The sequence below is a fragment of the Vulpes lagopus genome, chromosome 2, assembly GCF_018345385.1.
Source record: "Vulpes lagopus strain Blue_001 chromosome 2, ASM1834538v1, whole genome shotgun sequence".
NCBI lineage: Eukaryota > Metazoa > Chordata > Mammalia > Carnivora > Canidae > Vulpes > Vulpes lagopus.
The window spans coordinates 66,678,611-66,966,968 of NC_054825.1; the positions used below are offsets into that span (position 1 = coordinate 66,678,611).

Sequence of the window (288,358 nt, forward strand, 5' to 3'; positions counted from 1 at the left end):
GTGAACTTGGCCATTCCTACGGACCAGACCCCCGAGGAGGGAGGAGAGCCTGCAGGCTCCTTCTGTAACCTTCCTTTGACGCGGACCCAGAAGACAAAGGTGAACTTGAGTGCTGCGGGGACACAGCTTCCCTTTATGCGGCCGCCGAGCCCTGGGGCTGCCTGCTCCGCGCACTGAGGCCCTTTTGTCCGGGGGCGCCCACGGCCTGACTGCCCACTCTGTTGGGGCGCGTTTCAGCTCGCCCTGCCCCTCCCCCGGGGCTCGCGGCGCCCGGGGGCGGGGGGGGCTTCGGAGTCCGGCCGGGCCGCCGCACACAGGCCCTTTTCTTCTCCCCGCGCCTGCAGCTTTGATGCTGCGCCCTGGCAGACTGGCCCGCGCGGTGCTGGCGGGGCGGGCGGTCCCGGGCCTGGCGGGCACCCGGGCCGCAGAGGGGGCGCGGAGCCCGGCCGTGCACACACCCTCCGGCTCTCACGTCGGGCCTCGAAAACTGGCATCCTCTGCGAGCCAGCGCTGCTGCTCACAGGAGCTCACGATGTATCCTGGGACCCTAAAAAGTGTTCACTCTAATCTTATAAAAATTTTCAGGCACGCAGAAAAGTTGAAGGAATGGTACAGTGGATGCTCATATGCGCATTATCTGGAGTCTGATTAGCATTTTGCATGGAAGGATTTAGCAACGAGAACGATCATTGCCCCCCAAGCGTAGTGTGTGTCTGTAGAAACCTAAATGCCCCCACCCACTGTGTGTTAAATTATGGCACATTTGCACAATGGCACTACGTAGCGATTAAAATATCATGGTACATCTAGTGGCATGGAAAAATGTTGGGTTTTTTTTTTGTTTGTTTGTTTAATGTAGAAAACTGTACAATACCATGTTATTTTTTGTTAGGAAAAGAGTCAGTGTAGGGAAAAAAAAGACACTGAGGTTATATATTAACATGGTAACAGGATTGTGTCGAAACTCAGATATGAGTGAATTTGATTTTCATACCTGGCTTATTTTTATTTCTTTCAATGAAGATCTATGTCAAGTGAAAAAAGGAATTTAAAACATGCATGGTCAGCTCAGAGAGGCCAGTAGGACTCTGAGATTATCCCAGTACCCTTGATCCTGGCAAAAGTTCTGGGGCTGTCCTAGCTCCTGTGCAAATATTGCTGCATAGCCCATCCTGGCCAGTTAGAGCTCCACCAGCACCCCTGCCCCAGTTTCCTAAGTATGAGCACCAAGCCCTCCTTTCCTTCTCTGTCCCTGCTCTCCTGCAGCAAAGTGGATTCTTCTCTCTCATCACTGACTTTTAGGTCAGGGAGGTTCCCTAGCCACTAACGAGTTAGGGTCCTCTCATTGCTATCCACGCCCTCTGCCCCCCCAGAAGTAAAAGCCTGTGCGATGAAATTCCTCTTCTTAAATAGAAGGCCAGGGCTTACCCCAGAGGCTCCATGCTGCCCATGGGCCCCAAGTTCTTTCTCTATGAGGTGCCTGGCCCCAGTAGACTCCCATGGGAGACACTGTGTCAATGTGGTTCCTCAAGAACCCCTAGGACCAGCTGGGTAATATACTTTCATCACCATACAAACAGTGGCACTGTATACTACAGTGTTAAGAGCTCGCTGGACACATATTTTTAATTTCCAAAGTAAATCCACACTCTCTCACAGTGGTTCCCGGAGCAGTATCAAAAAAATCATTTGGAGATGGCCATGGGGTGGTCAACTTTTATTTTGCCATGTAAAACCACTTACAAACTAAAAACCAAAAGAAAAAGATGTTTTACCACACACACAAAATAAGGACAATCTCAAAATTTAAAAAACAACAATATTTACATTTAACTCTCAAATCGTAGTGTTATGGTTCACTTCTCCCACTACATACTTATAAAATCATTACTTTTTGTATATAACCTGGAAAATGCTGTTTCACAGACAAGCCCTAGTGGGAACCACTTCTTCATCGGTTTTGATACTTATAATCTTGCAAGTGAGGAAAGTAAGCTTCAGAGAACATCAGCTAAGTGGTGGAATTAGAATTCAAATTTGAGTCTGTCTGTTCCAGAACCAGCAGTCTTTTCAGGTTGCATCTGCATAATCAGGTTGCCCTGTGGGTTTTCCAGGAAACGGTAGACAGAAATAGACCCGATTTGCTTTTCAAAGCCTTGGCTAGACTTGGGTCACCAGAATAAACCCCAATAGATAAAATTTTATCTTTGATCCAAAAATCACTGAGCTCATCAGATGGTGTTAGCCATTCAGAGCAGTACCACCCTATTTTCATTATTTGCTTTACCAGCAAATTTATATTCACAGTTGATATCAAGCAGAGGAGCACACATTAGAATTCTAATCTACCCATCTACCTCTACTGATCGATGCCAGAAATTCCTCTAGTTTGATTGCCTCCATTGATGTGTTTGAAAAAAATCATTAAACACTTGGGAATAAGGTAAGAAGGTGGACAGTTTATCCTTTCAGTGTTACACCGAAGCAATCTTTAACAGGCTCAACGGGGAATTATTTTATTATCTGGAGGAATGTAGCTGTGTATGACTTTGCTTTTTACTATTAATTAAGGGTTCAGACTCTGAAGTGACATGTTAGCTTGTAGACCTTGCCTAGAATAGAGGCAAATAATTTTTGTCGAGTAGAAAAGATAACCAAAAGGTTATGGTTCTGTTGCCCTGTAGTACATTAACCAGTTTTGTTTCTTACTTGGCAAACTTACATCATAACACCTTTCCTGGTGGACTGTACAAACTTGTGTTCATCTAATCCACATTTGAAACCAAACTTACCTCACTGCTGGTTTGGTCCCTCTTTCATGAGCTGAATAAAATCTACTGAAAGGCAGGTCACTACCAACACCACTTTAAAATGGTATCAATCATTTGCCTCGGTGTGAATGAAGAATCTGAGAACAGATTTTGAGAAGTTGAAAGATGCAGGACTTCGGATCTGAGGAAGATGAGGGAGAGGGTGCATTGGGGGAGGCGAAATTAGCCAAGCTTCTCAGGACAGTTATATAAGAATACTTATATTTTTTCACATAGTTCCCTTGTCTTTGAGCAGTGGCCAGGGGCATGGCTTGATAGAAATAGGATTTTCGAGGAATAGTGACTGGGGAAGAGATTAAAAAGCGAGATGGGGCTAGCCAGGGGGAAGGATTAGAATTTCATTCTGTAAATCATGGGACCATTAAAGATTTTAATTCAGGAACCGGTACGATCATATTTTTTGAATCAGAAAGAAAGATAATTCTAACAAGAGTGTATAGAGTGTGTGAAGGGAGAGGCTTAGTGAGAGGAGACCAAGGTTTGGCATCCTTGTGAACATATGTGAGTGGAAACTTGAGTATAAAGTCAAAAGGCGATTCAAAGGTAGGATGGACAGATTTGATGAGTGATCAGATACGGAGTGTGAAGAGAGGGAAGAGTCTGAGGATGGAAGGATGGTGATGGAGATCAAGGTGGATCCCATTATTTTTTGACCTGTTGAATTTGAAAGTCATCTGAAATTTGAATCTGGAACTTAATGAGCTTGAACCAGAGAGAAAATTTGAGGTTTAGTATTGGCTCTGAATAGAAGTCATGGACATATGTGTGATTATTGAAGAAAAACTTATCATTGGAGAACCTCTAGCACTTCACTGGCTAGGGACACCGGAAGGCATCCTCTTCAATTGCAGCATGTTACTGCTGGGAACAGAGCCATGAACAGTCCACGGCTCAATACCTGGGCACAGAATATGGACGCCCCATTCCCATTTTACTTTGTAGAAACGAAGGCTCAGAACAACAAAACAGATTTCTTAAGTGTGTTTCAGGAATGGAACATTAGAGTGGAAACACCTCCTCGAGTTAATCCTACAGTTCTTTTTTTTTTTTTTTTTTTAATCCTGCAGTTCTTTTTTTTTTTTTTTTTTTTTAATCCTGCAGTTCTGACAAGCATAAATGAAGATATCATTTATCTGGGGAACTAGAATTCGATGGGGCAAAACTTTTTTCTTATTTCTTTACTCATTTATTAAGGTGGTGGTGGTTGCTTTTTTTAATCCCACGGGGCAAAATGCATCTTTCCCCCAACTCATCATGCAAGGTGTCTGTATTAGTACTATTGGTTGTATTGCTGCTGTAAAAAAATTTACCTCAAACTTAGCTGCCTGAACAGCACAAATTTGTTATTCTAACCTTCCAAAGGTATTTCCATCATCTGGCCACTGAAGCTTACATCTGCCCCACTTGCAAAATACATTCACCTCCATCCAGATTCCCCAAAGTCTTAGCCTAGTATAGCACAGCTTAAAGTCCAAAATCTCATCAGCTCACAAGTTCCAAGTTTTACCATCTAAATCATCTAAATAAGGTATTGGCAAAGCTCTGGTAATAATCCATTCTTTGCCTAAGGCCTGTGACACTCAGAAACAAATGATCTGTTCTCAAAATATAATTGATAGGACAGACTTAGTTTAACAGCTATAGGTGTTCCAGTTCAAAAAGGGAGAAACCTAAAAAAAAAAAAAAAAAAAAAAAAAAGGGAGAAACCTGAAAGCAATTAAGAGTTACTGGTCTTAAGTCATTTCTAAATCCAGCTGAGAAAATTCCTTTAGGTGTCAAGATGTGGGAATAATCCTTTGTGGCTGTGGCTCTGTCCCCTGGGTTCCTGGCTGTCTTCTGAATCATCCTTCCTTTTCGTGGGGGGTAGCATGTATTTGTGGCTGAGCAGTTTTATCAGCCCGTTTCTTGTGTATAGAATTTTGATGGATTGACAGCCTTCTTTCATTTTGGATTTTGTCTATTTCAGCTCAAGCTGGCTGTGTTTCTGCTGGTGTGACATTCTCAAGAAATCTATGGGTCTCCCATGTGTGTCATGAGGATTTACTCCATTAGACAAGGGGCTTATTCATAGACCTTTCTGAGATAATCTCATCTCTATTTTTGGCTGTTGTTTATCTGGCTCAGAGAACACACCTTAAACTCTCTAGTTTGATTGGGGATATTTATGAGCCACACTCTTAATCTAAGAGCCTTTTGTATAACAAAAGGCTCTTCGGAGGCGGCTGACCAGCATCTTCGGAGGCGTCATACCTTTTGCTTTTGCTGTAAAATGCACATTTCTGACAGTGAGTTTTGTTAATTTTAGCATCTTTTGCCATCCAGATAGTCTGAGGATTTTTAAAACTAACAAATCCTGGGGGTTTTGTTGAACATTTCTTACTTCAATTTGTTATTTTCTTTTCTCATTTTACTAAAAGCAGCAAGAAGAAACTAGACCTCACTTTTAACACTGGGCTTGGAAATCTCTGCTAAGTGTTCAATTTTATTTTTGTATATATGTTTTTGTTTTTTGTTTTTTGTTTTTTTACAAATCCTGCTTTTCACATGACTGCAGGACACAATTCCACTAAGTTTTCTGCCACTGTTTAAGAGGGATTCTCTTTCCTCTAGTTTCCAGTTTCCAAGAACATGCTTTTCAGTTTATTCTGTGACCTTTTTTGCAGGACCTTTCGTGTCTGATATTTCTACTAAGAGTGCATTCAGAGAAATTTAGGCTTTTTTTTTTTTTTAATTTAGGCTTTTTTGATCATGCCTCTCAAAATTCCCCCAGCCACTCCTTGTTGCCCATTCTGTACTAGTAGCACCCTACTCCTGGTGTCAAAATCCATATTAGTTTTTTTTTATTGCAGCCATAACAAATTACTGCCAACTTAGCTTACATGATAGACAATAGAAATTTATCCAATTGCTCTGTATGTTAGAGAAGTCTCACATGGGTCTCACCAGGCTAAAATAAAAGTGTTGGCAGGACTGCATTCTTCTCTGGAGGCTTTAGGGAAGCATCTCTCTCTCTCTCTATCTATCTCTTCCTTTCCCTTCCAGCCTCCCTCTCTCCATTTCTTCTTTCCTTCCTCCCTGAGCTCTTAACCTATAATCCATGGAAGAAGTCATTGGAACCTTCAATCTGTTGTCAGAGGCATAGATAACAACCTGGGCTTGTTATTGGCATCTGGAGTGGTGGGCAGTCTTAACCTGTGGGATCTAACACTATCTCCGGGTAGTGCCAGAATTGAGTTGAACTGTAAGACACCCAGCTGGTGTCACCGAGAATTGCTTGGTGGTGTGGGGAGACTCCCCACTCTGTACACAAACACTGGAATTTGATGATCAGAACTACCTTTTATGTTTGCAGAGTTTCTTTTGCCATGTCCCTAGTATTAGGTCATGAATATCTTTGAGAGCCTTTAGTCTGCCTGCCATCATGTTAGTAAGCAGATTTGAACCCAAGTTGGTCTTATTACACTTGGACTTTTTCTACTAGACTCCATGGTATCCTCTCATAACTGCCCAGAAGCCCCGCTCATCTTGTACCTCTGTATTTGCCACTTTTGTTGTAGCAGATGGTAATTCTTTGGGTTGCAAGTAATAGGTAACATTTAACTAAGAGCTGCTTGAGCTGTTTAAACCAGTAAATGGGGGATCCCTGGGTGGCTCAGCAGTTTAGCGCCTGCCTTTGGCCCAGGGCGTGGTCCTGGAGTCCCGAGATCAAGTGCCACATCAGGCTCCCTGCATGGAGCCTGCTTCTCCCTCTGCCAGTGTCTCTGCCTCTCTCTCTCTCTCTCTCTCTCTCTCGGTCTATCATGAATAAATAAAATCTTTAAAAAAAATAAACCAGTAAATGTTTATTTTTCTCACATAACAACATATCTGGAGATGGTCATTGGTCTTGTTTCAGTGATTCAATGATGTCAAGGCCATTGGCCCAATTTGATTGCCCTTTCCCTTATAGTTGCAATATGGCTGCCACAGCTTCAGCTATCACATCCACATTCGAGACAGGAAGACATGGTGGGGCGCCTGGGTGGCTCAGTCAGTTGAGCGTCCACCTCTTGATTTCAGCTGAGGGCATGATCTGAGGGTCCTGGGATCAAGGCCCACATCAAACTCTCTGCTCAGCACAGAGTCTGCTTAAGATCCTCTCCCTCTGTCCCTCTCCCTCAGTTTATGCTCTCTCTCTCAAATAAAACAAAACAAAATAAAACAAAAGACAAGAAGACATGGGAAAAGGAAGAGTAGGCTCCAGTTTTGTCTGCCCCTTTTTGTTTGTTTGGTTGGTTGCTGTTGTCGTTGCTGTTGTTGTCCGCTCCTTTTATGAGGAAGGCAGATGTTTTCCCAGAAGACCCATGAGACTCCAGTTGTAACCCATAGACCAGCGCTGTGTCATATGCCCCCACCTCCTGCAAGTGCAAGGAAACCTGAGAAAGTATTTAGCTTTTTTTTTTTTTTTTTTTTTTTTTTAGCTGGTAGAGGCAGGCAAATGAAAAGGATTAGAAATGAAGTTTGGCTTAGCTAGCTCATAGTGCCAGAATTTTCATCTGTCCAGGACCCTGTCTTTGCTTTTTTCTCTTGCCAGTCCACAATTAGAGTTAGAATCATGTTCCTGAGTCAGACACCTCCTGATGGCTGCTATGACCACCTGTCCGACAACCCACTCACTCCTTCTTGTAAGATATCCCTGACCCTAGTGAACCCCTTAGACTGCCATGTGCAGTGGCCTGGATCCACTGCTTGTCATTGCCCACTGCTGGCTCTAGAAGCACCTGACTACTTTTCATAGGCCTAAAGACTCCATTTCTCCCACTGGCTATGCAGAGGAAAGCTTCCATTCTGACAGCACCTATTTTTTTATGGGTCATTCCTATGTGGTTTTTGTGTGTGTGCGCGTGTGTGTGCACATGTGTGCCTGCAGGTACAGGTGCAGAAAAAAAATGAGAGAACAGGCCACATTGACCAAGGACATTTTTATCCTATGCTAGCTCTAAATTCTATCAAGGTAGAGAGTCTTTTGAGAATATAACTCTGGTGGAAATACCGTTGTCTCCAGTCTCTCCTTCAGTAACAGACTATGATTTTATGTGTAGCAGACATGTACCAGACAAAAGACTTCTTCATTCTCAGATGAAGATTTTAGTGTCTCTTATAGCTAGGAGCAACCATGGGACTAAGTTCTGGCTAATGGGATATAAGTGGAAACATTGTATTGGGCTTTCAGGACATTTCTTTAAAGTGAGTGAGCATGTCCTTCTTTGTCCTCTCACCCATTTGGCTATCCGGAGTGCAGATGAAATGGCTAGAGCACTGTCAGCCATTTTGGACTAGGAGGAGGAGAGATACAGTTAGTTGACCTTAGAACAACATGGGTTTGAGCTGCATGGGTCCATTTATAATACACAGATTTTTTCAATAAATATAGTACATTACTATAAATCTATTTTCTCTTCCTTATGATTTTCTTTTTCTTTTTTTTAATTTTTATTTATTTATGATAGTCACACAAAGAGAGAGAGAGAGAGAGAGAGAGACAGAGACACAGGCAGAGGGAGGAGCAGGCTCCATGCACCGGGACCCTGACGTGGGACTCGATCCCGGGTCTCCAGGACCGTGCCCTGGGCCAAAGGCAGGCGCCAAAACGCTGCGTCACCCAGGGATCCCGTCCTTATGATTTTCTTAATAACATTTTCTAGTTCTCTAGCTTATTTTATTGTAAAAATACAGTATATAATACATATAACATACAAAATATATATTGATTGATTTTATGTTATTGTAAGGTTTCCAGGCAACAGTGGGCTACTAGTAGTTAGGTTTGGGGGAGTCAAAAGTTATACATACTCACTTGTAACAAAAGTTACATCCGTGCAGATGTGCGGCGCCCCTATCCCCTATTTTGTTCAAGGATCAACTCTACTTTAAGAGTGGCCAAGAGCTGACACTATCCCTGAACTTCCAACCTCCAGGGAAATACATTTTTTGTTTAAGTCACTGTTCTTTTGGATTTTTTTGTGTTTTTGCATCTAAGCCTGACCCTGAATAACTCACCTACGTATCATCTACATGATGTCTAACACTTGCAATAGTCCTTCCAGGTACATTATCTCATTTTTAACAGATAGGAAAATACTCATTTTTTCTGTGTTATTTCTAGCAGATCCTGGGGTCAAAGAGAGCCAGTAAGGGCCAGTAGCAACCATCAGAGAGCTGTTTACCTGTCAAGACTGAAGACTGTAGGAAAACTGAAAGCATTTGGTTGAGGGAGTGAAAGGAAGATGTTGCTTTTGGAGTTAATAGCCACTCTAGGAGGAATGGACCTACCTTTATTTTTGTGCAGCTGGGCCCTAACTCTCTGAGACCCAGCCCTTTCTCTCACCATTTCACTTCCCCATTTTTCAAGCGGCATTTTGGTCCTTGCAAGAACTTTATATCAATATTGTCTTGTGGACTTTTATCCCCCTGAAATAGAAATTAAGCAATGTTTTTCATGACTCACTGATGAGCTGTTCAACTCATTCTTGGTACAAGCTCTTCAGGAGCAGGTCTTTGTGATAGAAATGGTATTGGTGGCTGGAGTAAGAGTCCCTGTGGTATAAAGTACCTGGTGACCTGCTCTACTTGGTTCCAGAGTAGCAATTGGCCTGTAGTCCACCAGAGCTGTTTCTGTCTTGTTCTGTCTCTGCCTTCCTGCACTATCTCTGGCACACCCTCCCTCTGTCCCAAATCTCACATGGGGCTATCTTCCAAAGCTGGCCAGGCATTTTTCTCAGGTGTCCTTCTTTCCCAGTCCTCTAAGAAATCCTAGCAGGACCTGGCTGATCCCATCATGGCCCAGCCTGACTCAGCTCTTCCTTGAACCTGCCTGTTCCATCCTAGAAGCCCAGCCAGGGCAGGCTGTCCCTGAAGAAGCTGGCATGTGGATTCACAGCAGGCATCCTTGGAGGGGGCGGGTGGGATGTCTCTGAACAAAGGATGCAAATGTAGTGGTCCAAGCAGAGCCCTGTTTTCCAAGGGCAGTGATGAGAGGGGTTAATGGTACTCCAATGATTTAATGACAGTAATGGCTTTTCTTATCTATTATTCATATTTTTACTCCTAGCAATCCTGTGAGGTATTTAGGGTGAATTTTATAGATATGATCTCCAAGGAGGAGAAGGGAACAAAAACTAAACATTTAATGAAAGCCAAGTGTGAGTTAGTTTTTTGTACACACTGGCTGGTATCACAGCAGGTAAGGGCATGTGATTGAAGTGAGTCAGCACTTGGTTCTACAGTAGACCTGCTGTGTAGACTCACTGGCTGTGAGGCTTAGACAAGCCAGTAAATAAACCAGAGTGGCTGAGTATAAACTCAGAGCCTTGACTGCCTCTTCTGCAACATGGAGATGATGGGCCTGGGATCTAGATGTGAGCTCTCTGGTGCCCTGGGAGGCAGTACGGTATAGTGGCTATCAGTACAGGCTTTCCAGAGCTGCTGGAACAATCCTGGCATCATTGTTCAATAGCCAGGCAACCTGGGCCAAGTCATCAAGCTTAATCTGCTCCTCATTTCCACATCTGTAAGGTGGTGATGAAAACACCTCCTAGCCTCCAGGAGTTGTTATAATGATGGAACGAGGATGCAGGTAAACTGTCTTTTGTTCCACAAATAGAAGTTCTTACTTTAATTATTTTTAGCATTACTGATTGAAGAGGATATTCTAATGTTCTGGAAAGAAGGAGACCATCCACCTAGCCCGCCCACATACCTAGAATAGAGATGCACTCAATTAATGAGCTTCTCTTGGGCTGTTGGGACAGCTTTTCAGCCACCACCTTTGGGCTGAGAGCTGTCTGGCTGTGTTAGCCTCTCAGGCTGTTCCTCACTCCCAAGACGCAGATCTGGTTCCTTTCACCTTCCTGATAGGCCCTGGCAGAGCTGCCCAGGACAGCCAAGGTCTCCAGGGCTCCCAGGGACAGAGAAGCAGCCCACGATGGCCATGGCTGCCTTCGTACCTTACGTAGTCTCGCCTGATCCACCCTGCCCGTAGGCCCTCCGAGGTCTCAGTCCTCCTGAGGAATGTGGACTGCCTGAGCCCCTGGAGTCTGGCCAGCACAGTGCCTACCCCTGTGAGCCGGTTGCCCTGGGCACCCCCTCCGCCAGTCAAGGAGACCTCAGCAAGGACCCCCATTAACCAGGTGGGGTCCTGTTGCTCCTTCTTTCCCCAGACCCACACAATTGTTAAGAAATTGTTTCTTTGAATGGTGCTGGCTTTCTCAGCTTTTCCTACTCTGTGCTCAGTTTTCAATTGCGGGCCGTGGTGTAGACTCTGTATTACAGGGGATAAGAGTACCTGCCAGCTTCAGAGTCAAGCGGCCCTGGTTCAAAGCAGTTTTTTTTTTTTACACTGAATGGCACGTACTTAGCGAGGCAGGCACTGTATGGCATGTGGTGCCAAGTGCTTTAGAGGGACTAGTATTATCTCCTGGACCCTGAAAACGTGTCTGTTAGACGCGAGGCCGCATAGCATGGGCGTCTGTGACAGCAAGGAGCCCCAGGAGGGGAGAAGAGGCCAGGGGATGAAAGAAAAAGAGGAAGGCTACTTCACACCTTGCCCTCCAGGATGGGGAGGGGGGTCCAACTGCCTTAGCCACTCTCTCAGTGTTGCCAGAAGAAGGTATAGAGGTGGAGAGAAGAGATCAGCCAGGATTGAAGGGAAGGTTTATGAAGATGCAAAAAGGCCTTTCCGCAGAAAAACACATCCCAACGGTTTTGGCAGACAGGATGTGAAAAGGTGCCTTTTTGCTCTGGGGGGAGCAGGAAGCAGCCAGGATGCCTTTTGGTTGGTCGTAAGCAACCATTTAATTCCGACCCTGTGTTTAGATCCCAAGGGAGCCCAAGCCACCAAAGTCATGAATACACATGAGCCCAATGCAGCCTCGTGGACAGTAAGACAATGAAGGTGACATCTCGGACTCCCGCAGTCGGTGGCCACATTGTTTTAATTTGTAAATTAATGAACAATTTCAGATGTCAGAGCTTTGGCCTACGGAGATTTTCTTATCTCTCCTGATATGTGATGTCTACATCTTCCCTGGGTTTCAGCAGTTTCCTCTTCTCTGCTCCTAAAAGAACCTGCATTTCCCTTTCCTGACTCCCTTCCTGGCTTCCTGTGTGCTAAGCCTTTGCAGTTGTCATCATGTCTTCAGAAGGCATTTGATAGGTACAGGAAGTTGCACCAGACGGGAGATGGAACCAGCAATCAATAAAAAAAGAACTATGTTTCTAAGAAAAATGCATCACGGCTTCCCACCGGAGTTGTGTACCATATGTCCTAATATCCGTGGAACAATGGATCTAAATTTTAGCTCTTCTGCTGGGCTCTCCTGGCCATCTAAACAAAAAAAAAAAAAAAAAAAAGAAAAGAAAAGAAAAGAAAGGAGACCTTTTAACCTGCTGCTACCCAGCTTCCTGACCATTCCGGGTAAAGACTGCCTTCCCTTTTAACCCTTTCATCAGATATCACAAAATAAAATCTCTCCTTCCAGCTTTATTTCTTCTGGCTACTAGTTTAGTATATTTATGGTGCATGAGTCATCAAGCTGCCGCCTGATTGGATAAAAACCCAGCACCCCTGAGACCATCAGTCAATTACAGCTATTCTCAGCTTCATTCACAGATTTATTAGCTTGCACACACACAGAGAGAAATTCATTCAGCAAAGTTCATTCATAAAAATTTCAACACTCTGCATCATCCTGCACATCTCAGCCTTCTGCTGCCGACGGGCTCCTGAAAGAAGCTCTGAGACGAGCCCAGGAGGGAGGGGAGCTCTGGGCCGGGGTGGGCTGGCTGGGAGGGGGTCTGAGGCGCGCGGAGGGCTCGCAAGTCCCTGAAACACTGCGGAGCATCGCCCGGCGCTAGCCCTTCTGGCGTGTGGCCCGGACGGGATGCAAGAGGAGGTCTTCCAAGAGGGGGCAGCCATCGGGGCCGACCAGCTCAGGCCCAAAGGCCTTTGGCTCTTATATACATTTTTTTCCCTTCCTTTTTTAAATGAACAATCACTGGAACAAATAAAGGGTTAACAGGCCAGTCATTGCCCCGCCCTGTGGGAGCCGGAGGGAGCAGGTTTGAAAGTTGCTTGTGCAGAAGGGAAGGCTGGGGGTGGGGGGCGCTAAGCACCTCCGCGCCGCGGCGGGCCGGGCCGGGCTGGCCCCGAGCGATCCGGCCGCCGCCTGCCTGGCTCCGGGCTCTCCCGGCGAGGAACCCGCGGCGGGAACCCCGCGTGCTGCCGCGGGGCCGGGGAGGACTGCGGTCGGCGGGGGCGCCCCCCCCCCCCCCCGAGCATCCCCGGGCTGTCGCCGAGGCGGGCGGGGGAGCGCGCAGAGTCGGGGGCCGCGGCGTTGCTTCCCGCCCCGGCGATCCATGCAGCGGTTCCCTGGCCGGGCACTGCCGGGGCTATGCGAAGCCGCGGTCAGGACAGCCTGGCAGGACTGGTGCTGTGCGCAGGACTCGTCGGGCGCCCCGGGATGCTGCACAGGGCCAAGTACAGCCGCTTCCGCAACGAGTCCGTCACGTCCCTGGACGAAGGCGGCCCCGGAGGAGGCGCGGGGGGCAACAAGGGCTCGCCTCAGCCTCCCTACCCCACCCTGGCACCTCACCTGCCGCCTGAAGATGCCACCTTGGCGGCCCAGGAGAGCCCCACCCCACTGTGCACCTTGATCCCTCGCATGGCCAGCGTGAAGCTGGCCAACCCGGCCACCTTGCTGAGTCTGAAAAACTTTTGCTTGGGTACCAAAGAGGTGCCCCGGCTGAAGCTCCAGGAAAGCCAGGACCCGGCTCCCAGCAGCCCGGCCTCCCCCGAAGCCGGTCTCCCTAGGGCCGGGTCCGCACCTCTGCCGCAGCCAGGCCCGGTGGGGCACAGGGCAACTGTCTTAACGCCGGAGGCCTGTCCCCTTCCTGGCCCTGGGCAGCCCACCCCAGGGAGCAGGCAGGACAGGCATTTTCTGCAGCACCTGTTGGGGATGGGCATGAACTACTATGTGAGGGTAAGTCTGCCTCCCTCTCTGTACCCCTTCTAAGAACTCCTGGGGAAGGGGGCGTTTTCCGGGCGTTCTGCAAGGGGCTGGCTGCACACCACCTGGCTGGGTTCTAGGTTTGGACAAGACGTTGTGTAACTGGACTGAGAGGAGGGGAGCCGGGCTTACAGGTTTCCCTGGGAATATCTGGCTTGTACTGAAGTCAGGCAACTTTTGATTCAAGGACATGGACTGGTGCTAACTTGTAGGTAGCTTCCAGGGGTAGGGACAACTTCTGATAGAGTGAGCGAGAGATGGTGCCGTCGTCTTGTTCCCCCTGGACCTGGCATTCTGGCCAAGAAAAGTGAAGAATTTCAAATCTGTTTAGTGATTGAGACCTGCTAGGCTCTATCAGCCATTGTATTTCGGTAGAGATTTGGTTTTTTTTTCACTAGAGGAATGCCTGATGTGTAAGGGACTTGAATTATATTTTAAAATGTAATTCAGCATGTAACAAGTATGTCTCAGAACGTGGCCCAGTCTCCGTGCTTGTGCTAAGAGCTAGTCTCCGGTCTTTGGTGCCCTTACCTTTATTGCCTACACTGCGGCAGATGGGCCTTGTCTGTGAGCTATGTGCAAAATCAGGGCCCTTCCTGGCCTCACGTCGGCCCTTGCTCGTTCCAGATCTGGGTAAGAGAAGAGAAAAAGATTTGGCTCCTGCTCTTCTGGAGCTCACATTTCAGTCGAGGAAAGCAACAAATGCATGTGAAATAATAAGAGAACAATACTTAGCAATAGAAATCTGGTGTGAGAATGCCGAAGGAATTCAGAGAAAGGAAAAGATTGGTGTGGTCTGGGATTCATTCACATGGGGAACCTTTGGGAGAAGGTGTGTCTTGGAAGAGGTATCAGATCTGGATTGGCAGAAAGGAGGAGATTCCTGGCAGGACAAGAGTATGAGCAGTCTGAAAGGCAGGTATCACTGTGGTGGCTGCAGGCGAGGATCTTATGAGCTGAGCTTAACTGAGGAAGAGGATGCTGGGGGGTAGTCGGTGGTAGAATGACTAGCACACACTTGATGCTCAAACAAACGTGAGTTGAATAGAGACAAATATAGATCGTGCGTGGCTTGGGGAAGAGGAGCCGTTGACTGAAGCTCTTAAATGTCAAAGGAGGAGTTAGTAAACACTTGTGCTTGGTAAACAGGAGCCCTCGCTCGGTTTGTAGGCAAACTGTGACTTGCTGAAAGTGATTTCAAAAAGGATCCACCTGGATTTATTTGAGATGGATGGAAGCAGGGAAAAATTAGAGATTGGGAGGCCAGTCAGAAAGCTACTTCAAGAGTTTAGGCACGAATGGCTGGTGGGTTAAGGTGGAGGTGTGAGAAAGGAGGTGAAGACAAGAGCCTCTGTGAGACACCTCAGCAGTCTCGGGTGGTCGACCAGACCATTTCAGCTCGTGATACAAATAGCAGGACAGTGAGCATTTATTGAACAGTGAGTAGACTGACAACTTTGTTCTTGTTGTTTATGGAGGTTGTGGGTGATTATTGATAAAAGGTTCTGAGGGGTGAGAAATCACTTCAAATCTAAGCCTCAGAATGGGATTAGTGATGTCATTGATAGAAGCAGAGTGAGCTGGGAAGGGGATCGTGCTAAGTTTGCTTTTGTCACATTTTGTTTAAAGTAATTATATCTACGTGGTATTGATTGGTAGGTAAGCAGTCATGTAAGACCAGAACTCAGGTGAGAAGTCTGATATGAAGGTGTAAATCTGAGAGATTTACACAACTATCACAAATGGACATTTAAGATCTCAAGGACAGCCAGATAATGAATGCTGAGAAAGTTACAGGGAGAGCAGGCGTGGGACAGCTTTGGCAAATGAATAAGTCAGACCTCTAAGGAAGATAAATTTATGGGACACTCAGTTCTTGCCCTCCCCCATGGTGACATGGCTCATAATGGAAATAGCTTCACGTATCTGCTGAAATGGGCACGTTCTCATTCGTCAACCCAAGTGTCTACCAGGCTGTAGTGGAAAACCGAGCGACTCCAAACCCATGTTCTCTGCACCTGCCTTTCCATCACCTAGACATCCTCTACTCTCTGCCTTGTCTTTCCGCCCGTTCTGCATCTCCTTCCACCTCCCCACACCCACGCACTTGTACAATTTGGAATGTGAAAAGAGTTGCTGTGTGCCCTCCACTTCCCCTAAGGTGTTTTCCAGTTTAGATTTTTAATGAGGACATTGTCTTTTCATGGTGATGATAACTGACCTCAGGGAAGGCGCTGACCCCCATGAGCCAGGTGAGCCACACTATACCGCCAATAGACGATGACATGAGACACCTGTTAATGCCTCTCAGAGGAAGTCAAAATACATGGAAGAGCCTACTTTATTAATTTTTATAGAAGGCCAACTTGGAAAGATGGAAGGGACTCAGAGATTATCAAGTTCAGTGCCTCTGTGGGCAAAGTAAAGCCCAGTAAATCACTTTTTAAAATCACTTTAAAAAAGTGATTTGTTAAGGCCACACAGGTGAGGCAAAAGGAGAGTTAGAACTCAAGTTCCCCTGTGTGCTACTCCTGGCTCCTTTCACCACAGCTTTCCAGCCTGGTTGAGAGTCTGTTCCTCTAAATTGTTTTAAATAGAAACCAATTTGAAAATATGAAATGCCAACCTATTAATTTACAGTTAAAAATGATCCTACCAAGTGCACCCCAGTTGTGATCCTTGTATCCCCATCTGTAGGAAGGTGCATATAGGAAGATTTAAATCAAAGGTTGCTTAGGGGCCCCGGGCGGGGGGGCGCTCAGTCAGTTAGGCATCTACTGTCTGCCTTTGGCTCAGGTCACCATCCCAGGCTCCTGGGATCAAGCCCCACATTGAGCAACCTGTTCAGCAGAGACCTTGCTTTTCCCTCTGCCCCGACCCCACTGCTCATTCTTTCTCACTCTCTCTCAAATAAATAAATAAAATCTTTAAAAAAAAAAAAAGTTGCTTAGGGGTGCCTGTGGGGCTCAGTCAGTTGAGCATCTGATTCTTGGTTTGGCCTCAGGTCATGATCTCAGGGTCATGGCATCAAGCCCCCAGTCTGGCTCAGGGCTCAGTGCGGTGTCAGCTTGAGATTCCCTTCCTCTCCCTCTGCCCCTCCCCCTGCTCACTCCCTCTCAAAGAAATAAATCAACAAATAAAATTTTTTAAAAAATTTAAAAAATAAAAGTTACTTAGTGATGATGAAATCAGAGCAGCAAGAGAGATATTCTCACTGGCTAGTAGACATGGAGGTGACTTTTTTTTTTTTTTTAAAGATTTTAAATATTTTATTTGTTCATGAGAGACACAGAGAGACAGAGGGAGAGACATAGGCAGAGGGAGAAGCAGGCTTCCTGCAGGGAGCCTGATGTGGGGCTCCATCCCAGGACCCCGGGATCACGACCTGAGCCAAAGGCAGACGCTCAACCACTGAGCCACCCAGATGCTCCTAGAGGCAACTTTTGTAGGCATAAGGTAGCCGCGTATCGTACTTCCTTATCCACACCATGTGACTGCTCCTCTCCCTGCCCAAACTTGTTTATTCATTCACTCGTTTATTCAACAAATATGTATTGTGAATGAATTATGTGACCGGAACTGTACCAGGCCCTGGGGATACATCCGTGAATAAAAGAGACCAAGTCTGAGCCCCTGTGGAAGTCATATTCTCGTGAGTAGAGATGGGCCCCGATTGAATGAACAAGTAAATACAATATGTCACACGTACTGGGTGCTAGGGAGAGCAAGAAAACAGAGGAAGTACGCAAGGCAGTTGCTTGGGCAGACATAGAAGATACTGCCTCCTTTTTGGGAGAAAATAACAGAGTTATAGTTAGTCTTTGTTTTCTTGCATCTTTTATCTTTACAGTAGGAGCTATATTTGCCTTCTACTCTAAGTTAGATTTGACTTTGGGTTGAGTATTATTTTTTAATTAAGGATTAAAAAGGATTACTTATTTGAGAGAAAGAGAAAGAGAGCAAGCTTGGGAGTGTGAATGGGGGGGGGGGGCAGAGGGAGAGAATCTTCTGAGTGCGGAGCCCAGTGCAGGGCTTCATCTCCTGACCCATGAGATCATTACCTGAGCTGAGACCAAAGGTCAGATGCTCAAGTGACTGAGCCACCCAGGTGCCCCTAAATATCTTTTTTTTTTTTTTTTAGTTAACTCTTCTTTTGGTCTTATAGAATTGGTTATACAGCTAAAAATGTTTTATGAATTCTGAGCACCTATTTTTGAGTAACTTTCATTTAAGCTCAGACCTTGAACCCTCTGAAGATCTTTCAAGGAAGGTAGGCCAGTAAGCATTCTTTGAGAGATACCAGACCAGAAGTGGGACAACCAGACCCCAGTCTAAGCAAAGCAGTGAGGTAAGTGAGGTCTGTTACGTGGTGCCAAATAGTGACTTTTGTTCTCACCATAAGATTAAGTCTCGTTTCTTTACGAGGTATTCCCAAGTCACTTTATCCATCACCGAACATTCACTCGGAGGTCTCCCAGTTGCCCAACACCAGCTGTGGTGAATGTGGAAAATGTACAATGTGACCAGTGCTCTCATCTCTAGAATGAGAGGATTCTGTATGGCCTTGAAGGTGCTCCCCAGCCCCTCATTTAGTGACTCCAGCTCTTTTCTTCATATGGGAGGTGTTTAAAATCTTAGTTCCCTTTCCCATTCCCAACCCCCAAATTGCTTAAAATCTAGCTGAAAGCTAAATAAAGCAGAGGGAAAGAAACCAACTATGCCAGGGTCGCCACAGGCCAGTATAGCAGTTCTGACAGCAGCTCTGCAGGGGAGGCTGCATTTTCCGAATGACACTGAGCCCTCCAAAGTATGTTCTCTACCCTTTCCAACCTAAGTGAGTAGCAGACAGGGTTCAAATCTAGATTTGTCTCACCCCAGTGCTAATCTTCTTCCCCCCCCCCCCCCCCCTCACACCACCTCGGATCAAGACAGGCAATCCTGGAAGTTTGTGAACAGAAGTGTCATGGATGAAGGACCACACTGGGCAGGACTGCTTTATTCCAGGACTGACATACAGGCCTTGACTAGTTGCATTTGTTTGCAGGATTTCAATCTCTTCCCTTCAGTCCAACCCACCCCAGGGATTTCCCCATTTGGTGTTAGTTTGCTGAGGCTACTGTGACAAATAATCACAAACGAGGTGACTTACACTGCAGAAATCTATCCTCTCACAATTCTGGAGGCTAGAGGTCTGAAGCCAAGGTATTGGCAGGGTTGTACTCTCTTTAAAGGCTCTAGGAGAGGATCCTTCCTTGCCTCTTCCAGCTTTGGGTGAATGCCAGCAATCTTTGGCATTTCTTGGCTTGGAGAAGCATCACTCCAATCTCTGCCTCCGTCTTCAAGTGGCTTCTTGCCTATGTGACCATGTCCAAATTTCCCTCTTCTTATAATGGTACGGGTCATTGGACTTGAGCCCACACTCATCCAGTATGACCTCATCTTAACTTGATTATATCGGCTTCCAAATAAGGTCTCACTCTTAGATTCTGGGAGTTAAGGCTTCAACTTCATTGTGAGACAGTTGTAGTTCAAACCGTAACAGTCCTCAGGAACGCTTACTGCTATGTGTTTGCCCAAATAAGCGTTCTTGGGTATTGGGCTCATCAGCTTTGTGTGCAAATATGAATTTATCCTGAGGAATTTTATTTACTTCCTTTGTAAACCTCACAGCCTACTCTTACCATCCATCCTTCCTCATCCAATGTTATGGCTTATTATGGAGCCAGTAGACTAGTATTGTTTATTATCTGTTGTGTAGACTAGATGTTATCCATGGTACCACAATGTTCTATCTGCCCCAAGTATCTTTCACACAGGACAGCACAGGCTGAGGAGTTATGAGATACGCATTAACGTAATGGTTCTGATGCTAACCAGCTGGGTGACCTTAGGTGCATCATTTCACTTCTCTGGGCCTCATTTTCTCATATTTAAAATAAGATATTTGAGCAAAATGCTACCTAAGATCCTGAGACTCCAGGTCTCCTTTCCCATTGACCTATTAGGATCTCTTTTGCTTAGAAAATGGATTCAGGACAGTTTCCTAAGGGAAATCATTTTTAACATCTTTGTATTAATAGGAGAAGAAATGTCCTAAACACCCTCTTGCTAATACTGAGCTGGCTTCAGCAGTAAAGCAGAAGGGGATGTGTCATACTGGCCCTGGGCACAGGTGCTCAGCTCTAGAGAGTCAGTGTAAGAGGAGTCATGTCGTGGAAAAGCATCCAAGTGTTGGATTCCAGAGAGGGGTGGAGGGCAGCCCCATCCAGGGGGCAGGCCAGAGTGGATGACAGTGGTCGGGGTCATGGCTCATGTGGTCTAGCCAGCCAGGCCGGGATGGGGCTTGGTGTCTAACCTGAGGACTATAGGAATAGCAAGAGTTAACCCTTCTCTATTCCCTCTGGACAAAAGTGCTAAAAGAAAAAGGCCTTACCACACACAGAGACAGTCTAGTATCCTTAACCTTGAAAGAGGGAGATTTAGAAGTTTGGGAAAACCCTGAAGAGATAGTCGCACGATTTCTGTAAAATAAAGGCAGACCTGGGTGGTGTGGGTCAGGCCCTCGCAGATAACAGAGATAGCTTTCTGCCTCTGCTCGTTTCCCTCTTTTGTAAGTTATCGGTGGTTAAAAAGGGAGGTAAAATATGGGTGGGAGGAAGTACTTCCATCTAAAACTGACAATTTGTCATTGAGGGTGTTATATTTTCCTTCCTGTTTCTTTTTTGGAGTGAATGTAAAAGTAGATTCTGCTAGAATTTAGAAAAATCCTGCTAGATTTGACCTATTATTCCCTTCTTCAAACATTTTTAAATTTAATTTTTATTTTTTTAAAAAGATTATTTATTTATTTTAGAGAGAGAGAAAGTGCACAAGCAGGGGGATGGGCAGAGGGAGAAGGAGGGAGAGAATCCCAAGCAAGCTCCATGTCCAGTATGGGAGACTGACCTGGAGCTCGATCCCACGACCCTGAGATCATGACCTGAGCCAAAATCAAGAGCTGACTTTAACTGACTGAGCCACCCAGGTGCCCCCCCCCCCCCCCCCCGTGATTCCCTTTAAACTTTCACTTGTCCTCTGATCTTTCCAATCCTTGCCCACCCCTGACCACTAGAGCACTAACTGGAAGTGAGAGTCTTAGAGATCCCCAAGTTCAAAACCTTCATTTTGCATTTGAGGAAACAGAGGCTCAGAGATAGGAAGTAGTTTACCTCACACCACACAGCTTCTAGTGGTGGAGCCCAGACAAGAACTCCCAGTTCTGTGAACAGCACTCTTTTTTTTACCGGAGTCTTGCCTCAACTGTCCTCATTCCCTGGACTAAACACGTTATGCCACTTCTCTATTGATTAAAATGCTGTGTGTGCGCTTTTTTTTTTTTTTTTAAGAAGACCAGAATGAAAACGTGTTTTTCTAATAGAAAAAATTGTCTTTCAAAAGCAACGAATAAGGAAAAAGTGAGGCAGAGTGGCAAGGAGCCCGAAATGCCTTGGCTTTATCAATTTTTCACTTTTTTGTTTAAGGAGGTCCCTGTGCATGGCAACATGCCAGTGTTGAGCCAGGATTTGTACGATGTGCATAAACTGGCTTCCATTAATTCATGTTCCACAGCTTTTGGGGGTCACTTCCCTATTATGATTTCTCCCTTCACTTCCATTTGCATATTACTCTAAAGCTAGTACCATGTTATCACATGGATTGCTTGAACCAATCTTGTTTCCCAGTAAGAGATCTTCATCACCAGAAGAGTGATTTACATGCTGCGCACAGCTCAGGAGGCAGGGCCGGTCCACACCCCTCCTTAACAGCAGGAATATGAGGTACCTGGGGTTTCTTCCTCTCTCCTAAAAGAAACAAGCTCCAGATCTCGGTGAGGGGGTGAGGGGGACAGGGGGACAGCAGAAGCAGAGAGAGTGACAGGGGTCAGGTCAGATTTGTGTTAAAGCATCAAGATCATGGTTACCAAAAGATGTAGGACTTGGTGCTGCCCCCACATAGCCATTACGTGACAAGATTGTATCTGAAACAGGAGAATTTAACAAGCAGGTATTTAGAAAAGTCAAGAGGCTTCGGATAACTAGATTTTTGATTGAGATCATGGATTGAAAACGTATGAAACTTGTCGATATCATAGCAATGGTGATGAGTAAGTATAAATTTGTGACCATAAACTCAGGTGTACAAGAAATGTCATTACAAATATATTTTAAAATCACTTAAATCACTTTTTAAAGTGATTAATCACTTTTTAAAATAAAAATTTAAATTTTTGTTTAAGAGTGACATGAAATCTGACACCGAGCCTTTTCTTGCATGGTTGGCAATGATTTCAATTTTGGTCATTATTCATCCTCCAACCTGTAATCACGATCACATGTGAATCAGGAGGCTTGTTTTGCGCCCCTAGTGAGGAAGGGCCTCTGACCTTCAGTTCATTGTAGAGGATAATGATAGTGCCCTGAAGACAGGAAGTGCTCCTGTGTCTAGACCTCCATTTGCACGCTAGAATCCTTTCTTATTCTGAGAGCCCCTTGCTGAGAATCCAGCCTCCCTAGCTGACCCTCCAGCCATTCCCCTTGGTAAGACTTGCCACTTCCCTGGGGCTTGGCCAGAATGTATTTGGGGTTCTGTAATCCTCAGAGATCCATCAGTATCAACTACCCATCCTCTTCCCATCACTGCCCCTGAAGGACAAGGGAGGACACATGGTTCAAGCAAGTTAACGGGAAATCCAGAAGCAACCAGCGACCAAAGGGGGTGTTGTTGGCGGAAGGGCATGGCAGAGGGCCACAAAGGAAAGCACAGCCCACCCATAGAAGCTGGACAAAGACGGAACGCAGTTTAAAGAGTTGTCCCTGTTTGTCAGGGTCAGACACTGGCAGCCAAGGGTTCTGATGGAAAATGAGACCGAAGGTTCTTGGGAGGAGTTGGAAATTATATTGTCTGTGGGAGGTTGGGATTGAGAGGCAAAGGGGGTTGGAGAGAGTAAGAGAGAGGAGAAAGAATGCATAGTGTAGGCAGTGTCCTACCCAGAAAAGAATCTGGAACACAGAGGTCATAAGCCAACACATTTAATGACATGTTTTGTTTGCTCAAATTAGAGGAAAGGTTGTTTTTTGTTGTTGTTGTTTTGTTTTGTTTTTGGTTTAGTTGCCAATGCTTAAAAATTCTGTATAAAACTCTGGATTTCTGGCTTCTCAGAAGAGCCAACAGCCATGGTCTGGTCATCCCACATCCCACATGTCAGGAGATGGCTAGAGATGGCTGATGAGCTACAATCCCACCCAGTTTCACTCACTTATGTCACCTTCTGCCCCCAAAGGTGAAAGGGGGCTGCTTTGCATACCCACCTGTGGTATTGGATTGGGAAGACACTGGTAATCCCTTTGTCTTTCATTATTTATGTATGTATGTATGTATGTATGTATGTATTTATTTATTTATTGGAGTTCAGTTTGCCAACAACATATAGCCTAACACCCAGTGCTCATCCCGCCAAGTCCCCCCCTCAGTGCCCTTCACCCAGTCACCCCAACCCCCCACCCACCTCCCTTTCCACTACCCCTTGTTCGTTTCCCAGAGTTAGGTGTCTCTCATGTTTTGTGTCTTTCATTCTCTAATTTGGAATATCTGGGAGAGAAGCTGAGAATGTCTTCCCCTTGGGCCACATACGAGGACTTCTTTATGTAATGGGGACAGGGTCCTGGGGACTGGGCGAGCCCATGAGAGACACGTTGCCTTTCCAACTCAGAGAGCCTTTGCCCATCCTAACCAAGTTGCAGAGTTTAGAGAGATTGTGGAGCTCTAGGACTGGCACAGGCCGTCCCTATTTTGTGAAGACATTGTGGGTCAGAAGTTAGTTTGTATCCCAGTACTTTGAGACAATGAATTTTTTCCAGAGAGATAATGTTAAAAGTTGATAAGCTTTCTCCTATGGTGAAGGAGAGGATCAAATGAAAAAAATATATAAAAAGCTTAGTTACAGAGCCTGTCCACATGGTAGGTCCCAGATGGAGGGAGGAAAGCAGACTTTCAAAGGGCCACAAGTGCCTTGGGGTAAAAATCAATTGAAAGCCCCACAGCTGAGCGTGGGGCTTGATCCCAGGACCTTGAGATCATGAGATCATGACCTGAGCTGCAGGCTGACGCTTACCTGACTGAGCCACCCAGGCGCCCCTACTTCACTGAATCTTCATTGTAGTATTTCCCAAAATACTTCCTGAGGGCCACTGATATCAGTTAAAAATGCTTGTTAAAAATGCAGACTCCCAGGGCACCTGGGTGGCTCAGTGGTTGAGCGTCTGCCTTCAGCTCAGAGCGTGGTCCCAGGATCCTGGGAGTCTACATCAGGCTACATCACAGGGAACCTGCTTCTCTCTCTGCCTAAGTCTCTGCCTCTTTCTGTGTGTCTCTCATGAATAAATAAATAAAACCTTAAAAAAAAAAAAAAGCAAACTCGCAGCCCCCTCCTCAACGTACTGCATCAGAATCTCTGAACCTCTGTTTCTAATACACTCACTATGTGATTCTAAAGCCTACACAGTTCAAAAACCTCTGCTGAGTCCATTTGGTGTGGTGGTTTTCAACAATGGTTGATTTTGTCAGTCGAGGGACATTTGGCAATGCCCGGGGAGATTTTTATTGTCGTAACTGGCGAAGAGGTGGGTGCTGCAGGGTTTAGTGACTAGATTCCAGGGACAAGCCACACCTCCTCAGGGCACAGGATAGTCCCCACCACAAAAGAATTCTCAGGCCCAACTGGCCCTTGGTACTGAGGCTGAGCAGCCTGAGGCAGTGGGATGAAGTGCATAACCCTGGGATGTGCATTAGGAGGTGATCATGAATGGGAGAATAAACAGTTGATTAGTCATTCGGCTTTTGAAAAATGTAACCTAAGCTACTTCTCATTATCTCAAGTTTTCTTCTTTCTTTTTTAATTCCACAAATTCTCTCAAAACTATAGTTCACTTCCTCACCTACCCCTGCCCCCACCCCCACCTCACAATACTCCCTGGGCTTCCACATCAGGATCTCAAGGGGTGGGAATGAGAGGGGTGGATATCAGCTGTGGGTCAGGTATGTCCACAGCAGATTCGATCCTGACTCAGGTGCACTCTGGGCTAAATGGCATTACAGGCTAACTTGGTATCCCAACTGTGGCATCCTACCAGTACCGGTGCCTTCATTTCCATAGGGAAGTGCATTGACAGTTTTAGCAAGTAACTTACCAGTAGATTTTAAGAATAGAACCTGTGTCGAGGCTGGAAATTTCCTTTAGTTAGAGGCGAAGAAGTGCCAGGATGCAAGCAACTTGAGGAAAATGACTGGTGTGCTAGGACAACCCCAACAGTTGGATTTTTCCTCTCAGGGTCATCAGATGATAATTTACATGAATCATTCATTAGAAAATGATGAAGTATATAATTCAAACATGATTTTTTTTTACCTTAGTGCCAACTGCAGGTCCTTGAAAGGCACTGCCCCTCCTTCCCCTCTGGTCTCAGCATGGTGCCTTTAACTCTGGGCTCAGGATGCAGACTGATACATTGACTACAAAGTTCTGTTTCAGAGTGAGTTAAGCCACCCAAGGTCACAAGGCTCATCAGCAAAGAGCAAGGACTAAAATTCAAGTTTCCCAACTCCCAAGGCAGTGCTCTTTTCACTACTGTGGTGAATGAGACATGGTTCTTTAATTCTTGCAGTATGAAAAGGGAGCAAAGACATCCACACAAATTACTGTAACAGAAGGCAATGCATAATAAATGACACCAAAGTGATCCAAGTAAAGCACGTGGGATATCGTGGAGGACAGGGGACTTCTTCCATTTGAGATGATTAGAGAAGGTTTCATGAGAAGCCTCATCTCAGTTGAGTCTTGAGAGATGGGTAGAGTTTCCTTGGGCAGAGATTAGGCATCCTTACCTGACAAGCATCCCATGAAGGCAGAGAGATTTTAGGTGGTTTTTGAGGATGGGAAGAGTGGAGTGTTTCTTAATATTACGTAGTAGAAGGCCTCTTCTTTGATGGAAGTGCTTCACATATACCTTTGATGTTTTGGTTAAATGTCCATAAATGTACGTTTGTGTCATAGAGTCAAGGCCTTTTCTCGGAGTTTTATAGATGCGATGATTAATACCCCTCTCATTGTTCTTGTGTAAATTCTGCCCACAGTTCTTTCCTTACATTCCTTTCAGTGTCTTCAGAGTGATATGAGCTGTGAGATCTTCAAAGCAAGCTGAATGCAGAACGTTTCATTTTAAAAATCTTTAAGAGTTGTGTGATGTACATGTAGTCTTTCACTTGACTTTTTTTTTAAGTTTTATTTATTTATGATAGTCACACAGAGAGAGAGAGAGGCAGAGACATAGGCAGAGGGAGAAGCAGGCTCCATGCACCGGGAGCCCGACGTGGGACTCGATCCCGGGTCTCCAGGATCGCACCCTGGGCCAAAGGCAGGTGCTAAACCGCTGCGCCACCCAGGGATCCCCTCACTTGACTTTTTTTTTTTTTTCCCCTCACTTGACTTTTTAAAAGCAACTTGCCTTCAGAAAGTCTTTCAAAAACTTTTGACTTAATATTTGCAGAAATAACTATGTTTTTTTAAAAAAATCCCCTAAACTCATCTATTTTCAGTTTGGTTAATGTCTACTTAAATGATGTGATTCCAGCAGCAATTGCAATTGCCCCATACAGGTGTGCCACCAACACACCCAGGTTCTCAGTAAGTCTCCACTCCGAGTGGTGGCAGCAGAAGGTGTGGCCATCTCTACTGGCTGTGGCAAGCTGGTTGAATGGCAACCAGTCAGCAGAGTTTTTTATTGTAGTATTTTGTGTTAACAGCTCAGCAACTTGGTTTGTTGATCTGTCTCAGGATACACTTCCAGTTTGTCACCACAACAGCATGTTTTACCTTCCACTATTTCCTTTTCCTACTAAACTTGACAACAACATCTTGCCCTTGAAGAGCAGATAGCATTTAATGAATACTTCCTCTCCAAACAGTTTCTGTTCAGGGGAAATGATATATAGAGAGTGTCCCAAGGCAAACTAGGAAAATAAAAAACAAACCCACAGCTAGGAATACAGCAGGTAATCCTGACTGCTCCTGCAGAATCTTATCCAAGACCCTGTTTTTAGGAGGTGAAACTGAATCAGCAACTAGAGGGCTGTCTCTGGGGATGGAGGTTTAAATTTAGAAACTCATCTTTGGCCTAAGCCTTTCTCTTTTTCTAAAGAAAACCCAAAACATGTGAGGTTTGAGTTCCCCACACCAGTGTCAACCTTATTGCCAGCTTACAACTCAGTGAAGACCCTCTTTTGTTTCTTTTCATGACAGTCTGTGTTTTATAAGGTGCCCTCTGCATCTCCATAGCATTTTCTTTTTCTTTTTTTTTTTAAATTTTTATTTATTTATGATAGTCACAGAGAGAGAGAGAGGCAGAGACACAGGCAGAGGGAGAAGCAGGCCCCACGCACCTGGAGCCCGATGTGGGATTCGATCCTGGGTCTCCAGGATCGCGCCCTGGGCCAAAGGCAGGCACCAAACCGCTGCGCCACCCAGGGATCCCTCCATAGCATTTTCTAACCATGAAACAGAGAGAATAGACTTTGTTACAAGGGTAGATGTAATTTGTTCTCAGTAGCTTTTGTTTGTCCTTTGGGAAAAATACACATCTTCTTCAGTGCAGTAACATTAACTATTGGAAATATGCTCCAGGGAAAAGATGCTCTACTCACCAGAGTGGCTATGTCTTACTCCTATTTACCCAGCACTCCTAGGGATGCAAAGGCTATGCGATCCTGGTGAATGAGACAGTTCTCTCACTTGCATTTTATTTGTTTGTTTATTTATTTATTTATTTTTTCATTACAATAAGGGAGGAAGAGTAATGAGTGTTAACTTTTCTGAGCTCTTAGCTAATCTAATTTTTCCTCATATTTTCTGAAATGTCAAAGGTAATACATATTTTGGTAAAAATTAAAACAGTGCAGAAGGTAGAAGGTAAAGGTCCCTTTTCTAGGGTAATCACCACTAATGACAGTTTGTTTTGTATTCTTTCAGAATTCTTCCAAAGCAATGCATAGTTATTTATTTATTGGAAAGATTTATTTATTTATTCATGAGAGACACACACACAGAGACAGAGACATAGGCAGAGGGAGAAGCAGGCTCCCTGCAGGCAGCCCAATGCGAAACTCGATCTCAGGACCCGGGGATAATGACTGAGCCAAAGGCAGACGCTCAACCACTGAGCCACCCAGGTGCCCAGCATTGTCTATTTATATAAACACATCAACACACTTGCTGACACGGATGAAGATTATAGCATGCACACTGTTCTACCACAAGCTTTTCCCTCTCTGACTGGTAGGTGGAGGCACCCTCACATGGCACTATGTGCTGATCCCCCAGGAGCAGCGTAATGTCCCAGACAAAGGGCCACACTTCTGGCCACTCCTCTATTGAGAGACAGTTCTCTGACCCCCCTGACCCCAGCGGGGAGGAGGCCTTCATCTTCCCTGCACTGTTTCAGCTTTGCTCTCTTCAGTTCCTCAGCTGCTTTCCCCACCAGGGGTGAGGTGGGGGCTCCTAGTGTGAGGAGGATCCTGGTCCTCAGCCTAGGAGCATGCTCGTCCACTTATTGTGTAGCTGGAGGGGCTGGGATCCATCCCAAAGTAAGAGATTCTTAAGTGAGATTAGGCACCTTGCAACAACTCACCCCTGTATGTGGAGGCTTATCTGTAAATGTAAGCGTGCAGGTTGTTTTAGACTCCCTACTGTGCAGGAAGCCCCACGTGGGGCTCAATCCCAGGACCCCGAGACCATGACCTGAACTGAAGGCAGATGCTTAACCCACTGAGCCACCCAGGCACGTGCATGTTGTTTTAGAAAGCACAGCCTATAGTTTTGTCTAATGTATTTCTCTGTGAGGATAATCCTGGAATTAAATACATTCTTTTACTGGCATTCTAGTATATAGACTAGCTTATTTAGGGCCAGAAAGGGTGGTATCCTTTTAGGATCTTGACGTCTTGTTCACCATTTGACTTCTACTCAGCTCCTAGAGGTCGATCTAGTTGTATGTGATGTCCCTTGAACAGATGAGAGGAGGTGCCAAGTGTGGAGGAATATTCCCTAGCAGACAGGGTCTGCTCTCTTCCGCCCACAGACCCGAGTGGCTTTGCCGGAGAGCGTGAGGCCTGGTACTTCAGCCAGGAATGGAGCCTGCCAGGGATGGAGGAGAACCCTGACCAGAAGCTCATCTACTTTTGTGCTGGCTTTCTTTTGGTTTCTGAAAATGATGTTAAAGATACTTATTCTGGCTATATGAAGACATACTTGGAAAGAGTTTTTGATTTGGAAAGAAAATATCTCAGAAGTCCTGAAAGTTTGAAATAAAAGTCTGAAACTTTAAAGACTACCTCTAATTTCACCCCCCTACCCCCAACTCCCCAACATTTACATTGTGGATAGACAGCCAATGGGAGCCAACACATGGCTGTCTACATAATGCTGGACGCTCAGGACCCGTCTAAGTTATTTCGAGTATCTCTTCTTAATCCCTTTAAATACAGAGACGAGTTTAAAAAAAATAAAAAAAAAAAATATGTTAACCCATCTGGAGTAGCTATAAGCTGTTCGCTCAAAAACAAAGAAACTTTTATTCAACACCAGATCTTACATTCTTTATCTTTTATGACAAGTTGCAAAATTCTGCCGAGATAAAGGCTGAGACTGCAAGTACCACATCCTTGTGCCTAGTCCAGTGGTAGGAATGTTTTGTGAGGGAGTGTGCGGAATGTATGTGGAGAGCAAGACAGATGAGCAGGGAGGGAGGACAGAGCCATGCAGCAAAGCCCAACAGGGACCAAACGAAAGGGATTCCGTCCTGGGATGTATTGTACACTTCTAAATCTCCCTTTGTAAAATCTAAGAATCCAATTTCCTAAGGAGGCTATTACCTATGAAAAGAAGGAGGAAAGCGGGTGGAGGAGGGAAGGAAATGGAGAAAGAAGGAAGGAGAAGGATGACAGAGGATGTCTACGTGGTTCTGGGGGGCTCTTGGGTCCTGGTAGGGTGCGAGTATTGATCCCAGACACCTCCAGGAAGCATGTGCATACTTATGGGACATATTTTTTTATTAGGATTTACCTTGCTGACTTCCAGAAAGGTTTTGAGGTGGCTCACCTGCTAGTGAGTTAGTGCTTCCTACACACACTGAGCAGCTCTGCGGGAGTGAAAGGACAGAAAGTCTGTGAGTCATCGCCCAACTGTTCAAGTGAGTTAAGAGGGGGGATGTTTCTTCTAAATGAGGTGTCCACAGACACTGTCAACACCCACCGGTAGGAATCCTGATACAGTCAACTCACTTAGTTGACATCGCCAGGAAACCATTGAATTTTTCAGATAACTGAAGCTCTTCCCTTTCAAAGCCAATCTTCTAAAACTTAAAATACTTTACATGGGAGCCTCTGCATCATGAAAATTATATGCTCTTTTCTCTTCAGAGATGGTTGATAACTGAATGAAAAAACAATTTTTTTGAGAGGGAAATGCCAGGTATTTTCTCCAGATCTATGGTTTATTTTTTATAATGGTTTTATTGAGATACAAGTTGTATACCATAAAATTTACACTTTAAGTGTGCAATTGGGTTTTTTTTTTTTTGGAAGAGGTTAATATATTCACAGAATTGTGTAACCATAACCACTATCAGGTTTTGTTATATTACTTGTTGTTTTGTTGTTGTTGTTTTTTTTTTTTTTTTTTTTTTTTAGAGAGAGAGTGTATGTGTGTGTGCTGGGGGGAGGGGCAGAGGCTGAGAGAGAATCTCAAGCAAGCTCCACGCCTAGCAAGGAACCCAACATGGGCCTCCATCTCATGGCCCTGAGATCATGACCTGAGCTGAAACTAAGAGTCAGCCACTTGACCAACTGAGGTACCCGGGTGCCCCCTCTACTGTCAGGTTTTGTAATATTTCACACCAAAAAGAAGCCCGGTACCCTTAAGCTCTGCCTCCGTCCCCCAGCCCCTGGCAGCCATGAATCTACTTTCTGTTTCTATAGATTTGTCTATTTTGGGTATTTCATTTAAATGGAATCATACAATAGGTGGTCTTTTGTGTCTGACTTCTTTCATTTAGCAAAGTATTTTCAAAATTCATCCATGTTGCAGCATGTATCTGTAGTGCATTCCTTTTTGTGGCTAAATAATATTCCATTCTGTGAATATACCACATTTTGTTGATTCATTCATCAGTTGATAGACATTTTGGGTTGTTTCCATTTTGGGTTATTATGAATAATGCTCTTATGAACATTCATGCATAAGTTGTTGTGTGGACATGTGTTTTCAAATTTCTTGGGTCTATCCTGTGAGTGCATGCAGACTGGAATGTAACCTTCTTTTTCTTCTGGTGGAAATGGAATCTTCATTTTAACAGTCATGGTGCTATCACTTCTTGGCCTTTTGGCTAAGATCAAGTATCACAGTTAATGGTGCTGTTCTGGGATCCAGGATAGATCGACAGGAGCCAATAACTGAGATGGGCTAGTTGCCCCTGCACTCTGAGTCCCCAAACGGCTGAGCTTTTTGAATTTATATGTCTATATTTTTACAAGTTTTCAGGTTCCTTGTGTTCAGCGAGCTGTCACTGTTTGCTCTTGGTAGTGAGCCTGTCTTTGGAAGAATCCAGTATTTCAGTTTGAGGTTCTGGCCTTCCTAAGAGGACAATGTGTTAACACTGTATCTAAATCAAGAGTAAATGGCCTCTGAATGAAGGACTGAGATGCCTTCCTAAAAGAAAAACACAAGCAGAAGCTTTAGGGTTTGACTTCATTAAAAAAAACCTCATTAGTTGGGGCTTAGTTGCTTAAATGGCTGACTCTTAATTTTGACTCAGGTCATGATCTCAGGCTTGTGAGATTGAGCCCCATGTTGGGTTCCTTGCTGGGCATAGAGTCTGCTCAAGATTCTCTCTCTCCCTGTCCCTCTGCCCCTCCTCCCACCCCTGCTTGCTCTCTCTCTCTTTAAAAAATAAATTTCTTTGGTCAGTTGCTTCTGTATTCTCAGCCATGTTTAGGACACTTGAAGTTGTCAAGTAGGACATTTCCATTTAAGGTATTAGTCTATAACACTATGTTCAGATAATAGGGATTATAATGTTGCTTTTTCTGGTACATAGCAAAATCTGCTCATGAGCTACTGAAATGATTCTAGTCTAGAACCTATTCAGAGAGCTCTTGCTTGGTAGAAAGGGAGTCACACAGGAACCCTGACTCCTCAAATGCCAACTGCACAGCACAGGTTAAAAGGCCTCTGTATCTTTTTTAGGAATAGGTTATCACAAAGACTCAAATAAGGAGAGCTTAAACAAGACAGATTTTCTTTTTCACTCATGTATAAAAGTCCATAGGTAGGTAGGCCAGGGCCACATAGTGGTCCCACAGTCATCAATAACCCAGGCTCCTTCCATCTTTCTGTTTGGCCATCCTTAACACATAGCTTCCATTCTCAGGCTCACTCAAGATTGTGACACGACCATGGGAGCACCCTCCCCATTATGTGCATTTTCCAAGCAGCAGGAAGAAGGAAGGGCAAAGACAAAAATGGGGTACCTCTTAGCTGAGTTAGCCCCTTTTAAAGGATCCTTCTTTGAAGTCCTACCTGATGACATCCTCTCATATCTCCTTGGTCTCCTGACTTCAAGGAAAGCTCAGAAAGTGGTGGTTTTGAAGCTGTGGGCTCATTGGAGATTCTGCTGGCAAGGAAGAAAGTAGGAAAGGAAAAAGGAGGGAAGGATATAGGTAGGCAACCCAGAATCTCCACCGTGGCCTCCTAGGAGCTCATGTTTTAAGGTGGATGGGACAGAGACAGATCACCACACAGTGTTACACATAGAGCTGTGCAGAGCTTTATAGAAGCCCTGCACCACCTCAAAGTTTGTAGGCTCAGGCTGTTGAAAAGGAGGATTGTCGGTAATGGTAGAATTGTCCATCTCAGCTCTTCAGTGGAAGCATCAGAAGACTTTCTGGAGGATATGGGATTTCAGAATGTTCAAGGAAATGATGCTATCAAAAGAGACCCTGCTCGGGTACCATGGGAGTGGCAGGCCGTGACCCATCTGTGTGATGTCACCTATTCTTCTTGGTTCCCATATGTGTATGCATAAATGCCATTGGTCAGGGGTATTTAAGGCAATAGTTGGAAGTCTGAAATGTAGTCAGTGGCTAGGGAAGGAAAGAAACTTCTTGATTTCCATGAAAGCCTCAACCCTGAACTAAATTCCTCATTATTAGCTACAACCATTTGCTACATCCTGCCCCTAGAATTTTACTTCACTGTCCTATCCTTTTGATTATTAAACTGAACAATATAGCCTAGAAAGTCATTACTTTTTTCTTAAGACTTTATTTTTAAATAATCTCCATACACAACGTGGAGCTCAGACTCGCAGCGCTGAGATTGAGTCACATGTTCTACGGACTGAACCAGCTACACACACTGTAGCAAATCATTATTTAATATAATTACAACAGTAGTAGTGATCCACCACATGGACTTAAAGAAAAGTAGAGACTTTAATGGACTTTAAAGGAAAGTAGAGATCTTCCTTGCACCCTTTTCTTTCTCTTCAGCTAAAAATACTGAGTTTTTTTTTTAAATGATTACGAGCTATAAAATCAGCAAATTGAATCTGAAATTATACTTGAATTACTTTCTGAAAGTGAGTTTGATTCAAAAATCTATGTTAGAATTTTTGAGGAGACACCTGGGTGGCTCAGCGGTTGAGTATCTGCCTTTGACTCAGGGCGTGATCTGGGGTCTGGGATCGAGCCCCACATCCGGCTCCTGCATGGCAGATGTGTCTCTGCCTCTCTCTCTGTGTCTCTCATGAATAAATATATAAAAAAAAAAAGAATTTTGGGGAACTTGACATCTGTGATAGAGTGAACAAATTTGCAAATGTCTATACTTGTTTAGAGTTTTGTGATGTTGCATGACCTTATTCAAGTCTTTTATGCTTTGCAAATTTGAGGACTGAGGCAAATTGTTTTTTTTAGTGCAAAGGTTCTGTGAGTCTAGGGTTTTGTTTTTGTAAAAATATTGGCATAGCAAGTCATCCCTTTCTAGCTCTGATCACAGCGCCCCTGAGACTTACTTCTGAAGCAAGTGTACAATTGCTGAAGTCATAGGCTTATGCTGCTGACCATCCTAACAGCATTTCCACTTACTCAAACTTCGGCTGGGTCCTGATAGTTTATAAGAATATTTAAGAATCCCCAAATAGTATCCAGACATATGAAAAGGGCAAATGTTTCTTTCCAGTTTGAAAGCTGTTTGATTCAGGCATTTGGGACAATCTGACTCATTATTATGAGCACTTATTTGAATCCGTATTTACACATTTTACAAAGAGGCTTCACTCTTTTTCCCTGGGGACTGTGATCCTACATCCTCTTCCCCTGTCCTGTTATTGTCAACCTTTCTATCAGATGAGCCTGTGTGCAAGTCTGTTCCATTTTTAAAATAACTTCCACCTTTAGTTTATCTTTCGTTTTTTTTGTTAAGGCATAAAGTTCTCAAAGCAAAAATACAAACAAGAGCACTATGCTTTTTGGTTTAATTCCTCACCTCTATATCACATTCTTTTTTTTTTTTTTTTAAGATTTATTTATTTATTTATTTATTTATTTATTTATTTATTTATTTATGATAGACAGAGAGAGAGAGAGGCAGAGTCACAGGAGGAATGAGAAGCAGGCTCCATGCCAGGAGCCCGACGCGCGACCCGATCCCGGGTCTCCAGGATCGCGCCCTGGGCCAAAGGCAGGCGCCAAACCGCTGCGCCACCCAGGGATCCCTCTATATCACATTCTAAATCCCCTGCTCTCTGCCCTCTACTCCTCTACTCTACTGAAGCCAACAGTGAAAGCCAACAGTTGCCAAATTTCAGTGGACATTTTCCAGCCTTGTAGACTATTGGTCATCTCCACTGCCCTGAACTCAGCTAACAGCCTCTTTCTCCAAGTAACTCTCTGTGCCCTCGACTTCCACCATATCATGGTTCTCCTTATATGTTTCCAACTTTTGTTTTGTGTCTTTAGTGGCCTCTACTTTGCTTGCCTTTTAAATGCCAAGTGGCATCATAGAAGCCACTTAATTTTTTATCCATGAAAAGTAAGAGGGGTTTGAATGGATAATCTTTAAATTCCCTCAACCTCTAATATCCTTTTAGTCGTATTATCAGGAGTCAGGATTCACTGGCTTGAGCTGCAGAAAACTCTTGTGTTTCAAGTAAAAAGAAGTGTAATGAGAGATGATTAACATTTGGACTGCAGTTCTCCAAAGGCATGTTGTTGGCGGCTGCTTCCTTTTCAGAGAAATCATAAAAGCTGAAAACTAGTACGACGTCATTCAGCAGTTTATCATCATGTGGGAGACTGACTAATGGGAGTTGTGGTTTCAGCAGAACAGAACAACCAACCATTCATGGAGGACTTAAGTGCTGTGACTTGGAGGGAGGATGGTATGAATGAGGCTCTTTGGCCACCATGGCCTCCAGACATGACCACACACCGGGCATGGTTACAGTCCTAGAGAGCTGGAAAGATTAAAACCACCAATATAAATGCTCCTACTGGGGACATCATGTTTGACTAAGTATGACAACTGATGATAAAAAATGTTGGCCTTTTCCAGTAGCACTTAATTAAATGGTACCTGTAGTGTTTAATAGTAATTTAGTTAAATATACTGCTAGATAAGATTTCAGATTATTTTTTGAGAGTGAGATTTAATTTGATAGGCAGGAGCAAAAGTTTAAGGGTGTTTGAATCTCTAAAGGGGGATGGGTGGATGGGTGCAGACACTGCTGGGTGGGAGAAGGGGGATAGAAGAGAGCATATGATGGAGCCGTTAAGTTTGTTTCCCTTGTGGTGGAACTTGCAGATGCTTTCATTTGTGAATGTGTAGTATTCCTCCAGTAATGTCTGATTCGATAAAACACTCTAGGTCCTGAATACTGAAAGCTGAGTCAGATTTGTGTGATATAAGGATATAGGGCATAATTTATTGAGTATTTCCGAGAAGGTCAAAACTGACAAATGAGGCCTTAAATCCCCAAAGATGCAGCATATTAAGTGACTGTGGCTTGGCAGAAGAGATCATAAACACACTGTCACCATTAGATTAAAGTTCACAACTTAATGAAACAAAGATACAAAACATAACTGCTTGGTCATCAGCTAAGTCATTCTGCAAAGGTGTTGCCTTGGCTACAACTGTAAGCAAATTAAGGCCATGGCCAACAAGATGGCGCACATGTTGGACCACTGAAATAGTAGATGGGGCCCCATACCATTTTCTTGAGCACACACCCAGAGGAGCTTTGTCAGCCTCTGCTGGGCCCGTCCCTCTGCTGTCTTGTATGGGATGCACGGGGCCGCTGCCCCTTGGCAACTCTGAATGGGAGCCTTAGAATATTGGATGGGTACCCCGTGGCAAGCCTGGGAAGTACATTAGCCTTATCTATGAAGTGTTGGTGCTGGCATTTTGCCTCACCTTTCACAGCAAAGGACATCCAGCAACACTCTCCTGGGAAGCAGATTAACTTCTGTGAGTCACTGCTTTTCCATCTCATTTATGATTCATGACCTGGGCTATATTTTTAGCTTGTATTTATTTGGGTCTGAGAAGTGGGCTGGGTGGAAGTGTTGTTTGGAAACTTATGGAAGAATGAGGAGAAATTGGCATCACACTTAAGCTTGAGTAGCCTGGAATTTGTTGATGATCATCATACATTCTGTAAACTTTTATTGAGATCCTACTATGTGCCATGGACTGTGCCAGGCTCTAAAAATGCAAGTAAAGGAGACCCAGCTTCTGCCCACCGAGATCCTACTGAACTGTGAGGGCAGACGACTAGCTTGATAACAGATATACTGTAACCCCTGCCTATACTCCCAGCTGTGTCTCCAGATTTTAGTCATATCAAAGTCTTTGGTGTTTTTGCAGTACCCCTTCTTTTATTTAAAGTCAATTAATTAACATATGGTGTATTAGTAGTTTCAGAGGTAGAATTCAGTGATTCATCAGTTGCCTATAACACTCAGTGCTCATTACATCACGTGTCCCCCTTAATGCCCATCACCCAGTTACCTCACTTCCCCACCACCTCCCCTCGAGGAACCCTCAGTTTGTTTCCTAGAGGGAAGAGTCTTTTATGGTTTGTCTATCTCTCTAATTTCATCTTACTTTATTTTTCCCTCCTTTGCCCTATGATCCTTTGTTTTGTTTCTTAAATTTCACATATGAGTGAAATCATGTGATAATGGTCTTTCTCAGATTAACTTATTTCACTTAGCTTAATACCCTCTAGTTCCATCCATGTCATTGCAAATGATAAGATTTCATTTTTTTGATGGCTGAGTATTCCATTGTGTGTATGTGCGTGTGTGTGTGTGTGTGTACACATATCTTCTTTATCCATTCATTTATCAATGGACATCTGGGCTCTTTCCATGGCTCGACTATTGTGGACATTGCTGCTATAAACATTGGGGTGCGGGTGCCCCTTCAGATCACTATGTTTGTGTCCTTTGGATAAATACCTAGTGGCACCACCCCTTATTCTTGCCCTTCCCTGTTGCACATGCTATGTTCATTGCCCGGAAATCTCTCCTCCAACCTCTCCTTAGTTTCCCTTCATGACTCACACCAGCATCCCTTCTGAAAAATCTTCCGTGAGGCTGAGTTGGGAGCCCCCTCTTACACAGTCCCGTAGTACCTTGCACCCCAGTGTTTATCACAATCCTATGAACAGTAGTCTTGATTGACGTCCCTTCATGATAATTGAGACTTATTCATCACTCCCCAAAGTAGGAGGCAGGTGGAATTGAAGAGGTTGGAGAAGAACAACACTGTCATTCCAGGACAATCACTGTCATTGGCTGAACCCTTTCCATGTGCCAGTCACCATGCTCAGCACCACACATGCATTACCATATTAGAACCTGGTAATAACCCTATGAAACAGATAAGTTATTGTCTCTATTTTATAGATAAAGATGAGATGATATGTAAAGTTATTTGCCTCAGGTTTCACAACTAGTACGTGCAAAGCTGAGATTCAAATGCAGACCTGCCTGACTCTCAAATCCTATGCTCCCAGACTCTGGCATATTCCTTCTCCCTATACAGTGATTACTGTATCAGCCACAATATACTAGGTCATTCTGTTAACAAGCAATCCCAGCTTTCCAGCAGCTTAGACAAAAAAAAAAAAAAAAAGTTTATTTCTTGTTTATACCGTGTGTCCACAGCAAATTGGCTGGGGAACTCTACTCTTTGTTATTCTCCCTCAGGGACCTGGCCTGAGGTCTCCAATTGCAAGAGAAGGGATATGTGAAAAAACACTCTCCGTGATAGTCCCCTTGAATATTATTGGTCAAATCAGGAGCTGCACCCAGCTTCAAAGGGGCAGAAGAAGTGTAATCCTACTATGTGCTGGGAAGGCAAAAAATTGGAAATAATTATGGAACAGCCCCAATGACTCCCACATATACAAAGAAGGGAGTGGGGGAAGTAGATAAATGAAGACAAAGGGGAAGGATAAAGTGTCCAGAGGAGTGAAAGTCTTCCAGGGATTAAGAGAAAGCTTGCTTTTTAAACCGTAGGTCTCTAGTTAAATGGCTGTTGGGATCAATTATTCAATTGTTCTTCCTGTAAGCAGTACTGTTAAGACTCCTTTTCTGAATGTATTAATGCTTTGACACAACCTGGGATTTCGCTGAGTCCATCAGGAGAGCATACTCAATTAGTATTACAAAAGCAGCTAATCTGAGTAGGGCCGGTATTCCAGTTCTCATTTTCATTATGAGGAACTAGTCCCGCCACTTTAGAGACTTTCTCCAAGAACAATAGAGAACAGGATTCCCAGTCTCCTAGGATTAGGCCTACACGGTGATAAAAAAAAATCTCTTAAAAGTTTCTCAGGAGACTGGGACACAGTGCTAACATTTTCTCGGCCCCACAAGGGACTTGGCTTGGAGCTATCGGGTGCAGTTTTTGAATCTCAATAAACATTAAAATGGAATGTTAGATACAGGGCCTTTAAGGAGTTTCTGCAAAGAGCACATGGAGAATATTTTGGCCAAGGAAAATCCACCTTTGTATAATGAAATTCCTGTTTTTCAAGAACACAGAGGTGATTGACGTGGTGTCGAATGAAGCACAATACTTACTGTCTGAGGTGGTAGATGCAGCAATCATGCTTCAAGCCACTGTGAGATTATAGATTATATAAACACCTGCCACCTACAGAGATGGCTGGCCTTACCACTCTTCTTTCTCTTGATGCCCCCCCCGCAAAAAATATTGAATGAATAAATCTAAATTTCAGGCTTTTGAACCTAGAGCAGAAGGAGTTTTCAGCAGGGTAGATGTTTGGATTTTTAAAATATATTCAATTCAATCACTGGGTGTTATATTATGTGATGGCAAATTGAATTAAAAAAAAGAAAAAAGATGTTGGCAGCCCGGGTGGCTCAGTGGTTTAGCGCCGCCTTCGGTCCAGGGCATGATCCCGGAGACCTTGGGATCGAGTCCCACGTCAGGCTCCCTGCATGGAGCCTGCTTCTCCCCCTGCCTGTGTCTCTGCCCCTCTCTCTCTCTTTCTCTCTGTGTGTGTCTCTCATGAGTAAATAAACAAAATCTTAAAAAAATAAAAATAAAAATAAAAATTTAAAAAAGATGCTTCATATAAATAGAATCACAAAATAAAAAAATATATATTCAATTCAATCAACCAAAGTATATTTTGAGGGCTCCTGTCTGCCAGGCAGTATTCTAGGTATTGAGGATAGAGCAGTATCAGCTCTTTGCTACTTATAATGGGTTTGGGTGGATGGGTGGAGGACAGATGCAGTGTAGTATCTTCAGGCCAGAAGTTTTCAGTTCCCTGAGTTCATTTTCATTTTAAATATTGCCCCAGACTATAGCCATCATGGAGCATGGGGCACTTCAGGAGGGTAAGCATCATGGGTAAAACTCCTACCTGACCCAGGTACCATGGGGAAATTGCTGTCAGCAGATGCCTCATCCATAGGAGGTACTGATCTGGTAAGCCAGTGTCTAACGTCACTATGTAGTATCTGGTACTTTTGAAAGATGCTGGGCTTGGAGTCTTTCCTAGATCGTAAACTTCTCCAGGCCAGGGAGATAACATGAAATATCACAGCTTGAAGCATAAAGAGACGTGGGTTCTTCTCCATTAACCAGCTCTGTGGCCCTTGAGCAGAACAACAAACCTCTGAGAATCAGTTTTCCTACCTATAAAAGGAGTGTCAGACTCCTACCCAGGGGTATCGCAAGGATCAAATGAGATAACACTTATGAAAATAGTGTAAATCTCTGTGTCCAAGCACGTGGTTGCATAGGATGGCTCTTCTGGCCATGCCCAGCTGCAGAAAGAGCTGTGCGAGTCTCCCCACGCGTGGGTGTCTGGTTATTCCTGGGAGAGGTCATAGCCCTGCAAAAGTTCTCACTGTGCTTTTTGCCACAGGGATGACTTCCAACTGAGTGACTGTGTCTGTGCTCAGGTCTGTAGGCAGAGATGAAACCTCTCTCAGTTCAAAAAAATCCCCGTGTGTAAGGGGTTCTCAATGGGAGTAGGATTGTTGGTATGTGACACGGCATAGCTGCCTCATGTGATACAGATGGTTGTCATGCTTTCCTTGCCCACAGATGGCCAGTACTTTTTTTTCTTTAGACAAATTAGAAGATTTCTTTGGCCAATTGTAGATAGCTCATACCCAAGTCTATTAGAGTGTCATCAGAGTGCCAACCAGATCAAGATCTTTATTGTTTATCTGGGTTTCTGGCACTCAGGACATTCTATTTGCAGGATACTGGATTGCCCACTGCTGTCAAAAAGAAACTTTTCTTCTGAATCAATTTAAAACTCCCCTTATTTAATTCTAAAATTCCCCAGGAGATTACATTTAAGACGTTATCAGCTCTGCTTGCCTTAGAGGGACTTTAAAACAACAGATGCTTCCTCCATCTGCTGTGGGCAAAGGAGTGTACTTAGTTGGGAAAGAGCATAGGAGATGAGGGTGGCCAAGGGTTGCTGAGCTTTACCCCCTTCACAGCCCTGCTTGGCTTGGGCAGGAACCCTGCCGAGGCAGCTCGTGCTTTTGGAAGAAGTAGCAGAACACGCAACTTACTTTTAGAAGATTTCATCTTTGTAAACATTGAGGACTCGGGGTTGAAGTATCTTGGTTGCCAAGACCCTGAGTGTGAATGAATGAACGATCCCAGATATTCAGGTTTTTGAACCTGGAGCAGGAGAAGGAGCTTTCAGTAGGGTAGATATTTGGATTTTTTAAAATATATTCAATTCAGTCAGCCAAAATGTGTGTGTGTGTGTGTGTGTGTGTGTGTGTGTGTGTGTATTTGAAGTATAATCAATCAAAGTGTGTTATTTTGAGGGCTACTGCGTGTCAGGTGGCATTCTAGGTGTTGAAGACGGAGTGGTCTCCACTCTTTGCTGCTATGTTCTAGTTGGAGGGGGAGACAAGCAACAAGCAAACAAATACACAATACTGTCAGCAGTAAGTGCTCTGGAGAAAAACAAATATAAGAGAACAGAGAATGGTAGAGAAAGGGAAGGTGTCAGCTGCTCTGTGTTCTTGGATGCAAGTTTCAAAAGTCCTGCAGGATCACTCTAGGAAAAGTCAGTCTTTGCCAAGACCACTTGTGCCTCTTTCACTGAGGCCTGTCTTCTTGTTGTCTCAATGAACCCCCCCGAAACCTGCTCCCCAATGTTGTTCCTTGTTCCAGGGGAGGGGCCCTGCAGCCCCATCATGTACCTGCTCCGGTTTTCATTAGATCGTTGCTGTACTAAACAGGGAAGAACCTTCCATTCCCTTCTCATATGACACACATACAGACTCAACTCTGGTGCAAGGAGGGCTTTGACCGGCTTCACTTCAGGATTATTTTAACCGGCAACATATCCCTTTAAGAAAGAACACATTACAGATGGTCCAGTTAGGAGGCAGGTTATTTTGAGACTTCCTGAATATCATTTCTTGGCTACTTCATTCAAATAAATCATTTATTGCACTGTAAGAGGTGCTGGTGAATAATGATGACTAAGACTCACTCCCTGCCCTTGAGAAGCCCATGGTCCAGCTGCAGGCATAGACATTTAAGAAGATAAATTGCAGCACCACTGGGTGAGTGCAACCTTGGGGTATGTATGATCAACATGCTTTGGGAGCCCAAGGGGAGAGCAATGAACTCTGCCTCAAGAGTGCTGAGGAGGATGTCAAACAACTTTAATGATTTCTGATGCCTCATTTATTTATTCATTATCCATCCATTCGACCATATTTCCTGCATAGTTTAGATCAGGGTCACACAATGCCTTGCAGATAATGTTTGTTTGGCCTGTTATTGTTGCTTGGTAACAGCTTTATTGAGATGTAATCTGCATGCCGTACAATTCACCTGTTTCACGTGTGCAATTCAATGGTTTTTATTTTTATTTTATTTTATTTTATTTTATTTTATTATTTTTTTTAATTCAATGGTTTTTAGTATATTCACATGGTTGTGCAAATACCTCCAATTTTAGAACATCTTTATCAATCCCAAAGGAAACCCTGGACCTGTTAGCAGTCACATCCCATTCCTCCAAACTTTCCAGCCTTCCTTTCTACCTCTATCAGTTTGACTACTCTGGACATTTCATATACATGAAATCTTGCAACATGTGGTCTTTTGTGATTGCCTTCTTTCACTTAGAATAACGTTTTCAAGATTCCTTTATGTTGTAGTGTGTATCAGTACTTCATTCGTTTTTATTGCTGAAAGGTTTTCCAATGCATCGTGTCCTTTTTATTGATCTATTTATCAGCTGATGGATGCTTGTGCTTGGTGGTTTCTACTTTTTTTTGCCATTATGAATAATGCTGCTATGTACATTTGGGTGCAAGATTTGGTGTGGACACATGTTTTCCATTTTCATGGGTATTTATCTAGGGGTGGACTTGCTAGGTCATATGGTAATACTAAGTTTAACTTTTTGGGGGAATTGCCAAGCTGTTTTTCCTAGTGACTGCACCATTTTACATCCCCACACTGTATGAGAGTTCCAGTTTCTCCACATCTCTGCCAACACTTGCTATTTTTGGTCCATTTGTCTGTTAAATGAAGGCCATCTCAGAAGGCATGAAGTGGTTTCTCATTGTCATTTTGTTCTGCATTTCCCTGATGAGTAATGGTATTGAGCATCCTTTTGTGTGCTTAGTGGCCATTTAAATATTTTCTTTGGATAAATATTTATTTAGATCATTTGCCCACTTTAAAAGTAGGTTATTTGGGCAGCCCGGGTCGCTCAGTGGTTTAGCGCTGCCTTCAGCCCAGGCATGATCCTGGAGACCCAGGATCGAATCCCACATCGGGCTCCCTGCATGGAGCCTGCTTCTCCCTCTGTGTCTCTGTCTCGCTCTCTCTCTCTGTGTGTCTCTCATGAATAAATAAGTAAAATCTTTTTTAAAAAGTAGGTTATTTGTCTTTTTATTATGGAGTTATAAGAGGTTTTTTTTTTAATGTATTCTGGATCCAAGTCCATTATTAGATATATCCTTTGCAAATATTTTCTCCCATTTTGTGAGTGGTCTTTTCATTTTCTTGGTACTATCCCTTGAAGCACAAAAATATTTAATTTTTATGAAATCCAATTTATCTATTTTTTATTTGCTTGTGATTTTGCTGTTATATCCAAGGTCCTGATTTTTGCATATTTTCTTTTATCATTTTAATTCTCATACATAGGTCTTGGATCCATTTTGAATCCATCCAGTTTATTTCTGCATTATAGTGTAAGATATGGGGTCCAGTTTCATTCTTTTTTAATGTAGATATTCAGTTGCTCTAGCACCATTTGTTAAAAGACTATCCTTTCCCCTTTTGAATCATTTTGGCATCCTTGTCAAAAATCAGTTGACAGTAAACATGAGAACTTATTTCTGGATTCTATTTCCATTCCTTTGATATATGTGTCTATCTTTATGCAAACCACACCTGTTTTGATTGTGTTTTAGGGTAGTACGTTTTGCAATTGGAACATGTGAGTCTTCTAAATTTGTTCTTTTTCAAGATTGTGTTGGCAACTCTGGGCTCATTGAATTTCCGTATGAGTTGTAGGATCAGTTTATCAATTTCTGCAAAAGAAGCCATCTGGGATTTTGACAGGAATTTAGTTGATTCTGTAGATTAATTTTGACAACATAAAATCATTTGATGTATGAAGGTGGATGTCTTTCCATTTATTATGATCTTCTTGAATTTCTTTCAACAATATTTTATAGTTTTAAAAGTATAAACTTTGCATTTATTTAATTTTTTAATAAACATATTTTTCTTTTTGATTTTGTTACAATGGAATTGCTTTCTTAATTTCACTTTTTGATTGTTTATTGTGACCTATAGGCTTTTGAAATTAGGAAAACTTACAGATAAAGTCTAATTTCTGGCTTCTCTTGAAAAATCAGATCTGGTTTCCCAAATAGCAACAAAGTAGTTGAATGAGTAGTTTCGGTTCTCTTCTTTTAGGCCACTTTGTTCTGAGTGTGTCTTCATCATCTGGCTACTTTCTTATATCTGAATTAATTCAGTCATTAATATCATAATTATTAAGCACTGAATTTTTGACCTTTATGATTGTGCTTTTGGGAGATCTAAGTTAGATGAGATTTAGTTTGGATAAGGGATTAATGTTATCTAAATATTTAATGTGATTATTTTTGTATACACATCTTATCCTTTCTCAAAAGATATTCAAGTCACATCTTATTCATCTCAGGAACATTGGTGAGCTACACTCTACACTGAGGATACAAAGAAGAAATAGACACAATTTTTGCTTAAAAGAGAGATATACACATTGATAAAAAGTGCTATACAGGAAACTAGAGTTTTATAAAAGGTCTGCTAGTAGTCCACAGAGTGTTCAGAGGAAGGCTTAGGAAAGGGAGTGTGGTCAAGACTGTGGGTAAGGAAGGGGGAGAAGAGGAGAGGATTCATGAAAGAAGTGACCTTTGCAGGAGATAGTTGGGAATTTGTCCACCTAACTAAGAAATTTGGAGCTTTTCCTAGGGACTGCTGTTTTCTCTAATGTGTGGTTCTCGGACCACCTGTAGCAAAATCACCTGAATGCTTATTAAAATGCAGTTACTCAGGCCTACTGAAGCAGAATCTCTCAAAGCGCAGGAATTTCTTTTTAAAATCTGCTCTTTAAGTTTCTCGGGTGACTTTGAAGTTCTATACATTTGAGAAGCTAATCTGAGGATGGGGGCCCTGTAAAGATTAAGTGTGAATGGAGTAGGATAGGATGGAGTGATATCATGCCAGATATCACTAATCGTTAGCTGCATTGGGAAAGGCAGATTCAGAGGGTGGGACAGCAGAGATTCTGTTGTAGTGGGGGTTATATTCAAAAGTCAGCCACTAAGGTGAAATTCAGGTAGAGAAATTTCACTAAGGTGAAATACACTGGGTGATCCCTAAAATCTCCTACATCTGTGTACCTGGACTGTCAAAGGTCAAAATCCCTGTCTTACATTTTTGTCTGTATTAATACGAAGGTCCCCTTTCCCTGGGGCTGTTGAGATCAAGATCTAGTTTGGGGAGTAGGGTTTGGGGCTACAGAGCTGAACAAAAAGATTGATTTCTTGCTTAATACCAGCCAAATTAATATGGTTCATTTTAGGTACATTGAACATGCACACAATGCAGTTCAGAGGCAGAGTGCCCAAATGAGGATTGTAAAAATTGGGGCAGGGTGTGGAGTTGAGGAAAGAAGACAGAGCAGATCCAAGAATTGAGATGGAGCTTGAATTGGCAGGGCTTGGCCCCTGATTGGATGAGGGATTTGAAAGAAAGGAAAGAATTGAGTTTTCTGGCTCATGTAACTAGGTGGATAGTGATCATGTAGCTTGAGATCAGAAATGCAAGTAGAGGAATAGTTTGGGTTTACTGAATTTGAGATGCAATTGGAATGAATATTCATGTGATTATACTGGTCTGTATCATGTGAAAGAACTTGGGTTGAAAATCTCTGTGCCACCAGAACCCAGGTAATAACTGAAGGCATACATGGTAGAGATTGATTATGGGACTGAGGTAGAACTTGGACATCAGAATTTTCTAAGCTTCCCTGGTGATTCTAAGATGCAGATGGAGTTGAGAACCGATGGTATAGTGTGAGAGAAGGGACCATTGTTTAAAGAAGAGACAGGTAAAAACAAGGAACTAGCAAGGTAGACTAAGAAGGAACAGTCAGAGGATGATGATGAGGAATCAGAGAAAATGCTCTCATGAGAGCCAAGCAGGGAGAGAGGGTCAGAGGAAAGAGAATGAGGTGAGTAGAGGTTAGCAAGGGCAATGTTCTAGGCAGGTGAACCGGCAAAACAGAAACCGTTCACTAGAGAAGACAAGGTAACTGGTTTGCTCAGGCAGTTTCAGGAGAGTTCTGAGGCTAGAACTACTACAGTGAGCTGAGGCATGAATAGAAAGAAAGGAAGTGGAGACAATGCCTCAAGATTATGAAGAGAATGTCCTCCCTCCAACTCCCCTTTCTTAGTGAGAAAGACTAGAAGTTATCTAAAGGGAGCAGAAAAATCCTGCAGTGTCTTTGGGCCACATTGATGGCCTCTACTATTGTCAAACATTTATTGCATGAGGGTCAGACCCTTGTCATATCACACTTCATCATACACTGTTCTTCAGTGTTCTGATAGTTTCAAAGTGTCATTCTTCCCTGTCTTATCACATGCAGGGCCTATGCCTGAAACCTTCTTATGAATGATAGTCGCCTATACTAGCACAGGGGCAGGGACAGTCTAAGAAAGAAATACTGTATGCCACAGAAAAAAAGAGATTTATTAATCCTGCTTAATAATGAATGAACTGTGCTTCCTAGAGGTTAAGGTAGGCTTTATTTAACTTTTAAACTCTATAACAATACTACCTATTTATTAAGAAAAAATAAACAGTATAAAAGTATAAAGTAAAAAGTAAAACCTGCCTCTCTCCCATTCCCAGTAGTAACCAGTGTTACCTTTGGTATCAATTTCTTTATTTTTTTAAATATTTTATTTATTAATTCATGAGAGACACACAGGGAGAGACAGAGGGAGAATCCAGCTCCCTAAGGGAAACCTGATATGGGACTCAATCCCAGGACCCTGGGATCACGACCTGAGCCAAAGGCAGACGCTCAACCACTGAGACACCCAAGTGTCCCTTTTACCAGTTTCTTATGTGTCCTTCAGACATTCTTTCTGAGGATATAAGAATATATATCCTTTTCCTTAGGTAATATGGTCAAAGTCATCATTCTATAAAAGAGTCGGTATGAGCAATTCTGATAAACTAGCTATCATTCCTCCTCTCTGAAAACCCTAGTAATTTCTTCAAAGCCCAAGACACACACAGCTATGAATAGGCTGTTCACCTCTCCCTGGGAGCAAGTGGTTGAAGCTCAGACAGTACAAAAATATTATTGCTGCCTTGGGGCGTGAAGAGAGAGCTTGAGCTAGGAGTTAGGTAAGCTGTCTGTCAGGTGCTGAATAGGAAGTTTGTCTGAGCACTGCTAAGCTCCACTACTTTCTCACCACCCTTGTATGCCTCTAATAAAGGTCTTCCGTGTCCTCTCAGGGTCAGGAATTAGGGAGTGTCTTCTGTTTCATGTGCCACCCCCTGTAGTTCTCAGAAGAAGCTTGATTCATTCTGCTCTCACAGCTGTGGCCCCTGGGCTCATCTCACTGCTACCCACTTCAGTAGACCAAAGGAAGGGTCAGTGGGATCCAGTTCAGTGACCCTTTCTGTTTTTTCTTTTCCTGTTATACAAGACTTCCACACAGAATCCCAGAAATGGGCTACAGGCTCTGGGATAAACCCTGATTCAGTCTCACTGAATAAATGAAACTGAGCCAGGCATTTCCCTTTAATAGACCTTAATGCTTCCACCTACTAAATGGAATTAACAATAATGACTAAACTCATAGAAAGAAAAGATAAATAATCTCTTTCATGATTCTCTTATCCTTATGAGGCTGGGTTTCTTTTCTTTCCTTTCCTTTCCTTTTTCTTTTTCCTTCTTCTTTTTTTAAAATGTAGGCCCCATGCCCAGCGTGGATCCTAACATGGGGCTTGAACTCATGACCAGGAGATAGAGACCTGAGCTGAGATCAAGGGTTGGATGCTTAATGACTAAGCCACCCAAGTGTCCCTGAGGCTGGGTTTCTTAAGAACAGAGACCATATCTTATTCAGATCCACATTTAATAAATGAGTGGGAGGTATTATCATTCCCATTTGTACCTAAATCAATAAACCAAATGTCTCCTTTCTCAGGACCTGACATTCAACCACTATCTGCTTATGTCATTAGGTACCTAAACAAACAAGTGGACAGATTGTCTTTATGCACTGCCCTCTTCCTGCTTCCTCATAGCAATGGTTTCTGAGTGAAATGGACTATGTGAGTTAATGGGAAGACCAAGTCCATTCTGGGCTTTGGGATACTTGTGAAATATCAGGCACTGATTCCCTCCTATCATTTTGCTCAGAGTGGCTTTCTCAACACAGGCCTGCTGTGGAAGGGGAAATGTACTCATTGTCATATCACCTCAGGCATGACTCACATTTCTTCAGAAACTTCAGTTTATCACAGTGAGGCTGACAGAAGGTGTCACCTTGTGTCATTGCCGACAGTCAAGTATATGGAGTAAAGTAGAGGTTTCGGTGAAGCAAAGGGGATTGGAAGCAATGCCTGGATCTGTCTTAGAAGGAAACAGAGGAGGTGGTTTTTGCCATGAAGTGTGATTAAGAACAAAGCCTTGGGAGAGTCTCTCTCTCTCCCTGTTATCTGTCTCCCCACTAAAAACCCCTTTCCTCACTAATAAGCCACATCCCACCATTGGTGATTCATGTCACTGGACTGAGAATCACCCTCACTGTGACACTCTCCCTCACATGGATGTTGAGCCTCATTGGCCTTAGAGCATCTCTATCCAACTGACTCTGTTTGCCTTCTTTCCCATTCCTATCAGATACACAGCCTGCTCTCCCTTCCTGTTAAATTCCTCACCATCAACTTTATCATCTTGGGCTCTCCTTTATCATCCTGGGCTTTCCTCCACCCACTGCCGCTGGACCACCCGAGGAGGAGGGCACACTCTCCCCCGCCTCCCACTTAACTACAAAACCTCTTCCATGTAGGTCATTTGTTGCCAATCTCTAAGATGGGGACAAATGAAAATCAGAGGAAATGGCAGAGAAATCCAGAAGTCTCCCAAAGGTATCAGCCTAGTTTATAGTTCCTGAGTCTCCTTCTGAGTCCTCTTTTCTCCTGTATGCCTCATTTATCCCCCAGGATGAGAGACCAGTCAAACCTTCACATCCCTCCATCTCTTCTCTCCCTCTGCTCATTTTAAAGACACTGCTGGAGTTGAACAATAGAAGCTTTTTTTCATTCTTCCAACTAGTATTTATTGAGTATCAATATGTCCTAGGCACTGTCCCAGGTTCTGGGAATACAGTACTGATAAGTGTTTATAGTCAAGGGAATAAAGACAAGAGTAAACAAGTAAGCTAACAAGCAAACCCGATAATCATGGCATGAAGGCGACAGGTGAGGCCTGTAATGAAGGGTGACAGAAAAGGGCTTCTGGAGCAGTGATATATAAGTTAAAACCTAAAGGATGAGAAGGAGTCAGTCCTGGAAAGAGATGAGGGAAGAGCAGGGGAAAAGGGGAAAGGGAAAACAGCAAGTGCAAAGGCCCTGTGTTTGGAAAGAGTTGAATATACTTGAGGAACAGAAAGAAGGCCAGTGCGGCAGTGACATGTATGGGGGAGAATGACACAGATGAAATTGTGGGGGGAAGCAGAGGCCAGGAAACATAGGGTCTGGGGGCTTATAGTAACACATCTGTCTTGATAATAAATGCCGGGGGTTTTAAGCAATGGGGGGACATGATCTGATGTGTATTTTTGAAAAATCACTCTGGTGGAAAGTGTAGGTGGAAAAACATAGGTGTTTGTTTATATTTTCAAAAAATATGTCTTGGGCTGGTTACTAAAACCTCATCTTAACTTGATGATTTATAGCTGAAGGGAAAGATGACACCCACCTTTGTACTGACCAAACCTCCTGTGGGAATTGAACATGTAGCCACGACCTGTATCCCAACTGTGTGGGGAGTTCATTCTTTCCAGGGTGAGGGGTGCAGGAAACAGGGGAGCAGGAGCCACATTCTGAAATGGGAGAAGATACTGAAAGGCAGGAGGAGCTAGAGCAGCCAGTGAGGGTATGAAAACAATCTTTTTAACATACCTCAACATGGAGCTTGGACCCTTGGGACCTCCTGTCCTGATAGTTTCTGAGAGTTCTGAGTTTCCACCATATCCCCCAAATCCAGACTTCCATTCCTAGTAAGTCTGGAACTCTCTAGACATCACCCACTTTCCCAGTGTTCAAGCTTTGGGGAGTTAAGTGTGATTGGGATGGTATAAAATGTTCAAAAAGTTTTTTGTGTGTCAATACTCGAGACCCAAGAGGAGTTGACAAAGGCATCTGGCTGAGAATCGCCAGGTGAGTGTCCTGGCCAGTGTGCCCTCCCACTAGGCTCTAGGCAACATTTGGTAGGCTGACTTGCTGATAGGATGCTAAATCTACAGAATTTGCTCAGAAATACTATAAGAAATATCTGAGGAGGCATCCCCTGGATCCTGCCATCTTTCCACGGCGCTTTTGCCATTTCCAAGCAGAGGGAGGCTGGAAGACTTCCAAGGAAAGCTACACAGGAAGGCATATAATTTCCAAGGAACTGACAGATCACTTTCAATCAGTCTGCTTGGCTCTCATAACATTTCCGAGCTCATTCTCCGAGAAACACTCTCCCTTGTCAGCTAAGGCTCTGCTAAGAGGATTTACTCCCACGGCCTCACTTGGCAAAGCTACACAGAAGACTACTAAGTCTGCATCCATCCCTAGGCTTAATTCTTCTCCACCATTCCAGAATCCAATTTTCAACTGCAGGCTTATCATTTCCTGGATACCCCACCAATGTCTTTCAGTCAATGGGTCCCAAACCAACCCATCATCTTTCCCTCTCCTGGTTTTCCTGTTTCTGTTCATGGAATCACTGTTCCCTCTGCTACGCTGGCTGGAAACATCTGAGTCATCCTTGACTCATCCTTGTCTCCAATTCTCTAGATCAAATCAACTGCCCAATCATGTAGTATCTGTTTCCGTGATGTCACTTGAATTTGTCCCCTCCTTCCTATTGCCACCATCTCTCCTTGGTGGCTCTCGTTACTTCTCCCTCCACAGGGACTCCTCACCTTCCCCCTCACTAACAACCTACTTCCATACTGCTGCCAACATATAGCTTCTCACGCACAGACTGACCACATCGCTCTTGTCCCCGTGGTTCTCACTGCTGTCGCCTTAAATATAAACTGTCTTTTAGCTTATAAGGCACAATTCCTTTTCAAATACTCTGTGTTTAAGGTAAATTTACTAATTCCTGCTGTAAGACATGACTCTTTTCTCCTTTCTTTTGAACTCTCTTAGTAAATGATCTTGTGAAAAAGTAATGTCTTATATTGCTGAATTCTGTATTTATGCGGTTGTATGCTTGTTTTATCTCTTTAGAGGCTTCACGGTTCCTGTATTATTTGCCTCACATAACAATTGAGTACATGCATGTACCTGGTGCTGTTCTAAGAGCTTCACCCATGTGAAAATATTTAACTCTCAAAACAATTCTAATTGTATCCCCCATGTTACCAGGGACAAAACTGAAGTGCAGAGAAGTTGAGGAATTTGCTGAAGTTCCATAACAAATAAGTGGCAGAGCCAGGATTCACATTCACACAGTCCAGCACCAGAGCCCAGGCTCTTAACCAATGAACTTACATCATCTCTGTTACCTGTATCATAGTTTGGATTTAGTTGGTGTTTTATAAAGAGCTGAGGCTGAAGCCACATGTCCATTAATGGTTAGAAATATCAATGGTAGGCTGAGCATGCCAGTGTAAATTGATATCAGAAGCTGGCTTAAGGTGTTTCCCAGGAAATCACTCTAAAGATGAGAAACATCATTGTGCTATTTTCTTCCTAATTATTCTTTTTTTTTCCTTATTCCAGTACATGGGCTGTATTGAAGTACTGCAATCAATGAGGTCACTGGATTTTGGAATGAGAACCCAAGTTACGAGGTAAGAGAACAAAAAAGTGAGTGGCTTTGAGAACCACAGTTTACAGTCAGAATAGTTTCTCCCTGTGGGAATTTCTTGCAAGCCTTCAAAGTCACCATGGGCTTTTATTTATGGCTGGAAGGTAGGACATAGCTCAATGACCTAGGATGAGTGGCTCATCATGTGAAAGATTCCCCAGTGTGTGGTGGAGCATCTGTATTCCATGTAAAAACTGATAAGATGATGTAGTCATAGAAATAGCGATTTTATGGGTACCAAAAGTATTTAAGTGTATTCTTGGCCATTAAACATTAGAGAATCTCAGACCTTTTGAACTAAGTAGCTGAAAAGAAGATCAGGGAAGAGCTTTCTGTATCACGTTCTCCCCATTTACAAGACATGAGAACCTGAGTCTTCCTCCTTTATGTACAGAGAGCTATATGGAAGAGTTGAACCAGGGGAGCCTTACCCTGCATAGGGGAAGAACCATGTACTACTGTACACAGAGCATAAGTCAGAAGCAGACGTATAAGGCATGGGGTCTGAAGGTCAAGTTCAAGGCAAGAATGGAAAGAGGAACAAAGAAGTGCCGAGACTGGTACCTGGGAGAATTGTGAGGTGAGGGGATAAGGTGAGAGGACTGGGTTGATGTGAGTGATTCAGGATGAAGCCTCAGGCATCTGTTCTACATGGTGCCACTGTGTGTCTCAGGGACAAGCCACCGTGCCCATCTGCATCTGTGGTTGCACACTACCCTTTCTAAAGGTGAATGTTCTCATTATGAAGACAGGAAAACACTTCTTAATGCTCATCCCATGAAATTATAGGTGTAGGAAAAGTGTCATGTGGTTCAAAGTTTTGGGAAAAGGAATAATATTGCTCTCTAAGAGAGTGTAGTATACAAGATAATATTAAAAACCCTGAGAAGTGCTGTGCAGGAGTTTAAAGAATTCTATCTCAAGATTGTCTAACTTATTTGGCTCCAGAGCCCTTTTTTCGTGTAAGGTAAATGAACATCTCACATATCCCTAGGGCTCCATGAAATGCACTTTAGGAAGTGCTATTTTGGACTCACTATGATGCATTTTAATCTGTCTTCCCAAATTTCTCACTGACCCTCAGTATTCCCTATGGTGCCACATAGATGAAATTTAATTCTACTTTTGTACTTTTGGTGGCCACCTCAGTTCTTGGCACATGGAGAGGCTCAATGGAGATTTATGGAATAAAAATATGGTTCCATCTGGCTACCTCCCAGGATTTGGAGATAGCTGCATTTCTTCTCCTCTGAGTTTTCTCTTTCTCATTCTCAGATCCTTCACCTATTCTGCAAGTGACCTGGTATTTAGATGACTTCCTCTGCTAGTATTCCTACTTTGGATATGTCCAGGCTTTATTTTCATCCTAACGATCCTTAACCTGGAGAAAAACCTTTCTCCCAATCCTGAACAGATTACAGATGAAAAAAAGAAAGTAGCTACCCCGGGTACCTGGAATGGAGGCACAGGGCAAAGAAATGCCCATTTTCCTTACCAGAGGATGACTGATTTTTTTTTCATTCATCTATTCATTTTCTTTCATTCACATATTTATGGAGTGCCGATTAAGTGTCTGAAACTGTACTAGAATTAAGGATGCAGAAGTTTCTGTGACCTCATGGAGTTTATGTTCTAGCTGGAGAAGCAAGACTATATAGCAAGGAAACAAATAAATATACAATATAGGTTCATGTAGTAATAAGTGCCATTACTGTAATAATAAAGCAGGGTAAGAGAGTAGAGATGGGGGGCTTTTATTTTTTAATTTTTAATATATTTTTGTATAGTTGACACACAGTGTTAAACGTTAGTTTCATAGTGATTCAACAGTACTTTATGCTGTACTCACCACAAGTGCAGCTACCATCTGTCTAGGGGCTGGGCTTTTAAATTTTATTTTCTAGCTATAAAAATACTGTGTGGTTACTTAGAACATTTGGAAAATACAGAAAAGTATGAAAAAAGAAAATCATTCATAATCTCACTTAAGGTTATGTCTACTAACATTTTGTATTTTGGAATACCTTTCCAGTCCTTTTTCCATATATGAACTTTAAATGATTTTTATAAAAAATCTGGGAAATAGTTGATATTATTTCTACCATCCTGAGCATTTCCCTGTTGCTAAATATTCACAACCATTATTTATTATAATAAAGTATGCATAACATAAAACTTACCATCTTAACCATTTTTAAAAATCTTTAATTTATTTACGAGAGACAGAGGGAGAAGCAGGCTCCCCGCAAAGCAGGGACCCCCATGTGGGATCCCAGGGTCCTGGGATCACAGCCTGAGCTTTGCAAAGGCAGGTGCTTAATCGACTGAGCCATCGACTGAGGACCCCATCTTAACCATTTTTAAGTGTACTGTTCAGTAGCATTAAGTACATTCGTGTTATTGTGCAACTATTACTACCATCCATCTCCGAACTTTTTCACCTTTCCAGATTGAAACTCTGTACTCATCAAATCGTAACTCCTCATTCTCTCCTCCCCTAGCCCATGGCAACCACCATTCTATTTTCTGTGTCTATAAATTTGACTAGCCTGAGTACCTTATGTAAGTAGAATTATCCAGTATTTGTCCCTTTGTGACTGATTTATTTCATTTCACGCAATGTCTTCAAGGCACACAATATAACTTTTGAAAGCATTTGGTGTGTATTGCTAAATTGTTCCGCAGAACTGACTATTTAATATTCTTGCCTCTCAACCATGTAGTATCTATTTTTAGTATCGATTATTTAAATCTTTGTGAACTTGTAAGGCTATATTTTCATATTGTTTAGTAAATGGTAAAAGATTATTTTTTTTATGCCATGAAGATTCAGTCTGTAACTAATGTACACACCCAAGGGAAGGTGCCTGGCATAGTATCTAGACGTTATTCCTCATAGACGTGTGCATGTGTGATTCAGGCATGGCACATTGTGCTCTGGGCAGATTTGTGAAGCTCAAGAGTAGTTCACTCTCTCTAAAACCTTTGATTCCTACCCTACTTCCCAAATACTTACTTTTCTTTGTCCTCTTTATTTCATTTTCCTTTCTTCTCTCAACTTAAAAAAAAAGATTTTATTTATTCATTTGACAGAGAGAAAGCACAAGCAAGGAGAGCACCAGGTAGAAGGAGATGGAGAAGGGGAAGGAGAAGCAGGCTCCCCACTGAGCAGGGAGCTTGACATGGGGCTTAATCCCAGCACCCTGGGATCATGACCCAAGTCAAAGGCAGATACTTAACTAACTGAGCCACCCACCCCTCTTCTCTCCGCTTATATGTATTTCGACATTTGGCCACTTTTCAAGTTGCTTTGTTACCAATAGTCTTGGATGGATGTTATCATTAAAACGTTAGGGGCGCCTGGGTGGCTCAGATGGTTGAGCGTCTGCTTTTGGCTCGGGTCATGATCCCTGAGTCCTGGGATTGAGTCCTGCATCGGGCATCCCACAGAGAGGCTGCTTCTCCTCCTTCTCTCTCTGCCTCTCCCTCAGCTCATGCTCTCTTTCTCAAAAAAATAAATAAAAATCTTTTTAAAAAATTAGGTTTAATCAGTTTTCAAGTTATTTTAAATTTAAAGTCCACATATTCACAAAGTTTCATTTAACTCATAATCCTACTTAATCCAAGAAGAAGGATTTCATTGGACCAGTTAGAATTCCAAACGAAAGAACTTTATTTTGTGCAACCTCAGCTATCTCCCCACGTTTATCGTCAAATGTAAGTGTTGATTTACAATCATCAGGTGTGAATGTTGATAAGCTAGTGTATCTAATTGCCACTATAGATACAAACAATGATATTTCAGGCTGATATCCCACCCAGGATAAGTGGCCTTACCATCTCTAAATTAGTGAATACATTATTTTAGACAACCAGGAGGCAGCAACAGGAAATTCCTGATGTTCGAGGAGGAGCCATGATTAAGATATAGCAGGTGGGTCAGCATTTGAAACAGAGAAGAAAGGTAGAGTAGAATTCTTGTCTTCATGACAGACTTTTCTGCCATTGTTTGAGGACTGAATCCACAGGACTTCTAGAACACAGAGAGTACTCAAATAGAGCAGAGAAAAAAAGAAAAGGACAAGAGGCCATTCACTTTCTCAGCAGTTCCCTGGATCATACCCCTTTCAAAGCTTCAATCACATCCCTTCACCTTGACTCCAGATTTAGTTCCCAAAGGAGCCCTGTGGGTGGCTTCTACTGTTGTTCCTCAATAATTCTCACCCAGACATTTATCCTCTTGACTGATTTAGGACCAGATCTCAGTTTTGAGTAACCAGGTATTCATGCAAAAGGGCGAAGGAGGAAGTTTTTCTGATAGAAAAGAGAAACAGGATCATTACGACAACAAAGGCTCACAGCTATAGCAGACATCAAAATGTCTAGAAAACAGTATCAAGAGGAAATAAGAGAAAGGGAAAGCGAAAATCATGTTAAGAATGATATAGTCATTTGTGCTTTCTCTCTTTTTTAAAGATTTTCTTTATTTATTCATGAAAGACACAGAAGGAGAGGCAGAGACACAGGCAGAGGGAGAAGCAGGCTCCCTATGGGGAGGCCATAGGGGAACCTGATACAGGACTCGATCCCCGGATCACAGCCTGAGCCGAAGGCAGATGCTCAACCACTGAGCCACCCAGGCATCCCCATTTGTTCTCTTCTAAAAGAGTTTCTATCCTGGTTTTTAAAACAAAGCTAAAGAAAACAAAACACTCATTTGATCTAATTCAGGGCGCGCACACATATACACTCACACAAAATAAGTCAGGTCATTGAAGCCTTAAACCTGTTTTCCCTCCTTTGAGTAAGTATGATGTGGACATCATGCAAAGAAGAAAAAACATTCCTTCTGCCCCTAAAGAGGCCTCCCTTCTTTGCTTCTAGGTAGGAACCTGCCTCAGATACCGAAGGAAAGATAAACAACATTTCAGGATGAACCCAATAAGTGTTGCTGGTGGGACAGGGCTTGACTTTCAACCCTAAAGAACAGAACTTAAAAAAATAAATAAATAAAGAACAGAACTTCATGGGAAATTCTCGAGGGGATATCTAGTTCATCACATTTATCACAAGGCATCATTTACTTCAAGGGGCAGGGCACAGTGCTGGTGGAGAGACCTCAAGATCATTTTCCTGCTACTCTGTCCTCTTCCTGTATTTATTGTCTTATGTTTGTAACTCATCTTTGGTAATAAAATCAGCCAAGCTAAGCACCAGACACCCAGCACAGGATCTGCCCACACCAGGCTCCAGGACAGCTGGGAAGCAGCAGCTGGCAATGGGTTTGCTTCATTCTTGTGATTGCCATCTCTGGAGGTCTATGAAGGAAACATGGGGAGCCATTAGACAATGGGTGGTAAATGCTCCCTTTTTAGGGTCCTGGTTTAAGATTAATTTCCTCTAGTTGATTGTAAGGGGCTGCACATGATGGATTAATTTATCTATCCCATTCCACTCTATTCCATGGGGAAGAAAAACCTTGAGTACTGTTGTTTTTGAACTGCTGCTATCAACACTAAGCAGGCTATTTGTGTGATTTGGTACTAGGTAAAGCAATGAGGAAGCAGAGATCATAACTCAGAGGATATCGTAATTGGACTAATTTCCTGTTTGAAACGTTACTGCTAATGAACAGTGATTCTGCAAATTTAATTCACTATCTTGAAATTTTGATTCTTTGGCTTCAGCAGGATGTTAAAGGCAGTTCTTTGGAGACAAATGCATACTGTGTGTGTGTGCATGTGTGTTAACAACCATTTGATGCAAAGCAGATCCACGATGCAGCTGAACATTTACATAAAGGCCTGTGTTTGTGGTTTCTAAGGCATGTGAATATGAGGAGGGAAAGTATTCTGTAGAGGTCAAATATCTGTATGTTTGGTGGCTAAATGAAGAGATTTGTTTGAAAATAGGCAGGCATTTATCTAAATGTCCTGAGGATTATAGGAAGGGAATTGATTGCAGCTCTCCATGGATAAACGTTGTGTACCTCTGCATAGAACTTGGAGTCACTGGGGCACGTGGGTGGCACAGTTGGTTAAGTGTCTGTGTCTTGGTTTCTGCTCAGGTCCTGATCTCAGGGTTGTGGGATTGAGGCCCAACTCGGGCGCTGCACTCAGTGAGGGGTCTGCTAAAGTTTTTCTCTCTCCCTCTGCCCCCCATCCCCAACTGTCTCTCTCTTTCTCTCTCAAAACAAATAAATACATCTTTAAAGAAAACCCTGAGTAACTGTACTGAATCCAGTGTGTGGGTTCTTTGTTGACTTTTGAGGAGACCATTGGAGTTAATAGGATTGTAGCCTACATGGCATGCAGAATAAAGACTGCCCGATGTGGGTATACAAGACTGAGCCTATTAACTTGTCATGCAAGGGAATGCTCCTCATTGAAGAAATTTACTGAGGAGAGTGATAAGGAGAAAAAATTGAAAGTTTTTAAGTTCTAGTTTATGGTGGTCATGCTAAGGATTGAAAACAAGCACTCTGGCTGAGATGGAATATATATGGTTAGATAAAACAAGTGCCATTGTTCAGGGGTCAGGAAAGAATATTAAGACTCCAGTAAGCGTCCAGTGTCCCAGGGTCAAGGTTTATAGCCTTTATCAGCTGGTGAGAACAGTTAAAATAAACTGAACAAATATTATTTTTTTTAAGATTTTATTTATTTTTTCATGAGAGACACAGAGAGAGGAAGAGAGAGGCAGAGACATAGGCAGAGGGAGGAGCAGGCTCCATGCAGGGAGCCTGATACAGGACTCTATCCTGGGACTCCAGGATCATGACGTGGGCTGAAGGCAGACGCTCAACTGCTGAGCCACCCAGGGGTCCCACTGTCAAATATTCTTAGGCAAGCACTGATTTAAGTGGAAGTGTAAAGGTGTAAATGTCAGGAAGCTCTTGCTGGAGGTTTTGGGCCCTGTGCACGCACGTGTGTGTGTGTGTGTGTGTGTGTGTATGTGTGTGTACAATGACTGTCTCTTCTGGTCTCAAGTTTCATGGCTCCCCAGTTCCACACAGCCTATTTAGGACTGAGATCTCATTTCTCAGATATCTGAGATGAAATAGTCAATTAAATTCCTTTTAGAAGACTCCAAAGATCTAGTAATTAAAAAAATGCATTGGGAAGGGTTCTGATAGCATGACAGAGTCAAATGAAGGGAGAGAGGGTAGACCGTCGATGGTACTGTTTGGTTCAGTCATTAATACAATGTCTTTCACATAGAGGTACACAGTTACTATTTGAATGAACAGGTGTAAGGCAACCCACAGAATAAGAAAAATATTTTCAAATCGTATATTTGGTAAAGGATTAATATCCAGTACATATAAAGAACTTATACAACTCAACAACAACAACAAAAAAACCAAACAGCTCTATAAAAAACTGGGCAAAGGACTTATATAGACATTTCTCAAAAGAAAACATTTAACTGGGCAATAAACAATAAATACATGAAAAGATGCTCAATGTCACTAATCATGGGGGAAATGCAAATCAAAACCACAATGAGATTGCACTTCACACTCCTTAGAATGACCATTATTTAAAACACCCATACACAAATTCAAAAAACAGAAAATAATGAATGTTAGCAGGGCATGGAGAAATTAGGAACCCTTATGCATTCTTGGCGGCAATGTAAAATGGTGCAGCCACTATGGAAAACAGTATAGGAGTTTCTCAAAAAATTAAAAATAGAATTACTGTATGATCCAGCAATTCCATTCCTGGGTATAGTTCTAAATGAATTGAAAATGACGGTTCAAACATATTTGTACATCCATGTTCAGAGCAGTATTATTCACAATATGCAAAAGGTGGAAGCAACCCAAGTATCCACTGATGGACAAATAAATAAATGTGAGATACACACACACACACACACACACACACACACACACACAGGAATATTAGCTTAAAAAAAGAAAGTGTGCAGCCCTGGTGGCACAGCGGTTTAGCGCCGCCTGCAGCCCAGGGCGTGATCCTGGAGACCTGGATCGAGTCCCACGTCAGGCTCTCTGTATGATGCCTGCTTCTCCCTCTGCCTGTGTCTCTGCCTCTCTCTCTCTCTGTCTCTCACGAGTAAATAAATAAAATCTTAAAAAAAAAGAAGAAGAAGAAAGTCCTGCCAATTGTGACAACATCCATGAACCTGGAAGGCATTATGCTAAGTGAAATAAGCCAGAGAAGACAAATACTGCATTGTATCACTTATATATGGAATCTTAAAAAAAAAAAAAAAAGTGGAACAACAACAAAGAGTCCAACTTTAGAAGCAGGGTAGAATGGTGCTGGTAGTTGCCAGGAGTTGCAGGTTGGGGGAAATGTGGAGATGTTGGTAAAAGGGTACCAACTTTTAGTTTTAAGGTAATCAAGGTCTGAGGATCTAATGCAGAGCATGGTGACTATAACTGATAATGCTGCGTTGTATAATTGAAATTTGCTGAATTAGATCTTAAATATTTTCACACACACAGACACACAAAAGTTAAATGTGGGAGGTGATGGATGTGTTAATTCACTTGATTGTGAGAGTCCTTCCATAATGGATATGTATATCAAATGATCACATTGCACACTTTAAAAATATTACAATTTTATTTGTCAATGATACCTCAATAAAGTCGAGAAAAAAAGTAAGGAAATTGGTACACACTACCACATGGATGAGCCTTGTCTTAATCTGTTTGGGCTGCTGTAACAAGATGCCACAGACTGGGTAGTTTATAAAAAACAGATATTTATTTTTCACGGTTCTAGAGTCTGGATGTCTGAGATCAAGGGACAGCATGGTTGGGTGAGAGCCCTTTTCGGAATCACAGACTTAACTGTATTGCTAAAGGGGCTGGGGAGCTCTGTGATATCTCTTTTGTAAGAGTATTAATATCATTTATGAGGGCTCCATCCTTATGACATAATTACCTCCCAGAGACCCCACCTACTACTACCATCACCTTTGGGGGTTAGGATTGCATCATACAAATTTTGGGGAAACACAAACATTCAGATCCTAGCAAATCTTGAAGATATTACACAAAGTGATATAAGCCAGTCACAAAGGGACAGATATTTTGTGATTTCACTTATATAAAGTAACTAGAGTTGTCAGATCCAGAGACAGAAAGTAGAATGGTGGTTGCCAGGGGCTGGGATGCTTGGGAGGGAGGGAGTGCTTCATGGGGGACTGAGTTTCAGTTTGGGAAGTTGAAGAGTTCTGGAGATGGATGATGGTGATCATTGCATGACAATGTGGACAAATTAATGCCACTGAACTGGACACTTAAAACAGTCATAATGGTAAATTCTATGATATGTGTATTTCACTATTTTTTTTGAAGTCTGGTTACTAGATGAGTTCTATTTTGGGAGTATTCAGTATTGTATAAGTGAACTTTATTTTGTTGAAAGCCAGTAGGAGAAAGTTATCCTCTTAAAGCTTCAGGGCCTGAGTTTATCAGCCAAGATAATTTGGTAAGGAGGCCAGAATGGCTTCTTAATTTCTTAACAAAGAAATGTGACACTGGTGAGAGGATGGCCCGTAGGACAGGAGAAGAGACTAGGTACCAACAGCTAATGCACAGAGCTTTTGCATCCGTGGTCTCTTATGACCAGCACAGACACCCTGAGAAGAGGGCACTATAATTCCCTGTGTTAAAGCAGGGGAAGCTGAGGCTTGGAGAAGGTAATGACCATCCCATGACCACACAGCTCTTTTGCCAGGGCTCAAACCCAAGTACTCTCATTCCATACCCTATCCCTGCACTACTTAATGTTTCCTAGTGACGTTGCTTTGAAGCGAAGAAACTGCTCTCTTAGCCAGATTAAGATGGCGGGGAACAATTGAGGGAATTACAGCAGGCCTGAGTCATCCTTAAAATTCACTTTTAAGTGGGAGAACAACAGCATGGCTGTGCTCATCATCACCGATGTCAATCCTCTGTGGGACATCTCATTCTTAATATTGTTTCACTGTGTTTTCTCCCCCTGATTACAAAAAGTAAATTTGTCTTATTGTGGGAACTGGAAAGTAAGGTGAAATAAAAGAAAAAACCAGACAAATCACTGGAGATAACCAAGAGTAACAGTTTGGTATAAGGGGTTTCCTATCATCTGTTTAATACCGAAACTGAAAATACATAGCGCTTATTGATTTGTTATGTGTTTCTGTCATTGGCTGTGCACATTTTCTAGGTTGTTAAGAATGAGTAGTACTTGCTTTGACCTGAGCTTTCAGGTGGAAGAAATAATTTTAAGCGCATCTACCTGTCATAGGTATATTTATTGAGTCTTTTTACTTCGAATAATAGAAAACGACTTTCCCTTGCTTAAGCCAAAAGAGGGCAGCTCATAGAACCAGAAAAGCAGTGAGCAAACCAGTAGAAGGACAGGGGTCCCAAGGCCTCAGCAGGAGGACTACAGAGATTACCCATCTCTGGTTTTCTCAGTTCCAAATATCAAATTCCCAGGGGAGACAGTGATTGGGATCTAATCCTGCCCTAATCATCTTTGGCCAGGACAGAGTTGCACTGTGAAAATATAGTACTTCCATAATAATCCAGTATTGGGAAGTGGAATGGCTGAAGAGGAGGAAGAACAGAAAAAGCAAGAGGAGAAAGAAGCTTATAAAATGGAGGTAGCAGATGCAGTAAAACATAGGTTTCGACCGCATAGGGGAAAAAAGACATTAGGTCAATTTCCTTGGAGATCTTTAAAAAAAAAAGAAGAAGAAGAAGAAGAAGATTGAGACTATTTAAATCATCTCCAAAATGCTCCACTGAAATCCAAGATTTGCTAAATTGTTAATCCAATGTTTCATGTTATGATAGCTAGCACATTACTTTTAGAACATAATTCAATTGAGCTGTATTTTTGTGGGGTGACAGACACTTTGAGACTACATGTATAGATATTGTATATGTTTATTTCCCTTTTACAGGACTTAGGGCAGTGTTTTAATGCTTTAACTATTTATAAAGATTTGTAAAATGGTCATTATTTTTGTCCTATGACAAGTTGTTTACAGTATCTACATTTTATTTGTGGAGGACGCTTTGGTCAGGAATGAAACTCCCAATTATAGCATCTTTTCCATGGAAAATGTGATCCATTTTATGAAGTGGTTTCTAAAAATATGTTACAGCTAAAATCAGGGCCTGCTAATTTATCCATACGAGTGTACAGAAACTTACAGGTATGTAGATATTATCAGACATACACAAGCACACACACTCAAAAAGGTCATGTATACACGTGTACTGAGCTAAGTGGATGGTTAGCTGTCCATGTCTAAGTGTGGATGGTAGAGGATGGCCTCAAGTATTTAAGGAGGAACAAGTTAATTCAGAGCTTAAAATGCATGAATGTTAAAGCCTATGCATTTTGGGGAGACCTCAGTGTGTTTAGCTCTGATTGCTTAGTGAAATAGCTTTCTCCAGTGATTTTTCCCCCCAGGCCTTCTTTATTTGCAGAGCCAGATGAGAAGGCAGTTTAGTATCTCCCTTTTGTAGCCCTTTTTGGTTTCCTGTAGAAGTCAGAACTGAATTTTTGTAGCACACCAAGCATTCTGAATTATACTCAGTGCAAATGTTCTTCAGGAGCAAGAGAATAGATTTCTAATTTTGATTTTGACAGACACACTGGTCTGAATCATTTAACAGTGCAAGTAGAATAGGGTTTTTGAACCTCTGTTCCTAGAAACACCAAGACTATAACTGCAGAAGCCTCCTGAAAAAGCCCAGAGTGCATCCCAGACTGTGTCTGGCCCAGAGGGGTTGGGCCCCCTATGGTTCTACTTCAATGGACTAATCATAAGAGCTCCACCATCCATCATCTTTGGGTTTGAAGGTTCTTGTGGAAGCCTGGTCCATAGCCCTGGCAGGTTTCCAAGCAACAGTACCCTAGATATATTTGGATCAATAAATATTTTTTTATTAAGAGAGAGGTTTCAGGTCTTCTCAGGCTTTGATCACAGATCTTGAGGTGACTCTGGAGGTCTTGAAGGCTCCATGGTCACTGCTGGTAGTCAGAGAAAAGAAAAGACCTAGAGAATCTACGAACATGGAATCTGGTGGAATGAGGTCAAATTCCAGAGTGAGGAGCTCTTAGACAATTGGATCTGGCCCCTAGCTCCAAGACAGAGTGCTTGGCACATGGTACCATTCATACATATTGTCAAACAAAGGAATAAAAATAAATTCACTGAAGATGCTTAGTTTGGTTCAAAGACCCTTGGGGCTCAAGGAGCTGACTCAAATGAAGAAAAAGTTTTCTCAATCCCCATGGACCTGGCCTTAACCTCTTTCTAGTTTCAACTATTAGCAAGCAGTCTACAGAGTAGTTTATGACTAAAGTAACAGTTGCTATCATCAGCATTGTCATCATCACAAAAGTTAACATTTGTAGAATAGATATCACTATTAATCTCATTTTGCCCATGAGGATACTGAGACTCAGGGAAATTACGGAACTCACCAAGGTCACCTAGCAAGTTAACAAGTGGTGGAACCAGAAACCAGATCAGCCTGACTCTTGTGTACTCGGCTTCATCAAAATGAGAGAACTTTAAGGAACAAAGCTCAGGAAAATAAATGCTGAAAGCCAAAAGTGGCAGAATAAGGAAATGTTCTGTCCTCAGCTTGGAATTTGGCACGGGTTCAACATGCCAGATTCCTTATTAGTGAGTTCTTTCTGGAAGAGCCTTCATAAAGAAACTCATAAATCTGTAGGTGAAGATACTTCTAGTGATGTTTTCTGATCTCTACTAAGGAAAAAATAAAGATTGTGTCAGATAGTGGTTCTCAAACTTTAGCCTGCAATGGAATCAGTCACTGGGAGGACTTGTGGAAACACAGAATGTTGTACCCCACTTCCAGAGTTTAAGATTCAAGAATTTGCATGCCCACTAGGTTCCCAGGTATAACTGATGCTGCTGGTCCAGGAACCACACTTTGAGAACCACAGGTATAAGGGAAGTATATCCTGTGGTTTCAAAGTGAGCTTTACAGTTAGGCCATGGATCATAGGGAATTCAGGGAATTCCCTTCATTTTGAAAACGCGATTCTTCAGAAAATCCCCAAAAGCATCTGAAGGTTTTTTTTTCTCCTGTTGTTCTGTTTTTGTTTTAAAGAAAAGGGCAAAGCCTGGGGAATGCCAGAGCAGCGTGTTCTAATTTTGCTATATGTATGTGTATATATAGCCAGAAAAATCAATGATGCAGTTCCTTTTGGGAAGAGTGAGCCAGATGGAAGGCACTCAAAATTCATTAAAAACTAATCTCAGCATGAAAGAGTCCTTTCTTTGATAAAAAGAGAGCTTTGTGGCCAAAGGAAATGCAGGACAGTTGGTGCATCTCTCCACCTGCCAGGCAGATTTGTTCCATTTCCTATTGGTATTCTCCTTAGGAAAACTGAGAATTGCCTAACAGAATAAGTGTGCAGCTCTGACCCCTTTAATTAAACATGAAACATAGCTTGTGAGAGCTGCACCTACTCTATGAAAATGGGTGTTTTCACGTACGTTTGAACAATATGAGGGTGTTATATTTTTGATTCAGATTATCTGAGCCACTAATGAGAATTTCTCTGAAAATATTTTTTTTCCACTGTCACCTGTGACAACACAGATTTTTTTTTTTTAAAAGATATCTTCTGGTTAAATGGCTATGCCAATGTAAGGTAGCATAATTCTGGCAGCAGCTCATTAGCAGGGCTTAGGCTGGGTGTAGAAACAGACTTTGAGGTGGACAGCTAAATGCAGAGGCTTACTGTGTGGGCTCTCAGGAACAACACATGAGAGAGTGAAGGATGCAGGACCGGCCAGGGAGAGGTTGACCAGCAATGTCATCTCAACAAAGGCCTGAACAGGTCTCATGGGCAAACAGACCAGGCCTTCGAGCTTCATATTGCCTTGTCATTGGATGCCTGCTGTCTCTGGAGAGGGGACATAACTGTGGGCAAGGCAACTGCCTTAAGGAGAAGAGAGTTTCTAGGGGAAGGAACTTAACTGTGAGCCATTAGCAGTGAACACTCCAACAATAGGGGCAGTGAGTACCTCTGTGCTAACGGGGAAGCTGGGAAGAAGGGATCAGTCTGTGTTTCAATGCCATGGAGATGCCTAAACATTTACACATTCTGCCCTTGTAGAAACTTGTACTGTCCATTAGTATAACAGACGTAATAGGATCTCTTCCACAACATATCTGTAACACGCCAGTTATAACACAGAGAGTACTCTTCTGGGCACTAGGCATTGTAAAAAGCAGGTTAGACCCATTTCTTAAAGCAGACAGATATATTAGGATAAAGCAATTACTCGCTCGGGGTCACAGAACTTGTAAGAGCGCTACTTTTTGAACTTTGGCTGTCTCCTTGCAGAGCCCACTTGACCAGCCTTTCCCCAGGTTCTGTTATCATGTGGAAGAAGAATTATAGATCAGTTAAAGCCCTTCATATTTTTTCCTTTTAACATTTGCTATAATTTTGCACTTCCACTTCTGTATTCTTTCATGTACTTTGCATAGGATGTAATGCACATAGCATCACTTTATGAAGGTTAGTTGATATTAAAACAAACAAACAAAAAAGGATTTCAGTTCCCCTCTTTCTCCACTGAGCTCCAATGGGAGATATAAAGAATGGGAGATGATAATTCACAGTTTGTAAAAGGAGTTCCAGAATTCTCATATTTACATAGAAGTCCCATCTCTTATAAAACCCCGCTTCCTGTACCAGGAAACTGAATAAGACCAAGTCCAAAATCTATATAAATAATCTTTGTAAAGATTAAAGGTGCTCTAATGGTTTTCCATTAGAGACGATCATGATCTCAAAGGCTCTAACATTCATTTTTGGTTTGCTCCAGACAAGGCTCAGCAAACCACAGCCTTGGGACCTAATTCAGCCTACCACCTGATTTTGATTTTGCCACCTTGTGACCCGAGAATAGCTTTGACCTTTTTAAAGGGTTCAGGAAAAAAAATCAAAAGAAGAATATTTCTGAAAGAATGTTTCATTTCACATGAAAATTATATGGAATTCAAGTTTCAGTGTCCATGAGTGTTACCGTCATACGTTCATGCCCATTTATCTGTGTATTGTCTGTGGCTACTGGCCTACTGCGGCTGCAGAATTGAGTCGTTGTGACAGAGATCGGATGGCCAGCAAAGCCTCGTGTTTTTACTAACCGGCCCTTTACAGGAGAGGCATGCCAACTGCTGCTGTTAAGGGATTCTCAACTTCATCTCTGTTAGAAACACTTGAGGGAGCTTTTAAAACTCCCAGTCTCCAAGCCCCACTCTGCACCAATTAAATCAGTCTGGAGATGAGACCCTGTCTTCCGGATTTGTTAAAGTTCCCTTGTGTTCCCCAGTGTGTGGCCAAGCTTGAGAACCACTGCCTAGAGCGTGAGTGCATTTTGAAGGACAGGTGGATGAGGCCTGTTGGCATCCAGGCTGCCATATGGGAGAGAGAATGCAGGTCACTGCTCATCACCTGTTTGTTCTGGGGGCGATATAAGCAAAGATGTTCAGGACCTCCAGATGCCCTCTGGGAGAAAGCCCTTCCCACAAGGAGGCTGGCAGAGATGAAGAGGATGGGGGAATAGAGGGGACTAGACCAAATATCTATCCCAGCATATTGAATGACTAAGTTGAAGACAATTTTTCCCCTAAATGGAACATCATCAAGTGTATGGGCAGTGTGGCCATCCTTACCCTAGCTGCTCAGAATAGGTGACCTAATTCCTTAGCATCTACTAGTTTCAACCATCTGGTTGAAACTGTGGAACACAGAACCAGGTATCCTGTGCAGTGGGTCCAATAGAAGTTTTAATCAACTGTGTGGTGCCTGAACTGATCTGCTTCAGAATCACCTAGAGGGGGCAGCCCAGGTGGCTCAGCGGTTTAGCGCCATCTTCAGCCCAGGGTGTGACCCTGGAGACCTGGGATTGAGTCCCATGTCAGGCTCTCTGCATGGAGCCTGCTTCTCCCTCTGCCTCTCTCTCTCTCAGTGTGTCTCTCATGAATAAATAAATAAAAATAAAATCTTAAAAAAGAAAAAGAATCAAATGGAGGCTCTTAGGCATACTCCAGACCTATAGAATTAAAATCTCCAGGAATAGTCCCAGAATCTACATTTTAACTAGCATCCTAGTTGATTCTTAAATCAACCTACCTACCTACTTAAATGGTTATGCTGTTGAATTTTTAGCAGAAATGCAGGCAAGTCGCTGTCCTACCATTTTTTGCCACAGTGGACTCAACTGGCAAGGCCAGTTATTGATTGCTCTGAAGTGTGTGCACACATTAAAAAAAAAAGGGGGGGGACTTACCAGGTAAAATCTATAATATATATGCCAAATGGCCTTTCAATAATCAGAGTTATTTTTTTAAAAAAGCAGTGTGAAAGTCATATACTCATTCTACCAATTACTGTCTAGCTCAGTAGTGTAGATACCTCTATAGCAAACTATTTGAAATATCTGAAATAGTGCCAATCTTCTTTCTTTGAAGATAGGTCTACTTTTTTGGAAGTAGATAAACATCCTTTGGAGTGAAATAGGGTGGATAAGTTGGATCTGTTTTAGCTTTTGAAAAGACGAGCTTTGACTTGGAAGTGACTATACTGTTCACTCTTTCACTTCCAAAGACATGCCTTCATAATATTTTGAATATTTTGTCTAAAACAGGAGTAGTTTTAGAATAGCCTAGTTTATCCCAAAGTAATGGAAAACAGATTTTTGGATTTACCAATTTCAGGGTGTTTTGTATGAAATCAACCCCATATCTCTCTTGTCATTTTCATAGGGCTTGAACACTTTGGGTGTAGGTATTTGCGTTTTGAAATATGTGATTCCATTACAGGAAATCATTGTGGGGAGAGGAGAAAATCGGCGCTCCACTTCTGTTCACCAGGGTAGACTTGTAGGGGAGGCGTGCTGCTGGGGCCCTTCACTTCATGAAAGTGCACCTGATGGGGCAACATTTACATCACAGCCAAAAGGCAGCATCATGAAGCAGACAGAACAACTGTGCTCTGTGGTTGCTGAGCTGGGTAGAATTGCAAGCGTGCTTTAGAATCAGATTTTAAATATAATTCAGGTTGAACAGAGAGGTGCAATAAGTCAGCGTGAGAGTAGGAGTCGTGGGCAGTACTGAGAGGTTTTATTTGACCGTCTTGGGACCTGAAGTGTCTATTTCTAAATGAAAGGATATATTTTATGGGCTGTGTCTACTCTCCTAGGGTGCAGGGATGATGCCCCTTGATAATAGCACAAAGGGAGTTTGAAGCTTTCCATTTTCTACCCATCTGTGGGCACTGAGTGCATTCATTGTGCGCTTATCGCCATGGAGGCAGGCTCATGTTCTAAAGTGTCTTGTCTGAGGGCCGACACCAAATTTTAAATGTCTTTAATTTCACCAAGCTGAACAAAACTGAACACATAGATCGCGGGGCCTTGATCTTCTGCGGGCCAAGATTTCAAAGAAGGTACTAGTTTTCCTAAAACAACCTTAAGATGTAATACCACCCTGACGTGGGACTTGACGTACTCACAAGTCCCTTCATTCATCAGTTCGAAGGAACTCTGAGATGTTGACAACTTGTCCCTTTGACATGGTGAACTGATTTCTTTAAGGATTCAGGTTGGAGATGAAAAGGAAGGTAAAGTCCTTTGGGAGACACAGGTGATTTTGTTTTGCCGGATTATTTTTGAGTTTTATTTGGGAGAGGTTTTTGCTGTGCTTAAAAATTATTATCATTTCTACATGCCTGGACAAAATTGAAACCACTCCTTCACTGTGTGTGTCTGTGTGTGTGTGTGTGTGTGTGTGTGTGTGTGTGTGCGCGCGCGCACGAGGAGATGGGAAGAGTTGCCTTGAACCATTCCCCTGGGCCTGTTGCCTGGTTTCATGTTCCACGTTTTCTGACTTTCCTATTTACTGAAGAGCTGCATTTTGACATTCACTCCAAACAATCTGTCCGACAGCCCTCCCTCGATTAAACACTCTGCTTTGTCTTGGATTGTGATATTGCCTTCCAAACCTAAAACGAGGGTGGGGCTAGGCAACTTTGCTTCCAGAAGAGCTTCACTGTTTAAGGGTTAAAGACACAGAAAAATTATAACTTAAGCACTGTAGTGGCCAAGGGTCAATGAAGAAAGGTGGCTTTGTTTGGATGGTTCGTTTGGACTCTGTTAAGACAGACAAAATATCTTTTTTTGGTCTTATGGCGTAGGCAGGGTTTTATATGCTTAAAAGCAATCTTCCACTGCATTCTCATTCTCTTACATCAGCCCACTCTCCCGTTCCCTCTCATGTGGCAAAACAATAAACAAAGTGGCCACTGTTGGTGCTGTGGGGCCTTTCTCCCTCTTTCTTTCTAGTGCAGGCTCAAGAATGGAAAGCTTTAGCCATTTAAACTCTGAAAATTCTGCTTCTCTGGGAGAGGACATTTGCTGAATGTTTGCTAGCTGGAGAACATCTCATGATGAGTCAGTTTTAAAAGGGTGATGCAGAAATGCAGGCTGCAGAGGCAGCTGGGATGGTGAGGACACCCCCAAGTCCTGTGAGAAATCCCTGCTTCTGGGTTCTCTGTTTTCTTTTTCTCCTGCATTTGTAAAATGTCTGAGGGTGTGGCTGAAACTCCAGAAAAGCATTGAAAGTACTATTTGTTCTTGAAAACATTACAGTTAATCTCTGGGTCCTAGTCTGAGGGAAAGAAAAGATCTTTGTGAAGAAAGGCAACAAAATGCAAGCATCCCTCTCTTCCCTGGCTGCGTTTGCAGATTTGTTAACTCTGATATCAGCAGAGAAAGCAGGATCTGAGAGGTTATTTTAAAGCAGCGGTTCTTAGCCTGGGATCTCCGGATTCCCAAGAGCCCCCACAGATGGTTTTCTGGCTGTGGTGGGGGTGGGGTGGAGTGGGGGATCCTCTAAAACTGAACAGAAAAGTTTGTACAAACAGACCTTTCATTGAAGAGAGAGCCTGTGACTTTCTGGAGTCTCAAATCTCTGAAAAAAAAATTAATAACCACTTTCTTTGTATTCTTTTCTTTGTTTATTGTGGTAAAATAAACATAACATAAAATGTGCCATCTTAACCATTTTTAAGTGTACAGTTCAGTGCTATTAAATACATTCATTTTGTCATGCAGCCATCACCACCAGCCAACCCCATAATTCTTTTCATCTTGCAAAACTGTAACTCTGTACCCATTAAACAATAACACCCTAGTCCCTCTTAACCCCAAGCCCTGGCTACCACCATTCTACTTTCCATCTTTATGAATTTGACTACTGTAAATACCTCAGGTAAGTAGAAATGTGTAGTAGTTAGATGTTTGTGACTGGTATATTTCATTTAACATGTTATAGCATATTTCAGGATTTCCTTACTTTTCAAGGTTAACTAATATTCCGTTGCCTGTATATACCACATTTTGCTTATCCAATCATCCATTGGTGGACATTTAGGTGGCTTCCGTGTTTCAGCTATTATGAATAATGCTGCTATGAACAGAGATGTACAATATCACCACTTTTTAAAAGCAAGTTCATAAGCCCAAGTTCCTCTTTTTTTCTTTTGAGCAGAATTATATATTAAGAGATTTTCAGAATCTGTAATGCTGCTAAGCCTTGACTGACTGTAATATTCCTTTTTAAAAATTAAGATATAAATGACATACAATATTATATTAATTGCAGGCGTACAGCATAGTGATTTGACATTTGTGTTCATTGTGAAATGATCAGCACAATAAGTCTAGCTACCACCTGCCACTATACAAAGTTAATACAGTATTATTGACTAGAGAGCGTATGCTGCCCATGCTGTGCATTGCATCTCATGACTATTTTATAATTGAGATTTGTGTATCTTGATCCCCTTCACTCATTTTGCCCCTGTCCCAATGCCTTCTCCTCTGGCAATCAGTCAATGGTTTCAGGACATACAGATTTTACACACGTATACACATACACACGTATACACTAGTCTGTGCTCTGTATCTATGAGTCTGGGTTTCTTTTGTTGTTTTTTAGATTCCCTATATAAGTGAAATCATGCAGTATTTGCCTTTACTCTCTAAACTTGTTTCACTTAGCATTATACCCTCAAGCTCTGTCCATGTTGTCACAAATGGCAAGATTTCATTATTTTTATGGCTGAGTATTATTTCATAGTGTACACACATGCACACACACACACATCTTCTTTATCCATTTGTCCATTGATGGATACTTAGGTTGTTTCCATATCTTGATTATTGTAAATAGTGCTGCAATGAACCTAGGGTGCATATATGTCTTTTTAAGTCAGTGTTTTTGTTTTCTTCTGATGGAAACCCAGTAGTGGATTTGCTGGGTCACATGGTATTTCTATTTTAAATTTTTTGAGAAACTCTATACTGTTTTCCGTAGTGGCTGCATCAATTTACATTCCCAACAACAGTGTACAAGGATTCCCTTCTCTCCGTATCCTTGCCAGTAATTCTTATTTCTTGTCTTTTTGAAAGTAGCCATTCTAAAGGATGTGAAGTGATATCTCATTATGGTTTTGATTTGCATTTCCTTGATGGTGAGTGATGTTGAGCATCTATTCCTGTGTCTGTTGGCCATCTGTATGTCTTCTTTGAAAATTGTTTATTCAGATCCTTTGCCCATTTTTTAAAAATTATTTACTTATTCATAGAGACACACAGAGAGAGGCAGAGACACACGCAGAGGGAGAAGCAGGCTCCATGCAGGGAGCCCAACACGGACTCGATCTGGGGTCTCCAGGACCATACCCTAGGCTGCAGGCGGCGCTAAACCACTGCGCCACCGGGGCTGCCCCGCCCATTTTTAAATTAGATTATTTTTTGTTATGTGTCATATGAGTTCTTTATATTTTGGATATTAACCTATTATTAGCATATGATTTGTAAATACCTTGTCCCGTTTAGAAGGTTGTTTTTTCATTTTGTTGATGGTTTTTCACTGTGCGGAAGCTTTTAATTTTATGTAGTCCCATTTGTTTATTTTTACTTTTGTTTCTCTTGCCTTTGGTGTCAGATCTAAAAAGAGGGTGTTAAGATTGATGTCAAGGAGCTTATATTTTCTTATAATAATTTTATAGTTTCAGGTCTTACATTCCAACTTTTAATCCATTTTGAATTAATTTTTGCTTATGCTCTAAGATAGTGGTCTGGTTTCATTCCTTCACATGAGACTGTCCAGTTTTCCCAGCACCATTTATTGAAAAACCCATCCTTTCTCCATTATATATTCTTCCCCCTTTGTCATAAATTAATTGATCATATATTCATATGTTTATTTCCAGCTCTCTATTCTGTTTCATTGATCTATATGTATGTTTCTTATGCCAGTACCTCACTGTTGTGATTACTATAGCTTTGTAGTATAGTTTGAAATCAGGAAGCATGATATCTCCAGCTTTGTTTTTCTTTCTCAGGATTGCTTGGCAATTCAGGGTCTTTGTGGTACTACATAAACTTTAAGAATTACTTGTTCTAGGGGCACCTGGGTAGCTCAGTTGTTAAGCATTAGACTCTTGGTTTCAGCTCAGGTCATGATCTCATGGGTCAAGAGATGGAGCCTGCACTGGGCTCTGCATTCTGTCTGTTTGAGATTCTCTGCCTTTCCTTCTGCCCCTTCTCCAACTTGTACATGTGTGTGTATGTGTGTGTTCTTTCTCTCTTTCCAAAACCAATCAATCAATCAATCAATCAATCTAAAAAAGAATTATTTGTTCTAGTTTTGTGGAAAATGCCACTGGTATTTTGATAGGGATTGCATTGAATGTGTAGATTGCTTTGGGTACTATGGACATTTTAACAACATTAATTTTTCCAGTATGTGAGCATTGAATATCTTTCCATTTATGTGTGTTTTCTTCTGTTTCTTTCATCACAGTCTTACACTTTTTAGCATACAGGTCTTTCACCTTCTTGGTTAAATTTATTCCTAGATAAATAATAGTGAAAGGGAATATAAAGGAAGGGAGAAGAAATGTTGGGAAATATCAGGAAGGGAGACAGAACATAAAGACTCCTAACTCGGGGAAACGAACTAGGGGTGGTGGAAGGGGGGAGGAGGGCGGGTGTTGGAGGGGAATGGGTGACGGGCACTGAGGTGGACACTTGACGGGATGAGCACTGGGTGTTTTTCTGTATGTTGGTAAATTGAACACCAATAAAAATTAAAAAAAAATAAATTTATTCCTAGATATTCTTTTTGGTATGATTGCAAATGGGATTGTTTTTTCTTTTTGTGTTTTTATTTTAATTCCAGTAAATTAACATACAGTGTTATATTAGTTTCAGATGTACAATATAGTGATTCAGTGCTTCCATACAACACCCACTGCTCATCACAGCAAGTGCACTCCTTCATTCCCATCACCTATTTCATTCATCCCCCCCCACTCACCTTCCCTCTGGTAACCATCAATTTGTTCTGTATAGTTGAGAATCTGTTTCTTGGTTTGTCTTTTTCCCTTTGCTTATTTTGTTTCTTAAATTCCACATATGACTGAAATCATATAGTATTTGTCTTTCTCTGACTGACTTATTTCACTTAGCATAATCTCTAGCTCCATCCATGTCATTGCGAATGTCAAGATCTCATTCTTTTTGTGGCTGAATAATATTTCATTATATATATAACTTCCACATCTTCTTTATATATTCATCAGGCAATGGACACTTGGGCTGCTTCCATATTTTGGCTATTTTAAATAATGCCACAGTAAACATAGGGGTACATGTATCCTTTGAATTATTATTTTTGTATCCTTTGGGTAAATACCTCCTAGTGCAATTGCTGGATCATAAGGTAGTTCCATTTTTAACTTTTGGAGGAGCCTCTATACTGTTTTCCACAATGGCTACACCGGTTCAGTTCGCATTCCCATCAACAGTGCACAAGGGTTCCTTTTTCTCAACAGCCTCATCAACACCTGTTGTTTCTTGTGTTGTTGATTGTAGGGGTTTGTTTTCCTTTCTCTTTTTTGATAGTTCATTATTAGTACATAGAAATGCAACAGATTTCTATATATTAATTTTGTATCCTACAACTTTACTGAATTAATTTATTAATCCTAACATTTTCTTGGTGGAGTCTTTAGGGTTTTCTATGTAGTATCATGTCATCTATAAATAGTGATAGTTTTACTTCTTCCTTTCCAGTTTAGATGCCTTTTATTTCTTTTTTTATTATTATCTTTTGCCTAATTGCTCTGTCTGGGACTTCCAGTACTATCTTGAATAAAAGTGGGGAGAGAGGGCATCCTTGTCTTGTTCCTGATCTTAGAAGAAAAGTTTTCATATTTTCACCACTGAGGATGATATTAGCTGTGGGTTTGTCATATATGGCCTTTATTATGTTAAGGTATATTTTCTCTATACCCAATTTGTTGACAGTTTTTAAAATCATAAATGGGCGTTAAATTTTGTGAAATACTTTTTTTTTGCATCTATTGAGATAATATGGTTTCTATCCTTCATTTTGTTAATGTGGAGTGTCATGTTGATTGCAGATGTTGAACCATCTTTACATCCTGGAGTAGATCTCACTTGATCATGATATATGATCCTTTAAATGTATTGTTGAATTGGCTTGCTAATGTTTTTTTAACAAGGATTTTTACATCGATGTTCATCAAGGATACTGGCCTCTGATTTTCCTTTTTTGTGGTGTCCCAGACTTTAAAATTTAGAGTGAGTATACCCATGCATACATGAGAATGTTTGCCCACATGGGCATACAGCTGGGCTCTGGATGCTCTTTTTTTCCATGAGGAGAGAACAGCCAGTGTAGAGAATGTAGTGTCTGGGAAAGGGCAGGGGTCATCCATTTGAGATTTTTCTGGAATTGATCCCTGCCACTCTGCCTTATTCTCTTGCTAGTTTACTCCAGACACATTAGAGTAAGGATTAGGCAAAAAGGAAACCTTCATTTGTTGGGGAGAGTGGACAAGGGAAGGTCTGATATTCTTTTCCTGGTCCTGAGAGTGTGAGATGCCTTCCTTTCCATGCACCTACCAGTATGGTCACAGAATGAGTGTAGGTTTTGAATTCAGACCTGGATTTGTATTATGTTCCTCCCACCATCTGCATTATTTGGAAGCAGTTATTTAAATTCTTTGAACTTTAGTTTCCACATTTGTAAAGTGGGTATAAAATAGCTATCTTGAAATGATATTGTTTATTTTTTAAAATTTATTAGACATCTGGTTTATTTAAACATGACACCTACTGAAGACAGAGTTAACAGAGCTCATGGAGTAGGGGGAAAAACCCTATCCAGCACTGCTTCACTGCAGATTTCCTGGGGACAAAATTTATGCATTCTGTACTATAGTCTCACCCTAAAGCATCCACATGTGCTTGATATTGACTTGAATAGGAGATGAGAAACTTTCTCTACACTCAACTCAGCAAGGACATTAGTGATGAAACTTTGAGAAACATTCTTAGGCACAGGAAATAGCACTGCCTGTAGTGAGAATCTTTGATAATCAAAGAAAAGAATGTCACTAAATATAATCTTACAAATAAGCAGGAAAATACACTTTTGCCAATGGACTGTTTTACGTATCAGGAAAAATGTCACAATGAGATTTCTATGAAATTAAAACACTAATTGGGGATCCCTGGGTGGCGCAGCGGTTTGGCGCCTGCCTTTGGCCCAGGGCGCGATCCTGGAGACCCGGGATCGAATCCCACGTCAGGCTCCCGGTGCATGGAGCCTGCTTTTCCCTCTGCCTGTGTCTCTGCTTCTCTCTCTCTCTGTATGACTATCTTAAATAAATAATAATAATAATAAAAAAATTTAAAACACTAATTGTTATACTCAACTTCTAATCTATTCTGAAGTTATTTTGTGGAATTAAAACTCAGAGAAAAAGAAAACTGATTTAACCTAAATGGAACTTAGGGGAGAAATGCAGGACTAATATGGAATAGTGGCTGTACTTCTTTGATTACACATTTAAAAAATATCAAACATTGTCAGCCAAATTTTATTAAAAGAAAAAGCATCAGATCACCATTATAATTCAAGAACCAAGTCTAAATATGCACTTGGCAATAAAGCACATTTGAGTATGGAGTGAAAAAGTTTTCTCCAAAACCACCAAATGTATCCTCTCCAAATACCCAAATGATCCACTTCTGCAGCTCTTTTGTCGAGTGGAATCATAAAGAACTAAAGATTTAAATGACATTGTTTTTTTTTTTAAAGATTTTATTTATTTATTCATGAGAGACACAGAGAGAGAGATAGAGACAGGGAGACAGAGACATATGCAGAGGGAGAAGCAGGCTCCATGCAAGGAGCCCGACGTGGGACTCGATTCTGGGACTCAGAGATCACCCCCTCAGCCAAAGTCAGAGGCTCAACCGCTAAGCCACCTAGGTGTCCCTTAAATGACATTGTTAAGAATAAATGAGATGATGTACATAAGGTACTTAGTACTGGGCCTGGCCATCTCAATAGGAGCCATTCCTTTTAAAACCTAGGCTCCCTTAAGGAGGGAACATGATGAAATGAGCACTGGGTGTTACAGTGTATGTCGGCAAATTAAATTTAAATTAAAACAACAACAACAACAACAAAAACAAATCCAGGCTCCCTGCAGTGGCATTGTGTATTATTCTAAAGGTAGGGATTTCTATTTTGAAAGTGTTGCTAAATCGATAAAGATTTTTCTTATGAAACTTTGGGGAAATAAAATAAGCAAGTCTACCAAATGAACTGAAAAAATAAATCTGGATTTAGCAGCCATAAAGATGGGAAGAGTTAAAGGCTAAGGTGAGGTGAGAAAAAGATACAAATAAAGAAAATCATTTATTATCTGTAACATGAACATTGCCACATTTCTCTGTGGGTGTTGACAAAAAGAGAGAAAGCTGTATCCCTCCCTCACTGGGACATCTTTGACATGCCCTCACATTTTCATAGCAGATAAGCAAAACTCTTGCTGAAGAACTTACTTTGCATTCTTTTAATATTTTAAAAGATTTCTTATTCAGTCAACTGCACAGTGAAGGGAAAACATTATTTAGAGCTAAATATTGATAGAATAAAAATAGAGAACAAACCACACACAAAAAACACATAAACCAAGTCATTGTTTATAAGCTCTTTGTAAAAAACAAAAAACAAAAAACAAAAAACCTCTTTGTATATCACTATTTATTGACAATTAATTTTATGTAGCTGCTACCAAGGTGTGTATACCATTCCAAGTTCTACTTTTCCACCTACTCATTTATATAGACCCTTATTTCTATAGTCTTCAAACTTAACATTCCAAGTGGAAATACTTATATGATACATTTTATGCCTATATCACAAGCTATGGAGTTGGTTTTTTTACTCTAAAATGTTTATTCTACTACATACTCCATGCTATTTCAATACAAAATCTCCTCATTTTGTCAAAAGCCCTGACAAAGGTGAAGAGATTTATCGTCTTTCACCAAATCACTCTCTAGGAAAACAGTATAAATGCTAATCAGGCCCCCAGGAATGGATAAGTACGTCTGAAGTGGACTCTTTCCCATCTTCCCCAACAGTGCCTTTGTAATTTTTTTTTTTTTTCTAACTTAATGTGAGTAAAGTGAGTGTCTCATAGTTGTTTTAATTTTCAATTTTAAAATTATAATGAATGTGAACATTTTCCTGTTTTTAAAAACTGAACTATTTCTATCTCTTTTGTATGAATTATCTAATCCGGGGGTTGGCAAACTATGGCCCTTCAGCTAAATATAGCCAGCTGCCTGCTTTTAGAAATAGAGTTTTATTGGAACATAGCCATGCTCATTTGTTTGCATATTGTCTAATGCTGCTTTTGAGTTATAATGGCAGAGTTGAGTAGTTGTAACAGAGGAAAGTCTAAAATATTTATCGCCCTTTACAGAAAAAGTTTTCAGTCTAATCCTATCTCCGAGCTTTTATCCACTCTTGTTCTTCCACACTTTATTCTCCAGCAATATCAAAGTACTTGTAGTTCCCCTCAGATCATGATAATTTATATTTTCCTGTCTTTACGCCTGCTCCTCCTTCTGTCTGGAATTTCCAAACTCCACTCTGCCAGGAAGCTTCATCCTTCCAAACGGTCCTCGAGAGGTACTCATGCTATAAAGCACTCCCTTTAATTCCCATTTACAACTTTACTTTTTGCTGGACGATATTGCCTGTATGAGAATAAAAAAAAAAAAAAAAAAAAACAATGCCTGAGAAAGCACTTTGTAAAACTACAAGGTGCTATAAAAAAGTAACAACTAATAATAACTGTTGTTATACTTGGCAGCATCAATGCCCACCTTTGTTTCTACTTTTATTTCAAACCATTTACAAGGGGCTTTTTTAGACGAAAGCACCCCAGTTTGCTCTCATGGAGTAAAGGATCTGATAATACCTTTTATATAATCCCTCTTTATTAGCTATCAACAACATAGGTGCTTGAACTAGCTATTTTGGCAACGCCAGAGGCTAATTCAGATTTATTATTATGTGTCTCATCAATTCTTGAATAATCATTAAGATGACTCAAACATTAATCAACCAACCAAATAGCCAAACTCTCTGAGCAGTCCTGTTTCATCCAGAGAACAAAGGTTGGAATCCAACAGAAACTATAAATATAAAACCCTGAGAAAATATGCCAAACCAAAAAGCCATTCTGTGTTTTGGTTACAGGTAATTATGCAAAAATCAGACAATAGAATACATTGGAGAAGAGTTTCATATACCAGAAAAAGAAAAAAGGACTCTGAACTAAAACTAAAACACACACTATAAATCTAAAACTATGCCCAGAATTTTTGGGAATTCTACTTATCTTTCCAAACTGTCTTCTAGAAGAACACTGAGACTTAAATCTGCAGTAATGCACCTTTATCTATATAGCTGTATCTGTACTATATATAGATGGAGAGATTTCTTTAGTGGGTCTGCATTCCTCTGAATGTTCCTTCCTTCCTTTAGTAATCAAAAATACCTCAAAGAAAATATTTTTCATGAAATATGTATAAAAATTATAATGCAATGCTGCACGTGCGCATATGTGTGTGTACTAATTCAGTTTACTAATTTAAGCAATGATCTCCAGTGAATCCAGGAAAGAGCTTAGAGATGTGCTTTGTGAAATGTTTAATATATGTGTTGAAAGCCACAAGGTTATGGTTCAGATTACACTGAGTGAAAGCTCCGGCTGTTGTGAATGCTGAGTTCCAGAGACAAAAGCTCTTAGTTATAACTGCATTTCTGGAGTGGAGGGCGCCAGTTCATTCACCACTTCCATTAAGGACCGACTTCATATATTCGTGGTGCCTTTCTCTCAGGAAGTACAGTGCAGAGTAAGGGCAAAAAAATAAATAAATAAAATAAGCAAAGGAGGAAATTTATTATTGATTTTCAGTTCTTCTGCGGAATTACGTGAAAGCTCAATGACTTGTCCCAGTATCTCAGTCAATAAAGCTCCATTTGAGACCACCTTGAAGTTCAATTCTCTCCCCATCCTTTTAAACTTCCCCTACTGTCAGATTCTTTTGTATTTCATTGTCTTTGGTGCTGAGAAACTAGGAAGCTTTTTATTCATAACACCACAGGGAGGATTTTGCTGAAAGTAAAACTGAATTATCCTCAGACAACAAAGTTCTACCCCTCTTTTTTGGCTCAAAATCAAACCTGAAAATCAAGGAAAAAAGAGATCAAGAAGGTGAATAGTAGGACTCCTTATTGTAAAGTGGCTTTGTTGCTCTCCTTTGCTTATTTTTTTGTTGCTGGGTTTCTGGGAGTTTACGGCAGAGGGACAAGGTACAATGCTTTATCCTGTGGGAATAGGGGAAGATCATTTATGTCAGACTCTCCATTATATGTGTGCACATTTTATCTGTAACACTTGCTAGCATTTATTGACCATTCACTGCATGTTAGTATGCTAAGTCTTTCTATGGTTTCTGTTCTGTAGGGAAGCAATAAGTCGCCTGTGTGAAGCCGTCTCTGGGGCAAATGGAGCCATTAAAAAGAGAAAGGTAAATATCAGTGTGGTTTTCTTGTTTTATGTTTTTCTAAACATAAAAGAGAATATCAAAATAGTTGTTAGTTCATTCTACCCAATGAGCTGAAGTCCAGGATGGCCTTTATCAGTTGGCATGACACCAGAAATGCACTGAAAGTTGTTCTTGTCTCTCCAATATTTCTGACTTGCCTGACACTGTCTGAAATGGTGATGCCTTGAGCCACAGAATGAAGAAAGCACCTGGGTTTCAAGTCAAAAAGTCTGGGTTCCAGTCCTGCGTGTTTACTTACCTTTGAAGTATCTCATCTCTCTCTAAGACCCCATCCTTGTTCCTGTAAAGTTAAGTTGAACCAGATGACCGGTGTGGTTCCTTCCAATTTCATTATTTTATAATGTATCTATTCTGCATTTTAACATTTTAGAATTTTTAGACTCCTTGGCCTATTTTCAAATGGAAATGTGGGTGCTGGTAGAGGTGAGATAATAACCCATGAGTGGAAGGCACTGCTCATGCTTGAAAGAAAACATAAGATTTGGTGTTGCATAGACTTGGATTTAACCCTAGAACATTTATTGCTTTGGAATGTCCAAAGGGGAGGTGCAAAGGGCCTTAAGATAACTATGGATATCATGGAATTATAGGTTGTTTAAGAGAGAAAGAATTTTTAGAGATCTTCCAGTCTAGCCCTCTTATTTTGCCAGCTACTAGACTGGCTCATAGGAGATCTGTCTTGAGTAACTTGGATGATGATGGTAACAGCCAGCTATAGAAGCCAGGTATTTAGATTTCCAGCTTAGTGCTTTATTTTCATACCACCCTGCCTCATTCTTTATTATTCTTCATTATTTTGTATAGGGCTAATCCAGTGTCACCCAGAGTGACTCAGATGAGCCACAAGGCATAGAAAACCACTGATAAGTAGCCTTTGAATTCTATTAGAGCTCCCTATTTACTAGTTTCTTTGATGAAACCTATGGCTCCAAAGTAGCCCCTGGCCTCCTCCTGCCTCTGTAATGTCTGCAAATAGGATGCTTTTACTGGATGATCCCAACAAACAGGCTCACTCATTTAAGACTTTCTCATTTCAAAAATGGGGAGCTCATACCCCAAAACAAAATAAAACAAAGCAGGTTATCTTTCCAAAAAAGTACACATGGAAGGAAAAAAAATTCAGTTAATTTCCTTTGATATCTAACATTTATTGCATACTTAATACATTCCAGGAACTCTTCTATGCGCTGTATATTTTTATGCTTTTTTCCCTTCCAATTTAAAAAATTATGGTAAAATATGCATAACATAAAATTTACCATTTTAACCATTTTTAAGTGTACAGCTCAGTGATATTATATACATTCACATTATTGTGCAACCATCGCCGCTACCCGTCTCCATAACTCTTTTCACTTTGTAAAACTGAAACTCTATACACATTAAACAATGACTGCACTCCCTGATTTCTCCAGCCCTGACGGCCACCATTCTACTTGCTGTCTCTATGATTTTGACTACTCTAAGTCCCTCATGTAAGTGGAATCATAGTATTTTTTTTTTTTTTGTGACTGGGCTATTCCACTGCACTTAATGTCCTCAAGATTCATCCATGCTGTAGCATGTGTTAGGATTTCCTCCCATGTTCGTTTTGGCAGCACATGTACTAAAATTGGAATGATACGGAGAAGATTAGCATGGCCCCTGCACAAAGATGACTTGCAAATTCATGAAGCATTCCATATTTTCATAACTGGGTGGTGGGCATTAAAGAGGGCACTTGAAGTAATGAGCACTGGGTGTTGTACACAACTGATGAGTCACTTAATTCTACCTCTGAAACTAATAATACAGTATATGTTAATTAAATTGAATTTAAAGAAAAAAAAAGGAATTTCCTCCCTTTTTAAGAGAATAATATTCCATGGTATGTATGTACCATGCTTTGCTTATCTATTCTTCTGTTGATGGACACTTGGATTGTTTCCATGTTTTAGGTGTTATGAATAATGCTTCTAGGAACATGGATATATAACTACCTATTCAAGTCCCTGCTTTCAGTTCTTTTGAGTATATAACAAGTGGGAGGATTGCTGGATTATTTGGTAATACTACTTTTAATTTTTTGAGGAACTGGGAACTGCCATACTGTTTTCCATAGCAGTTGTACTATGGTATGCTCCTGCCATTAGTGCACAGGATTTCTATTTCTCCACATCCTTTCCACCATTTGTTATTTTCTATTGTTATTTCTGCTTTTGTTTTCTATTAGTTTTAGTTATCTAGATTTTCTATTTCTTCATCATTAAGTCTTGGTAGGTTTAATGTTTCTAGGAATTTGTTTCATCTAGGTCATTCAGTTTGTTGATATGCAATTGTTCATAGCACTCTTTTATAATCCTTTTTGTTTCTGTTGAGTTGGTAGTTAGATCTCCATCTTACTTTTGTTCCTGATTTTAGTGATTTGGGTCGTCTTTCTTTCTTTCTTTCTTAGTTCATTTGGCTAAAGATTGGTCAATTTTGTTGATCTTTTAAAGAACTAATTTTTGGTTTCATTGATTTTCTCTATTGTTTTTCTAGTCTCTCTAGTCATTGATCTCTGCTCTAATCTTCCTTGCTTCTACTAGCTTTGGGTTTAGTTTGTTCTTTTTTTTTTTTTTTAATTCCTTAAGTTGTAAAGTTAGGTTCTTGAATTGAGAGTTTTCATCCTTTTTAATGTTAGTATTTATAATTATAAATTTTCTCCTTAGCACCACCTTCCCTGTGTCCCATACATTTGGTATGTCTCATAGTACTTTTTTTAATGATCACAAAAAAACCTACACCAGCTCTTTTTTTTTTTTTTTTTTTTCTTTTTTGATTCTGGTGTTCAAAGGGACCGGAAAGTTCAGCTAGCCCAAACTCTCACCGGAATTCCTTTTATATAAAGCAGATCCCTTCTCCCAACACTTGGGATGTACGAAAAAGGTTCGAGGGCTCAGATTTCACTACTTATTAAAGAATTTGCTTCATTCCGTTTTTAAAAACTGTTCATTAAAAAAATAGCATTCCGTCTCATTTAATTTGTTTAAAGTAAAGTAAAATAGAGAGGAAGAGCATGTGTTTTGACCCATTTTTAACACATAAAAACATTCATATTATTTTGTAACAAAACCCTTAACTTAGAGTGTTGTTTTGCTATTTTTAAAGCCTCCAGTTAAGTTCCTATCAACAGTTCTTGGCAAAAGTAATCTTCAGTTTTCGGGAATGAATATTAAACTGACCATCTCAACATGCAGCCTCACATTGATGAATATTGACAACCAACAGGTAAGATCACGAATGTCATTTATAGTTTAACATATCATGTTTTTTCTAGAAGAGTCTGGGCACAATAAAGAAAATAAAATTTCAGACAGAGTGTGCCTAAAATTTAATAAGGCACAAGGGGAAAAAAATCTGCCAAGGATTTATGCATGACAATAATTAGAACGACAGTATTATTAACCCGTCATGGCATTTAACTGCTTGCATACTTGCCCCTACCTAATTGGCTTTGTAATAGGAACTAAGGTGCAAATAACATTGTAAATACCATTTGGCAAGTTGTTTATTACTGTCCATCAGTGCTCCCCAAAGGGAAAGCAATTCCATTTTCAGAACTAACAGACTGTGTTGGATGAGGGTGCAAATGAAGGACAGAGGGGCGGGGTGATGTTAGGGTTAATATTCTAGCTAATTGAAATTTAAGCATAAAACATTTTCTTCCAACTCTTAAGGTTGAAATGCTTTGTAAAATGTTATAACATAAACACAGTTTCTTTGATGATTTATGATACCATGGTATATATGCCTGAGTTCTCATTGTGAACCTTATTTCTCAAAGAACAGCATGGTGGAAGCAAATATAAAAGATATACAGGCCCTGGACTAAATGTGTACCTTATAAACTAGGGCACTGTTTGACTTGCTTTTTATGTTTTAAGCTAAATTCCCTGTATCAGGTTATTTATGTGTGTTAGAGTCTATTTTTTTTCTTGGTCTAATATGTTGTGATTCAAGGTTCTTAATATTTAAGGTTTTCCTCTCTGGATTGTTGTTGATCAAGGACACCTGGAAGATTTAATGTGTAACTGGCTGAGATAAAACACTATGGGGGCTGCCTGGGTGGCTCAGTGGTTGGGCGTCTGCCTTCAGTGGTTGGGCGTCTGCCTTCAGCTTAGGTCGTGATCCTGGGGGTCCTGCGATCAAGTCCCACATCAGGCTCTCCATGGGGAGCCTGCTTCTCCCTCAGCCTATGTCTCTGCCTCTCTCTCTGTGTCTCTCATGAATACAAACAAACAAACAAAACCACTATGGGGCTTTGAGGTCACAGCATAGGTTGAAATCCTGGCTCTGCCACTAACCAGCAATTTACTCTACCACTCAATTTTCCCTGTCAGTGAAATGAGATAATACTACCTATTCACAGAGTTTCTGAGAGAGTGGATTTTTTAAATTATTATTCCTATTTTGTTTTGTTTTTTAATTTTTATTTATGTATTTTTTATACATTTATTTTTTATTGGTGTTCAATTTGCCAACATATAGAACAACACCCAGTGGTCATCCCATCAAGTGCCCCCCTCAGTGCCTGTCACCCAGTCACCCCCACCCCCCGCCCACCTCCCTTTCTACCACCCCTAGTTTGTTTCCCAGAGTTAGGAGTCTCTCATGTTCTGTCTCCCTTTCTGATATTTCCCACTCATTTTTTTGAGAGAGTGGATTTACCAGTAGTATATGTCTCATTGGGTTATTTAGGGGATTCAGTAAGATCATCAATGTAAATCACTTAGCACAGTGCCAGTCTCCCAGTACCAACTGTTATTTACTCAACCATTTTTCCTATTTCCTTGAGACATTTTCATAAACTAGTCATAAACAGGGAAAGCATATTTTAAAACATAAAATTATGAAATTTTCAGTAACATATAAGTACAGCTATATACATTTTGACTCTGATATTTTTGCCAAAAAAAATCACTTGCTGTTCTGAGGGCTGCTTTATCTTCTAAGTTCAAAAGCAGAATAAGGGGCAGCCCACGTGGCTCAGTGGTTTAGCGCCACCTTCAGCCCAGGGCCTGATCCTAGAGACCGGGATCGAGTCCCATGTCCAGCTCCCTGCATGGAGCCTGCTTCTCCCTCTGCCTGTGTCTCTCTGCCTGTCTCTCTCTCTCTCTCTGTCATGAATAAGTAAATGAGCTCTTTAAAAAAAAAAAAAGCAGAATAAAATATATTGCTTACACAGTAGTATAAAACACCATAGAGGAAAACGGTTAATCTGAAATAGTTCAAAACAAATTCGTGTCTAGTTGGGCCCTGATTGGTTATACAAGAGAGGTAGTACCATTGGTATAATGACAGCAGAACATTTGAGGCTGTGCTTTGAAGATGCAAGTCTAGGTGGAAGGTGAAACAATCATTCAGTCTTTCAGATGCTTTGCTCTTAAGACATTTGTAAATGGAAAATTTATTTTTAGTTTTCATCCACGTGCATGGTACCAGGAGTGCTTATTGCCTTAGTATGAGTGAGATTCATTGAGTATAGAAGCACTTGAATTATCTCATAATTTTGAAGGAGAGGAAGAGTAGGCAAATCTACAGCCATCATGGTGACAGCCTTATGTGCAGAATATAACAAGCACTTTAAAAAATGATACTTTCTATGGAGTGACTGAAGGAATGTGGAATTTAGGAAGAATAGAGTTGTGGTGTGTAAGGGTAGGGGGCATAGTTTATTCTCATTTGTTTCTCTCCTTCTACAATTTTTCCAGGCTACTGCTATTAGAGGGGGGTATTGTGACATGCCCATCATCGTTTTGGCAGAATAGAAGTAGGGACAGTGGGCATGAGTGGCTTCCACTACCAGTAGTTGTAGCAGTGAGTGCCTCTGGAAGTGAGACATCTTTTCTGTATTGGTGGCGTGGAATGGGGTTATGTTCAGCCCACTGCTGGAGTGAAGACTGAAGTTAGGATCTCATTGATCTCAGACCCAGGTGTTGATTTTTAAGAATAATTTTGAATCATTCTGCAGGCCTAGTAGGAATGGCTTGGTGGTGGTGGGGTATAAAAAAAGATGTGTCACTGTGGATGCTTCAACTCAAGAAGCTTTATAAATCCCATCAAAAGGGCATGTAACATGTTCAAGGTATGAAGGCAGCAGAGAATCAACCGTATAGATAGATGTACATGAGAAAATGATCTAGTAATTAAATTCTCCTTAAAGACAGCTACCCTTTGAAGTTCTAAGATAAATACCAGGAAATACTAATGCCTCCCCTCATGCTTCTAAGATATATTTTGGACTGAAAACATAAACAGTTTCAAGTTAATAGATACATTCATAGATGACAGAGTACTTATGGGTCAGTTCACATTCATCTTCAGCCACTGAAAACAACTTCAAGAATATAACCATTCACAGAAATGGTCTTTCAGATCATTCCCAGAAAATGTCCTTTCGAAAGAACTTCAGAGGCAGAGAATGAAATTATATTAAACATAATGATTGCAATTTTAAAAATTTACCATATTTTGGGATGGAAGATACATTTTGGAAAGGCAAGTTTTAAGGATTTTTATATACTCAATTTAAAAATCCAAGCAGACTTCCTTGATATACTTTAATATGTTAGGGACTTAAGCAAAAATGTCAGTCTCAAAAAAAAAAAAAAAAAAAAAAGTCAGTCTCAGTAGCTGCTCCTCCCACTATTCTTTACTCATATCTACAATCCTACTACCAAGTCTAACAGGTGGTAAAATTTTACCGAGAAGGGTAATAAAGAGATAAAGAAAGTAAAATAGGCAGAAAATGGAGACATTTTTCAGTCTTTATGAAGAGAGGCAACTTCAAATATATAGAGGCCAGACAGGTAATGCTAACTGTCCAGGTGCAAGAAAAACAATGGTGCAAGCATAATGATATATGGTGAGTGCCACTTGGCTTCCACGTTGGGGAGACAACACTGGGAAACATGGCAGTACAATACCTTCTCTATATAAAGGGGAATTGGATGCTTTTTCCCACATAACTATAGGTCAAGGGCTGCCAGATCTTCAACTTTTGGGGGAAAAAAATGGAAATCTGGGAGTTTTGCTGTCTCTGGATTATGAGATGTTGCTCTTTAATTAAAAATGAAAATTTCAAGCATGAGTTAAACAAAATAGATGTGTCCTTAGGGCAGCCAGGGTAGGACAGTCTGCTCTAATAAAAATGTATATGAAAAGATCCAGAAAACTATGCCCCATCACCCCACATACTCATAAGCTTTTTAAGGTTTCCTTTCCCCTGTTCACAAAGTAAGGGCCAGAATCTCTCTAGAACTCTGTTCTTTATTTCCCATTAACCCAGATTTGAACTAGGTCACCTCATTCCAGTGTTAGCTTTAACCTTTAAAAGAAACACAAGCGATTTTATGCTTCTAAAATGGGTGTTAAAATGTTATTATTTTCTCTCTTTAGTAAATACAAACAAGTATTAATTTCAGTGGTCTCTCAGATTACTGCCTATTTTTCTAAGACCTACCATCAGAGGGGTCCACTGTGGAGTCTTGGTCCTTCTCAAAATGAGCCTTCAAACCCAACAGGGAGTAGTTTTCTTTTCCTCTCCTCTTGCTCCCTACTCAGTCCCAGAGACGAACCTAATCACAATTCCTGGTTGGAAGATCAGTTTTTTTCCTGACACCTCTATCTGGAAGTACACGCTACTGGTTAGTTATTTGTGTGTTGGCATCCTTTGCCCCACTCCCACATTCAGTTAATTCACATCATACAAGCAATAATCAGACTCATCTAGCTGCAGCTACAAGCTGTTTGAAAATGCAATGAAAGTAAGGCATTGGAGAAGCAGGATTAGGATGGTAAGTGCTAACATCTCGCTTATTATTGTCCCATCTACCTATCCTCCTCCTCACCAAGCTAGTGTTTCAGTAACTATGGTCACCCTCGCCAGTCCTCTACTTTATGGAAAAGGACCCTCCCACCCCCATAAGAGGCAAGATGACTGTAACTGAGGCTGAGCTGTGGTATTGTACTGGATGTGTCCTTTAGTGCCATAAGGAGCAGCAACATCCAGTACCTTTTTATTGACCATCAGACCTACTAATATACTGTTTTATTGGGCACAGCTTTCTGACAGAATTACTACTATTCTTATACAACTTCAGAACCTTAATAACCACAGCAACATGCTAATAGGACAGGTTTTCTCAGGCTGGCAAGTTCTTTCATAGGAATTTGCCAAGTTTAATATCCACAAGTTAATTTATAAATCAGTTATTTGAAGCTGGAGCACTTTCCCATATAGTGGTTAAATCTGAATCATAAAGTGGTTTCAATGATAAGATAAAATAGCACAATACAATAAAATATAGTGTTTAGATAAAGTATGGGAACAATATTCTTGGCCAAACAAACAAAATACACAGAACAAGAAATTTTATTATCTCGAATGCTGGTGCATAACCAATGACAAGCGTAATTAGAGGAGGAGACAGAGGGAAACTTCAGATACTGAGGTGGATTTCTGGGCAGGTTTTAAAACCTTTAAGGGTTGAGGGCATAATTGTTCAGTCTTTCTTTTTGGATGTACGGCTTTCCTTTTACTTGACATTTTCACTTTAACAGTTCTTATATTATGAAGTTCAACCAAAGTCCTTCACCTGTAAGTTAAATGAAAAACAGAGAGCAAGTAAAACAACTTCTCTAGTATGTAAGAGTATCAGAAATAATCTGTTCTTTCACATACATTTTAATGTCTAACTTGGAAATTACGGATGTCTTAATTTTTGAGTTTTAAAAATGGCAAGACAAATTTTCTTGAATTATAGATCATAGTAGCTTTATAAATGATCAAGATACATGTACAAACAAAATTTCAGATGCTCTTGAAAACATTTTGAGATAGATCACACATGATACATATTTCTTCTTGGGCTTATCTTTTTGGGATAGTGAAGAATACCCATTTTTTTTTTTTTTTTTTTTTTACACTAACAATTTAGCCTTTAAACACTGGCTTGGACAGACCACAAAGTGGAACCTCCAGAGTTCTCTCAGTAGGCTTTCAGTCCAAACGATTCAGACATCTTGTGTCCTAAATTGGATGTTACTACTTTTTCTCACGTAATTGGTATCAGTGGGGGTCTTGTACTGGCAGTTTGTCTTGGTCATAACTTATTCTTGCAAAACCATTCCTTATAGTGAAATATGAAAGGTTATTTTCCCCAATGCAAGGAAAATAACCGGGATCAGTAACAAAGTCTAAGCGGCAGGTGTTTCAGGAACATTCTTGAAAACAGATTTCCACAGTCCTGGTAGGTTTCTTCTTCGTCTCCAACAATGCTTTCCTAAGAGCGCAGTCACTGCCCTATTCTACTCTGCACAACAACAACAACAATTTTCTTTGAAGATCGACTTTTTTCCTTGGCACCGTTACTATCTATCTGGAATGAGCCCAAAAGACCGTGGAATGTCGGGTCTCTCCTCAAGTAGCTTCCTCCTCTTTGAACAGCATGGAATCACTCTCTGTCAATAATCTCATCACAGCCGAGTTCTTCGGTCAGGCGATTGACAACCATAAGGGAAAAAAGCTCTTCGATAAAAGCCAACTGATCGAACGGGGTCTTCTCGTAATGCATTTGAAACCCGCCATCCAGGGCTGCTTCTCTGGCTCTGGATGTTCTCAGAAACATCTTGTTGGCTTCCTCCAGCGCCGCGGATACTCTGTAGCCGGCACCACTCAGTTGCTCCTCTTCCGGATAATCGTAGTCGTCCTCCCAGTCATCAAACTCCTCACCCTCGTCCTCGCTCTCGAAGTCAGGGCCGGCGAGCTGGCCCGGCTGCTCCCCCGGGCTGGGCCGGTGAGCAAGGCCTCGTTCCCCCTGCGGCTCCGCCATTGGCTGGGCCGCCTCCTCCTCCATTGGGCCTTCCTCCTCCAGCTGCGGCTGGGCCCCGTGGCGGGAGGGGTTCGGGGAGGGCTCCCGGCTCCCGCCGCCTACCTCCATCTGCGGAAGGTCACCCTCGCCGGGCATCACATCCATCTGCAGGTCATTGCTCTCTTCATACAGCTCGGACAGCTCGCTCATCTCCGACATCGTACTCGCGGCGCAACCTCTAGCCAGGCGTCCCTGCAGACGGAGCTACGCGGCCGGGCGCTTCTGCGCGTGCGCCAACGCCGCGCGCCTGCGTGACCCCGTGCGTCTGCGCGACCCCAGACGCCGCCTCCCGGGGGCCCGTCGGGCGGGGGGTGCTGACTCCTGCGGCGGGAGGGGCTCCCGTTGGCCGTGCGTTCCTACTGCTTAGCTAGGCCCTGCGTTTAGGCGAGTCGCCTTATCCTCGCTTTGCTTAACCGTCCCGCTCCTTACGGTGCTGTAAACTTGGAGATACTTTACGTGGCCTCTGTTACGACGTTTCAGCCTCCCCCCTGCTCCCTCCCCCTCTCTCCCCCTCCTTCCCCCTCCCTCCTTCCTCCTCCCCCTCTATCCCTCTCCCTCCCCCTCTCCCCTTTCCTCTCCCCCTCTCTCCTCCTCCCTCCCTCCTTCCCCCTCTCCCTTCCCCTTGTCCCCCTCCCTCCCCCTCGCTTCCTCCCCTCCTCCCCCTCCCTCCTCCCCCCTCCCCCCTCCCCTCCCCCCCTCCCTCCTCCCCCTCCCTCCTCCCCCCTCCCCCTCCCTCCTCCCCCTCCCTCCTCCCCCTCCCCCCTCCCCCTCCCTCCTCCCCCCTCCCCATCCCTCCTCCCCTTCCCTCCCCTAGACCCTCGCATCTGCACCTGTCGTCTGTGCGCAGGGCTCCCGCATCCACACCGCCAAATCACAGTGTTCTCAACCACAGACCAACATACTATGAACTGATCCATTCAGCTCTACTTCTGTTTCCCCCATTAAAAAAAAAAAAAAATTAAATTCACAAACATATTATCTATCTTCTTAGCTACACGCTGAAGCAGTACTTGACTCTATTTCCACAGGAGGTTAACTGTCGTCAGTTTCAGTGTGTATTCTTTAAATCCTTTTCCTTTGCATTTGTCCTTTTCCTTTACAGCCTGTGCAAAAATCTTGTTCTGTGTGTGGGTTTTTTTGTTTTGTTTTGTTTTTGCATGTCTTACGTAACTGTCTTCAGATTACAAAACAAAAAGCCCCTCTGCAATGTCTTGAAGGTTTAGCTTTGTTGGTGTGCGCAGATGAGTGGTGGTGGTGGTGGTGGTGGTGGTGTGTGTGTTTATAGCATTTCATTTGTATAGCTATACGGTTGTTGACCTAACTTTGCACGCAAAATTTCCGATTTTTCAATATTATAAACTATGGGTTTCTCTAGAATAAATAACCTAGAAGTGGGAAGGCATAATTGTGGGGTATGCATACTTTAGTTTTTAATTCATGCTCTCAAACTGCCTCCCAAGATTGCTGTACAAATGTAGCCTGTCCTCGGCAGTGTTTGAGAATATCTGTATCCTTGCCGCACATAGTTTTGTTGAGCAATTTTATCAATTTAATGACATCTTGTTTTATTTTCCATAGCCTTGATTTCTTGGAAATTGGGTATTTTTCAGTGTGCTTATTGAACATTTGTGTTATTTATGAAAATTAACTGCTCTTATGTTTGGTTTATTTCTTTTTCTTATAGACTTGTAGGAATTTCTTACAAACTAAATGAATACTTTGTCTTACATGTTGCAAATAGATTCTCCCTGCCTGTTATTTGTCCTGTTTCAGGGGTCTTTTCTGGTGACAAAAGTTTTAAAATGTGTTTAATTAATTAAAATTTTAATTAATTAAAATGTGTTGATTTATTTTTAGTAATCACTCATAACTGAAATATAAACATAGGAAAGTACGCAAGTTGTAAATGTGCACCTTGGTTATCACAAAACGGACATATTTTTGTAACCACTACCCAGATTGAGAAATACCATTTGCAGAATCCCAGAAAACCATTTGCTCTCTCTCTTTTTTTTTTTTTTTGCCCCATTATTACCACCATCCTCATTTCAAACAGAATAAAACATTTTTTGCCTGGTTTTGAACTTTATGTAAATTAAACCATGCAGTGTATATTTTTTGTGTCTAGCTTCTTTTGCCCAAGAAATATGTTTTTTCGCTACATAGCAGTCCATTTTTGAATATCACAGTACTCATCATTGGGATTGTTTCCACTTTGGGGATATTACAAAGAAAGAAAAAATTATCTTTCTTGAGAAGTTCTTTGATGCACGTATTTATACAATCCCATTAGAATGCATCTAAGAATAAAATTGTCCATCTTATCAAATCAATAAGCAGAATCCTATGTAGATTAGGTTAAACAATTCTGAAGATGAGATTAGCCAACTGATGCAGTTGATATTTTCAGTGACCCTTCAAAACAGCATGACAGATACGTCTCTATAAATTGGTCATAGGGCAGCCTTGGTGGCCCAGCAGTTTAGCGCCGCCTTCCGCCCAGGGTGTGATCCTGGAGACCCAGGAAGGAGTCCCACTCCCTGCATGGAGCCTCCTTCTCCCTCTGCCTGTGTCTCTGCCTTTCTCTCTCTCTGTGTCTCTCATGAATAAATAAATAAAATCTAAATAAATAAATATGTCATTATGCTGTGGTTTCCAAATAAGCAAGTCTAAAATCTCAAATGAAGGAGATGGTCTTCTGACATTAATGCAGTTCACATGGATAACTTCATATTGAGGATCTTAATGTTAGTGCCTTAGTTTGTGTTTGGTGGTGAATGACTGAAATCCAATTCAAGCTAACTTATATAAAAATAAGTAAATATAAAAAATGCATAAAAAGATAAAGAGGGATGGTTAGTTGAAGTGATGGAACAGATGTTACCATCAGATTTTTAAATATTTTTAACTCTCGACTCTGATATTCCCCAGAGGGAAAGCTTTATTTTTCCATTAGGCTTTTCCCACATGGCAGCAAAAGATGGCTCCCAGAAGATTTGGACTTAAACTAAGGCCCTAATGGCAGAGAGAAGTGCAATCCTTCCTGTTGCCCATTTCAGTTCCTCCCCGTGATACTGATTGGCTTTGCTGTATCCAGAGGGGATGGTATTTTCTGATGGGTGAACCCTGGATCACATGTCCAGCCATAAGGAGAGTGTCAGTGAGATGGGCATGTCAAACCTACTTGAACCTCAGGAGATTCTTACAGATTATGGATACAGTAGTTTCCAAAGGGATGCTGAGCAGGCAAAAACAAAACATGCAAATGTATGTCCATTACTATTAGATTGTGTGTAACTAGGCATAATTAATCTGCAGCATTATACATGTTTGTTTGTATTTTACAGATTATTGCAAATCATCATATGCAATCTATTTCTTTTGCCTCTGGAGGAGATCCTGTAAGTATGGATTCATAAAAGTTATTTTTATAATAGTTAAAAGAGCTTCCATGTAAAGCATGTTAGCCATGATGTATCTTTTCCAATGTTTTATTATGATTTGTGAATAGCCATGTACAATACAAAATTTGGTCTTGATAAAATATTTTCTGTTACTGATTTTTTAAAATATTTGGATTCATAGATGAGCTATCAGTATTCCATCGTGTTGTGAGTCATGGAGTTCTCATCTGAGACTCTTCTTGTAGATAACATCTAAGTCATGAAAAACAAATATGTCATACATGTGTTGCCAGTCCCCTCTCAGCATTTTTCTTAACACAGAGTTCCAGGTAGATCCTATTAAGCAATTGGATTTGTCATATGAGGGGAAGCCTGGTTGCCATTCTGGCTGTCAACCAAGGCAATTAAGTCTAATCTAAAATGGGCATCCAGGTTTGCAGAGGCTCATGGAAGGAACACTTAGCTGGCAGGAGAGAATTTCAGTTCCTTCCTCCATAGAGGCCACGGGATGCTCATTTCCCATGAACTGTGGGAGACTGAGCAAGTGCTCGCTCTCCCAGCCTACTTTACAGAGTGGAGGGTCATTTCCTGACTCCCTACTCTGTCACTTCTGAACCAGATTTAAAGGAGAGATGCAGTGAAGGCTTAGGAAGCCTGTGACTGACCAAGAAACAGATCTGTTTGAACTGAGGGAGTAGAAGGAGGAATTTGCTGCTCCATGACATTGGGATGTTTTTCTTCTCCCTGCAAACATATAGAGGCTAAAAGAGGACCGACTTTGATTTTCATAAGGGTTGAACAGCAGTAAAGTCAAGAAGACGTATGGGGGGGGGGGGGAACAAATGTAGGCCTTATTATAATTGACAATGTATTATCTTCTTTTCTGCTGAGCATTTATTATTAAAGACTGTATCCTTCAGAAACGAGGCAATAAAATCCACTATAACAGTTTTTTTTTTCTTCCCTATCCACTACATTTAGTTTCTCACTTCCAACTCAGGAATAAAATGGAGGGTCATGGTGATAGGACATATAACTCAGAAACCTAAGAGAGAAGTATGGAACCGTAGTAAAAACTAAATCTGGTGGCTGATGTGCCTGCAAAGTTTTGACCTCTATGCTAAATATTTAAAAGGAAAAATTATTGTCTATCCTAAAAGGAAATAATGTTCTGAAGTTACTCTGCTATAATCATTGCTTGCCTTACTGGCATCTAAAGTGAGCAACTTTCTTCACTTGATTGTTGATGTAACTTTTTTATGTCTGAAATATATACTTAAATACTATTTAATTACCCTATTCTTTAAAACATTTGAATAATAACTTGTCTTCACATTGGCTACCAGGGACTCAAAATATTCAAGCATGTCAAACCTAAACACCCTGTCTCTAGAACTTATTTGAAGCATATGGAAGAAAAGCAGTATTTATAGGACTTCAAATCATTGTTTTTTTTATTAGTGGATACTTAATTTTCCCTTTGGGCTTCTCTACTTCCTTATGTTTCAATCTGGGGCATAATTATTTTCAAATGAATATATTAGTTCCATGGTGGTACCATTTAATTAACATGTAAACCAAATTTTAAGAGCTCTACTTCTTCCTCAAGAGATTCCACAGATGCCTAATTGTGGATTCAGTACAAATAGGGGGCATGCAAGGTGCCTAGCAAGTAGCAGTGGCAATGGGGGTCCAGTACTGAACCTGAACTCCCATCCATCCAGCCTTGAAATCTGGCCTTGACAATGACAAAAAGGGATATGTTTGGTAGCAGAGGATTGACTGAATCCAGCCTGAAAAGGCCAGCATTGTCTCTTCTCTTCCTAACCCATTATAGCTCAGTCATCCATAAAGGAACTCCAATACTTTCCTTAAACTATTTAAAGTAATGAGTTCTATAAGTGAAGTGTTAAAAATAATTATAGATGTTTGCCCTAAATTTCTGCTTCAGGTTTCAAGGGTTGCTGTCATTTCAGAACTGATACGCAAATCATCGTTTACCCTAGGCAAGCCCTACATGATGTCTATCATAGTTCTCCAGAATCCTAATTCTTTTTAGATCATCATGACATACCTTTAGTTCTTTAGTACTTTCAACCCACCAAAGCACTGCCTTTATCAAAAACAAATGGTAAAGAATTTGTAATGCTGTGGGGAAGTTTGTACCTAGATTTGAGTGGGACCCCTGTGTTCTCTGTAGCTGGGGCAAAAGTCTGCTCTTCAAATTTAAAACAGAAAACTGGAGTGACCACAGCTTTGGCATTCAGGGTCCCCCAAGTGAAGTGCCAGGCTTTGGAGTCAGGGAGACTTGACTTATTTAACCTCTCCCGGCTTCAGGGTCCTCATCTATGATCACCCTTGCCTTAAAGCATTGTGAGAATTATGTGAATTGATGCACCTAACCTGCTAGTACCATGCCTAGCACCGTGTGATGGGAGATAGCTATCGCATTATTGCTAGCACATAGCTTTTTTTTTTTTTTTAAGGATACTCACTGAGATAATTTACAACTTCACAGCTAACTGGCTGCAAGATGCTAAAAGTCTCCGTGGCCCAAAGTAATACCTTTCTTTCAACTGGATTTCTCCCCCAAGTTTAAGAAATACTGGCTACTCTTCCTTACCTCTTGATCTTTGCTCATTCTTACCTTTACTCTTTTGTCAAAGATAATTTACTTGTCTTCCTCCAGTCAGCCCTGAAGATAGTTCTTGGTAATGTTTCTGTATCTATATATACTTTCTCCTTTTTAAAAGTGCCCTAGAAGTATGTCACAAATATATTTTCTTGTATTTTTTTCCACTATTTGTGACATTTAACATTCTTTAGATTCTTCTAGATATTTACAGTTAATAGAATTTTATAACTATAAGACTATTAGATAATGTTTTGAGGATGAGGTCCCACAACCTCTTTCCCATCATCTAATGCATCTGAGAGTGTTGCTGGCATCTTACCATCTCTTCAACTTTATAAATAGCAGCCACGCCCCCAGCACTTGTGGCTTTACTTCTACATTCATATAAAACAAAGCTCATAGATATGACCTTATTTATTTACAAGATGTTTCAACCCTTTTATCTTTTATCAAAAGATAAATTTGTTTAGGTGTTTGTTATTTTTTAAAATAACTGAAGACAAGTTATGCTGACCCTGAGATCTGCTTCCTGTGTGTTTCACTGTGGGTTATTAAGTGATTGTCCTTGAGGGTATTACACGCGGGCTTTTATTTCCTGCCAGTTGATTGCATCTTCCCTCTGGAGAGTCGTACTTCTAATCTGCAAATGGCATTGTGTGTATTTTTTTTTCCCTGAGAACTGAGATAACAAAAAGCATCTTTAATTATTAAAATCTTATCACTCATCACTTTACTGTTTTCAGTAAGAGTCAGAATTACCAAGTAGCTTTCTGTTTGTTTTTACAAAGTCAGCAACACATCTTTTTGAACTCCTTAGATTTTTTGTGGGTTCTCTTTTTCAAAAATGATTTTTCCTCTCTAGATATTGATCAAATAAATGTTTTATATTTTTGCTTTGTTATTTAAGTTAACTCGCACTACACAAAAGCAAACTAACAACCACAGAACCCAATGTGTCTCTGTAATTGACTTTTTTCTGACATACATGGTGTCTCTTTGGACAACTGGGAAATCATGGCACCCCTCCTAGTTTATGCCTTTTTTCTAATGGCATAACCCCTGGTATTTCACCTTTCAACACAGGAGACAGTCATGCTCCCTAACCATTTTTTAAGAATGTATGTCCTACAACTCAGAAATTGCACTACTGGATATTTACCCTAAAGATATACATGTAGTGATCCGAAGGGGCAACTGCATCCCAATGTTCATAGCAGCAATGTCCACAATAGCCAAACTATGGGAAGAGCCCAGATGTCCATCAACAGATGAATAAAGGAGATGTTTTATATACACACACACACACGCACACACACACACACACACAATGGAATATTATTCAGCCACAAAAAATGAAATATTGTCATTTACAATGACATGGATAGAACTAGAGGATATTATGCTAAGTGAAATAAGTCAATCAGAGAAAGACAATTATCCTATGACCTCAAATTATATGTGGAATTTAAGGAAAAAAAAACAGAGGATCATAGAGGAAGAGAGGAAAATATAAAACAGGATGAAATCAGAGAGGGAGACAAACCATAAGAGACTCTTAATCATAGGAAACAAACTGAGGGTTGCTGGAGGGGTGGGGAGTGGGGGGATGGGTTAACTGGATGATTGACATTAAGGAGGGTAGGTGATGTAATGAGCACTGGGTGTTAAAAGACTGATGAATCACTGACCTCTCCTCTACCTCTGAAACCAATAATACATTATATGTTAATTAATTGGATTTAAATAAAAATTTTTTAAAAGACAGTAGTAGCATAGTATTAAACCAAGCATGGGTCTTTCTAAGTACAGGACCCTGTGTGACTACACAGGTCACATGCCCATGAATCTGGCCCTGCTGCTAACTCAACTTTACCATTCCATTCATAAAGCCAAGGAATTATATTATATATATTTGTCTCTACTATTTGTTTGTTTCCTTTCCACTGTACAGCTGGATATGTATATGGGTGATGGACATTAAGGAGGGCACGTGATGTAATGAGCACTGGGTGTTATATAAAACTGATGAGTCACTGACATCTGCCTCTGAAACAATTACATTATATGTTAATTAGATTTAAGTAAAATTTAAAAAAAAGAACGTATATCTTAACATATTCCCTATCTGGATTCTTTTTTATTCTTAGTGAATAAGTATCACTAAATCTGCCTCTAAATTTTAAATTTTCAACTTCTCTCTCCAAGGGGCAGAGGATGTGGACTCCATATTGGCCAAGCTATGCAGTGTGTATTTATGTTCTCTCCTAGCATGCTTTTCTATTCTCTTTAGGCAGAAACATTTGTATTTAAGTCCTCATCTCATTACATGTCCTAAATGTACTCTTATCTTTCAACAGTACAATCCATTCATTTTAAATGCAATCATTTTCCCTCTTTTGTAGGATACTACAGACTATGTTGCCTACGTAGCTAAAGATCCAGTTAATCAACGAGGTATGGAAAGCAACTTCTAGATTTTCTTAAGAGCTGATTTATACCACCTTTAAAAAGTAACAAATAGTTCTTTTCAATATACAGAGTGATGAGGATCACTAGAGTGCTATACTGGGTTCTAGAAATATTATGTGAATTTGAGTTGGAAATAAATAGCCCTGCTAGCAGAATGAAGTAGAAATAAATATACAGTTGGGATTTAAATCCCAGTCATTTGAGGGATCCTTATACGAAAAGCTTATTATCTATTTGTATAATTAAAAGAGAAGTTGTTTTGGTTATACTGCAGCTGGCTGCCTCATCTCCAGTGGATGAATGAATTACACAGAAGACCCAAGCCAGTGAGATTATTGGCCTGCATTGGTCTCAGCCTTGGTGTGTATGTGTGTGTTTATGTTCAACACATTTGTGTGTTGAACCTGTGCGTTTGTTCAAAGAATCTGGCGTGTTACTTTGAGTGTTTGTTTTCTTCTCATTTTTGGATCTTAGTTTAAATGTCACTTCTTCAGAGAGACTTCTTTGACTGATACCACCTCCTATCTCCAGGAGCATATCCCAACCTGCTGCATCATACTTTATATCTCTTCTTATTAGCACTTAGCCTACATTTTTATTATTTTATTCTCTCATTTGTTGATATGTTTGGTGTCTGTCCTTCCTATTGAAAGCTCCCTGAGGGCAGGAACCTGCTTACCTTATTCACTGTTGTTTCCAAAACACCCATCAAAAAGCCAGGTACAGGGATCCCTGGGTGGCGCAGCGGTTTAACACCTGCCTTTGGCCCAGGGCGCGATCCTGGAGACCCAGGATTGAATCCCACGTCGGGCTCCCGGTGCATGGAGCCTGCTTCTCCCTCTGCCTGTGTCTCTGCCTCTCTCTCTCTCTCTCTCTCTGTGTGTGACTATCATAAATAAATAAAAAATTAAAAAAAAAAGCCAGGTACATAGGTGTTGCAACAAAAATAACTATTTTTGTTGAGTGTCTCAATCAATGGAAGGGTAAGTTGATTGGATTTCCTATCTCAAGATTTAGCAAGGTTGCCTAAGTAAACTCATCTCCCAGTGAAACTTTGGGATAAAGGCCTGAAGTTTCTTAGGTCATTGGACCTCCTTAGACAGACATGGTTTGTGTTGTTTCTCATCCCTGATTCTGGGACATTCAGACTCCTCTTAGGGATAAGTCTCAGGTTGCTTCTTCTCCTTAACTAGAAACTAATTAGGGCAACATCTTCTCCACCCCAGGGATAGAGTTTGCCCCAACACATTTATTAGGTACATGTGAAGTAGAATTTGGAAATTCAAAGAGCTATAAAGATATGTAGAGGACAGATAGGATAGAACTGATAAATAAGGACTTAATCTTTGAGCAAATGGGTGGAGAATGCTGTTTACAAGGCAGAGCTTCAGGAAGATTGATTTAGGAATAGGATGGATTCAGAGAGAACCTTAAGGCAGAGAGATCTGTTTGGAAGCCATTATGATGGTCAAAAAGGAAATGATGAGGACCAGCTGCTAACAAAGGACTTGGGATGTAGTAGATGTTCAGCGAATGCCAAAAGAACATGGTTCTGAGAGATGGAAAAGAAGAAACAGGTGACAAGAACTAAGCAATACTCCATTGAAAGGGACTCACTGTAAATTGTATAATGAATGGATAACCATCAAAGATGAGTAGGAGAGACAGGAACTAGTGAAGGGGAATAAGGGCTTAGGAATGGAAGACAAGAAAAGATACAAGAACAACCTCTTTTAATTAAGCCTGTGTTTCCTGAAAGAATAACTGCATGCTATTTTGGGTAAGGCCTCTGAACAACAAAGCCTTTTAACCTGAAAGGAAAAGGTGAAAGGAAGTACAAATAGATCGGGAAGTCTAGATGTTTGGTAACTTTGTCATCAGTCACTGAATAGCTCAGGCAGGTCATTGCTCTTCAGTCAACACAGTGGTGAGGAGTTCAAAGATTGATGTCCATTGCTTGCTTGCTTCTCTGGGATAATGGGTCTGCCTCGAAAATAGATGACTTAGAAACATAAGGTAACTTTGCTGGCATCTGGGTGGCTCAGTCTGTTAAAGCATCTGACTCTTGATTTTAGCTCAGGACATGATCTAAGGGTCATGATCTCAGGGTCTTGAGATCAAGCTCTACCTGGGGGGGGGGGCATGCTCGGCAAGGAGTCTGCTAGAGGTTCCTCTCTCTCTCTCTGTCCCTCCCCCTGTGCACTCTTTCTAGGATAAATAAAGAAATCTTAAAAAAATAGGGTAATTTTTTGGATTAAGAAGTTAGCATCTCCTCATCCTTATTGCTCCGTTTCCAGTTTCCTCTTTCCCTTTCTTCTTCTTTTTTTTAAAAAAGATTTTATTTATTCATGAGAGACACACAGAGAGAGGCAGAGACATAGGCAGAGGGAGAAGCAGGCTCCCTGTGAGGAGACCGATGCAGGACTCAATCCCAGAACCCCAGGATCACAACCTGAGCCAAAGGCAGATGCTCAACCACTGAGTCACCACCCAGGCGCCCCTCTTCCTTCCCTTTCTTTTTTCAAAAGAGTTTATTTATTTATTCATGAGAGACACATACAGAGAGAGGCAGAGACATAGGCAGAGAGAGAAGCAGGCTCCATGCTGGGAGCCCGATGTGGGACTTGATCCCAGTACTCCAGGATCACGCCCCTGGGCCAAAGGCAGGTGCTCAACCACTAAGCCACCCAGGTGTCCCTCTCCTCCCCTTTCTTATTTACTTGGTTATAGAAACTTCTGTGAGAAGCCATTTTATTGTCATCATAGCCCCGCCTTGCACACCCATCTAGTGTCAAATCCTTTCTCCTCGCCTGAGCCCCTGGACTTTGGTTTGTACACAGAGGTGCTGATACAGCTTTTAAGCCTGCAAATAATTATTAATTCCATACTAATACAGAAGGGGCTGAGCTAATTATTGTGAAAGCAAAATAATTCCTGGCCAATCTGGACTCCTCATTTAGTGGGAGAGAGAAACACACAGCATGTAGGATGTCATGGAAAAGGGTGTTTGAACAGCAGCATGTGGGACATCGCAGGTGCTCCATCAGGATCTATGGGAGAATCGAACACAGGCCCAGGGGAAAGAACCCTGTGATGAGAGCTTAGGGTCATATGTTTGGGTGGTGTGTGAGTGTGTGTGAGGGTGGGGTTGCCAGAAAACAGAAGGAATAGAAGTAGGGGAGCCATCGCAAAAAGATCAGCTAGAAACAAATTGTAGAGGGCTTTGAATGGTGGCCAAAAGGTCATTGCGAGCCATGGAAGATTTTGAGCTTTATAACAACTATTCTGACTTCTGCCATTTTACTGAATTTGCAGAATGATTATTTTTCTGGCATTTGTATCTGTGAAAGTGATACTGGAGTGCAGAAAATAGTCTGGAATTGTAGAGTCCAATTTGGAGGACATCTCATTAGTCCTAGGCAGGAGTGGTACGGTTTAGATTATATTCCGGAGAGGAAGGAAAAGTTTGGACAAATCTGTGAACTAATGGAACTTGGCAACAATTTAGATATGAAGGTTGTTGAAGAAATAGAAACCAGATGTTCCTGAGGACTTAATGTGAAATTATATACGATGCAAATATCTCAATATGTGTCTCATAGTAAGTATATAATAAATGAAAGCTTATTATTATTATTATCATTATTATTACCCTGTGTGATTTGGAATAGTATTGCAATTAAAGAAACAGGGATTATTATACATTGGAAAAAGAATCCACTAAAGAAACAGGGGAAAGGGGGAATCTACCATTTATTGCGTGCTCACCATATGGCAGGCATTGTGTCATTTCATCCTTACAGCAACTGAGGTTGGTATTAATTTATTCTTTTATTATAAAAGCAAACACTGGCATTGAAAAAAGTGAGATTGTTTTCCTAAGCTTAGCCAGCTAATAAACAAGTGAATCAGCCCCCAGGTCTTCAGCATACCTTTACAAAAGAACATCACAAGGCACAAAGAAACATTTAAAAATTTTGCAAGTTTACTAGCTACCTTGTTAGCAATTAAATTATAAATAGGTAGCACATTTCATCTTCAAATTCCAAATATTGAAGACAGGTAAAATGGGGTTTAAAGTAGTTTATTCTTGGTTTATGTATACAATGGAATATTACTCAGCAATTAGAAACGACAAATACCCACCATTTGCTTCAACGTGGATGGAACTAGAGGGTATTATGCTGAGTGAAATAAATCAATCGGAGAAGGACAGTGTATGTTCTCATTCATTTGGGAAATATAAATAATAGTGAAAGGGAATATAAAGGAAGGGAAAAGAAATGTTGGGAAATATCAGGAAGGGAGACAGAACATAAAGACTCCTAACCCTGGGAAACGAACTAGGGGTGGTGGAAGGGGAGGAGGGCGGGTGTTGGAGGGGAATGGGTGACGGGCACTGAGGTGGACACTTGACGGGATGAGCGCTGGGTGTTTTTCTGTATGTTGGTTAATTGAACACCAATAAAAATTAATTAAAAAAAAATAAAGTAGTTTATTCTTAACAATGTTGGTAGGAGTGTGGATCCAAATGTTTTGGAAAGCAAGTTGACAATTTGCAGCCAAAGCCTTAAAAAGGTAAATTGAACCAGCAGTTTAACTTCTAATGAAATAATTAGGACATGCACAAAGATTAAGCAATAAAGATCATTGTCATATAATATTTATATAATAGAAAAAATACAATTAATTCAATATTCATAAATAGCAAATTGTGTAAATGAATCTATAGAATGTACTACTATGCTTTGATATAAAGCTAGTGTTAGAGGGCAGCCCAAGGGGCTCAGCAGTTTAGCGCTGCCTTCGGCCCAGGGTGTGTTCCTGGAGTCCCGGAATCGAGTCCCATGTTCAGCTCCCTGCATGGAGAGCCTGCTTCTCCCTCTGCTTCTCCCTCTGCCTTTCTCTCTGTGTGTCTCTCATGAATAAATAAATAAAATCTTTAAAAAAATAAAGCTAGTGCTATAGAAGAATAAATAATGACATGGGGAAAATTTTGACAATGTTATGAAGTGCAAAAAAGTAGATTGTGAAACAACGTGTATAATATGACGCCAGGTAATTTTTTGGAGGTATAGAAAAAATATTGGAAAGAAAAAGATGCCAAAAATATTAATAGCAGTTATCTTTAGGTAGGGAGACTTGCATAATTTTTTTTTGGTGCCTTTTTAGTTTTCTAAAACTCCTGCAGTGAATATTTATTATATTTGTAAAAAGAAAATATGTTCTAAATCTTTGAATAAGTAAAGAAAATAGTGAAACCAGAAAGAAGTTACAGAATTACCTAGTGAGTTTTGTTCATCTGGGGAAAATGTTTAGCAGGCAGGAGGATATAGGGAGGGGTGTTACTGTTATGGGGGATGGGAGTGTGGGGGTGGGAGAGACAGACAAAGAAACAGGGACCAGGCCTTCAGGTGCAGGTTTGGAAAAACTGCAACTTCATAACCCTAAGAGTAAGCAAGATCACCCAAGGAGGAGCTTGCAAAGAAGAGGGCTGAGGGCCTCAGGGAGTAGAAGTCGTCAGAGGAGACAGCAAAGAGCCAGATGAGTGGGAATGAGGAGGAGAGAAAACCAGGAGATGAGTATCATCTAAGAAGGAGGAAGAGCAAACTTCTAGGGGAGAAAAGTCATCCCAGAATAAGACAGCACAGAATGTCACACACTGAAAAGGAGTTAGGGGGAGTGAAGGTGGAAAAAGCCTTTGAGTGGGGCAGTTAACAGAGCCAGACCTCAGGGATGAGGAAGAGCCTAGCTGACTGAGGAAACCCAGGCTCCATGCTGAGAATCCTGAATGTTCCCACTGTCTCCCATTTGCATGATTCACTTTTTTTTTTTTCAGCATTAGTCTATTCAAGGCAGGGCAGTTGTCACTTTTTCCCATCTTGGCTAGGACCCTTGAGTGAACTCCTCATTTTATAAAAGGCCTTTTCTGTAGAAAAGCTAAGTTTCTCTAAGAACATTTTGAGTTTACTTAGTGACTAATACGGCTTGCCCCTGTAATTGCTGTAAATAGGAAATCTATATTCTCTTCACCTCTTATTCCAAATATGTCATCATCCAGGAAGGTTTACAGATTTTCTCTGAGTCTAAGATGTGAAAGAAGGCCCTAGTTTACCTGGGTAGAGGATGGCCATGGTTCTCAGTCTCTGAAGAAAGCTAAAAAAAAAAATTTTTTTTAAGACTGTAAAAACAATTTCAATTAACCTATTTAGTTATATTTATGGTTATGGTTATAAAATATATGCACGATTGCCCTGGGTTAACTCTGGTCTGACTGGAAGCTTGCTTCTTTGGTCTGGTTTCTTCCTAGGCATGGAGGACTCCTTGCTCAGTACCCCAGCACCATCTGGTGGTTGACCTGAGAAGTTGCACTTTTGAATTTCTAGTTTATTAAAAAACCAAATCTAAATCTAAAAAATACCCCTGGACTATTAAAAATAAATATAAAACTAGTAGGGAAGGGCCCATTATCCTCTAAGAATAGTTCTCAGCCATTTGTTCATTTGTTCATTTGTTCCAATTAGGAAACCAAATGAAAAAGGCTGAAGAATATGAATCTAAGACTTTAAAAAATTCTCCTTAATATGATACTTGATACCCAAAGGTAGAGTTGTGGGTCTATCTGGCTATAGGTGAAATGAAAAGAACCCATTTTGCATCTGATTCCATCTCAGGCCTCCATACCAAGTTATCATATCATTGGAAAGTCACATTATTTTTTGGCAATTGGGACTTTCCATATACTTGTCTTTCATTCTTCCCGTTAGCTAAAGATTGGTCAGTTCTTGGCCAACCTAGCTGCTTATCCAGACCTTTGGAGATGAGCCTAATACTGGGAAGTGGGCACATTTGTATGTGATTCAGAGCCCGTCTGGCCCATGACCAACCTCAAAAAGACAGTTTTTTACAGAGCAGCGTACTATGAGTAGCAACAACAGCACTATGTGTGTTCGCTGAAAGTAGTGAGGCTGCACAGAACATCACACAGGGTCAACCATTTCGTCCAGTGTCATCCTTTCATGGTGATGGGCACCACTGTTTGTTTTCTATTAATCTTCTCAAAAAAGTAATATGGCATTGATGAGGTTATCCAAAGCAAAGCAGAACATGTTGGTGGCATCAGCCCAAGAACAGGACCAAATCCTCAAAGTATCAGAATCAGAAGAATTGAGACAAGTAAAACCATTTTAGAAGTATGTGAGAAGAGGTAGAAGATGTTTGGTGGATTTGGTGTTTCCTTCCTTCCTGAGTACCCACATGCCACAAGAGCCCACATGTCTGTTCCTCAGAGGGTGTAAGCTGCTGTGAAAGAGGGAGGTTAGGATTTCTATAAAGCAATAAGGGACTTCAAACATCACCTGTGCTCTGTCTTGGCAGATGAGGGTATTTCTGAAAAGTGATTTGTTCGGGATCATGCAGATTGTGGCATAATTGGAATTTGAACTTGAATCTGGATCTTTCCATGGAGTTCTTTTAAGCGTTCTTGTTTTCTCATCCCTTCAAAGGGAAATACATTTTCATTTTCCTTCGGGTGTGTATATGTATGTGCAAATATTTGAATTTCCTGTCTCTCTCATTATCTTCCCTATCTTCAGCTCTAGACCTCTTCTTGAACGTAAGAAAAATTTAAATTTAAAAAATAATTTCCTGTATCCTTTTATGATTTCTGATCTTAACTTTATTTTTAATTGACCCAGAAATTTATGAGATGAAAAACAAAAGAATTCAAGTGAATTGCCTTTTCTTATCATAAGGTAATACGACTTCTCTTGGCTCAACTGGAGGGCACTTTCCAAGGGCACTTTGTAGGTTTAAGGATATCTCCAAGAGCAAACCAAGTAGTGATTCGTACCACTCAATGGCTGGAAGAACCTGCCTCACTAGGGGTCCACTGCAGGTGCCATTTCAATGCAATTGAAGACAACTTCTCGCACTAGAAGTATTGATGCAATTCAGGAAAATCAATATGGATTTATTCAACACAATTTTTAAAACACCTTCTATGTGTTGGTCATGTGTGAAGCTACTGCAGAGAAAAAGAAAGAGCAATTTAAAATGACAGCCTAAAGATAGATCAATCATTTTTCTTTGTTAGAAAGGATATATATTTATAGACATTCTTAATAAGTTTTGAAGCTAGAATTAGCTCCTAAGTCTATATTAGGATCCAAGTCACTTCTTTAAAGGGACAACCTTATAAGAGATGGTAATGATAATTCTAGAGGTTTGACACCTTGGCATTGTTTGATTTAATAACTCCTCCCCCACACACAGGCACATACAAACACATGCCTTCTAAAAATTTAATTTAAATCTTTTATTTTATTTTTTTACAGATTTATTTATTTATTTTAGAGAGGGAGCACAAGTAGAAAGGGGAGAGGGAGAGAGAATCCCAAGCAGACTTGAGCTCACCTTGGAGACCTGCCTGGGGGCTTGGCACGGGGCTCCATCTCATGACCCCAAGATCATGACCTGACGTACTGCACCACCAAGGTGCTCCTTCATCTAAATCCTTTAAATGAAAGTCAAGTTAGTTCTGGAATAAGAATTGTCTGAGATTCCTTGAGATATAATTATTAATAGAAGGCTAAGAGAAGAAACACTTGTAGGTTCTACTATTACGTACTGGTATAGGCTTTGCAAATTCTATCAGATGTAAATGAATTGCCTTCTGCTTTAAATAGATATAGAATCCTTTCCAAGAGAATGCAAGTGTGAAATCATGCTTCCAAGTCAGCACAGTTGAATCATGCTATAAAGACAGCTCTTCTCTCTTTAGGTGTCCCTTTTAGTAATGTGTCCTTCTGTTGGTTTCACACACATCTACTCTCGGCATCTACTCTAATTCCCCATGCACTTGCTTAAGCCTTTCTGTTCTTAGAGAATAGCTAACAATTTTTGCAACATTATTGCATATATTTAACTGTTATCAAGCTTTTTCTCATCCTTCCATTCTTCAGGCTACACAAACCAACATATTTTTGAAAAATGTTATTTCTCATGGGACTTATTGCCTCCAAATAAAAATTATCCTCAGGGCTCTTTCTAAGCCATCCTTATGAAACTTCCATTTCAATAAATTGCCATGTTGCAAGGCTCTAAGCAAGACCCCATATCCCACCGAAGCAAGAATGGTATTCCATATGGTGGGAGGTGAATTTATAGTCCCTGAACAGAAGCTCCTGTTTTTATGCAGCAGCAGCAGATTTGCTCATTTGTGATATTCCATCAGCTGCACCCTTCATAATTTATTTATTTAAATTACATGTGCAAACTCCCCCCTTCTCAGTAGCTGCTTCTCAGAGAAATTATCTAATAAAAATTTTAATATCTTCTGGTCATGTCATTGTCACAAAATCTTGTTGTTTTTTTTTTAATCTTGTTTTTGATGCTTGATGGAGATAGTACTTTAGTAGAATTTTGAAGACAGGGATTACCACACCATCACTACTTTCTAGTGGCAATGACAGGGCAAAGGGGTATTATAAGCTCCTATCTTCACCAGCAGCTCATCCCTCACTTTGAGGGGAGCAGGGTATGGGGGAGATTTGGAAAGTTATATTTTTGCAAAGACAAAATACCATGCAAAGATGACAGCATGATCCTTATCTTCCTGTCAGATTGCTGCCCTAAGCATCTTTTGTACCGAATTCTAGAGCTAACATTGAATACAAGTCACATGATTAAGATCACTCTAGTTTTATAAAAAATGGAGGCCCAAAAATACCTGTCTGGAGACCAGAATTTGTCAATTTTTTTGCGATATTTAAATGTAAAATATGACTGTTTCTTCTCTTTGATCCATATGAAAAATGAGGTATTCTTTTCCGCTACTTCAGAACTGAAAAGAACTTGTAAACCTGCTCCGTTTCACTCAATTAAAAGTTTGTGTTGTGGAATGATTTTGACTTTATATAAAACCTTTCCTTGTTGACAACTTATTACAGGTGTTTTGTTGTTTTTGTTTTTGTTTTTGTTTTGGTATGTTCTCTTGCAGCCTGCCATATATTGGAGTGCCGCAGTGGAATGGCCCAAGATGTCATAAGCACCATAGGGCAGGCTTTTGAACTCCGGTTTAAACAGTATTTGAAAAATCCTTCTTTGAATACTTCTTGTGAAAGGTCAGCCAAGAGTTCTATAATTATTTGACTTACTATATTTGTTTTGTTTTATTTTAAAGTGAATTTTCAAACTAATGAAATTCATATTTTTTTCTTACAAATAGGCAGTTTCAGTACAAACTAATAATGTCATTTTCTATTCTTCTTCCATTTATATTTATCCAGATATTTCCTCTTGCTTTGTATCAGAGAAACAGGAATATGCCCTGTTTCTCTGATATAGAGAGCTACGACTTAATGAACTATTATCATAAAATAACAGACATCAATACATTTCTCAGAATCATTCCAATCCCAGATCTCTTGCAACTAAAAAAAGAAAAGAAAAAATCAAGAATGAAGAACAAAATAGTAAGAATCAAATGTCTGTAACAAGAATCACCATTAGTTTGCTGGTTTGCAGTGTAAATAGATGAGCTCCAGCTAAACGGTGGGAGGGCTGAAAGGTGATGTGACCCAAGGATCTGGTTGTTCTATCTGAGGCACAGAAACTCTGGAAGGAAAGCCAGGCCCTTTAGGCCTGACAGACTTCAGCATGTGTGGAGTGCAGTGAGGTCTCTCACACCCAAGGGACAAAAACTCAATCTTGTTTAATTTTAAATATACTCCTCCCCCAATTAGTTATGTTGTGTATCAGCCAACACCCTTTATAAGGTGGTCTGGGGTAACAAAGGAGGGGGGTTCTTAGGAGGCCTTGATGTTGAATTTTTCCCAGGGTAACACTCAATATCTTAGTGCTATCGTTTTGTTGACATGTAATGAACCCAACAAGACTGTGTGAGTTGTTAGTGGAATCAGTTCAGTCCAAAAGGACTTGATTTATTCTTTTTCATAAGAAACTTTTACTAATTCCAATTTGGAAGAAAAGTTGTTTGTTTTTTGTTTTTTTTTGTCCTGTTTCAATTTTTAAAACAATGCATGTTTACATAAATCTACCCACTTGCCACATATGGTTCTAATATTTCTTTATGAATCCCATATACTCCTCCAGATTTGTGCAGACAAGATAACTGGCCATAGCTCTCTTATTTTTCTCATCTTGGTTTAATAAACTGGACTAGGCCCTCTGCCCAATATCTAACATTTTTTTTAGGAGAATATTTCCAAAATGGTACAATCAAAGTGTGCTGAAGATACTCAGGAAAACTTTTTTTTATGCTCCACTGGCAAAAATGACTTACATTCAGAGTTCATATATGTGTTTGTGTGTGTATGTGTGTTTCTTAATCACTGGGAGGAGACACAAAAGCATCACCCTTGGCACTTTTTGTTGGCTTACCCTACTTTAATTGTCTATGGAAAGCTAAACAACTCAACCATCTGGTTGCTTCCATCCAGATGTTTGACATCACTTAAGAAGAGCTATAAACTTAAAACATGAATGCAAAGTTTTTCAGATGATTTGCATGGTTCTGATCCCTCTGCCTCCCCTACAGCATTTGAATTCCCGCCCAGCCTCTTGGGGATTCTTTTTTCCCTTACAGTGAGGGGGTGCCTATTGATGATCATGCTGAGGAGCGAGAAGATCATGAGTATTACAATGAAATCCCAGGGAAGCAGCCACCTGCAGGTGGTGTTTCAGATGTGCGGATCAAAGTCCAAGCCACAGAACAAATGGCTTACTGCCCCATACGGTGTGAAAAGTTGTGCTACTTGGTAAGTCATGTTTTATTGTTACCGGAACTTAGCAATGTGATTCTGTCCTTGTCACTAGAGAGTTTAATTTGAGAGTTTTCAAGCACTAGTTTAGAGAAAGTATCATCTTCCTCAATACAGAGCCAGAGAATGAATCATTGTTGGAGCCTGCACTAGATCATTTTTGCTCTGAATCCCCCAACTTTGGCCGATGTGGATGACTTCACATCTCCCTTCACTAGGAAGTCCAGCATGTTATTTTTAACATCACCCTTCTCCATCTCCAGTCTTCCTATGTTCTCCTTGCTGCTCATCCTTAGCTACGGCCTCCACAGCTGATCCTTCACCTGACCTCCTGATATCCTCTCCTCCTTTCAACCCTCTGCCTTTGTTCTGTTGCATCAACCCCTGTCTCAGTCTTTATTTTCTCTTTGTCTACTGGTTATCCCTCTTCCATCTGCTAATAAATTTGGATTCCTCCAACCAGCTCATAATGTCTTGTCTCCTTCTCATCTTCCTTTTTTACCCATAAACTAGAAAACATTGTCTCTATCCCAGGTTTCACATCAGCACTATATTTCTAAGATCTGAATTCTGCTTGACGACTTGATGGGAATCACTTTTACAGTGGTCACCAATGGTTTTTTTGGTCACTGATGGTTCAAATCAATTTTCTTCATCAATATTCTGAATCTGTCTATAGAATTTGATACCTGTAGGCTGCCCCTTCCTTTTTGTAGACCTCTTCTATTATCTTCTAAGGCTGTGTCATTCTTATCCCCCATCTCTTTTGCAGCTTTTGAAACCTTTGTCCAACATTTTATTATCAATTTTTTCAAACATACAGAAAAGTTATGTAAGAGTTATACATTGAACACTCATACACTCACTGTCTAGAGTCTACGATTAACTACATTTAACATTTCACCAGGTTTGCCCTGTCATCCTATATAGCTATCATCCATCAGTACGTCTTAATTTTGGTATGTTTCAAAGTAAGTTACATCTTTTTTTAATTTAAATTTTGTTAGTTAACATAGAGTGTAAAATTGGTTTCTGGACTAGAATTCAGTAATCCAGCACTTACATACAACACCCAATGCTCCTCACAACAAGTGCCTTCCTTAATACCCATCATCTGTCTAGCCCATCCCCCACCCAGTCCCCTCCATCCACCTTCAGTGTGTTCTCTGTCATTAAGAGTCACTTATGGCTTGTTGCTTATTTCCCTCTTTCTTCCCCCCCCCCCCCCCATATATTCATCTGATTTCTTTTTTTTTTTTCTTCTGCCGGGGGGCTGTAACACTCGAGGGGTGGGCCCCTCATCTGATTTCTTTCTCAAATTCCACATGTGAGATCATATGGTATTTGTCTTTCTCTCACTGACTTATTTCACTTGACATAATACACTTCAGCTCTGTCCACATTATTGCAAACGGCAGGATTTCGATGGCTGAGTAATATTCCATTGTGTGTGTGTGTGTGTGTGTGTGTATATACACACATACCACATCTTCTTTTTTTTTTGTTTTTTTTTTCACATCTTCTTTATCCATTCATCAGTCAATGGACTTTTGGGCTTTCTCCATAGCTTGGCTATTGTTGATAATGCTATCACATCTTTTCTTGTTAGACCTTATTTTCTTCCACTCACCTACAAATCCAAGCCCTTGCCCTTACCACCCTTGCTCTGTGTTTGGCCTCGACCTTGGTTTCTCCTCTGGTATGCCACCTGTATACACATTGTTCCAGCTTCTTTGTTTTCAATTACTACCTATCTCTCCAGCTATAATGCAATAGACATTACATTGCTTATGTTAAGATTGAAATCAGCATTTTCTCCTTGATTCCAAATCAGATTCCTCTACAGATTTACTCATGTTTATTAATAGTACTGCTCTTCTTTCATTAATCTGCAGTCTTTTGCTTTTCTCACTTTGGGCTCCACATCAACTCAGTCTTTAAGACCTAGAATTCTGCCATGAAATCGTTTGAATCTATCCCACCTCTCATATTCCTGTTGCACCTTTCTGAGCTCTGGTCTTTACTTGCCCAGGTGATTCTGAAAACTCCTTCCTTGTCTCCAGTTTCATTCCCCCAAACCATTCTGCATGGTACTTCCAGATCAGTCTTTCTGAAGGATAGATATTGCCCTTCTCGAAGGCATCAGTGATATCATCCCACTGTTGAAGACAATCTAGATCTAGATCCATAGGGGATCAGTGCAACCCCTGATGGATGAGATTGTCAAGGTTGAAAAATGAGCCTGGCATAAACCTCAGTAGAATAGGGCTCCAATCTGTCACTATTAGATAGAGGTTTGCTAAATACTATTTATACAAAGTGTCCTGGAAATCACACTTTCTGGCCTGAGACTTGGATTGAGTCCTGGCTGGGAACCTCCCAAGCACAGGCAGCAACCCTCAGGATATAGGCCTTATGTTGGCAGCCTTTATGACTCCTCGCTCCAGACCCATCTTTGCAGCCCCCAAATAATGCACTCCCATAGGACTCTATGCTCCCCACCCAGAATCTCAGTTCCTGTCGGAAAGTGAATTTGTCAGCTGTATTCTGCTGGGAGCATCTGCTAGTGTTGCTTTTTGAAAGTATGGATATATACTATGTTTGTAAATGTTTCACAATTTGTTGTTTGTGCAGCCTGGAAACTCCAAGTGCAGCAGTGTGTATGAGAACTGTTTAGAACAAAGCAGGGCAATAGGTAGGTACAATTGTCCTCCGCCATCTGCCGCTCTCCTTATTCCTTGTAGGTCATGTGGTTGTGTGTGGCCCTGGCTCTTAAAGACTTCCTGGGGAAGTCCGGTTTATATAACCAAACATATAATACTTCAGCGGCCGGCTTTCCACACTCTGAGAGTCCCAGAATGCCACGCATGTGTCACTTGACAGGCTCATGACTTAGACTCACTCTTGTGGGCTCTACCACACTATCATTCTACCTTATGAGGTCTTTCACTGCTGTAACATCATGAGAGGTCTTCCTGGAAAGATGCTTCTCTGCTTAAAACTCAAGGGAGTTCCACTTCAAAGAAGATCAGACATTAAGCTAATGTGAAAATCAATGCTTGTCAGATCCATTAGAATTAAGGTAAAATCTTTAAGCAGAAAACAAAAAGAAATCTGAAATGCAAGAGACTCAATTAGGGGGTCCCATCTACTCCACTTGCCCTACTTCCTAGGGCATTAAATGTCTTATTACTGCACGTGATAGTTATGTTGGGCACAACTTTTCCACAACACAAATGTAGAATATCAACCATCCAGGTTGGACATACGTTGTCATAAAGTTATGCCCTAGTTAGTAATTTGATTTTTTTAAATTGTTGAAGGTACATATTTCTTTGGGAAGCAAAGTTTTATAGCATTAGAGAGGGAGATAACTGGATGGTATTGATAAGATGGTGGAGAAATAGAGTTGGATAGCCATGCTTAGGGACTCAAATTAAATTAGCAGGAATTTGGCACCTAGAAGGTAAGCACTTCTAAGGGTATATATATATTTTACTTATTTATTTATTAAGAGATTTTATCTATCCATCTGAGAGAGAGAGAGAGCATGCCCAAGCACATGAGAGAGAGCACAAGCAGGGCGAGGGGCAGAGGGAGAAGCAGACTCCCTGCTGAGCAGGAGGCCCGATGTACGATTTGATCCTGGGACTGAAGGAAGATGCTTAACTGACTGAACCACTCTGGCACCCCTAGAATATTTTCATTCTTCTTATGGAATTATGCCATTGTAACCTATTAATTTAATTTACTTCTTTTGAGACAGAGAGACAGAGAGAGAGAGCGAGCGCGCGCAGTGGGTAGGGGGCAGAGGCAGAGGGTGAGAGAGAATCCCAAGCAGGCTCCACCCAGCATGACATAAGACTCGATCTCACAACTCTGATATTATGACCTGAGCTAAAATCAAGAGTCAGACACTTAACTGACTGAGCCACCCAGGTGCCTTAAATTTTATTATTTCTTATATGTGGGAGATACATAAAAATTTATCATTTTAGGTACAGCTATGATTCCTACCTTCCTCCACCATGCAAAAATAACAGAAGTAGTGGGTTTAGATGGTATTGTTAATTCTTTAAAAATATGGTTCTTTTTGGTAGCTATTAAAATTCCATGCCATTCTTTAAAGTTATTTACAATTTTAACCTAACTCTAAGTAATATGACTAAAACAAATTAAATTAAAGGTAAGTGCAAAGGCTCCTAGAAGAAAAGTATAAATGGAAACTAGAATTCCTGGTGTGCCAGGACCACATCCTAGATCACTGCACATAGAGAGGACAGCAGAGAGAGTCTTGGACCTAGACAAAGAACTCCTGAATTTTTGGTCCTATCAAATACCTCCCTTCCCAGCTCATCTTCCTCCTCTCCATTAAACAGTCTTGATGGCACAGCCTGTGTGGCAGCCATGTGACATGTGGCACAGTCACATGGCTTCTGAGGGGAACTCACTGAAGGAAAATCAACATTACTAAAATGATGTACCATATGCTAAATCACAACACTACCATTGAAGAAAAGGGGCATGGTCTCCTAGTTTTTTGTCAAGAGCCCCCAAAACATACATTTGTGAAGGAACTAATGGTTATAGAGGTTATAGAGGTACTGTCTCAGTCTTATTCAAGATATTTCTTTTTGTAAATGTAATCTTGTCATAGAATCCAACTTATTGTTTCTGTTTATCTTGGTTTTATTTCTCCTTCAAATCCAACAAACAATGTAACCCCTTATTCTTTTGTGATTTATATATGTCCTAAGCCAATATAAGCAGATCCAAACTTATGAACAGACTTTACTGAGAGCCTGGAATATATTTCCAGAATTAGTTCATTCCAGAATTAATTTTAGCCATGATGACTATCTCCTAGACAAGTGCACCATGTTCTACTCTTCTGGTTTGCCTGTACTAGAGCTTAAATACATATTTTGGAATGACAAATACAATAGAAGTTTCTATTGCAAGTGGCTGTTCTTCAGTTGCACTCCAACTTTGAGAGGATTGGAAACCAGTACAGAGCTACCTTCCTTGTGGTGGCCTTAAGGTAACAGTTCATAACTGGGAACTTTTCAGAATCTTGGTGAGGTGAGAGATGGTATTCGCAGTTTGGAAAAAGTCCTTCAGCTGGATACTTTCTTCCCTTGAAAATCAGAGCTACAACATTGTTTTCTTAGAAAAGCAGTTCTAAGTTCCAGTGAGAATCCAGAATGCTAGGAAGCCATCTCCCTAGACCTCAGCCACTAAGACCATAAGTTAGAAGAACTCAACACCTGCTCCAGGAGCAACAACAATTAAGGCCACTCCTATTGTTGTAGGGAGGACTTTACTACTATGGTGTCCATTCATTCACAGACACCCAGAAATCAAGTACTCCTATCTTGGGGCCTGCCTGTGACTACTAGGGCATATGTTTAAAAACTTATCTGAAATTCTTGACCAGTGAGCAAATTAATAGCAGTTGCCAGAATAGCAAATACATAATTTTTACGGCTTTTCCTTGAGATTTATACATAAGCATTTGAGAGACACCTATACAAATATTTTCAGTAAGATCTGGCCTTTTCCTCCCAAGACATTTATTTATTCAAATACTGACTTACAACTTGAATTTCAGTATATTATAAGTACTGCAATAGTCTTCTGGTTTTTGGAGAAGTTAACTATATTTATCACCAGACTTATAAAAGATACCTATCCCTACTTTTCTTTTTTTAAAGCTTTCTTTTTTTAAAAGATTTTATTTACTCATGAGACACAGAGAGAAAGAGGCAGAGACATAGGCAGAGGGAGAAGCAGGCTCCATGTAGGAAGCCTGATGTGGGACTTGATCTCATCATGCCCTGAGCTGAAGGCAGACGCTCAACCACTGAGCCACCCCAGTGTCCCTCTATCCCTACTTTTAAATTCCTTTATGGAAAAAATTAGCAAAATAGAATAATGTTTTCTAAATGGAAATAAGATATTTTTGATCAAAAAGACATTAAATTCTCACAAGCCCTAAGGGCTTGCACTTAAAAACTTTGGTTCTTACAGTATATACACTATGTACACTATGTATTTGTTTTTTGCCACCAATCCTCTCTTCAACAGGTTGGATCGGTTCTTGGAGTAATACTTGGCAAAAATAAGTTTTGGAATGCACAATGGCTGGCGTATGTGGTTAAACTCTCATCAGCCACATACTTTACCCAATAAAGATTTTAAATTTGGGTATAGAGTGAAATACATATTAAAGGCAACATTACTGAGTTAAATATAATAGTGCGTTTGGAAAAAAGAAATGGTCATTTTCAAGAGAGACTGGATACAGGCATTAATGCTTTTGTGTAATTCTATGGGATGGTAAACCTGATGTTGTTACCTCATGCCATTCTCTGTAAGGGGCAAATGAGTCCGTGCCCTGTGCTAAAGTTTGACTCAGAACATACCGGGGTCAAATATGCTGAGAAAGGAAGACTGAGGCAGATTCAGCATCTGTTCATTCAGCTGACAAACATTTTTCTTTTGAGCACCTGCTTCATACTAGGCATTGAAGATGAAGATATACAGATAAATGGGTTCTAATCTCTTCTTAAGGACTCGAGGAATTTGCAGTCTCAAGGGGAAGACAGACGAACAAGTAAACACATACCTATATTATGTTATGGAGTGGCGCCTGACCCAGCCTTGGGGAGGGAAGCACTAAGGGGGAAGCTTCTTGAAGGAGGTGGATTCAGAACAGAATCTTAAAGGACAAATAGGAGTTAGGTACAGACAGAAAGGGATAGCAGGAGATAAGAACCATTTGCAGAGCACCAGCATCAATGAATAAATAGGTAACTGAGCAGATATTAATTATTTATTAAGCAGGCACTATTCTGTTAGTGTCTCATCCACATTCTTTCATTTAATCCTCACTACCATATTTTTTTATTTAAATGCAATTTGCCAACATATAGTATAACACCCATTGCTCATTGCATCACATGCCCTCCTTAAAGCCCGTCACCCAGTTACCTACCCAACTTCCCACTTCCCCTTCTGCAACCCTTTGTTGTTCCCCAGAGTTAGGAGTCCTGCTAATTATAGTGGCTGTGAGTACTATCATTAGATAATATTTCAATATCTCAAGATAATATCTAAATGTATATCCCAAAATACAATAGAGCATTTGATAAAGAAAGTAGACATAAATCCACATTTCAAATCTTGATCATTTTAACTTTTGGGAGACCAATGTTCTGATTTAATTAGGTCATTCTTGTTTATAAGCTCATAATGCAGCTGAGGAAGATTTTGTAACAAAAAAAGTGATCTTCAATCTTTGATTTATTTGTAGTGATCTTTAACCACTTAGCCATTTATGAAAGTAAGTTCAGTTTAAAGTTTAAACTAGATAATATTCATAGATCCATGTAACCAAACAAATGGAGACTGTCATATATTGTAAAATGCAACAAAGAAACGAAATGCCCTGACCACCCCTCCTTCTTTAGAAATCTCACTCCTCCCTCAGGATATTCCACATATAGAATATGAGGGAGGACAAGGTGATGTGTAACAGCTGACAGACCAAGAGAAAAGGAGTAGGTAGTAAGGCTGTAGTCTTCTGACTGGGCTTCTCCTATTTGATATACTCTTGGGTCTCCATATTTTATAAGAATTTTAGCACTATTCATCATGATGTGAAATCTGATATAAAGTTGGTTCTTTTTGGACCACATTAAAGGGGTTTAATGACTGAAACAATAAAAGGACTGATGTTGACTGATGCTTTATGATAAGACAATGGAATGTGAATGTCATTACTTCAGGGCAGCTTCATGATAGCACATATGGCCAAAAATATAAATGTTCCATCTATCCTGACATTCTGAGGACAGAACCATCTGGATGGTACAAAATATTTCCTGACATCAGGTACTGAAATATGGTGCTATTACCCATCCATTCAGTAACACTTTGTTGTCATAAGTATATGCCAGGCATGTGCTAGAAGAAAAGATCTCTACATTCACGGAACATGCAGTCTAGATGGCATTAAACAAAATGACATAATAGAATTAATTTTTCTTGTGATATGGACTTCAAAGGTGAAGAAGAAACTTCTAGCAAAGCAGAGAGACTTGGTGTAGTCTAAGAAGGTCAGAGAAGGCTCTACTGAGAAAAGAGATGCTTATACTGACACTTGAAGAGTGTGGGAAGAGCATGGCAATCAGAGAAAATGGCCTTACAGTGGAGATTATTCTTCCAGAAGGGCAAAGTGACTGAGGAACATGGAGTTGCAAGGGAAGCTGGGTAGATGGGATCAGAACTTGGGGCTTGTTGAAAAGTTTGAGCTTTGGGACACCTCCTGGGTGGCCTAGTGGTTGAGCATCTGCCTTTGGCTCAGGGTGTGATCCTGGGGTCCTGGGATCGAGTTCCACATCGGGCTTCCCACGGGGAGCCTGCTTCTCCCTCTGCCTATGTCTCTGCCTCTCTTTCTGTGTCTCTCATGAATAAATAAATAACATCTTTAAAAAAAGACAAAAAAAGTTTGAGCTTTATCCAAAGAGGAATGGGAGGCAGTAAAGAGTTTTTTAAGCCGCTGAAAAATATGACTAGGTTTTCAAAAAAAAGATCATTTTGGCCACAGTGTATAGAACAGAATGGAAGAGAAGGGAACAGGGTAAGAGGGAAGAAGGTGATAACCTAAGGGGTGAGGTCTTTCCATTAAATTCCAGAATAAACATCAACAGTTGGTTAGAGGCTGAGCTTGGCAAAACAAAACTTTGGGCATAGAGAGAAGACAGACTTTCCATTCTTAATAATTTAAGTAATAAGGTTTTGAAAAACAGTTTAGGGACACCTGAGTGTCTCAGCTGGTTCAACATCCAACTCTTGATTTTGGCTCAGGTCATAATCTCAGGGTGGTGAGATTGAGCCCCACATTGGGCTGGATGTGGAGCCTGTTTAAGATGTTCTCTCTCCCTCTCCCTCTGCACCTCCCCTGCCCACTCATGCCCCATGTGCACATGCTCTCTCTAAAAAAAGGTAGGGTGCCTGAGTGGCTCAGTGGGTTAAGCATCGAACTCTTGGTTTCAACTCAGGTCAAGGATTGAGCCCCAAGTTGGCCTGTGTGTCTCCCTCTCTGTTCCTCCCCACTGTTTGCATATCTCTCTCAAACAAAATCTTTTTTTTTTAAAGCAGTTTAAATAATAGATATTCATGTTCTGTATGACATATGTGTTTTCTTGATTCCTGGACCACAGCCCTGAGCAGTGTTATGTGTGGGTTTGTGATGTTTGCTGGACAGTTGGCTGTCTTTTTTTCTCTGGCTGCTCCTCTCTTGGGTCTTCCTAGTTTGTTTCCTACCTGGTGATGAAGCAGTAGGTCAGCTGAGGGATGGGCGGGGAGGGTCTGGGAGGCCAAGGAGAGGGTGCTTTCCCTGAAAGCCTGGTGTGTATCTTGTTTTTACAGGTCTAGAAGTCAGTACTCAAATATGTATAGGAGGGGAGTGGCTCTTCCTTTCCTATCAGTTCTAGACTCAAACATGATTTTACTTATTGTTTACAAAGTAAGACATATGTTGATCATTAATGATTACAGGTAATGCACAGGAGAGAGGAGTGCAGTCCCATCGAGATGCCTCATTAATGAAGCACACATGTCGAGTGGATTTCTTCAATGATCCCTGCTACATAAACACACAGGCTTTTCAAAGTACACTTGGCTCTGCCCCAAATCAAAGCTCAGCTCACGTGTTGGGGAGCCCATGGCACCGTGAAAGTAAGTCACTGCTCACTATCTGTATGAATTTCCTGTGGCTACTGTAACAAGTTACCACAAACTGAGTGTCTTCAAGCAACAGAAATTTATTTTCTCACAGTTTTGGAGTGGTTCCCTCTAGAGACTCTGGAGGAGGATCTGTTCCATGCCTCTTTCCCAGCTTCTGATCACTATTAGCAATTCTTGGTGTTCTTTGGCTTGTCAACATATCAATCTCTGCCTCAGTCTTCACATGGCCTTCACCTCTATGTCTCCAAACTTCTCCCTCCTTTTTCTAGGACAATACCTTTCTCTTCTAGGTGGGCTCTAAATCCAGGAAGATCTCATCTCGAGATCCTTAACTTAATTATACCTACAAAAGCCCTTTTACCAAATGAAGACACATTCATGGGGACTATGGATCGGGACTTGAACATATCCTTTTGGGTGCTGCTGTTCAACTCACTATACTGTCTTTCAGTTTCAGGAAGGCTGTTTCAGTGGCCTCATTTTTAGGGAATGAAAAGGATTGTTTCTCACCTCAATATTATACCACAGTTAATTGTGAAGTGTTATGAATTTCAAGGTTTTGGGACTTTGATTTTGAATAATCTTTTCAGACACTTTAAATTGGCTCCCAACTTTTAGTTTCTGCTGTGTGCTTTTGCTGAAGGAAGGACTATCTAAACCAGGAGATAATTTTGAATTTGTTGGTTTGCATGAGGAACAATGACTATTATTTGGCTCTGTTTAGTGATGGTTTTAATTTTATTCATTTCAAAATTCCTTGGTAAGTCATCTATATGGTACTAAAATAAAGTGGCTCCTTTCTTTAGCCATGTATACTGTGAGTAAAATACAGTAAGACAAACATCATTTTCCTACTAAATTGCTTCCAGAGGTAAATGTATAAACAGGAACATAAATAAGTAAAATCAAAGCAAATCAAAAGCCTACAGCCAATTAAAAAACAAGTAAACCCAAAAATGCTTTTTATAAAATATTAAAGTGTATTGGGTTCAAATTTGGGTGAGCCAAACCTGGTTCACTCCAAAGATGGAGATCCAATCATTCAGAAAGTCCTTTTGCTAGATGAGAATGCCTCTCCAGACTGCCAAGGGCAACTTTCCAGTTAGTATGAGCAATGACAAGATGAAATTTAGCAGATTTTGGTGAGCCTGGGCTTTACCAGACCACCTTAACTCCTAAACTGAGAAACAAAGGTCCTGGTTGCCAGCCATGGGACAAGTGAGCCATTGTCTTGCAAGCTTTCCAAAATCAGCCTTGGCACCCAAACAACCTGATTGGGTTCTCTGGAAGCAAACACTGAGATGGGGCTTTGGCATGCAGGGTCTTTATTGGGATCCCTATCAGGAAGGGATCAGCCATCAAAAAAAGTGAAATCTTGACATTTGCAATGACGTGGATGAACTAGAAGATATTATGCTAAATGAAATAAGTGAATCAGAGAAAGACAATTATCCTATGACCTCACTCATATATGGAATTTAAGAAACAAAACAGATGATCTATAGAGGAAGAGAGGAAAATATAAAACAGGATGAAATCAGAGAGGGAGACAAACTATAAGAGATTCTTAATCATGGGAAACTGAGGAGGGTTGATGGAGGGGAGGGGGTTAGGGAAGAAGTAACTGGGTGATGGGCATTAAGGAGGACATGTGATGTAATGAGCACTGGGCATTATATAAGACTGATGAATCACTGACCTCTACTTCTGAACCAATAATACATTATATGTTAATTAATTAAATTTACATTTAAAAGTAAATTTAAAAAACGGCTAGGGCATGTAGCTTAAAGTTCATGACATCTGGATAATGTAAAGTCCTTTCAGTCAGGATTGGATGGGAATTCTTATTATTCTTATTGTTTTTTTATTATTTGCTAAGTTGTCTGTCGCCTTCCACAACCAAATTTAGTAGTGAAAAGAGGGATAAGATTACCATAATAAAAAACCTATGTTCACAAAAGAGAAGCTTGCAAGACACACAGGGGTCACTGGTACATAGCAATTACCAAATCCCGTAGTGCGGTAATTGTGAAGACTCCTTGAGCTGGAAGTGGAGAAAATGATTTGCTTGGACTCTGGTCCAGCTTTATGAGAGGAATTTCTTTGTCCATTGTTATCTGTGGGCCTCGACTGTCCTCTGGGTTGTTCCTGCCATTATCCTTTGTGTACACATCCAAAGTTAATGTTGGAGAAAGTGCCTTTTTTAGGGGCTTCACCACATTTATAGCCTATTTTCTGTGGGTGGGGACTTGATAAATTGGAGTTGCTTTGGAGGCCCAAAAGCCATAGACAAGGAGAAATTATGATTCATTGGCAATGTAATTTCCTTAAAAACTTAGTAGGATTCTCCTTTTTTTTTTCTTTTTTTTAGGATTCTCCTTTATTTGCTTAGAGTCAATTCCTCATGAAATTGCCCACAATGTTCTTTTATTATCCTCATTGCCCGAAGGATGCCTTCTTTCTTTCCTGTTATTGATATAATTTCTGTGTTCTCTCTTATTGATCTGTGTTCTTTGAGATTTATTAATTTAATTGATCTTTCTAAAGGACCCAGGTTTTGGTTTCATTTTGTCTGTTATTTTCTATTTTCTGTTTCATTGATTTCCATTTTTACCTTTTCTGTGCTTTCCTTCCACTATCGATTAAATTTTCTCTTCTTTATCTAGCTTGTACTATATTTTCTTCCACTGTCTTTGTAGTTTTATTTCCACAGTTACATATTTATTTCTCATGAACTTTATATTTTCTGTGAAGTAGAGGGTCTAACTTAATTTTGCCTATGTAAGTGATCCAGTTTTGCAAACACCATTGACTAAATAATCTCCTCTTTCTCTAATATCACTCTCCACTAGACTAGATTCTTTCTTTGTATGTGAATCTGTTTCTAGGCCTTTATTATACTTTTTCTATTGCCCTACTTCCCTGTTCTATTACCAGTATATTAACTAGTATGGCTTTATAATATATTTTAATAGGCATATAATTCTTCCTTTATATTACAAATAATTTTTCTCTGGGTACTATCTCGAACTTTCACTTATTATTGACATTTTTAAAAAGATTTTATTTTATTTATTCATGGGAGAGAGAGAGAGAGAGAGAGAGGGAGAGAGGCAGACACATAAGCAGAGGCAGAAGCAGGCTCCATGTAGGGAGCCCAATGTGGGACTCAGTCCCAGGTCTCCAGGATCACACCCTGGACTGAAGGCGGCACTAAACCACTGAGCCACCCAGGCTGCCCTATTATTGACATTTTTTTTGTTAATATCTTTTTCTAACAACGTTTTAGACACTCTACAGAGGTGAATGTGTTTTTCCCCTCAATAATGCAAATAAATTCCTGTTCTATAATTTTTATATGCCCAAGATTCCATATTGATAAACGGTATGCAGTCAGTTCTCATACTTCATGGATTCCATATTTGAGAATTTGTTTACTTGCTAATATTAGTTTGTAACACCAAAACACTCATGTAGAACTTCTGTGGTCATACGTAGATGTGCACAGAGCAACAAAAAATTCGAGTTGCCCAATGCACCCATTTCCAGCTAAGGTGAAAGTAGGGTCATGCTCTGCCTTCTTGTTCCGTCTCTTCTGTTATAAACAAGTACCTTCTGCAGTCCATTTATTGCCATGTACTTTGAGTTTTTGTGCTATTTGCTACTGATTTTGCTCATTAATATCATCTCCAAGTGTTGTGCTGAAGTGCCATATATCGCTCGTAAGTGCAGAAGATTGTGATGTACCTTACAGAGAAAATCCACATCCACATATTAGATAAGCTTCATTCAGGCATGTGTTGGCTTTTAAGTTCAGTGTTCTTGAATCAACAATGTATATGAAATAAGGTAACTTTAAATAGAAATACACATAAAACAAGGTTATATATTGATCGACTGAGGAACTTGCTGTGTCCTGAGGCTCAGAGAAAACTAACCCTGCATTTCTCCTGTGGATGGTGTTTCAGTTTTCACTAAATCAGCATTCATAGCAACTTTGTAAAATAAAACTCTCAATGAAGAGAACTGACTACTCTCAGTCCTTTCAAATCAGAAATGGAGTCGTTTTAACATGTCATGGGGGAACAAAAGCGTAGGCTTTTCTTCCCACAACAGAAAACTGAGAGTTGCCCGCCAGCCCCAACACTTTTCTCACAAATTTAATCTCCCTTCCGATTTTGTCTTTAGTTATTTGGCTATCCTGATATTTGTATACATTTTTTATTCTATAAACAGGGTTTTTTTTTCTAATTCAAAAGTAACACAAGTACTCATGGAAAAAAATCCAAATAATAAATATGGTATTTAAAATAAAATAAAATGTCCCTTCTCAAGCTTTAATACTGTATTCAACTCCCTACATATTAGCAGTTTCTTCTGATTACTACCAGAATGTTAATGAATAGTTAAGTATCTATCTGCATACTTATGCATATCCATCCACCCATCTATCTACCTACCTATCAACCTATCATCTATCTCCTTTATTTTTTTTTAAAGATTTTATTTATTTATTCATGAGAGACACACACACACACACACAGAGGCAGAGACATAGGCAGAGGGAGAAGCAGACTCCATGCAGGGAGCCCCATGTGGGACTCTATCTCAGGACCCTAGGATCATGCCCTGAACTAAAGGCAGATGCTCAACCACTGAACCACCCAGGTGCCCCTATCTATCTCCTTTAAAAAGAAATAAAAGTTATACCCCCTTAGAAGTTATGATAACCTCCTTCTATACTTGCTTATTTCACTCTTCCATTTTAGAGATTTACAAATTAGCATGTAATATCCTTTGTTATTTTCTTTTTTCCAGTTTTATTGAAATATAATTGACATATAACATTGTACTAGTGATTTGATATATGTATATATTGCAAAATGATTAACACACTAACTTTAGCGTGGTATCCATTCATCACCTCACATAGTTACAAAATTTCTTATGTTGAGAACTTTTAAGATTTACTCTCTTAGGAACTTTTAAATATGCAACACACTATTGTTAACTATAGTTGCAGGATCCCTGGGTGGTGCAGCGGTTTGGCACCTGCCTTTGGCCCAGGGCGCAATCCTGGAGACCCGGGATCGAATCCCACATCGGGCTTCCGGTGCATGGAGCCTGCTTCTCCCTCTGCCTATGTCTCTGCCTCTCTCTCTTTCTCTCTCTGTGACTATCATAAATAAATAAAAATAAAATAAAATAAAAGACTGTTTGAAAGATTGGAATTACTTTCTCTTTAACTGTTTGGTAGAATTCACCTGTGAAGCCATCATGTTCTGGACTTTTCTTTGCTGGGAGGTTTTTGATTGGTGATTCAGTCTCCTTACTACTAATTCACTTGTTCAGATTTTCTATTTCTTCATTATTCAGTCTTGATAGTTTTTATGTTTTTAGGAATTTATCCATTTTTCTAGGTTATCCAGTTTATTGGCATATAATTGTTCAGAGTAGTCTCTTATGATCCTTTGTGCGGTGTCACTTGTTAATCTTTTTTTTTTTTTAATTTTTTTTAATTTATTTATGATAGTCACAGAGAGAGAGAGAGAGAGAGAGAGAGGCAGAGACATAGGCAGAGGGAGAAGCAGGCTCCATGCACCGGGAGCCCGACGTGGGAGTCGATCCCGAGTCTCCAGGATCGCGCCCTGGGCCAAAGGCAGGCACCAAACCATTGCGCAACCCAAGGAATCCCTGTGCAGTGTCACTTGTAATGTCTCCCCTTTCATTTATAATTTTATTTGAGTCACTCCTTTCTTGGTAAGTCTAGCTAAAAGTTTGCTTATTCTGTTTATTTAGTTTTATTGACTATTTTGTGTTGTCTTTTTACTCTCTATTTAATTTATTCATTATTCTCTATTTCATTTATTCTTTGATATTTTTTTCTTCTATTATGTTTGGGCTTAGTTTATTTATTTCAGGGTAGCCTTGAGGTGTAAAGTTAGGTTGTTTATTTGAGATCTCTCTTTTTTCTTAATATAGGTGTTAGTTGCTTTGAACTTCCCTCTTAGAACTGCCTTTGATAGCATCCCACAAGTTTTGATATGTAGTATTTTGGTATGTGGTATTCAAGATATTTTCTGACTTATCTTTTGATTTATTCTTGGACCCATTTGTTGTTCAGGATCATGCTGTTTAATTTTCACATATTTGTGAATTTCTTAGTTTTCTTCTTGTAATTCATTTCTAGTTTCATATCCTTGTGGTCAGAAAAGATGCTTGATATGATTTCATTCTTTTAAAATTTATTGACTTGTTTTGGCCTAACATATGATCTATCCTGGAAAATGTCCCATGTGCACTTGAGAAGAATGTGCGTCTATTGGTTTTGGGTAAAATGTTTTGTGGATGTCTGTTGAGTCAATCTAGTCTAATGTATAGTTTACATCCAATGTTTCCTTACTGATTTTCTGTCTGGATGACCTATCTATTGAAAATGGGATATTGAAGTTCCTTACTACTACTGTGCTGCTGTTTCTCCCTTCAAATCTCTTAATATTTGCTTTACATATTTAGGTCCTCCTATGTTGGATGAACAAACCTTTGTTATTTTCTATTGTTTTATAGTATTATATTGTATAAGTACATCATAGTTTATATATCCATTCCCTTATTGATGAACATCTGATTTTTTTTCAGTCTTTGCTAATATAATAGTCATTACTACTCCAAAATACCCAATTGCATGTGCTTTTTATTTTTTTTTATTTTATTTTTATTTATTTTTTGCATGTGCTTTTTAAAAATCGAATGCATCGGGATGCCTGGGTGGCTCAGCGGTTGAGTGTCTGCCTTCGGCTCCGGGCCTGATCCTGGGGTCCCAAAACGAGTCCTGCATCGGGCTCCCTACAGGGAGTCTGCTTCTCCCTCAGACTATGTCTCTGACTCTCTCTCTCTGTGTCTCTTGTAAATAAATAAATGAAATCCTTAAAAAAAATTGAATGCATTATTATGCTGTCTTCCCAGTTCACATTGGTTTCTTTAAGTGTCTCATTCTTTGTCATTGGGGTTACTTACAGTTGTTTAATTTTGCATGTTAGATTTTTTTTTCTCCCTTAAGCCATATGCCCTCTTTATTTGATCAGATGTTTATGGGTGTAGATATTCATATCTGTCTTGTGCTTACCTGAATTTCTGATCATGAGCAATAAATGTCTTCAGTTGCTATGGGAACTCCAAGATAACATGATTACTTTCTTCCATGATTCCTATCACTTTCTTTTTAGGTCTCAATTAAATATAAAGTGGCCTTTCTTGTTGCTTCCTTAACCTTTGCTACTTCTGAAAAAATATGTTATTAATTATATAACATCAATAGCTTATTAAATTTTGTAGGGCAACTTTAAATAACTAGATTTAAATTATGATTATCTTTCTCAAAGTTAACATTATGTAAGGAAGCAGTCGATAATAGGTAATGCACCACAATGTTAAAGAGTAGTTGTATTTGGTGATGGGACCACTGGTGGTTCATTTTCTTTGTTTTTCTGTGTTTCCCAGATATTAAAAAGCAGCATGCATAACTTTAAAAATTAAAACAAAATTTTTAAAAAATCTGTCAGATATTCTGCTTTTAGGAAAATTAGATTTTCGGCAAATATTTAGATGATTAAAATGTCCCAGTACAGTGTATATTGTTCTTGTGCTAATTTGGGAAACTGTGTTAGGAAAATATTGTCCATAACCTCAGGCTGGCCTGTGATCTGTTGCCTCTTTTCAAGATGATATAATGTCTGTTTTTCTTTTGTTTTGTCCTTGTCCAAAAGCTCTCCACCCTTATCTCAGAATAAACTGGAAGCCATCATGCATTATGATGTGTGTGCACACACGCATGCATGCATCTCTCTTCCACTCATACACTTTCCCTTTTACTTACACAAACATGTAGATGGCTGCTTCTCTGAGTTCTTTTTTTATGCCTGCAAGCAAGCAGCACTAAGGCCAACTTCATTTATTATTCATCAAATCTGGACACGTTTCTTCAGCCTTTTTCTGGCAACAGTAGATAGATCTGGTTGTTTGTGGAGAGAATATTTTCAGCCATTAAATATAGACTAAAGATATTTTCAAAAATATATATTTGTGAGTGCTGCATCATAATTGTGTAATGCAGAGGGAAGTGCCTAAGTAGAGACAAAACAATTACATATTAACAGGGGAATTGGGTTATGTCTACAATGCCCTGGTTGCCTATTTTATGTATAATATATATGATACACATGACTTCATGAGATTATCACATATAAGTCATAAAACTTAGAGTTAAGAGGATTTCTTATGCCCTTGCATAAGGACATGGAATCACACCTTTGCATTTATAAAGATGAAAGCTAGTTTCTATGTAAAAGATCCTTTGCATTTAAAAAGACAAAGCCTGATTTCTGTGGTGACTTTCCTAGTAAATTTGCCATATAGAACATATCTTCAGGGATCCCTGGGTGGCGCAGTGGTTTGGCGCCTGCCTTTGGCCCAGGGTGCGATCCTGGAGACCCGGGATCGAATCCCACGTTGGGCTCCCGGTGCATGGAGCCTGCTTCTCCCTCTGCCTGTGTCTCTGCCTCTCTCTCTCTCTCTCTGTGTGTGACTGTCATAAATAAATTAAAAAAAAAAAGAACATATCTTCAGACCTAAGAATTTTATGTTATTACTTCTGCTGTATATGATCCAGATAACCTTGCTCTCTGGTAGGGACCGTTGTAGGTACTATGGAAGTAGAATGGCTAGGCCAATTTCGAAAACTGAAAGATTTTCACATTCAAGGCAATGGTCTTTGAGCATGGTGATTAAGAACTTGGGCTTTGAAAAAAAAAAAAAAAAAAAAAAAAAAAAAAAAAAAAAAAAGAACTTGGGCTTTGGAGTCAAATAGATCTTATTTCATATAGATTTACAACATATTAGCAGTGTGACTTTGGGTAAGTCATTTAGTCTTTTTATTTTATTTATTTATTTATTTATTTTTCATTTAGTCTTTTTAAAATCCATTTCCTTGCCTGCCCTGTTTTGAGAACCAAACAAGATAATATATAGAGAGCATTGAGCAGTGCCTATCATACTTAATAAGTGGGAACTATAGAATAATTATTATCACTCTGAATATCAATAATATAATTAAGTGCCACCTGGATATACCTCTTCATCCTCACTTGACTCTAGATGATATTTATTTTGCAGAACTGTGGGGAGCTGCCTCAGACCAGGGCCTCCCTGATGTTTTGCCTTCTTTTACCAGATGAACTCTGCTTTGTTCATGCAGGTGAATGACACAAACACCAGATTGGCCATTTAAATAGGAGGCCATTTAATAGCTATGCTGTGAGGTTCAGCATAGCTTTGGAGTTTTTGGTAAGAAGCATCTCTGAAGCACATTAGTAATTTGGTTTGAAAGAAAAAAGCTAATTACTAAAAACAGGCATAGTGTAAAGTTACTGAAGGCATTTTTCAGAGTTTGGGAATGTTTTTAGAAGTTATCTGCGATCCAGGTACTGCATAAGCCTCTTTCTCTTTAACATACAGCCCCTAGGACATAAAGTGCTTCTTTCTGCAGTTATGAAAGCAGTTTTCATGGGTCAGTTCCATTTCTCATCTGAACAGAAAACTGCACCTGGGGAAGCTTTTCCTGGTAACAGAAGCCAAAGGCAATGTTTGGACCATTAAAATTAAAGCCTGTTGGAAGTTCTAGAAACAAAAACCCCATTTGTTCCAGAAGCAGCAACATTTAAACAGTGCATGGCACACAGTAGGGCCTCAAATTGTATGTGATGAATGAATGAATGAATGAATGAATGAATGAGGAGGTAACTTGGTGATGTCTCTATTTATGTTTGGACTCTAGAAGCACCAGAAACTGTTCAGCCTGGTGCTACGGCCCAGCCTGCCAGCTCACATTCTTTGCCACATGTTAAGCAGCAGCTGCGGAGTGAAGACTGCTACCATGGCAAGCTGAGCCGAAAGGCAGCAGAGAGCCTCTTGGTGAAAGATGGGGACTTTCTGGTTCGAGAGAGTGCAACATCTCCTGGCCAGTATGTGCTAAGTGGACTACAGGGAGGCCAGGCAAAGCATCTTCTTCTGGTGGATCCTGAAGGGAAGGTATCACTGACCTCTTACTATGGTTTTCAAAGAATGTTCTAATTAAGATTATTCTGAATGATTGGTCCAAACCCTGATATTGAAGCACGATAAAGCTAAGGGTTTCCTTTCTCTTGAACCCTCCACCTAGATTAGGAAGTGCTCACTAATTGCTAGTGGAGGCATTTGGGAGGGAGTCACCCTGGAGTATTAAGTAGAGGACAGCACTTTCTGCCCCTTCTCAATTCAATTCAGTAAACTAAATGAATACCTACTACATGGAAGTACAATGAATACCTACTTCACAGTTGACCGTTGTCCAATATTACATACATTTTCATTGCTATCAGAGTGCTTATAGCTTATAATTTCGTAAAACAGAAACTTGAATAATTAAGAATAATTAAGAAAAATCCAAGAATGACATGGGAATGGTTCAACCAAAGTATTATGGTGTTTCTCAGGATAAAGGAGTGCTCTGGTTGAGGCAAACTAAAGGCTTCTTGCAGGGTCTGACATGTAAGATGAACCTTGAGAGACAGCAACATTTTAAAAGGGGTACATTTAGAGCATAGGGAAGGAAGTACAAGGACAGACAGAGCAGAAGAATAGTATTAAGCCAATAAAAAAAAATGTATGGCTAGGCAGAAAATGCCTATAGACGAGATGATCCTGGACAAAAACCAGTTAACAAAATGGTAATAGTTCTTCCCTATTAATAATTAGTTGAAATGTTAATGGATTAGGCTCCCCAGCCAAAGAATATAGAACAGTTGAATAAATAAAAAGCAAGATCTGACTATATGCTGTCTAGAAGAGACTCACTTTAGATTGAAGGACACATATAGGCTGAAAGTAAAAGGATGGATAAAGATATTCCATTCAAATGGTAACCAAAAGAGAGCAGAGATGGCCATACTTGTATCAGACAAAATAGACTTCAAGTCAAAAACTGTCAAAAGAGACATAGAAGGACATTATATAATGATAAAAGGATCAATTTACCAGGGAGATATAATAATTATAAATGTATATGCACCCAACATCAGAGTACCCAAATATATGACAAACATTGACAGAACTGAAGGGAGAAATAATAATCCCATAATAGTGGGAGATCTCAATGCCCCACTTTCAATAATGGATTGAATGAATGTCCAGTCAGAAGGATTTGAACAACGGTGTAGACCAAATGGACCTAAGAAACATATACAGAACATTCCACCCAACTGCAGCAGAAATATACATTCCTCTCAAGCATACTCAGAGCATTCACATGTTAGATCACAAATACTTGGATGGATCACATGTTAGGTCACAAAACAAGTCTTAGGAGATTTGAGAAGAGTGAAATCATACCAAGTATCTTTTCTTATCACAATGGAATGAAACTAGAAAATAATAGCAGAAAGAAAATTCATAAATAGGTGGAATAAAACAACACACTCTTGAACAACTAGTTTCAAAGAAGAAATCAAAGGGAAATTAGAAAAAATCTGAAAACAACACAACATACCAAAACTATGGGATGCAGCAGAAGCAATATGAAGGAAGTTGATGGTGATAAATACCTACTCTGAAAAAAAGAAAAGATCTCAAATAAACAATCTAACTTTACACCTCAAGGAACTATAAAAAGAGCAAACTAAATCCAAAGTTAGCAAAAGGAAGGAAATATTTCATATTACAGCAGAAATAAATGAAAGAGTAGAAATATAATAGGAAAAATCCACAAACTACAACTTGATATTTTGAAAAGATACACAAAACTGACAAACCTTTAGCTAGGTTGCTAAGAAAGCAAGAGGGAAGACTCAAATAAAATCAGAAAGGAAATAAGAGACATTACAAATGATGCCAAATTAATTGATTATATTAAATTAAATGATTACCAGAGATTATTAAGAACAATTGTATGCCAACAAGTTGGATAACCCAGAAGAAATGGATAAATTCCTAAAAATTTACAACCTACCAAGATTGAATCATGAAGAAATAGAAAATCTGAACAAATTACTAATAAGGAGACTGGATCACCAATCAAAAACTGTCCAATAAAAAAGTCCATGACCAGATGGTTTCACTGGTAAATTCTTTCAAACATTTAAAGAATTAATGTCAATACTTCTTAAATATTCAAAAAAAAAAAAAATGAAGAGGAGGGGTGCCTGAGTGGCTCAGTTGGTTAAGCCTCTGCCTTCTACTCAGGTCATGATCTCTAGGTCCTGGGATCCAGTGGCCAGAGTTGGGTACCTTGCTCAGAGAGGAGTCTGCTTCTCCCTCTTCCTCTGCTCCTCCACCCACCTGTGCTCTTGTGCATTCTCTCTCGCTCTCAAATAAATAGATAAAATCTTTATTAAAAAAATGAAGAGGGAAAAAAAAATAAATAAACTAAACAAAAAAATGAAGAGGAAAAAATACTTACAAACTCACTTTATGAGGCCTGCATTACCCATATAACAAAACTAGAAAAAGACACTATAAGAAAAAAAAAAGGGCAGTATGTCTGATGGACATATATACAAAAATCCTTAACAAAAAATTAGCAAACCGCATTCAACAGTTCATTAAAGGATCATACACTGTGACCAAGTAGAATTTATCCCTGGATTGCCAGGAAGGTTCAACAAAGAAAATCAATCTATGTGGCACGCTACATGAACAAAATGATTGATAAAAATCATATGGTCATCTCAATAGATGAACAAAAAGCATTTGACAAAACTCAACACACCTTCATGATAAAAAGCACCCCAATCAACAAGCTAGGAGTAGAAGGAAATTACCTTAGCATGGCAAAGGCCATATGTATAACGCCTAGAGCTAATACCATACCCACAGTGAAAAACAAAGTTTTTCCCCTCACCACTTTTGTTCAACATAGTACTACTGGAAGTAGTAGCCAGGGAAATTAGGCAAGATAAAGAAATAAAAGGCATCCAAATTGGAAAGAAAGAAGTAAAATAATGTCCTCAGATGATATAATCTTATATGTTAGAAAATCCTAAAGATTACACAAAAAAACTTGTTATGACAATGAACAATTCAGAAAGTGAATATATAAAGATCAGTTGCATTTGTATATAATAATAATAATGAACAATCTGAAAATGAAGTAAGGAAAACAATCTCATTTACAATACCATCAAAAAGAATAAAATACTTAAGAATAAATGTAACCAAGAAGGCAAAAGACTTATACACTAAAACTGTAAAACACTGCTGAGAGCAATTACAGAAGACACAAATGGAAAGACATCCCATGTTCATTGATTAGAAAATTTAATATTGTTAAAATCTCTATATTACCCAAAGTAATCTACAAATTCAATGCAATCTCCATAAAAATTCTCAGAGCATTTTTTATAAAAATAGAAGTACAATCTTAGTATTCATTTGGAACTACAGAGAACCCTGAATAGCCAAAACAATCTTGAGAAAGAAAAACAAAGCTGGAGACATCACACTTACTGATTTAAAAGCTAGAGTAATCAAACCAGTATGGTACTGGCATAAAGACAGACATATAGACCAATGGAATGGAATAGAGACCCAGAGAGAAACCTCTGCATAAATGGTCAAATGATCTTTGCAAAGGTTGCCAAGAATACACAATGGGGAAAGAATACTCTTATCAACAAATGGTTTTGGGAAAATGATATCCATACATAAAAGAATAAATTGGACCCTTATCTTACACCACACACAAAAATTAACTCAAAATAGATTAAAGACTTATACGTAAGATCTGGCACTGTAAAACTCCTAGGAGAAAACATAAGGGGGAAATTTCATAATATTGCTCTTGACAATGATTTCTTGGATGTAACACCAAGAATACAAACAAATGCAAAAACAGACAAGTGAGACTATATAAAACTAAAAAATTTCTACACAGCAAAGAAAGCAATCAACAGAGTGAAAGGCAATAAGAATGGGAGATAATATTTGCAAACCATATGTCTGATAAGGGGTTGATTTTCAAAGTATATAAGAAATTTCTACAACTCAATAGCAAAAAGACAATCTGATTAAAAAATGGACAAATGGGGGATCCCTGGGTGGCGCAGCGGTTTAGCGCCTGCCTTTGGCCCAGGGCGTGATCCTGGAGACCCGGGATCAAATCCCACATCGGGCTCCCGGTGCATGGAGCCTGCTTCTCCCTCTGCCTATGTCTCTGCCTCTCTCTCTCTCTCTCTCTCTCTCTGTGTGTGTGACTATCATAAATAAATACAAATTTTAAAAAATGGACAGATGACTTGAATAGTCATGTCTCTAAAAAAGATATACATATGGCCAGCAGCTACTTAAAAAGATGCTCAACGGCTATAAACCTCAGGGAAATGCAACAAAATTCACGGTAATATATCACCTCACACCTGTTAGGATGACCATGATCAAAAACAAACATACAGAAAAGAACACGTTTTGGTGAGGGTGTGCAGAAATTGGAACCTTCGTGTCTTGTTAGTGAGAATGTAAAATGGTGTAGCTGCTGGGGAAAATAGTATGGATTTTCCTCAAAAAATTCAAAATAGTACCCACATATGGTCTATATTTATTGGTTGGGTTTTTATCCCAAATGAGTTGAAATCAGGAACTTAAAGAGACATTTGCACTCCCATCTTCATTGCAGCATTATTCGCAATAGCCAAGTGGTAGGAACATGCTAAATGTCCCTTGATGGATTAATGGATTAAGAAAATGTGTATGTATACATACACACATATACAATGGAGTACTATTCAGCCAAAGTCAAGAATCTGTTACATGCTACAACATGAATGAACCTGGAGAACATCCTGCTAATTAAAATAAGCCAGTCACAGAATTACAACTACTGCATGATTCCAGTGATATGAGATATCAAAAGTAGTCAGACTCATGGAAACAGAAAGAATAGTAGTTGCCAGGGCCCGGTGAGGAGGAGGAGATGGGTTGTTGTTTAATGTATAATGTATAATGTATAATGTATAGTTCAGTCATGTAAGATGAAAAAGTTCTAGTGATCTGGTGTACAGCATTGTTCTTAGAGTTAACTATACTATCGTACACTTAAAAACTTGTTCAGGAGGTAGATCTCATAATAGGGGTTTGTTATCTCACACACATGTGCACAAATGTGCACCCAGGCACCTTGTGATTGGGGTCATAGCAGCAGATGTTTGCAGTGTGTAAAGCTGGGCAAATGGTGAATTTAAGGTGAATGAGCATGGAGTGCAGTAGGCTATGATGACCTGGGAAGTGTCCTGTGTCAGAGGGACAGTCACATGCAGCTTCAGTCAATTGCTGCCACTTGGAATAAGGGCCCAGAGTAGCCAGATTCGATTTTACCAAAGAAGCCACAAAACTAAATTTTTGTAGGAAATCTCCCCATTTTTAATTCAAAATACTTAAAAAATCTCTATTGGGCATCTCCCACTTAACACACCCCAGCAAACTTAAACATCCCTGGGATGTTTGGCTACAGAGTGGATAGTTTATAATCCCTGCACTGGAAGATTCACTGGACATCTGTATGTAGGATTGCTTGGAGAAAAAAATAATGAGGGGCTTCCAGATAAAAACTAATGAAAGCCTGAACCAGAATGGACGCAGGAGAAATACAGAGAGGAGGGCAGAGTGAGCTGGAATTAAAAACACAGACTGGCAGGACTGATCAGCTGATCTGACATAGGTTGGTGTTGAAATGAAGGAGTTAAAAATGTTTTCAAGGCTTGGAGCCATTTGAGGCTGGAAACATTGTGCTCTTTGCCTCATACTCCTTGCCCAAGAATAAAGCTATTCTCTTACACAGACATAGTACAGTGATCAAAATCAAATTTATACGTTGATACACTACCATGATCTAATTCATAGTTGTATTCAGATTAGGTCAATTCCAATAAGTTTGTGTTTTTTTAATATGCTGAAAACCAATATCGAAACAGAACTAAAAAATCCCTTGTAGAGAGAGGTAGCAGAATCATGTAGCAAGGTATTCTCTGGCTGTGACTTCCCACTCTTGGACAATTCTCAGCCACCCTCCCAACAGGAATATTTATGGCCAGTGGAGTCATGATGGGGAGTAATTTCTTCTGCCAGTGCAGAGTAAGGATGCAGTAACATTAGGGAGGAAAGTCCTCAGGAGAAAGCAGGTGAAGGGAAACCAAGTTTCTATGGCAGGCAGACAAGAAGTTCCATATAACAAATATTTAGGAATCAGCTACCATGAAGTCTTCAGGAAGAAGACATGAATGCCTATTAGGAAGGTCTGAGGAGGCTTCTCAAAGGAGACAGGATTTGTGTTAAGCCTCCAAGGAGAGGCAGGACTTCTCCAGAAGGGCCTGCTTCCTACGGACACAAGATATTTTGAAACAGTCTGCTTGCTGGGTTATAATTATAACCAATTATAGACTTCATGCTTGTATGTACAGTTAAATATTTATAGGACTGGTGACATGATAGAATATGTCAAACAATAACATGGCAAAACGTTGGTTGCAAATTTGGATTTTTCTAACTCAGAGGGAAAATTGCTTTAAAAACATAATGGGGGAGCACTTGGGGGGCTCAGTGGTTGAGCATCTGCCTTTGGCTCAGGTCATGATCCCAAGGTCCTGGGATCGAGTCCTGCATTGGGCTCCTCGCAGGGAGCCTGTCTCTCCCTCTCCTTCTGCCCATGTCTCTTTCTTTTTCTGTGTCTCTCATAAATAAATAAATAAAATATATTTTTTATTTGTTTTAAAAAGAGGTAATGGGGAATGAGACAATTGTCTACTAAGGGATATAGAGTTGAAAAGTACATTTGGTTTTTTTGTTGTTGTTGTTCAGCCAAATATCTCCTTTGAGGATGTGTCTGTTTTTCTTCCTGATTGTTTACATCTTTTGAGAGAACTATTATCATTTAACCTAAGTACTTTGTACTTCCTTTTCAAGGTAAGGACCAAGGATCACGTATTCGATAACGTCGGCCACCTTATCAGATACCACATGGATAACAGTTTGCCAATCATCTCTTCTGGAAGCGAAGTAAGCCTTAAACAACCAGTGAGAAAAGATAATAATCCAGGACTTTTGCATTCTAACAAATGACAGTATGGAAGTGCCATCACACTAATATTTCAAAAAAGTTCATTTTGTGTTAGGACACAAAGATAATCCAAACTTGGTTTATAGACAAAATAGAGCACAAACTGTGAAGTACATTTTTTCCAAGACCGTCATGGGACTATGTCCTTTATCAGACAAAGAAATAACAAAGATTGATCTTCAGAAAGTGAAACTTATAAAAGGGGAAGAGGATTAGTCCATTTGAAAAGAAATTATACATATGCACGGATGTCACTTTTTAAGGCCATATTGCATTGATAGCAAGCTAAAAGCACAATTAAAATTTCCCATGCTAGAGACTATTTGGATGAACTGCTGGGGCAGTGGTATGTGCCTTTCAACTTGATAATTTGGGGACATTTTCATATTGGGGAGATTAGTTCTAACTGTCTTCATATTCTATAACTATAGAACTATTTGCCAAAAAGAGTTTTTCCTTGTTACAAAAATAAGAAGCAATCTGCTTGATAGTTACTAACTTTACCACGTTTTCTGTTTAGTAGCACTTTCACTGCAACATTAAAATAAATTTGACGTTGAATTTGGATTCTGTCTATGCCGGTAGAATCAAATCAAAAGCCACTGAAAGCATTGGTCTGTTTCATTGGCCTGTCCCATTCACTAGTTAAAGGGTTGGAGCCTAGATTCTTTGGCCTCATATTTCTCAATCTTTGCTATTCAAACTGCATATATGCAGCATAGAACAAGCTGAAGAGAGGCCAAATCTATCAGTTATTTCTAGTTCATCATATTTCTCCCTCTTTCCTCCCCCACCCCCACTCATGAGAAAGCTCCTGAGTGCATAGATTGAAAACATGGAAGGCAGACCAGTGTTCATATTCAACATCCAAATTGGTTTCATTCTTATTTAAAGAACGAATTTATTTGAAAGTATCAGGAAATATCCTCCTGATTGGCTGTGACTGAGTCATAGTCTCTCACCTACATGTATCCTCAGCGTCTTTTCTAGATATGATCAGACAAAATGCAGAAGGGAGAAAACACATTGAATGAAACATTTGGAAAGGTCTGCCACATGTAGGTACACTGATCAACTGATGGTGTAATTAAGTGTTGTGTAGAGAAGAGTGCTGTCCAGGTCTCTCGAAGTGACCTTGAGCTAGCTGCTGAACCTGACTGGACTCCCGTTTCTTTGTCTATGAAATAAGGGAGTGGGATTAGGTGAATTCAGAGATGTATCTCTGCCCTAACATGAGTCTATAAAAAGCAAGTTTTCCATTTATTAGGGGTCAGCACTGATAGTTTGTATAATTAAGATGAAAACTTGAGTTTATTCCTTTAGTCTGTATCTGTACTCACAGAATAAAAGGCACAACTGAAATCAACATTCAGGTAGCAGAGACCATGAGCCTTTCTGTCAAAAACATTGAAACTTTGGAGTACTCTCAGTAGTGATGGTGGAAGTGGATTGGGTTGTTTGGAGTAGCAGAAAACTGCTTCAGTCTTTTACTTGCCTTTGCATATAGTGGTTTGGCCATTACTTTAGGATGCTTTTTTATCCTGAGTAATCTGGACAGTTGCCTTAACCCCACTTCATTTTGGCTAGATACAACTTAATCTTTGTAATTATGATATATTTGCTAAGTTTTAAATAAAATACAAGAAACTTTTTTGGGGTAGAAATCATCAGAAATCAAGCACACTGAACTGTAATATTTTTCTGCAAGGGTTTATGATTTTATTCTACTCTACTGCCACTGATTGCTTAGGTAGGTTTGTTTCCTTTTATACAACTAGGAAATAATGGCTGTTTCATCACTTTTACATATATCTTGGTTTTTGATGATCTGTCTTCGTGAAGGGGGTCAGCGTGAGTATAGATCATAGAAATTTGTGGGTGATCTAGTCACCTATCAGAGTCAGAGTAGGGTTGTGATCTCAGTCTGGTTGAGCAGAGTGTTAACTGGGTTTCAGGAAGAAGTTCCTGGTAGAAATAGGTGCAGAGAGTATAAACAATATGAGCAGAACATGGATACTGGTACATGATGCACCAGTACATGGATAATCAGTATTTGACTGTAATGTTATAGTAGTTAGATAAGCAAATACTGCACTTACAAGTACCGCAGACACAGTTCAAACAAAATGAAACAACAGAAGAAATATTTTATTGCATGCTATTTTAATCACACACACTTATCTTCATCTGTTTTAAAGTGGAAATCCATTTGCCTATAAATATCTGTAAACAACTTTTCAAAAAAAAAATAAATGATCATTGCTTTCTGACAATTGAGAGTATATGTCTGATGTTTAGGATTTGGAAACTTTATCATTTGCAGGATGTATCAGGGTCCTGACAGACAACAGATGGTTCACTTAAATTGGGTAATGCGAGGAGGGTTTAATAAAGGGATTTTTTACAAAGGTGTGGGCAGAACCTTGGGAAACCACAAGGAAGCGTGCAGTACCCTGGGGCCAGTGAATTGGCAAGGGAAGAGTGTGGTAACATAATCTGGAGCGAACTCTCTGGGAGGACTGCCTCCTAGCACCTGTGGACACCAGTGGAGGGACTCCACCAGCTCTGGTGACTCCACAAGGAGGAGGCTAGGGATAGTATACTCAGTGGAAGAAGGACAGCCTTTTCAACAAATGGCATTGGAGCAACTGGACGTCTGTAGGCAAGAGAACAAACCTCACACTTTACGTAAACATTAACTCAAATGGATTATGGATTTAAACGTAAAATATAAAACTATGAAACTTTTAGGAAAGAAAGACACAGGAGAAAACTTTTAGGATATGGGGCAAAACAGAGTTTTTAGACTTGATATGATCTGGTAAAGGAAAAACTAATACATTGCATTTCATCAAAATAATAAATTTTTGCTCTGTGAAAGACTCTGTAAAAAGGATGAAGGGCAGGCTGTAGACTGGGGAAAAATTTGCAAATCACCTATCTGACAGAGGGCTAATATCTAGAATATATAAAAGACTCAAAACTTCAACAGTAAAAAGAAAGTAGAAACATGAACAGACAATTCACTGAAGATATATAGATGTCAAACAAGCACATGAAAATATGTCCAAAATCACTAACCAGTTAGGAAATGCAAATTAAAATCACAATTAGATATTACCACACAGGGATCCCTGGGTGGCGCAGCGGTTTGGCGCCTGCCTTTGGCCCAGGGCGCGATCCTGGAGACCCCGGATCGAATCCCACGTCGGGCTGCTGGTGCATGGAGCCCGCTTCTCCCTCTGCCTGTGTCTCTGCCTCTCTCTCTCTCTCTCTGTGACTATCATAAATTAAAAAAAAAAAAAAAAAAGATATTACCACACACATATCTGAATGGGTAAAATGAACAATATTGACAATATTAAATGCTGACTTGATGAGGAGAAAGTGGATCACACTTTCTCATCATCTTTCTCGCATTCCGGTGAGAATGTGAAATAGTGCAGTCATGCTGGAAAGCAGTTTGATAGCTTATCTAAGAAACTAAGCATGCAGCTAACATTCAATCCAGTATTTACACCATTGGGCTTGGATCACAGAGAAATGAAAACTTATGTTTACACAAACACTCAGATAGGAATGTTTATAGTAGCTTTGTTTGTATGACCTAAAGCTGGCAATATCCCAGATGTTCCTTCAGTGGGTGAATGGTTAAACAGACTGTGGTACAGACATACCGTGGAACACTACTCAGCAATAAAAAGGAGTAACAGGCTGATACATACAACGTGGCTGAATCTGCAAATAATTATGCAGAGCAAAAAGCTGATCCCAAAAGGTTACTTAGTATAGGACTACATTTACCTAACATTCGTGAAATGATAAAATTACAGAAATGGAGAATAGGTGTTAAGGAAGGAGCCAGGTGGAGGGAGGAAAGTGGGTACAGATATAAAAGGTCAACATGAGTTGGGGCACCTGGGTGGCTCTCAGTGGTTGAGCGTCTGCCTTCCACTCAGGTCATGATCCTGGGGTCCTGGGATCGAGTCCCACATTAGGTTCCCTGCAAGGAGCCTGCTTCTCCCTCTGCCTGTGTCTCTACCTCTCTCTATGTCTCTCATGAATAAATAAATAAAATATTTTTTAAAAAGGCAACATGAGGAATCCTTGTGTGGTGCAGTTGTTTTGAATTATGACTATCAATGTGGATATCATAGTTGTGATATTGTAGTATAGTTTTGAAAAAGATGTTATTATTGGTGACAATTGGGTAAAGTTTACAGGAGATCTCCCTGTATTATTTCTTACAACTAACTACATGGGAACCTACAATTTTTACCAAAATACAAAGTTTAATTTAACAAATGTTTGGGGGTAAAACGTAGATAACACTTTCACTGGTAGGATCATCTTGGTCCCCTTAGGTCCCCTTGTACTAGGACTAGAAGGGGTCATCTAAATGAGCTGTATGAAGCCACCTTCATGAAGGGCTTCAAATGTAATGTTTGATGTTGTCTCCAGAGATAATGCTGACAAGATCAAAGGATGGCAAACACAGATGTACGGAGACATTGCCAGCTTTGCCCGGACTCTCTCAGATCCCTTGATTCATTTAGGCATGTCCCTCTGCTGGCTTCTGTGTGTTTTGGCCCCAACTGCCTGCAGAGTGGCTCTTTTTTCTGAGGACAGCCTCAGGTAAGGGGAGTTGTTTTGAGTCACCAAGAGCCAGATGAGCCTGTGAGTTTCCTTCACCCCTTCCCTGCCACCATCACTGTTGCAAGAGTGTATCCCATCCTGTTTAAACTCCAGAGATCCCCAGTGGGGTCAACTGGTCAGTGTATCTCCTAAAACCACACACCTGCTTGGCCTTTCCCCTTTCCTGTCCTGGTTCCTCACTCCCTAACAGCTTTCCCTGGGAAGCCTTTCTTTAGGAAATCCTATGTACTCAAATTTTATCCCAGGGTTCACTTCTGGGAACATGACCTAAGCCAGACAAACGTCAACTAACTTTAAACATGTATCCCATTACTGGACTATACTATTTAAGTGTTCAAATCCCTGAACATTTTTAATAAATCCTGTAATTGTGTGAATGGTATTATGTTGTATTACATTAATATGCATTGAACATGTTATGTAAGCGTTTGAAATATACACCAATTTAATGATCTTGTTTTAAGAAACAGAAGTACTATGGCATCTGGGAAGGTCTGCATTTCACACTCGGTTACGATTTTTGTAGCTTTGGATCTTTATCAAATGGTCATTGTCACTTCTTCTGATAGCTTTTACAGGCTTTCTGATTAAAAACTTTGTTTTGTTGAAAATCCTGAACATTAAATCCAGCCCATTGGCTCTCACATTTTTGGCCAAAGACCTCTACCATAAGAGGCAGAAGACCTATTGTCCCACATACCTTCCATCCCCTAATCCTCCTTTATTACTTATTAATTTTTTTGAGGGTAGTGAAAAAATAACTCTGTGACAACAGAGAACTGAAGAGGAACATCAGGATTTGCTTATTTATTTACTTTTAAGGGAGAAATATCATTTACATGATTTTATTTTCCAAAATACTGCCTTACAGATTTTTTGAAAAAGGAGTAATTTTCTCACTTGCCTTGATAATATGTCATCAGTTGTTTAAATAGAACAAATTTTAACTAATACATTTCAATAAAGTAATAAGCAGACTTCAGAGGAATTATAAATTGATGACTTTAGTAATGACCAATGATAAAAATTGAACCTGAACCTGGATATTATGTTAAAGTCAAGTTATAGGAAAAGTGTGAATTTATGTATTAAAGGAGTTAACATTACACACACCTGAGGTAACCCAACACTGTACAACAAACTAAATTGATATTGATGAAGCCAAGCAAAGATAGTTCATAACTAAGACATAGGAAAAGTGCTTCTTAAAACCCAAAATTTCCTGGGAAAGAAACTTAACAATTTTCTCCCAAAAGTGGGTATTTCAGTTACCTTCAAGTGTGCCCGAGCAGGAGTTTTATAATTTTGCACATAGAAATGATGAAACACCATTTTTGGTAAGTTTAAATAATGTGATAATTTTAGTTTACAAATTCAAAACATTAGTAATGCCTCATATCTTACTTGATAGATTCCTATTAGGCAAACCTTAGTTGTATGTAAAAATAAAAACCTATAAAATTGCAAGTTATTTTCCCATGAGAACTGAAGAAACGACTTGTGTGATCTGTATCATTTAATGAACCATCAGGAATATCCGTGAGGTCCACCAGAGGGTCATGGATCATACTTGGAGAATCACTGGTTTAGACTATTCACATATAATCGATCTAATCAATCTATTGTCACAAATGCATCTTAATCATAATTATTTGGTTTCAAGGAATGAAAACACACCTGTATTAATTTCCTAGGGCTACTGCAGCAAAGTACTATAAACGAGGTGGCTTAAAACAATAGAAATTTATTCTCTACAGTATTGGAGATTAGAAGTCTGAAATCAAGGTGTTGACAGGGCCATGCTCCTTCTGAAGGTTCTGAGGAAGAATTCCTTGCCAGTTTCTGGTGACCCTTGGTGTTCCTTGGCTTGTGGTGACATAACTCCTATTTCTTCCTTTCATCTTCACATGACTGTCTTCTTCTTGTGTGTCTATGTTCTCCTCTTTTTTTTTAGGAAATTAAAATTTTTATTTTAAAAGTGAACTCTGTACTATGATAATGTATATATTTGTGTGCACGTGTGTTTAATTGACACAGGATGTTACATTGGTTGCGAGTTCTTCTCTTCTTTAAAGGACACCGGTCTGGGGGATCCCTGGGTTGTTCAGTGGTTTAGCGCATGCCTTCGGCCCAGGGCGTGATCCTGGAGTCCCGGGATGGAGCCTGCATGGAGCCTGCTTCTCCCTCTGCCTGTGTCTCTGCCTCTCTCTCATGAGTAAATAAATAAAATCTTTAAATAAATAAATAAATAATAAATAAAGGACACCAGTTTTAGATTTAGGATCTGTCCTCATGTATATTAACTAATTACATTTGTAAAGACTCTATTCCAAATAAGGTCACATTCTGAGTTCTGGGTGGATATGAAATTTGTGGAGAGGACACACTATTCAAATCCTAAATGACCTGAGTCAGCTCAAGTCAAAAGATTGTTTTGAGTTTCAGTTTATCGTAGGATTCAAGGAAAAGCTGAACTGTGAGGCTTCACAAACTGCAAGCCTCAGGCACATCCATGGCTTTGAGTGCCAGAGGGTCGTGATCTTCAGTCTAGGCTCCACTATATACATATACTTCCATGTATGGAAGCAGTATATTTCCCATAAAATACAGGCAACTGTAAAAAAGCCTGTTTCTCCTCTGTATGTTTGCCAGCTGGGTCACTTTCATGAAGTCTTATTTCAGTTACTTGGGAAGAGAATATGAGTGACCCAACTTGGGTCTGGTGCTCACTTTTGACACAGTCAGGTATGACCAGATATTAGGGCAGTGGGGAAGTGATGGTGGTGAAATTATAGTGGCTGCGGGCAGGAGTAGATTCCATGATTAGAGGCTTAATTGGAGCAGGCATTTTGACTCATGTGTCAATATTAAATGAGCCCCTGGAATAGTGCTTGGTGCAAAGTGGCTCCTCAAAAAATATTATTAAATCAATAAACTGCAAATAATGGTCTGATCTTCCTCAGTTAAGTAACAGTTAAATAGCATTTCTACAGTTTATAAGTTCTTTCGCACAATCTTATTTCATCCTTTTTGCAATCCTGCAAAGTGGATATTATCATTTCTCTTTTTAAATAAGAACATTGAGTCTCAGAGGGGTTAAATAAACTGTTGAATAAAAGCTAGTGGGTAGGAACTTGAACTCAAATCTTTAAGTTCAGGCCTCTTTTAAGGATAGTGCTCTTTATTTCATGATGGCTTTGCTTTGACCTAATACTTTTGACCCCAAGAAGAAGGTAGGAAAAGGGAGGGATGATGGTTTAGCTCTACCTTTAGATATCTTCTGAATGGGAAGGACCACATCTCTCTCTCTCTCTCTTTATTTTAAGATTTTATTTATTTATTAGAGAGAGAGAGAGAGAGAGAGAGAGAGAGAGAGGCTCCATGCAGGGAGGGAATCATCCAATCACGGGTCTCCCAGATCACGCCCTGGGCTAAAGGCAGCGCTAAACCGCTGAGCCACCCAGGCCGCCTGGGAAGGACCATATCTCATCAACAACATGGCACTTCAGGGACTCCTGGGTGGCTCAGCCGTTGAGTGTCTGCCTTTGGCTCAGGATGTGATTCCAGTCCAGGGATCAAGTACGTATCAGGCTCCCTGTGAGGAGCCTGCTTCTCCCACTGCCTGTGTCTCTGCCTCTCTCTGTGCCTCTCATGAATAAATAAGATCTTAAAAAAAAAAAGACACTTCCCCTTGAAATGTAAACAAGTCTAGTAGAGGTAGCCTCCCTCCCAGCTCACAGGTGTGTCTGTTTAGAAAATGCAAATGACCCAACATTCCAGAAATAATCTCTAATCCAGCATGTAAGACCTTTGGCAGCTTTTCTCTCTTACCCCACATTTATTTTTATTACTCCTGATTGACTTTGTCTACTTGCATTTCTCTGGACATGTTCATTCCTTGTGTATACCATACCTTACTTTTGTAGCATGTTTTCCCATTTCTTTAGGCATCGAGCTCTCCCACTGGCTGCCTCCTTCTGGTCTGCTTCTCCACTCTTAGGTCTAAATATAAGAACCCTTTTTTTAAAAAACATTATTTATTTGAGAGAGCGAGACAGAGAGAGGGAGAGAGCACAGGGAGAGGAGGAGAGGGAAGGGGGAGGAAGAGGGAGACAAATAGACTCTTCACTGAGGAGGGAACCTGAAGGTGGGGCTTGAATCTCAGGACCCTGTGATCATGACCTGAGCCACCCAGGTGCCCCATAAATATAAGGATCTTTTATTTTTGCTAGTCTGGTTTCACATTGCAATCACTCATGCTAACAACCTTCCTGTTGACTCTCTTTTCCTCTTCCTCCAAGAACTTTGTCTGATAGATCTTTTCCTAGATGATCACTTTCCCTCAGAATCACCCCCATTCTTACATTACATGTAGTAAACTATTATTTTGTGGGTTTGTGTATGTGCGTGTGTGTATTTGTCTTATGTATTTTGCACTGTCAAAGAGAATGAGTATCTCGAGGGTGGGGTCCTGCCTCACATTTTATATTTCAAGCACCTAGGCAAGGAATTAAACAGGATAGGCAGTCAAGAAAATTTCATTGATTATACCCATAACTTCACCCAAATCCATTTTTAGAGGCAAGGGGGCTCTGAGGCTCTGATTTATTCTTTACTTTTCATCTTTTGTGACATACATGTTTAACTCTCACTTACATATAATATTAAATATAAATAGCTCTGGATTTGGAGATAAAGGAAATGTGCTCAGATCCTTTCTGTCTTGCATTAGCTGTGTAGCCTTGGACAAGTCATTTAATTTTTTTTCTCAGTTTCTTCTGTGGTAAAATGGGATATGAATACCTGTCCTAGCCCCTCATAAGTTTGTTGTAAGGACATGAGCTAGTGTCTGTGAAAGAACTCAAATTCTAAAGCACTAGGTAAGGGATTATAAACATTGTCACCTCATGTGCTTTCCCCCTTATATCTTCTATGTGTTCATCACTGTAAGAAACAGGAATCACCGGTGGCAGCCCGGGTGGCTCAGTGGTTTAGTAATGTCTTTGGCCCCGGGGGTGTGATCCTGGAAATCGGGATCGAGTCCCACCCCTGTCAGGCTCCCTGCACAGAGCCTGCTTCTCCCTCTGCGCTCCGCCCCCCTCTGTCATAAATAAGTAAAGTTTTCTTTTCTTTTTTTTTTTTTATAAGAAAAGAAACAGGAATCACTTAGCATCCTTGCTATAGCATTCCATCTTCACCCAAGCCTAGTTCCCACTAACAGATACCTTGGCTCAGGTTTCAACAACTGCCATTTACCTGAATGCCTTTTATTCACATTTTTCTGGCACAGAAGTCATCATTTATTTGTTCATTCATTTACTCATTTAACAAAAATTTTTAAGCATGCTTGATATCCAAGAAGTAATGTAAGTACCTCAAGTTATTAACATTGAACTGAGTAAAACAGACACACAGCTAATTATAGAAGATAATAAACATGATAAGATATGTATACTGTGTACAGATGGAGGATCATTTCTGTCAAGGGGGACAAGTGTGTCATGAAAGGCTTGTCAAGATAAATGAAAAACACATGTCAAGATAGATGAGGAGTTGCTCATCTATCTTGAAGACTGAGTAGATAAGTTAGATAGGGCAATGAAGGTGAAAAAAAAGGGGCGCCTGGGTGGCTCAGCGGTCGAGTGTCTGCCTTCAGCTCAGGGTGTGATACCAGGGTCCCCAGATCAAGTCTCGCATCAGGCTGCCTGCATGGAACCTGCTTCTCCCTCTGCCGGTGTCTCTCATGAATAAATAAATAAAATCTTTTAAAAAAAGAAAGAAAGAATTTGAGCAAAACAAAAGCACTCTGAGAACCATAGGAAGCTCAGCCAGTAATTTCAGTCACTTACTGCTAAGGATTGAGTGACAGTACCTATTACGTGGCATGTGTACCCTTATGCTAGTCAATGGGGTTACAGGGATCAGTAAGTTGGATGGATTAGGTAGCAAAAGAAAACTAGACGGATTATGAAGAGCCTTAAACAACCATTTTGCTCCATACTGTATGGGAAAGGTTTCCTCCTATATATGGGAAAGTGTTAAAAAGAAGTGCGAACCTACTGCTACCAACTCCTTGATATGCACTGAAGCCCTTTTAAGTTGGAAGGTGGATACAGAACAGGCTTTAGTCTACACTAGGCAGCCCTTTCTTAAAGGACAGGCTAACTATACCTAAAGTGACAAGAACATTCACACCTGGGGGAAATTCAAGAAGTGAATAGACACGTGGGGGAAATGTGCCATCTCCTGGGTAATGCAAGAAAACACAAATTCAAACGAGGCAGGACCCAGTAAGCAAGAAGACAAAATAAAACTACACCTAAGCGTGTTTAGGTGATGGGGAAGCAGGAACCTTATAGAATCAAAGGGGCAAGCGCAAAAACCTTTAAGGGAAAGGATTCGGTGGGGGAATGTGAGGGATTCCGTGTGCTGCGGCCGAGACCTGAGGTTTAGGAGTGGAAGGCGCGGGGCGGGGGCGCCCAGGGGGTACCAGCAGGTGCAGGAGGCAGCAAGGGGCCCCCGTCCAGGCGGATTCATGCTCTGCGAAGGCCCAAACCCTGGCGCTCGGCATCTCTAGGCAACCGTAAGCCCGCCCCCTCTAGAGCCAACCCTTTCGTCATTGGCTCGCTAACTCACCAATGGGCGCACGGGAGGACCTTCCCGCCACCTCTGGCGCCCGCTTTTAAACAGCCACACAGTCGCAACTGCGGGCGGGATTCTCAAGCAAGCTTGAGAGGGGCGGAGACCTCCGCCTCCGCGCCCAGGCTCGGGCAGGCACGGCCCCGCCCCCCGGGCCAGCCTCTAGCCGCCGATTGGAGGAGGCGGCTGCTCGTCAGCGGCCCCGCGCCCCTGGGTTCGGTTGTGACGAGGAAGGCGCTAGCAGGTTAGAGACCCCGGCAAGGGGGGTTGTTAGGAGTCGGTCTCCGGCGGGGGCAGGGTTTCCCCGTGGTGACAGCGTCGCGGCCGCCGGTGAGTTTCGCTTCTCGGCTGGCCTTGGAGCTGGGGCTGGAGAAGGTGCGGGGCCCTGGGGATTCGGGCTGTGGCGTCCCGGGGGCTGAGCCGCCCCCTCCTCCGACCCCGCGGGGGTGGACTGTCCGCGGGCTGCGGGACTCAGGCTTGGACTTGGAAGAGTCAGCGAGACCCCAGGTTTCTGCTTAGTAGGGGCGGTGGGAGCCCCCCGGCGCCTCGGGGGTCCGCGTCCTGGGGAGCCCCGCGGTGGTCGGCCTGGCGCGCGCCCGGCTCACAGTGGGGACTCCACGCGTGGCGACCGGGCGCGGGTGGCGCGGGCAGCCCAGGCGGCCGGAGCCAGCCCCGGGCTCCCTGCGCCCGCGCTGCAGCCTCGCCCTGGCGGTTCGCGCTCGCCGAGCTGGGGGTTCCTCGGTGGGGACCGCTGCAGCCCGCGGCTGCCTCCCCGCCGCCTTCCTCCCGCACCTGCAATCGGCGTCAGCACCTCGTCCAGGCTGCCGTCGTGAGCGCTGATCGCAGACCATTGCCATCACTTCTTTACACGTCTGTTGTCTTTTCCTCTGCGAAGTCCTGTTAGACTTTGTAATCTGGAGCAAGTGCTTGGTAAATAATTGAACGAGCGACCAGGCCTTTTAAGCCTGGCGTTGCAAGTCTCAGACAGTGTCCTGGCTGTTCTCATCCTGGAAGGGAAGCTAGCCTGTAAGCAAGTAAGTGGAATTTCCTAGGGCGTTTATACACGATCCCCAACCCCCCACCCCCTGCTGTGGCACTTGACCTTTGTCTTGTAGTCACGAACTTGAGTTTGATTTAAGCTGAATTTCACCATATCCTTCACAGCGCGTGGCAGTTGCTATGCACTCCCTGGATATGTAAATGCACCCAACTAAGTGAGAGGCTGAAATTGGAGGCTTAAGAAAAGTGTAAGAAATATAGTCTGAGAGTGCAAAAAAGTGGCTGATTCCTGGGGCAACACGATAAGGAGGTGGCATTTTCATCCTAGAAAAGGTTGCATTAGTCGAAGTAAGGTTTCCTACCTGCTGCATATTCACCTTTCTGGGATGCACTGAATCCTCTTTGTTTTGACCTCTTTTGTAGCTGCAGGCTCTTCATTGGTAAGAATGCTATAATAATAACAAAACTAAAATGTATCGATTGGTACTTAGTGCTAAGCACTCTATATTCATTATCTTGTGAATCTTCATAACCGATCTTTGAGGTAGGTACTCTTTTTACCCCCATTTTATTCATAAGAAAATGGAAGTCGCGTCCTTAGGCTTGCACAGCTGATAGGTAGAGAGCTAGAATCGAGCGCCCTTATTCTTAACCACTTTCTGCAGTATTGTGTCCGTTGTAACCAAAAGCCTTTTCTTTCTGTGAAACTTCTCTCAGCTGCCCTTTCTTTTTAGTCAGAGTTAATTTGTGCTTTATACTTTCCTCTATTACAGAACTTATTACAATGTATTATGGTAACTATTAATTTATATCATTGTTTCTCGAAGGCTGATAACATGTCATCTAGGTTATAAAGTGGGTGCCCGGGAAAGTTTTATTGAAATATTGAATCCTATAGGGCCCCATGAATGTATCATATTCAACAAATATTTATTATGTGCTTGCTATGTGCAACACGTGGGGGACATGCATTTTAATTCTGCCTTCAGAGAGCTTACAGGTTTTTGGATGACATGAAAACAGTGTTTTTGGTTTTTGATATTTTTGTCCTACCAAGACACTCATTGGTTTTCCCTCTCACGGCAAGAAAGGCAAAGAAAATGTAGCCAGTAACTACAAAACGAGTACTGAGATGGAGTCCTTCTGATCTCAGTGTTTAAAAAGAAAAAAGGGGGATCCCTGGGTGGCGCAGCGGTTTGGGGCCTGCCTTTGGCCCAGGGCGCGATCCTGGAGACCTGGGATCGAATCCCACGTCAGGCTCCCGGTGCATGGAGCCTGCTTCTTCCTCTGCCTGTGTCTCTGCTTCTCTCTCTCTCTCTCTGTGTGTGACTATCATAAATAAATTAAAAAAAAAAAAAAAGAAAAAGAAAAAAAGAACATAGTCTTATCAATAGGTTCAGAAAAAGTTATTTGGGAAGAAAGTATTAACTATTTTTAAAAAAGCATATAGTTCACTTATCCTGCATCTTGATTAATGATCAGCTATCAAAGAAATACATCATTATTTCTATTAATAGTATAGTATCACCAAATTCATTCAAAAGTACTTTTACTAGGACAAATGTTCTTTTTCAATACATTAATATGGTAATTTTCAGGATGGTTTTTGCAATTCATGCTTCTCAGCAGCAATTCCTGAGGTTACCTATTTTCTACAAAATAGCCACCACTAAGTGTTATTAACCTTTTTTTCTTTTTAAATTTAGCGGTTGGAAATCATTTCAGTGTTTAAATGACACTGCATTCTTCATGACTTACACATCTTCTAAGTTAATTGAACATTTAACACTTATTTTTAAAAATGAATTGTGTTGGTTGCCCATTTTAAATTGGGTTGTCTCTTTCTCATTTCTTTTTGAAAGTTGTATATTGGGATTTTTGTCATGTGTTTTGCAAATATTTTTCTTATGATACATTTACTATTATTTTATCTCTCAACTTTGTTAGTGTTTTTTTCATACATAATATCTGACTTGTCAACTAGGTCTCTTTTGCCATATAAAGAATTTATTTTTTGTGGTTAAGTTTTTGTCAAGTTTTTCCTTTATGGCTTCTGGGTTTACTGTCTTACTATTATATTTTTCTTCTAAAGAAGTTTCTTTTAGGGCAGCCCCAGTGGCACAGCGGTTTAGCGCCGCCTGCAGCCCAGGGCGTGATCCTGGAGACCCTGGATCGAGTCCCACATTGGGCTCTCTGTATGATGCCTGCTTCTCCCTCTGCCTGTGTCTCTGCCTCTCTCTCTCTCTCTCTCTCTCTCTCTCTCTGTCTCTATGAATAAATAAATAAAATCTTAAAAAAAATAAAAAAAGTTTCTTTTATTGTTCTATTAAAGTCTCTGATAACAGTGGTAATTAGTAGTGATTAATAAATTGTGGAAAAGAATTAGCTTTTATTTTAAATTTTAGTTAAAATGCTGATTATTTATCCACAGTTAAGTTTATCTGATTTCTCTTTATGCTGAAATAGTTTAAGGTCTCCAGTAGTTTGCATTTTTGAGAAGAAAAACTTAATTTGTATCTTTTCTTCTCCAGTCTGGAGAGATTTTGGTCTTTCCAGATATTTGCAGATCTTTATTTAATGACATAGTTTGGATTAAAAAGCCATTGGAAAGAGATACACTTTGGTCTCTTATATTTTCTTCTCTTGAAAATACATGCAGAATTAACTATTCTCTGAGAAAAAGTAGCTCTTTATTTAAAATAGCTGTATTTAGCAATGGGCTGTTGTAAAGCTTGATGTTCTTTTTCAATATTCAACAGGAATTGATGGCATGTTAGTGAAGGATTGAAAAAAGAAAACCTCTCCTTTCTTTTGTCTAATACAGGAGAAATTAACCCAAATCAATATTTTGGCTTTAACTATAAAATACAAGAAGAGGTGGAGAATACTATAAATATCAGAAGGAGGAAAGATGATTTCTGCCTGGAGAATTCAGGGTTGTCCTTAAGGTCCAATTTAATCTAATTTCTTTAAAGGAGCCAGGATTTCAGTGGCCTAGTATTTTCATTATTTGTTTAATTCTGTAGACTTCATGTTCACTTGCAGTAATGAAAAAACCCTAGAGACATGAGCTTGTGTATTTTTCCCTTACCATTTCAGCTATGTTATAGGCTCTTTACATTCAGGTCTCTAACTTATGCAGGTGTACAAAAAGGTTCTTTTAGCGGTTGGTGGAGATGAGGTTTAGATTCCTTAAATTTACGTATTTTCCCTCTTAGTGAAAAAATGCACATTTCCCTTCCTCCTCTTAGCTCTGGCACAAGAATAGAAAGGAGCAGGTCTGGTCTAAGAAACAGAAGCTAGTTGATGTAAGGGGTTTGATTTGATCAGTCGAAAGGGATGGTCTGGGTGTAGGAACCAGAGCGGGAGGGATAAAGAAGGTGGACTGCAAATTACAGTTGGGACAAGAAACATAAGTTAGTCTTTGAAAAACAGAAACTCATTGTATGGGGATTTTCAACATTAAAATTCATATTTGTGTTAGTCTGTAATGCCCTATTTCATCCATTCTAAAGTACACATTTTCTTTTCAAATTTTAATATCTGCAAAGTCAGGCTGCAGTTTAAAATTAATGATGTGTCATAATTTAATTGGCCACATCTTTTTCTTAGTGGTACAAATGGAACGGTGTCATATAATCAGAGGTGCGCTAGGTCTGATGAAGTGGAATATCTTTTGCTTGTAGAGCTATTGCCTTACCGAAAAGTTTGTGATCATAGTTCTCAACTGTTAACATGAAGGAGCTAAGTTCTTTATGGTAAAATGTATTTGAATTCCTGGGCCTATGCTTCTCAATTCATTTCCAGTTTAATATCGTTTTAGAGTCTGGAAAAGTGCAGTGAATGAATTGTGGCTCAGGCTCACATCAAAGTGCATTTCCCTGGCATGCAGAAGAGCGGAGTGAATGGAAGGCAGTATTAGGCTGGGTAATTGATGACGCCTGCCTCCTTTTTTGTTGGGATTCTTTGGACCTTTGAAATTCTGGGTAGTCTGTGTAGCCATGATTCCTAAGTATAATTCAAATCATCAGCAAGCTCTTGACTGTAAGTACTTGAAAACCCACCTCCTGCTGCTGCTGCTTCTGCCCCAGCAGTAGCCATTCTGCAGAGAGTTTTTGCTGTTGCTTTTGGAATTGGAACTCTACAGTGGTACAGCTTCACAGTCTTCACTTCTGTTTTTCCTGAGTATTTTTTTTTTGCTACAACCTGATTTTATCAAGCCAAAGAGCAGGACGTCTAACAGTGATATTTTTGTTGTATGCTACACAGTTTACCAGATGGTAAATGGTTTTTGGGTGGCAGTCATTAACTCAGGATTTAGTGGCTTTCTTTTTGTGAAACATGACATTTGGATTTGTGATATTCAAAGGATGAAACAAATTGTGGAGGATGCTCCCTTTGCGATATTTAATAAACCAACTTAGTAACTTTGAGCATATTCTTAAAATTTTTGTCTTGGCATATTTCTAGTTTATTATCTTATTTTTTGTGTGTGAACAAAAAAATCTTCCTGTTTTAAGTTATATGTTCCAGACCATGAGAAAGGTCTAGTCACAGGTTTATTAGCTTTTTGCAGTTTTCTTTTCTTTTTTTAAGGTTTTATTTATTTATTTGAGAGAGAGAGAGAGAGAGAGAGAGAGAGCGCGCGCACAAGTATGGGGGGGGGGAGGTTTGGTGTGGGGAGAGGAAGAAGCAGGTTCCCTGTTGAGCAGGGAGCTGGGAGCACAGGGCTGGATCCCAGTGTCTTGGCATCATGACCTGAGCCAAAGGCAGTCCCTTGACCTACTAAGCCACCTCGGTGCATTTTTCTTTTCTATGAATTAATGTCATACAGCTATTTTTCTGTAAATCACATTGATTTGTAAGCACTCTCCTTATATTTGGAATAGTAACCATTTGTCATGCATGAGTTACATATATCTTTTTCCCTGGCTGCTGTTGTCTTTTTTGCATATGCCATCTCTTGTGTAGTTTGGTCTGGGGAGATTTTATGGGATATTTAGAAATCAAGCATCTTCCTCTTTCCACAGGAAGACCATGTCATTAGATTTTGGCAGTGTGGCACTGCAGACACAAAACGAAGATGAAGAGTATGACAAAGAAGATTATGAAAGGGAGAAAGAGGTAAGTTACTCAGAAAAAAGACTCTAAACCCAATATTGAAGTTTTTATCCTGATCAAAATGATACCATCTTGTGTCATTTGGAAGGGATTTAGAATTTTTTTGTCACCCCCTAAAACTTGATCAGTATTTGAACTTTTAAAATGTGGTTGAGTGGAATGTTTCCTTTTTTGAAACAAGACTAAAATGCAGTAAATGATTAGATTCTTTAAGATCTTTGCATTTAGGTGGTAGTGGTTGGCTTTGGAGGCAGAGACCTTGTTTCTGGTTGCCTGGAACTTTGCCTTGAACAAGTCCAGCAAGGTTCTTTGCTTCAGGTATCTTACATCCTTGTGGAAGCAGGCAATAAGCAAGTAAACCAATGAATAAAATAATTTGAGTGAGTGATAATTTAGCACTGATAAATGATAAGGGAACAAAATAGAATGAAATTAAAGTAACTGGTAGGGCACTGATAAAAGAAGGTCTTTTGGAGGGGGAAATGCCTGAGCTTAGACTCTGACTTATGAAAAGGAACAGCCAGTGCAGAAGCCTGAGGAAGAATATTCTCGGCCAAGACATGCAACAAGTGTAAAGCATACAAGTTGGGAAGAGACCTTGTATATTTGCAGAACAACCAGAAGGCAGTGATATGGGGATTGGGTAACCAAGGAATGAGTGTGGAAAGAGGCTAAAGAGGTTGGCTAGGGCCAAATCGTTTGTCATGGTAAGTTGTTTCGGTATTTTATTCCAGGAGAAAATGGAAGTCAGGAGGATTTTAAGCAGGGAAGTGTTACCTGATCATGTATATAAAGATCTTACTGTATGCTGTGTGGTGAATAGACTCAAGGAGAAAAGGACTATAATCTCCTCAAAGGAGGAGATTATATTTTATATACATCTACGAGTTTAACAGAATTCCTGGCACATAGTAATGTTCAGTAAATGGTGGCAGCAGTAGTAGCAGCAGTTGGTGAAAGTCAATTTATTAGGATTGTTTTTAGTTTGAGATAAATTTCTTGATTGACTATGATAAGCTTCTTTTGTATTGAGGCTATGCTTGATATGATCCATTTTCTAATATGTAAAACAATCCTTTTTAATAGTTACTGTGGACTAGTATTAAGAAGAAGCAAAGAATATGATCATTTGCCCATGTAGTTGGCAGTAGAGTTAGGGTAGAGATAGAAAACTGGCAGCTCAGTGGATTTTTGTCCATAGACATTTTGTCTTGTTTGATTGTGCAGTGTTTTTAAAAGTTCAGTCTATATTTAAAGATTGGAAAATTTCATGTAACAACTCAGAATTTCTGGCTTGTCTGGAAAGGTCCTAAGCCCTGGCCACATATGCACATGGCAGCAGGCAGGCTGAATCTGAGCAGTGGCTGTCCATCCCCAGCTGGCCATTGTCCTCTCACACCAACATGGGCTGATTCACTTGGACTTGCCAGCTACGCTCTTGTAAATTCTCCGCCAGGCCGCTGAGGGCATTGGAGTCTTACCCCGACCAGGGTTTCTAGATTTTGACAGGGTCCTTCACCACAATTGTTGTGGCAAGGATGGGGGTGAGGATTTTCTATTACTTTGTGAACTCACAGCACGAGGTCTTCATGACCCCTGATGGCTTTGGATAGTTTGCTGGAATTTAGCTACTGGGATTCTTGAGGGGATCAGTTTAAGTAATTATTATAGTAGACTTTAAAGAAGAAGAAAAAACAATCTGACAGGTGATTTTTCATTGGAAAAGATATTAGAGAGATGGTTAGGGTATTAGAGGGAACTAATTAGAGGTGTATTGTGTGGTGAAAGTTTTAAGGGGGACATTAGTTAAAGAGGCAATTAATTCTAGGTATATAGAAAATAGCCCTAGGGATCACTTCTTGATAGGTTATAAACTGGGATAGGGAATTTCCAGAGGACAAAGAGCTCTCAAGAAGTAAAAATATCTAAGAATGAGTTTCTAGCAAAGTAGAAGAAAAGACCATATTAGCCAACTTGACTCCGACATGATGATTATGTTTCATGTTAATAAGTGTTTTTGCCTTTTTTTTTTCTTTCTAATTGCTGCAAGGGAAGAAGTAAGATCAGAGGCTAGAGGGTTTCAGATTTTCACCAACAAAATTCAGGATTATTCATAAAAGTTCAGTTTTGTATATATCATCACTGCAAGTTAAAATGACAAATTGGTTAATCAAACCTAGGTTTGTTTGCATATTCAGAGGCTATTTCAATCTCCTCCGATTGACCTGTCTAAACCTACTATAGAAAAACATTTCACAGCCTTGTGAGGTTAAAGAAAAGAGTGGTCTTTTCCTGTTCCCTGGTTGGTAGTTTTGGAATCAACGGCTGGCTTATAAGTGTTAGTAGAGGGCTAATGCATATTGCTTTCTCTACTTAGTGAATCACTTGGTAGTCAGTTCACATATGTAGGGGGAATGTCTGTATCCCTGAGGATGTACTGTAGGGCCAAGTGGACCATATCTGACTCATAGTCTCCCCTACTAAGGATTTGTGAGATCCTCTCTCTGTAAATGGTAGAGTAATCCAGATTTTGACCCTCTGGTATGAATGGCCAGTTGCTGAGCTTAATTTGGGTACTTTGGGGCAATTGAGATTTTGTCTACACTTATCCTTAAGTCAGTGAATAAGCCACAGTCAAGTTCCAACTTCCATGCCATCCCAGTAGCAGCTCTACAACTATGATCTTGCCTTTTCCATTTCTGTTCAAGCCATTGTTTGCTTTGAAGAGTGAGGGGAGAAGGTACATTTGCATTTAATCTTCAGAAAAGGAAATAATCACTTCATTTTTTAGAGTGTTTCAATATTCAGAGGACATTTAGACCAGTGGAATCTTAAACCACATGATGAGACCCGTATTTTGAAAAAAATCCCCAAGAGTTTTGCAGAAAAGTGAGGTACTATAATCATTTCTAAAGTATCAGTTCTTTAATGGTACAAGTTTGCTCACTGTGGGCCAAGGCATAGCAGAGAAGTGCGTAATCCACAGCCTCACCCCATGTTACACCCAAAACTCAATCTTCTATGCAGTAAACAGCAGATTAGGGTGCAGATGAGCAAGGGTGAGGATACCATAGAGATAGGCTGTCACATCAGTTAGTATTTATATCATCCATATTCCTTGCAGCTTATTGGAGCCCTTTACTTTCTTGCTGTACCATTTAAGAATTATGGATGTAGTTGTCTTTGCTATTAAGTAGACCTCATCTAAAGTATTCTAGGCAAACTTTTACTTATAAAGCTGGCCCAGGAACTTGACAGGATGAGCACTGGCTGTTATTCTATATGTTGGCAAATTGAACACCAATAAAAAATAAGTTTATAAAAAAAAAAAAAAAAGCTGGCCCAGGAAAGAGGAATTCAAAAGTTCTTTTATTAACTCATTCATAATGTAACAATGTGATTTTTTTCAAAATACTTTTCACTTAAGTCAGTGTGCTTTGTCATTTCATTGTGGAACGTTAGAGACCTATAGTTGTTACTGTTGTGATAGGAGTGGTTACAGGTTCCAAAGTTATTGGTACACCCATAGGTTAGGGTAGATTGTCCTTTGGGGATCTCACAGTTTGCTGGAGTATACATGTACTTTCTTCAGTGTCACCAAAAACAGCTCTGTGATTATTGTTTGACTCTATGTATGTATGCATGTATTTTGGAGCTGGTGTTTTGGGGCAAAAGTACTAGTAATCTGCAATGTCAAAATGAGACTTGCTGATGATGGTTCATTTAGTAATGATTAATCTGAAGTCTGAAAAATGATCCTGAGTAGAAATGCAGGTGGTTTAGAAGCAGATGGCAGAGAGAAACTCACACCTGGCCATGCTGGTTTGAGTCCATTTGGTTTTTATATTGGTGCTTCTCTAATAGAATAATAAAGCTCATTTGAGCTTGAAATCCTATATTTTAAAAAGGTAGGGCTTCTACTGCATAGCCTTTCTTCTACTTTTTAATTGCCTTGTTTGATGTAATTATAGAAAGATGGGCATTTTGTCCCCACTAGAGGGAGTTATGAAGCTAGTATTTGTTTACATTTTATATTATTTGACTTATTTAGTGGCCTTTTCTTGTTATCACCTGAGAAAAAGGAACAAATGGTTGAGTATTCCTATGGTTGATGTTTTTCTTTAGCAATTTCTTATACTTCCTCTGGATTGTTTCTTTGGATATTTCTCAAAACATACAGGTGTTTTTCAGGGACTGTCACAATGGGAACAAAAACATGACTGGCAAACTGTAGCTTGATTGTATATAAACAGGTAGAAATAAGTGACTTCTGATGACCAATGGAATGTCATGTAGAAGAAAATTGGAGTGGAAATGGAGAGATACAGGTTCTGGTGCCAGCTCTGGGGCTGTAACTCTCACTTTCATGGGCATGCCCTTCCCCTCCTCTGGGCCTTGGTTTGTTCAGACCCTTTATAAAGAAGGAGAGATTTGGCTTGGAGGAGCTCCAGTGTTCTTTCCAGGCCTAAAGTACTGTGTCATTTGTGGGGCTGATATTGTCTAACAAATGCTGCTGTATTTCTTTTTCAGATATGTGGTAATCTAGACAGAGTTTTCCCCACTAACATAAAATGTAGCTTACTAATGGAATGGATTTAAAAAAAAAATTCTTCATGTAGTATAATTCATAAACTAAGGCTCTAGCTGCCAAGTTATTTGGCCCTTTCTCATTCCCATATTGAGCCTTTCCAAGGATGTTTTTAACTTGGCTCTTATGTTAAAATGAAGATTCTATTTACTGTATATTCCCAAAAGCATTATTTAGTAATTTATATTTTAAAATATCAGAATCTTTCCAGTATACTTATTAACTAACCTGTTTAAAAGCCATATGAATGTTGGCTACTCCATATGCTGCTTTTCTACAGGAAGAATATGTCTGGTTTGTAATCAGAGCTCTTTCTTTCATGAATATTGAAGATCATAGTCTCCAAAGACAGTCTGTTTCGTTAATTTAAATTGAAAACCCTAACAAAAGGTTTACATGTTCTCTGTTTTACATTCCCCCTAAACCTAGCTGTTTTGGATGTTCTGCATGGGTAATTGCAAAGTGTTTTGCTGCTGAAATTCTTTGAGTAAAATTCCCTCAGTTTTTTCTTGTTAGAGAAGAAACCTGTGAAGTAGTAAAGGGAGAGGAGTTTATGGAATGGCTTAGAATGCATTTCAGTGGAAGCCTTAGCAATGGCAAATGATCTTTTTTTGTAGGGAAGGTATCTCTTTAATTATTAAGTTCAGTTGACGCACAATAACATCCCACTGAAAAGATTGCATTTGGGACCAAAAAACAATCTGATGAATTTCAAAGTAATGAGTGGGATTAAATGTCATCATTTATAAAGATAGTTCTCTTTGCCCTTGAATCTGTATTTGGTAGCTAAGTTGATCTTTAACGAAGAAAATTTATAGTTTATAAAATTCTCGACTTGGTAACATGCTAAGTTGATCTGATAATTCTGTGTTTTATGGTATAAAGTTTAGTGACCAAAACCAAAATCCATTTGACAATGTATATGGGAAGGGCACACTTGGGTTCTGGGAATGGAAGCCTTGGGGGTGGGATTTTGTTCTTGAATGGCCTTATTAGGAGAACTCACCTCATTTAGCTTTTCCCTGTCTTGAGAGTTATGGAAGCCAAGGAATATGGCCCAGCTATGCCAAAGAACTTCATGGAAAAATTTTTTGAAGGTGAATGAAACGCTTTCAAAGTGTTAGCATATATGTAAAATATTTTATAGTCATCCCTATAAAACACTATAGGGATGATTTTGCTAGTTGTTAAGTTCACCCGTGGATCCAGAAGCATTTTGATGAACTTACTGCTTAGGCTCAAATTAATTTTCCTCTGTGGATGCCAGTTTTGTTAATTTTGTGGTATCACAAAAAAAGCTACAAGAACTGCTTAGTTATTGTATAGCTTTTTCTATCCTGGTGAGAGGAAAATATGTACTGTACAGATGTCCCTGTCAACGTTTTCCTTAATTATAAGGCTATGTACTTGGACCTCACTGAAGGCTTAGAAGAAAATATTCTTTCTGTACAGGAGTCCTTACTTGGTGTAAGTATAAGAAATTTATTTTGTTGTAATTTTTCTCTGTGTAGTATATGGGGGCGGTCTTTTTCGTTAAAGGAGTGATGCATAATTGCAGATAAAACAGGCTGGACTACTTTTAAAAGACCTCATATATGTTTTTTACTTAGTGAATTTTGTATCTTTCTCAAATCACTTTGCTACCTTTCACTTGAGGCACACATGTAGCATACTAATATGTTGATGTGTTCTGTTAGCTTTTAGTGATTCTTTTGTGTGATTCTTATTCTTTATACCTTTGGGTTAAGTCTGACTGATATAGCTAATTCTCAAAATGGTTTTTCAATTACCCAGCATGAGCAGGTGACCAATAAATCAAGGTCTTAGTTATTAATATTAATATCAAATAAATTTTGAGATGAAATTAACTTTTCATTGGAATGGAATATTTTTCTCTTGTGTCATTTTTAAAGAACAAAATAGATTGAGAAAACTAAAAGAAAAAATAATACAGTGAATATTAGAAATATATGTGGGAACAAGGAAGTTTCTCCCTCCCCTCTTCATGTGCTCCTTTTCCATTCCCTAATTTGACTTCTCCCAAATTCAGTTAGCAATTGAAACATTCCTTTGAGACCTTTCTTAATATGTGTGTGTGTGTGTGTGTATACATGTATATATACATACTATATATATATATATATATATATATATATATATATATTTTTTTTTTTTTTTTTAAGTAAGCTCCATGCTGGCAATGGAGGGTTTGAACTCATGACCCTGAGATCAAGACCTGAGCTCAGATCAAAAGTTGGACATTTAGCCAACTAGCCATCCAGGTGCCCCCGTAATACTTTCATTTAACTTTTTGCATACTTATTTCCTTTCATAAGGTTTTTAATTTTAAATATAATACTGAAAAATGCTTTATACTACATTTCATTTCTTCTAAAATGGAGAAAAATAACTTGCCATAGACTAAGGAGCATCTCATTTTTTCCCCAAGGTTCTGCAGAGTATTTAGTATCTTTAAAATTCACTCATTGCATAATTCTCTAGGGTTCATTTATGTGCTATGGAGGTCTCAGTCAACTTGTTGATTTAACTAGTGCTTAATTTTAAAGAGAAGTCCTGGGGATCCCTGGGTGGCTCAGTGGTTTGGCACCTGCCTTTGGCCCGGGGCACGATCCTGGGGTCCCGGGATCAAGTCCTGAGTCAGGCTCCCGGCATGGAGCCTGCTTCTCCCTCTGCCTGTGTCTCTGCTTCTCTCTCTCTCTGTGTCTATCATGAATAAATAAATAAATCTTAAAAAAAAAATAGAAGTCATAAGCAGCCCTCTTCTGTTTAATATAGCATTTGAATCTTCTGATTGCTATACATTTTAGGACAATATATTGGGACTTGAAGAAAGACATTACAGATACTGACAGTCGACAAATAAGACAATTCATTCATCTCTTAATCACCATTTATCTTGAAACTTAAATGAATTTATCTAGTTTTTATAGGCAGAATGCTAAAGAAAAATTTTTTCTAGAAAAAAATTGGAGAGTGAAGTCAAATGCTTTTATGTCAGGTTTGGAATTATGCTTTTCAGAGTATTTTCTGTAGAAAACTGAATCTTAAAGCTCTGTTTTTACTCAACTGTGTTACCAGAGCTGAGTATCATGTATCTTTTCATCTTTGGAATTAGATGGCAGTCTGCTAATTAGTCACTCTCCAAGGGGTTTCTGTCAGATTATTAGAGCTTTTAAGGGTTTCTGGCCACCTGCTGCTGATATTTCTGTTCTTACCACCTGGGCACAGTAGAGCTGGCTACTCAGATTCCCCGGGGGGATGTGTGGTTGTCAAGTCCCCAAGGTCTGATTACTGGCAGGACAGGATTCTGAGACTCCAGTCTGCCCCATGATAACATAATACTATGATTGTACCATTATCACGACTTGCTGTGTTTCCATAAAGAAGTTTTAAAATTCTATTGTAATGTTAAGTGTATTTAAGACATTTGTAGAAAAAAAGCCTTCTAATATAAATCCTGATATTGTGTATTCCCCTGTTTCCCAAGTGAAATGATGAACATAATTTATGTGGAATTTCAATAATTTATTAAATGGAGAAATTCGGAACTTCTTTGACTTCTAAAGTCAAAATCACTCATTGCAAGGCAGCTGTGGTTTGGCATCTCACGTTTCATTCAGGGTGATATTGATGCTGACTTTCCTGTCTCAGTTGCAGCAGTTACTCACTGACCTTCCGCATGATATGCTAGATGATGACTTGTCCTCCCCCGAGCTCCACTATTCGGACTGCAGCGACGATGGCACAGACGAAGAGTAAGGACTGAACGCTTTTTCTTGTACATTGCAATTCTATAATGCTCTTTCTTTTGATTCTCAGTAGGCAATAATGTACATGGTTGTAAAATTGTAGATTAATTGTTAGAATTTTAGGTGAAGATTGGAGGAAAAACATGTTATAATATTGGGTTCTTTGTGATATCTATGTCCAAATAAGTGATAGGCTCTAAAGTATTGATTTTTCTCAAGGCTACATCGCTCTGAGCAGTTGGAGATGAATTGGCATGAGCATCAAGTGCTGCCTAAATCTCAAAATGTAAATGTAAGTATCTGGTGGGTAATGACTTTGGTGAGAGTGGGAATGGATCGTAGTCCCTTTGTTTTTATTTTTACTCTTGTTATCTAATAGGACTATAATGAGATTCGGGATATATATGTTGGAAAGAAACGTAGCAACGGCTGGGAAGACAATCAAAGTAAAAATGATGACCAGCATCCTGGCTACCATCCCAAAGAAGGTGGAGATGAAGGCGGGAGTGGTTATAGTCCTCCAAGTAATTATGAACAGACGGATTTATATCATCTTCCAGAAAACTTTAGGCCATTTATCAATGGTCAGAAGCAGGAATTTAATAGTCAACCAACCAATGTAATTAAATTTTCAGAACCTCAAAGGAATCATTTCCAGGTATTGTAAGGATTGACTTTCAGAAATTTGTGTGTATGTGTGCACATATTTGCTTGTGTGCATATTTTAAAAATGTACATAAAATGTGCATATTTAAAATATGCACATAAGTGCAAAGGTAGGCTTTATTTTCAGTACAAAAATCCCTGAGAGTGCTTTTATTCAGGTTCATGTTAAATTAGTCATGCTAGGAGCCTGCTTCTCCCTCTGCCTATGTCTCTGCCTCTCTCTCTCTCTCTCTCTCTCTCTCTGTGACTATCATAAATAAATAATAAAAAAAAAATTAAATTAGTCATGCTATTTTCTGTTTACAATCTAATGAAATCATGATCTTAAGTTAGAGTTTTTAAAGAGAGGCTTTATAGAAACAGTTAAATGGCAAAAGTTAAGTTTACCAGAGAATAACCATCCTCACTTGCTGCTGCTTCTGGCTTCTACCATTTCACCAAGCTTCAGTGAGAAGCTACATTCAGGTCTCCTTTTTTTTTTTTTAAGATTTTTTTTTTAATTTATTCATTTATGAATTTATGAAAGACAGAGAGAGAGAGAGCGCGCGCGAGAGGCAGGCAGAGACACAGGCAGAGGGAGAAGCAGGCTCCATGCAGGGAGCCTGATGTGGGACTCGATCCCGGGTCTCCAGGATCACGCCCTGGGCCGAAGGCAGGCGCTAAACCACTGAGCCACCCCAGGATCCCCACATTCAGGTCTCTTGATATAGTTTTAAAGTGGTAAATCTATGTAGATGACACTGTTTAGTTATTATCTTGATTTGTCTAGCTTATCACCTTTTTGACAAATTTTAGGTTGACTACTTTTTTTAAAAAAATATTTTATTTATTTATTCATGAGGGACACACACACACACACACACACACACACAGAGAGAGAGAGAGAGAGAGAGAGAGGCAGAGACACAGGCAGAGGGAGAAGCAGGTTCCATGCAGGGAGCCTGACGTGGGACTCGATCCCGAGTCTCCAGGATCACGCCCTGGGCTGAAGTCAGGTGCTAAACCGCTGAGCCACCAGGGCTGCCCTAGGTTGACTACTTTTAAGCTGATACTTGTTTTGTGATGATAACAGCAGTAGATAGGATGAATGTTAAGGAAAGAAACACTTTTTAAATTTCTTACCCTGGGAGAGTTTATAAGATTTTAGGATATAGGTGGCTGCTTCTTAGTCTGAGTGACATTGATTTTGCCAATAGCTTTTCTCTTTTTGCCAACAGCTATTCTGTGTCACCCAATGACAGGATGACTTTTTGATCCTTTTAAGGTGGTCATTTTCTCTTCTAACTCTGTGGAATGTTAATTATTCCACAAATGTTACTGAATATTTATTACATATGAGGCCTTGTACCACATATTCTTGTTATTTATTTATTTATTTTCTTGTTATTTAATACATACATTTTTATGTTCCAAAGATGTTGGCATCAACTAAATCATTCTTAAATATTTATATACAATCTTTGGAATTCTTGAGTGTTATTTATGGAATTGGCCCCATTGTATGCTCAGAAGTACAATTAAGGTACATAAAATTATATATATTATAGACTTTTAATTAAGAGAGTTAAATAACTCTAAGCGATACATTTTTAAGCAAAGATTATACGTATAAAGTTTGTGATTGTACCACAATTAAATTTCATAACAAAATTGAGGTGTCTAATTTAGATCATTTTCAAAGAAAAGGCCAAATCCTGATTGTCAATTTCATTTATTATCTTTTGATAGCAATTTGTTACATCACAAGGTCCCAGTTGTCAAGCTTTGGAACCATATAAAGTGACGTACAAACCTTATCAGTCTTCTGCCCAGAATAATGACTCACCAGCCCAGGAGATAGCAGGAAGTGACACATTTGAAAGCCTGCAACAACAATTTTTAGAAGCTAATGGAAGTATGTATCAAGTTTATATTTATTTCTTAATAACAGAAATGGAGAGTTTTGAACACTGGACATACTCAATAGTTGTTATTTTTTCTCAAAGTATGATAATGGAATTGTGGTTGATTTTCTTTTTTTTAAGTTCCCTTATTGTTAGAGATCCTGAAGTATTTATGAGTAAACTGATTGAATTCTTGGATTTACTTTAAATAATATGTTGCTGGAAGAAATGTTGGGTGGAGATATAGATAAAGCAAGACTGGCCATAGGTTCATAATTATTGAATCTGGGTGATGGGTCCATGGGGTTCATTGTGCTCTTCTCTCTACCTTATCTATCTGAAACTTACCATAATAAATCATTAATATAAAAAAAATAAAACATTAATAATGTTCTTCTCAACGATATATTTCAGTTCTAATTGGTTAAGATTTTTCATTAGATTCATGTTTTTCTTACTGAAGTCTAATTTGGATAGTGAAATAGAATTTTCTCTTCAATCTTGGATTTTTCATTACTATGTAGGTATGTAATTTAGTAAGTCAGCCATTATCTTAAGTTTTTTTTTTTTATTTTTAGACTTTTAGTGTAATAATTGGGCATCTCTGATATAAAGTATTTAATATTCAGAATTTAAACTATCTTTTTCTCAAATTTAGTCATGTGGCATTTCCAAAAAAAAAAAAATTCCCTTTATATAGTGCATATATAAATATGAGAATGAGAAAAGTGTTACTAGAGTTTTAAGGTGAGGACACATCCAAAACCAAAAGCTAGAACTTATGCTGTGACTGACCTATGAAGTGTTTCATACATTTAACTTTTATTGTTACACTTTCTGGCATGTGAAATAACTTAGTTGTTGTGCATTTTGAAGAGCCAGTGTGACTCTAGAGTGTGGCAGCAAGACTTTTGTTTGTTTCACATTTAAGAGGCAGGGGAAAAGTCATTGACTCTTCTGGGTTTCCTGGGCTACACCAAGTAAACTGGACTTCATGCTATAACTTCAGAGTACTGCTTCCATCATACACGTGGGCTGTGGGGTAGTTATAGGGGGAGGCGAGACCTCACTTCCCCCAAAGGAATCAAGAGCAAATATGAGGTCACCTCTCTTTGTTTAGAGGTTTTATGGAATGAGATGAGGAAGTCCAGCCTGTGTGGCATAACTGGTTTTAGACTGAGTAAATAAGCATCACATCAGTGGCCTCACATCTTGGTATTTGCTCTTTCAGTTTCATTGTGTTAGTTGCATTTGTATTTCTGGTCTTTCTTTGTATATAACCTTGTCACTCTAACAGTCTGAATTTTGTCAAGTTGATTTATCTTTTGGTTAAGTAAGTTACACATTTGCCTAAATTTGACATTTGGAAATTAATTAAATAACTTCATGGCATGATAGTGCTGAATTTAGTGATTACAGCTTTTTAGCTACAGTAGTTTAAAAAAATGACTTTGGGGAGTGGTGTAGCCTATAGGCTGCTCATTCCTGGGCTAGCCCTATTCTAAGTTGATTTGTAACAAAATTTTCAGTCTCTAAGGGTTTCTTTTGGTCTTAACCATATCTCTTTTTTAAAAAATGAAGATTGTTAAAAAAAAATGATTGTTTTGCTTGTTAGCAAGTAGAAGCATTGTTCTAGTAGAAAATTAAGAAAATATTTGTCATTTTGTTGTTGAGGCACTATTCTTCTACACATTATTTTTTCTCTTTTAATCTCCAGTCATTTTTAAATGGTTCTTAAAATGACTTTATTCATGTCTGAAAGAAGACCTCAAAATTCTTTATTAATCTATTCATTCATTTGGTAATGTAGCAGTTATGTGCTAGCATAAATGTAAATGCACTATAATTCCCACTCCTGTTTAAAATAAAATATTTCGAGAAGAATGTCCAGAAATGTTCTTTAAAAATGGCTTTATAGAAGCTGATTTTTTTTTTCAGTTTTATGAGCACACTGAATGCTGTTCCACTGTAATTGGTATATGCTAATCTTCAGCCAAAATAGTAGTGACTCAGGGTTACACTCTAGACCAGTGACGACTTAAACTTTTCTAACAGTGACCACAGTAAGAAGTACCTTTTTTACATTGTGATGAGGTCTCATAATATTATTTATGTAAATAAGTATATATAACTAAAAAGTTTCACAAAATAATCGTTTTTCATACTACATGATGCACTCTGATATATTCTTCTTTTTAATGCTAGTCACAATCCATTGAATTGATTTCATGATAATGAGTTGTATCCACAAATTTACATTTATCTAATAAATTATCTTTAATTTTAATGCAGATTCTGCAGAAAATATGCAGATTATCCAACTTCAGGTTCTTAACAAAGCAAAAGAGAGACAACTAGACAATTTAGTTGAAAAGTTAAGTGAAAGTGAGCATCAAATTAGATATCTGAATCACCAGCTTCTAATAATCAAAGGTAAGATGACACCTGTTGGGTGCTATCATTTATGAGGTACACTAGAACTAGATATCTTTTTCTAATAGCCTCATTTTAATTATGAAGCTTAGAGAGTTGATGTACTTGGTCAGAGAGCTCAGTAATGAGTCAGTCAACATGAAACAAAAACCCCGGACTTTTGACACCTTGCCTTGGGATTACTTTTCACCAGAACATTCTATTTCGAGGTCCTCGTTTTCTCCCTTTCTCTTCTATAGGCTGTTAGAATCAGTGAACATTATTTAACTATGCTGATAGCATTCTATCCTAATAAGTTGTTGCTTCCTTGTACAGTTTACCTTGGATGAAGTATTCCAATTCCCAGAGACTTGTGTTTAGCTTGTAATACATTTTCTAAGCCTACAAATTAACATAAGATTTTAATCCAAGTAAGAGTTAGTGATCCTGAACTCCTTTGGGTGTGTCAAGGAGAAAAATGGAGCCATTACTGGGAAAGCACATAGAATAAACACAATTTCAAATGAAAATTGCTTACTCTTCACGCTTTCTGTAGTTTTGGTCAGTGCTGGACTTTTCATTTATAGAATAATTTTGTGACTGAACTCTAACTTGTTTCAAACTTAATTGATAGTGAAAAGGTCTCTTTCTGTAATATTTTTAGAATTTATTTTGAGAGAAGAACTTGTAAACTGTTATAGTAAAGTATGTGGGAAGAATTTAAGATTAGGTGAATTTAAAAGTTCATTGCATTGTGTATAAAAAACAAATAGTTCTGAGAGTCTTTCTTTGGTTAGTAGAGATTTGTCACATCCATGTTGCTTCTCAAGTAAACAAATGCTGAAATCATTGTTAGGAAATCTTGTGGTCCCCCAAAAAATACAGTAAGATTTTTGAAGGAAGTGGTTCTGGTTCTCTCAATTTTTTTTTGGTGTCACTCGTGCATTCTTTTTTGGAACTTTTCCTGGTTTTCTCTAAATCAGCTCAAGTTTACTATCTGAATTGAACTGAACATTTGTATCTGATACTTGATAGAGATTGTGACAATTGGGATCCCTGTACAGTAATTTATTATTTATATAAACATTTTTAATGTTCTAGATGAAAAGGATGGTTTGACCCTCAGCCTTCGAGAATCACAGAAACTCTTTCAGAATGGAAAAGAAAGAGAAATACAGCTTGAAGCACAAATAAAAGCACTGGAGACTCAAATACAAGCATTAAAAGTGAACGAAGAACAGGTAAATATTTTATCATGATTATTTGTGGTAAAAGGTTGTTTATTTTAATGAAATGGTTACTTAACTTTTGGTAATGTGGGACTAAATGTAGCAGAACTTTACAGTTTATATCATTTTCTACCATAAGTCTGCTTTTGTTTCCCTTACCTCGGAGGGATGGTGCTTGCATTCACCCAGTCATCTGTGATAGTCTCTAGTCTCTTTTGGGGGAGTAGGAGTGAGGGTGGGAGAGAGGGAAAGAATCTTAAACAGGCTACACGCCCAGTGCAGAGACCAACTTGGGGTTTGATCTCATGACCCTGAGATCATGACCTGAGCTAAAATTGAGAGTTGGACATTTTACTGACTGAGCCGCTCAGGTGCAGGGTAAAAGTCTCTGGTCTTTTACCCCTTCTCCAAATTCTCTCTTATGGTTGGTCTTTTTGAAATACTGATTGTTTTTCCCCTGCTGAAAGCCTGACCCTGCTTTGCTTATGGGATGAGGTATGGCGCTGAAATGGCCCTCTGATCCTTGCCTACGTCTTCCCTTATTCTCCTCAAACTCTGTAGTGGGTGTGTTGTTTTTATGTACTTGTATATGCTGTCTCTTCTCTCTGGAAGGTCCTTTCCACAGCACACTGCTAGTTGATTAACACCCCTTGCTCAAGGGGTTTCTTTTCTAAGTCTTCCCTGCCTTCTATCACATATATATCTCTATTCCTACTCTGATACTATCATGATTATAGTTTTATGGTTTGTTTTGAAATGTGATAAACAAGGGCTACTGTTAGTATTCTTAAAAAATTTTGTAGCTCTTTGTCACATTTTCTTTACTAGATTTTGCATATCAACTTTTCATGTTTGTAAGAAATCTTACTGGGATTTTGATTAGTGAAGCATTGTGTTTATGATTTTATCGATGAGTTAATCAAGTTTTGGAGAGGCCAAATTACTTGCCCAAGGTTACAAAGCCAGTTATTGACAAAACAGCAGCACCTAAATTTCCTGACCCCAACAGACTTACCTTTAAAGTGGTGGCACAGGGGCACCTGGGCGGTTCAGTCAGTGGAGCGTGTGACTCTTGGTCTCCGGGTTGTGGGTTTGAGCCCCAAGTTGGGTGTAGAGGTTACTTCAAAATAAAATCTTAAAAACAGATAAAGCAGTGGTATGTTCTTTGGTTAATGAGATAGATAGCCATATAATGATTGGAAATGGTCCCAAGACATTAGTAGCCAAGCTGGGTGGGGGTGGGGGTGACTCATGAGAGTAATAACATTTTGGAGGAGGGTGGTGGTTAATATTGAAGTGACTATAAAATTGTGAGTTAGGTTTTGGATGAGATTTGTGGCTAATTCTGAGGATGGTTTTGTGAAAGAATTTGAACAATGCTGTGTCATATCTGGTTCCTTATCCTTCCAGTGTCCCCCCAAACAAGTCACTTTATCTCTAAAGTAGCCCATAGCTCCATATTCCTACTCTCCTTCATCATGCCATATCCTATTATTCTATTTTAAAACTATCTGAAACAATCTCATTTGTTTACTTGTTATTGATTGTCTCTTCCCACCAGAAAGTAGTGAGTTTGGACCTTGCCTATCTTGTCATCATGTCCTTAAGTGCTTAGAACCTGCTTGGTACAAAGTATTCACATTATTTATTGAACAAATGAATAAATGTCCTAAGCACTTAAAACAATATTGAAATAGTCAATCTCTGGAATAGAAATGAAGAATAGGCCTCATTTGAAATTTTAATTTTTGTGTGTGATAGAGACTATTAACATTTTTAGCTTTTTGAAAACTGATAGCTCTTATAAAAAAGTTGAATTACTTTTCTATAGTAAAAGGTTATAACTTTTTAATCTTTTTATAAGTTAGAAATTGTGTGTATAAGAAATAAAGCATAAATGAAAACATAAGTGGATGGTTGGGTAGCTCAGTTGGTTAAGTGGCTGCCTTTGGCTCAAGTCATGATCCCCGGGTCAGGTCTTGGGATAGAACCCTGTTGTGAGGCTCCCTGCTCAGCAAGGAGTCTACTTCTCCTTCTCCCTCTTTGCCTCCCCCTTCTCCCTCTTTGCCTCTCTCTCTCTTGCTCTCATAAATAAATAAAATCTTAAGAAAAAAATAAATGAAAATATAAGTAAAACAGAATCACAAAGTGTACTGATTTTCTATCATTAACATGAACTTAATGGCTTGAAACAATGCTTATTATCTTACAGTTCAGAAGTCAGAAGTCTGACATGGGCAAAACTCAAGGTGTCAGCAGGGCTATACTGCTTTTTGGAGACTCTAGGGAAGAATCCATTTCCTTGCCTTTTCCAGCTGCTAGCGGCCACTGGCATTTCTTAGCTTATGGCCCATTTTCATCTTCAGAGCCAGAAGTCACTGGTTCTGAATTTCCTGCCTCAGTTTGCCTCATTTAAGGACTTTTCTGGATACATTGGGCCCACCCAGATTATCCAGGATAATCATTTTTATTTTAAGGTTTTCTGATTAACAATTTTCATTTGGTTTATGGCCTTACTTTTCCCTTGCCATGTAACATAATATATTCATAGGGTTTATGGACCTCTTTTGGGAGCCATTATTTAGCCTAGTACTGCATTATTTTTCAACAACTGTATAGATACAGTTTTCAAAACTTTGTTTTTAGCAAGTGATCATTGACAATTTTCATTAGTCTTTCAAGAAACAGTTGTCATTTTTCTCTGAGTTGGATTTTTTTAACAGTTGGATTGCATCCCCACCCCTCCTGGGCTCAGAGCAATGCAAACAGCACTGGGGCCAGGACAGTAGCTGCAGATTCCTTTTCTGGTACCCATACTGCCATCATGCAAAGCAAAATCCTCTATCACTCTCCTCAGATAACTACAGACTTTTTTTCTCAGAGAATAATGTTTCCAGCAACCATGGGCCTGGTGGGTTCCAGCTAGGGGAAGTCTTAAGGAACTAGAGCCACCATAGGGAGACCCTTCCTTGTCTGTTTTTCTTAAAGGATGGTTGATTTTTAGAGTTAAAGTCCATAAGGAGAGTACAGAGTCAAAATACTTTAAACATGGCTATCTTGTGTGTATCTAACTAGATGATTAAGAAGTCCAGGACAACTGAAATGGCTCTTGAGAGCCTGAAACAGCAGCTGCTGGACCTCCATCATTCTGAATCACTTCAGCGTTCTAGAGAGCAACATGAGAGTGTTGTTATGGGCCTCACGAAGAAGCATGAAGAGCAAGTGTTGTCCTTACAAAGGAAATTGGATGCTACAGTTACTGCACTTAAGGAGCAGGTTAGGATGATTTCACATGAACAACTGTTCTAAACCAGTAAAGCTGGTTATTTTTTGCAACTGATATTTTGTGGGGTTCATAATATGGAAATTTTGGATGCTTGCAGTAGGTGTTTGTGAGTAAAACTTAAGAGCCAAATATTTTCAATCTATTAATATGCCCTGAAGGCTTAATTTTGGAAATTCTCTTAGAGGACTGGTCAGTACTTTCTCAATTCTCACATTACTAGTCCTTTATTTGTAGAGTATTTATACATATTGTTCTTATTGCCCTGGAGTAAATTGATACTGAAAAGAGTGAATGTTCTGGGAGCTGGTCTGAATTTGAGAGGTATCCTGGGACACAAGTTATTGAAAGCCTTTCTTGAGTAATTAACCTGTCAGTAAATTCTAGACAATTCTAGAAGTGGTTCTTGGGAGTTAATTTTTGAGAATAGTGTAAAAAAAAAAAAAAGGGAAGAAAGTCTGACCTAAAATCACTGAGATTTGTAACTTGAGCATCTCTGTGTATTATTTTTGCCCCAAAGGGAACAAAATGTAAGATGTGGGTGAGTCAGTTGGTGGGTTTGCTTGTGTTCCAAACCCCAGGTAATCACTTGAATGAATAAAATTTCAGAGTGTACTTTTCTTCATGTAATTTCAGAATTAACCCGAGAGAAGAAGAGCAGAAAAATAAGATGGGAGGGTATGGCAAATCCCAGTGCACTTAAAATTCATCCTGATTTGGGTTATTTCTTATTTATGCACCTGCCTAAATTTTTCCGTGTTTTAGGTAGAAGTACAGAAGATTATGTACATAAGGACACAAGTACTGAATTATTGCCAGTAATAAATGTATACTGTCTTATTTTTATATGTATTTATATGACTTTTTATTAAATTTATTTTCCTAAATAGCTTTTTTTAATAGGAATATTGTGATTTTGATTGGTGTAAAGAATATGTGGGGAAGGACAAGGGCTATGCCAAATTATTGAAAAAATCTTTAGTATTTAAGCAAATGGCATTTGAGATATAGTTTTATTTATCTTGGCTGTGTTTGTGTAGTAGCATTAAAGTTAGTTGGACTTGGATAGTGGGCCTTCTTGGATGACAAGAGGGGTGGAATCTGGTGGCTTTTCCATGCAGGGTTGAGGATAGAGTGCCATTCTCTGCTGACTTTGGTAACACAGAAGGGCTGGAAGAAATTCTTGCTGTGTTCAACCCCTGTGCTCACTCTATTCTCTGTTCTTACCACTCCCCTGACCCCCACTTTAATAGAAGGACCCTGGACTAGAACACAGAACCAAGTCTTGATTCTATGCTGACTGGGCTTCAGATACCTGAACCATAAATTGAAAGTGTGATTAAGATCTTTTCCACTGTTACATTCTGTGACTGTTTTTATTTTATTTTTTTAAGCAGACCATAGCACTGATACTAGCCTGTGGATATAATTGCATAACTGTTTTGCAAAGTGATGATTCCACAGTGCTTATAGTTTCTCGTTTTGGGGATGTTTCTGAGGTTATTTCTTTTGTGTTGTCAATTTGGAATCATTTGGCTCAGCAGTATTTTTAATAAAAGGACAATCCATATTATCTCAGAATACATATTGAGATTTCTGATTAGAGAGGTGCTGTAAAGATCAACCAGGAGATGGGAGATCCCTGCCTTTAATCAGAAAAGTATATGAGTGTGTTCTAAATAGAGCGGGTTGATTTCTTAACTAACTGGTAACCATACATACATTCTACATTTTGTCCCTTGTCCTTTTTTCTATTTATAAAAGTTATTGAAGAGCTATAAAATATTTCCCTTTCAGATAAACCTTTTCCTATGTTCCATTCAGCACATCACCCAGACAAGTAAAACAACTCTTTGAAAATAGGAGCAAGGTACAAATAACTGGATAATTTAGTAAATGAACTTAAATAAGTTTGCCAGTTTCTGAGGAAGGTTCTGAGCAGCTTTCACATAGTTACATACAGCTGTGTCCCTATGTGCTATGCACTATATGCGTACCGTGCTAACAGAGTCAATGTTTACATGGAGCACGTTGTGCTAGTTATACACTTTTAACCTGGCATCCCCTAAGGCAGTTTATGGTTAGATGCCAAGGCTTTGATAGATCCTCTCAAATTGTGGGTATGATTTTCTTTTACACGTCCATATATGTGTTTTTCGTTTTGTTTTTTGAGAAGACCCACAAACGTGCTCAGATTTCCCAAGAAGTTCATGCAGGAGGTTCTCTGTGCAAGAGGTTCTTGCAAAAGGTTAAAAATCACTGCTTTATGAACAGCTTGTTCTTGGTGGGAAAGGACTATAATTGTAAACTAATCATATTATTATACTCAACCAAAACTTCTTGGAGCTCTGTGTTCCTTCTGTGACAGACTCTCTGATAGCAAACCCTCTCCTGGGCTCTCCTGCCTTCTGTCTCCCATTCATGGACATGTCGTGTTCTGAGATCTCTGAATGTCAGGCTTAGATCTCCGATTATCTCTTTGATGGTAAAGAATCTTTCTTCATTCTGGTCTTGAAATCTACAGCTTTAGGTAAAGTTGTGAACTTTGGTTTCTATGTCATGACTTTTGCCTGGTCTACTTTCTAACTTTCTTTTAGTGTTAGATTTAAAGGCTCCAGTGAAACACTTTCTCTTGGCTGAGAAATTCCCACAGACCTCTGTGTGGCCTAATCGTCATTTTTCTGTGCACTAGAAATCTTGTTGAGCTCTATTTGCTCCCAAAGATTCAGCTATTCTATCACCACCCTTCTCATTCAGTCTTAAAGATAGATGTCTGCCTTTAACCCTCTTGAACTAAATGTTCTCACTCAAGCTACTCATAGAAAAGAAGGAACCACTCATTTTGTTTTTTGATATTGAAACTGCACAGGGGGCAGCCCCGGTGGCGCAGTGGTTTAGCGCCTCCTGCAGCCCGGGGTGTGATCCTGGAGACCCGGGATCGAGTCCCACGTCGGGCTCCCTGCATGGAGCCTGCTTCTCCCTCTGCCTGTGACTCTGCCTCTCTCTCTCTCTCTCTGAATAAATTAAAAAAAAAAAAAAAAGAGAGAGACCGCATAGGTTTATTATGAGTGTAATTGGTTTCCCCTGAACTTGTCAACAGGAAGAAATGTGGTTCAGTTGATTGTTGCATTTAGTCAAGTTATTGCCACAGTCAGCCTTCTCTTTATAGTATGTTTTTCATATCTCCCTTTTCTTGAACTTTCTTTTTGTCAGCTCTTAGTCTCTTATTTATAAAAGGTATTATGGCCTCCCCAGCCCATATGTGTTGTCTCCCCACCCCTTCTCTCACACACATTCACACTGTCATTAATGTTAGCCCATTCTTGTGTTTGCCATGTTATTTTGGCGCTTCAGAACCATGCTTTTCAAGCTGGCCTGGGAATCAGCAGCAGTGTGCCAAGAGGTTTGCACTGTTGAATAAACATGGAGCAGTTTCCAGAAGTTTCACTTTGCTCAGAAATTTGGTAGAAAAAATTTAAAGCAGACATGACTACATTATGAAATAGTATGCAAAATTCACATGGATTTGCAAACTAAAACAAGAGACTTCAGAGTCTCTTTTCCCTGCTTAATGATGCTGTCATTATCCTTATAAGGTGTACCTTGTGGTACTGTCCTTAGGGCAGTATTAAGCTTTAGATTATCCTACGGATCAGGCCCCAATTGCCTTCTCTGCTTCAAATCTCTTTCTTGATATTCTTCTTACTATTTACTTTCTTCAGGCTTTTTCAGGTAACTTCAACCAGTTCCTTTAGTTTACTTCTGCCTATCTCATGCTCTATTTTTTGTGTGGAATCCAGCCTACATAGTCTTTTTTGAATGAGAAGTGGTGATTTCTACTACCTAGGCATGGGACTCCCATGGCTTATTACTCCCAAATGCATTTTTCTTTTTAAAGAAATTTGAATATATTGTATGCATGCTCCATGTTTTCTATATATCTCCATATAGATACACACATGAATGAATGGGTGCACACACACAAACACACATACACATTTATCCTGTCTGGTTTTCTTTGTCATTTATTTTTAAAGGTTTTTTTGTTTGTTTTTGTAGCACTCACTGTGTGTAAGATACTGCATAGGTACCTTCAAGGAGATTTTATTAAGAAAAATACGTAAAAGGTAGAAAGAAAAATATAAGAGAAACAGATTAAGTATAAAAGAAGTTCAGAAGAGGGAGAGATTATTTTTGGCTGCTCAGTAGAATGAGCTTTTGGCTCTTCAGAATAGAGTGAGTTTCCATGTGTTTATCTGTATCCTTGCTGTCTTAGGATACAGATTGCATGGTTCAAAGTGGTCTGCCTAAATATATATACGTACCTTTATAGTGACAGTGTAAAATGTAAATTGAATTATAATACATTTTCTTTGGCTTGAATAGAATCTAATTTTAGAATATCAGTGAGTTGTGATTGTAGAACAGAAAGGACTTTAGAAATTACTGGATTTAATCTTTATTAACATAATTACAAAAGAAAAAACAGATGGAGAAGTTGATGACTCACCCAAGATCATTAAAGTTTATTCTAACTCCCAGTCCTGTGCACTTAACCTTGTCAAAGAAGTGATGCTGCTCTGTAGTGATTTTATGTTTGATCTATGTATCATATTTGTTAGCTTAGTGTTTAATAACTGATCATGAAAGTGACTTCTTGGATACTTTTTCTCCTTAGGAAGATATCTGTTGTCATTTGAAAGATCAAGTGAAAGAACTGGAAAGGAATCAAGAAGCAACCAAATTAGAAAAGACTGAGATCATTAACAGATTGACGAGAAGTCTGGAGGAGAGTCAGAAACAGTGTGCCAACCTTTTGCACTCAGGTGGGTGTCCAAGATTGGCTCTTGTCATCCCACGAAGCTAGTATGATGAGCAGAGAGAACATAGGATCCACGAATTATAAAAATCCAGAAAAGTTCACTAGTGACAATTTTTTTAACATTGTTAACTGTATATGCATAAAGGTATGGTGTATTTTCATTAGATAATTTAGAGAACACAAGCAAGTACAAAGTGGCAAATAAAGATAACGGCAAATAAAAATAACCAATGATCCTACTACACAGAACTATTGTTAATGTTTGAATGTATTCCCTTCAAGCAAAATTACCTACCCACACTGTAGGCAATTCCCTGCTTCTGTACATAGTGCATTTTTTGAAAACATACTGAGGCCGAATGTGCAAAAATTGAACAATAAAATATGTTTTAAGGCATATTCTCTCCCTGGGAAGTAAAAATGATTATGAAATCCCACTTTTTAGACTCAAACTGATCCTGTATTTCTACCATTTTGTGAAACTTCTTTAAATTTTTTTTCCCCTTTCACACTTATCTGGTCAGTTGAAGCTAGGGAGTTATATTTTTGTCATGATTTCTTTTCTTTTCTTTTCTTTTTTTTTTTTTTTTAAAAGATCTTATGTATTTATTGATGAGAGACACAGAGAGAGACAGACAGAGACACAGGTAGAGGGAGAAGCAGGCAAGGACCACGATGTGGGACTCGATCCCGGGACTCCAGGATCAAGCCCTGAGCCAAAGGCAGATGCTCAACTGCTGAGCCACCCAGGCATCCCGCTTATGATTTCTCATATGGTTTTCATGGTATTAAGTTTGAGACATACACTTTTTGTCCTTAGTTTCAGCAGTCCTTTTGTTTCTTGTTTTTATAGAATGACATTAGAGTAAAAGGCAATAAAATAATCACATTTATGCAAACTGCACTACAGACAAAACTGCCCTGTTTGCTGGTGAGTAGCTCCTGCTGTGAAAATAGCTCAATGGTTATTCATTAGCTGACATACGAAAGTCACACAATGGCATATAAAGCCAATTCAGACTGTTGGCACAATGTATATAAGAGCAGCTTACTCAAAAGTTGAAAGATTTCAAAGACTGTCAGAATATGAGTGTGCATATGTTTTTGGTGGGGGCAGAATTTGGCTCATACACTGTTTGGCCCCCTCTCCCATTTTAGTATCCTCATGTTTCACATGGCATTATTTAGTGAGCCTTTTTTCCTTGCCACTAAAGGCTTTGAAAATATGATTTTCTTTAGTTGCATAATATGCCATCATTGCTTTGCTTAACCATTTCCCAGATGCTCTTTTTTCTTTTGAGGAAGCCCAATAAAGTCCCTTTTACATGGGAGCCTTCCCCTAGTACATTTAAAACATTAGGTTACCGAAGTTTCCAAAGCATTGCCCGAATATGCTTTTTTCACATGTGGAGGTGGGGGTGGTGGAAATAAAAGCATTTCGAAAGAAGCTAAAGGCAGCAAGATGTAGTTTTCTTATTAGAGGGTAGAAATGGGTTCCAAAGAATTTTTGCTTTGGCTTTCTATGAGTTGGAACATTATGCTCCTATTAAAGGACTCTTGGTATTAAGGTCTGTAGACGTGGCTGATTTGATTCATAGCACGATCACAGTAGTCCAAGTCTTCAACCTCCCAAGGACATATGAAGAGCCATACTAAGTGTGTGGACACATCTTGGAAATGTCTGGACCCATGCTTTCTGGGTCCCACTGGTTATACCTTCGAGCTCCTAGGAAAGTAATGAAAAGGTGATAATGCAGAACTCCACCTTCTGTAGTCTTCTGTACATCATAGGTACTTTGTCCCTTTACTTTTGGTGTGTTCTATGATTTCCCCCCCTCCATAGGCTCAGTACAGGAGGTGGCTCAGCTACGGTTCCAGCTGCAGCAAGCACAAAAAGCACACGCTATGAGTGAAAACATGAACAAGGCTTTGCAAGTGAGTGTTGCCACCTGGAAGAGACTCTGTGGGTAACTGAATTAGGCAGTGCTTACATCACTTTTCTAAACCTTGGATTTCTCTATAAAAGAGGTGGTTGGCCCATCTCCAGACCAGGCAATGAGAGTTGTTCACAGTCTCACCCACACAGTTAGGTAGTCAAGCCCAGGTCTGTCTTGACTGCAGAGCCAGGGCCTGTCCACCACCTGTCCACACCCCCACCCCCCATCAGTCTGCCTGTCTGTTACCTCCATGTGGCATGTCCTTTCATTTATGGGTATATCCTAGAGATAAGTATATCTACAGGTATGGGAGACCTGCAGTTTAGCTGCAATTCTCTCACATCCTCCTCCAGCCTTCTTACATTTTCCACTGGAGGAAGAGTTCCAGTATTACCTCTGTTGGAAAGACGTATTTTGCCTTTTCCCACCGGCAGACTAAAGTACAACACGTTCTTGGCAAACCAGTCTACTCTATCCTCCAGGAAGCCAAAAAGTGCTGCCATCAGTTTGTCAGCTCAAGGGACACTTTTTATGGAGGACAAAAAGTAAGGGAGGGATGAGAGAAGCTCCTTATGTTTGCTTTCTCATTCATTTATTCCTTGGTTCATTCAGTTTTCTGGAAAACCTGATATGTGCTAGCCTTTCTAAAGTTATATAGATATTTTAATTATACACCCATGTTCGTAGCAGCATCATTTTAAAGTTGTTATTTAATGTATGTGAAGAAGCCTTTCTGCTTTCTGTTGATCATTAAAATGAATTTTGAAGCATAGATAAATGACTGATTCCTTCATGTAGGAAAATAATTGTCAACAATTTTGTGTTTTAGGAAGAATTAACAGAACTGAAAGATGAAATTTCTCTCTATGAATCTGCCGCAAAATTAGGAATACTTCCAAGTGACTCAGAAGGAGAATTAAATATAGAACTCACTGAATCATATGTGGATTTGGGTATTAAGAAAGTCAACTGGAAAAAATCCAAAGTGAAGAGGTATTAAGCAAATAGTTTACTATAGAAAAGTCTCATTAATAGTACTGAAGAGACATGTAAATAAGTGGCACCAGGCATGAAATGAGAGCTGACTAGGGATTCTTGAATGTGGGACAGTATGCCTTAGTTATTTCTAATGAGGTGTAAATGTGTGAAATAAAAATGAACAGAAACCTCAACTATTGATATTGAACTATCTTCAGTACCAATAGACATGTCAATTTCAATAAGGTAAAAAATGATTAAAGTTAAAATATACAGAGTAAATTCTATGACTGAGGTTATGTATCTTTTATTATTGAGGTAAGGATGTATTATTTTTATTTGAACTGTGTGTGGAAGGCATTTATCAATGGCATGTGAAAAAATAAGCGTTAATTTTCCCTAGGATCTTGACTGTGATCTTACTTTTAAAATATGGATTCTGTCTTTTATACCACTGTTTGACACAGATGCTTTAGCAATCTCATGAAAGGAACAGAGGGGAAAAGGATGGGGTGGTGGGAGAGGGAACACATTTTGGTATTGTTAAACACTTAAGAGATGAATGAAGGACAGGATGTATATTTTTGAAGCACTTGTAGTCTGGAAGGTGCTATGCAAGGCTCTGGGAGTAGAGGACAAAAGATGAGGATGAAATTCTCCCTCTAGGGAGTTCACATGTGTGTGGGCAAGGAAAGGGAGGCATACTTGTGAGCAGCTAAATGCTGTGTGCTACACATTATCCTGGATATACAAAGAGGCATCTATCCAGTCATTCCTTCTGCTGGTGTGGAAAAAGGATGAAAGATGGATATTTGGCAGAGATTGCATTTAAGCTAAGGAGAGCCTTTCTTGAATACATACAAATGTCACACTTGCACCAGCAAGTGTATAGTTTCAGACTGGGTACCATCATTTTTGTTCCATGAGAGTGTTTACTACCTGTTATGTTTACGTATATGAATCTCCTGAAGGGTTTGCTCTATAATAGATTTTAGAAGTTAAGTATTTTAATCCTGTGATTTCATTTTCAAAATAGTAAGATGACATTCAGAAAATTGAAATATAAAGTGATCTGGTAATCCTGTGAAACAAGATGTTAATTCGGTTTAATAAGGCTCCGTTTATCTGGAGGGTCAATCTTTAGGGACTCTCATCAACAGATTACAGATACAATCCAGAAGGAAGCTAGGATGCCAATAGCACAACTAGCATATGTGCACAACTAGGATGCCAATAGCACAACTAGCACCTTCAGGCTCTTACTGACTTAGATTTGTGTTTGTATCTCATGAGTTATCTGAGTTCCTGACTGCAGAGTAGCTGGGGCAGCGGGTTAGGAGAGGTAATACCAATGTTTTGGTCAGATAGCCCAGACTTAGCAAGGAGAGAGCTACAGAACTATAGCTGTGATCTCCCTCAAAATGCCCACAGTCATGATCCTGTTATTGAATAAAGCCTTCCCCTTTGGTTAATTAAAGCAAAAAAAGGTTGTATGTATTATAGTTTTTAGGTAGATTTACATAAAAGTTTCCAGTTAGTTATCTGGAAAATTTACTACTGTGAATGCCTCATTTCCTCTGAATGCCAGATTAGTTCTAAATGGCTAGTGGAAGGAGCATGGTCTTTACATCCAGATTTTGTTTTGATTTGTAGTTTTGCCATTTATCACTGGCTTTGTGATCCTGGGCAAATTTCTTGGCTTTTCTGAGCCTGTTTTTGCATCAAGTTTTTTTCTGTTAAGTAGATTATAGATGTCTCTTGGAGGTTAAATGAGGATTAAGGCATAAAGGGCCCCATATAATATGTTCTTGCACATATTAGGCATTTAAAAAAATATTTATTTATTAGAGTATGCACCTGTGAGTGGTAGAGTATGGGGTGAAGGAGAGAGAGAGAGAGAATCTCAAGCAGACTCTCCACTAAGACAGAGACCAACACAAAGCTGGGTTCCAAGACCCTGAGATCATGACCAGAGCCAAAATCAAGAGCCACCCAGGCACCCCGCACATACTAGACATTTAGTCATTGATAGCTATTAATATTATTATTTAGTAGATGATTGGCTAAAATATAGCATTCATTTTTCATATTAATTCTTTTTTAATTCAACATATACTTTGTAAAAAGTATTTGATCTTCATTTCAACCTTGGAGAAACATCAGATCTCTATTTTCATTTTCGGGTTGGGAAAACTAGTTCTCAAAGATCTGAACTCTTTTTGCCTATAAAGAGAGACCATTAGCAGAACCAATACTTGAGCCCAAAACTTTATTGTCATGTAAATCTGTTGGTTTGTAGTTACATGACAAACCTTTTTAATTTCAACTTCATTCTTCCTTATGTCTTCTATTTTAGAGGGTTAAAGATTTAGTTCATCTCAAAAAAGATTTTTCTCTAGTTATTATTTTACTTTGAGCTATAATTAACCAGGGAATTTGGAAAATAATACATATATATGTTATATAAAAATTATATATATGTGTGTGTCTATATGTTTTACCTTTTCAGGTAGACTAACTTCATCACGATAACTTCTAAAATGTATTCTGCTTCTTCCCTTTGTATTTAGTTAGTACTCATAGCCAAAATCCTACAGTAATATAAAACACAGTCCTATAGATATCCAACCTGAGACATATCACATCACTGACATAGTAAAAGGACTTCTACCACATGTAGCTGGGAAAGTGGAGAATAACTAAGCACAGAATGAGTGGTCATTGAGATTTAGTTAGAAGTCTCTGAATCACAGGGTTAGTGAAAAAAAGAAAAGTTAGCTTTTAGCCATCCCACCCACCAGCAGTTTAATAGATATTCGGCTTTGAGGAAAAAGTAAAAATATTTATTCGTAGATCAAAGTGAGAGGAGATATAGGAGAGAAGAGATTTGTACCTTTTCTCTGCTGGATTGTGATTCTTACAACAAGAGGAAGCCACAGTTTTCCCAGTGTCGAGAATTTTAGTTCTTTGTTGACTTGAGCTGCTTTCAAATCACTGACCCAAATATTAGCGGCTCCAAGCTTTTATTCTCAACTACCACCTCCCTTAAGCTACTGCCTAGTAAATTTGAAGGGTTTAGCCTCAGTGTTCTATTTCACATTCATGGAATTTGAGTAGCTAAATCTGCATGCAGCTTGCAGACAGCTTCCCCTCTCCCGTATTATAGTTGGCTGCGAAGCTCAAATAATAAACATTTAACAAGTGGAATGCCTTTTCCCTTTGGTCTTCTCAGCAGGCTTCATAAGGGACTACAGTTTATTTGGACTTAGGGGAACTGACTTCCACGGGGCTCAGCAGGACTGGTCACCACTGCTGACTTTTTCCCTTTTGGGAAAGAAGAGAAAATTATTTTAGCAAGCACTTTCCCCACTCTCTAACTTGGCTTTCTCTAGGAGTACATGATGTGCTATTTCAGTGGTCAGCATTCAGTAAGAAAAGAAATTAGGGATGCCTAATTTGTTAACTGAGCAAAGTAAGCATTCTGTTAAAAGTTCACCGCATCTTACAGCACAGGAAGATGCATTGTAATATATTTTATATTTCTTATATAATTATTTTCTGTGAATTATATTTTTATCTTATATTTTGTATAAATAGAAGTGGTTTAAGTAGATGAAATCTATATAGACATACTTACACCATATCTATTACCTATACAGATGTTGTGTATATTGATAAATATGTAGTGTATTACAAGGAACTCCTTTGATAATGTAACATCTAAAAACCCTGAATATTTTGTTCATTCTTTCTCCTTTCCCCTCTGTCACTCTGTGTGTGTGTGTGTGTGTGTATAACATTTCATTTGGAATCCTCTGAAACTGAAGAACAGTAAAAATTAAACTAAGATACTATTATTTATTTCTTAGAACTACCTTTTAGGTTTTTAGAACAGTTTTGATTATCAGAAAAACTAGTGCAATTTCCCTATACTCTGCACCCATTTTCCTCTGTTAACATCTTATACCAGCATGATACTTTTGTTACTATTAATGAACTAATATTGACACATTTGTTATTGACTAATGTCCATAATTTATTTAGATGTCCTCAGTTTTTGCCTAATGTCCTTTTTTCTGTTCCAGGATTGCATCCAGGATACCCCTATTGCATTTTGGAATCATGTTTCCTTAGGTTTCTCTTAACTTTCCTTATTTCTGATGACACTGAAGTTTTGAGAAATACTGGTCAAGTATTCTGTAGGAAGCCCCTCTTGGAATTTGATGGATGTTTTTCTCATGGGTTTTGTGGCATCTCACAGAGATGAGGTGCCATTTTCATCACATATTAAGAGTACATACTATCAACTACTTCTTGTCAAAAGTAACTTTTTCCTTTATTATGGAAAAATTAGAAAATACAGATTAAGAAAATAGAAGAAAATTAAAGGCAACATTACCTCACTTTACCTGCCATGAAGAAAACCACTTTAACATTTTGATGTATAATTTCCATATTATCTATTTTGTGTATTTCTAAAAGATAAAATAATAATGAATGTATTGTTTTATTTTTTTTAAATTTTTTTTGAATGTATTGTTTTAATGTGTTTTTTTAACTTAGTATATTCTGAAGTCTCAAGATGTCAATAAATATTGTATATATTTAGAGATGGATTTGTAGATGAAGGAACTATAGTAATGCACTGTTTAATTTTTTATGATAAGTAATACAATATTATTTTATCATAAGCATCTTTGTAGTCAAGTCTTCATTCACATCTTTATTTCCTTAGGATGTGAGTTAATATCCTCGCTAGGAGGTGTGCACATATTTGAGGTTTTTGATACATGCTACCAAGCAGCTCTGTAATTTATTACCCACATCATGTGGCAGTATCTATTTCTGTGTATCCTAGCTAGATACTGAGAGTTTTCCTGTTTAAAATTTTTATGCAGTTAGATCCATCACTCTCTAGCTGTATGATTTCTTGATGGGATTTTTCTAGTAATTTTTATAGTTTTGTTTTACTTTTAAAACCTTTTAAAATTGAGACAAGTGCATGAAACCCTAAGTGTATAGCGTAAACACTGATTTTTAAAGTGAATGCCCATGAAACCACCCCCCCAGAAATAAACGCCAGCAGCTGTACATATGTCTCTTCCTAATCATAACCTTGAAGTTAATGACTATCCTAAATGCTGTAGCAATTGTTTTCTGTTATCTTGTAAGACCTAATCATACCTAAACACTATAGATTAGGTTTGCCTTTATACAAAGGGTAACTCATACATTAGATGCTCTTTTTCTTCTATAATTTTACTGAGATGTATTTAAATACCATAAAATTTACCCATTTGAAGTGTACAGTTCAGTGATGTCTACTATATTGAGAGTTGTGCACCCAGTACCATAACCTAAGTTAGAACATTTCAATAAACGTTTTGGGAATGTTTCCCCAAAAAGAAACGCTTTACCTACATCCTTCATTACCCCTTCTTGTCCTGACAGCTCCAGGGAATCACTAATCTGCCTTCTATCTATGGATTTGCCTATTCGGTATACTTCACATGAATGGAATTGTATAGTATGTGGTGTTTTGTAGCTGGCTTCTTTCATTTAGCATAATGCTTTCAGAGTTCATTCACGTTGCAGTGTGTTATCAGTGCTTTATTCTGTTTTGTAGCCAAATAATATTCCGTTGTGTGAGTATATATCACATTTGACTTAATCATGCATCAGCTGATTGGACATTTATTTGGGTTATTTCTACTTAGGCTATTATGAATAATGTTACTGGAACATTTGTACACAGATTTGTGTGGATATATGTTTTCATTTCTCTTAGATAGACAGTTGACCCTTGATCAGTGCACAGGATTAGGGGCACTGACCTGCTGTGCAATTGAGAATCTGCATATGACTTTTGACTTTCCAAAAACTTAACTGCCTACTGTTGATCAGAAACCTTACCAATAACATAAACTGTTGATTAACATGTATTTTGTATGTTATGTGTATTAATATATTTTATTCTTACCTTAAAGTAAGCTAAAGAAAAGAAAATGTTAAGACAGTCATAAGGATGAGAAAATACATTTACGAAACGTACTGTATAAAAAAAAATTCCGGGATCCCTGGGTGGCGCAGCTGTTTAGCACCTGCCTTTGGCCCAGGGCGCAATCCTGGAGACCCGGGATTGAATCCCACATCGGGCTTCCGGTGCATGGAGCCTGCTTCTCCCTCTGCCTGTGTCTCTGCGTCTCCCTCTCTCTCTCTGTGACTATCATACATTAAAAAAAAAAAAAAAATTCCATGTATAAGTGGATCTGTGCAGTTCAAACTTATATTATTCAAGCAATGGTCAACTGTATATCTGGGAGTGGAATTGCAGAGTGATGTAATTCTGTGTTTAGCATTTTGAAAAATGGTCATGGTGTTTTCCAAAGTGGCTGTATCATTTTATGTTCCCACCAGCGATATATGAGGGTTCCAGTTTTTTTATATCCTTGCCACCACTTGCTATTTGGCTTTGATTTGCCAATGATATAGTTTTTATTTGATGGCTAATGATGTTGAACATCTTTTGCTGTGTTTTTTGACCATTTGTATGTCTTCTTTGGAGAGACCTCTTCAAATCTTTTGCCCATTTTAACATTGGGTTGTCCTTTTTTTTGGTTTTGAGAGTTCTTTATATATTCCAAATACAAATCTTGTGTCAGATATATGATTTGCAAGAATTTTCTCCTGTTGGTTGTCTTTTCACTTTCTTGATAGCATCCTTTGAAGCACAGTCTTTAATTTTATGAAGTCAAACAACATATTTTTTGTTTAGTTGCTTGTGCTTTTGATTATCTAAGAAACCACTCTCTAATCCCAGATCCTGAAGATTTATACCTATGTTTTCTTCTCCAAGAGTTTCATCTCTTACATTAGATCTTGGATTCATTTTGAATTAATTTTTACTATATGATATGATGTAGAACTTCATTCTTTTGCATGTGATATCTAATTGACCCAGTACCAAAATTGTTTTGACATCCTTGTGAAAAATCAGTTGACTGTAAATGGAGGGTTTATTTCTAGGCTCTCACTTCTGTCCCATTGACCTGTATGTCCTTATGCCAGTACCATACTGTCTTGTTGGTGTAATAAGTTTTGAAATTAGAAAGTATGAATCTTTCAACTTTGTCTTTTTCAAGATTGCTTAGGCTATTCTGGATCTCTTGCATTTCCTAATAAATTTTAGGATTAGTTTATCAGTTTCTACAAAGAAACCAGCTGGGATTTTGTTTGGTGTTGCATATAGTCTGTAGATCAGTTTAGGGGAGTATTGTAATCTTAGCAATATTGGGTTCTGATTCATGAACACAGGATGTCTTTCCAATTACTTAGGTCTTTCATCTCTTTCCATATACTAATGTATTTTGTATTTTTGTGGTTTTCAGTGTATTAGAGTCTTATACTTCTTTTGTTAAATTTACTCCTAGTTATTCTCTTGGCTATTCTTTTTTGCTGGATTGTTTTCTTAATTTTATTTTGAGGTGGTGAATTCCTAGTGTATAGAGATAACATTTAATTTTATATATTGATCTTGTATCCTGATACGTTGCTGAACTTGTTAATTTAGTTCAAATAGTTTTTTAGTGGACTGCTTAGGATTTTTTTTTTTTTTTTTGGTATAGGATCATATCATCTGAAAATAGAGATCATTTTATGTCTTTCTTTCCAATCTGAATGCCTTTTATTTTTCTTAACTAATTGCTTTAGCTAGAATCTCTAGTAAAATGTTGAATAGAAGTGGTAAAAACTGATACTCTTGTTTTGCTCTTCATCTCATGGGGAAGCATTCAGTCATTCTCCATTAAGCATTAATGCTAATCCTGTGTGTTTTTCATAGATATAGATGTTCTTTAGATTTTTTTCCACTTAACATTTTGTTGTGAAACTCATGGTGTGGCATATAACTGTAGCTCATTCACTTAGATATATAAATATGTATATGTGTGCTTTATTTATATGAATAGTCTAGTTTATTTGCCATCCTACTAACCATAGATTCTTTATGTTACTTCCTAGTATAATGTGCATACATTCCTGTTGGGTATATACATAGAAGTAAAATTGCTTGTGGTATATGTGTTTCACTTTAACAGGTATTGGAAACTCTTTTCCATAGTGGTTGTTCCAATTTACATGAGAAGTGTATGAAAGTCTTGGTTGCTCTCTTTGTTAATACTTGATATTTTAAGTTTTTTTACTTTAAGCCATATAATGTGTAGTGATATTTTATTGTGGTTTTAATTTCTATTGTCCTATATTAATGAGATCGAGCTCCATTGAAAAAACTGTTTATTGGCTTTTGGGTGTGGGGTGTGTGTGTCTGTCAGTGTATGTGTGTGACTTGTTCATGTCCCTCTTCAATTTTTAAATGACTTTGTGTGTACATGCGTTCTGTTGATTTTTAGAAGTTTTTTTCTTTTATAAATATCTGTTCCACATATGAATTCTTTGATGGTTATATGTATTGTAAATATCTCTCACTTTTTAACCTTTTGTCTTTTGATGAATGGAAGTTTTTTTTTTTTTTAACTTTAGTCAAATTTATCATTCTTCGTGGTTAGTGCTTTGTATGTTCCCTTTAAGAAATCTTTCCTGTTGGGGTGCCTGGGTGGCTCAGTTGGTTAAGTGACCAACTCTTGGATTTGGCTTAGGTCATGGTCTCAGAGTCCTGGGATCCAGCTTTGTGCTCATTAGGGAGTTGACTCAGTGATTCTGTCTCTCTCTCTCTCCCACCCTGCTCATGCTCTTGCTTACACTTTTTCTCTAAAATAAATAAATATCTCTTTAAAAAAAAAAGAGAAACCTTTCCTGTTAGCCCTATGATACCTTCTAAAAGCTTTAATGCTTTGCCTTATATTTTGTCTTTACCATCGCTCTGGAATTGCTGTTTTTTGTTAGGATTTTTCTGATTATTCTTGATCCTACATTCAAATGAACTTTATGATTAACTTGTTCTGCTCCAGGAAAAAAAATCCTGAGAATATTTTTATTAGGATCACATTAAACTTATACATTGACCTAGGGAGAGTTGATATTATAATGATGTTGAATTTTTTTTATCCAAGAATATACCATGCCTTTTCATTTACTTATATCTATTTTTGTCTCTCAAGAATTGTTTTAGTTTTTTATATTTAGGTTATTGCACAATTCTTGTAAAATTGATGTATTTTTACGATAGTAAATAGGGTATTCATTTCTATTATTTCTTCTTGAGTATTTTTTTGTACATATATATACACACACACACATATATGTATGTGTGTGTATATATATATATATAGAGAGAGAGAGAGAGAGAGAGTTATAACCAGTTTTTTTTTTTTTTTTAAGATTTTATTTATTCATGAGAGACAGAGAGGCAGACATAGGCAGAGTAAGAAGCAAGTTCACTGTAGGGAGCCTGATGTGGAACTTGATTCCAGGACACCGGGATCACGCCCTGAGCCAAAGGCAGTTGTTCAACTGCTGAGCTACCCAGGTGTCCCTAACGTGTTACTTTCTAACTCTCTTATTGTTTTCAGTAATTTTTCCATTATATTTTAGGTTTTTCTAGATATAATTATATTATTAGCAAATAATGGAGAAAATTGTACCATTTTTGCTCCACTTATGCTCCAAATTGTTTTCTCTTTAAGGTTGCATTAGAGGTCCTCTGTTTTATTTTATGTAGATATTGATAGTATAAATGCTGTTTTTCAAAGTAACCATACTATTTTGCATTACCAAAAGCAATGTCTGAAGTTTCAGTTAAAACTTGGTGGTGTTAATCTTTTTTAATTTGAGCATTTGTAGTGTGTGTAGTGATAATCTTATTGTGGTTTTAATTTTTTTTTTTTTTAGATTATTTATTCATGAGAGAGAGAGAGAGAGAGAGAGAGAGAGAGAGAGAGAGAGGCGGGCCACAGGCAGAGGGAGAAGCAGGCTCCACGCAGGGAGCCTGATGTGGGACTCGATCCCGGGTCTCCAGGATCACGCCCTGGGCCCAAGGCAGGCACTAAACCGCTGAGCCACCCAGGGATCCCCTGGTTTTAATTTTTATTTACCTAATGACTAATGATCTAAGGATTTTTTTTTTAAATGTATTTGTTTATTTGAGAGAGAGGGAAAGAGGGAGAGATTGCACATGCACAAGGTGGGGGGGAAAGGGCAGAAGGAGAGAGAAAATCTTAAGCAGGTTCAGGCCCAGCATAGCAAACATTGGGATTAATCTCACAACCCTGAGATTATGTCTTGAGCCAAAGTCAAAAGTTGGATGCTTAACACTGAGCCACCTAGATACCCCAAAGCATCTTTTGATGTGCTTTTCTTTCTTTTTCTTCTTTTTTTCCTGATGTGTTTAATTGCTATTTGTATATGTTGTTTGGTCTTTATATATTCCAGGATACAAGCCCTTTATCTGATATATATATGTTGTGAATATTTTCTTCTACTTTCTGGTTTACCTTATCATGTTCTTAATGGTATCTTTTGAAGAGCAAAAGTTTAAGTTTTTAAGAATTCAAATTTATTAGTTATCTCTTTTGTAGTTCATGGTTTTGTGTTCTAATGTAACCGTATCACAAAAATTTTCTTAAGATTTTAGAAATTTAATAGTTTTACCTCTTACATTTATATCTATGATCCATTACGAATTAGGTTTTTAGTATGATATGAGGTAAGGATTGATGTCCATTTTTTTCATAGCAATATCCAGTTGATCTAATACCGTTTGTCAGCAAAACTTTTCTTTCCTCGTTGAATTGCTTTAATATCTTTGTTGATAATTAATGGACCATTTGTGGCCTCTTTCTGTACTCTCCATTCTGTTTCCCTACTCTTTTTGTTAATACCAGTCCTGATACTGTAACTTTACTGTAAGTCTTGAAATGTGTTGGACAAGTCCTTCAACTCTGTTTATTTTCAAAATTGTTCTGAGTATTCGAAGATCTTTGTATCTCAAAATAAATTTAATGATTAGCTAATCAATATCGCCAACAAAATCTACTTGAATCTTAATTGGGATTATGTTGAATCTGTAGGCCAATTTGGGGAGAATTGATATCTTAAGAAATTGCTATTTAATTATACATAAATAAAGCTGGAGGGGAAAAAAATGAGTCTTCCAATTTCAGGGCATATGTTATACCTCTCTCTTATGTCTTTAATTTCTCTACAGTAATGTTTTGTAGTTTTAGAGATTTCCCTTTGGTAGATAACATTTTTCCTTTAGTTTGAAGAATTTTCTTTAGCATTTCTTGGCAACAAATTCTAGGTGTCCTTATATGAAAACGTCTTTTTATTTGCTGATTATAGAATTCTGGATCAACAGTTCTTTTATTTCAGCGTGTTAAAGATATGTTCTTCTACTATCTCTGGCCTTGGTGGTTTCTAAAGAAAAATCTGTTATTTGGACCATTATCCTGTGTGTAAAGTGTCGTTTTTCTTTTGTTTTAAAGAATATTTTTCCCCTTTTCAGCATTTTGGTTATGATGTGTCTGTTTTTTGTTTTTGTTTTTTTCATTTCATTTGGGGTTTACTGAGCTTATTGAAAATGTAAATTTATCATGTCTTTTATCAAATTTGTGAAATATTGATCATTATTCAGATATTTTTCAGTCCCTGCTTCTTTCTTCTGTCCTATTCTAGGTCTCCAATTATACAACTTAAATTTTTTTGTGTTGTCCCACAGTTCCTGAGACACTGTTCTTTTTTTCCGATTCTTTTTTTTTTTTTTTTTTTTCTGTTTTCACACTGGATAATTTCTACTGAGCTATTTTCAAGTTTACTCATTCTTTTCTTTCTTTTGTCATCTGTTTTATTAAACTTATCCAGTGAGGGTTTTTTGTTTTTTTTTTTTTTTAAACTTTCAGGTAAGTATTTTTCAATGATAAAATTTCTGTTTGGTTCCTTTATAGTTTTTATTTCTCTGTTGACAATTCCTATCTTTTCATTCATTTTTAATATGTTTTCCTTTATTTCATAGAATAGAGACATAATAGCTACTTTAAACTTTGAAGACTCTGTGATAGTAGCTCTAGCATTTGTGTCATCTATAGGTTTTCTTTTTTTCTTGCAAATTGGTCCCATTTTCTTGGTTAGTTGCATGTTGAATAATTTTAGATTATATACAAGGATACCTTGTTTTATTGTGCTTTGCAGATACTGCATTTTCTTTACAAATTGGCAATCCTGCATCAATCAAGTCTATTGATGCCATTTCGCCAACAGTGTGTGCCAATCATATGTCTCTGTGTCACATTTTGGTAATTCTCACTATATTTCAAACTTTCTTATTATATTTGTTGTTGTGATCTGTGATCTATGATTACAACTCGCTAAAAGCTCCGACAATGGTTAACATATTTTAGCAACAGAGTATTTTTAAATTAAAATTCGTGTATTGTTTTTTAGGCCACACTATTGCTCAACTTAGTTGGCCATTCATTTGAGTCACTTTATTGCAATATTTGTTTAATGTGGTGGTCTGCATCCAAATCTGTGATACCACTGTGGTGTGCTTGTATTAGATGTTAAGATTTTTAGGTTGCGTAGAAGCTTGTATGGGTGTTTCAGATCTCAGTTTATTTGTCCAAGCCTTTGCCACATTGGTACCAATCTGGAGACATATGATTGGCACACACTGTTGGCGAAATGGCATCAATAGACTTGATTGATGCAGGATTGCCAATTTGTAAAGAAAATGCAGTATCTGCAAAGCACAATAAAACAAGGTATCCTTGTATATAATCTAAAATTATTCAACATGCAACTAACCAAGAAAATGGGACCAATTTGCAAGAAAAAAAGAAAACCTATAGATGACACAAATGCTAGAGCTACTATCACAGAGTCTTCAAAGTTTAAAGTAGCTATTATGTCTCTATTCTATGAAATAAAGGAAAACATATTAAAAATGAATGAAAAGATAGGAATTGTCAACAGAGAAATAAAAACTATAAAGGAACCAAACAGAAATTTTATCATGAATGCATAGCTCAAGAGTTAGTCATTGAGATTGTGAGATTTGTGTGTGTGGTTCAAATTTCAGTTAAATTCTCCAAATATTTGCTCTGTTGGCTTGTGGGTCTATTCTGTGCATGTATACATAGTTCAGGGTTTTGACTGAGGCTTATACGTATTTATGCACAGAATTCATGACTCCTTTCTCTGATTCTCTCCTCTCTAGGAGTTTTCCTGTGGTTTCTATCATTGGTTTTCAGCAATTTGATGTTAATATAACTTATGGTGGTTTTCTTCATTTTTTTACTTGAGATTCATTGAGCTTGTAGGTTTTAGTAGGGTTTTAGTTTTCATCAAATAGAATTTTGGTCATTTAAAAATTTGGGGGGGCACCTGGGTGCTCAGTCCATTAAGCATCTGCCTTTGGCTCAGATCATGATCCCAGGGTTCTGGCCCCACACTAGGCTCTTTGCTCAGCAGGGAGTCTGCTTCCCCTTCTTCCACTCTGTCTCCTGCTCTTGCTTGCTCTCTCTCTCTCTCTCTGAAATAAATAAAATCCTAAAAAAAAAATTTTTTTTCTGCAACCTTCCTTTCTTCTTTGATAAGATTTCAGGTACAATGAGGTTAGAAAACTTAACATGCTCAATATATTTCTGTTTACTCGCCTTTCTGTGTTTAATTTTGTAGGATTCTATTGCTATGTCTTTATGCCTGATGATCTTTTCTGCAATTAAATAAGCTGTTAATCTCATCCAGGATATTTTTCATTTCAGATGTTATAATTTTTAGTCTAAGTTCAGTTTGGGTCATTTTTATATCCTCTGTTTCTCTCCTCACTATGTTCATGCTTTTTCTCTTACCTCGAACATATGGAATATATTTAATTAATTCTACTGCCAGCATCATTGCTGGGTCAGTTTCTGTTGATTGATTTTTCTTCTGGTTATGGTTTATATTTTCTTTCCTTACTTGCATGCCTCATAAGTTTTGATTAGATGCTGCACATTTTGAATTTTATGTTTGAGATGTTAGATTTTTGTTGTATTTAAAAAAAATATTGTTATTCTTTTTCTGTGACACACTTAAGTTTCCTGGAATCCATTTGGCCCTTTCACGGCTTTATAGGTTTTGTTGGGTCAGATTTAGAGGAGATTTTATTTAATCTGGGGCTAATTTGGCCCCATTACTAAGGCAATATTTGATAATTTGTGAATTTGGAGACCTTTCCAGTATGGTTCATTGGAATCCCCAATATCTCCAGCTCTATTCATTTCCTATGGTTCTTTCCCTGGCCTTGCAGTAATATTCTCACATGGATATACAAATATCTAGAGCTCTCTTTCTGTGTAGCTACCTTTCCCATAGTATTTCCCTCATCAAATTCTAGCCATTTTGGCCTTCCCAAACTGAGCTCTACAACTTGGTGAAATTGCTAGGCTGCTTTTGGCTTTTCTCTCCCTGTGCCACAGGCTACAAAATTCCCAGGGAGAAAGCAACAGCAATCAGAGCTCACGTTGTTTGTTTTCTTTTTCTGAGAGATCATTATGCAGTGCTGCCTATTGTCTAATGATTGAAAACCACCATTTAATATATTTTGTTTGGTTTTCTAGGTTTTCTTTTTTAAGGCAGGAAGACAAATCTGGTACTTTGAATCCATTATGGCTAGGAGCAAAGTTCTAATTTCGGTTCTGAAATTTATTGAAACTAAAGTTGGAATTAAATTAGCATGGCCTTTATTTTTGTTACTTTTGCCCCAGTTGCTCAGATAACCACCCAGACTTGTGTATTAATAAAAGAGATACAGAAATTGTTAAGATGAGTAGTATTTTACTTTTCACTGCCTCCTTTATTTTCATGTTGTTTCTCATAGGGTCATAAAGGGCATGCATATACAGCATGCAACTTAACCAAAAACAAAAAAAGCATGCCATATTGAAATTCACATGACTGAACTCCTTTCAGTGAGGCAGGCAATCTAAGCATAATAATAGTCTTCTTATGAATAAACTTACTTCTATATATGGGGACATAGCAAAAATGATATCCTTGTTTAAGACAAAGCTTAAAATTGTTTTTGAAATACTAGTGTGTAGTTGTATAGGTCACACAACTTGGTCGCAACTGCAGTTAGTCAGTTAGTCAGGGAATGACCATGCTTGATTTGTTACTTGCTTTAATATTAAATATGATAATTTCTCCATTAGCATTGTACAGCAAGAAGAGCCAAATGACGAGCTTTCCAAAGATGAGGTCATTCTGAAGCTGAAAGCAGAAGTGCAGCGTTTGCTGGGTAGCAACTCGGTAAAGCGTCATCTGGTGTCTCAGTTACAAAATGATCTCAGAGACTGTCGTAAGAAAATTGAAACTCTTCAACAAGCGGAGAAAGATGAAAAAAGCATCAAGGTTGAGGTTTGTAGAATTTGTAGAGTTAAAAACCCATCTTTAAAAGCTTTAATAAAAAACATGCTTATAATCTTCATGTTTAAATCAAACCTTTCTCTTCCAGGGTTTCATTTGACATTATTTAGAAGTCCAGTATAAAGAAAGGAATGCCACATAAAGTAATATATTTTCTAGTTCCTTTTGGCATCTTGTAAATGACATGCTAATTAGGTAAAATTCCTTTACCACAAATCCAAGGAAGTAATCTATGTAACAAATACCTACATTTCCTCAAGATTGGTTTATACCAACAGTGTTCTAGTCTTAAGTTCTCCACAACTAGATCCTTTAGCACTTTGTCCATGAGATTTCTCTGGCCCATGTTCCTGTAATAAGCTTCATTCTATATAAGGAAATTAATTATGTAGTAGTGATGTTATGAGTGGGAAAGGTGCAGAAACCAGTTAAGTCAAAATCACTGAATCCACTTTTATATCCTTCAGTTAGTGTCCTCACTTTACAGATGAGGAAAAGGAAGCTGGAAGAAAATGTGGCACTTCTGAGGTCACAGAGTCAGTCTTAAGGCAAATCGAAATGAAAACACTTGACTAGTGAGTTGGTCAAGGTTATTTCCCCAAGATCTTTCTATCACAGAGATCTTTACCATTGCCCTCATTTCATAGTTGCCTTTTCACCCTACCATATGTCCAACTCCCAATCCGTCTATGGTCTCAGTAGAAAAGGATACATACAAGACCTAGTAACTAAAAGGAAAGGGAAGGAGGAAATGAATGTGGGTGCTATATTCCTTTTCCTTCTGGATGGAAATGATTTTTACTTCCCCCTTTATTACTGTTTTATCTCCTGATACAACTAGGAGCTGTATTCATTAAAACGATCCTATTAAATTATGCAAGATGTTTTATGATGTTTATTATTATGAAATTTTAATTGTATCAGTTTTCCAAAAAATAATAGTGTGTTTTCACTGTTAAAGTTCTGACCAGTCTGGTTCATTCTGCTGAGTAACTGTATTTGATAAGTACAATGACAATGTTGATTTCAGTGTTAATAATCAAATGAGAAAGAACCTCCCTTCCCTTCAGCACATGTAACATCTCTAAATCAAGCTGTCTTGTTTCCATGTTTTTTACAAAAGATGGGAATAAACCCTCATGTTTCAATTTGTGTTAGAGTTGGTTAGTTCAAGTGTTTTGGTGAGAGTAGCCTAAGATTTAGGAGAGTAGGAACCTGGTTTTGAGTCTGAACTTTAGCTCAGGTGTCCATGGTTCTTTCTTTGTTCTGTACTGGAATTACTGATGGCATTTGCTCTACAGATATGCATCCACGTATGTAGTAGATGATGGTGGCCATGTCTTATGCTTTTAAAACTTTAACTTTTGCCTCCATAGTATGAAGAGAGCTATCTCATTGTTGAATACTTTTTGTCCAGCCACTCTTTTACCATAGTGATTTCTCAGCAGTCCACGTTTGGTTTTTCTTAAAAGTGTGACTTACCAGCCTCTGCTGCTTATGTCTGTCCTGCTTCCACTTACTATATAGGGATTTCTTGGGAGTATTGTCTTGATGATTCTCTGCGTGTTTGCTCAGTAAATCTTTGTTGAATTAATACACATATTGATCCCTTTCTAGATGGGGGAAAGGGAGAGGAAGTAGTAATTTAACCAACATACTTTTTAGATAAACACTTAAGTTCATGGTCATCTAATTAGTTCATGGACACCTTCAAACTATGCCTTTGCTTCTTATTTCCTACATCTTTTCTAATGAACTTTCTACTTAGTCTATAACATTAGAAAGCAGGGTTGGGAAGTACATGAAAGAAGAGCAAATCATTCAGCTGAAGCTTTTTTTTAAAAATCTACTCTGTGCAAGGTCTTGTGGGATTCAGTGAAAGAAACAATGGCCATTCCTTGAAGGAATTTAGAATCTAGAACAGCACTATCCAATAGAAATATAATGGAGCTACATATGTAACTTAAAATGTTCTAGTGATTCCATTAAAGTAAAAGTAATGGTGAAATTAATTTTAATAATATATTTTACTTAGCCCAATATATTCAAAATACTATCTTCTCAATATGTAATCAATGTAAAATTATTAATGGGATGGTTTGAATTTTTTTTTGTTTGCTTTTTTCATGATTGTGCCAAGTCCTTGAAATCTGACCTGTGTTGTCCATTTATAGCACATTTCAATTGGATAAGATATGTTTCTCTTTTTAAAAATTATTTATTTAAATTCAATTTAATTAACATACTATATTATTAATTTCAGAGATAGAATTTAGTGATTCATCAGTTTCATAAAAAACCCAGTGCTTATTACTTCAAGTGCCCTCCTTAATGCCCATCACCCAATTATCCCATCCTACCACCCACCTCCCTTCCAGCAATCCTCAGTTTGTTTCTTGTAGTCAAGTTTTTGCCTTCCTGTTTTCGTCTTAATTTATTTTTCCTTCCCTTCCTCTCTGTTCATGTTTTGTTTCTTAATTTCCATATATGAATGAAATCATATGGTATTTGTCTTTCTAGTTCCCTCTAGTTCCATCCACATCATTCCAAACTTCAAGATTTCATTCTTTTTGATGACTGAGTAATATTCCATTATATATATGTGTATGTGTGTGTGTACATATATATGTACATATATATATTTTTTTCCCCCAAGATCTTTCTATCACAGAGATCTTTACCATTGCCTTTGTATATATATACCATTTATATTTACCATTGTGTGTGTGTTTATATACACACATGTATATACAAACACACACCACATCTTCTTTATCCATTCATCGTCAATGAACATTTTTCAAGTGCTCAATAGCCATCTGTGGTTAATGGCTACTGTATTCAACAGTACAGATCCGGAGGGAGATGAACATGTATAACTTTGTGTAATAAGGATGATACTGGTTGCAAAGTGCTCTAAGAAGGAATAACTAACCAGGCATGGTTGTAGGGGAGATGGTAAGGCAAACCTTAGTGAGGTTTTTAAGGAGGGAATATTTGATCTCTATCCTGAAGGATAAAGGCAGGAGAGAAGGTAGGAAAGAACATGTCAGACTTGAGCAGAAGTATATAAAAAAGGATGTAACAAATAACTGGTATAACTAGGGAGTAGGGCATGTGTCTAGAAGTCTATATTGTATAAGTTTCAATTGTCTGGAATCTTTGAGGCCAAAAACATATAGATGTTATATCAATTTTTGGAATAATATAGCTGGCATTAAGTCCTGAGGTTAATGAAGTAATGTTGAACTTCTCTGCTTGCTATAGGGATGTTAAGAGAAAGAACATGTCAATTTAAACTTCCTTGGATATCTTTTTAAAGAGAACTAGGTCATCAAAATCCTTTCCTACAGCCTTTCTAAGTATTGAAAAGGGCAGCAAAATATTTACTCTGTAATCTTAATTAGCATGTTTCTTTTATGAATGTTTAAAAGTATTTGGTTGTATTTATTGCTTTATAACTTTGTAGTATATTTTATTTTTATTCATATCCATCTTATACAGAAAAATTAAAGATTATCACAGAAATTCTGTTGTTTTTGCTTTCATATCATTTGAGTATTCAAACAGTACTGCTCTCTGACATTTCCAGGATCATTAAGATGAATATTAGGAACTTGTCCATATGTAGCACTATGCACTAATTGGGAGTGAACTAAATTCTTTGCTGTTCATTCCAGTTGAACAACTGGGCCTTTAAGGTAGAATGTAGTAAAGTCTTTAGGAAGATAAGTCTAGCAGTCAGGATCCATATCTACACTGAATTTTTTGTTAGCATAATAAATAAAACACAGAGGCCTTTTTGTATCTGCTACTCAGTGGAGATCATTACCTAGCCACGAGCTGTGGTTAAAACAATACTCTGATTCCAAGGTACTTGATAGGCAATGTTCAGTAGCCAACTCAGAAAGTTCTTATCCAGAATCTTTTTAGACATAGAAATTAGGAAGGTAATGTAAGAATTGGTATATTACGTGTCTTTTTTTCTTGAAGGTAATGTCTTTAGTATTCTGACTTTAGAAAGAAGTTTCATTGTAACATTCAAGTGGTCTTTTTCTTTTTCTTTTTTATTTTTTTTAATTTTATTTATTTTTTTATAAATTTTTTTTAAATTTTTATTTATTTATGATAGTCACACAGAGAGAGAGAGGCAGAGACACAGGCAAAGGGAGAAGCAGGCTCCATGCATCGGGAGCCCGATGTGGGATTCGATCCCGGGTCTCCAGGATCGCGCCCTGGGCCAAAGACAGGTGCTAAACCGCTGCGCCACCCAGGGATCCCGGTCTTTTTCTTTTTAAAGGTCTTTTTTTTTTCTTTTAGATTTTATTTATTTATTCTTGACAGATAGAGACAGAGACATAGGTAGAGGGAGCAGCAGGCTCCCTGTAGTGAGCCTGATGCAGGACTCGATGCCAGGACTCTGGGCCCACAACCTGAGCTGAAGGCAGGCACTTAACCAACTCAGCCACCCAGGCAACCCTTAAGTAAGGGTTTTGTGCTGATAGGTACAAGTACCTAGTCCGTGTGTGCCTGCAGTTTGATAATATGTCAAAACAGAGCGTAATACCTAGCTGTGAAAATTGGTTTCCCCTGTCATATCAGTATGACGTTATTTTCAATCATTTCATTTCATAATAATATAAAACTCACCAATGGGGAAGGAAGCACAAATGAATATCATAAACTTTAAAAAGTGGAGGCCAAGTTAGGAAAATTAAAGCCATTCTAATGAGTCAGTAAAATCCTTGAAAGTCTCATTAGTACCTCTACATCTGGAGAGAGCCTCACAGAGTAGATATTTGTAGCTCTTCTCTCCTCTGGCTAGAGTAGAAGCAGTGGCTTCTGGACAATGATGGCAAGTGAAAAGGGGAAAATCAACAACTGGAGCAGTCTCCCTGTAAAGAAAAGTGAAGGCTAAGAATCAGAAGACTGAACCAGAACCTGGGTGTTCTGTTACCCTACATGTGAATGAGATACCCGTACCTCCCCAATGAGGAGAATGAATCTTGATACAGGATATTTTTTATACATTGTAAAAGAGAGCTCAGACTTCAGGTAAATACATAAACCAACAAGTCAAATGGAGTAGATATTTAAAAAAAAATCTTTGTGAATACAATGAATAAATAATTCACAAAGGTAGATAAAGAAGACACTTAGATGGTAAGAGTAAAATGTGAAATTGTATAAGCAGACAAATCTGGGAAGATGAAAAACAAATTATGAAGGCATGTTAAGAGGTTCTGCTCTGATGGCAATGCAAGAAATGCAAATGATAGCAGGTGTTGGCTACCCTTTCCCCATAAAATACAGTAATTATTTCAAAACAGTCATTGACCTTGGGGAGGCAAAGAGAATTGGACAGAGTCTCACAGATGGACTACCTGACAGTATACATTTGCATGATTCTTGTGGGAAACAATTTGCCAAAGTTTATAATGAATCTTAAAATACTGTACCTGTTGAATAAAATACAGATCTATGAGTTAATGCTGATTACATAAATAAGTACAGAAAAAAAATAGATGCTAAACATAGTATAATATAAAAAAATAGAATATTTGCATAGTCTCCTAGTATCTTTTCATAAGATACTTATTCCTAATAACAAGTAGAAAAAGTGAAGGTTCCTGCAGATATTACCTTCATTTATTGATCATAATCAGTTGATGAAACACATTGACATCATGTGTTTCCTGAAGAGCACACACATCACTTCTCTGGCATTCATGCTATAAACGGATGACCTGAATTTAGTAATGAAGTAATATCAGAGAAACCTACATTGAAAGGCATCTTACAAAATAACTAGTTGGCACCAAAAAGTCTTAGTTTTTTTTTTTAAGATTTTATTTATTTATTCATGATAGACAGAGAGAGACACAGGCAGAGGGAGAAGCAGGCTCCACACTGGGAGCCCGACGCGGGACTTGATCTCGGACTACAGGATTGCGCCCTGGGCCAAAGGCAGGCGCTAAACTGCTGAGCCACCCAGGGATCCTCCAAAGTCTTAGGTTTGAAAGACAAAGACTGAACTGTCCCTAGATTGAAGGAGACTAATCAGACATGACAACTAAATGCCATGTGGAATTGTTGACTAGATCCAGATTGAGAAAAAGAACATTAGAGGAAAATTGGAGAATTTTGTATAAGATCTGTAGATCACATCTGAGTTAATTTCCTGGTTTTAATCATTGTATTGTGGTTATATTTGGATACAGTGATAAAAGTTATGGAAATTATTTGTGCTGTTTTTGCAATTTCTTTTTAAGTATGAAATTATTTTAAAAGCATAACTTAGAATTTTTTTAAAATCTGAAAAGCTTTTGATTTCTTTTAACATTTAGACTAAAATAGATACCTCGGAAAACCCAACTAATCAATTCTGGCCTGGCTCTTCTAATTCTGATATGATTGTCAAAGATGACATTCTGCGATTTGAAAATGAAATTCATGTTTTACAGCAACAAAATCAGGTAATTAAAAGTCTCCTGTATTTTGTGAGAATTTTTATGACCTCATTAAATTCAAAGGATATAACAGACTTCAAAAATCCAGAGGTAATGTGATTTAGTAGATAGGTTTATTAGTAGGTGAATAAGGATTCCAGTTATTTCCCATTACTGGTCATGAGGTAGTACTTTCATCAGAAGGTAAGTTGGTGTAATCCCAGTTTCCTATTTATAGAGAAGCATAGCTACCAGAGGTGTTCTTTTCTTGACCAAATAGTTCAACATTGTTTATTTATATGGTTGTGAAGATTATTGAATTCTAAGACTTAAGACATTGGTTAGCTAATACTTCTCTCGTTTAATGTTTTCATTTCATATAGTTCAAAATGAGTACAAAATTTTAAGTCTTAGCCCTATCAGAAAGCTGCTTCTCTACTCTTAGAAGGCTTAAAGAGACTTTGTAGAATGATGAAAATGATACATCATCATTACAGGCTAGAGATAAAGCACAGAGGATATTAAAAAATAAGATTGGGCACATCAATGAAAATGATGTTTATTTCCTCTACTGTATTCTTTTGTATATAGGAACTTAAAGAAACTGAAGAAAAACTGAGAAATACAAACCAAGACTTATGTAATCAGATGAGACAAATGGTACAAGATTTTGACCGTGACAAACAGGAAGCTGTAGATAGGTAAGGAGTATATGGAGGTCTAATGCCTGCCTCCAGCCTCTATCCTCCTTCCCCCTGTGGCTAAAGAAAAGATTCAAGAAAAGTTATGGAATGAACCCTCCCTACTGAGATCTCAGACTGAAGAAGATGAGTCTCTGGCTTCTCAAATTAGAATTCGGAACACATTTTCCATGGCAGTGATGTTATGCAGTGGGTTGGGTTCTATATCACCATCAAAGCTGTAGTTCATTGAAATAGTATAGCTTTATGGTTTTTATAGACTGTCTGGGAAACTGTTCTTTATAAGGAAGAAATCTGGAAGAGAGTATGTCTTCCAAATACCAAATCATAAACTTGGAAACAGATTTTTGGAACATAACTTACTTGTGAGTTGAGTACTGCTAGTATTTATGTTTAGTATAGATACCTTGAAATTTTGGAACAATGTTATTTCAATTAATTATTTGTAAACAAGTCCTCAACCAAAGACTATTATCTGTTTGAAAGACTGGAGCATTCTCCTACCCATGTTGCTACCCACGTTTTTCTCTAGAAACATTTGAAGAAAGAAAATTTTGAAGATTCTTTAAGCTCCTCCATTGGGAATTAATTATTACCACTTTTGGTTGGAGCAAACCAACCTGACCTTAATTATAATTTGTATTAGAGGGAGGGAGGGAGTGGGTAGGGAAGGAAGAAGAAAAAAAGAACAACAATTCATCTTGGTGTTTCTAGTAATGCTAGGTACTGCTTTAGATTCTGCTGTCTGCTCTCTTTTTTTCTAGATGTGAGAGGACTTACCAGCAGCACCATGAAGCCATGAAAGCCCAAATACGTGAAAGCCTGTTAGCAAAGCATGCTTTGGAGAAGCAGCAGCTCTTTGAAGTTTACGAGGGGGCTCGCTTGCAACTTAGGTGAGAACAAGAGAGTATAACTATCCTTTAAGCTGTAGAGACAGCGTTCTCCTGTTTTGTAGTTGAGAGAAAAATTATTTTGCAGCCTTTATATTTTTTTGTGGTCATTTAGCTGCTGGTTTTGTGTATTCAAGGTCTGAGTTAGATAAGATGAATAAGGAGATGGCTGCTGTGCAAGAATGTTATCTGGAAGTGTGCAGAGAGAAGGATGATCTGGAATCAACTCTCAGGAAGACCATTGAAAAGGAGCAACAGGCGCAGGAGCAGAAGGTATGGGAAAAGTTCATGTTATGTTTGCTCCATCTCATTCCTCTGGCTTCACTGTTGTCATGGAAACCAGTACACTTATTCTTTTGTGACATGCGGAAGGCATACATAGAAGTAAGTCCCTTTACTTTTGGCTGTATCACACCAATATAGCTCATAAAGCATAGAAATCTTGAGATGATTACTAAAATCTTAGTAGAAAATGACATCCATATAGAAGAAAATGATTCTTCCTTATGTCTTTATTCTAAGAGCCAAAACTGGGTTAAAAAATAAATGAATGAATGAACGAATGAATGAACAAGTGAATGAATGAATGAATGAATGAATGAATGAATGAATAAACAAGAGTGGACCTGGGTCACTGTGAGTCTGAAACCCAGGGATCCTCATTTTGCAATCATTTGTTGGCTGCAGATGAACCTACCTAGTCCTGTGAGCACTGCATACAACATTGGCTCTGAAACATTTTTCTCCGACCCATTTCTCTCTCAGTACCTAAGTGTCATTTTATTCTTCTGGGGGGAAGGGCAGGAATTTGAACTTGGGACTTATGACAAGGAAGGTGGTGGTATGGAGCCATGGAGAGCAAGGGCACACTGTTAATGTGACCTCTTCCAGGGAAGTTCTCATTTTTAGGGAAGCTGTACTCCCTCCTCCTGCCCGAATCCAAGTTGCTGTTGGTGAGTGTCCAGAAGTAAAATCACATGTAAACAGTCATCCCTCTTTTCTTCCCTGTCCTGGCCAGAGTCTCATCCAGACACATGTCTGACTTTCCCTTCCACTTTGGACCAGCCGACAGACCACAATTTGAAAGCCACCTGCGTCAAGATTAGAAAATATTTTTAAAGGCTTGAGTGAACGTTCTATACAGAGGCTTTTCTGAACAAAGTTCTATATATATCTTTAAAGACTTTATTTTTTTGAGAGAAAGAGAGATAGTGATAGCAGGAGAGAGTACAAGTGGGGGAGAGAGGCAGATTCCCCACTGAGCAGGGAGCCTGACTCAAGGCTGGATCCCAGGACCCCACAGATCACAACCTGAGCTGAAGGCAGATGCTTAACTACCTGAGCCAGCCACGCGCTCTTGAACAAAGTTATATAAAAGCAGGCTATTGCTACTACAGACTTAAAAAGCATAGTAAAGAGCAGATGAGGAATTCAGCTCATTTAATATTTTGATTATTTTTGAATAGAAAAACATGTCATGTATACATATCATCTAATGGAAAAAGAGCTTCTAAAGAGCTATTTTAGTTAGAGCTGGCAGTTTAAAAGTTAGAAGGGATCTTAAATTACTTAGAAATTAAGGACTTAGCTTTTAGTAATGTTTAAAAAAATTGAAATAGATCTCTACTGTGATTCTTTCTTTATAAATATATAAATTAACAAGAACAAAAGAGCAATTCTCTCAAAGAGGTCATTCTTTTCAGGAATATTTTCTTTTACTTCTAAAGAATCAATTTAACTATAAAATTGGATCACATAAATTGGTCACTTGCAAGTAACAGCTCTACGATGTTGGCTCATGAATGCTTGTACACAAGGACAGAAGAAAAGTTAATATTACTATTTGGCCCTTCCAAAACAGCTTACAGGATATATTTTTTTTCTTTAAAAATTTTTAATTGTCATGTAATGAAATTGACTTTTTTCATTTGTTGTGGCGTTCTACACTTTTTTAACATAGGATTTAATGCATGTATAGAATGATGAAGGTACAGAAGACTTATCACCCTGCAACACTGCTTTGTGCTAGCCCTTTGTAGTTATATCCACCCTTATTGAAAGGGCCAGAGTACTTACCACATTAGAAGTATATATAATTCCTTCCTTCTCTGGAAATACTTTAGTTTTTTATTTAGACTTACATAAACCCATTATAAAACTTACTAATCTTTATAAGCCAGTCAGAACAGAACTTTAAATTTAAGAGAATTTATTTAATCTTTTCATATCCTCTAGAGGTAGGCAAAGATATACCAATCTGTTTTCCTAGGTAATGTTTCACACGCACACAATAGAAGAATCTTTCTAAACTCAAGCAAGCAAGCTAGGGAACTTTCAGAGTAGTCCTTTTTTGTAGGACATAAACCATTTTCCCTGCAATTGGCTTTCGGGTCAGTAACTTAGTCTGGATACAGAATTCATAAGATAGGCAACCCTGAGAGGCCTGGGGTGTATTTTCCTGTTCTGTATGTGCTCTTTTCTGAAATGCTTATTGAGTCAGGCTGTGGGTTAAGTAGGGGCTGAATTCCATGTTTTAGAACTTTTATTGACACATAGAACTTTGCTTACATTTTTGCCTGGCTTGTTCAGAGAATGGGAAAAGGTCACATACACAGAACTCTTCAGCCTGTGTATTAATAATCATTGGAGGTTATGAATTTTCAGACAAGGCAAAAGTGGGCAGTATTCCCATTCATAATTTCACTTCTATACACCTTAAGGCTCATTTATATGGTTGTAATACATGCTGAGTCTGTCCTTAGAGTTCTTTTGCTTTCTGGGGCGTGCAAATCAAGCTTAAATATTTTAAAACTATCCAAAAATGTACTTCCTTTTAATGATAAAACTTTTAAAGTTAGATATACCTCCAGTATGTTCAAATGGCAGATCCCTGTGCTTGATAAATCTGTTACTTCTATAAAGAGAGGTAAGCAAGGTTTTCCCCACTGTGGTAGATTGCAAAAATGGCTGCACGTTCTTCCCATCAGTGAATGCATGCACTAGTATTGTAGTATGAGTTTGTAGCTATTCTCAGTAAGAGGTGGTCTGTTTCTCACACCTTGAATCTGATCTTGGCCACATGATTGGCTCTGGCCACTGAGATGTTAGTAAACATTACGTAAAAAGAGCCTTAAAAAGCATTTATGCATTGGGGCATACAAGCTTGATGCTCTGAAAAATGCAGCGACCACCACTGTGTGAATGATCTGGGATACCCTGCTGAGTGATGACACATTGTGACCAAGTCAACTTTCTAGCAGATATCGAGCTAACCCCCAGACATGTGAATGAAACTATATTATAGATCATGTACCTCAACTGCCTGCAGAGATCAACAGTGTTGACTTAGGTCAGAACCACCACCCAGCTGACCCAGAGATTGATAAGAAATAATAGATGTTTGCTGTTTTAGTTTAGTTCTGTTATAGTTAAATTTTGGCTGGCTTATTATGTAGTAAATCTACCTATGCACAAACAAACAGAAAATTAGTAGCAGTGTTCTGCTGTGGGTCAAAAGGAAACGTGGATACCTATGGAACAACTCCTGAAGGATAGATATACACAGATAAGACAATTTGAAGATTCCTTCTAAAGTCAACAGAAAGTAACAGTGATATATGATATGATCCTGAACAACTTTCTCAGCCATGTAATTGAGACTGCCCTATAGCATTAGTACAACTATGGTTTCCATGACCGGATTGTGAGGAAATGGGTTCTTCAGTCACCAGTTTCCAACATCATACAACACTGAAAAAAAATAGATAGCATCTTTTTGGCATGTGCCATTGGTGGAAAGGAATCAGATGGCAATTCAGACCAAAATAAGCCGGGTCAGGTGTGAACCAGAAAAAATCCAGACAACCAGGTAGTCATGAATCAGAACTAATGGTAAAGGGACACTCAACAAAAGCTCTCTTTTGAATGTCAATAGGTATGTGAAGTGTATACTTCTTTTAGCATTATGTCTTGTGGACTTCAGTATGTTATTTCTTGTTGCATCTCGGTAGAACCTCCAGAGAACCGCTGTAAAAATTTTCAGATGGAAACTGTTATAGGTTATTGGATCCCTGAGTAGAACTTTATTAGAGTTTTCAGATCAACTGGATTTCTAGAGTACATAGAGAATGTTATATGAATAGTTCAAATTATTAAATTTTATCTGACACTTGACAATTACTATTTGATAATTCTTCAGCTAGTTTTGATAAAACATTTTGTCTTTAGTAATGAAAAAAAATACCAATCTGAATTGGTAATGTTTTTGTGAGACTATCAGGAAAGCATAAACTGTTACACAAGGTTGCCATTTCAATTGCAGCAATACAGCAGCCTGGGATTGTGGTAGCCAGGGAAGCAGTTTGAGAACTCCGGATACCCAGAAGGTGGAAAACAGGAAAAGGGAAAAGCAAGTTTTGCTGTTTCATAGTTTTGCCTAAGACAGACTGCTTGGATCCATCCCAGTACACTGTTGAAAGTAGAAAGTTATCATTAAGATATTATTCTAATAATGCTGCCTCCCTCTTCTTGAATGCACAGTTGACTCAGTAGAATTTAATATCATAACAAATAAGGTTCTAACTTGTTCAAGTAAGTAAAACTATTTTTTTAGATTATTCAGTTTTAAGTTCATTAATTAGACTTAACCCAGTGCCTGCTTTGTGGAAAGCCTGGTGTTGATGGAAAAAACATAATAGAAGTTTTCTTCATAAGAAAAAAAAAAATCATGCCATCTTTGTAGTGGCAAAGTCAAAGCTTCCAGAAGGTTGCATCTTGAGAACAAGATAGCTTAACCTTATGCAGTATGCTCAAATCTTCCATGTCATTTATGTCACATATATAGGGTCCAACAGTAACTTTCAGGATTTACTTGAGAATATATTTTCATTGACTAAGTTTCTAAATCTCATGGAATTACTACAACAATGTCTAGATGGTTTTCAAACACAGCTGTGGTTGCTCTTTTGGCTAGCTATTAATTCCAGTTTTTGCTTATTTGAATATTTTTTCTTTTCATATGATTTTTCTTCTGAAAACAGATCAAACAAGAACTTATTCAACAGCTTGAAAAGGAGTGGCAGTCTAAGCTGGATCAAACTATAAAGGCAATGAAAAAGAAGACCTCAGATTGTTGCAGCCAAACTGACCAAGTAACCACCGCAGATGTTATTTCTAAGAAAGAGATGACAGTCATGATAGAAGAACAGAAGCGAAGGATCCGGCAAGATTTAGAGCAAGAAAAAGAAACAGCTATCAGTGGGGAGTTGAAGAAACTTGAGGTTGAATTAGAACTCAAATATTGTGAAAATATTGCCAAACAGGTAATATTATGGCTTATTATAGTAAAATTATTGAAACTGCCTACTAATGAAAACATGTAAAATGGCACCATTGAACTTGTTCATAACTTTATATTTTAAAAATTTTGTGCATTCTAGGATAGAGAACCTCTTAGGTTGTTACTAAAATTTTCTTCATTATGTTTCTGTTATTCCTTGTTTTTTCTGTGTATTCTTTAAGTTTTCAGACTGCCCCATTGAGTTCAGTCTAAGCATTAGGATGCTTGAGGTTAAAGGTGGTGGTTTTATAATGGAATGAACCATAATTTCACTGTGAATCTTCGTATCTAACTTTATAGAGCATACTCCACTATGTTCTATGTTCATACTTCACTATAAACTAATCACTAATCTAAAATTAGTGGTAATTTTAGATTAAGGTAATTTTAGATTAAGCAAACTTAAAGCAAGTAAGATATTCCCCGGTAATTACATTGAGACTTGCAGAGTTAAATCTGCAAGCATGCCCCATTAAATGGGACGTTGTCTGTAAATCCCATACATTGCCAGAAAGCAGTGCCATTGCCTTCCCTTGGAAGCACTCAGAAAGCTAGCTCATTTTTAACTGGGGCATGTTACTTGGTTTCCAAGAAATGTCATACTGAGAAAGTATAGCTCTGTATTAATGGAATGAAGAGTTAATTTTTTAAAAATCTATATCATTATAGTGATTTTTGAATTTTTTTGGTTTCAGTATGCCTTTACACTTTTAAAAACTTACGACTCTAAAAAGCTTTTCTCTGTATGTGTTATGTCTACTTATTGGAAAATGAATCTGAGAAATTTTTAAAAAACAAAAATACTGAAGCACACTTTCCATTGGCTGTCAGAGCAGTGACATACCACATAGCATGTAGCCTCTGGAGCATTGTATTACTTACACATGAAGGAATGGGAGTGAAAAAAGATAAGGTCTGAATATTATTTTGAAAATAGTTTTGACCTCACAGAGCACCTGACAGGGTATTTAGTTCCTTAGAGATTCCTGGGCCTTACTATAATATTATTTATTTATTTATTTATTTATTTATTTATTTATTTATTTATTTAATTAATTTATTTTTTATTTACTATTTTAGACATAAAATCTTAGGATAATACCTAAAGTTTTAGAAAATATATTTAGCTTTTGGTAAATACTTGGAATTCAGCCTATTTTTAAAATTGTTCTACATGATTTTACGGAATCCTTACAGTATAGGATGTAATGTATGTACAAATGTATGTAATGGAATTGAGGGCATCTTCAGTCAGTTAAATAATTTTCTGTAATGCTAAGGTTTGAACAGAGTTAATAAAATGTTCTGTGGGCAAAGAGACGTATTTATGGGTGCTGCTCTGGTGTATACAATCATAGATCTTATGAAGAAAAACATGATACAGTAGGAAGGAAATTATTTATTTATTTATTTATTTATTTATTTATTTATTTATTTATTTAAAATTTTATTCATTCATGACAGACACACACACAGAGAGAGAGAGAGGCAGAGAAAGAGAGAGAGGAGTAAGAGAGAGAGGCAGAGACACAAGCAGAGGGAGAAGCAGGCTCCATGCAGGGAACCTGATGTGGGACTCGATCCTGGGTCTCCAGGATCAAACCCTGGGCTGAAAGCGGCGCTAAACTGCTGGGCCACTGGGGCTGCCCAGAAGGAAATATTTATAATAACTTTTTAAAGAATATAAACTTCTACAGGAGCTTTATCTCTTCCCTGTATTTTTGACTCCCAGATTTTACCTCTAAATGTATTTATTAGCATTTTCCAAAACAATTCAGCCCCTTATGTCAATTTTGGTTTTGTATGTTTGTATGGATATAGATATGTATGTGTCTGTGTGTATTTCAAAATAAGGAAATAAGGAAAGATTATTTAATAAATGATCTTGTGGTAACTCATGACAGATTTACAACCAGATTGCCTTCGTAATTCATCAGGTCTTAAATTTTTTCCCGAATTGATGTATCACCCTCATTCTTTAGTTGCAAACTCAAGATAGTAGGAAAACTTGCTAGGTACAAGGCTATAAACTATATTGGTGCATGCTGGCATGTGTTAATGTGTTTATAGGTAAGGCATGAAGTCTGTGGATATGGTGAGTGTGCAGATTGGACAGCCGCTGACTCCAAGCAGCATTCCTGCAGGTCTTCTCCTTTTTCTCAAGATAAATAGGAGTTTGTTGGAAATGACAATCGTTACTTTGTAGGAAGCTTTCTGATAATAGTATTGGCCATCAAATGTTTACAGATTCCTACTTCCTGTGGTGGCATTTGCATGGAACAGTATGAGAGGTTTAGAACAGAAGGATTAGAATCCACTGTTTGGGATAAGGTGGAGTACTTGAAGTCAGTGTACCTAATGTAGTGCAATACAGTATAAAATGCACATGAAATCATAGTTGCTATTTGCATATGGGATCCTTCTGAAAGTTTATACCTTACTTTACCTCCTTCTCTTGCAATACCCAATTGCAGGTAGAAACAGCTGTACAAAATGCTCGTCATCGATGGCTGGAAGAAATGCCTGATCTTGCAGAGTATAAAGCACGTGTAAGAGCAGAACAGAAGAAGTGGGAAGAACAACAAGACATCACTGTGGCCAGACGGGTAAGCACTCTCTGGAAAGAAGCTTCAAGAAGGCCTCTTTCCTGACCTCTCATCTTCACCCCAGGAATTTGTATCTACTCACAGTGTTATAGAAGGATTAAATACAGTCAGGCATGTTAAGCATTAGCTCAGAGCCTAGCTGATGGTGTCTGTTCTCATCATCAAGATGTTGAGGGAGAAAGAATGTATTTTAGAGTCTTGAAACTCGTAATCAGGAAGGTAACCTTAACTGTAAAACTAAATCCCATTTGATCTTGCCTTATCTATAGAAGAAATTCAGAACAGGTGTTTATCTGTTTATTAATAGCTGTCCATTTTCTTTCATATGCTTTGTTTCCTATGCTCTGTCAGTTGTCTTATAATCTCCTTGGAAAATAGCCAACTCTCCTTTCCAGATATGTCATGTTGTTTGACCAGAAATGTAATCATTTGCATTCTTACAATTTATTAGAGTAAACCAATTCTAATCAAGATGCCAATAAACTGAACATGGTTTTGAAATTTGACACAATAGTACTAAAATTTACTTGGAAAGGACTAGAAATTTTTTAAATGTTCTGGAAAAGAAATAGTAGTCCAGCCCTAACACATAATAGAATATGTTGGAAAGCGACAATTCAGTGTTGAGTCACAAAAATAGAATTCTTTTTCATTCTGTATTATATAGACTTCAGAGATAGGCCCAACTATGAGTAAAAGCTTAATTGTTTCAAAACAAGGGGATAAGGAGTTATTCCATAATAAGTAGTCTTATGATAGCCAGATAGCACTTTGGAAAAATTAAGATTACCCACACATACATCACAAGAAAGTCTAAATTGATCAAGAAAACATTTTGGGGTGTCTGGGTAGCTCGGTTGGTTAAGCATCTGCCTTCAACTCTGGTCATGATCCTGGGGTTCCAGGATTGAGTCCCGCATGGGGCTCCATGCTCAGAGGGAATCTACTTGTTCCTTTCTCTCTGCCCCTCCACCCTGTTCATGCTCTCTGTCCCTGGCTCTCCCTTTCTCTCCCTCTGAAAAAAATCTTTAAAAAAAAAAAAAAAAAAAATATATATATATATATATATATATGTTAAACATTTTTAGGGCAATTCTCTAGTAGGGTCCCTTCCCTCTTCTGGAGCTTTGTACTATCACTCAGTAAACTTTGCTTTTCTGCCCCCCTGCTCCCCCAAAAGAATTTAAACATTTTTTTTTTAAGATTTATTTATTTATTTATTTATGATAGGCACAGAGAGAGAGAGAGAGAGTGCAAGAGAGGCAGAGACACAGGAGGAGGGAGAAGCAGGCTCCATGCCAGGAGCCTGACGTGGGACTCGATCCCGGGACTCCAGGACCGCGCCCTGGGCCAAAGGCAGGCGCTAAACCGCTGAGCCACCCAGGGATCCCCAAAGTTAAACATTTTTAAATGAAAGTATAAAAAAAGGAAATTGAATATTTCAGATCTATACCATAATAACTTAATTTGGGAACAACGGAAAAAGTAGCAAAGATAGATGAAGAGGATAAAACAGGTACAAACATTTAACACATTTGCTTTTGTAATAAAAAAAAGTGACAGGATAATAAAAATAAGCAAAATAAATGAACTAAATATGAGAAACATTAATATTAATATATAAGAAAAACAATACAAATTTATGAGAAAAACAAGAATCTATGGATAAGTACACCAAGAATATGGACATACAGTCTTCATGAGAAGTCCAAATAACAAACTTAAGGTGCTCTTTCTGCCGTATGTGTAAAATCTCTCTTCCTAATTGTAATACAAACACTATAATAGATTGCAGTGTCAGATATATACTGTTCTCACAATATTACAACCATTTTGGGGGAAAAAAAGTGTGTAATAGACATTGAATCATTCATATGTCATATTCATGATCTTATTCCACAGATTACTTAAGGAAATAATTCAGCCTAAGTAAACTATTTTAACATTTTCCTTAAGTTACGTGATATTATGTGGGCTCATTGCATTATTCTCTATACTTTTTTAGTATGCTGAAATATTTCAGAAGGAAATTTAAGAGAAAGAGGAAATAATGTGGTAATGTGCATGTGTCTCAGACCTCAGAAGTCAAGAATAATTAAGTTGGGTAGGATATAGAAAATAAAGTAGTCAAGAGACCTTTCCTTAAGAACACAGGAGACCCAAATGTATGTGGATGCAGAAATACAGAAATGAGAGGACAGGGACGCCTGGGTGGCTCAGCAGTTGAGTGTCTGCCTTCAGCCCAGGGTGTGATCCTGGAGTCCCAGGATCAAGTTCTACATTGGGCTTCCTGCTTCTCCCTCTGCCTGTGTCTATGCCTCTCTCTCTCTCTGTCTCTCATGAATAAATAAATAAAATCTTTAGGGAAAAAAAATGAGAGGACAATGTGTTACTTCTCAAACTTTAGCAAGCATGAGATTTGTAGAGAGTTTGTTAAAGCAGATTCCTGGGCTTTATTCCTAGAGATGCTGATTTGGTGGGCCTGCAGTGAATCTTGAGAATTTGCATTTCTAACAGGCTTCTAGGTGATATACACTGCTGGTTTTTTAGAGCACAGTAGAGTTTGAGTAGCACCATTATAAATAATTATTCAGCCACAGAACGTAACGTTAACATTTTGTGGATCCCTCCTCCAAACCAAAAAAGGTGAGCAAGGGCCAGTTACATAGCATTGGCTGGAGAATTCTTGTAAGATGAGAGTGATCCATCAAGATCTATAAAAATTTAAAGCCAGTTTTTCTGAAGTCCGGAAGTGTCAAAGTTCCTAAACTTTGCTGCATTAGAAAACATTAGAAAAACCTGAGGATCTGTTAAAAAAAAAAAAAACAAAAAAAACTACTATTGCCTAGCTCCCATCCCCCAGGCTTTAATGTTTTAATGGTACAGAGTGTGGCCTGGGTATTAGGATTTTTAAAGGCTTCTTGGGTGATCTAATGTGTGGAAACTATCAGGAACCACTGACTTGATTAATGCTGTCAGATTTGCTTTGTACAACTTCATGTGAGAGGATGCACACTTTTGGTGAGGTCAGCAGGTCATCCAAATTCCATGGGATATGCCACCTCCACCAAGTTACCTGGTAATGATTTCCAGGATCCACTGTAACAAGACTGTTTTCCCAAACAGCACTCTTTAAACATGTTTCACATCGCTACTCAATCATTCTGCTGGTAGCAAAAGAATTTTACAAGCTCATCTTAGATGGTAAATTTAAAATACAATTTGAAAATTTTGATTTATGTTCAACTATTCAGGAATGCATTATTGAATAAAGCCGTATAACATGTTTAAGAATTTTTGTAGTTGATGTTTGCTAAGATTATATAATACCTGAAGATTCAGGAAATAGGTACCCTATTTCAACAACTAGAATAGGTGGAGGGAGGGAGCGAGGGAGGGAGGGAGGGATAGATGGATGGATGGACGGATGGATAGATAGATAGATAGAATTGATTTCTAGCAATCACCACTTTCTAGGCCAAACTTTTGGAGTGCCCTCTTCTTTTAACACTTAAATCCTTGTAACTTTTTTGAATTTATAAAAAGTGACTCTAGGTCATTATCTAATCTGCTCCTTATGTAAGTGAAGACAATAAATACAAAAAAGTGTTTCTTTCTGTGTTTTCTAAATAATATAAGTCATAAAATATATTAGGTGATTTAAAGTGAAGGAAAGACAGGTATCTGGGTGGCTCAGTCAGTTAAGCATCTGTTTTCAGTTCTGTCATGATCCCGGGGTCCTGGGTTCAAGCACCATGTTGGGGCTCCCTGCTCAGCAAGGAGAGTCTGCTTGTCCCTCTACCTCTGCCCCTCCTCCTGCTCTTTCTCTCCCTCTCTCAAATAAATAAATGAAGTATTTTAAAAACAGTGAAGGAAAGGATCTTTGAGTATAGTATAAGTATATTTTAGGAGCAATGTCTTATCCCAAATAGTTACTTTTATTTTTTAATTCATGAGGACATCCTAAAGATTTTAAATGTACATCATTATATCTTTTAGATATCATTTGCTATTTCTGAAGCTAAAGAGAAATGGAAAAGCGAGCTTGAAAATATGAAAAAAAGTGGAATACCTGGAAAAGAATTGGAAGAGAAGATTCATTCTCTTCAGAGAGAGCTTGAGTTAAAGAACGAGGAAGTCCCTGTGGTTGTCAGGGCTGAGCTGGCGAAGGCCCGGAGTGAATGGAACAAAGAAAAGCAAGAAGAAATCCACAGAATTCAGGAACAAAATGAGCAAGATTACCGGCAATTTTTAGATGATCATCGAAATAAAATTAATGAGGTGCTTGCAGCAGCCAAAGAAGACTTTGTGAAACAAAAAACTGAACTACTTCTTCAGAAGGAGACAGAATTGCAAACATGTCTAGACCAGAGTCGTAGAGAATGGGCCATGCAGGAAGCCAGGCGGATCCAACTGGAAATCTATCAGTATGAGGAAGACATCCTCAGTATACTTGAATTTCTCTTGAAGGACACCCAAAAGGAACATGTCAGTGGTTCAGAGGACAAGCAACTCTTGGAACTCATTTCAACTTGTTCTTCAAAATGGGTATCTGCACAATATTTTGAAAAACTAAAGGCCTGCATACAGAAAGCATTTCAAGATATCCTCTCCCTAGCTATAGAAAGTACCAACTCAGAGTGGGAAAAGGTATGTTCCTGATAAGTGAAAAGCACTATTAATAAACATCAAAGGTGATTGTAGAAGTTGCAAATGGTATTTTTTTCCTTTCTTCGTTTTACAGTTTTATAGACATAAAACTTGTGTTTTTACCAGTAGCTTAACAACTTTTTGTAGTGAATCCAAAGAATCTTATTTCTTTTTGCCAAAAAAACTTTTGCTTCTTCAGAGTGCTACAGATATGAGGCAGAGCTTTTAGGCACTAGACCTCTTTCCTAAAAAATATATGCCGTTCTTTGTAGGGGCCTGAGCTATGAAAAACTGAATAACTTTCATTCCTGTTTTTGTTTTTTGGGCATGACCACTTCAAGAAATATGCATTGTATTAAACTAGGGTTTCTTAAGAGCTTCTAAAGAGTTTGGAAGCCTGTTTCTTGCCCTCCAGGAATATGTGTCACAAAGGCCAAAAAATGCCAACCAAGTACAAAAAATATTGTTGTTGAAACAAGCAATTAGAAGTATGGCTCACTCACACAAAACTCTGAATCCCAGTTTTGTTGGTGTACTATATGTGACATGTAAAATGAGTTAATTGTATCCTTTTAGTTGTCTAAATAGTCTCTGACACCAGCTTTTAGTTTCTGTGGAAGATCTGAAAAAACTGAAGTCTTGCTGGCTTATGATTAAAGAAATGAGATATGCATGAAAAATCCAGAATGATATGTAGGCATTGTGTCAGCCAATTTCAACATTTGGAATTAGAGGTGGAAAAAAAATTGCTGACATAATAAGGTTTGTCTGAGAGGAGACGAAAGAGTTAAGTTTCATGGGATGCCTGGGTGACTCAGTGGTTGAGTGTCTACTTTTGGCTTGGGTCAGCGTGGGTCGTGATCCTGGGGTCCTGGGTTCAAGCTCCATGTGGCGCTCCCTGCTCAGCAGGGGGAGCCTGCTTCTCCCTCTGCCAGTGTCTTTGCCTCTCTATGTCTCTCATGAATAAATAAATAAATAAAAATCTTAAAATAAAGTAAAGTTTCATTAAGATATCATGATGAACAATTTTTCAAGGCCAAGATTGAACATTTGGTTTTAATACTTACTGGGAAGAGTTATAAACTGAAGAAAAAAATCTAAGTTCCAGTTCCACACTTGAGGATAACTAGTCTGTTACCTATGTAGTCATATATTATAGTTGCTTATCTAAAAAGAAGGTACAAATGTCTGGCCTAATTCCTTGGGTTTTGTAGAGTTGTTAAGAGTTGTTTTCAATGTAAAAATAACACAGTAAGATCACACTTCCCATGGGGATCCCTGGGTGGCTCAGCGGTTTAGCGCCGCCTTCAGCCCAGGGTGTGATCCTGGAGACCTGGGATCAAGTCCCACATCAGGCTCCCTGCATGAAGCCTGCTTCTCCCTCTGCTTGTGTCTCTGCCTCTCTCTTTCTTTCTCTCTGTGTGTCTCTCATGAATAAATAAATAAAATCTTTAAAAAAAAATCACACTTTCCATGAATACTGCTTATACTACTCAACTGAAAATTTTTGGAAAAAAATAATGAAGAATTAGTTATAGCCAGTTATAAGCATAAGCAGTGATGGAAAATCATGTTTTATGCTTTCAGGTTTACTTTCCTGAGAAGGCAATCTCTGCTACAAAAATCAGGAAAATATAATACTGTTCCTCTGCTATTAATATATAATCAATCCTAGGGTCTCTGTATTGGGCTTATAATTGTGCTATGGCAGTGTGAAAATCATCTGTATGACTTAATGTAGCCCACATGTCTGTGAAGATAGAACCACATAATTTGGTTAAGAACTTAGACTTTTGTTGGGTGGGATTAGATTCTATTCCTGAGATAATCATGGCTTTCAAATGCCTTCTCTGGCATTTGTCATAGAAGAATACTTGATCTTCTGCTGTTTGAGAGCTATCTGAGCTCAGGAGCTTGAGGTAAGCAATGACTGTAAACAGTGATTATAAATTTGCAATAGAGGTGCCATAAATATGAAGAACTATGAATTATAATTGATGAAATTGTCATTTTTAGAACTGTTCATGAAAATTAAGACAGGAAAAAAATGATCAGTATATATAAAACAAGTCTTCATTAAAATAACTTAGGTGATCAAAACTTTTTAAAAATGGACAGAATGCAATCAATTAAAAATGTAGTTTCCAAGAAAATGAATGCCTTATCAGAATACAATACTACAGGTCATAATGGAAAGAAAGAAAACAAAAACATCTATTGGAACAGAATTTTCAAACAAATTTAAGGATGTGTGTTCTGTCTTCTACCACCAAAGTCAAGTTAAAACTAAGACAAGAAGGTTGCTGCTCCTGCTTTTTTGTCGTCCTGGCTTTTCTCCAGTTTTAAGCAGAAACTGGAAACATTGGCTACCTTAGAGTTCAACTTTTATTACTTCTTTTGGCCTCAGCCTCATATCCTCTCGATTGCCTGGAGTTTGCATTTTCTCGATAACTGCTGACCTCTGCTTCTGATGCATATCATAGGTAGGTTCCCAAAAGCCAGTTAAATGAGTTTCTTATAATCAAAATCAAGGCTTCTAGAATCAAATTTATATGATCTGTTTTAAGTAATTAAACAAGGTAGCTTTCTCAAGATCACTTGTGTTCCACTGGGATTTAGTAGTTGTCCAGAACCTGAAAATACTGCCTAAAAAGAATGTCTCACCGTTAATGAATTTAGTAGCTGTATTGTCATAACAGGGACTAGAACACTGAAAGTGTTCAATAAGTGTTAGTGAAGAAATAGTCTTGTACAGAATGTTTAGGTTAGCTTCAGTTTCTCTTTCTAATTTTGGAATTCAGCTGAACTTCCTGACAAAATGACAGTGTATATTAAAGTATTTAGAAATGTGACATACTGTATAAATGTTTTTTTTTTTTTCTCTTGTTACTTTAAAGTCTCGAAAGGCAAAAGTTTGGTATTATAGTTTCTAATGAGTTCGATCCCTACTGCAGTGAAATGTTTTGGATTTTCAAGAACCTTTGTGATTTCATATAGTTTGTCCTGTGATTTGATCACATAGACCATTAAAAATCTTAAATTCACATGTATGTGTGCAAACTATCTCCTGTCTGTCTCATAGTTGGCCCACCAGTCCTCTGTCAGATAATGTTCTAATTTGAGAATTACAGTCATAGTAGACTACTTCATAGTAATGACAATATTCACATAACACCCTAAGAAAAGTACTGGTGATGGTTTAGGCAAGATTTTTTTCAGGCAATGTTTTCTTTCTACATTTTTAATATTAGCATTTTAAATAGAGAATTGTGTAAAGATTTTTACATGGCATTAACTGTGAAGATAATCTCTTTTAGAGAAATATGGCCAAGATCTCTAAGGATCCTGCCACAGATGTCACTGGCAGAGGAGACCCTGGAGTCCTGGCAGTCCTTCCTGCACCTACTTTTGGATGCTGTGCTCAGCCCTTAGCCTTTCAAGAAACAGAAGCAGAAGCTGGTAATGGGATTTTATTCCTACTGGTCTTTGTAACATTCATACTCAACAGTTCCAGAGGGTTGGTTTGAGGATAAAAGGAAGTCAAAGATGTGGACAACTTTTATGAGTAAATAAGTGGCTACTGTTACTTGTGCCTAATCTGTGTCTTCTCTTTAGATTTCATTTTGCATTTAGGAAATGGGGCTGCTTTAGACCCTCTGAATTCTATCTTTTCATGGTCTTCGCTCCATTCATAAGTAGTTCTTATTATAAGGAGAATAATGAGAATTTTAATAGTCATGTTTTCATTCCCTGGCTTTATTGAGAAGTCCCAGGTTTCATGTAAAAGAATTGCCAAATAACGGAGACCTTCTCATTCATATAATTGAAGCTTATTTCAACAATTTTTTGATGGAAATCTTTCTGAAGAGGTGTTTCCTGATTTGTGAGTTTTGTGAGGGCAGGAGCAGTGTTTTATCTTTTCCTCTCCAATACATGGCAGAGTGAATGGCACATAGTTTGTGTTCTTGAATATCTGGTAAATTAATAGCTTAACATTTCCATAATGACTTACAGTTGTTATTCTGAAAAATAATTATTGTATTGTACTGAAGCCCCTTGACATATTCAGAGCTCACTGAGGCATGCTGATTGGATTTATATTGCCTAATCACCTAGAATTCTGAACAAGGATCTGATGTATCCTTTATAGGCTCCAGTCCTTTTCAAGGTATTGATCTCTTGCAGCCTGCTCTCCCTCCACATACAAACACATACCCACTCTTTCTGTTTCCTTTCTGCTGCCTCTATTGCAGCCTGGAAAAGAACTAAGAATTGTCAGAACAACTCATATATACTAGGTTAATAATTTTAGTTTCCACAATTTCTAATTTCGTCAGTTATATTACCAGAATTGTAAAGAACCCCTGCCTTTCCTAAGAGTTGACAGTTTATTTTCCTGATCATCCATAGACCCTTTTTCCTCACTTCTAGATTCTAGATGGTTGAGGATAACTTATTATTAATTAGGTATATGGGAATACTACTTAATTTATATTTTGTTTCTTACTTTTCAGTGTCATTGTATGTCTGTTACTGTATTTGGAATAACCCGAGAAATTATTTAAAAATTTATGAAATGCGTAGCAACAAATTTTGGATATTATTTGGCTTTGGGAAGTCCTATCAATATGAAAGGAATTAGTTTTTACTTAAGACAAATCAGAGTACAAAAGGATTTTTCTTTCTTCAGTCTTTTTTTCCCTAAAACCAAACACATCAACCAATTCATTAGAAAGGGCTAGTAATCCTAAATATATACTAAGTGCTATAGTCCTTTATAATACTACCACCAGAGAGTACCATTGCTAACTGTTTGATTATATTCTCCTAATATCTTATAATTCTTTAAAGTAAGTTAAATTTATGAAATAGTTGATACATGCAAAGAAAATATGTGATACACTTGTAAGTCATGAAGCCTACCAACCAGGAGCCCACTCTTTGACTTAAGAACTAGAGCGTCACCAGTACTGTTGAAGACTCCTGTGTATTTGACCACAGTCCCATCCCTGTAACTTCCTTACAATCCAAGGTAACACATATTCTGATTTTTAAAAATTATTCTCTTGCTTTTCTTTATGTTTTGACCAAATACAGGTAATCCTGAAAAAGCTGTTTTGTTGTCTAATAGCATTATAAAAATGTTCACTGTAGTCTTTGTAACTTGCTCTTCTCTGCTTCATAGCAAGCTTCTGATACCTGCCTATGCTAATGCATGTAGCTCTAGTTGCTGCGTAGTGTTCCTTTCTATGAATATACTGTAATTTATTATCTGGTCAGTGAGCATTTGCCTGGTTTCTAGTTTTAAAACAGTATCTTAAATGAAAAATATAAATGCCATGTATAATACCACTGTGATGCTTCATTAATTCTTTGATGCTTGTGGACATAAATGGCACAGTTTAAAGGAAACTGAAGTCAGGGAAGATCCAAGAATAATTTTGTTGGACCAGTGATTTTACATCAAATTTTTGGGTACTGGCTTTTGAGCCTGTGCCAGTTTGTGTTCCTACTTTATTATACCAATATGTGAATAGTAATAATCTATTTTTGTATCATTTTTTATATTATTTAAATTTTACAAATTCCATATATTTCTAATAGCAATAGCTGTTATTTATTGTATGCTGCTCTCTGCCAGGTACCGTGCGACACAATTTATATACATTTGTACCTCCTGATAGCTTTAAATATTTTTTTCATTTGGAGCCAATTTCAAACTTACAGAAAAGTTACAAAAGTAAAAATAGTTGCAAGTAGCACTCATATATCCTTTACCTAGATATATTTGTTGATAATGTTTTATACGGTTTTATGCTCTTCAGTGTGTGTGAGTATGTGAACATTTCCTTTCCTGAACCATTTGAGGATGTTATATAATATATACATTGTGCCCTTTTACCGCTAAATACTTCAGTGGGTATTTTCAAAAAATAGGAGTTTTTTCTTTTATAACGTTAGTATAGTAAATTTAACATTTGATAAACATATTGTATCAACTTGTTTGTATTCTGATTTTGTCAACTGACCCAATAATGTCTCATTATTTTTTCCCCCTACAGTACACGAATCTGTCCAGGGTCAGGTATAATCTTTAGATGTCACATCTCTTTAGTTACCTTTAGCCTAGAATATTTTCAAGGCCTCTTTTTTACTTTTATGATACTGACATTTCTGAAAGACTTAATCTCCCTTCTCCCCACCACCCCACCCCACCTCCAGCTTTTGGTAGAACTTTTCCTCATTTTGAGTTTGTCTGATGTTTTTTCATAATTAGATTCAGGTTGCATTTTCTGGGCTGAAACGCTGCATAGGTGATGTGTTATCACATGTGGAGGTGCACAGTGTCCATTTGTCTTTTTATTGGTGAAGTTCATTTGAGCACCTGGTCAAGGTGTTGTCCAGTTTCTTCAGTGGCTTTCCCCCACCTCACAGCTAATAAGCAATCTCTAGCAGACACTTCCAAGACCATGAAAATCACCTTCTCATAAACATTTCCCTTATATTTAGTAATCATTGATGATGTTTGTCTGATTCTATCTTTACTGTGGTATTTGCAAAATTATAATTTTTCCAGCTCTAGACTTCCCTCCACTTTTATCAGTTGGCATTTGGCATGTTGTTATAATTGTGAATCCTCCTGTTAGTTGGTATAGTTATTTATTTTTCTGTCTTTTTGTTTATCAATCTGTCCCTCAATCCATTTACCTATTTATGTATCAACTTAATCTACTTATCCATCTATCTACCCATCCATTCCATTATGAGTAGGATTATTGGTATGGCTCATGAATTTCTATTTTTTTATTATTTTATAATTCATTACTGTACTTACTGTTAAAATTGCCCCATATTCAACTGGTGGATCCTTTCAAACTGGCTGCTACGACCTTGTGGCATGCCTGTATTTTTTTGGGAATTTCTTTCTGGCTTTCATCTTATATATCCCTTGTCCCAGTACTGGAGTTAGCCAATTCTTGAAGGTCCTTGGTTCCTTTACTGGGGAATGGTATTCAATAATAAGAGCTGAACATTATGTTTCAGAGCAATTTTTAAAATAGTTGGTATTGTTTTACATACTAAAAAACTAAGTCTCAGGTTATATAATATACTCTGAGCCTTATTGCCAATAAGTAAAGAAGATTTAAACCCAGATCTCTCTTAAGCATCACATTCTTTTTGATTGCACTGTTGCCTCTAGTCATGTCACCTGGTTTCCTTCCTTTCTTCCTTCCTTCCTTTCCTTTCCTTTTTCAGTTCTTAGTTTAAATTGATGTAAAAGTTTGCTATCATTTAATTTTTGCAGATAAGAAAAAGATCCTTGCAATTAAGGATTCATGCTGTGGACACTGCTTCCAAGAACTTGAAAAGGCAAAGCAGGAATGTCAAGATCTGAAAAGAAAACTGGAGAAATGCTGTAGGCATCTTCAGCATTTAGAAAGAAAGCACAAAGCTGTAGTGGAAAAAATTGGAGGTTAGCATTTAAAGTAGCCCTACTACCGGTGTTTGATCCTTGAAATGTTCAAATGTGACATTTTAGTTAATGTAGGCACCAATTCTCTTTGAGGATTAAGGTAAACTAATTTGGCCCCCCCTTTTTTTTTTTCCAATCAAATTATTATTCCTGAACTACAAAGAGGAAAATTGGAGCTCTGATTAAAAGGTCACATTCCTTTCTTCCTTTTTGGATTGAATAGGTACTGAGTGCCCACTATGTGTCAGGCAGGGTTCTAGGCACTAGGGACACAGCAGTGAATACATCATACAGAATTCCAGTTCTGATATAGGCGTACAAGACTGTTTCCTTCCTTCAAGAAGCTTGTCCTCAAGTGAGGATACCTAAAAAGAGATTAATAAGTAAGTGCAGCACCGAGTGCTCCTGGTGATATGCTTGTGTAAACTTGGAAGAAAGGATATGAATGAACTCTTTCTCTTGCTTGAGTTAGGGAAGGCTTGACTAAACCTTGAAATATGAGGACAGCATTCGAGGCAGAGAGGAGACATGTGCACAAAGACATATGGGCCCAATCTGGCATCCTTCCAGTATTTTCAGTCTGTTCTTCACAGTGCTGTCAGGAAGGGATATCTGCTGCTGTCTCCACTTCCCCTTTTGCACAAGGGAGGCTACTGGGCTTCTGAGGGCGCTTCCTCTTACCTTTTAAACTTATCTCCTGTGCTCATTCTCTGTACACTTGAAATGCTCAGATTGCTGAGCTGGTCAGGAATTGTACTGCTGGACCTCGCGTACAGTGTTGTCACCCTGCCCTACATATCCTTTCATTCTCATTTAGCCTAATTCTTCCTCCTCCTTTTGGGTTCAGCTGAGAAAGATGCCTTTATCTGCAGAGACCTCTTTGATTTTCCTTGCAAATGGACCACTTCTGTGTAGCCCCATAGCAGTCTTGGCTCCTACTCTGTTACCATTCTGTATTTAATTTTTTGCTTACTTGCCTGATACCATTTCCAACCTTTAAGTTCCCTGATAATAAGGAATATATTGTATCTTGTTCATCATTGTAGTCATGATGCCTGTTAACATGCCGATGATAATAAATGTTTCAATGAATGAGGGATTGAATGCAAGGGTCCCCAAAATTATGTGACCCAGAAAAAAATAGGTGGATAGATAGGTTTCCTTTTTTTCTGTATGTCAACTCTGTTGCTTGCCTGGATAGCAGTTACCTCCTGGCCCTTTCTGTTTCTAATCTTGTCCCTCCTATCCATTCCCCATCAAGCAGCTCGAGTGACCTTTTAAAAAAGTAAATTGGATCATGACACTGTCTTGTTTAAAGTCCTTCCGTGGCTTATCTGGCCCTCAGTATGAAATAGAAACACTATTTAAGGCTAAGAAGCCTTTCATGATTTAGTATCTGCTAGCCCCTTAGCCTCATCTTGCTCCGGCCCCTTTATTCTCTCCTAGGGCTATAGAATGGATTTTATTGTCTCTTTTCTCTTGTCTGTTTCATCTCCCTTTACCAAAACATCAGTATTCCCATCCTGATCACATTGCCCGGCTAACTCCTACTCCTCCCTCCCCCACTACATTGCTTCCTCAGGGAAGCTTTCCTAACCACCCCCAACTTGGTTGCTTCTGTTTGACACTGCCGGCAGCTCCAATGATTTTCTTAACATTTACCATATCATCCTTGTAATTAATTTTTGTCTATATTGTCCTTTGGAGCGTAGCCTTGGTGATGAGAAGGATCAAGTCCTGACTGAGCACTTAGCACACAGTACCTGGCAACATAGCACACTCGGTAAATAATATTGACAAAGAGAAGCCACTTGCTTCATTTCCACCTACTGCTTACCAAGTCTGTTAGTGATAGATGATAATTATTTTAAGGCAAGATAGGATTTTAAGAATTTTGAAGTAAAAACTTTAACAACTGTAATTCCCATGGTGACAGTTTAGTTCTTTGGGAGAGGCCAGAAGGGTAAACGAGCTATTTGTAGCTCTTGTAAAATTTGATGAAAATCAAGAATATTTATTTTATGTAATAAAGTGACAAAGGCAGCTGGATACGTTTATTATTTATAAATAATATTTATCACCATGCATTGTGATTATAGTTATTCTGTGTAGTGCTTTTTGAGGCTATCTTCTGTAATTCATAGATTTAGAAATAATCTAGGAAATTAGTACTTAGCTCAAAACATGAGGCTATAAAAGGGTTCAGGGTCAGAATTAAGTCATTTGATAATTTGATTTCAATGTTTGTCTTAGTGTACATCTTTTAGTTGACAATGTTTTTGCTATAATGGTTACTTCTTTTTTGTTTCTTAAATTTCATTTTCCATGTTGATTTGGTAGCACTTATTGAAAAGTGTTGGAATAAGAGTGAGTGATTTAAAAACATGCAAGTTATATCAATCACTAGGAGGAATAGAATGATTCATTACTCAATTTACAGGGTGTGTTGAGAGGGTGGCATAGGAAACATGGTGTGTCTTGTTCATATTTATTAAACATTGGTATTGCCAGACTTTGTATAAGGTGCTGTGGACTTATTATTTTATTTCTATTATCTTAATGGTAAGTAATACTATCTCTGTTTTACATATGAAAAAACTCAGGTTCAGAAAGTTTGAGTAATTTGCCCAAGAAGCAGAGCTAGGATTTAAACCCATGTCTCTCTCGCTCTGAAGTTCATGCTTTGTCTTCTGTTCCATATGGACTCCATCAGTCTTCTCATCCTCTTTTTAAAAGTCCAAAGAATTGAAAATCTTGCATTAATTGTGAAAGTGGTACTTACTTAATCTTAATTTTCTTCTTATTTTGTATAGCAGTGCTTGTTCAATGTTCATTTATATGAGCATAGACTGTATACCAGGATCCAGGAGAAACATGGGAATAGAAGACCCAGTATGTTTCAACAGAGCTTCAATCTAGCTGGGAAACAAAATAGATGCATATGAAACAGTTGGAAACCTATTCCAAGACAGTGTGTAGCCCAAAGCAAGATGTGGATGTAATATTGATTTTAAGTGCTGAGAAATCGGAATAGGGAATGGTCAGATTAGGATTATCAGGGAATGAATGATACAGGGAGCAACTGCCATTTCTACAATCTCCTCTATGTGCACCATGTGCACTGGGAATTTCAGGGAGAGGAAGATTAAGGAAAGAAAAGATTAACCAATATACCATTAATTTTCTTTTTTTAGAAGAGAATAGTAAAGTTGTTGAAGAATTAATAGAAGAAAACAATGACATGAAGAATAAATTGGAGGAACTGAGAACACTTTGTAAAACACCACCAAGGTAGATTTTAACTATTTTTATTTTAAAATTTATTTTTATTTATTTTTTTAAGAGAGGGAGGACACGTGTGAGGGGGGGAGTGGGGACCTGGGGGGGGGGGGAGTGGAAAGGACTGAGGGAGAGGGAGAGAGAATCCTAAGTAGGCTGCATGTCCAGCACAGAGCCCAACTTGGGGCTTGATCTCACAGCCCTGAGATCACGTCCTGAGGCTGAAATCAAGAGTTGGTTGCTTAACCAACTGAGCCACCCAGGTGCCCCAACTTTTACTATTTTAAAGAAATTATTTATTTCTAAGTATTTTTAATTTTTTAACATCAATTATATAAATAATGTTCATACCAAGAATATAAAACTTGTTATATAGCAAGAACTATAAAAAAAGAAAATCTTCCAAACCCTATTCCTAGTAGATACCCTCTGTTAACCTCTTGTTTTATATCATTTAAGTTCCTTTATACTCACATGTACATGTTTTAAAAACTGAGGTTATTGTGTAAGCTATTTTGTAAGCTTTTATTAATGTTATAAGATAAACATTTCCATATGTCATTAAATATTCTCCTATAATATGCTTTTTAGTAACTTCATATATTTTCATTATGTGGATTTATCATAATTTATATAAATAACCATAACATTTGTTTCTTTTTCTTCTATTTTAAATAACTATAGTGAAGATTCTCACATGATTTTTTTAAAGCACATCTCAATTGGTATTAGAATATATAGATAGATATTTAATCTCTATTTGCAATATTTGGTTTTTTAAATTAATTAATTTATTTTTTATTTGCAATATTTGGTTCATTTTTAGGTCATTGTCAGAAGGGGCCATAGAAAGTGCTTGCCTGCTGTGCAATGGGAGGGCCTTGGAAGAACTTCGTGGACAGTACATTAAAGCTGTAAAAAAAATTAAGCGTAAGTCCTTAAGGAGAGTCCTCAGATTTTAAGGTGGTTTGAGCCTGTTTTATTAGTAGCACTAGTAATTTCAGAGAATTTGCCAAACCACCTTGTTCTTTTCTAAATTACACAGTGATGAATCGTTTTGCCCAATATCTTGTGGAAGTGACCTGAGGGTAGAGTTATTTTATATTGTTAATTATCCTTTTTCTTTCTTGGGCACTAATATTGAACTAAAAATTTCATAATCTTAAAACTTAAATAGCTAAAAATGTCATGTGGGTTTTAAATTAGCAAGTATTACTTTCTACCATAAGCTTTTAAAGACCATAGAAACTAGATCTAGTTTGGCATCATTCTATTCTTTCTCAAATATTTTGGTAATAGATTAAGCCATTTTCAGGTCCTTTGCAGTAAGAGGTGATGCAGCATACCCTGCAGAGCATTTCTCTGGTTTATGTTTTCTCAGTAGAATGTCTCCTGTATTTTAATTACAATATTGCTTAGATTGTATCTTTGTCCCAGAACACTAACCAGTGCTGATACAGGAGAAATGTATGTTTACCTTTTAAAATTGGTTTCATTTTTAACAAAATGAGTGGAAGAGGTAAGTTCCAAATGTAATTGGTAGATTATGAGAATCTGTGTAGATGTTTTGAAAAGCCCACTCAGTATCAATAAAGACAAATTGTTTCTCAGTTGTTGATGGTGCCAACACAGGGCATGTTACTACAAATCAAACAAAGCAACTTTTTGTTAACAATCATATTGGTTGGGAAGTGAAATTTTAAGCTTTTTTTTCATTCTCATATGCTAACTTGTATGTATGTGTATTGTTTAACATTCTAGATGTTGGTTGGAGGTTTTCTGTTGACATGTATTCCAATTTGTCCCACTTCACATAATGAGAAATAATCTTTCAGTTAGTGTTTTTTTGTGCAGAGCATCTAATTTTCAGGAAGAGCTTACGGATATTGAGGGAGATTGCTCTATGAATTGAATCTTTAATATAATCGAGTGATGATATTCTAGAGGTAGGATGTAGCCCTAGATTTAGTAAAAAAAAAAATGTTGACCTTAAGTAATGGTAGTTTTAATCAAATCATGTTGAATCAAAGATAAAAAGAAAACTTCAAAGCAGTGAACTATTTTTAAATGTAAATTTCAGAAGGCAACATAAGTCTCATCCTCCTCCCTGGCATTTTGTACATGGATTGTAGTATTATATTTACTTGGATTCTCATAAGTGCTGCTGAAAGAATTGAATAAATAACGAAACATGGATTTTCAGAGCATAAGTAAATGGGAATATGAATCTCCACTTCTTATATCCTCCTTCTGTATTTCTTTGTCTGGTTCTTTCTTCTTTTCTTCCTCAACTTTTATGTATATTTTTCTCCCTCTCTTAATCAGATAATACATACTTGAAATGTGTAAGTTTCTGCCTCTCATATTTATTTTCTTGCCTCAGTGTTTTAGAATATGACAATGTTTTGCTAAAGGATATGCTGTTTCCTTAACATATGTGGCTATCATCATTCTAAAAGGACTTTTAGATTATTTCTCATTTGAATCTCCCAAAATAGGGATCTGAAACATTCCATTTTAATGATTGTGGAAAAGTACAATGTTTATATCTCTGGTTACTTCACCTCCCAGAAAATTGATCTGAAGTCTGCCTCCCCTGTTTTTGAAAAACTGCTAGTAAATGTGCATTTTTTTGGGTTCCTCCCCACCAACTCCCTCCCTCACCTTGCAACTAGGTGATATGCTTCGTTATATTCAAGAGAGTAAGGAAAGAGCTGCAGAAATGGTAAAAGCAGAGGTGTTGCGAGAACGTCAAGAAACCGCCCGAAAGATGCGCAAATATTACTTGACTTGCCTCCAACAGATTTTACAGGATGATGGAAAACAGGAAGGGTAAGTTCAATCTAAACAAACAATGTGTCCTGAAACTACCAGGACAGCATGTTGTCATTTTCTAAACATTTTCCTGAACCACAAAATTAACTATTTCTACATGATCATCCATTAGGGGTTAAGAGAGGCTTATGTCTGTATTACCCCAAATATTGGCAGGACTAATAGGAAAACAGAAATCCTGGGGCTAAGGAAACTCATTTTTTCCTTTAAACTATTATTAATTTAATATTCTGGAATTCCCCACAGGGCTGAGAAAAAGATTATGAATGCTGCTAGCAAACTTGCTACAATGGCAAAATTGCTGGAAACACCAATTTCTAATAAATCCCAGAGCAAAACTCCACAGTCAGGTATGTCAAAATGAGTCACTTGAAGAGTTTTTTCCTCCCTTCTCTTTTAAATATTTAATATTTTTAGTATGAAGAAGAACAAGGAATGTAAGGAGTGAGAATTTATAAAGTTGTGCCTGTGTTATACTTATGCTAGAAACTTCCAAAAAAGAGTATAGAGTTTTCAGTTCAAGTAGGCAGACTGAGCATACCCATCAGCTCCCTATAGTTGTTTCCATTCCTAGAAATGACGGAAAACATTTTAAACAAGTTAGTAGAAGAGAGGGAATGCTAAAGATCAGAGCAGAAATAAATGAAATAGAGATTTAAAAAAAATAGTAGGAAAGATCAACAAAAGCAAGAGCTGGTTTTTTAAAAAGATAAAATTGATAAGCCTTTAGCCAGACTCTTCAAGAAAAAAAGATAGAACTCAAATAAATAAAATTAGAAATGAAAGAGAAGTAGCAACTAAAATACAGAGGATTGTAAGAGAGACTGCTACAAAAAATTATATGTCAAAAAATTGACAACCTAGAGGAAAGGAATACATTTCTCAAAATATAGGGTCTTCTGAGACTGAATCAGAAGGCAATAGAAAATCTGAACAGACCAGTTATTAGAATTGAAATTGAATCTGTAATTACAAAAACTTCAACAAACACAAGTTGAGAGCCAGAAGGATTCAAAGGTGAATGCTACCAAACACTTAATGCCTATCCTCCTCAAACTACTCCAAAAAATACAAGAGGAAGTAAAACTTCTAAATTCATTTCTATGAGGCCAGCATTACCCTGATACCAACCCAGGAAAAGATACTATAAAAAAATAAAATTAGAAGCCAAATCTCTGACAAATACAGGTGTAAAATCCTTGAAAAAATATTAGCAAACTAAATTCAGTAGTTACCTGAAAAGGATCATTCACCATAATCAAGTGGGATTTATTCTGCACATGTAAGGATGGTCCATTATCCACAAATCAATCTATATGATACACTACATTAACAAAATTAAGTCCACAAACCATATGATCATCACAATAGATATAGAAAAAGCTATTGATAAAACTCAACATCAGTTTACGATAAAAACTCTCAACAAAGTAGGTTTAGAGGAATTATACTTCAGTATAGTATAGGCCATATATAATAAACCCACAGCTGACATCATAATGAGGAAAAACTAAAAGCTTTTCCTTTACAATCAAAAACAAGACAAAGATGTCTACTCTTACCACTTTTATTCAACATAGTACTGGAAGTCCTAGTCATAGCAGTCAGATAAGAAAAATCCAAATTGGTAAGAAAGGAGCAAAACTGTCACTTTTTTGCAGATAACATGATACTATAAATAAAAGACCCTAAAGACAACACCTAAAAATGACTAAAATAAATGAATTCAGTAGTGTTGTAGGGTATAAAATTAACATACAGGGGATCCCTAGGTGGCGCAGCAGTTTGGCGCCTTCCTTTGGCCCAGGGCGCGATCCTGGAGACCCGGGATCGAATCCCACGTCGGGCTCCCGGTGCATGGAGCCTGCTTCTCCTCCCTCTGCCTGTGTCTCTGCCTCTCTCTCTCTCTCTCTCTGTGTGACTATCATAAATAAAATAAAATAAAATTCTAAAAAAAATAAAAAATAAAAAATAAATAAATAAAATGAACATACAGAAATTTGCTGTGTTTGTATGTGCTAATAACAAAGTATCAGAAAGAGAAATAAAATGATCCCATTTATAATTTCATCAAATAGAATGAAATACCTAAGAATAAATTTAATGAAGGAAGTGAAAGACCTATACTCTGAAGACTTTAGGACCTTGATGAAAGAAATTGAATATGGTGTAAACAAATGGGAGGACATACCATGCTCATGGATTGGAAGAAGTAATATTGTTAAAATGCCCATACTACCCAAAGCAATCTACAGATTGAGTGCAATCCCAATCAAAGTGTTAATAGTATTTTTCACAGAAATAAAACAACTCTAGAATTTGTATGGAACCACTAAAGACCTTGAATAGCAGAAACAATCTTGAGAACGAAGAACAAAATTGGAGGTATCACAATTCCAGATTTCAACCTAAACTACAAATTGTAGTAATCAAACTGTGGTGCTGGCACAATAGTAGACACATAGATAAGTAGAACAGGATAGGAAGTCCAGAAATAAACTCATGATTATATGGTCAATTAATCTACGACAAAGGAGGCAAGGGTAAACAATGGGAAGAAAACAGTCTCTTTAATGATGGGAAAACTGCACAGCTACGTGCCAAAGAATGAACTGTATCACTTTGTTAAACCATACACAAAAATATACTCAAAATATATTAAAGACCTAAGTGTAAGACATCAAACCATAAAACTCCTAAAAGAAAACATAGGCAGTGATCTCTTGAACATTGGCCTTAGCAGCTTTTTTCTGAGTATGTCTTCTTAGCCAAGGAAAACAAAAACAAACTGTTGAGACTACGGCAAAATAAGTTTCTGCATAGTGAAGGAAACAATTGACAAAACAGAAAGGCAAATTCCTGAATGGTAGAGCATATTTGCAAACGATATATATAAGGAGTTAATATCCAAAATATATATCAAGAACTTCAACTTAGCACCCAAAAAACAAAAATTAAAAATCAAAAGATAGAAGAAATGAACAGACAATTCTCCAAACAAGTCATGCAAGTGGCCAGCAGACACATGAAACATGGAAACCTCAGTTCGAAACTGCCAGAAAATGACAGTTAAAAGTAGAAGAATCAAGACTGTTCCATGTGTGAAGACAGGATGTGGCAGGGAAAGTTGTAAGCCTAGGGGATACCAGTGAGATAAATAGTTGGTGTTCTAGAGCACAGTAACTAGGTGGGGTCACCCTTTTTATAAGTCCTTCTCCTTTCCCTTCCCTTCCCCTTAACACTGGGTTGGAGTAAGAGCAACCGGAACAAAGAGTCTTAGAAAGGGAAAGGCTCTAGATTGCTGGTCACACCAAGGAGGAACTTAGACCCTACATGCTCAGAGTACCAGCTATTAGGTTTTTCTGCCCTTCAGCTTGTTCCTTTCACTACATTCTCAACTTTTTTTTTTTAAGATTTTATTTATATATTTATTTACTCATTCATTCATTCATTCATTCGAGACATAGAGAGAGAGGCAGAGACACAGGCAGAGGGAGAAGCAGGCTGCATGCAGGGAGCCCGACATGGGACTCGATCCCGGGACTCCAGTACCATGCCCTAGGCCAAAGGTTGCACTAAACCGCTGAGCCACCTGGGCTGCCCTCAACTTTTTTAAACAAGCTAATGCCATACTCAGAACATCTAGAAGATAAGCATTCAACTAAAAATCACCAAGTATCTGTAGAAAGCCAGCACCATGGTAAAAGGTACCAAACTCAAAGTAAGACAAGCCAAAAAAAAAACCCAACAGAACTTATACCTATGGAAACAACAGAACAAACAAAAGGACCTGAGAATATTAGAAAATTATAGTATTCTCAAAATGATATAAGAACATATTGTAGAGGAAATTTAACAAATATGCTAAAAGGTTTGCTTTTTCAAGGAAAAGATACAGTTACTGATAACTCTAGCCATTGCTAGAAAAATGCAAGTTTAAGTATGTGTACTAAGACTTAAGCCTAGTCTGTAGAGAAATAGAATATATAACTCTCAAGCTAGTAGGGCGAAAAACTTGTAAGAAAAGGTTTTCAATCTAGCAGAATCATGAAAGAGGAAAAATACAACTAGAAAGCATGGGTAAATAGAAAATTATTGTAGGATCAAATACCAGCAATCATGCTAAACATAAATAGGTTAAACTCACTTTTTAAAAGACCATAATTTTAATTTTTTAAAAATCCAGACATGTTATTTCTATGAGAACATCAAAAATTCAAAATGAAGGAATTAAGAATAATATACGAAGCAATGCAGTGTTGATATTAGATGAATACAGTATTAAGCAAATTATACTTAGCATCTGAAGGGATTAAAGTGAAGTTGATAATGGTAAAGAAGACTCCTAAAAACCTATAAATGGGTTCTGTTTATAATAAAATAAGTTTAGAATATATAAAGCAAAAGCTGATGGAAATGTGTAAAAAATGTGATACATTTCCAGTCACACTGGGGGATTTTGAACGTATCTGTGGGGAAATGGGGCTTTTGAACTTCTAGAAAGCTTGAAGCAGAGATTGTTCAGGAATCCACAAGTCTGATACTAGTAGACATTCTTCAAAAAAGCACAGAGATTATTTGTATAAATTTGAGAATGGTGGTGTAAACCTTGTGTATAAAAGATTTGGGGCAGCTGTGCAAATGTGCCTAGTAAATGCAAACCCTTTTCATGATCCAGGGTCTAAGATACACTACTCAGAGAGATGCTGCCTCTGATATTTGCTGTGTGGCTGCTTTGCCTCTGATTAGATTTAGTGTCTTAGGTAGCTTAAATCGTAGCTTAAATCAGAAACTCTGTTTTAGCTTTTACTCTGTGTGAGTGTGTGTGTGTGTGTAGGTGTGCTTATGTAGGCGTTGGGTGTTGGGGTTCTTCTAGCAAATTTTCTTCATCAGAGCAGAATTGGAAACATTACAGTTAGCTCTTGAAATGCTATATCTGTTGCAGAAAATAATAGATCAGATGCATAACAATAATGTCAGATTTCAGTAACAAAATTGCCTAACTTTATTTAGTGGAATATGTAAGATCATATTTTAAAATGTCCAGCATTAGTGTATTTTCTTTGAGAATGATTAAAACATATGCATTCTTTGGAAATACATAAAATCATAATTTTTCCCCTCATCTTTTAATGTTAAATTTCTCCTAATTTTGTTTTCCCCTAATTTTGTGTTCCCTTGTGTATAATAGTATTACCTGTGACTTCAGAGATGCTGACTGGAGTTGAAAAGTCAAAAAGAAATGATGTGAATCAGAATACACCACGTCATACAGAAAGCAAATCAAACAGTATACAAACTGTTCCTAGAAGTATGTGTGACCAAGTTCCGAAGAGAAGGGCTGCTTGTAACTTACGAAGACGGTTAGAGGACACAGAGCATGGGGACATAAAGCACATGGGTTCCAAAGGGTCACACTCAGACTTCCAGTTTGGAGATAACAATTACAGACAGCCAGACACGTTGCCAAAAAATTTTTCTCCTGAGTTTGTTCCTTGTGAAGGTGAAAAAGGCTTTGGTTTGCACAAGAAGAAAGACCTCCGTGATACTAGCTCTGAATCACTTCAGCATTCAACTGGATACTCCTTTCTTGGATCCTTTGGAAATAAACCCTCCCCTAGATATACCCCTAATCTTTCTGAATCTGGATCCACACATACAACCTTTCAAGGTCCTAATGAAAGACGTGGTTTAAAAGTCTATAAGTGTAATCCACTAATGGAAAGTGAAAATGCTGCATCTGAGAAAAGTCAAAGTTTGAGTGTTCGGGAAACTCCAGTGAAGGATGGAGGGGACCTTGATGACTCCATAGGCTGGCATTCCAGCAGTGCCACTTTACCTTGCAACAGTCACGAAGTGTCATTCTTACACGGTAGACCACAAGAAACTCTGGATATACCTGCTGAAGTTGTTAATTTCAAACAGTTTTCCGCAGCCAGTTGTCTTTCAGATACAGAGAAAAATAATGTGATTTGTCAACCAATGAAATGTCAGAGTGGTCACACTTCAGACCTGTCAGAAGAAACCTTTTGTTCCCAGCCAGAGATCACTGTGACTCTTAGACACCTACATCACCATAAGGCTGATAAATTAAAGTCAGATTTCAAAAAACTGAGCAGTGCAGTACCATCATCTGTATGTCAGCAGCCTTCGAGAAAATTAATTGCTCCTCTACCTAGCCAACAAGACAGTGGCTTTGATAGCCCATTTGTCAATCTAGACTAATTGTTGTACAGTATTTAAGAAGAATCATTAATATATTGACAAGAAAACTGGAAGGGAAGACTTCATACTGAAAAAATGGTGGGCTCTGTCTATTTTGAGATGCTTAATAACATCTATCATATGAGTAAAGTGTTCTCATAAAATTATATGAGATATTAATGTTGCCTTAATCTTCCAAAGGCCTGGTGTTGTATATGTAATCTGCTTCTGTGTGGTGCTTTATATCTGGTTGCTAAACCATCTATTTTTATACTTATAAATTAGCTTTCTGTGCAATGTTAAATTATTTAAATAAACTTGCATATGGTCTATTGAATAGTTATGAATTCTTTTGTAATTCATAATATAGAAGTGTTATATTGATATGTTTGAAATTCATCCAGAATAAAATATAAATCTTGATGATTTGTATTTATGATCAGCCAAATTCAATATTTGAAATTAGTCATGTTTTGAGGTTGTAGATTTACTTGACGTACTTTTCCAGGAAATATCTACTCAGACTTTGGATCCTTGCTCTCAATCAGCGGAAAAGAAGTATTGCAAGGATTGCCACAAAATTCATAGTTGTGTCCTGGTTTCATTATTTAAAATATTAATCTGAATTTTTAAAATTGACATTTGCATTATTTCAAATCTCATGTGATAGAGACTTTGTCTTTTGTGGTTTTACACAGTCTTTTTTTCATCTGAAATACTACTTTTTAAAAATTGAAATAATAAGGGTGTCTAGGTGGCTCAGTTAGTTAAGTGTCTGCCTTCAGCTTGGGTCGCTATCTTAGGGTCCTGGTATTGAGCCCTGCATCAGGCTCTCTGCTTATCAGAAGAGGACCTGCTTTTTCCTCTCCCTTTCCCTCTGTCTCTCCCTCTCCCTCTCCCTGCAGCTCCCCCTGCTTGTGTGCTCTCTATCAAATAAATAAATAAAATCTTTTTAAAAATTTGAAATAATAAAACCTCATATAGCAAAAATTTTAAACTATTAGATTTTTATGTTCATTTATAGTGCCAAACTGGCTAACTTACTAATGCTTTGGGGAGAAGCTTATAATTCTAAACCGTGCAGAAATGAATGTCCACCTAAATATTGTTTCTAGATGAATTTTTTTTCAGCTTCCTAGACATGGATATGAAAGTTTTTGGTGAGTACAAATGCTTTTAAAACGTTTATTATAGCTTTCCTTCATATCTCTTACCCTCAATTGTGTTATGGACTGTATTTATGGATTGATTGGGTGTATTTTTTACCAGGCTAAGTTGGGTTGTGGTTGGATGGTTGGCAAGGTGCATCATCATCCTGCTGATAACCATCTCTAAAAGCAAGAACCTAGAAGTGAACCTTTGAGAAGTTGGAAATTGGTGACCTGATATAGATAATCTTAAAATTTAGACCTGGATTTCAGAATTTGGGTTGAAATGAGCAGGAATATAAGTCCTTCTTGTATTCCTGGAGACACAATGCTCCTTTTCCAACAGTTAGGGTGTCATTTCTCATTCTAGGCAAACCCCTAAACCATCCATGTTTCTCATGGATCTGGTTGGTGATTGGTTGATTTAAACTCTGGTTATAACTGAACTGAAAATCTAGCTCATTGCTCACCTTCTTTTTCATCTTTGTTTTAAATCTTTGTCAGGTATCTCCACCCTCAACATCAAGGTTGAAGTTGGATATCTTCTTGGTCTCTGCTGCTTTTATGGTATTCTCAATATTTTTTAATGTCCATAATTTCAGTAAGATTAAGTTACTTTATTTTGTACACTCTACACAACAACCACCAAGGAAGGTTTATATTGATTCATGTATAAATGAAGAGATTGCACAAACTACCAGCAATTTACATCAGTTTGGAGGGTGATGTCAGAACAGAAAGGAAGTTGGAGCCTCATAGATGTCATGGTCACATAAATCCAACTTCATCATTGTGCTTATCTTTTTTATGTGTTGCTGGGTTTTACTTGCTAGTATGTTGAGGATTTGCATGTGAATGCTCACAAGGGATACTGGTCTCAATGAGTTGGACAGTTCCCTGGCTTCTATTTTCTGAAAGTATTTGTGTAAGATTAGTTCTTTTATAGCCCTTTTAATTTGGGTGGTTATTTATGTCCCTTATTTCATCTCTGATTTTGGTATTCTGTGTCATCTCTTGTTTTTTCTTAGCCTAATCGAAGTTTTACCGGTTTTGTTGATTATTTTTCGCAAAGAACTTCGATTTCTTTGATTTTCTTTTTTGTTTTTGTTTCCTATTTCATTGTTTCTTTCCTTCTGCTTGCTTTAGATTTAATTTGCTATTCTTTGTCTATTCTTAAAGTAGAAGCTTCGATTATTGATATGAAACCTTTCTTTTCTAGTATATTTAAACTTCCGAATTTTCCTCTTAGCGCTGAATAAGCTATACCTCATAAATTTTTATATGTTGTATTTTTATTTTCATTTAATTAAAATATTGCCTAATTTCTCTTATGATTTCTTTTGGTTATAACCATGGATTATTTAGGAATATGTCACTTCATCCTCCCAAGTATTGGATATTTTCTGAATTTCTTTGTTTGTTTTTATTTGTCGGAGAATAAAGTTTGAATGATTTGAACCCTTTCAAATTTCTTGAGACTTGTTTTATGGTCTAGCATATGGTCTATACTGGAGAATGTTTCACATGCATCTGACAAGAATGCATATTCTTCTCTTATTTGATGGAGAATTAGAAAATGTCAGGTCAATTTGGTGACAGTGTTACTCAAGTCTGCTATAGTCTTGCTGACTTTTTTGGTCTGTTCTGTATTAAGAGTAGAACATTGTCACTTTCAACCATAATTGTTAAATTGTCTATTTTTCCTTTCAATTCTGTCAGTTTTTACTTCATGTATTTTGGGACTCTGTTTTTAGGCATACATACCTTTATATTTGTTATGTCTTTCTGATGTATTGACCTTTTTATTATTATAAAATGTCTCACTGTGTTTCAAGTGATATTTCTTGTCTTAAAGTCCAGTTTGTCCTTTATTAATACAGCCATTTCAACACTCTTATTATAACTTTATGTGACATATGTTTTTCTGTTCTTTTAACTTACCTGTGTCTTTTAATTTGAAGTGGGTTTCTGGCAGTCGTCACATTGTTGGATCTTAGTTTTTGTTTTCTTTGTTTATTTTCCCACACAGCACAGCTTTGCTCTTGGATTGGAGTTTTTGGTCCATAAAATTTAATAAAATTATGGTTGGATTTACATCTGCCATTTTGCTATTTGCTTTCTCTATATCTTATGTCTTTTTATTATCGGGTTATTCCTTTACCCTTTTTGTGTTTTAAACATGTTTATTAGGGTACCATTTTTATTTTAGGTTTTTACTATTTTTAAGTCATTTTCTGAGTGGCTCTAGGTATTTCATTAGGCATCTTAACTTATTGCAGACTACTTTAGATTAATATTAACTAACTTCTGGTATAGTGTAGCAACTTTGTTCCAGCATAGCTTTATTTCCTTCTCCTTCCTTTGTGCTATTGTCATTTATATTACATGTATGTTTTATTATGTATATATACACACACACACACTACACACAATACTGTTATAATTATTGTTTTATACAATGTCTCCTAAAGAATTTAAGAAAAGAGGATATGTATAAGGGAACATGTATACATTTAAAAATGTTTATTATTGCTCTGCTTCTCATATTTCCCCCTGGACTCATGTTACTGAGTCTATTTTCATTTCCTTTCATCTAAAGGACTTTTTAATTTTTTAAAATTTTTATGTTGTTGTTTTTTTTTTTTTTTATCATTCCACATAAGGTAACTATGCCAGCCACAAATTCTTTGTCTTTTTTAGGAATATACTTCAAATTAATAATTTTTGAAGGATAGAGTTTGATGGATTTAGAATTTTTGGTTCCTACCACTCCACCCCCAGCACTTTGAATGTGTCCTTGCACTGCCTTATGGCCACCATTGTTTTTGATAAGAAGTTAGCTGTTAATCATATTGTTTTCCTATTTGTGATTGTTTTTCTCCTACTGCTTTTAAAATTTTTTCTCTGGCTTTCAACAGTTTGAGCATAGTGTGTCTAGGTGTGCATTTGTTTGTGTTTATCCTACTTGGGATCTCTTGAGATGTAGGGATTTGTAGATTAATATTTTTATCAAATTAGGAGGCTTTTTGGCCATTATTCTTTCCATTATTTTTTTCTGTCCCTTTCTGGGGCTTATATGTATATTGATATATTTGCTGCTGTGCCACAGGTTTTAAGGTTCTGTACGTATTTCTTTCATCTACAACTTTGCTGATTCTAACACCATCTAAATTCTGTTATTGAGCCTGTCTAGGAATTTCCAGTTACTGTGTTTGACTCTAGAATTTTAATGGATTTTTAATAATTGCTGTTTTTTGAGATTCCTTGTTGATTCATTGTCCTATTTCCTCTTAATCATTGTTTCCTTTAAATTTTTAAACAAATTTATAATGGCTGCATTATAGTCCTTTTTTATTGTATTATGAACACTAATATGAGATCTATTCTCTTAATCGTTTTTAAATTGCACAATACAGTATTGTTAACTATAGGCATAGTGTTGTACAGCAGATCTCTAGAACTTAATCATCTTGCATAAGTAAAATTTTATACCCACAGCAACTCTCCATTTCTTCCTCCTGTCAGTTACTATTCTATTCTGTTTCTATGAGTTTGGCTGTTTGAGACACCTCATATATGTATTATTGTGTAGTATCTGTTCTTCTGTGAGTTGTAGTCTTTGTTTATTAAATTCAACATCTAAGCACATAGTTTCTCTTGATAGTTTTTTTCTTGAGTATGGGTCACACTTTACTATTTCTTTATATGCTTCATAAATTTACTGAAAACTGGAGATATTGTGTAACATTATAGCAACTTTGAATTTGGCATTTTTTCCCCGAGTGTTTCAGCAAGGCTTTTGTTATAATCGTTATTAATTTGTTTGTTTTGTAATTTGCCTGGACTTAATCTGAAAAATCTCTCTCCTTCTGCTGATTTCTCTGCTCAGTTATTTTAGCTTGTGTTTTTAGTTTTTAAGCTGGCTTTTAGAGGATGCCCTTGCATATATATATATATATATATATATAGTCATCCAAAGATTAGTCAGACTGTACTCAAAAATCTTGAATAAGTAGCTCTTCTACCCTCTGCTGATAATACCCTTGGGTGTGTGGAGATATGCAGTCCAAGTTCAGACAATTTTTTGTCTGCCTCCACTTTTATTTCCCTGAGCCTTTCCAGATCTTTTGTGCACATGTGTACATCCTCTTTGTCAGCCCAGGGATATGTGGTGAGCTTGGGCCCTCTAAGTCTTCCCTATATCATGCAGCCACTCAGGCACAGATGTGCAGAGAGCATATTGAACCCCTCATTGCAGTCTTCTTGCCAATTTTTTCACTAGTCTGCTGGATTCTTGTCTCAAATGGGACCACAATCTCTGGCAAGCAGAACTATACACTTTGTTTTGCCCCTCTAACAGCTTTCTATTTTGACTAACAAAACTGCTGAGTGTGGGCTTCCTGCCTTCCACGCTGGAGGGAGAAGCTCTTAGTTTTCACTACCATCCTGCTCATCAAGCTGGAGAGAATGGAAATAGCCCCAGGTAAGAATGCCTCAGGCTCCCCTTTTCAAGTTGCTATTTCCCTTTGGTTTATCTCCAGACCCCTGAATTATGGTGGGTTTTTGACTTTTTTCCCCCCTACTGTTATAGCCGGTGTCTTATTCTGCCAGAAGTTCTCTTATTTTTATGTATTCTCCTAAACTCTTCTTTATGTACTCATTTTTCCTTTATCTTGATAATTATCTTGAAAAACTTCTTAATCTGTAGAAATAAACACCTGTATACTCTTCATTTAGATTTACCAATTGCTAAATTCCTATATTTGCTCTATATTTATTTGTAAATACACACCCGCATATATGTAATATATACATTTTTTCTCTTAACTATGAAAGTTAGTTGCAGACAGCATGGCAATTCATCCTTAAATATTCCAACGTGCATCTCTTAAGAACAAAGACATTCTACATAAATACAATTGTCATTTTTAGAAAATAGTATATTGATAAACATATGCATAGTCTATATTCAAGATTGCTCTAATTATCACAATAATCTGTTATAGCTTTTTTTTTTAGATTTTTGCTCTCTACTTTCTAACTGAGGACGCACTGCTTTTCTTCCATAGTGAAAGAAAACTTATGGCCCAGAGTTACTCAGCCATTAATTTTCATTCACTAAATATTTATGATGTGTAACAATTGCTTTTTAATGTTCTGGGGGATAAAGCACTTAAAAGTGATGAGTTTCTATCATCACAGCACTCACATTCTAGTCAGGGGAGACCGTAAACATAATTTTTGTAGTATGTTAGAAGCTGGTTAAGTGCTATGGAGAAAAATAAGGTCAAGTAAGGGGAAGGAGTGATAGGAGAGAGGTGGTCACAAATTTAAATGGAATAGTGGGGGTAGATCACATAGCTGGTAACATTTGGGTAAAGATTTGAAGGAGTTGAATATAGCTTCATCATTTCTTATATTCTCTACTTCAGGAACTCTTATTAAGCATAACCTCATCCTTTGTGTCCTTTAATTGTTCTTTTGGATATTTTTAGCCGGCTGCTTCATGGAATTCCTTGGTGCTAGCTTCCAGTTTGCTAATTCTTTGTTTATTCCATTTATGGAGTTTTTTTTTTAATTTCACTTTCAGAACTTCTAGTTGATGTGTTTATACCTGTATTTTCTTTGTATAATTTCTGCTTGCTTTGTTTGGTAATTTTTAAAAAGTAGGTTCTATTTATATTTTTAGAGACTTAAAAATACTTAAAGTTACTTCGAGAGTAATATTGATGTCACTTGGGAATGAGTTTTTATCCAAATTGTTATTTTAATTGTTTGTTACTTTAATTGGCTTTCATAGAATTCGTTTCCCTGTGTATGGAATTTTAGCTTGCAGCGTAATAGTGAAGTGGACTTTTTTCTTCTTCTTCTTCTTTCTGAATTCTCTCCTTCCATCCTGTTTAGTTTTTTTTGTGGTTGCCTCTGCCTGGACCCTTATGTCCCCGTTTCAAGAGCAGACTTTATATAGGTGGTTTCTGATCCATTAGGCTATCTTAAATCTAGTCACTGAGCCAGCAGCAACTTGGCTCAAGTTCTGGCTGCAAAACTGTCTGTGTCCTCCAGGCTCTCTAGGTGGATTGTTTTTATATAAGCTGTGGCCTCAGGCAATGATTGTTGTTCTCAATCACCCTGGGGTAAGGAAGCTCCACCTGGGCTACTAGTTTAAAACCTTCAGTTTTTCCTTTATCCCCTTTAGGTAGTATACTTTAAATACTTGATATGCTGACTGGCCACCTGTACTGCTTTTGGATCCAGAACAGGTAGTGCCTTACTTTTTAAGTCCTCAGAAATATCTTATTTTATAATGCCTTATCTTTTATTTTTTTTTCCATCACTGCTACATGTTATCAGATGTTGGGTACTCCCCGAGTATTAATTTACAATGCCATCAGTTACTGAAAATCTGCTTTGCTTTTGACTCTGTGGCCTTTGGTTGTTTTCTTAACATCTCTGGGCTTCAGTGGCTGCTGTTATTAAGATTTAGACATGGCTCACAACTAGTTAATGATTCAGGCAAACTAGATCTGAGAGTGAATGAAGGGGAGTACTGGGAAAATACAGCTGGAAAGGTAAATTGAGTATCATGGGTGGCCTTGAATGCAAAAGCAAAGAATGAGAGGTTTGGTTCATAGAAAATGGAGAGTTACTAGAAGTTAGGTAGCATGATGTGGAGAGATTAGTGAGACCCTGCTGTAGGAGGCCTTTGAGGAACAGAGGAAATAGGGAAGCCAGGAGGATGATGTCCTGGCACAGTTTAGACAGGATCCAGGCCAGAGCCCAGGTGCAAGTGGTAGGAATGAAGAGGTGACAAGATTGGGAATGGTACAGCAGTAGGTTTAACAGGACTTGGTGCCTGATTGAATATAAGATCAAGGGAAAGAGAGGCACAAAAAGTGATTTTAGAATCTGGGTGATTGTGAAGATGATTGTCCCATCTATAAGTATTGAAAAATCAGGAAGAAACTAGGACATGGTGATTTTAACTGACTTTGCCTTCCATTGAAAACCGCAATGCCCAGGCCTATGGTGGGCGCACATTAGTGATGACACCTATTTCACACACATTAACTTCATGCTCAGCCTTGTGGCAAGCTTTTCAGTAGCTCACTTAATCCTCATGGTAGTCTTTTGAAGTAGGGTCCATGGGGGCACTTTTTGAATAAATGAAACAGGCTTAGAGGGATTAAAAAATCTGCTCAAGGTTAACACAGCTAACATGTGGAAGAGCCAGAAGTCACATCCAGCTCGGTTGGTCTTTCTTTTTTTCTTTCTTTCTTTCTTTCTTTCTTTCTTTCTTTCTTTCTTTCTTTCTTTCTTTCTAATAAACTTCACTTAAAATAGTGTTAGATTTACAAAAAGGTTGCAAATATAGCACAGAGAATTGCCATATACCTTTCACCCAGAGTGCCTGATTGTTTACATCTTCCATTTGCCACAACTAAGGAACTGATTTGATCTAGGTTTTTTGTTTTTGTTTTGTTTTGTTTTTACTTTTTTTTTTACTTGAGTGTCCACAGCCCTAATCCCTATACTGTGTTTATTTGACTTGGCCTATAGATGAGCTGGAATTTATTTTAAAGAGAGTGCTTTCTTTTTCCCTCTCCTTCCACTTCCACCCTATGCTCCCAAGAAGGAAAATGAGTTCAGCAGGCTTCCCCACATGTGAAATGTTTAACCTGCTTTCTTGGTAGGATGTAGGAAAAAACCAGGTCTTAATCTTTAGTGAAGATTTATACAATAGGACATTATGTGGAGGCAGGCTATTTTGGAGCTAGGAATTTACCAACACAACCGAAAAACGTATAATACAATAGGATCATCTTTTATAATTTTAAAATTCAACCAGTAATGGTTCATCTGAAAAGAAAAGACATTTAGAAATTTCCTAGCAGTAAGTAAGCCATTCTAATGCTTCCTGATATTATTATAACAACATTTTTCCTTAAGGACCAGGAAGCAAATTAATTAGAAATCAAAATGGTAAAGTCATTAAAGAGAAACTTTATTTTTTAAAATAATATAAACAGAATGGCTTCTTCCTTAAAGTTCAGCAATAATATGGAAACTTTGAGATCAAATTAAATCCTGTATTAAAAATGTTGTCTGATGAGTAAATTGAATAAAATCAACAAATAATGTGGTTTTTAAAATTATTTTGTTTTGGTTCAGGCATAGTCCTTGTCTGGAAGATTTTTGTTTCCTCACAAATTTGATTTCACAATTTTATTAATCATGTTGTGTACATAATGTACTAGACACAATTCTACTTCCTGTACTTCCTCAACCCTATGAATCCCAGAAACAGTTCATTTTTATAAGAACATAGGGTGAACCCAGTTCATGCATTATCACAATGGCCCTTTAGGTGTTAATGGTTTCATTGGCTACCAGTTAGTTTTTCTGGAGATTTTTTTTTTTTTTTGATGTGGTACAATTTCACAATCTACCCTGTAGTCTCCAAGTTTTTGTTCATTAAACAGTTACTTTGATTCTTGGATGCTCAAGCACTCACATAATTATGGTTTCTGATCTTCCCATGAATTCAAATTTCTGTTGTAACTGGTTAAAAGATTTCAAAATTCTTACCTGTTAGATATCTTAAGGTTTGGGCTATGTGTAAACACAAGTAATCACATGTGGTTTTGAGGTATCTATAATGGACCAGTTATCATATTAAGCTCCATACATACACTTTGGCCCCATCCTTCCAAAGTTGTTTTTTTTAATCCTCATTTTACAGAAGAGAAAAAGAAGGAACTTAATGCAAGGATTCCCAGGCATCTGATAAAGTATCCAGAGTGGCCACAGGGTTACTACAAGGTAGCTATAAACTCAGATGTTTACCATGCATTGTCTATAAACCAAAACTATATATTTCTAGCATTGATGCTGCTTCTTTCCTCAAAAATATGTGGAGATTCTACTGTATCATTGATAAGAGGCCTTCATACTAGAAACAGTTAGGAGTTGTTGCACTGTCTCAAAGAAATGCCTTCTTAAAATCAGATTAGGTCTGCTACATAGCTCAAATCCAGTAAGTACAAACCATACTTTTCTTAGAATATTGAGGTAATGCTGAAGATCAGACTTTGGAATCAAATATGGTTTGAATCTATTACATCACTTATCAGTGAGCCTAGATTCCACATCTGGAAAATGGGGATATGTGGCTGTTGCCTGTATACACAGTGTTATCACCCACTTCTTCCTTGTTGGTAGAGCCAGGAAAGGATATCTGTTCCTTCTCCTCATGACTGTCCCAACTCAAGAGCTAACTCATGTTTAGCCTGCGTTCAGCACCATGGCTCCAATTCTATTGCGTGATTGGTTAAGGGGGGGCATATGACTCAGTTCTGGACAATGTGATATAAGGGAAGGGCTGCTGGGCAGCGCGTGTGGCTCAGCAGTTAGCACCGTCTTCAGCCCAAGGCGTGATCCTGGAGACCTGGTATTGAGTCCCACGTTGGGCTCCCGGCATGGAGCCTGCTTCTCCCTCCACCTGTGTCTCTGCCCCTTTCTCTCTCTCTATCTCTCTCATGAAAAAATAAATAAATAAAATCTTAAAAAAAAAAATAAGAGAAGGGCTGGAGGGCTTTGGGAAAATATTCTTTCCTAAAAAGTATCTCCTACACTGGATAGAACTGATGTACAAGGATAAGTGTGTAACTTCTAGATCAGTGGTGAGAACCACTTTTTAGAGATGTCTTGCTCATTAGAAGCAAATTATGTCCTTCAGGTCACCTCCTCCTGAATAAATTTTGTATGAAGTTTATTTTCAAAGGTCTTTTCCTTAGAGCAAATAAAATCATTTACATCTATTTGCCCACTTGGAAGCAAAAATGAATAACAGAAATGCTGAACATACCTCAAATCAGAATATGTAAGATTAACCAAAGAGGCTTCCTTAGAAGACATGAAAAGTTTTGATGTTCTTAGAAGTCTTCACAGATTTTAGAGCCAAACATATGGATATGGGCAGTGTTGTGGGGTCATGGAGTACAGTGGTCAAGAAAAAAATTATTGAGACATTGTATAAACTTAGTAAGCTTATTTAAGTAGCATGGGGACAGGACCCGAGGGCAGAAAGAGCTGCACTTTTGTTGTATGAAGCTGGTGGTTATATGCTTAGTGTTCAAAGGGGAGAAGCCAGGCAGGCAGTATTAGATCCTAAGTGTCTTCTTCGAATTTCTACTCTTAAAACTTTCCCAAGATTTCTTTGCTGCTTATCATTTAGCTTGGTATTAGTTATTAGTGAGACATACAGGCAGTCATGAGACCCTTTAAGAACATAGCAGCCAGTGCCTATTTGATCCTTATTGAAACTACACAGGCTATAGGTCAGCCTTCTGGGCTAATGGTGAATAATTTTCTGCTTCTGTCCCTGATGTGGCACCATAAGATTAAAACAAAAACAAAATAAAACTCAAAAAATGAAGATATTTTGTTGGTAAGTCCCTGAGAATAATTAACATATTGCTGCTGTAGCTGACAAAATCTATGGCCAGATAGAAACTTGCAAGTTGAAAAATTTGGAATCCTCTGACTTCCCACCTCTGCCTAAGATCACAAGCAAACAGCTGCTCTCCTCCCCCTTCCCATCAGCCTTTCTAGAGTGGTCAGGTCATAGTCTCCCAGAAAAGATGCATAGATAGGTAGCAGAGGAGCCAAAACTCAATGCCAGACTTAGCTTTCAAAATGTTCCATGTGATGGACGCTCAATTCAGAATACTCAGCTGGCCAGAGAAAGGCTTTTGGAAATGGCAGAGGGATTGACGTTCTTCAGTGCGCATTTTCCAGCAAGGACAAATATTTGATTATATAATGAAGAAGTTATGTCTCCTGGCACCCAAAGAACTAACCTCCAGTGACAAATGTGCAACTTATTAAGTAAATTCCACTGAGCCTGCAATGCATACTAGTTGTTTTCTCAAGACACGTAGTTGTTTTACCACCAAGAGCCTTTTCCTCAATAGTTCCAGCTGGCAAATCTCACTCTCATTGGGATCTGTTACTTCGTAATCACACAAAGCTTCTCTGTGGTTTTTTTAAAATGCAAAATAATTTGATGTACTCTCATTCCCCTTTGCTTAGAAACCATGGATAATTGTTGAAGCTCCAAACCCATAATGTGAATTTCTATTGGAGAAAAACCAGAGAGCCCCTCCAACAATATATCTCTATACTGACTCCTCTGCAGTGGGTGCAGCCTTGTTTTCTCAAGATGCACATCCTGTTAAACAGAGATGCCTGCTTTCCATTTAAATGGGTATAAAATGCACTCCCTTAGTTCTGGAGTGCTCACTTAAGTTTGTCCAGAAAACTTGGCTTTATATGTTATTGGAGTTTCTCCTTTCCCATAAGGCACATAGGGACAGATGGTTGTGCCAATGGTAAGCGTAATCACTGCAGCCTATTAACTGGCATAAATTGTGTTCACTGAGGAGGGATAGAATCATAAGTGAGAATACCTCCATGGAGAGTATCACATCCCTGTTAATAGGTTAAGCTTTGGAGAGGGTTAGGAAAGAGATAAGGATAGCAGTGGGTACCTACTCAATGCATTTTACTTATATCTGAAGACACACCGCAGGTGTCACAGATAGAATGATCCATTTCTATGATGAAAATTAGTTCATATTGTTTTTAAATTGTTAATGTAGCAAATAGTAAGTTAAATAAGATGTATTCTGAAAACCCTCCTTCCCAGCTCTGATCCCCAGATCTTAGTTCTTTCACTTTGAAGCAAAACTGTCACTCTAAATCTGTGCATATAGGTATAGAAGTATATAGCTAGCCCTTATCTTACGTAAGTGGTGGCATATTTTGCCAACTGTTCTGTGCCTTACTTTTGCATAAAAAGATTTCAATCAAGTGTATGAATAATAAATTGGCACTTTTTAAAAGTCAAAAATAGTGAAAACTGGATAAAACATGGTCAGTAGAAGTATGGGGTGGTCTTTCACAGATGATTTATAACTGAAGTGTGAGGTGACCTTTTAGTGGGGACAACCTTCCTTACCCTAAGATGAAGATGGAGGCAACCTTACAAGGATTAGCTAAATGCAAGTGTCCCCTGCTACCTCCTCTTCCTTACTGTCTGACTCTCCCTTCCTCCAGATCTTCCCAGACCCTCTGTGCCATCTTCCCAGACCATCTATCCTGCCTATCCACCCCTCTTCTTCCCCTACCTTCTTCTGCAAATCACTCTCAGTTCTTTTCATCCACTCTTTCCACCTCCATCCTTTCTACCCTTTCTGGATTCCCTGACTACTGCCCTTCCTTATCTTTGGGTTCTTCCTTATCTGGGTTCTTCCTTCTTCAGTTGGAATGGAGGAGCTACCTGTGGTATTGAGGGTCATGAGAAGAATAGTAAGGGTCATAGCAGGCTGAGTCTGGAGAGGATGGCACTGAACTGGTGATGTGTGGAGGAAATAGCCCCGGGGCTGGAATCAAGACTGCCTTCCACAACCTTCCCTACCTGCTCATCTGTAAGAAGTAGTGTTGTCAGGGTTCAACCAGAGAGGAAGAGTCAGTGGGAGGCATGGGTAGGTAGGCAGATATTAAGAGATTTATTACAAGGAATTTGCTTATGCAATTGTGGAAGCTGGATAAGCAAGTCCAAAGTCTAGAATAGGCAGTCAAGAAGGGAAGCACACCAATGGGGCTGGAACCCCATGGGAACAGGCTAAAGCTATTGCCCACAGGCAAGGTCTCTGTTTCTTATAAGGCTTTCCCAGTCATTAAGCTAGGCCCGCCCAGGATAATCTCTCTAGTTTACATATTCTCATTAGGGACTAAGGTTAAATCTAGCAGCACCTAGATTAGTGTTTGATAGAATAACTGGAAGGAGACATGTGAATGCAACAAAATGGCTGCCGTTTTCTTTCATTTTCCAATTCTTGCAAGAAAATATGTCTTATAGTCCACCTTATCCAGAAACATTCTAGAGAGGAAATTCTGGCTAACACAATTTAACCCAAACAAGTTGAAACACTACAAAATCACCACAAATAGTTAACATACTGGGCAATTGCTGGTCAAATGCCCCAGTTCTTGCCAGGCCAGACTCATTCTGGAAGAACTCGCAGCTAATACCCGGCCCCTGAGCTGATTCTCCAATGGAGCCCTACCAGGGTACCACCATCTTTCTCTTGCCATTGTCCATCTTTCCCTTCCCCTGAAACTGGCTCCCTGAGAATAAGAACCAGAGGCCCAGATCTCTTTTTAAGACTACTCTGAAAAAGAAGAACATGAACTAATTATATTAAAATTGTATTTCTTCAAAGTAAAAGTACAAACCAATGGGGCAGGGGTCTCTAATCATCTTGTACTCCCACCTACAAAATCTTTCCTTCAGCCTTCAGGGTGCAAAGAACTTGGAACATAGGCAAGATTCTGAGGTCTCTTTAAATATTGAACTATCAAAGAGATGGGAACACAGGGGTTGTTCTGGCCTTTCAGTAAGAATTAGTTGTCAGGATGAAGCATCTCTTAGAACAGGGATTAGGGAATCCTTTTGGTCACTGTAACTCAGTTGTAAATGAAAAGAAAACTAGAAATGGAATGGGAACAAGCTTTTGTTCCATTACTGAGTGGCCTTAAAGAGTACAAAGACTCCTTAGCCCCAGGGGTGGGCTTTATTCCACTGGGCAGAAGATTTCCACATGGAAATGGTGATTCCCTCACATCTTTGTAATTTAAAGCAATTAAGTGTGATTGATTGGAAACAATAGTTATTAGGCAACAGTTACAAATATAATTTATGCAGGTTACCCAAGTTGAGTTGTAAACTCTCATCTAATGTTTTACTCCCCTCTAGTGGATTTTTTTTTATAGCACATGATACCCCAAGTATGATATAGGATAGCAGGTTTTAAAGGAAAGAAGAATTTAAAAATATATTTAAGATACATTCATGTTCCATAGAATTTCTGTGCAGTTGTGTAGAATATCAAAGATTAAAAAAAGTAAAGTTTTGTCAATTTCCTTATTTTGCAGGTGAAGAAACTAAGATCCAGGAAGGGGAAATGACTCACCCAAGATCACACAGTTGGTTTCTAATAGGTCATTGTATCACTAATGGCAATTTTTAAATATATAAACCTGTGGTTCTCATGGAACTAGAAAGCCTAGATCTGTCCACTCCGATGGTCATCAAATGAGGAAAGACATGCCTTAGAGGAAATTGGAAATCAAATTCAGTAAGCGTATTATTGACTATGGCTACTCTGGGAGGGGAGGGACTTGCACAGGGAAAGGAAGATGAAATGTTAAGAAGGATACCTACTGTTGAAAATTAAGAACAGATAAGCTCTGGTTTGGCTTCCTCTTGGTGCTGCTCATGGATGCAGTAACTGCTCAGAGGTGTCCTTTGGCTTAGAGACTACTGTTTTAAGTCTGAATTCTTGCTGTGTAATTTTCAGTTCTGCTTCACTCTCCTAAAATGTTCACTATCATTCTCCAAAGCAATTCTACTTCCCTTTATTCTCCATATAAACTTAGTCACATATTTTGTATGCAGAGTTTTAATTCTTGATACTATGCTAATATAATAATAAAAAAGAACTTTATCTCCTTATTAAAATAACTCTTATTCAATATAGACAATATAGGAAAGTATTAAAAAGAAATAATTTCCTACAATGGTTGTTCATTTCAAGAGTGTCTGATTAAGCACTTACCAGACTGATCCTCCCACAGATAACTACTATAAACTCTTGGCAAAATAAAACAAAAAACAACTACCTGGAGGCAGTGAAAGCTGAATAACAGATTATGGAGAGAAGTTGGCAATTGGAAGGAGAAAATGGGAAAGTGTGAGTTTTGTTTTTTCTTTTTTTTCCTTTAATATAGCTTTTAGCTTCAAGGGAGACCATGTTTGGCTATATGCAGCAAGAAAAATGTCTACAAAAAAACAATATTTCTGGTCTGAAGAATCAGAACAGAGTTTAAGGCAACCAAAGCCATTGGAAAATGAGAGGAAAATCCTGGCAATGAGAAAAACAGAGAAGGGAACCAAAAATGCTGTTAAAATTCTGTTAAAATCCTTGCTGATTCCTAAACTCTGTATATGTGGGTCAAATTCTAAGTAACTTAATTAAGGACAAAATAACTGAATTGAGATTTGGGTTAGTGCCCAAGAGACTACAGTTTAAATTTAATAAGTTACCTGCTAAACCAAAATGTAATAGTCTTCAGAAGAATGTAATAGAATACAGCCTTACCAGTTAATGTTCACAACCAGAATACAATCCAAAATTACTCAACATAATAGAAACAAAAATTTATGATCTATTCTGGAGAAAAATGATAATAAAGATAAAACTCAATATGATCTAGCTGTTGGAATTACACAAGAATTTTCAAGCAGCTATTATGCACAATGACATAAAAGAAAATAGGCTTGCAATGAATGAAAAGATAGGAAATTTCAGGAAGCAAATAAATCATGAAAATAATCAAATTACTGAACTGAAAATTAAATTACCTTAAATATACAATTTACCAGGTGGGCTTAACAGCAGGAGATAAGAGAAGAAAGAACTACTCAACTTGAGGATAAATCAACGGAATTAACTAATCTGAAGTACAGTGAGCAAGAGCACTTAATAAAATTTCAGGGATTTGTGGTACGAAATCAAAAGGTTTAACACATTTATTATTGGAAGCCCAGAAGACAGAGGAAGATGCAAATGGGACACAAATATTTTTTAAAATAATGGCCAAAATGCCAATTGATAGAAATTATAAATTTACAGTTTAGAAAAGCTCAAGAAATCCTAAGTCAGAGAACATTGAAACTGCTGAAAACTAAGTATAAAGACAATATCCTGAAAGCAGCCAGAAAAAAACAATACATTCCATATAGGGGAACAATGATTTGATCAGCACTGTAGTCTCAGAAACAATGACAAGACAATTGACATCTTTAAAGAACTTGCAAGGAAAAAAAGCATAACCTGTGAGCCTCAAATTCTATGTCAACAAAAATATTCTTCAAGAAATTAAAGCAAAATAAAGACCTTTTCAGACAAAAGAAAACTAAGGAAATTTAGATTAGATGTACGCATTTCTCAAAATTCAATGAATGTACATTTTAGATATGTACATTTTAATGTATATGAATTTTACCTCAAAAGTACTACAAATAGGGCAGCGTGGGTGGCTTAGCAGTTTAGCACCACCTTCAGCCCAGGATGTGATCCTGGAGACCCGGGATCAAGTCCCACGTCGGGCTCCCTGCATGGAGCCTGCTTCTCCCTCTGCCTGTGTCTCTGCCTCTCTCTCTCTGTGTCTCTCATGAATAAATAAATAAAATATTTAAAAAAGAATAATATAGGGATCCCTGGGTGGCACAGCGGTTTGGCGCCTGCCTTTGGCCCAGGGCGCGATCCTGGAGACCCGGGATCGAATCCCACGTCGGGCTCCCGGTGCATGGAGCCTGCTTCTCCCTCTGCCTGTGTCTCTGCCTCTCTCTCTCTCTCTCTCTCTCTCTGTGTGTGTGACTATCATAAAGAAATAAAAATTTAAAAAAAGAATAATATAACCAGAAGGACATCAGACCTCTCAGTTGCAATGAATAAAATTAGAAGACAGTGAAACAAACAAACAAAAAAAACCCAAAACAAACAAACAAAAAAAACAAAAAAAGAAGACAGTGAAACAGTACTTTTAAAATCTGATGAAAAAATATTTCTAATTCATACTTCAATACTCAGCCTGTCAATGTGAATAACGCAATGTCTTTTAAACTTTACTTTTTTTTTTTTAAAGAAAACTATTACGGGATGTACTTCACCCAAACAAGGTGGAAATGAAGAAAGTAGAAGACACAGGACCCAGAGAATGAGTATGCAATGCAATACTATAGAGAAGGAAGGAAATTCCCAGAGTGATTATGAAGGGAAGTCCCAGTGTACAACAAGCCCTAAGTGCAGCTAATGTAAAATAATGGGAAAGGATGGAAATACCCACAAGAGGCAGTTCTTCAAGAAAAATTAAACTTGTAGAATACCCGATGAGTTTGAACTTGAGATAATATTTTTAGTTTTGTTGAACTGTGGATGAAGCAGTAAGAGGTATATACAAAAAAAATTGAGAACATCTTTTAAAAGGCAGTATTTCCTCTACAGGAGACAAAAACTTGCATGTGAAAAGTAATGTTATCATTGTATACTATATATTCATCCCTAAATAATATTTATTTTATTCTAATAATGTAAACACTTTAAACTGATGTAAGCAAAGAAGAATAAAAAGCTACATTGAGATTATCAGACTAGAAAAGTATATAAATGTAGGGTCAGATAGGTTGTATAGGAGCTAAGTTTGTAGTTTCTATTAGAGTTGGAAATAAAAAGATGAAATATAAAATTTTAAAAATTAAGAAAAATTACTTTGAACACATTGTTTAGAAATTTGGAGGTAAATACTGGCAAACTATAGCTTAAGTAATTGAAAGTTGCTATCCCTGGAGGATAGGACTTGGGAATAGGAAAAGATGGGGGCAGAATTGTGCTGTTTTTCATTTTATGTGTTTTTCTATATAAGTTTTTAAAACTCTTAATGGGAGATATATCTATATATAGATATCAATATTGATATAGATATTCCGCTAGTCCAAGCTGGAATACTTCAAGGTTGCAAGAAGCTCTAAGTGGGGCTTACAAAGTCTAATTACATTATACTGAAACTCCACATAATTGCCTTGCATGGTGATACAATTGCTTTTAGTAAGCCCTGTCTTCTGGATCTAATATCTGGGTTCTACGTAGAATTTTTTACATCATCACCAGACCCATCCTGTGACACAGACTGTAAGATAGGAACTAGTTAGAGGTACAGTTGAATTGCTTCTGTGAAAGAATGACTCCCTTGCAGGCATGCAAGTTGGTGAAAGACTGAGTGGGGCTGGACATGAAAGGGCTTCTCAGGGACCACCACAGTTCCCCATCATGGAAGAAGTTTAAAGAGAAGGTACCTTAAGGTTTTAGGGGATGTTACGGAAACTTTTATATTAGGCGTACAGTTGGAGTAAATGACCTCCATTCTGAGATTCTCTGAAGGAGTTTCATTCGTATTTAGAATGGCTACTAGTTAGTATTTAGGGCAAGGATTAGAGCCCAAGAAAAGGTGTTAATGATCTCTCTCTCTCTCTCTCTCTCTCTCTCTCTCTCTCTCTCTTTTTTCTATCAGAATGGTTTACACTCAGTTTTCCCAATTTTTGTCAGGTGTTCTTTGTGTATTTAAAATTTTATATATTATCCATTCTAGAGGTCCACATTCCATGTGTGATCATTTGATTAAGCTTGACAAATGTGCATGTGTTTAAATTTTCTATGTTCTTAACATTTCTTGTTCACTCAATCTGTCCATTTAATAAATATGGGAAATCTCTCACTAAAACAGTGAATTCATCAATTTCTCCTTGTAACCGTTTCAATTTTTTGATTTTTCTTTATAAATTTGGAAGAGTCTTATTATGTTCATGTACATTTAGAATTCTTATTCCCTCCTGGTTTATTAAAACTTTAAAACAAAACTACCTAGTAGCCTTTATTACATTTAGTAGTATTTTCCCCTTCTATTTAAAATTAATATAGCTATTCCAGATTTTTTCATTTGTATTCTCCTGGTATATCTCTGTCATCCTTCTACTTTGAACCTTTCTGTTTTATACTTTTGGTGTACAGAATTTTAATTCACTTTAAAGGTATTCCCACAAGTTATATATTATTATTGTTTATGCAGTTATTGTTTGTTGAGATTTACCCATATTCTTATCATTTTTCTCATTAGTATTTCTTTTTGTATTTCAGAACTTCCAAAAAAAAAAAAAAAAGAATTTTCAGATTTTCTTTCTTCCTGATTTACTCACTTTGAGATTTTCTTTAGTAAAGATATGTTGGAAGTTAATTCTTCAGTTTGTTTGAAAATGTCTTCCTTCTATTTTTTTATTTCAATATTAAAAGAGAAATTTTCTGTGTTTGTAAATTGATTAATTTCATTCAGGATTTTGAGACTATTCCATTGTCTTGCTGTTATTGTTGAGAGATCGTTTGGTCTAATTGATATTCTTTTGAAAGTAATCTGTTCTTCTTTCATTCTAGGAGTAATTTTAAGACAACTCTCTAAATATAATATCTACATTCTCACTAAAATGCAGCTAGATGATTTGTTTGTATTTATTCTCCTTGAGATTCATTGGAGGTTCCGGATTATGACAATTCATATTAATAGATTCTGGAAAAGTCTTGGCTATAATCTCTACAAAATATTGCTTCTTTCATTAGCTCCTTCTGGAACTCTGGTTATAACACTTCTCAAACTATGATCTATGGCTCTTGATTTCTTTTTCATATTTTCTATTTCTATAGCTCTTGAATTGCATTCTAATCAATTCCTTCAGCCCTATTATTCACTTCACAAATCTCTTTTCAGCTGTGTTTAATTTGCTGTTTAGCCTGTCATTGAATTTCTAATGTTAGTTTCTAAATATTTTATGTTTTTCAAAAAGATGATTTCTAGCCATTTTTGATAAACTCTCATTCTTTGTAAATTTTTGATAGCTTTCATTTTTCTTTAAGTATATTAAACACAGGGATTTTTTAAATATTAGTTTTTGATTATTCTAATATATCCAGTCTCTAAAGGTATAATCCTGAAGTCTGTTGTTCTGCTTCTGCCTCATGGTATTTTGTTTCATTTTGAGTTTGGTGATTTTTTTTTTAATGAGAACTCAGTGCCTTCAAACTTTATCCTTAGGGATTCACCAAAGCCTGGGCTTAATTAAGGTTTGTTACTCTGCAAATAATTCTGTTTGCTTCTGCACATGTCTGGGGAGACTTTACAACCTAAAAAGAGTTAAAAAAATAATTTTTTTAGCACCTAACAAATTCAACCACAAACCAGGATTTTGCTTAGAAATTTCAGGAAACAATTTCTATTTTCTTTTACCTAAAGCAAGAATGAAGTAGGCAAATTCCTTTATAATTTCTTTGGGGCTCTTGTATCTTTATTTTCTATTTTGCTCACTAAAAGTGTTACCTTCCAGGGGTCTGACTTAATGTGGGAAAGTCTGATCTGACTCACCTTGCATGGGCCTCATGGTTTTTCTTCTATGCCCCTTTCCCATAGGCTACCAGGGCTTGACATGTTTTTCATGCAAACTTTGGCTTCAGTGCTGGCTTACCCTTTCAATTCATCCTTTATTGGGCCTCTAAGAGTTATTTCTACTTTTATCATGTCAACTATTCATTGAAAGACTTGTATGTTAAAAATAATAATAAATAATCTTTTATTCAATATTTTAAAATATATTTATTAGAAGAAAATTAGGGGCTATATAGTTGAGCATATTGAAGGAAATAGAAATGCCTTGCTTCCTTTCACTCGATTTCTTTTTTTACTTTTTCTCTCTTTCCCTCTCTTTCTTCTTTGTTGCCTTTCTTAGTTTTTTCAATTGCTTTTTCATTATTCCATTTTTCTCTTTTGTCATCCTGTTTTTCTTTTCACTTGTCCTTGATGTTGTCTTTTTCTCTTTTTTGTCTTTTTTATTCTGTTTCTCTGTTTTTTCTTTGTTATCTTTCTTGCCCTCGTCCTTCCTATTTCTATCATTCATGTAATTTTTTTTAACAAAGACCAAAAAATTTGGCCTACGAATATTTTATCTCTTTTTAGAAAATTAGCTTACCCATCACTAATTAGAACAAAGAGGTTTCATGTCATTGGAACTAAATCAAATTTATAATGCCTTTCACATAGTAAGCACTCAATAAACATTTTTGGTTTTGAATGAAACTTCATAAAAGGTTCTAACTCTACTATGGTGAGCACCTTGTGAGATCAAAATATTGCCAAGTAGACTGTACCTGTGACTCAGTCAAGCCTAACCCAGACTGACAGAGAAATTGATGGAATGTTAATTGATAGCAGCTGGATGACTGGCATGAGTACAGCCACAGGAAAGGGCCAAGGATCTCTCAGGGAGTATAAAATTTACATTTACTAAAGACCCCAGAGGCTTTTTAATGAGAATGACCTCTGGTTAAAATTAAAGTGAAGGGGAAATAAAGATAGTAATTTGGGGACTTTGGGTCTTAGCATATTTTCCACTTAATAGCCACTGACTTAGAAAATGAAACTCATGAAATTCTCATAATAGAAATGGCTTGGCCTTAATGATTTTAAAAACCCCATTAGGTGGGTGCATGACTGGTTGGTTAGCAACATTGGAAAATATACTAAGTGTAGAAAACAGGAATAACTCCTCAAATTTAAAACACTCTTATCAGTGTCTTGGCTGCTAGAAAACAGGCTGTGTTGATTGGGTCTTGTAGAGCAGGCTTAAAGAGTTTGTTTACTCGCTGGAATTGAAAGATGCTCTAGATGAGCTTGAAGGGAATACAATCATCAGAGTTTTTTAGATCACAAGCTGGCGATATATCATAAAAATCTCCCACTATATGAAAATTCCCAAGTTGATATCTGAATCAAGTGACAAGACCACACCTTACTACAGGTTCTAAGATGTTTTAGTGGAAGCCCCAGACAGTCTCCTTTTGGGCTTTGAGATTTCCCCAGGAGGAATTAGTCATCATCCTGCCCACTTAATGAGGCATCTGGTTTGTCAGTAAAAAGCTGGTGGATGCAACTGGATTGGAAACCACTAGTTTGACTTTGGAAATGTTTGAAATGCTAAAGAATGATTACTGCTTAACTCTATACTAATGAGGGTGCCTGGATGGCTCAGTCAGTTAAGTGTCTGCCCAGCTCAGGTCATAATCTCAAGATCTTGGAATGGAGTCCCATGTGAGGTTCCCTGCTCAGCAGGGTTCTGCTTCTCCCCTCCCTCTGCCCCTCCCCCCTGCTCAGTCTCTCTCTCTCTCTCTCTCTCTCTCTCTATCAAATAAATAAAATCTTTAAAACCCTCTATACTGATGAGTGTTTTTATGATCTTTTCCTCCCAATACACACCGTTATTTCCTAGAGCATTTTATCTTTGTCTTTTTTTTTTTTTTTTTAAAGAAAATATTTACAAACCCTCGTGTCGAGGGCTGACTTTCAAAAGATCGCAGCAAGGGAGCTGCTCTGCTAGGTATGAAACCCCGGTCCAGAAGCAGGTCGTCTATGTCCTAGAGCATTTTAATTTTATTTATTTATTTATTTATTTATTTATTTATTTATTTATTTATTTATTTATTATAGTCACATAGAGAGAGAGAGAGGCAGAGACATAGGCAGAGGGAGAAGCAGGCTCCATGCACCGGGAGCCTGACGTGGGATTCGATCCCGGGTCTCCAGGATCGTGCCCTGGGCCAAAGGCAGGCGCCAAACCGCTGTGCCACCCAGGGATCCCCCTAGAGCATTTTAAAGTAAATTCCTGACATTATAGTATTTCATCTATTATGCTTTAAGAATCCTGGCTATTTCTGAAAACAGAATCAAGGTTATACCTAGCTGGTCCAATAGATAAAGGAAGCCACAAGACATGAACCTGCGCCATTATACTGCCTCATCACCTACTGATGCTAACATGTGCGTAGTAATTTCTATTTGTCTGTGTGTGAGTTGACACTGGAGGGCCTCAGGAAGAAAAAGGAGTAAAAGTATATATTTAACTTATATTGGTGTATACTTCTGGGGGGGGAAATGAGATTTAAAGCAGTGATATACACTTGTTACACTGTTTCCCTAAATCCTTCTGTGTGGGAAAATTTCTTCTGGAAATCACTGAGACCTAGAGATTCTTACCCTGGTGTGGGGCTGTAGGAGGAGATATTGCATACAAAAGGTGGAATTTTCTGTAGATAGGTGGTTATCGGACAGTTCTAAATGGAAAAGGCCATTTGAGAGAAAATACAAGTGAAAGTTTGGCATGGAGTTGGCAAGCAACCACACAGAAGAGTAAGTCTTTTCTAAAAGTTTCAAGAAATATCGAATGGGAGACTGTATCTCTTACACTTATCTGAGATTGGCTTTTGAGTTATTTATTTGCACATTTAAAAAAATATTCTCGGTATTTATGTGTCCTGTGTGTTACAAATATTTTCTTCAATTTGTTATGTACCTTTTTAATATTTATGGTGGCTCTTGTTTTTTGTTTTGATTTTACAGTACCTTTGGTGCCTGATTACTACTGATATTTTTTCCAGATGAAATTTTTAATCATTTGGTTATTTTTTTTTTTAAGATTTTATTTATTCATGAGAGACAGAGAGAGAAGCAGAGACACAGGTAGAGGGAGAAGCAGGCTCCACTGGGACTCGATCCTGGGTCTCCAGGATCACACCATGGGCTAAAGGGGGTGCTAAACCCCTAAGCCACCTGGGCTGCCCATTTTGTTATGTTTTTAAAGTGACAATGGATTTCTGTGAAATTTGTGATTAATTTTGGTAAAATTGACATTTTGCAGTGTTGAATTTTTTCAGTTTGGGACATATTACATCTGTCCTTTTAATTTTTATGTTTTTTAGAAAATTTTTCTTGTATTGCTTTTGTTTTCTCTACATATGTCCTACAAATTCCTTAAGCTTATTTCTAGATATTTTATATTTTTTGTTCTGTATTTTAATTTCCAATGAACTAATATTGAAAAATAAGGAACTTGTTGACTTTTATGTATTAATTAATAAAAGGGTAGTTTCTTATTAATTTTAATTATTTTCCTTGATCTTCCAGGAAGGCAATCATTATCAGTAAATAATAATAATTTTGCCATTTTCTTTTCCAAATATCCAGGAGATATCCTGCTTTGTTAGCTCCTCTGATTGTACTGGTTAGCACTTCTAGAGTGATTTTAAATCATAAAGGTGACAGGATCTATTCTTGCCTTTTATCTACTTGAAAAGAGAATGTCCTTGTTGCAGTGTTTTTCAAAGTCCCTTCTGATATTTTTTTTTAAGAGTTCAGTAGTCAAATATGTTTGTAAATACATGAGTATATTAAATTAAAGGCTCTGAAATATCTGTAGTAAATATACTTATTTAAATGTGTTTAATATATGCTTACCATTTCCTAAAAGTATTTAATAATGAACCATAAACATCTCATTTTCTTTTTTTTCTTTAATACAATAACTATAATCTTATCTAGTGCTTTAAGCATGTTATTGGGTGTTAGCTTGAAACCATTTTTAAAAAGGTTACTTCATAAAAAAAATAATAAAAAAAATAAAAAGGTTACTTCATACAAATTTCTTTGATTTCTATTTTACTAGTAAGTGAATAATAAATCTTACCAAATTCATTTTAGTATTCAGATGATTGATATGCATTTTCCTTTGATCAATGTCATAAATCATATCACTAAATATAAAACTATATATCTCTGAGTTCCTAAGATAAACCATTCCGTGACCATGGAGTTATGTATTTTGGTGTTCTTCTGTATTTTATTTGCTAATATTTTATTTAATATTTTTTGGATCTATCATCATAAATGATATTGATCTCTAGTTTTCTTTGACATAATTGGTATCAGCCTTATGCCAATTTCATAAAATGAATTAGAGTCTTTTCTACTTTCTCTGCACCACAGGCCAGTATTGTAGCACAGAAATTCTCTGTTCCTCAATATTTAAAAGAACTTGCAGATAGAACACATCAGGTCTGGTGCATATTTGGGAAGTAGTTCATTGACAACCCTTTCAGTGTCTTTCATGGTATATCCAGATTTTCTGTTTAGTCAGTTTTTGTGGTAGATTGATTTTTGTGGTAGATTGATTGATGGGCCTAATTAACTACCCTTTCATATCCATGTCCTTCACAGTGTGATTTTACAGCTCCAATATCAAGCTGTGGATTTATTTTTTCTGTATCTTGAATCCGGGTTGACTGTATGTCTTTCTTTGACCAACAGAATCTAGTAGAAATGACACATTTTCCTTTTTTTAAGTATTTTCTTTTTTTTTTTTAAGATTTTATTTATTTATTCATGAGAGAGACAGAGAGAGAGAGAGAGAGGCAGAGACACAGGCAGAGGGAGAAGCAGGCTCCATGCAAGGAGCCCGACGTGGGACTCCATCCTGGGACTCTAGGATCACGCCCTGGGCCGAAGGCAGGCGCTAAACCACTGAGCCACCGAGGGATCCCCAACACATTGTTTTTTGAAATGACACATATATTTTAAAAAATATATTTATTTATTTGAGAGAGGGAGCGGTGGGGGACAGGCTGAGTGAGAATCTCAGACTCCCCACTAAGTGCAGAGCCTTATGTGGGTCTTGATCTCAAGACCCTGAAATCACAACCTGAGCTGAAACCAAGAGTCAGATGCTTAACTGATTGAGCCACCCAGGTGCCTGGACAATATGTCATTTCTAAGCGTGGGCCTTAAGTGGACATGTGTAATTCTGCTTTTGTTCTTGGAGCCCTGCCACGTCTATGTGAATAAGCCTAGTTAGCCTGCTTGTGAGAGAACACATGGAGGAAATTGCAGTGTCCCATCCAAGATCATCCTAGACAAGCCTATTGGAACATGTGCAATATCCCAATCAAATTAGCAGAGTGCCTAATCAACTTGCAGCTGACTGTAAACTAATGAGCAAACTACATAGCTGACACACAGACTCATGAGTAATAATAGATGTTTATTCTGTATTTCCATAGATGTTTATTGTTTTAAACTATTGAGTTTGTTATGCAGTAATAGTTAACAAATACAATTATATTTCATTAGAAAATCATCCTTTACAAGAATTTTTAATTTATTGCAATGGTTTATATTATTGCAATAGTTTTATATGGCATTCTCTCATGAAATTTGTTTCTTCTTATATATAGTAACACCTCCTTTCTTAATTCTAATGGTTTTACTTATTACTGTTGTATGTATTTAAATAGTTTTGCCAAATTTTTGTCTATTTTATTGGTCTTTTCAAATAATTCACTTCTAAATACACTTTAATGCTCTTTTAGTGTATGATTATTCTTATATTTTCTTCTTTGTACTTTCCTGGAATTTGTTGTGTTGCTCTTTTTTCTAGATTTTGGGATTAAGTGCTTATTTCATTTTTGTTATTTTTTAAAAATTTTATGTTAAGACTATGAATTTTCCTCTCAGTTCAGCTTTAGCAGAATCTCATGTTTACAGATACAACATTGTCATCCTTGTTAGGTCTTATTGGATCTAAATTGTTAGTTAGAACCACTTTTATTTCTTGTTTTACCACAAAATTATATGGAAAATGAATTTTTAGTTTTTAAGGGTGTTTTAATTTTTCTACTTATCCTTCAGTTATAAACTTCCAATTTTATGGCACTATGATCAGATAATATGATCTTTATAAATTTAAGAACTTAAGATCTTTTTTTAAGGTTCTGAGCTGAGATGGTACTACACTCTGAAAATAAGCCCCTTGATTTTTAACCAAATCCCTTGGTTTTTGTTTATGGATCAGTAAAATATGAGATTCTTGATGGGTTGGGTGTTTAGCAATACTTTGGGTAGTTAATATAATACTATATGGGAAAAGTACAAAGCAAGGAAGGAGTAATGGGAAATGAGCACAAGAAATGTTGATAGAATTGCTAGCATAAGTAGAAAGAAAAAAGAACTTCTGGGTAGCCTTAGTCTTGGTTGTCTTACTATTTTAGTTTAGTTAAGAAAGTGAGAGCAAGTTGTTGGTGATGGTGTTCTTCTTCTCCTTTTTTTTTTTTTTTATTCTTCTTCTCTTTCTTTCTTTCTTTCTTTTTTTTTCTTGACTAGGCTTTTATACAGAAAGCAAAGACTGAGGATTCTGTAGATCAAGATACCCTGACTGTTATTCCCTACCCCTACTTCCTCTCATTCCTAGTCCATGGAAATATAAGGAATATAATTTTTATCACTTGGAGAAAGACAGCATTTTGCCCTTAGGTACCATTAGGAATAAAACTCATGGAATAGACCTGCTTATGGGTTCTGTCACCTGGGGAGAAAACAGTGGGGTTCCCTAATTGGGTGGCTAACTGGGAGGTCAGAGTTTATAATGAGAACAGGCAGGCACTAGCAATCTAGGATGCCTAGATCAAGTAATCTGCCAACCTCTTCAAATTGTATTACCAACAATAGGGATGCCTAGGTGGCTCAGCAGTTGAGTGTCTACCTTTGGCTCAGGGTGTGATCCTGGGGTCCAGGATCAAGTCCCACCTGGGGTTCCTTGTAGGGAGTCTGCTTCTCCCCCTATCTATGTCTCTGCCTCTCTCTCTGTTTGTCTCTCATGAATAAATAAATAAAATCTTTAAAACATTTTTATTACCAACAATAAACATCTTTGCCTAAATTCAAACTACTACATTATATTTAAGTAGTATTTTTGATATATGCTCTGATCCTAGTTAATAGTTTTGTTGCTATTCGCATCTTTTTAAGCAAAAGGCTGGATGTGAACTTGATCCAAAAATCAAAAGGAATTTAAATTCTTTTCACTATCAAAAATACAATTACTTTCTAATTTTTATCTCTGACATTTAAAAAAGTACATATTTTATCTAGTTTCATTAGTTTTTTAAATTTGAGGTTAGGAGAAGAGAAGGGAATTAGTTATAGTTTGTTAATAAGCATGGGGCAAATCATAGTTGTCACATTGATGATTCAAAGAAGGAAAAGTACTTTGGGAGAAATAAGTATTGTGTAACAGTAAATCCTGACAAGACTCTGAAATAGATAAACAAGATAATTCAGATTTCTTTTTGGAGGAAGAAATGCTTTTTTGAACATTCATGGAGGAAACCACCAGGGGGCCTACTGGTGTACAGGCTTGATAAGTTGGAGTTGGAGGTTAATATGGCTGCATCCTTCCACCATGTGTTAGGATGCCGAGATCCCTTAACAACAGCAGATTTTTTTTTTTTTAAATTGGTTTCTTTTTTCTCATTAAATGTTTCTGAAAATGAAAGGTAACCAAAAAGTCAACAAATTTCAACAAATTCCTTTATCTGAGGTAACAAATCTGAAGTCCAAAGGGCTGAATCAAGGCCTTTGCTTCATAAAGATTACATGTATGATGGCAACTCTGCAAACAAACCTACTTTAGGTGCAGGTTCAACTTCAGTAGCATTTTTAGCACAAGGTATTACAACCTACATGACAATGAGCATAAGTAACTAGTAACTTGTGAACTTTCTTGCTGAATACAACTGTCAGGGTTTGGTGCAAGTTACAGAAATACACTATAGAGGACCCTGTCCTCCATGTACCTTCTATAGCAGGCCCTGTGGATCCCTTTTAATTTTTCGGTATGCCCTTCCCTCAGTTTTGATAGATCTTTGCTTCTAGTCACTTGTACCTCTTCAGAGAACTACCCTCATGTTCCTGAAGTCACTTTGTTTATAATCATAGGACATCCTCTGTACTGGCCCATAGCAAGTGACAGACAATATGAGAGTTTGAAAGCCCAGATGCCTTGCCTCAACTTAGATCAACCTCTGAGGTATAATTTATCCCCTGAACACTTCTGTGGGACCTGGCCTAAGACCGGAACTATGCCTAAAATTACTCCCTAACTTGGCTTCTTTCCTTTTCCAGTCCCACTTCCCCTGCCACCTTAATGGTTTCTCCTGGAAGTACTTCCTTAATAAATCACTTGCACATAAATCCTCATCTTGGGGACTGCTTTTTGGAAAACCTGGCCCAAGCTTAAGGATTCTAAGAAAAAAGAGATTTAATACAGGGAATTAGGTGCTTTCAAAAATCATTGAAAGGGAGTAGGAATCAGAGGCCACCGTTAAGTTAAAAAACCGTTAAGTACCATTAAGTACCACCATGGTCACAATCCAAGGAAATTGTTGTCATCAAAAACACAACTACCTCTCAGCTGTGAAAGCTAGTGACTAGACAGTGGAACACTGTATCTGGCCACTATCATGTAGATGCCATTTCTTTAAGACCTTGCTTCCACCTGGAACCATCTGAAATCTATAGCAAGGTGGATCTGATTCAATTCTAACTTCCTAATCATGATACTGCATTTAACTTCCGGAGCCTATTTCAAATGTAGAACTAGCTGCAAGGGAGTCTGGGAAACAGTTTTAATTTCCCAATCTCTTGCAGGTACAGTAAGGCACCCTAGAAGGAGGTGGAAACAGAAACTGGTTGCTAATTGATTGTAAAATCACAACACCAGGAATGAGAGGAAATGAATTGATATACATTCATTTCAGGGACCTTGTGCATTTTGGTTTTGTTTTGTTTTTGGCCTGGAACATGTGTCTTCTCTCAATCCCTACTCTATCCAGAGCTGCCAAATTAATGCTTATTTTTAGTTTTCACTTTAGATCAGTGCTTTTCAAACTGCTGGTTATCGCTAACTAAAGGGTCATAAAATCAGTGTAGCAGGTCTTTATGAGCAAGGGGGTAAAGTATAGAATTAAGTGGGATAGAATAGAAAAATGTGTTGTTTCATGAAATGTCTATTTTGGTTTAGTGTAGATATGTATGTGTGTTGCATTGCACTCTAAATTTTATTTCTTAGTGTGGTCTTGGTCAAAAGGCTTGAAAAATAGTTCCTACATATAACTCCCTCAGTTCCTTGGTATTTTAAGTCTGGGTGTGGGTGCCTGTCCTATATATTGCAGAGAACTCTATAATTTGCTTATTACAGTTATTACCACCCCAACCCCCCCCCCCACACACACACACAGTCAGTATCTGTGCTCCTCATTAGACTTCAGCTCCCAGAGGAGAGGTCAGATACTGTGCTTCTCTTGCTTTCTGTTACCTTGGCATGAAGTTGGTCACATGGTAGCTTTTTTACACATCTGTTGAATGAATAAATGGAAAGGGATTATTATGGACTCTTGTATCACTTAGCGACTCCTAGGATTAATAAAACTCAAGACTCAGAGAAAACTTGAAAAAGTGCATAAGAAAGAAATAAGATTAACAGGAGAATTGAAGCAAAGTAAAAGATGCCTTGGCACAAGTCAACCAGTGATATAGAACAAGAGCACTATGGAACCCACAGAGGAAAAGTTCTGACCAGATCAGAGTCTGAGATTCCTTCTCTAGACTCACTGTGAAGGCTTGTCACCATATTCATAGTGCAGGGGAAGAGGAAACATGTGGGAAACACATTCCAAGAGGGAATATATAGTTCATTATACAGAGATCTCATCTGTGTGTGGGTTCGGTTATTCTCAACAAGTTTATATGTACTCTTCAGTGGGTCTTGAATTAATGAGCCCCTTCATGGTATTATGTGTAGATTCCTGTGCTGGGTGTACTTACTTAACCACAGAATGAATAATCTTATGAGTAAAGCCAATAAGCAGTCCTTTACCCCTTAGAGAATTCTGTTGGAGGATGTGTATGTGCAACTGCTGTGTTACTTAATGAAATGTATTGATGATGAGTTGAGTAGTATTATAAAAATGTATTAAAAATAATAAATGAGGGGATCCCTGGGTGGCTCAGCAGTTTAGTGCCTGCCTTCGCCTCAGAGCGTGATCGGAGTCCCAGGATCAAGTTCCGCATCGGGCTCACTGCATGGAGTCTGCTTCTCCCTCTGCCTGTGTCTCTGCCTCTCTCTCTCTCTCTCTCTGTGTGTGTCTCTCATGAATAAATAATTTAAAAAAAAATCTTAAAAAATAATAAATGAATAAAGCCAGCATATAGCAAATGTTATATGTCATTATGTGCCTGGAACTGTGCTAAGAACATTATGCCATGTAATTTTTACAACTCTGGGAGGTTTTAGCCACATTCTGAGATCAGAAAACTAAGACTCAGAGAGAGTAACTAACTTGTTCAAGATGGTAGAGCAAGTGCATGGCACTGAGAACTCAAACCCAGATCTGCCTCACCCCTGAGCCTATGCACCCAACCACTCTGGCAAAGCAAGTGGTGACTAATTGTCTAATCCTTTTTCTGGCCCTTAATTATTGCTTTCTGCTGCTTTGTGGCCTGAAATTTATTTTAATTTTTCCTGTGGCTGATGGCCTATGGCATAAGATTCCACATTCATATGCTATGATTGCAAAAAGCTTATGTGGATGGCCAAGGAAAACTTCCTTTTCAGATTGTAATCACTTAGAAATATTTGTCTTTACTTTCTAGGCTTGCATTTACAGTCGGAATGCATAAGCACTTCTAGTTACTCTGCTTGTCCTTTTTTTTTTTTTTTTTAATGTGTTGGATACTTACTGTGTCAGCCAGAATTCTAGACGTTGGGGATACCAAGTTCCTGCTCTGACAGAGTTATTATTCTGTATAGATATGATCTCACTGGAGGAGATAGATGACTTCAAGTTGACATAGATAGCATAAAAAGTGGTAATAAAGTGCCAATAAGAGCAATACTGGGAGATAGTGACAGGGGTGTATGTGTGTAATGTATTTTTTTCTAGGATTCTCAGGTAGGCTTTTATGGTAAGATCAAGTTTGAACAAGGATATGAAAAAAATGAGGAAGAGTGTCCTGCAGATATGTGGGATAGCACTTGGTAGGTAGAGGACCAGCAAGTATAAAGGCCCTGGGGTAGAAGTGTACTTGGCTTGCTTGAGAAATGGCAAGTATGACTTGGGTGTGAATACAATGTAGTGAATGAGGGGGAAATGGTAGAGAAAAGAGTAAGATAATACAGGGTCTTATGGGCTCTGGTAAGGACTTCAGATTTATTTAAAGTGAAACATTATAGAGCATTGATCAGAGGAGTAACATGATCTCAATTACTTTTCAGAAGGATCACTCCAGTAGCTTGATGAAGTTTATGATAAAGTAAGGCAGCAGTGCAGGCTCAAAGCCAAAAGAGGAAGCTCTGGCATTATTCAAGGTTTGACATGGATTGGATTCATGTGGTAGTGGTAAGGCTGGAGAAAAGAGATGGGAATCTTAATATACTTTGAAGATAAGCTTATAAGACATAGAATCCAAGTGAGTAGATAGGACTGGAGATATTTCAAGGGGGTTGTCAGCATATTGGTGGACTGAATGAGATGTCTGAAGAGGGAGTGTAGTTAAGGGGCAGAAAAGGTCCTAGGGTTGAACTCTGGGGCACCACAGTGTTTAGAGGTTGGAAATTGTCTCCAAAACAATGGAGAAGGAGTAAACAGTGATGGGAAAGGAAGACCAAAAAGTGTGACATCCTGGCCAGGGCACCAAGTGAAAAAAGTGTTTCATGAAGGAGTGTGGGATCAATCACCTCAAATGCTGTTTGAGAGATTGAGTAGCATGGGTCAGATGATTGAGGGTTAGCCATTGGATTCTACAACATTGAAATTGTTGACACTTTTGACAATAACTGTTTAGGGGAATACTGGCATTGAATGAATGAGAAAAGTTGGTGTGGAGAGAGCAGGAAGAGCTAACTTTCTTCTTTATAGAGAAATGGGCTGGAGAAGAATATTTATAAAGAAAATTTTTATTTGGCTTTTAAATATGGAAGAAATGACAGTATGTGTATTGATGCGAATGATCCATAGAGAGGAAAATTAGCCTTAAATAGGAGTGTGATTATCCACCTTTGAAATGGGAGGGAAGGCAATGTATAAAGACACAGATGCAGGTTAGTGGAGGGGGTGCATGTAGATTTACCCTTCTGGTTGCTTTTGTTTTCTCAGTAAAATAATAACCAAAGTTAGCAAATGAGAGGAGGAAAGCAGAGTTTGGGGAATTTGAGAAGAGAGGAGAAAGGGTGAAATAGAACTGAACAGGAAAATACAGGAGTGCCAGGCAGTGTGAGGGCTCACTCAGGTTTTTGTAGCTATGAATTCAAATGGTGACGAGTCAATATGGTGGTGGGATTTTCTTCAGCCATCCTCAGCTGCTTGGGTAGAGGCCTGAGGGAGCATGTGGAGAACTGGATTTGACAGGATTGTGCTCAGCCTTGCAAGCACAAGAAATTTTTTCTAGGCAGAACACTTATAGAGGAACAGAAGGGGAAGGGAGTTGGGCAGATGTAAAGGAGTAGTTATAATGACAAGGTTAGATGTCCCAGTAGGGTCAGAGAACTAGCAGACTTCAGGTGCTAAAGAGGGGTAGCTGGATATATAGTTATATGGTGGTCACAGAGTGGAATGCCGAAGCCTGAGTTTATAAAAATACTCAAGTATTGTGATGACACCATAGTTGTGTAAATTGCAACCTGAAGATTCTTGAGCAGTGGCCCTGTAATGTGGAAAGTAGTCAAGCATTCCTTGGTTGCAGATAATCTGCCATTTGGTTGTTAAAAACTCCTATTTTATGAAATGTATTATTGAAATAATGTCGGAAAACATGAGTTTGATATTATTGTACTACTGAGTCTTTTTTCAAAAAGAATTTTACTTAAAATAATTAAGAAAATATGAAGACTTCCTTTGGGCCCAGAAATCCCATATCCAGAAGATAATTAGAGATGTATTCTAAGATGTGTTTTCACACTGTTCACCACAAAATTAATTATAATAGCAAAATTTGGGGAGAAGTCTGATGGACATATATTGATTAAATATATTATGGAATATATAATGGAATACTACTATACAGGCATTAAAATATGATATGGAAAGAATATTTTTTTGGCATGGGAATATCTTCATCACACTTAACTAAGAGAAAAGTAGTAAAAAAAAATAATGATTTTTTTTTTTTATAAATAGCATTTATAAAATGCTAGCATTTTATATGCTATATATATATATAAAGCATATGCATATATAGCATTCAAATGGTCTATTTGAATGAACAATATTGCATGAAAATACAGCAGGAGTTAAATTTGGCTGGTGGCATTGTAGATATTTTTTCCTCTTTGTGGAAAAAGTTTTCTCTGATTTTCAGGGTGTTTTAATTGAGCATGTATTGCTCTTGAAATCAAAAGATAAAGCAAATAATAGTTGCTATGTTAAAAATTCTACCTTTTTGCAGTAACCTATATTTGTTAACAATTATTGCCTGTTTATAACTTGGTTCTTTCCTTAAACTTCAGCAGAACAATTCATCTCAAGTTATTCTTAGTTTGATTAGGTTTCCTAGGCCTATAGGTAGCTAAACTTGACATTCTTAGAACAGTTATTTAGCTTCTGTTTCATCTGAGAGATTTTTAATGACTATAGACTTTTTCACACTTTTAACCATATCTATTTCCATCTGTCACTTCACATGTAGCCTGAAAAAATAAGGCAGTAACGATTTCAAGTCAATTCTAAAGGCATATATAAAATAAGAAATAATCTTGATTCTTTTGTAGCCATAAAAAGATGTTTTTCTTCTTAAAAAACACACAACATTGCCCTCTATCATCAGATATTTAGCTGATCAGTGTTTACTGATTAATTTCTTGAATATGAGTACAACTGACATCCCTTGCCAATAATGACTGCAGGCTTCCAGATCATTTCCATATCCAGATTTTTTAAGAAATCTGTCCCATTGTCTTTTCTGGAAACAAGCATTTAAAAACTATGTTTAATCAAAACCAACCATAGTTTTAGTTTCCGTTTAAAGAAAATCTAACAATCTCTTAGCATTCTCATTGGGTTGTCATAAGAATCTAGTCTTTTTTGTTAATGGCCTGGTTTGTTTCTGATTTCGCTGTTGCTTAATCTCCTGGGGAGTAGAGCCAAGTGCATGTTTTCAACATTCAACTATTTTCTCTGCACCCCAGGAAATGTGAAATGTGTGTCACATTCAATGAAAGATTGTGCTTCCACCATGGAGTCTTCATTTGAACGTCTACGTTTGTTTATCAGTTTCTATTTTCTTGCACAATCTGAGGCAAGTAAGTAGTTCTGAGTCCCTTATTCTAATACTAGAATTTTCCAAACCAAATTTCCTCTTAGCAGTGTTCATTTCTAGATTTTAATGTGATGTAAAAATTTTACTATCTTTGTGGCTTGGTTTTATATTTTTTCCCATATTATAAGCAAGATTGAGATAGATATATGTATGTCAGAATTTTCTTCCTATCAATGGTTCTGTGGACAAAGACTGCAATTAAATTTGCAGAACATTTACTGGAAAGTCATCTACAATAAGACGCTGAATTTTGAGGAAGATGATGTCAGATTAGTAATTATTTGGTTTGACAGTCTAACTTTTGACTTTGTGTGTATGTTTCTCTGTGTGTGTGTGTGTGTATGATGTCTACCACCAGCTGTACATGCTTCTATTTCCTTAACTATAAAAAGAATTCCTAAATAGCAACCATTTAATTTGTCTGAATTCCCTTGCAAATATTTACCCAGATGTATTAGTTTTACCAGAGGTACAATCATATACATATACCTTTTCAGTTAAATGTACACTATGTCATCACTAAATGAAAACAAATTGTGGAAGGCACAATTCTGAATGAGTGGAGAATTTGAATTGCAGGATATTTATGGAACTTGTTTCAGAGGCTTTGAATCAAGGCTACTGAGTGTTACTCCCCAGAGGTTTTGCTTTACTGAGCGACCAAGATGGTTATTTATAATCAATTTCTCAAGGGCTTGTTAATTGTTCTCAATGTAAGGAAGGGTGCTTAAGGAAGCTGTATTTCTTCAGTTGGGGTCTGTTGGATCTCAAGTATTTATTAAAATGCAGCTTCTATTTTCAGTTTTAGTTCTGACATGCAACGAGCTTAAAAGTGGTCACTCTTGGCTTTACAACAAGAAAACGCTGAACAAACTGAAAATCAGCATCGTTTCTTGGACTTGTCAGAGAACTGAGGTTGCAGAACAAATCAGCACCCTGAAATCTGGAGAGACCAGCAAATCTAGAGTCATAATTGATATCTGTTTACCTGGAGAAGAACTACTCGAGTCACAGACTATTATGACCACTTAAGTGTTTGTTTTGATGAATTAACTGGAGGTTGATTTTATATTAGCTTAAGAGTGAAAATCTCCTTGGGGCAATAGTCTTGGAAGTGATGATGGAAGCGTCTCTGCATTACATGGGTTTACCTCCAGGAACCTTACCATGTTCTCATGGTAAAGAGCAAAGAAAGAATCCCTTCATAGTTCTGTCAGGGAGAAGGGAAAAGCAATTATTGTGAAACATGACTAAAGATTCTCTATCACAAAATCCTACTCTCTGTGGGGGAAACAATACCAGAGTTTTAGTCCACCTAGAGGAAGAGCATTTCTCCGATAATTGCCCCCTGTACCCCTCCTGTCTCACCTAAGCAGGATGGATGGAGATAGGAAGCAAACACTGGTGAATGTCCTAGCCCAGAGATGCAGACCCACTAAAAGACAGTTTAACCACCTGGCCACCACACAAATGGGACTCTAATACCTCAAGCTGGATTATAGTTTAAAAAGCTACAAAGCTGCAGACTCCCAGTGGGAATTTTTAGAGAAACCCAAAGATACCAGGAGAGATGAAAATGAGGTACTAAAGGAATTTGAAGTTATTGGCACCTTATAGTTTCAGCACACATAAAATGCAACCCAGATAAACATAAAAACCTCATACTATAGGCTTATTTACCTTAGTTCCTATTAATCAATATGGTATGGTATACTTTCATCAAAAACTTACAGTGCATGGTAAAAATTAAGAAAAGTCACTATTTGAAGAGACAAAGTGGGCATCAGAACCAGACTCAGATATGACATAGATTTGAAATGATCAGATAGGATATTTAATGAATGAAAGAATGAATGAATGAATGAATGAATGAATTAGTAGAGGGGCAGAGGGAGAGAGAGAATCTTTTTTTTTTTTTTAATTTATGATAGTCATACACACAGAGAGAGAGAGGCAGAGACACAGGCAGAGGGAGAAGCAGGCTCCATGCACCCTCTGCTCCCTCCAGGGAGCCCGACATGGGATTTGATTCCGGGTCTCCAGGATCGCGCCCTGGGCCAAAGGCAGGCGCTAAACTGCTGCGCCACCCAAGGATCCCGAGAGAGAGAATCTTAAGCAGACTCTGTGCCCATCATGGAGCCTGGTGCAGGGCTCGATCTCAGGACCCTGAGATCATGATCTGAGCTGAAATCAAGAGTCAGATACTTAACCAACTGAGCCACTCAGTACCCTCAGATAGAATATTTTATTTTATTTTTTTCCAATAGGATATTTTAAATAACTGATTAATATGTTAAGGACTCCAATGATAAGAGTAGAAAACATGCAAGAACAGATGGATAATGTAGGCAGAGAGAAGAAAACTCTAAAAGAATAAAAAATGTTGGAAATAAAAAATATTGCATCAGAAAAGAAGAATGTGGGACTCACAGGTGGCTCAGTGGTTGAGCGTCTGCTTTCAGCTCAGGGTGTGATCCCAGGGCCCGGGATTGAGTCCCACATCGAGCAGGGAGCCTGCTTCTCCCTCTGCCTATGTCTCTGCCTCTGTTTCTTTTGTATCTCTCATGAATAAATAAAATCTTTAAAAAAAAAGAAGAAGAATGTCTTTCATGGACTTATAAATCACTAGACATGGCTAAGGAGAGTCAAAGAACGGAGATGGCAATAGAAATTTCTCAAACTGATGTGCAGAGAGAAGAAAGAATGGGAGAAAGAAACCAACCAACCAACCAACCAACCAACCCAAAACCCAACCAGAACAGAATGTCCAAAAACTGTGGGACAATTTCAAAAGGTGTAACATACATGTAACTGAAATATCAGGAAAAGAAAGAAGAAATATTTAAATTGACTATGGCCAAGAGGGGCATCTGGGTGGCTCAGTGGTTGAGCATCTGCCTTTGGCTCAAGTTGTGATCCCAGGATCCTAGGATCGAGTCCCACATCAGGCTCCCTGGAGGGAGCCTGCTTCTCCCTCTGCCTATGTCTCTGCCTCTCTCTCTGTGTCTCTCATGAATAAATAAATAAAATATTACAAAAAATAATGGTCAAGAATTTTCCAAAACTAGTTACAGACCCCAAGCCACAGAATCAGAAGCCCAGAGAACAAGGAGGATAAGTAGCAAATGATTACCATTATAGCTATTATATTCAAACTTCAGAGAAGAGAGGAAAGGAACTCTTATGTATAGAGGAACAAGGATAAGAATTACAACAGACTTCTCATCAGAAATCATGCAAGAAATGAGTGAAGTACTTAAAGTGATGCAAGAAACAACTCTACCAATCTAGGTTCTATATCCAGTGAAATTATCCTTCAGAAGTGAAAGAGAAATAGGTTTTCTCAGGAAAACAAAACTGAGGGAATTCATTGCCAACAGACCTGTCCTGCAAGAAATGTTAAAGGAGGTTCTTTAGGGAGAAGGAAATTGACACCATCAGCAACAGGGATCCACATAAAGAAAGGAACAGCATCAGAGAAGGAACAAAATAAATGGATATTAAAATTTTTTCTCTTAATTGAACCAAAAGATAGCTGTTCATTTTAATCAATAATAATAGTGCACTGGGTAATTATAGCATATGATAAGTGAAATGAAGGATGGGGTTGTCTTAAGGGACAGGTTGGAGGCAGTGGTGTACTCTGTTAAAAGGTACCTATGCTACACATGGAGTGGAATAGTGTTATTTAAAGGTGGACTTAAATTAATTGTAAATGTATATTGCAAACTCTAGGTGAAACATTAAAGTTGTTTTTTAAAAAAGATTTTATTTATGTATACATGAGAGACACAGAGAGAAAGAGGCAGAGACACAGGCAGAAAGAGAAGCAGGCTCCATGCAGGAGCCCAATGTGGAACTCGATCCAGGACTCGATCTGGCACTCCAGGATCATGCCCTGGGCTGAAGGCAGGCACTCAACTGCTGAGCCACCCAGGTGTCCTTAAAGTTGCTTTTAAAAGAAGTATAATTGGGGGCACCTGAGTGGCTCAGTAGGCGAAGCATCTGCTTTAGCTCAGGTCATGATCCCAGGGTCCTGGAGCCCCACATTGGGTTCCCTGCTCAGTAGGAAGCCTGCTTCTCCCTCTCCCTTTATCTTCTCCCCACAGCTCATTCAGTGTCTCTCTCTCCCAAATATATAAATAAATAGAATCTTTAAAAAAATAGGTATAATTGATAGGTTAAGAAAAGAAATAAAAAGGAATTACATAAAATCTTCAATTAATACCAGAAAAGGCGGGGGAAGGGGGGGAAGGAACAAAGAACAAATACAATGAATTGAGAATAGTTACAAATGGTAAATAGGTTTACATTGTGTCTCTTTGGTTAAAATAAAATGTTTCAGACTTGTGCCTGCCATGGCCTGTTGGAGACTTTGTCACTACCACACAGCTAATGTATGAGGGCAGCCTCTGCATCTGAGGGACACTGGGCAATAGTGTCCTTAGTTTGGATCCCTTTGCCTGTTCCTGGGCCTCTTTCTCCTTTGTGGAATTGATTTGAACGGAACCCATGGAATGTTAGACCAGAGGAAAACCCTGGACAGTTGTGGGGAAGAGGTTTTTCTGCCAGAGGGAGCTTGTGCTGATTGTTGTGTTCATTTCTTTACCCTGTGGAGCTCTCAGGAAAGATATTTCACTCAGAATTTTGGGATAAGCAAATGAAGGTAGCAATGACAATAAACCCTTGGGGGAAAGAATCATACAATTTATATTCTGGAATTCTATGACGATCATAAGAACAAGCAAGTTCCTGTTCCCACCTCCCCCACTGGAATAGTCTAATTTCCAAGCAGATTTATCAAATGCTAGTTTTATAATAAGACAAATAGCATAAAACTTTAAGACTTGATATTGACCTAATAAGTAGTTGTTGGATGTAGTCAACTGACATAAAATTAACTTTTGGGATTCTGTAGAGTAAGTAAAAGGGCTCTCATCAGTGCATGGCCTTAGAAATATCTCTGTGCTTTTTCTTGTCAAGCATATCCTTGTCATCTTGCCTTTCCACCTCAGTTTCCTCTATTAAAATTCTATTTTCATCTTTATTTTTACTACAAAATTCACATGCTGTTTCTGTCACGTTAAAAAAATAGGCTAATGATTCACTCTCATGTTTTCTCATGTTTGTCACCAATGTGGGTCCCTTCTGCATGTCCTATATGGAATTAACATTTAACTTGATCAGAATAAATATGCTTTCTAGTACTGAAAGACAATTGCCTAGGGTTACAAAATTCCTGAGTGACAAACAATCCATTTTCATTGTTCAGTTTTTTTTCTACGGATTCCAAGAGTGTCTTTTAAGTAAAAAATAAAATCTGCCTTTATTATCCACACTTAACAAATACTGGTCAGTTTATTTGCCATCAGAGGTCCATCAAATGTTTATCATTGTAAATTATCATTGTAAAGTACTACAGCCTCAAGTTCCTGAGAGGATACTTAAAATATTTTCCATAATTTAATATACTCAGATGCTTTCATACAATTAGACTACATTTCCTAAAATGATGTTCCCTGAATATTAATAGCTTGCCACAGAAGTTTCTTGCTGAAATATTTTTGAGAAAATGTACTAAAGTCACTTTAAAGATTTTAGTACACTAACATACATAATGAATTGCTAGAAAGTGGTTTATTGTTAAATATTTGGACAATGTTCATTAGGACACTTCCTCCTGCATGATGAATTTAGCAGTTAACTGGCATTTTTTTTTTAACTGGCATTTTTATTATTTAATTTTGAATAGATATTTTTTGAGAGAAACCGTGGGAGGTCTGAACACACACACAAAACTACTTTAAACCTTGTTTGTGTTGGTATGTTTTTGTGCATGAGCCAATCACTTATTTTGTAGGGACTGAACTTGATGATAAAATGGTGTTTATGATGCAACTGATATTCTGGTTTATTAGAAGTGATGAAGAGATTCTTAGGACAAATCAAGTACTTAAGTAGGAAGCCAGAGGTGGAGGTGGGAGTGGGGGATTCTTGATAAAGAACCTGGAAGTTGGAAATATGTTAAGAGGCTGGTTAAAGGAAGAAAAAAGAAAAGAGATGACATCCTTGAAGCGATACAAAAGATCAGAGAAGTTGGGTCTATAAAGAGACCATTCAGAAATGAAGCACTAGCATTCCCAAACATAGGGGCAGTTTATGGAGTTCTATGATCCAGGCTGAGGAGGAAGAGACACAACCATGTTTGCTAGTGCGGACTTCTTACTGAGAAGAATGGAGGCAGCTGGAGAGAGCACACACATAGTAAATAGGGAAGAAAGCATTTCTCCTGGATTACATTTCCAAAACAAGATGGTCAATGCTAAACCACATTACTGCTATGCATTTCTGCAGGTTCACGCAGAATGAATCACGTTGCCTCAGGAGACATGGACTGTTTATCTAGTGGTTGCATTCCTGAGAGGGAAGCTAAAGGGCATGTAGCAGAAAATAATGAGCTTTGGAGTAAAAAATCTGGATCCCAGTCCTAAAACTGTCGCTCATAAGTAGTGTGATTTGGGACAAGTTAGCCTTCCGAAATTCCAGTTTCTTTTTTCATTTCTAAAACAAAAATGATGGCTGCTTCTTCAGAACATATTAATAGGTGTAGGATAAATTTTGCACATAGAAGCAGAAGCATTTTTTAAAGTTCCAAATATATTTAATTCAGCTTTGATTAAAGTGAAAACTAGAGGTCCACAAGTTATTTCAAGAAACTTTAGAGAGCAAGAAGCAATATTAAAAAAAAAAAAATCAGAACATGACATTCTGGAAAAGGGAAAAACTGTGGAGACAGTTAAAAGATCAGTGGTTTCCAGGCTTAGAGAGGAAGGAGAGATGAATAGGGGGAGCACAGAGGATTTTTAGGGCAGTAAAGATACTCTGCATGATGCTATAATGATGGCTACATGCCATTGCATGTTTGTCCAGATCCACAGGATATACGATACCAAGAGTGAACTGGCATGTAACCTATGGATGTACAGTGATAATGTGTCCAATGTAGATTCATCAGTTGTAACAAATGTACCACCAGTTAGGTGACAGGGGGCAATGTCGATAGTGGGGAAGGCCACACGTGTCAGAGTAGGGAGTACATGAGAAATCTCTCTACCTTCCTCTTGATTTTGCTGTGAACCTAAAACTGCTCTTTTTAAAAAAATTTTATTTATTTATTTATGATAGTCCCAGAGAGAGAGAGAGAGGCAGAGACACAGGCAGAGGGAGAAGCAGACTCCATGCACTGGGAGCCCGACGTGGGGTTCCATCCCGGGTCTCCAGGATTGCGCCCTGGGCCAAAGGCAGGCGCCAAACCGCTGCGCCACCCAGGGATCCCACCTGAAACTGCTCTTAACAAAAAAGTTTTAATTTAAAAAATCAAAGTGTTAGGTTAGTCATTAAACTCTGTTTAAAATTAATTTTAAATCTATAAGTTACCATAAAAATGGATTTCCATTTCAATTTGTTTGCAAAAATATTTTTGTTTTAATAATTTAAGGACTATTGAGTTGTAGCCACAACTCATTCCATTGCATGAGTGCTTGCAATGGAAAACTCCAGTTGTTGAAAAGCTCAGGTAGAAAACAGTTCTCCTAAAATGATAACCATTTTTTAAGGGGTTGATTTCACCCACCAACTTAGCAAAAATTAATCCACTAATTTTTCTTTGAGTGGTTTATTGCATGAACTACCAATATAGAAAGACTGTACAGACTCTCAAAATTATGAATAGATTTAAAGTGTTTTTTCCTTGAAAAATGTATCTTAAAAAAAAAGGAAAAGAAAAATGTATCTTACATATAATTTTAAAAGTGGATAAAATGCATGAACTTTAAAATACAATGCAGAAACTGAATTTTATTCAACACATATAAATATTTGTCTTAATCAGTTTGGTCTGCAGCCTGTTCCCTGTTCCTTGAAAGTTCCTATTCCCACATAGCCCACAGTCTGCCAAAACCTCAAGAATTCGAAATTAAATATTCTAAGTTAGAGGTAGAGAACAATCCTACCTGTCCTTGTTATCACCTTGCTTCCAAGGGGTTCTAACCTACCTGGCTGGCATGTTTGTTAGTTTAAGAGTCATTCTAACTTAGCTGGGAGATGAAGGACAGGGGAGAGATGCAGATTCCAGGCAGTCATAGCCATCCTACCCTTTCATAAAGTTTTCATTATCTCTGGGTTGGCTGCTGACTCTGTTTAGATAGCACTCTTCTATATTGGGGGTGTGAATGTGTGCGTAGACAGCAAGAGAGAGGAAGAGAATGATAACGCAGATTGGCCAGAATGTTCACAATTAGTAAATCTAATGTATATTGGTGTTCTTTGAGCTATTCTTACAATTTTTTTAACATTTGAAATTATTTCAAAATAGTTAAAAATAAAAAAGAAACATGGCCTGAGTTCTATAGAAGAATCTCCCCACACATCCCATGCTGGTTGGGAGGTTGGTTGGTGTGCACATAAAAAACCTCTAAGACATGGTGCTGCCTGGCTTCCCTTTTTCGGCTCTGACTCAGCTGACACACTCTGTTATAAGTAGATGAAGAAGTAGTAACCTAGAGGGAAAGATGATTGCCTAAGGAGGCATATTACATCTCTGGTTTTTGAAAAAGTTGGGGATGTAATCTAGGCTTCCTGACTTGTGTGAAGCTGTAATAAGTGACTAGAAAGGCTCGAGAAAGCCAAATGGACCTTTGTCATCCAAATTCAAACCCTAGTGAAATTGTCTTAAAGGAAAGAGAAGTGTGTGTGTGTGTGTGTGTGTGTGTGTATTTGTGTGTGTTTGGGGGCAGAGGGTGGGGAAGGGAGTGGCCTGGACCATTTTTCCACAAGCCCAGCCTTGTTCTCTTAGTTCATAGTCATAGTGCTCACATTTCCTTCCAGCTTCCCTCATCCCTGCCATATTATTCTTTTAGGAATGATTCCCGCCTCTGGAGGATTCCACACCAGTGTGGCTCAGATCCTTATACCCTGAATACCATGAAATTTTGCTTAGAAGCAAGAGTAAGCCAGGGCCCAGGAAGGGACACATGTTGCAGCAGCCCTGATGCAGAGTCTCGGTGCAATGCAGGCAGTGAGACAGCAGCATGGCAGCAGATGACCTGATGTGCCATATGGATGTTCTCCATGTGGACACCCTTCTCAGCACCCTGGCAGGGGAGCTCTGGGCAGGGCTACTTCCTTTCTTGAGACAAGTTCATTGATCGGCAACCAAACTTGGGCTCAAATTTGACCAATGCTTTAAAATACAGTGTGTTAATAGAAAATTTGGGATATAATAAGACCAGTATAGCAGGAAGTGATTGCCGTAGACAAGAGAGTTTATTACTCACAGTTCCCAAGAGGAGGGGGCAAGCCATGCCATGAGGTGAGGACACATGGGGAAGCTCCAGGGCCATTTAAGAGGCAGAGGAAAGAGAGGATCTGTTGGTGGCAAGAACCTTTATTGTGGCTCCTGTGAGGATGGGTTTAAAATTTGCATCCAAAGCATTATCATATCCTCCATCTAACTGGGCAATTTGTGTTATCCTCCCATTACATCCACCGGTTTCTTGAGGCACCATAATACTGAGAATAATGTAAAAGATTCTAATGAAAATAGAGTTAGCAAGCCCAGAGGCAAAGGAAACTTTGATGTGAAGGTAAGATGGCTTTGACTGTTCAGAACTGGCATAATGGCTGGCTATGAAGGGAATTTGGAGCTTTCTGTGAAGTTCAAAGCAGGTAGAGACCAGACTTAAGATGGTAGACTTGATACATTGTGGTCCCCAGGGAGTAAAGCTACATGCACATGAGTTTGAACTAAATGAATTCTTACCCTGTCCACCTCTAGGGACCATAAAGCTAACAGATGGAGAAGTTCAAGGAGAGAAGACAACAGGCCAGCAGGATCTCCAGTCCAAGTCTTGGTTTCCGTCTCCTGAGTTCCAGGCCACAAATATTTAGGTAGCACTTCTAGTCACAGGAGATCCAGAATACTTGCTTTCTTCTCCAAAGAGATAAGTTGCTCTTGACGTCAACTGCAGTCTGTCTTAAATCAGGTGCCCAAAGGCCCCCAGGACTGGGCTAGCTGGGAAACTGTGTGCGAAATGAGCCACTTTGGAAGGCACAGAGGAATGCTGTAACAGGACAGAGCATCCCCAAACGATGAGGGAGATGGTTATGTTGGTGGGATGTATACTGTAGATTGCTGTCATTCGTGTTACACTTATCCTCCTGCAGTGTTTTATAATAAAGAGAAGGCTGAACGGGGTGGTGAGTACCAGGCCAAGTGTTTGCAGGCATGACCTCTTACTTCTGACTTTGTGAATCCTTGTCTTGGATCCTTGCCATTTTGCCTTCCTAAGCTGCCTCCTAATGCTTCCCAGTTCCTCATATTTCCCTAATAATATCTGACTCATAACTGGCTCTCTGGAGAGTTTGAAAAGCATTTTATATTGAGTGTCTGCATTGGTCACCTCTGTGAAATCAGTCGGGGGCTTTGCACTATTGGATCATTTGTTTTTATGTTGGGCCACCTAAGAGGGCATTGGCTAGACTGATATTTAAATTTTCCCTTTCCTCTGTGATGTCTGGTTTCAACTTTCTTGTGATACCTCAGAGTATATCTCCCTTCAATGTGTTTTGACCATGCAACTGCCAGCTAGAATCAGAGCTTAGATATCCTGGGTGGCAAGATTTAATGAGTAGCTTTTATTAATTCCTAGGTAATAAAATTTAAAAATAGGTCTTCAGATGCATTTAAAAATGTGTCATGTATTATTTTAGGCATGTGAGCTATGAAATAATGGCAATAATGATGTGTTTAAACCCATTAAATCATGTAGCTGGCTGAAAGTGTTCCATAAAATAGAGTGGGAGTAATAACTGTAGGTCAAATTGAATTTTGAAAGATGACCACACAGGGACCAGGCAGGCTCAAGAACATGAATATACTCTGAGGCAGAAATCATTTTAATGGAATTTCCTGAGTTTTGCAGAGAACACATGTAGTTCGTAAGACAAAGATAGCACAAAGGTGTAGATATTCAATAATTGATTCAGACATCAAGCAGGATGGCCTGCTGGGATACTCCTTCCCTAAATCAGTCTGTGTTCAACAAGTCCTATGTGTAAAGCAATCTGGTAGGCACTGAGGAATTCCCTGTGGATTTGTTCTAAGATGCATTTTTATGCATCTCGTTCAGTTCTCTCATGAACCCTAGTGAGGCAGGCTGAGCAAATAGTTGTCTCCCCATCTCACAGATGAAGCACTTGAAGCTGTGGTACCCCTCAAATTTTAATGCACGTATGAAACAACTGGAGCTTCTGTTAGAATGCAGATTCTGCTACAGTAAGCCTAGAATGGAGCCTGAAAATTTGCATTTCTAACAGATTTCCTCATGATACTGATGCTGTGACATATGGCAAGATCTTATAGGACATAAATGATTCCAACTGGTCTGGCCAGGAAAAATCCATTCAAGGCATAAATAAATGGCCATCACATGATTGCTGAGTTATTATCCTGATGCTATTGGCTAATAGTTGAAAAATATGTAGTGCAGATCTCCATAATAGAACTTACCATGATGAATTATATTTTACTGTGCACTGAACTGCTTCCTCAAGCAGCCTGTAGGTTCCTTGAAGAAAAGTAATGGTGGTGTTGGTGGTGGTGGTTGTCGTCGTTGTGGTAAGGGGGTAAGGTGGTAACAAGTAATGGCAAAGATGATGATCCTGAAAGTCATAGCTAAAATGTACTGAGCACTTACCTTGTGTCAGGCATTGCACTAAGTCCTTCACATTACTGTCCTTAATCTTTACCACAATCTTCTTCATGGGACAAGTACAGTCATATTCCTAACCTACAAAAGAGATATGGAAGGACTAAAGAAGATAAGCAGCTGGTTTTCAAACCCAGATCTTTCTTGTTCAGGATGGGAGCCTTATCTTCCTCGTCTTTGTCTTTTGACACCTTGCATAGAGCTGCTGAGGGGTGGCTTTTGTTTTTGTGAAGTGGGTATTTTGGGCCAAGAAAAGGTTGGGCTTCCTCATAAGTGCCACAGTAACACAATAGACTACCCTGGTGGAGCGACTGCCCTGATTCTAGGGATTTTTTAATTGGGTGGGTAACTGGACTAACTTAGTGGTTTTTAAACTGTGTTTTATAGAGTTGCTTCAGAGATGACCTGAATGGGGTGAAATGCAAACCTAAAGGGCAGGCTCTGGACTTTCCTCTGCTTTTACTAGAGTAGCACTGTTTGATCTGATTTATAGATTCAGGTTGTGTGTTAGCTTGTGTTTGAATAAAGGTTTCTGATGCTATAAACATGTCTAAACATGTCTTTAGACCAAATGATCTCTAAGATCTTGTCTAAAATTGACATTGTTTAGTTTGTCAAGGTCTCCTGCCAGCAATTGGCGGAGCTTGGATTAGAATCTGGGTCAACTGGCTCTTTCTTCTAACCCATGCTATTCTGATGCCTAGACCTAGTATCTTATTCCTCAAGTAATTCACTGATGAATTTAATTCTCTGAGGCCCAGTATTTTAGGGAAAAGAACTGAAAGTTGGATGACCTTTGTACAAAACCTGGCTCCTCCACTATTTAGCTATAGAATCTTGAGCAATCATTTATTTATCTCTCAGATATTTATTCTACCTTGCTACAGACCAGGCAGTGTTTGATACCCTGGGAATATACTAGTGAACAAGGCAGACAGAGTCTCCACTCTTATCAAATGCATATTTAAAGTGGTGATACAGAGGGGTACTTAGGTGGCTCAGTCAGCTGAGGATCCAACTTTTGATTTCAGCTTAGGTCCTGATCTCAGGGTCCTGGGATTGAGCCCACTCAGGCTCCGCTTGGGGCTCCATGCTCAACAGGGAGTCTGCTTGTCTCCATCTTCTTCTGCCCCTCCACCCCACTTGCCTTCTCTGTCTCTCTCAAATAAGTCTTTAAAATTTTTTTAAATAGAGTGGTGATACAGAGAATACAAAGCATATTGGTAAACAAGATAATTTCTACCAATAAGGACCACCACACAGGTGAAAAAAATAAAAGGGGTAGGATCAGAGAGGAAAGTGAGAACCATGGAAGGAGGATCTACCTTGGACTGTAGCAGGGGCTCTTGATGAATAGTTGTTTACTTTTCTACCTTCCAACAGGAGGAAAGATTCTGTTAAAAACAACAGCAACAACAACAAATGAAACAAAAACAGAAACTGAAGCAAAACAAAACAAAGAGATCCATATCTCTTCCCAATTGGATCCATCCTTTTGTTGTCAGGTGACCGGCACTCAAGAGGAAGGAGAAGACGTAGGTCTGTCTTCTGAGGCTCGTCTTCAGAAAGCTTGCCTGGCATGTGCAGGCACTCAGCACATGCTTGAGGAGGAATGAGAAGGCCCCACATGTGGCGGGACGGTGCTCCAGGTCTCCCTCCCCCCTGGTTTTCACAGTCTGCCCAAGCAGTGAACAAGCATCATAAGAAGCAAACACGAGTTCCCAGGTGTTTCTGCTGTTTCCTCCTTTTGTCTTGTCTTGGCAGATAGTTTGCATTAATAAAAGGAACCCTCCACCAGGAGACCTGAGCTCCAGTTAGAGACATGTCACTAGCTGGTCAGTTGACCTTGAGGAGTCCTAGAATGTTAGAGCACAAAAAGATTTTAGGGAAATTCTTCCTTTTGCAGGCCAAGAGGTCAACCTTAATTCAAGATTATTTGGTAAATGTGGACAGGTCTAGAATCTCAGGTCTCATGATTTCCAGTGCAGTGTTCCTTCCGTAACAAAATGTTCTCACTCTGTCTCTGGGCCTTAGGTACCTCATCCATAAAATGAAGAGATTGACATGGCTCAGGGTCCTCATCAGTGCACAGATATGCTTTGTCCAGCTAGCATGGGGCTGGAAAGTCCTTCAATGCGAGTCCATGGGATAGGTCAAGTCTCTGGTTTGACACAGACCCTGCCAGTCCCGTTCACCATTCACTGTCATCTGCTTGGCCCCTGTTTGCATGAGTTTAGGATCCCAGACTAGAGGTTTCTCTTGATCCCTTCCAACCTTGAACACATCTGATCCCCTGTCTTCTCCCTTCATACTTTTAGACAGCAGACAGAATTTCTGATGGGAAAAGAGAATCTTTTGGAGCGACTTTGTCCCTTTCTGGCAGAAATACCACCCATCAAATCAGAGAGGAGTGAGGGAAATTACAAAAGTTTAGTCATCTCAACCCAGAGAGGCCAAAATCTGACTAAAGGCAGCCTCAGCTTATTAGAAATTTAACTCGTGGAAAACCACTCGGCAAGATCAAGAGGTGAGCCTCTGTGGGCTTTAGAAATAAAGGGCCCCTTGTAGCTAAAACTCCACCCTTTCAGGGAGACCCCTGCATCACACATGCAGAAAGTATGTGAGGCTGGAACACCATGTTTTCTGGGATGGCGGCGTCCCAGTGGATCCAGTCTGAAGCTTAGTGCTGGGAGGAGCAATGTTGGCTCCAGATATTGGCCTCGAATGAAACAATGACTATGCATGCTTCAGGGAATTTTACTAAGTATGAGATCACCCTGGCTGTTCTGGGCTTTCTTCACAAAGCCTGTTATCTATAATTGGGGAGTTAGAAAAGGCAGAGACTTTAAATATTTTGGGGAGCTTAGCCCCTGCCCCACAGAGTGAAGCTCCTCTAGCCCTGCTATCCCCCTACCCACAAACACTGGCCTCAGATTCAGGGAGGCTTTTACTTTCAGTCATTCTGCAGTAGAAATGCACATTGCTGCACGTTTGCTCTGTCAAAGGACCTGTGTGGCCCAAGTGACAAAACATTGATTCCATTATATCTCATCTACCTAATCTCTTCATTCCCCTCTTTGCTCACTTATTTAACAAATATTTATTGAATACTTGCCTACCATGTACAGACATTATTCTAGTGCTTGGGGTACATGAATGAACAAATCAAGAAAGAAATCCTTGTGCTTATAGAGCTTACATTTCATCTGTGCAATAGGTGATTATTCTGGGTGGTTCCTAAAAAGGTCTAAGGTTTTATGAGTACCTTCTTAGTTACTTGACAATCTCTTTGATGAGATTTTAAGGGATACCAAGGGTCTAAGACATGTTTTCTTTACTCACTTTTCTCTTTACACCCCACAATGACTGTGAGGAGCAAAAATATGATTTCCCAGATTCTATGGCTCTTTTTCTTCCTCCAATCCTATAACCACTAGAGAGCCTCAAGGCTTCATTGTCATAGCCTGAACTCCCACTCTAGATTTCTGAATGCTTAAAATGGGCTTTTTAAACTTCTGGTTTATATCTAGTTTAAAGACACTTCTTCTTGGATCCCCATGTGGAAACTCAAGATGTCTATAAATGAAATGGTCTCTCCACAACCAGCTATCCATCCTGGTTTTGATATCTCTGT

General features: G+C 38.6%; 3 protein-coding genes, 1 long non-coding RNA gene and 1 other non-coding gene across 10 annotated transcripts; 3 read left to right on the plus strand and 2 right to left on the minus strand.

The window, feature by feature from the left end:
* The first annotated feature begins 12,932 nt into the window (after positions 1–12,932).
* SHC4 (SHC adaptor protein 4) lies at positions 12,933–140,645 on the plus strand. Its single transcript, XM_041745191.1, has 12 exons — positions 12,933–13,849; positions 52,101–52,171; positions 81,162–81,225; positions 84,394–84,513; positions 94,505–94,558; positions 99,599–99,650; positions 109,666–109,789; positions 111,274–111,445; positions 114,083–114,143; positions 121,013–121,192; positions 131,037–131,290; positions 138,188–140,645. Exons 1-12 carry the CDS (start codon positions 13,262–13,264, stop codon positions 138,341–138,343), a joined length of 1,896 nt encoding a protein of 631 aa, XP_041601125.1. The 5' UTR covers positions 12,933–13,261; the 3' UTR covers positions 138,344–140,645.
* LOC121485902 lies at positions 82,849–82,953 on the plus strand. The gene has a single exon (XR_005986408.1). It is a non-coding gene; the product is annotated as a U6 spliceosomal RNA (small nuclear RNA).
* On the minus strand, positions 89,642–91,392 carry EID1 (EP300 interacting inhibitor of differentiation 1). Its single transcript, XM_041745192.1, has one exon. The coding sequence runs from the start codon at positions 91,314–91,316 to the stop codon at positions 90,741–90,743; it is 576 nt and encodes a 191-aa protein (XP_041601126.1). The 5' UTR covers positions 91,317–91,392; the 3' UTR covers positions 89,642–90,740.
* Positions 140,646–141,568: 923 nt separating the features above from the next.
* Positions 141,569–150,522, minus strand: LOC121485235. The gene is made up of 3 exons (XR_005986241.1): positions 150,429–150,522; positions 146,911–146,999; positions 141,569–141,621 (listed from the first exon to the last, which is right to left on the minus strand). It is a non-coding gene; the product is annotated as an uncharacterized LOC121485235 (long non-coding RNA).
* CEP152 (centrosomal protein 152) lies at positions 149,851–237,884 on the plus strand. Of its 6 annotated transcripts, none has more exons than XM_041745360.1 (27): positions 149,851–149,966; positions 155,666–155,759; positions 164,017–164,120; positions 164,334–164,406; positions 164,494–164,772; positions 166,509–166,674; positions 168,956–169,096; positions 170,177–170,316; positions 173,380–173,580; positions 178,266–178,413; positions 180,253–180,344; positions 181,176–181,339; positions 196,474–196,678; positions 203,035–203,163; positions 203,728–203,837; positions 204,602–204,730; positions 204,865–205,000; positions 209,767–210,048; positions 212,540–212,671; positions 216,671–217,321; positions 220,639–220,780; positions 224,628–224,795; positions 227,990–228,086; positions 228,901–229,004; positions 230,750–230,906; positions 231,156–231,259; positions 236,101–237,884. In XM_041745360.1, exons 2-27 carry the CDS (start codon positions 155,673–155,675, stop codon positions 237,132–237,134), a joined length of 5,175 nt encoding a protein of 1,724 aa, XP_041601294.1. In that variant the 5' UTR covers positions 149,851–149,966; positions 155,666–155,672; the 3' UTR covers positions 237,135–237,884. The 6 variants fall into 6 exon arrangements, with proteins under 6 accessions (XP_041601294.1, XP_041601295.1, XP_041601299.1 ...); XM_041745361.1 differs by having other exon boundaries at positions 149,868–150,011; XM_041745363.1 differs by having other exon boundaries at positions 149,872–149,880.
* Positions 237,885–288,358: the final 50,474 nt, after the last annotated feature.

Excerpts from the sequence above, each read along its gene's own strand:
- SHC4 (XM_041745191.1), top strand. The coding sequence starts at position 13,262 with ATGCGAAGCCGCGGTCAGGACAGCCTGGCAGGACTGGTGCTGTGCGCA. Across the intron at positions 99,651-109,665 it reads AGATCCAGTTAATCAACGAG|CCTGCCATATATTGGAGTGC; the intron begins GTATGGAAAGCA and ends GTTCTCTTGCAG. Across the intron at positions 109,790-111,273 it reads TTGAATACTTCTTGTGAAAG|TGAGGGGGTGCCTATTGATG; the intron begins GTCAGCCAAGAG and ends TTTCCCTTACAG.
- EID1 (XM_041745192.1), bottom strand. The coding sequence starts at position 91,316 with ATGTCGGAGATGAGCGAGCTGTCCGAGCTGTATGAAGAGAGCAATGAC.
- CEP152 (XM_041745360.1), top strand. The coding sequence starts at position 155,673 with ATGTCATTAGATTTTGGCAGTGTGGCACTGCAGACACAAAACGAAGAT. Across the intron at positions 196,679-203,034 it reads AAAAAAGCATCAAGGTTGAG|ACTAAAATAGATACCTCGGA; the intron begins GTTTGTAGAATT and ends TTTAACATTTAG. Across the intron at positions 204,731-204,864 it reads GGGGCTCGCTTGCAACTTAG|GTCTGAGTTAGATAAGATGA; the intron begins GTGAGAACAAGA and ends TGTGTATTCAAG.